Source organism: Gorilla gorilla, chromosome 15 (assembly GCF_029281585.2).
Source record: "Gorilla gorilla gorilla isolate KB3781 chromosome 15, NHGRI_mGorGor1-v2.1_pri, whole genome shotgun sequence".
NCBI lineage: Eukaryota > Metazoa > Chordata > Mammalia > Primates > Hominidae > Gorilla > Gorilla gorilla.
In genome coordinates, this window is record NC_073239.2 from 31,592,357 (window position 1) to 31,880,714 (window position 288,358).

Below are 288,358 nucleotides of genomic sequence, written 5' to 3' on the forward strand. Positions count from 1 at the left end.
AGAGGAAGAGAAATTTCTTTCTTTTTCTTGACCCTGTTGAACAGAATAGGCTCAGCTCCTAGGACCAGATGTGAATCTGGTATCATTACAAACCACAAACATTAAATAGGTTTTTTGGAACTAGCTTAGTGACACAGCTCTTGCAGGAAAATGTGATATTCTAAAAAACTTTAAGGAAGTCCTCTTACAGCTCTAGAACAAGGGCTAACTTTGAGGAATATAATGAAGATGGAACATTTGAAATTTCCAATATTTTAGAAACTATGACCAATAAAAATGGCAGTTTCATATGGTTCAACCCAAAAGTTAATAAGCTGATGACTTCCTAAATGTCTTATCTGAAATTACATCACCAGAATGAAGAATTTGAAAAGCTACTTGCTACACCATGTAGCAGAAAAAAAAAATTTTAAATATAGACTTTACTAGTCTTGAAGACATATTGTGATTGATGATGCATAAGAGATGCTGTTCAAAATAGTCACATTATAATACCCAATTCCAGATCAAGCCCTCTGTGTCCATGTCAATTTATTCCATTTGTTATTTAGACAGCACTTCCTTCAACAGCCGTAGGGAACCTAAGACATCTATATCCATGGGTGTTTTAGGTTGAGGTCGACAGTGGGCATTATGGGTTTCAGGGCAACTTTAGGTGAACTCAGTTTTCCCTTGTATCACTTAAAGTGATTAATGTTCACACGGAGGGTTTTGCCACGTGATCTGGCATCCTTACAACCATGAGTTTACTTATGACACAGGGAAGATCGCTTTTAGGTTTCCCTTTTCTTTCCCAGAATAGCAATTTAAAAGCCTCTAACTTAACATCTAGATGAACCATAAGGTCTTTTTCAGTTCTATCGTTTCATGGTTAGATTTTATGGAAAAGAAAATGACTATGCTTGCTCTCACATGCATAGGCTATTTCTATAACTATATGCAAGAAACAGGCAACATTAGTCTTTCTTGAGAAGGGAAACTTGCTTTTTCTTGTACTGAGCTTTTGTGCATTGAACTTTTTTTAAATACCATGTATTATTTGCTAACAAGAATTAAAAATACAATTTAAAATGTAAGCAAAGCATTTTACTTGTTAAAGCACAGAACCTCTCCCTGTATAAATGTTTAGTTCCTGTTCTTCTTGTTCTTCTTTATGACCTTACCATTATTGTGATTAAAAAAAAAAATTCCTAGGCACTGTGAGAGGTGAAACAGATGCAGAAGACTTTGACGATGGAAATTGCTATTTATTCTGCAAATATTTGTAACTACTTGTTATGTGACAGATCCTGGGCTAGGTACTTCCTCCTTTACATGACTTCTGGAAGGCTTCTTGTTTAAACATCCAAGGTTTTTTTGTTTTTTTGTTTTCTTTGAGAGGTCTGCATGCTTAAAATGCTTCCCATAGATAAGCAGTGGTTTGTTCTCCATGAATGCAGCAACAGATTAGGTTACCTACCTGCGGGGAGAATCGCCTCCCACACTAAGGTAGGTCCCTGGTGTTTGAGGCAGACACTACCGTGATGACGGGTACATGAGTTAGAGAACACTTTGTACAGAGGGAGAGAGTCCTCTCGATTAGATCTGCAATATTGAGAACAAAAACAGGCAAGTGAAGATAAAAAAGGAAGGTAGTAGAGGGAGATGACTGGCAATAGAAGCTAGTACAGTAGTATCTTACTTCACAAAATTATTGAGTTACCCAAAAGCTGATTCCAAAGTTTTGTAAATACCATCCCAACACATTAGAAAGGCTTGCCAAATTAAAGAAGCTTGCTACTTAGAACTTTTGTCAAGCAAAAAGGCCCTTATTTCAATTCAAATTTTACATAGATGACATGTAGGTAAGAACTCTCAACATTTTCAAAGCCTTTAGACATATATTTCTTTGGATTCTCACAAAAACGCCATGAGAATTGTTTTGCATTCCACACATGAGGAAAGTGAAGCTTAGAGGTTGAGCCACTTGCCCACGGAAGCCTGCTAGGGAAATGGCTGAGGTTTAGACCAGGAACCTGGCGTCCTACTCATTGGCACTAAGGTAGCCCCATGACGTGTCTCTACAGAGATAGGCAGAGCAAAAGAAACTCACTTTTTCAGGCAATTTTCTCTGATTTTCATAAAACTGTAGCTACCAAATGGGGATACCTAGGGTATCAGTTTTATGATATCCTAGGTATCCCCGTTTCTCCCATTCTTCCCCTCCAAACCATCTTCCTGGGTCTGCTACCCTGTCCATCTTCACAAAATTCAGTTTGGATTGTCTCCTCCCCCAGCATCTCTGCTGTCTCCACGTAGTCTACAAATAAAGTGCAGGAGCCACAGACTGGCAGTCAGGACTTCTGCCTGAGCCCCCATCCACAGCTCAAACCCTCTTTCCTATTTCACTATGCTAATGCTTACCCCTTGCACTCCAAACAAGCAGGTCTGTGTACCACCACCTAACGCCCCAACAGGGCCAGGCTAGGGTAAGGTGAGTCACAGCATTTAAAGGTTCACCAAAGAACTCAGTAATCAAGGTTAATATTTTAATGGAATATTTAAAAAAATCAAAATTAGTATCAAAAATGCATGATGAAAATATCAAAATTTTAAATAGACACAGGGTAAGTTTAGGGGTTTTTCCTATTGCTTCAGGCTCAAAAGTGCCTTCCGGGGCACTGTTATCGGCCCCGCAGTGACTCCCCACTCAGATACTTTTACTAATGATGTTGCCCAAAAGTTAGTTCTTAACAACCGCTTTCTACATTAGTAACGTCTTTCTTCTTGAACGCTCCAGCATTTAAGTGTAGCGCTGTACTGTCAGGAAAACCCATTTCCCCTAGTAACTAGTAGTACTTTGAAGATATTCTGAATCATCTTGGATCCTTTCCAGCACTTTCCCAAACCACAGTAAGCACTCAGCACCACTTCGCTAAAAGAGTGCAGAATCACAATGCTCAAATCACTGTCTGGGGGTTCAGCAGGGAGGGGACGCAGATATGTTTTGTTTAGTCCAGGGTGTTTTGAGAAAATTGAATTTGTTATCAAGATTTTACAAATCAGGATATTGTACATGAATATACTCCGTCATTTCTGGAAAAATCAGAAAATCTAGCAACACTAGGTCTAATTCTTGCCCGATAGCAAGGGACCCTGATAGCAGATAAGCGGCCCTGCCTTCGGAGCTCTCTCCAGTTCGCCTCCCCCCAGTTACAGTGCCTGTCAGGCCCCATTAGCTCTTTGAGTTTGCTATCGTAAGAATAAAGGAAGGAGCGCACAGGATAAAAACCCATCGGCTGGGTCTATTCGTTTTTTCCTAGAGAAAAAAAAAATGTTTCCTGGTTGTCCTTTCGAATATAGTCTCACAGAGAAGCTCACAGAAGCAGCCCACCTTTCTAGCCCACAAACTTCCCACAAGCCGTGAAAGTCGCACCGGCTCTTGCACCCAGATCGGTTTCTCCCGGGTCTTTGGCTCAGGGCCCCCGCCCCTACATTGGCTTTTCCCTTCCTCCGCCACCTCCGCGCTCCGAAGCCTAGGGCGGGTCGCGGGTCCCGGCCCCCAGCCCCCAGCCCCCAGCCCCCAGCCCCCAGCCGCTGCTCTTTGCCCCGGGCCAGGGCGCTCGGGCTCGCCCACGGCGGCACTGAGCATGCTCAGAGGCGGCCGCGGGGGCAGGTTTGCTTCGCAAGCGCTCGCACTCGGCGGCGGGCGGGCGCGCGGCTGCAGCTGGAGCTCCAGCGCCCGGAGTTGGAGTTGCCGGGAGTTTCCCCCCAACCCCTCCCTTTTCGCGCGCGGCAGCAGGAGCCGGCGCGGGAGCCGCGAGCGGCGGCGAGCCAGCACCCGGGCCGGCTAAGCCTTGTCCGGAGCCCGGAGCCCCGCGCGGGGCAGCCCCCCGGGGAGGAGCCTCGTGCGCTGGGACGCGTGCCGCGCACTGGCACGGCTGGGGCGCGAGCCAGGCTGCACGGTAGGACCGGGGCGAGGGGAGCCAGGCGGTCAGGGCGGAGGCCAAGCCCGGGAGATGCGGTTGCAGCCGCCACGGCTGTTGGGGCGCCTGGCGCTCCGTCCGAGGCGGGTGGCTGTGAGGCCAGGGGAGTAGGCAGGCGCCCAGAGAGATTCTTCCAAGTTGGCGGGTGGCGGGAGAGGGGGCCGCGCGCCCCGGCGCAGCTGCTTTGTGCGCGCAGAGAGGGACTCGTGTCCCTGGTTCTCTCCAACCCTGGGACCCGTTGTGCGGGCAGTATTGGGCAAGCCACGGAACGGAGCGATTTCCTCCGAGAAAGTTGAGGATGGAGCCTTTTTTTTCCGCACCGTCCCCGCGATGGGATGGGCACCGAGAATGCCGCCCCGAGGCTCCCAGTGTGGGGGAACTCGGGGTCGCTGCGCCTCTAGCTTGAGCGCAGAAATCCGCGAATCATTCCGATCTTCGCGAACTCTGGCATCTTCTAGGAAAATCATTATTGCCAAAACTGAGGCGAGCTTTTCTGGCGGGCACGGCACCCTGCCCCCAGGGCGCTGGCCCTGGGCGATGCCCCCTTTCCGATCTCAGTCTTGGTCAAGGGCGCCAGGTTCCGAATTCGCGCTTGCCGTGCACGCCAGCATCGAGCCTCACCAACACCGCCGGGCAACGTGGCTGGAGTAGGTGGGTGGCTGGATTTTCCCTCCAGCCTTTCCTCAGGTTTACAACACCCCGCCACCTCACCACCCCACCCTGTTCGTCTTCACAGAGGACAGGACCTGCAGGTGGAGAATTTGGAAAGACATCTTGTTCTTTAGGAGAAAGTCCCCGGGGTGTATCTGCCTTTGATTCTGGCCCCAGGATTTCATAACGAACCTTCTTCTCCCCTTCCTATTACGCTTCCCTAGGGCCTGGGTGGGAGAGAATAGGGTCGGTAGGTCCGCAGGAACTTCCACCTCATTCCACCCTCTCCTAAGATTGCCTTTCGGGCGACCCCAGGACCCTGGAACTGGCATTGTGCGGATTGTAAGGGTGTAGAGGATGCCGACGAATTTTTCCTGGCTCCACTTTTTTCACTTCTTGTTTTGAGTTTTGGGGTTTTGCCTGCACACTAGTCAGAGCTGCGCACTAGTCAGAGCCACCCTGGGGGTGGAGGAGCTTCAGCCGAGGCTGTGAGCCGCTGTTCGTCTCAGAGGCTGCTAGTGGGAATCGGTCCAGAAATGATTATGCAGGCTAGAAATATGCCTCTCTTTTTTTTCTTTTTTGGCTGAACACCTTGGCTGTTGGGTTTGTGTGTTACGTTCTTAAAGGGACACCCTCACACTGCTCAAGTGCCAGGATTTAGGGGCTCACCATTCTGCTGCCTGTTTTTCTCTTTGCTTTTTCCTTGAGGGTAGTCTGCTTTGGGGCAGATTTCTAGATGTGCGAATCACATAATGTGGATACACTACACAGTTCTGGAGTCAGACAGACTTGAGGTCAAGTTTCAGCTTTACAGCTGATGACAGTGCTGATGGACAAATGATTAGTCACTCCGAACTTCAGTTTTCTCTTCTGTCAAATGGAGATAATCGTGGACTTACCTCCCTCCATTGCAGGGTTGTTGTAAACTCAGACGAGATAATGAAAATGAAAAGTGCTAAGAAAACTTTAAAAGCACCATTCAGGTCCTAGATATTGTCTCTGTGCTCTTTACTCAGTTGTTTTGAATGAGCTAATTCTTAATTATAACAAGACATCTAGGTCTTCTCTCTGTCCACTCCTCACCAAGTGGTTTAGTTGCTTGGGCCTTTGGAAGCATCTGTTTACCCATTTTCTTTCTCTATCCTCAAATCCATCTCTTTTGATTTTAAGAATTGGGGCTCCAGTCCTCATATTTATCTGAGGAAGGCAGCATGATGTAGATTAGGAGATGACTGGGGTCATCAACAATTAGGGTCCTAGGCCCCAGAATTGGCACGGTCAGAAAGGCCTTAGTTTGAAACTCAAGGCTGATGAAGAAGTCAGCAGAGCCTGGAATGGAGCTCTGACTTGACCTCTAATAGTGACCTTGAACTAAGGACTCAACTCCTAATCTGTGAAATCAGTCTATGAAGATTAAAAGCCAATATCAATTGAAGGCAAGAACAGGTGAGATTATCACTCAGTTAAAAAGGGTTCACACAGGCTCCTGAGCCACCCCAGGTGCAGCATCTTCCCTAATCTTAGGGCAGTGGTTCTCAGATCAGAATCATCTGGAGGGCTTGTTAAATCACAAACCGTTGGGCTATACTGCCAGAGTCTCTGATTCTCCAGGTCTAGGGTGGAGGCCCAAGAATTTGCATTTCTGACTAGTTCCAGATGATGCTAATGCTGCTACAGACCATGCCTATAGAATCACCAACTTATGGGGTGGGAGATAGTAAGAGAGATGAAGTTTGTTGTGAAATGCCATTATTTTACTAGCTCATATACAGAGACAAGGTTTCTTTGGGGGTGTGTTGGGAAGTCTCCTTAGGCATTTTATGTTCCAATGCCTGTGCCACTTACCATTATCTAGGTTTAATAATTCTGATTGCTCTTCAAATGGATGAATTTTACAAAGAGGTAGGATTCCCCCTTCTTTTCATACTGTAAAATATGTAGTCTCAGGTTTTAGATCACCCTTGGGTAGTGCCGGATTGGTGACCTTTATAATTTATAAAAATCTAAAAACTACCCCATTTCCTTTTTTGGAGAAACCTCAGACATTTGTGGAAAGGAGGTTACATACAGTTCTGACAGCTTGAACCTTAAGGTTGGAGGACAGAATAGATCACCTAGGGAACAAGTTTAAGAAGAATTTGCAGTGGTGTCTTTTCCGAATGGACAGCTTACCCAGGCCCTGGAAGGAAGGAGCATGAAGTACACCCCACGACAAATGTCCCATGGTGGTTAGACCTGGCAAAGCCCTTTCATTCCTTCTGGAGAATGGTAGTGGCATTGGCAGTGGCTGAGACCCTCTCTTCGTCTCTAAGAGGGTAGAAGGCTGGCTTTCAGGGGCAGCTGATCAGTATTAGTGTGGTGTCCTGTGTAACCTAGCTTGTAATGAAGCACTATTGGGACCTAAACCAATCTTAAGCTCTTTTCCTTTTCCCCCACGCCATAGTCCTGTGCTGTGAGCTCACCATGACTTCCTATGACCTAGACTGTGGCCTTGAATTTTGACTGCTTTGCATAAGAGAGGCTGTGGGAGCCTGCTTGAGTCAGGAGGGTTCCTGCAATAACATCCTAAGGAAGAAATAAAGTTTACATAATGTAGCGCCCAAATCAATTAGGTATAAGAGGAGGTCAGTCAGTGCCTTAACTAGTTCTTGTGTTGCTAGGCCAAATGGGATCCCAGCTCACTGTCATGCTTTATCTCAGCTGTCCATTTGTGCTTTGTTTTAGTTTTAAAATGATTAGCACTAGAGAAACCTATCAGTAAATCAGAAACCTTTAAAAAACTCAAGTGTACACTTAGTGTTTTAGTAGATAAAACTTCCAGGCCCAAACCTGTCTTCCTGACAGCAATCAGCACTTGGTGAAGGAACAGCCTCTGGTTGTCACTCTTAAGATTCATTAGCTAATTTCAATGGTTTTTCCCACTTAGTATAAGTAGGGAACATTTCTATTTTAAAATTTCTTCCCATAACCTGATGTTTATATTTTGGGTATTACCCCTGCTTTGAGGGCAGCCTCTTATCACTGTTGTTCACTTTTCTCAGTACATGGTATCTTTGCTCCCTTTAATAAGTCTGTTGTGAGACGGTCATTATGACACTTTATTTCTTTTTGGTCTTTAGGACCGTTATTACTGAGTCACAGAGAGTCAGGGCCCATTCCTAGAGCATTATTCTGTATGTTCCTAGAGGGTGCTTTTAAACTAAAACACTAGTTATACTGCACTAGCTCATTTCTAAGATACATTCTTTTTCTGATTTCAGAAGCCCAGATGGATCTTAAAAATTATGAACACATTTAGGCCAGGCGCTGTGGCTCACACCTGTAATCCCAGCGCTTTGGGAGGCTGAGGCGGGTGGATCACCTGAGGTCAGGAGTTCAAGAGCAGCCTGACCAACATGGTGAAACCCTGTCTCTACTAAAAATACAAAAACAAAGTAGCTGGATGTGGTGGTGGGCACCTGTAATACCAGCTACTCGGGAGGCTGAGGCAAGAGAATTGCTTGAATCTGGGAGATGAAGGTTGCAGTGAGCCGAGATCGTGCCATTGCACTCCAGCCTGGGCAACAAGAGTGAATCTCCATCTCAAAATTAAAAAAAAAAAGTATGAACGCATTTAATGTGCAGTTTTTTTTTTCTTCTGTAACCTAGTATGTTAGTGTAGTGACTATCAATTGATGACATCCTCAAACAAAGCAAGGTTAGTTCCTTATTCTGGTAGAAAATATGGTTTCTACTCAATGCTGTCCAGCTGATAGAATTGCTGAGCAGTTAGCTCAGCAGTTCCGAGAATATGTTGGGTAAAATGTTGTTGGGGTGGGTATTAATCAGTGTGCTCTTATAAAGGGCAAATCCATTTGGGAAGCCCTGCCTATTATTTTTTTTCCTCTTGTAGAGATTCTCAACATGGGCATCATTATATCAAAGACTATGAGAAGTACTATAGTTAACTATATCAACAACAAAAACTTGGTTACATTTATTCAAGCCAGCGTTTCCCAGAATACAGAATTTTCTGAGGTTATATATGTATCTTTTAGGACTCCATTACTGAGTTAGCACAAACCACAATTTTAATATGTGATTTAATATTGTGGGTGGGATAGTTTCACCTAGTATATCCCGAAAATATAGGGACATTCATTAAGTATGGCTATTAATTAATTAACTCTATAAGTGGTTACTTATTTTTTATTTCAGAGTAGTGAAGAACATTTTAAGCTGTGGTGGCTAAGAAAGTCTCCACGAAGGAGCTGGACTGTGATAATATAAATGGTAGGTAGCACTCTTTGATAGATAAGGGACATTTTAGGTTGGAGGGATAATGAAGCAGGAGTAAAGACTTGCATTTGTGCCTGCATATAAATAATTTTCAGAGCATACAACAAAATGGATTGTGCCCAGCACAGTGTGAGATTTACTGAATCTGTGGTGGTGGTCAAAGAACCTATTAAGCCCAGGCTTGGTTGCTCATGCCTGTAATGCCGGCAGGTCAAGGCTGCAGTGAGCCCTGATCGTGCCACTGCACTCCAGCCTGGGCAACAGAGTAATATCCTGTCCCAAAAACAAAACAAAAAGTTTTTTGATTCTGTAAATTCGTCAAAGTAGCAGACGAGTTATAGAGAGGACTGGACAGCTGGTTGCAGGAGTGGAGGCGCAACACTCAGGATGGAAGCAGTCAGGGGTGCCTGGAACTGGACGGGGGCATGGAAGTGTTCCTGTGCCATTAGTCATTAGGGGGATGCAAATCAAAACCACAGTGAGATGCCACTTCACACCCACCAGGATGGCCAGGTGGAGAATGTGGAGAAATTGGAAGCTTCCTACATTAGATTGCTGGTGAATATGTAAAACCGAACAGCCACTTGGGAAAACAGTTTGGCAGTTCCTCAAAATGTTAAATATTGGCTTCCTAATGACCAATTCCCCTCCAAGATAGATACACAAGAGAACTGAAAACATGTTCATGAAAATATGAATATTCATAGCAGCCTTATTCCTTTTTTTTTTTTTTTTTTTTTTGAGGCAGAGTCTCATTCTGTCTCCCAGGCTGAAGTGCAGTGGCACAATTTCACCTCACTGCAGCCTCGACCTCCCAGGCTCAAGCAATCCTCCCATCTTGGGTTCCCAAGCAGCTGGGACTACAGGCACGTGCCACCACCTCCAGTTAATTTTTTTATTTTTTGTAGAGATAGAGTTTAATCATGTTGCCCAGGCTGATATCGAACTCCTGGGCTCAAGCAATCCATCTGCCTTGACCTCTGGGATTACAGGCATGAGCTACTGCGCCTGGCCAGCAGCCTTATTCTTAATAGCCCTAAAGTGGAAACAACCCAAATATCCATCGGCTGCTGAATGGATAAACAAAATGTGGTACATCCATGCAAGGAAAACTGTTCAAACATAGAAAGGAACAAAATGTTGATTCATGCTACAACACTGATGTACCTTGAAAACATGCTATGTGAAAGAAGCCAGATACAAATGACCACGTATTGCATGATTCCATTATGAAGTGTACGGAATAGGAAAATTCACAGTGACAGAAGTAGATTAGTGGTTGCCAGGGGTTGGAAGAGGGAGAAATGGGGAGAGACTGTTGATGGATCTGAGGTTTCTTTTTGGGGTGATGAAAATGTTCAGTAATTAGATAGGGTGATGATGGCACAATTTTTTGGATACACTGAAAACTACGGAGTTGCACACTTTAAAAGAGTGAATTTTATGGTGTATGGATTATTAAATTTTTTAAAATAGGAAGAAGGTAGTTGGATCCAAAGGAGAGTTTTTTGTTTTTTGTTTTTTTAAAAAAAATGATGAGACAACTCCAGAAATAGGGTTTCAGTTTCAGGTTAAATTTTCTGCTATTGGGAAAAAATATCTGGATTATTCATTTCTCCTTGTTTGTCTTTGGCTTTCTAGAATGCTCTTGTTACTCTCTCATTCGAAAGTTTACTACCTGAATTAAAAGGGTTTTGTTCCAAGTTGCTCCTGAGTCAGTGGGATCGTTTTCATGGCAAGTGCCTTGTCATCTTCATATCTGAGTGTGTTTCTGGATTTTCCTCCAGAGACAAATTCCCTGTTCAGGCTTCCTTGTGATCCACCAGAGGGCATGCTGACTCTGCAGTTTCAGTTTAGCTTCCCCCTTAAGATCTGACTGTGATAGACATTTTAGTGTCATCTTCTAATTTGTTTGTAGAGCTCTGTCAAGACTGCCTCCTCCCTCTTTTTAAAAAATCTCTATTTAAAGAGGGTTCATGTGGTGGTCAGCATTACGTGAACATCAACGTATTTGGGTCCAAGAGGCATGATACTAAATGAGGTTTAACACCGCTGTAGCTGACACAGTTGGCCCTTGGGTAGACATTCTTCTCTCTTTAACAGTGTGGTGCCACAGTGCCTCTTGAGATTTTGTTAGAATGCTGGTTCTGATTCAGTAGGTCTGGGATGGGGCCTGAGATTCTGCACTTCTAACAAGCTCTCCCTGATGCAGATGCTGCTGTCGAGTGAATCATACTTTGAGTAGAAGCTGATACAGTTTAGAGAAGATGGCTTCAGAATGGGACAGGGCCGAGTGTGAAACATAGCTCTACCATTACCGTGTGCGTGACCCTGCGCAAGTTAATTAACATCTGCGCCACAGTTTCTTATCTGTACGATCAGAGTAAGACTGAGCAGGTAGAAGTGTGCCTAGCATCATGTGCCTGAAATGCTAAATGTTATTGACCTTCTCCTGCCCACAAAGATCAATAATTCTATGGTAAGGAGTAAGGAACAAAATACATGACTGTGATTCTCCCACCTGGAGCCTGTGCCCCTTGCCCTCACCAGCCTCTGCGTCCTCTGTTGCTTTTGGGACTGGCACTAATCCCCACTGGCTTGCCTTCTTATGGGATTGGCATGAGGACGTTATGAGCTGTAAGATGAAGCACCTCTGTAAAGTATATGTTATTACTCTACAGTGCTGGCTTGGGGAATTACATCCTCATAGGTTACCCAAGGTGAGTTGGTGGCTTGTTAAATTTGTTCTGTTTCTGTTTCCTTTATCATCATTTGAAGTGGAAGGAAATAGGAGATTGTGTTTACATTTCAATTAAGTTGATGGATCCTCTTTCTTCTGGGAAACAATACGTACAAATAGTTTTTAAGAATTAAACTAACAAAGCCACAAGTGCAATAAATCAAACTAGTTTCCAGTCTTCACAGCCTGATGCTTATTGCTTTCCTAAGGGTAGTAATTGTACCCTTTGAGACCCTGTTCCACCTTCTTGTTTGACTCTTGCATGGATTGTCAGGTTGGGGTCTTTAACGCCTGATGACTTTGAAGAGTGAGATTGTTTACTTTGTTACAATGCCAGGGCAGAGCATTTGAACTGCTGTTGCATCGACATCAGGTAATCAAAGATAAGATATTTGGGTTGAAGCCTAATACACTAGGCTTCACTGGGACTCACTGCCCTTCTGGAAGGTAGAGGTGGCCGTGTCATTTGGAAGTGAGAATTATCTGATTCCTCTGGCAGGTGAATATGTGTGCTGCAGTCTAGTCACTTTCCATAACCGCTGTCTGGTGACTAAGCTTGGTCAGATAGGGCGTATATCAGTGAGCTGTTTTTTGTTTGTAGGCTGCCTAGAAATATGTTGACTTTGTACAGTCTAAGCTGAAAGCCAGCAGTAACTGGTGGTTAAGAAGTTAATATTATTCTTGAAAAATTTAATCTACCCTATCATTAAAGAGCAATAAGGAAGCAGTCCTGCTGCTGAGAAGGAGCTGGGAATATGAAGCTGGGTGTTCCTGAAGCAAGTTGTTTTAAGATTAAATCCTTATCCACTATAACAATATATATTTTTTATTTATTTTTATTTATTTATTTATTTATTTATTTATTTATTTATTTATTTGAGATGGAGTTTTGCTCTTGTTGCCCAGGCTGGAGTGGAATGGCACGATCACATGCTCACTCTGCCTCCCGGGGTCAAGAGATTCTCCTGCCTCAGCCTCCTGAGTAGCTGGGATTATAGGCGCCCACCACCACTGCCCAGCTAATTTTTTGTATTTTTAGTAGAGACTGGGTTTCACCATGTTGGCCAGGCTGGTCTCGAACTCCTGACCTAGGTGATCCACCCACCTCGGCCTCCCAAAGTGCTGGGATTACAGGCGTGAGCCACCGTGCCTGGCCCCGTTTTTTCTTTTTAAACTGTCTACCTTGAATATAGGAAGTTGGCACTTATATAAGGAGCTTAAAGCTAATAAAGTAGACATTTCTCCCAATTTCACTACTGAGAAATGAGACTTCAGATCCTTTTTTGTCATTGCCAACCACATACTTACTGGTCTATCTAATAGTTGATTTTAAAAGATGGAAGAGGAATCTTGAACGAAGACATTGACTTTAGGGACAGCCTTTGCTTTCAATCCCCACTGGATTGTGAACTCCTTCAAAGACAAGGATCTTCATTTTTGTATCCCAGAGGATACAAACTATGCGTGTCTGTCATACAGTAGAGAATCAATAAACATATGTTGAGCTGCTTTTCTTCTGTGATTCCCCTTCACTATCTAGTCTATTATTTTTTGTTTCTTTATCAGAGAGAAACCAACTCCATGACATAAAAATAATAAATTTTTATTTAACACTACCTATACATTATCATATGCTAACATAATACATGGTTCTAAGCACTTTACGAATGTTGATTCCTTTAATCCTACAACACACTCTCAGAGGTAGGTACTGTTACTTATCTCTATTTTACACTTGAAAAGACTGAGATAGAGAAAGGTGAAGTGACTTCTGTCTAAGGTCCTGCAGTACTATGTAGCAGCCTCAGTAGACTTTAGCTCTCAAATATTACCCTCTTTTCCTGAGTTGCAGAGAAATGAGAGCAGACGTGCCTTTCCACCTTCAATTCTAACCACCTCCCTTGTCCTCTGCCTCCTTTCTGACCACCCCCAAGTTCCAGAATAATGTGACTTGAGTTTGGAAAATAAAGTTACAGGTGTAAAACATGGCTCATTCATATGGCCCCAGGCTGGGAGTGAGGCCATTCACACAGGAGCCATTTAGGTTGAACTGTATGACCTTTGCAAGGCTGTGACCTCTAGCCCTAGGCCTCTGAGTTTGTCAGGTCACCATATGCCCCAGGTCGGTGCCTCTAAACCTTTATGTACATGTGGTCACCTGGGTATCCCGTTAAGATACAGATTCTGGCTAGGCGCAGTGGCTCACGCCTGTAATCCTAGCACTTTGGGAGGCCGAGGCGGGCAGATCACTTGAGGGCAAGAGTTCAAGACCAGCCTGGCCAACATGGTGAAATCCTGTCTCTACTAAAAAAAAAAAAAAACAATTAGCCGGGCATGGTGGCAGGCGCCTGTAATCCCAGCTACTCGGGAGGCTGAGGCATGAGAATTGCTCGAACCCAGGAGGCAGGGGTTGCAGTGAACTGAGATCGCGCCACTGCACTCCAGCCTGGGCAACAGAGCGAGACTCCGTCTCAAAAAAGAAAAAAAAAGATGCAGATTCTGATTCACTGGGTCTGGGGTGGGTCTTGGGATTCTGCGTTTCTGACAGCATTCCAGGAAATGAAGAGGGCTAATCCTTGGGCCAATGCTGTAGAGGAGCCGAGTCTGCATGGGTCCAGCCTTAGTATTTCAAGCACTTTCTTGCTTGAAGAAGGCCTAATTCCTAACCTGGGACCCAGAGACATAAGATATCCAGAGAGATAAGCGTCAAGAAACTGCAATTTATACAAAGACAGTCAGAAAGCAGCTGAAGACAGAATGAGAGAGAAACTAAGTAAAAGAAACTTGATGCCTCCAAAATGAAGAGTATGCCTCATTTCCATATGTGAACTGAAAAGCTCTCCACTTTTGAAATAAAGGCTTACTATAGAGCAGCCCTGGTAATAGAACTACAAGACTTATAACTTCCTGTTTGAGTTGAAATGAAAACTCATAAAGAATCTATGCTATTAACCCCCTAATTTATACTTTTGTATTCTTTTATGTTGTATTTTGTATTTTATGTTGGACTTCTTTTTTAAAATTTTGTATTTATTTTTAATTGAAAAATAATTGTGTATACTTATTGTTGTACAACATGATGTTTTGATATATGTATATGTTGTAGAATGACTAAATCAAGCTAGTTAACATATGCATTACCTCCTATACTTATCATTTATTTGTGGTGAGAACATTTAAAATCTACTCTGTTAGCAATTTTGAAGTATAGAATACACTATGTCAACTATAATCATGGTGTTGTACAGTAGCTCTAAATGTATTCATTTCTCCTATCTAACTGAAAATCTGTATCTTTTGACCAACATCTCCCTGGTCCCTCCATCTCCTCCCCTGGTAACTACCATTATTTTTTTTTCTTTTTTTTTAAAAAAAGCTTTTAGTTTCGAGGGTACACGTGTAGGTTTGTTATATAGATAAACACAAGTCATGGGACTGTGTTGTACAGATTATTTTGTCATCCACGTACTGAGCCTAGTGCCCAATAGTTATTTTTTCTGCTCTTCTCCCTCCTCCTACCCTCTGCCATCAAGTTGGACTAATGTCTGTTGTTCTCTTCTTTGTAACAACCACTCTAATCTCTGCTTCTAAGGGTTCCTATGTCTGACTTCTTTCCCTTGATTTTGTGAGATTCATCCACGTTGTGTATGCAGCAGTAGTTTATTTATTTTCATTATTGGATAGTATTCCTTTGTGTGAACATAAATTGCTGATGGCAGATGTTTGAATTGTTTCCAGTTTTTGAGTATTATGAATAATGCTGTTGTGAACATTTATGTGTATGTCTTTTGATGAACGTGGGTTTGCTTTTCTGATCGTGGGTGTGTGTCTACAACTGCTGATTTCTAAGATGTGAATATGTTCAGCTTTAGTGAGTACAGCCAGTTCTCCAGTGTGGCTCTTCACACTCCTATCAGGTATGAATAAGAGTTCCATTGTTCCACATTCTTGCCAACACTTAGTTTGATAAGTCATTTTCATTTTAGCCATTCTGATGTTTGTATGGGGGTCTGTCATTATGATTTTAGCTTATCTTTCACTTATCACCATTTGAAGTTTAGTATCTTTCCGTGCCTCTTGTTTATGTTTCAGTTGTGTGTGTGAGTGTGTGTGTGTGTGTGTGTTCGTATTTTTAAAAACACAATGAAAGTTCCACAGAACATTTGTCAAAAGTCTTGAAATCTGTAGTCATGGGGGTTACCTGTCACTGATATCTGATTTTATCCTCAGATGTTTCTGGGGAAGGAGGACATGAAGTGGTATATAGAGGTATAAAACCCTTTAGCAAGGAGACTTGCTGAAAAGTTGGAGCCAGCATAGATGGCCCAGGGCAATTGTAAAGTCAGAGACCACTTGAAAGCGTAAAACCATTTGATCTCCAGATGAGTTTGCCTTTTGTAGAAGTCCCTCTGGAAGATAGTAAACCACCTTAAAAAGTATTGCTGAAAACATTTTTTGGAATTGCTCTAAGCATACATACTTTTGGATACTTTAGGTCCTTTTAAAATGACCTTTGAGCATGTACAGTGATTTTGGGAAATAGCAAGACTTCTCAGAGCCCAGTCGCACTGGAAGGAAGGACTAATGCCATGGGTGACAGACAAACAAAAAACCCTAAGCATTATTTATAACACTTGCCTGTAAAGGAATGCAACTTCCTTTCTTGAGTGAAGACTGAAGACATTAGCAGGGAGGGAGAAGATGCCATTTGAATGATGTCTTTTAATCTGTTTTGAGTATTATCATTATACAGATGAAAAGTCAGGTTTAGAGAGCAAAAGAGAACATGATTTAAAAGTCAAACCTTACTGTCTTGCCTTTTCCTTTCCCTACCCTGCCTCTCCTCTGACAAGTGTTGGAGGAATTAACAAAACTCTGTTGCAGCCAGAAAAACAAGTGCTGATAGTGAAGTTCTGGTTTCCATTCCTGTCCTATATCAGAGTCCCAGGAGCTCTCCGGGCCTCTGTCAAATGGGGCTCTGTGGAGACAGGAGTCCTAGGTGGCCTGTGTCAGGCTTCAGGACACTCCTGTTTCCCAAACCTGGTTCCTGCGGTCCTGCTGATCTTTGGAGCTCTTCAGGGCCTTTCAGGGTCCTGCCACATTCTGCCAGGACTGTCTTACTGTAGGCTTTGCTGTGTCTGCTCCTTTTTCTTCCTGACTGGCAAATAGTTACCCAGAAAATACTTTAAAGACATGCTGATGAATAATGTCACTGTTGGAAATATATTCCATGTATATTCCGTGTAAAAAGCAGGTCTTTTTCAGGGTGGATACTTACATAAAATCTGACCAGTAGAGGAAGGGTATAGCTGATTTCTTTTTTTTTTTTTTTTAAGATGGAGTCTTGCTCTGTCACCCAGGCTGGAGTGCAGTGGCGCCATCTTGGCTCACTGCAAGCTCCACCTCCTGGGTTCACGCCATTCTCCTGCCTCAGCCTCCCGAGTAGCTGGGACTACAGGTGCCCGCCACCACGCCCGGCTAATTTTTTGTATATTTTTAGTAGAGACGGGGTTTCACCCTGTTAGCCAGGATGGTCTCGGTCTCCTGACTTCACGATCGGCCCGCCTCGGCCTCCCAGAGTGCTGGGATTACAGGCGTGAGCCACCGTGCCAGGCCAGCTGATTTCTTTAATGTTCATTTATTCCTGAACTTAAAATCTCCTATTAGTTTTCCCCAAGACCCAGTGGGTTAATGTTCTTTGGTGTACAGTAGAGACTTTCAGAAATTTTTCCTGAAAAGAATGCCCTGGGCAGGTAGCTTTCAGATAGACAATGGGGCATTTGGCTGCCCCAAGGGTCCAGAAGAAAGACATATGTGCTTGACCATCCCAGAGACCTGTTCTCACCCTTTTGGGATCACGGACCCCACCACACTAGCCCTCTTCCACTGACACTGGGAATGTTGTCTATAAGCTGAGGATGTAGAAAGCTGCAATCCACAACCTGTATTTTTTTTTTTTTTTTTTTTTTTAAGATAGAGTCTTGCTCTGTCGCCTAGGCTGGAGTGCAGTGGCACAATCTCGGCTCACTGTAACCTCCGCCTCCCGGGTTCAAGTGTTCTCCCGTCTCAGCCTCCTGAGTAGCTGGGATTATAGGCACACGCCACCATGTCCGGCTACTTTTTGTATTTTTTGTAGAGACGGGGTTTCACCATGTTGTCTGGGCTGGTCTCGAACTCCTGACCTCAGGTGATCCACCCACCTCAGCCTCCCAAAGTGCTGGGATTACAGGCGTGAGCCACCATGCCCAGCCCACAACCTGTTTTTCTGGCTCGAAGTAGTAGCAAAGAAACCTCTGTGTTTCTCCTGAGACTACATAGAAGAATGCTTTCTTCATTTGGTAGTTTCTTTATTTTTAACACCTATAATCCTGCACAGTCTTGGTTTTTACTGCAGAGTACTTGGCCGTGGGTAACCAGCTTGCTAAATTTCCTATACAGATTATAATTTTATTTTGTTCATTTTCACATAGTTTTCCCTGGATAAAATGAGGTAGCTGAGAAAAAAAAAATTCTGAGGACATTTTAATGAAAACTTTCTCTGGTAAGATATTCATTTTTATGCCACATTTAATTCCTGTAAAGAATTCCAGGTGTCACTAAGAAGCAGTTGAACCCAGTGGCTGTGAATATCTGGTGATCTAAACTCATTTTCTTATCAGATTATATTGTCCTATACACCTGTGTAGGTTGTACATGTCAGATCTGGGCTTGGCTGGTGGACGTTTGAACTTATTCACTTCCTGCCAAAAGAAAGAAACGTATAAATGGTGCTTTGTACTTTGAATTTCATGGTGTGCTGAGTAAACACAAAATATATATTGTGACAGGAGGAGTAAAGGACCGCCCACATCCTTATTTTTTGAGTGGGTGTAGCTAATGATTAGTTCCTGGATATGTAACCAGGATGTAGGTCAGGTCCCATTGTCATCTGCAGGAGAGGTACAGTAAGCACTGCCTCCCTATAGATGGCTGTGTTATCTCACAGGTACAACTGTCTAAAGTTCTTTTTATGAGAATTTTTTTTTTTTTTTTTTTGAGACAGAGTCTCACTCTTGTCACCCAAGCTGGAGTGCAATGGTGCGATCTTGGCTCACTGCAACATCCGCCTCCTGGGTTCAAGTGATTCTCCTGCCTCACCCTCCTGAGTAGCTGGGATTACAGGTGCACGCCCCCATGCCCAACTAATTTTTGTGTTTGTAGTAGAGATGGGGTTTTACTGTGTTGGCCAGGCAGGTCTCAAACTCCTGACTTCAGGTGATCTGCCCCCCTTGGCCTCCCAAAGTGCTGGGATTATAGGTGTGAGCCACCACACCCGGCCAAGAAGTTTTCTAAGAAGTTTTTAATAAGCTTCTTGGTTTAGGAATAAGGAGCTCACTTCAGTGAATATCTGAGGCTTCCTCTATGTGATATTGATTAAAATATTAATAGCTGTGCATATGTAGTGTGCTGGGCACTGTGCTAAGGACATTTTGTGGATTCTTTCAACTCTCTTAATTAGGTGCCGTTACTAGCCCTGTTTTACAGAGTCAGAAACCAAGGCTCAGAGGAGTTGTCCTTTGGTCCCAGGGTCACACATCCCATCCATGTGACTCCCAAGTTCAGGCTCTTGACCACTGCACTGTGCTGTACTGAGGCAGTGCGTGACTAGAGGGTATGGTCAGAACCTGGGGCCATTCTTGAGAAACTGGATTTCAAAGGAAAGAAGATCAGATGTTTATTAATAAGAAGTGCATCAGTATGAGCGACTCTGCATTTTAAATATGCTCAGCTTACGCGAGGGATGGGGAAATTGTAGCAGATTTTGAGAAGAAACAGGGTTTTGAAGGAGAGAAATGCCATTGACATTTAAAGGAGGGGAAAGATATTCAGCTTCATGTAAGGATGATGACCTACATCATGGAAAGGCCTCCACAGAGGGATATGGTTCTTGTGTGGGGGTGTTAGGGGGCAAGTTTACCTGGAACAACTCTTTCAGTAGGTTTAGTTGGTTTTTCTTTCAGTAAGTGTTTGGGTATTATTACCGGTACCTCCTTCCCCTGCCTTTATCAAAAGCAAACATACAGGGCCAAGCTTCTATGCAGCACCCTACTTCTTTCCTTGTCCGTTTCATGTCCGGGCTTGGAACAGGAGAAAGGACAGACAAAGATATTATAGTTTCTCTCCCCTTCCTCACATAGATGCTGTGTCATAGTGCTATTTTGGGGTGAAGGGACCCCAGGAAATTCCTGGTTTAAAATCCTGCAGGGCCATATACCTGCATTTTCTCAGGCACTTTTTTCATTTTGTTTTGTGTTAAACTTAGGTCTCTGTCTTTTCATTCATTCAGCAAAAGAGTCTACGTGTGTAACCGATTTTCATGGTGAGCAAAATCAGACAAGGTTTCTGCTTTTATAGAATGTTTTTAAAGGAGCTAAACTAATTGCATAAAATGTTACATGACAACTGTTGTAAGTGCTCCAGGCGGGTACATGTTTGAGGGAGTTTGGCCTAGTCAAATAAATTAGGGCAGTTTCCTAAGGAAGTCATGATGAGCTGAGATCTGAAGGATGGGTAGAGTTAAAGAGGGAGGGAGATGGCATTATGGAGGTGATGGAATGTGCAAAGGCCCTGAGGTAGGAAGGACCTTGGTATGAGCAAGGGGCAGAAGCCCTCTATGGCTGGAAGTGGAGGATAATGGGTATGAGAAAGTATTTTCTCAAGAGTCACCAGTGTTCCTAACATGGATTTGAAGTGATTAGATTGACAAGATTCATGTTTGTTGCAATAAAGGAAGTGGATGAAATGATTGTGGAAGTCCAAGAGAAGATACAGTGGACCAGTTTAGAAGTTTTTGCAGTAGTTTAGGAAGAAATGATGATAGTCTGACCAGGGTGGTAAAGATAGAGCGAACCGGGTGGAGGTATGGAGAAATAGAAAGAAGTGATATGACTGGATGTGGTAATGGGTTGAAAGTACAGGGTGAGAAACAGGGAGATGCCAGAGTTGGCTCTTCAGTCTCTAGCTTGCATGACTGTGTGATGGTGGTGTCATTGCATGGACCGTCATGCCTCCCCAGGTAGACTATAGTCAAGATCTTTTTCCGATTGAAGTTTGAATCCTCACAGTATTACTTATAATAGCCATTTAGGTACCTTTTGTTTGATGGATAGAGTAGGAGGAGTTTCTTTAGAAAAGTGGTGTGTGTGCTTGGTGGGAAACAGCAGTTAGTGTACTAATGAGTGTGGCTGGGGCAAGAGAAAAGATTCATAGTTGTAGTAGAACCCCCAATGCATTTCATCATATAGAGATGTGCCTGCAATTTTCAGGAAGCACTTACAAGTTATTTTGAACTTCTCAGCACTTAGAAATGTGTCTTTTTCCCTTTATGCTAGACTCAACCCTTCTGATCCTCTGTTTATCTATCTGTATGATGAGCCTAGTAACACTAACCTTCTGAGGTGTCTGTGAGGGTTATGTATTTAGTAACTTTGTGAAATGTGAAGGATTTTACATTGATCGAGGGACTCTGTGAATCTGTTCTTATGTTCTCCTGTTGTCCTCCCCACCACTAGTGGGAGCTGCTGCTCAGAGGGCATAGGCCCTGTGGTGACAGTTGGCTCTTGGTAGGTGAGGCTTCCCCGGACGGGTTGAGTGCGCCTGCTTAGGTAAATGCCTGTGTTTCTTTTTTCCACTCGAGCCTTCCATAAAGTGATTGAATCAGTGGATGAGTTTTTGGTTAATGTGACTGAGGACTGGGGGAGAGATGAGTTAAAGATAGGTTAGATCTAGTTTCTTTTTTATTTGAGATTGTTTTACATTTCAGGCCTTGGGGTGCTCAAGTCACAACCCCAGGGCTGAGTGTGGACTGAGGACAAATGATGTCTTGACCTTGATCCTCTGTGTCAAGCGATGTCGGATGATGGAACTCACCACCAACCTTAAAACCAGAGAGAGGCTAGTTCCAGTGTGGTGATTGTCCTGGGGATCAGTACTGCTGCAGTGCTTTCTCTCTGCAGAATAGAATGCCTTCGCGGTGTTGGAGACCATGCGCAAAGTGGCTGGTCAGTCTGTTTTCCTCCTGAGTGCCTCTGTTGTCTTTATTAAGGTTTTATATTTCAAGCCTCTTTATTTTTTTCCATCTCTGTCACTTCAGACTTTCTATCTTCCTGTCTGTATTTCTTTCTGTATTTACCACCATATTTCTTCTGTGTTTTCCACTCCCCACCTTCTCTTGGAATTCAGTGATACTATCGTCCATTTCTTCCTTTAGTTGGAAGCAGGGCATTTCTTAGGCTCTTCGTTGCGGTCCAAGAGTGACCTCGGGATATTTCTGCTCTGCTGTGCTGGTCTGTTGTCCTAAGCATGCTGTTGATAAACATGTTACTGTCTTAAAATAACTAGAGATGGTGGGCAATAATAGCATGTGCCAAATTATCTTCATTTGTCCTGTGCATTAGGATATATAGAACTGAGCAAAAAAAAAAAAAAAAAAAAAATTGCTTGGGAGATACATACAGCCATTCTTCAAAAATATTTCTTACCACTCATTTTTATTTTGTAAGTTTGCATTTGCGTAAGAATAAAAGTTTACTCTCATGCTAAGACAATTAAAGCCAATTTATTATCCTGTATCTTTATTTTCTTTGATGTTTTAAAAAGCTTTTATTTTTTCGTTGAAACAGAGGAGTAGTCTGTCTCTAGAAAGAATCTATTCTATGTATATTGCAATATCAATTGTTTTGGAGCAGGAAAAGGCTTTGGATATCTAACCCCTTTGTCATCTCTTCCTCCTGTACTCTCATCTTTCTGCCTGCCTCTGTTTTACAGGTGAGAAAACTGAGGCAGTACAATTCTACCATAAATGAGTAGTAAACTCAGAATTCTTAATTCCAGTCTCTTGATTCTTCAGCTCATTGTGATTTTCTAGAACTTAAAATATTTCTAAGACGTTTCATATTAAAGCCTATTTTTCAGTTTAAGGTCATTCTCTCTTAGAAGTTGTTTTCTTGCTTTTTCGTAACCAAAGCTTTAATTGGTTCAGTACAAGGGGAGAACCAAGTGATGGCTTTGTCTTGTTCTAAAATCAATGTAAAGATTTATAGGTCTATAAATATTTACAAAATTTGGCAATATTGTGTGTATGAAGAAATAATTTCGACGTGTACCAATATTTTATGTCTGGTCTGGACAAATTTCCACTAGCAAGAGATTGAATTTGTGTTGAAATATACTGTCCTTTCTTGGTTTTTATGAGAGGTGTATTCTGGAACTTGTGATTTTTTTTTTCTTTTCATTCTGAGTTTGTGAAGGAAATCAGGATGTGTCTAATTAGTTATTATATAGGGTGTTAGGCAATTTCCATAACAGTTAATTTAAATCTACCTTAATTAAAAATAACATGTTGTATAGCAATGGGTAGGAATTTATGACTCAAGATGAAGCCAGGCCGTAGCAATTTCAGAAAGCATGAGGATTACAGCTTTAAAGGCCGAGGAGGGACAGATAGGAACCCATCAATGCTGTCAGCCTTTATTGTTGCCTGGTGTTTCGGTGGATATTGAAGATATATGTAACTGGTGATCTGTGAGCTACCAATTTTCCTTTAAAATCTGTCTGTTTAAAATCAGTTCTCCTGTTCCCTTGCCCAACACAGTAAGCATTTTGTTTTCTGTATTGCCCCTCAAGATGAAGAACCCTTGAGGGAATAGTGTCTTGTCCTCCACTCAAGGTCTTAGAGTCATGATTAATTGGCAAATATTGGCCTCAAAAAAGGGCAAAAGAGAGTTATTAGAGTCCACAGGGCTTGTAGTAGAATAAAGGGTGCTGGGAAGGAAGTGGCCAGGCTCTTCTGGTGAGTTGATGAGCACCTTGACTTCCTTTTCCCATTCAGTGGCCCAGGCCCTGCCTTTTCCCCTCATATTGGGCAGGGGGTAGTGTCCTGGATGCTGTGAGCAGACAGGCATGGAAGACCAGACTTTGGGGGCTAGGCCTAGTCACCTTTGTTACTCCAGCCTGTTGAATTGCTCTATCCAATTGGTATCTAATTGCAATCCCAATGCTATCTAATTGGCAAGGGATGCCATTGTAGTCATTTGATTTTCCTTCTTAAAAGCTCTGGGATCTTTCCTGAAAGATCCAGCTTCTTATATGTAAAATGGGATGGTAACCTTATGAGATATGTTCTATTATTAATAGAGGGATTGAGACTTTCAAAGTGTTCAGCTCCCTGCCTTGCATACAGTGAGGACTCAGTAGGGTAAATGGTAGCTATTGCTATTATTATTGGCCTCTGGTGTGTGATAGAATCAAGTAGTGTCTGTTATAAAGGTTCTGAGGCAGAATTATCCAGCTCTTTGAATAAGAACTTTTAGCTTAACTACCAAGTGAGTGTCCAGGTGTTAGGATTCATTGCAAATGGGATTATACATTCTTTATCCTCTTCCTAATTATGTGGTAAGTCTTTTCAGAAGGGAAAGCACCTACCAGTTTCTCAGGGAGAGCTTTATACTCCTGCCAGCACTTGGTTCTAAAAGAAATTTTTCACATGAAGCATTATATAGGAGTCTTTGTGGTTGTTTAAAATAATATATTTATATGCAGGCATTCCTCAGAGATATTGCAGGTTCAGTTCCAGACAACAACAATAAAGGAAATATTGCAATAAAGTAAGTCACACAAATTTTTTGTTTCTTGGTGCTTATAAAAATTATGTTTATACTATACTGAAGTCTATTAAGTGTCCAGTAGCATTATGTCTGAAAAAATACATACCTGAATTAAAAATACTTTATTGCTAAAAAATGCCAATGATCATCCGAATCTTCAGCAAATAGTAATCCTTTTGCTGGTCGAGGGTCTTGCCTCAACGTGGATGACTGCTGCCTGGTCAGAATGGTGGTGCTGAAGGTTGGGGTAGCTGTGGCAATTTCTTAAAATAAGATAGCAGTGAAGTTTGCTGCATTGATTGACTCTTCCTTCCATGTAAGATTTCCCTGCAGCTTGTGATGCTGTTTGTTAGCATTTTATCCACTGTAGAACTTCTGTCAAAATTGGAATCGATCCTCTCAAACTCTGCTGCTGCTGCTTTATCACCTCAGTTTATGTAATATTCTAAGTCCTTTGTTGTCGTTTCAACAATGTTCACAGCATCTTCACCACCTCAAGAAACTACTTTCTCTGCTCATCCATAAGAAGCAACTCCTCATTCATTCAAGTTTTATCATAAGATTGCACAACGTAGTCACATCTTCAGGCTAAACTTCAGATTCTAGTTCTCTTGCCATTTCCACCACATCTGCAGTTACTTTCTCTACTGAAGTCTTGAACCCTTCAAAGTCATTTATGAGGTTTAGAATCAGCTTCTTCCAAGCTCATGTTAATGTTGATATTTTGACCTGCCCCCATGAATCACAAATATTTGTAATGGCATCTAGAATGGTGACTCCTTTTAGAAAATTTTGAAGTGACTTTGACCAGATACATCGGAGGAATCACTCTCTATGGCAGCTATAGCCTAATGAAAGGTATTTCTTAAATAATGGGACTTGAAAGTAGAAATTACCACTTGATCCATGGGCTGAAGAATGGATGATTAGGCATGAAAACAACAATAATCTTTTTGTACCTCTCCATTAGAGCTCTTGGATGATCAGGTACATTGTCAATGAGCAGTAATATTTTGAAAAGATTTTTTTTTTTCTGAGCAGTCAGTCTCAACAATGAGCTTAAAATATTCAGTAAGCCATGCTGTGAACAGATGTGCTGTCATCTAGGCTTTGTTGTTCCATTGATAGAGCACATGCAGAATAGATTTAGGATAATGCTTAAGGGCCCTAGGATTTTCAGAATGGTAAATAAGCATTGGATTCAACTTAAAGTCACCAGCAGCATTAGCCTTTAACAAGAAAGTCATCCTGACCTTTGAAGGTTTGAAGCAAGGCGTTGACTTCTCCTCTCTACCTATGGAAGTCCTAAATGGCATTTTCTTCCAATATAGGGCTGTTCATCTACATTGAAAATCTGTTGTTTGGTGTAGCTGATAACCTTAATGGTAACTGATAACCTTAATCAGTTATCTTAGCTAGATCATCTGCATAGCTTGCTGCAGCTTCTACATCAGCACTTGCTACTTCACCTTGCACTTTTATGTCATAGAGATGGCTTCTTAAACCTCATGAACCAACCTCTCCTAGCTTCCAGCTTTTTTTCTTCTGCAGCTTCATCACCTCTTTCAGCTTTCGTAGAATTGAAGAGAGTTAGAGCCTTTCTCTGGATTAGGCTTTGGCTTAAGGGAATGCTGTAGCTGGTTGGCTGGTTTGATCTTGCATCCAGACTGGTCACATTTTCTTCGTATCAGCAATAAGGAAGTTTTTCTTTCTTATTCATGCATTCACCAGAGCAGTATTTTTAATTTCCTTCAAGAAGTTTTTTGCATTCCCAACTTGGCTGTTTGGGGCAAGAGGCCTAGCTTTCAGCCTATCCTGGCTTTCGACATGCTTTCTTCACTAAGCGTAATCATTTCTAGCTTTTGATTGAAAGTGAGAGACATGAGAATCTTCCTTTATTTGAACACTTAGAGTCAATTGTAGGATTATTAATTGGCCTAATTTCAATATTGTTGTGTCTTAGGGAATAGAGAGGCCTGAGGCAGGGGCATGGCTGGTGGGAGGAGCAGCTAGAATACATGCATTTATTGATAGAGTTCAGATGACGGGATAGAGACCAGGACAGGGCTGGTGGGTGGAGCAGCCAGAATACATGCATTTATTGATTAAGTTCACTGTCATTTTTGGGCATGGTTTGTGGCACTCCAAAACAAGTGCAATAGAAACATATAAGAGCATTGATCACAGATTACTGTAGCATATAATAATGAAAGATTTTTAAATATTGCAAAATTATCAAAATATGACCCAGAGACATGGAGTGGGCACATGCTGTTGGAAAGATGCCGCTGATAGACTTGCTTCACACTGGGCTGCCACAAACCTTCAATTTGTAAAATATAAAATATCTGTGAAGTGCAATAAAGCACAATAAACAAACTATGCTTGTATCTATGCATTACGGGTTCTATTTTGATATGGAAGCAACTCAAATTGGTCTGCAACAGCTTGATTTTCGTGTCTGAATGCCATTGTTTATATGTGTACATTTCTGTCCCAGCAATTGGGAAGCCATTTAGAAATCTAATAGGAGTTAGCTCCTAACAATATGTATGTATGTATGCATGTATGCATGCTTGCAATCAGTCTTTCATTCATTTCCTGCTCTGTATATTCACTGCTTTTCTCACCTGGTGGTTCCATGCTAGATTCAGAAAGAACATTTTTTTTTGTTTTAATGGTGTAAGAGGCTGTAACAGTTGCTAGTGATGATGGCTATTTTTATGTGCCTCTGAATCTCTTTTTCTCAGAATAGTTTATTACCTGTCTGCTGCTGTTTGGGTGTGTGTCCACTTTTAATTTGCTGCCTAAATATGGGTCAGTACTGCCATACTGAATTTCTGAGCAAACAAGAAAAGGGATGTGAAAAAGTTATGTATGCAAATAAGGTGGTATGGAGCCAGCATCCTCTCTCTAATTCCAACATCTTAAAGGCCCTGAAAGCTTTTCTAACTCACTTGGTGGTAAGATCGGACTTGAACAAATGTGAGTCTATTTATGTTCTTCATGTATCTAATTTAGTGGGATCATTTGTAAGTTTTGCTGCAGCAGTATTACTGTGTTTGATTATGGGGTGCTGACCTAGATCCTACTTGGAGCATAAGGTGTACGTACCATATTACCTTTCTAAAAAGTCAAGAATGCTGAATTCCAAAGCACACCTGGCTTTAGGGGATTTGGATATGAGATGTGGGCCTGTAGTATTTTTATTTAGGTCTCTAAGCTTTTTTTTCAGTTGACAACCTTCCCTTGAGATTCTCTTTTTGGCACCGTCTTTTTGAGGTATGCAAGTAAGTATCTCCCTTGCCTGTCACTCAGGGAACATTTACTGACTGCTGTAGGTTGGGCTTTATACTAAGGATGGGGGCTACTGATAAGAATAAGACATTTATCCTCTTTCTCCTACAGAAGTTCAGTGCTCTATTATAATGTGCAAGGTGCTATAATAGCAGTTGGTGGAGTCCTAAGTTTGGCAGGATAATCATAGCCAGGAACTCCACCAACAATGTAAAGTCAATGTAAAGGCAAAGGTATATGGAAGACAATGTGATCAGGGAGCAGCTGTGTATTTGCTGTGGTCTTTGAAGAGCAAAGCTATGGAAAGGGCTGTTGGGGAGCCAATTTTTGCGGGACCTTATTTACCAAGCTAAACAGTTGAGTGTTTATCCTTTGGGAGTAAGGAATCTTGAAGCCTGGAAATGGAATGATTGAATTTAGAGTTTAGAAAGAATCCTCTGACTTCATTTTAAGGGACTCCAAAAGGAGGTCACTGCTGTATTCTGAGAAACAGGACATTTTTATGAGTGTCCCTCCTGATACTTAACAGTGTGTAGTGCTTTCAGATTTGCAAAAGATTTTCTTTTGCCTTTATTTCTTTTGCAGTAGCCCTGAGGGATGCGGTGGCAATGAGTAAGGAAACAGGCTCAGAAAATTGACTTGCCCAAAGTCATATCTAGCAACACTGGCTGCATCAGGTCTCTTAATTCTACATCTTACACTGTTTGGACATGATGTTAAAACATTTTAGTATGTTGCTCAGTTACAAGAACACTTAAAGATAATCTGCAACCTGCATATCTTCTGTGTTTGCTCATTGATTAGACTGTCAGCTCCCTGAGGACTTCCAGTATTCCATTTGATGTGCCTTTGACACAAAGGCAGCCTTAGGGCAGATACCACCAAGAATCTGCCAGACTTTCTCCTCCAGAACCAGCATAGGGATAGGAAGAAGGAACATTTAGCAAAATGTCATTTTCCCTAATATATATCTCATTATGTGCACTTATTATCCAGCTTCTTTGTTTAAAACTCTGCTCTAAGTGTTGTGGGGAATACAAAATGTAAAATAATTATATTTAAATTTTTAAAAAAGCCTTCTCGTGAGTTAAGCCTATCTGTCTTATTCAAATCCCACACACCAAAATTTCTTGGCTTTTTGCAACACATTTTCTTTTTAATGAATGTTGGATGTTGAAATCAAAAGGCCTTCTGCACAGGCTGATTAGAACTGTTAGGCTTACACATTTACTTTGCATTAGTTTGTGCAATAATTAGGTATAATATGGCACCTTTCCATGTGGGTATTTTTGAAACATAGAAACAACAACAAAAAAAATCATTAAATGGACATAATTTATTACAGAAGAAAGTTTTAGTTGGCCAAAGGCCTATAATAATGCTTCATAAGTGAAAGTCATCTTGTGAATCACACTTAAAATTAATAGTCAACTGTAAGTTTTTGTCCCAACCAGCCCTCTACTGAGTTAGCAGTGAAATTAAAGATGTAATCTTTTTTTTATTATTATTATTTTAACACACCTGGCATCTGTTGCTATTTATGCTAGCAGTATTGCTAGGCTGTCTAGGAGTTGGAGAAAAGTCAAGTTCTAAATTATTCTCAGTATTAGAATCCATGTCAATTTAAAAGCATTTATTGAAATGATTTGTTGTTGATTGTCCTTTACTAACTTTGTATCAGAAAAGCTTTTGGGGCCCCAGAAGGAACTCTAGAGATCATTCAGTCCCAGGAGCTGGACTGGTGGAAAAACAAATTAGGAAACTGATCCCACAGGATCAAGTTCATTCTTGAACTTACTACCTTTAACTTTGGATAACCTCTGAGCCTCTGGTTCCTTATCTGTGAAGTGAGGCTTCTGATAGTTTTTCACAGATTCTAAGACATTTTTGTTTATTTTACATTTTAACATAACTGAAAACAAATTTTTTTTTTTTTTTTTGAGTCAGAGTCTCACTCTGTCACCCAGGCTGGAGTGCAATCTCGGCTCACTGCAACCTCCGCCTCTCAGGTTCAAGCAATTCTTCTGCCTCAGCATCCTGAGTAGCTGGGACTACAGGCGCATGCCACCATGCCCGGCTAATTTTTTGCATTTTTAGTAGAGACAGGGTTTCACCATGTTAGCCAGGATGGTCTCGATCTCCTGACCTTGTGATCTGCCCGCCTCGGCCTCCCAAAGTGCTGGGATTACAGGCGTGAGCCACCACGCCCGGCCAAGATGTGGTTTATAGTACATTGTTTGTTATGGTTTTGTGGTGTTTTTTCCTCCTAGTATAGTGGTACATAAAATAATCATGCATCTTATAATCAGTGATTTCTTATATTGCCAAATATGTGCCCTATCAACTTCTCAGGTTGTCAGGATCAAATCAGATAATAAGTTTGCTAAAAGACTATGGCTGTACTAAGAAACAGAGAAGCAAAAGCACCTTTGTTTTTTGTTGCATTCCATTGCATTCCAGTCTTCTTCCATTGCCCAGGCTGGAATACAGTGGTGTGATCATAGGTTACCTCCATCTCCTTGGCTCAAGTGATTGTCCCACCTCAGCCTCCTGAGTAGCCACCATACCTGGCTTATTTATAATTTTTTTTTCTTTTAAGAAATGGGGTCTTGCTATGTTGCCCAGGCTAGTCTCAAACTCCTGGCCTCAAGTAATCCTCTCACCTCAGCCTCCCATACTGTTGGGATTGCAGGCATGAGCCACCGCCCAGCCACAAAAGCACCTTTGGATGTCCCTTGACAGCCTCTCCCCCTTTTGTTATTTGTTATGATGAAACTTTATTTATATGTGTCTTAAAAATAAATTGGGAAGAGATGGAAAATGGCAACTGCAAATTTAGATGAATCAAGATATCAAATTTGTAAAAAATATTTGAAAACAAAAAGAATTTCAGTAGTCATACAGTTGACTTTCTGACGGGCTTTTTTTTTATCAAACAATATCTCAGTCATGTGTGTCCTATTCCAAAACACTTTCTGTGGAATCGTGATACATTTATAGTAAAGTAGACTCCCATTTGACATTACACCTAATAGGATAAAATTCTACCAAGTTCAAACCATAGTTAATAATTAAAGACGTTAGAAGAGCATATCTTAATGATCCCCGCTTGTTTATAAGTGAAGTAGTCATTTGCATCCTTGGAATTCTGCTAAAAGTTTTCAGTGTCCTTGTTGAAGATTTTAAAATGCTTTTTGGAGACTTGTAGTACCAACATTCAGGTTAGGACCATGTTTTATGGCTGCTAATGCTAAAGTAACAAGTATCCCCTTACCCCATCTTCCCTTGCAATAAGAGCTCTGAGGAAGGCCAGCTTTGGATAGGAGAGGGGTGAGGTGTAGGAACATCATGAATTTCATTTTGGACAAATTGAATTGGAGATGAGTTTGAGGCATCCAAGTGGTGATGTTGAGTAGGCAGTTGAATTTGTGAGTCAGATAAAAATGTGGCATTTTCAGTATAGAGATGGTAGGTGAAGACTCAGTCTTGGATGAGATCACCTAGGAAACAAGTAGAGAAAGGAGGATTGGAACTGGAGATTGACAAGAAACCATCAGCCAGCAAACCTGTTTTATTTGGCCTGTGTAATGTTTTTAAAATATTTGAATGAGTTGCTGTAGCATATGTTTATGGTTTTTTGGCTGCCCAGTATCGATTTTCTTTTTTGGTAGCAGCACCTTAATTTCCTTTTGAGAAATTCTCTGTCCTCCAATCTCAGACTTTGTGTTATAGATCAAGTTCTACCTCTGACCCTAGATGAAGTGTGTGACCCAGGGCAAGCCAATCATTCCCCAACTTACCTGGCCGTAATGGTTGGTTCAAGAATGGACTTGTGATTCAAGTTGGCCCAATCACAGGGAATTCTGAGCCTATGGGGGATCTCTAGGAAGAGAGAGTTTCTTGTTTTCTGCTTAAACTTGGCAGGATTTGGCCTGTAGGTCTAGGAACTGCCTTGCTACCCTAGGGTAGAGCTTATCTGAGAGTGGAGACAACAAAGAAGTGGAATCCAGTTAGAGAAACTGGCCCTAATCATATCGATTAACCCTGGGCCACTATGTACTTCTAGGCTTTTAGTTAAATTAGCCAATACATTCTCCTTTTGGTGTAACTCATTTTGAACCAAGATTTCTTTTACTTGTACCAGAAAGAATTTTAATTGACACAGTTGCCAAGACTTTTAAAATTGTGAGTTTTCACATAGAAATCAGGATTTTTGTCTTGAGCTGAGTAACTTGTTCTAGTTGGAGCATGGGCTTTATTATAGCCTATACCACTCCCTATTGTCATCTTCCCTTGATGCCTAGGATCTGTTGCCAGTTATCTTGCTCATTCTACTGTGTTTTAAGTTGTATAATAGCATTGAGAGGGAAATAAAAGTTGATTTGCTTCACTTAATTGTATTAGTTGCTTTCCCCTATGGGTAGCAAGGCTTTTGACCACTTGTATAGAATGAAAAGAGAAAGGGGGCCTAGGTTCAAGCTTTGAGAAGCTTAAACCCTAAATAATAGGTAGAAGAGGACAAGTCTGTAAGGAGAAGGGAGCCATGGCAGTAGAAAGGAAAGCATCAGTCATGGAGGCCAAGGTAAGGAGTTTTCAGGGAGAAATTGGTCAACATTGCCAATACCATCAAGATGTCAACTGGTTTGAATTTGGCAACAAAGTGGTCGTTGACTTGAACTGGAGGTGTTATAGTGAGTGATGGGGCCAAGCCAGATTGCTGTGGGTTGAAAAATGAATAGGAGTTGAAAGAAAATGAAGACACCCTATTCTTCTATTTTTCCTGTAATGGGAAACTGATAAATAAGGCAGTAACTAGAGTCATGTGAGGCAGAGCTGGAGTGCTTTAAAGGCAGGACTTGAGTATGCTGAAGTGATGATGGGAAGAATCTAGTTGAAAGGGAGAAATTGATTGCATAAACAGGAGAGGAAAGGGAGAATTGGTCATGTGAGCCTGAAAAGGTAGGATGGAGTGGAATCTGAAGCCCAAATGGAGTGGTTGGCCTAAGATGAAAGGAGAGAACAAGATGCAACAGGAGGGAAGAAGCTGAAGGCTGCTACAATTGTAAATTAGTCTGATGGTGGGAAGTTGCTGGATGAGATGGCCTCCACCTGAGAATGACTATTTGGGAATGGGGGTGGTGGCGGTGTGGATGTCAGAAGGTGTTGGGTGGAGGTTTAAGAGTGAACTAGTCATTGAGGAGAGTGAGAGAATGGTGAGAATGATTTGGTAAGAGAAATGTGGTAGGGTTGCCCAGCCTGGCTGAGAATGCATTTGCAGTTGGTACTCACGAATCTGCCTGCGTATGGCTTTCTCCAGTGTCCAGGTGCACAGTTGTAGACACAGACAGAGATACAGTAGGCATCATCTAAGACTGGGGTTGGACGGAAGGGGGAAGACAAAGGGAGGGTGAGCAAGGCAAGTTAGGGCATTTTGCAACAGTGCTATGGAAAGCGTGTTATCAAAACCACGACCATTAGAAAGGAAGCTGAGTGAGAAGGGATGTGCAGTGACACTTCTGATGAGGCCCAAATGGTTGATCACAGTGAAGGATTTTAATAAGGAAGCTGAAGCTGAGGATATTGTAGTCAAAGGGTAGACCATTTGATGGGTGGTAGGTGTCTCAGGTGGAGTGGAAGAGAATGTCGTTGAATGTGAGGACATTCAGAGACATTTCAGAGAACAGAAACCAGAGTTTCGATAGGGTTGGGTATTGAGGTTGTCTATGTGATTGCAGGATTAGGGGAGGAGAGGCAGAATTTGGTCAGGGTTCGCATGATTTAATTGGATTGGTTATTTGTTAAGAACAGATTTTCTATTTCCTCTAAACCTCCTTACCTTTGATTTCATTGGAAATTCAGCTGGAGGAGTATATTTGGGTTCACCTCTTTGTTTTCAAAATATATACTAGGAGTGATATTTTATCAGAAAAAAATGTATCTTTAATCACTTTATGTTACTAGAGAAAATGTAAGTCATTTAAACATCTTGAGTTCCTAGAATTTTTAGTTGCTGGGATAATTTGGTTCTCCTTTTTGCCTCACATGGTCATATTGCCTCTGAAGGTGACTGGCAGTGCAATCAAAACCTTCAAGAACGGGCCAAGTTTAACTGAATCCCTTGTGGCTGTCACTGTGATGAGCTTTGGAGAGTAAGTAGGAAGCTATGTTAGAGACATATGTTGTCATGTGTAATGTATATCAGGCTTTGGCAGTAACTGAAACCAAGCAGGCCCATCAGTCTATAGTTTATATGCAGTAATCTTAGAGCTCAAAAATTACTTCTGTGAATGACAAATCATTGGACAGAACCGGCATTTTTTATACTTGAGAGGGAAAGGAGTTTGAAAGACTCACCAAAAAAAAAAAAAAAAAACCCACAAAACTTGTATTTTATAATAAGATGCTAAATTTGATCATCTCAAAACATCTGAAGGTTGTGATAAAAATCCTTACTGCCTAATCAATATGCAGAAATCTATAATCCAAAAAAGAATTTGGGCATGCAGTGTTCAGATACAGCTCTATTTGTTACTGATTCTGGAAAGATTAGGTAAATAAAGCATGGGGCAAGAGTGTCCAGGTTTCCGGCTGAGGATGATGAGCAAAGATGGCAGAAGTCCCTCAGCACTCAAGATATCTGCTATGGAATGAAATGTCTTATAGCTTACAGCAGTTTTGCTGCCAACCAGGCAATTCACTCTGTTTTCTTTAAATCTATTTCCTTATGTTAGAATAGGGAAAAGTAAAGGCAAAAGGAGGAATGAATAAGTCCAACATGATATAGATTGTCCTTTTCTTTGACTCTTTTGTGTTTATTGTTTGTCTATGTAATTTACTAAGTTAGCTCTTTGATAGATTCTTAAGGTTGTGAAAAATCTTGGATTTTTTTTTCTCACACTATTCCCAAGGAAAGAATCACTTCTCTGTGCAACTCAAGGCTTAACAATCCACAAGTTCCTTTAGACCCCCAGATGTTGGAGAGTCCTGAGACTTGAATTCTCCTACCTTGAGCTTCAGGCCTTTAAGGATTGCTTCAATTGTCTCTAGTAAGAACAGAAAGTTTCTGATAAGCATTATAACTGAATTACCTGCTTTGTTCTCAGCATGTTTCTATGGACAAATGATTAGTTCATTCTGGACATAAGCCTTCTGTGGCTTCTTATTCTCCCATACTTTTGTGTACATCTTCACTAGGCATAGTAAAAAATGTGGAAGATGAGGTAGAAGCCTACCTAGTATTGCTTCTTGGGCTCAGCAGAGCAGAAAGGAATTGAGTTAAATTGCAGCCAAGGAGCCCTAGCCTCCTTAAGATCCTCTAGTAATTGTCAGTTGAGATTGTAAACTGCCAAGAATAATGCCTGGCCCATGGTGTGTTCTTAGTTGGTGGTAGCTATTCTTATTGGGCCTGAGTGGTTGATCAGAAAGATCCTACGCTGAAGAATTTTATAAACTAAGAACTTATTGCATAGGCAGGTCAAGGCTAGAAACAGACTTCAGCATCTTCAGTGTGACATAGAAGGAAGCAATGGTCTAGAGAGGTTGGTGACTGTCCCTAGGCCATATTGTGTATATTGGCAGATTGAGACCAGGACACAGCTCTCTGGATTCCTGAACCAGGTTTTTCCTGCTATACCAACATTCATGACTCTGAAAATCACCCTTGAGGAAGGAGTGTGGAAAGATGGGGAGAAAAAGATAGAGTGTCAGGAGAGTGCCCTAACCCTGGGTGGTAATGCCAAAGAATGGCATAGAATATAGAGGTTTGGGCCCCCCTGATATTTTATTATATTACCCCTCTCAGATGGTTGGCTTCTACCTCTGGTATTTTTAGTAAATTCTGGGTTGGTACTTTGTAAAACTGGGAGGGTTTAGGGTCTTAGGGATAACTCTAGTTTACCATTATTAAAGACCACTGTGTGGGAACTAGAGGGGTCTAGTGCATTGCTGCCTAGGCCTGGGGTAGGCACCCACGCTAGTATTTAGCTGTGTTAGGAGTTAGTTGCAGGCAAGTCAGAAGCCACGGGCAATGGCTGGCATTGGAGATGTATTAAGAATCTCCGAAGTCCTATTTATGCACACTGGAGGAAGAATGGGAAGATAAAAAAGCAGTACAACACAATGGTGATAGAACAGAAAGGAAGACATACAAAGATCAGGTTAAGAATGTGTTTTCTGGATGTGCTGAGCAGGGGGGCAGTGTATGGTGTGTTATAGAGAAGTCTTGTGATTGCTTACTTGAGGAGAAGACCTATGGGTGATCCACGACCAAGAGCATTTGGAAAGAGAAAATTCAGGATAGAAGCCTGAGCAAACAGAACAACTACTGAATTTGAGCTACTACATAGCAAGCAGAGATTCACACTCAATGGTGAGGCAATTTAGCCTCACAGTTGGAGCTCGCAACCACTGTGCTACCTTGCCTACTGTGAACCAAGGCTTGGGGAAACCACCGGGTCCAGTAAGTCCTCAGGGCTCCAGATGCTATCTTCCTCCCATGTTCGTTCTGAGAGTTGGAAACAAACTCTCTTGAAAGCACTCCTGCTCTTTAATGTTCCCCAGGGATTACTTAGAGCCAAGTAAGTCATTGAGATGTACTGTGGCCCAAGGCCACCCTTAATCAAATGACCACAACTTGTAGGTTCCCCTGGAGTCTCTGATCTTTGAATACATTGCATCCTTACCTTATACTGTCAAGCTTTTATCTTGGTAACCAAGTATCAACTGGTATTCCCTGCCCTTTGGATCAACCCAAAACCCTCTAGTGACTTATACTTCCTCTGCCTCTGAGTTTCTGCTTCCTAAAAAGCTGTTTCTGCATCTCTCATGCAGATTCTGAATACAGCATTTCTCTCATACCAGTTTCCATAGGAAATCTAGTCCCATCAGATAGGCTTTAGTGAACACTTGAAGAGTCACAGTTTGACATGGGTGGTCTTTCACCAGCTCTGCCAATTCTATCCCTATTTCATATTCTTTCTCCCTTGAACATTAATCAAAGTTCTACCCACATAGGGGCGGCCGTAGAGGAGTGAGAAGTCCTTACTTTTATACCCTACCAACTAGCACAAATACATTCTGTTTATTTTCCAAGAATTCTGGTGAATAAAAAATTGTCTTATTGCATGCACTTGTGCTTAAGTGCAAATATGTAAAATTAGAGACACTACTTTATACCTGGCATCTAGTTGACTAGGCTACTGATTCTGCCATTACTGGACTATTTGTAGTAATTTCTAAGAAGCGTTTAACTGCATACTCCGCACTATGTACTATACAGCTGGATGGCACTTACCTCCAATTTCTCCTATTTCCTCTATCTGCCAACTTCTTTTCTTCAATGCAAGCCTTATAATTTTCCTTTTAGTTCTCATACCAAATACACACGTAATTAGAGCCCGAAGTATTGTGTGAAGCCATGCCATCTCCTTTTCTACATGCTTCCTTGTAGCCTGGAATATATTGTTTATTTTTTTAAAGTTTTATGCTTTCCTAGCTTAATTTTATGATTCCAGCAATCCTTTTCATGTCCTGTTTAGTAAGTTCACAAACCAGGAGTCTCCCTGATAGTAAAAACACATCAAGCATTTTCTTTTGCGTAAAAGTTGTATGTGACATGTAGTCATTTTAAGACTTGGATTTCTTTCTCTAGAATGTGAATTTCTTATGATCTTTTTGGCGTGGATTTTCAGAATTCCTTTACACTTGAAAAGAGCTATGAGGGATTTAGTAAAACTGGAAAATAGATCCCCACTACAAAGGATTTGGGTGGGGAAGGCCAGGAAATACTCACTCTCTGAGGATTGCCTAGGACCTCAGTAACTGTGATTCTTTCTAGGTTCAAGGAATTAGGGCTCTGGTACCATTTCTGATTAGCACAAAGTAAAGAGGAAGCTAACTCCATTTTAATTTTTTTTTAAAGAAAAAATTAATTTCTACCCTGGGGAAAATAGAGTCAATCTTTAAAATAGATAACAGTATATACTGATGAGGCTAAACAAATAGAAGTTTGTAAAAATCTTTTTTTTTTTGGGGTGAAAAAGAAGAATAAAAGGGGAAAGGAAAAAAGTATAATAGGTTATAATAAGAATAGTAGGTAGCATTTATTGAGCGTGCATGGTGTTAGGCACTCACCTAAGCATTTTTCATTTCTCATCTCAACTTTTACAACAGCCCTCTGACACTTCCACTCATAACTTTATTTTTTAGTTGAGGAACCCATAATGCAAGAGAAGCTGCACAGTGTCTCCAAGGTCACACAGCTAATCAATGGCAGATCAGCAATTTTAACCTTGGCAATTGGTTCAAAGTTCACACTCTTAGCTACAAGGTGACACTGCCATATATTGAGTTGTTTGACTTTTTTCCTCACTTTGAGTTCAGCCTCCCAGAATATGTGTAAAGCACAGGAGAAGTAGCAGTTTGAGCTTTTTTTTTTTCTTGTTGTTGTTTGTTAATTTAATAACAGGGTTACAAAAAAAGGCACTATGCAGTCTAAATCAACTTTAATTAGACCCGTGTGGAAAACATAACAATTATCCACACCAAATTTCTAACATTTTTCTTTTTTCATGTTCAATTATTAATAGTCATTTGTGCACATATTCTTTCAGTTATTTTCTAAGTGGAATAATTGAAACTTGCTCCGGGATTCTAACTGTTGCCTAGTTCTTTAAGAATCTTTATCGAAAGGATTTTTTTTTTCTAAAAAATAATAAATCCATTTCTTTTTGTGGGATGAACTTTCCCTTGGAGAATATTGTCTTGCCAGGTGTGGAATCTTGGCATTAAATTAAACTCCTTTATCTTCTGCCTCCCTGGGGCTGATGGAAGGGGTGGAGAGTGTGGGATAGCTGGGCAGGGTATGTGTCTGGAACAGGGGGTATAGAGGAGTGCACAAGAGGTGCCTTCATTAGGTCCCGGATATCTCTGTCTCTAGCTTCCTGCACTGAAACTGAGGTTTTAGAAGAACCAGAGAAATCCCCTTGATCCAGGTTGTTCAAATGTGATTTTTTTTTAAAGCAGTTCTCTTTTACTTTGTAGAGAAAAAGATAATGGTTATCTTTCCCTTCCCCAATGTAAATAAGGGTGTTCTCATACTGCTTTTATAATTCAATTTTAAAATCCCTCAATGATAGTTTTCAGTATTTTCTTCATTATAATATTCTTCGTTTATCTAAGTCATAAAAGGCTCATAGAAATATAACCAATGAAATATTATGTAAAAGAAGCCATCAATAGAGCTTCGATATAAGTGATTTAAAAGTAAAAAAGTTATGGTATTCTCCAACATTTAAAATAATATGGTAATTACAGAAAATTTGGGAGATTGAGAGAAATAGAAGCAAAGAAAATCAAATTCTCATATTCCCTATATCCAAGAGAAGAAAAAGTACTGTTTTCATGTATTTTCTTTTTATGTGAAAAGCTTTTTAAACAGTTTTCTGTGTAGAGTTTTTGTTTATCTTTCTTGGTTATCATACTATAAATACAGTTTTGTTCTCTGCTTTGTTGGAGAGATGTCTACGGTTCAGAGACAGCTGACTCAGAACTTCTTTGCAGGACATACCCTGTCACAGTTCAGCTTTGCAAATCTTTGGCTGATAGCCTAGTTTATCAAGTTTTCTGTGGACGTGGACTCTGTGGCTTGCATGGTAGCTGAGTGTGCAGGGCTTGCCTCTCAGCATCTCACAGTATAGCTGGAGAAGACAAGAGAAGACAAGTAGACATTTTCATGGCTGCTTTTAATTTTTATTTTATTTTATTTATTTATTTAGAGACAGGGTCTCCCTCTGTCGCCCAGGCTGGAATGCAGCAGTACGATCTTGGCTCACTGCAACCTGTGCCTCCCAGGTTCAAGCGACTCTCCTGCCTCAGTCTCCTGAGCCCAGCTGATTTTTGTATTTTTAGTAGAGAAGGGGTTTCACCATGTTGGCCAGGCTGGTTTTGAACTCCTGGCCTCAAGTGATCCACCTGCCTCGGCCTCTCAAAGTGCTGGGATTACAGGCGTGAGCCACCACGCCCAGCCATATTTTTAACTTTTTTGGTACAGAAAATTTCAAACATACACAGGGGTACAAGAGAATATAATAGCAGACCCTATGTGCCTCTCTCTCAGCTTCAACAATGGTTAATTTATGGCCAATCTTGTTTCATCTAGATCTCAGCCTCCTCTCTCTACCAGGGATTATGTTGAAACAAATCCGTGACATCCTATTATTTTATTAGTAAATATTTGGGTACACATCTCTAAAAGATAAGGACTCTTTTTTAATACTATTAATGCCATTATTACACTAAGAAAATTCTCTAACAATCAAATATGGGCTATTTAGTCAGTGTTCACATTTGTTTGTTTTTCTCATTATTTTTCTCTTTAGTTTGTAACAGTATCCACATAAGGTCTACACATTGCAGTTGATTGACATGCCTTTTCAGTCCCTTTTAATCTGTGGATTCACCCTTCACTATTTTTTCCATGTGATCTATTTTTTTTTTTTTTTTTTTTTGTCAAATGGGATCATTTATTCTGTAAATTTTCCCACTGGCTGGATTTTGCTGATTCTACCTCATGGAGTTAAATGTTAAATGTTCCTCTGTTTAACATATTCCTCTAGCCTCTGTATTTCTTGTGAACTGGTAGTTACATTTAGAGGCTAGATTGAATTCTGTTTCAATTTTTTGTCAAAAGTACTACATGAGCAGTGTTGTGTATTCCCATGAGAAGACACTTACCTTTAGGGGTGTGTGTGTGTGTGTGTGTGTGTGTGTGTGTGTGTGTGAAAGAGAGATGTTGATAGCCAATGGTGATTTTGCTGTCTAAATCCATCAATTCATTAGGAGTTTTAAAATGTTATTTCATGTCAATCATTTCTCCATTTATTAGCTAGACTACTTCTATGAAGAATAATCTAGCCAATCCAATCATCTGTTTGGCTATCCTGAGGTACAGTTGTATAGGAAAGGCAAGAAAAATGCTCGATTCTTTCCATTTATCTACCAGTTTTCAAAATATTTGGCTCCCTAGCATCCAGAGATAACCAGTTTGGGGAGCTGGAGAAAGAGAAAAAGAGAAATTGGTGGCTCATCAAGAATTCATTAATTTAAAATATTTGATGTTTCAAACCATTACATTGATTCTTTGTTGTTGTTGTTGTTAAGAGGTGGGGTCTTTCTCTGTCATGCAGGCTGGAGTGCCGTGCAACTATCGTAGCTCACTGCAGCCTCAGACTACTGGGTTCAAGCAGTCCTCCCACCTCAGCCTCCCAAAGTGCTGGGATTACAGGCATAAACCACTTACCAAGCCATTTCCTTTATTCTTATTGAAACTAAAATTGTCTCATCTTTGGCCGATGGGAATCCCTTTGTGTGGTCTCCTGAATCCTTTTGATATATAACCTTAATAGTCTTTGAGTTTCCCTGCTTTTTGTATGCTAGGCCAATGGTTCTCAAAGTGTAGTCTGAGGATGCCTAGGGGTTCCCAAGACCCTATTAGTGAGTCCATGAGGTCAAAACAATTTTCATAATAATAAGACATAATTAACCTGTTTTATTCTTATTCTCTTACCTGTATATAGTGAAGTTTTCTAGAAACCATATATTGACTATTGGAATGGATGGTTTTTTTTTTTTTTTTTTTTTTTGAGACAGAGCCTTGCTTTGTTGCCCAGGCTGCAGTGTAGTGGTGCAATCTCAGCTCACTGCAACCTCCACCTCCCGGGTTCAAGCGATTGTGATTCCTCTGCCTCAGACTCCCGAATAGCTGGGACTACTGGCACTAGCAGAGATGGGGCTTTGCCATATTGGCCAGGCTGGTCTCAAACTCCTGGCCTCAAGTACCCCCACCTCGGCCTCCCAAAGTGCTGGGATTACACATGTGAGCCAACATGCCTGACTGTGTGCATGCATGTTCTTATGTTTTCTAGAATTTTTTACGGTAAGCTCTTTGAAGTCTTGAATAATTTCTAAGAGTGTAAAGGCGTCCTAAGACCAACAAACTTGAGAACTACTATTCTGGGCTCATCTTTTATGTTTCATGCTACATACATATAATCACTTGTGGCCTTATAAATTAGCTCCATTTTTTTAACTCCTTTTTTGTGTATGCCTGAGTGATCTGCTTCAAGTCTCATAGCTAATAAGTGGCAAAACTAGAATTTGACTAGTCAAATCTGAGACTGCAGTGAGCTGTTTTTGTCCCATTGTACTGCACCTGGGTGACAGAACGAGATCCTGTCTCACAAACAAAAACAAAAAACAGCCAGTACTCTGAATATGTTGCTTTTCTGGTCACAGTAGGAAATTCAAAATGTAGTAATAGTTTTTTAGAGTATTGACTTTTGAAGATATCAGTCATCCAGAGAAGAGCCTGCCTGGCCTGTGGAATTCGTTCATGGCTCATATGTTTTCCACTAATTTGTGAACCCAGGGTCCAATCTGTTGCTCACCTGTGTAGCTTAGAAATACTGTTTTTTCATCCTGTAGTTGGCTGAACCAAATCCTGCAAGAAAACATGCTGCAATTTTAAAAGCTGAATAATGGTGCCTTAAGCCTGGGACTCTCATTTATTTTTATCACTGAACAGTATATAAATCTCTAAAAATGGCTACTTAAAATATAACTGGATTTTGTAGTCTCTGGGGCTCAGGGAAAACATTATTTTGTCTCATTCTCTTGGACTGAACCCAGTAACCCAAAATTGTGCCATTTTGTCGCAATTCCCAATAACCTTAGCTTCTCTTGGCTAATGAACAACATTAGCTCTTATTTCCCAGATGTGAAAGAGTTTCTATCATGAGAAAAGGAAGTGTGTTTCCAAAACAGTTAGCAGTGGCTTTCTGAAGTTAGTGCATATACAGGAGAGGAGCAGTCTTATGTAATATCCTTGAGTATTTTTCCAACATAGGAAATACCTGATGGTACCTGACAGCCTCAGGTGCCATCTGGAAAAGTGTCATCTTGTAGGAAGCTTGGATCAGAGCCTGTGTGTCATAATATGTCAGGTGTGTCATAATTACTTTGTGGTTCTGGTGGGGAGTGAAGCAAAAACTATGTCAAAGGTTGCAGGGTTCTTAATGGAATATAAATTTCTTTGTTGGAAAGTAGATCTTGAATACTAAACTAGTTTTTGTAGTTATAGACAAATTCATTTTGCACTGTAGTCTTGCTTGTTATTTTTCTCAACATTAAATCTGCCATTGTGAAACGGTCTCAATATCCGATTTAAGTAATTAGTTGCATTTAGATTTCTATATTTAGACTGTCATTCTCATGGGCTTTTCCAGCAAGTCATCTCATTGACTTTGTTGAAGGTAGTTTTAGAATACAGAAAGTCAGTATGTAAAGTAGAAAGGTGGTTCTTTCATAGGATGGGCTTTGAAACTCCACACCACCACCACTGGTCTTGTCAAAATTTTATTTTCTTTCATGTTTGTCACTTTGACCAAATCCTATCCCCCAAAGAAAAGAAAAAAAAAAAATCATCAAACAGACCCGTCTCCACATGCAAAGCATGTAGTATATGATGATGGGAGCCTGGAACTTGCAGCTGGGGAATGCCAGGAATTTGGGGTTCTAGTGTCATTAAGGCCCCGCCTTTCTGTGCTTTAGTTTCCTGTTTAGAAAGTTCTGCTCCTTCATAAGGACCTTGAAGTACTAGGAGGAAAGGTGCTTCGTGTGTGGAGTTTTCCATAAAGTGCAGTCCCAACTAAAAGGCTGTGTTAAAGGTAGGTAAATGCCTTATAAAAACATATTTTAAATACAAAACATTTGTTAATTTGTGCCACTTATTTATTTATTTAAGTATAAAATAGCCTCAGGCAATTGGAATTCATTTAAAATTCAGGTTTTGTTTATTGAATTCTCTTGCTAAGAGCAAAGAATGTAAAGGCTTGGGAAGTAGAAATTGGAACACATTTTAATTGCCTGAATAGGTTTACCGGAGAAGTTGTTTTATTAAAGTGGAAACATGTTCTTCCTCAGAGTCTGATTAGAGGCTACTTTGGGCTAGTCCATAAATCTCTTTTCAAATCTAAAGTGAGCATAACCATCATAAAGTGAGCCATAACTTAACAGCTCTTCCTGAGGACTGCCTTGGCTAGAGTTTCTATGGTGAGAACTCAGAATTCCAGGAATGCATGTTGAGCTGGAATCTCTCATATCAGTGATTCCCAAAGAGGAATGAGGGTGTGTCCGAATCTCCAAGTGTGCTTTTGAAGCTCTGAAGACCTCTTTTCCTTTGCCCAGGAGCTCAGTGAGCCACTGTTGTTAGCAGTTGTGTTTGGTATCTTTAGGTGTTTTAGTGAAAAAACAACTGAAGTTAGGCTGATGAGGAGAGTTAGGGGTAGCCTGTTAGCATTTCTCCCTGGAGAGTGCCACTCACTCTAGAAAAAGTAAATAATGGCTTTGAATGATTTGTAGTCCATACAGTGGCAGTTATATTGCTGAAAATTTGGTAACATATAATGTTTGTGGTATTTGGCTTGGTTCTAAATGCAGTTTGTGTGTGTGTGATGTTGTTTTGCATGAAGAGGCTACATGTGGGTGTTTTGATGCCCTGTAACAGAAACCAGTGGGACTAGAAAACCTGGATCTCTTAGTGCAGGGTCAGCACCAAGTCGGAGTAAGTTCTCAAAGAGCAGGTGACATTGTGGCGATGGCGTGCTCCTCACTTTGTCGGACTGGGCTTGTTGGGTTTCTGTTTCACTGAGGGAGGAGATTTTCTGTGCATTTGATTACACTACATGATACTGTGCAAGCTAACACTTTGGGCTTTGGGTCTGGGAAGGAAATGTATTTTGATTACTTATTGTATAGTTTTGTATAATTTGTATAATTTATGCCTCATTTTGAGATGCAAGTAGGAAAATGGAAAAACAGGGAACCCAAGTAATCAGCAAATGAGCTTAAGAGAAGAGTCCCTGGGAAATTAAATAATATTTGAAGCTTCGAAGCTGTATGTTTAGGTTTTAGAACATCAGATATTAGGACCCAGTGATAAGAATTCTCCACTTATTGAACTGTTTTGAAATTTCATTTTTTAATTGCTTTAAGACATCCTTAACTTGATGTCTTATAATACAGTTCAATAGTTGAATGAGACCATTCTGAAGTGAAAACAAATTAACTAGAAGTGATCTTAGCTATCATCCCATCCATCCTTTTTATTTTGCTGATGAATCCAGTAACTTGTGATAAAAGTCATATCTTGCTCTCAGAATTCTCCATGTCTCTCTGTGGAGTTAGCACATAATATATACTGGCTGGCTGGTGGGCTGGCTGAGATAGTATTTGCTAAAAAACTTAAACCTTTTGACCACAGTATTTGTGAAGAAACTCTTGGTGGAAGATGTTAGAGTGACTCTTCGTTTTGGGATTTAAAAGCTTAGCCATTCTTCTGTGAGTTGTTAGATGCTACTGCTTGCTATTCTAAAAGCTTCTGATGTGTAAAATATTCTATAGGTATAAAACCTTTTGATGTGTAAAATGTCTTTTTTGTTACACATTCTCAAGCTAGTAGTCTCTTTTACCATTACTTTGGGAGCATTATGTAATTGCTATTTGAGAGTCAACAGAAAAATGAATAAATAGGAATTATTGTTGCCAATAGACACTGTTCTCCATACACCAAAAGTTAAATAAAACATGAATTTTAAAGCTCTAACAAGCAACAGCTTGTCAAATTAATTATAACATTCAGTGAGTCTTTAACAACCTAAAGTAATTTATCTTATCAGGTACATTTGGAAAGACGAACTCTTTTTGTTTGAGACAAGGTCTCCCTCTATCTCCCAGGCTGGAGTGTAGTGGTGTGATCATGGCTCACTACAGCCTCGACCTCTTGGGCTCAAGCAATCCTCCCACTTCAGCTGGGACCACAGGCATATGCTACCATACCTGGCTAATTTTTTGTAGAGTTGGAGTCCCACTCTGATGCCCAGGCTGGTCTTGAACTCTTGGACTCAAGCGATCCTCCCACCTTCATCTCCCACAGTGCTGGGATTACAGGTATGAGCCACCATACCTGGCCAAAAAGATAAACTTTTAAAACTTAAAAAAAAATTTTTAAAATGAGTTGTGACTACTTCCCATGTGTAGAGCTGGGTCTGGCAGCTAACATTTTGTTCATGTGGGACTCAGGCAAATTTGTTTCTGAATTAAAGGAATTGCCTATCCTCATTTCTGGCTTCATGCCATGAGTGCCAGTGCCAGCTGACAGAGCCATCTGCAGGACTCTGTAGTAGAGTGGGAGCCAGGTGAAAGTGAGCCAGGCCTGCAGATGTAGTTCTTGTTAGGTGAAAACTTAGCAGAAGCGTGTCCAGTCCTGGAGATTGTCCATTCTCAGTTTATTTGGAGACTTTAAGATGGTAGAACAATGACAGGTTTCTAGAAACCTTGTGTTTAGTACAAAAAGTGGCTTGTCTGTGAGACCTCCTTTTGAGATGTTCAAAAGAATGTGAATATACTGGAACTTTGCAGGAATAATTTCTTCTGTGGTTCCAAAATCTTCAGATTTGGAGGAAATAATTCAAATAATCGTACTGATTTCATCCATTCCTTCCACTAATGTTTACTGAGCATTTCTAATGTGCCCTGCACTGATTTGGATACCAGACAACATGGACATAATTCCCTGACCTCACAGAGCTTCCGGTGGGGGAGACAGACACACACAGAAGTTAAATATGTCAGACAGTGATATGAGCTATGGGGAAAGCTAAAACAGGGAAGGGGATGGGAATTGTGCTGAGGGGTAAGGGAACCATGTCAGGACCTGGGGTCTTGTACTACTTGTGGTGACTGATTGTACCCACAGGCATGAAATAGAACAGTCATTTACATATTGTGGCTGATTGTGCTGTCATAGTTACTACTACCATTATCACAGTCACCGTTAGAAAGCATTTACCCCACGCCTCTTAGCAAGGTTTTATACAGAATGAGTCATACAGCTAAGTGTTTGTCCTCAAGACTGACAGCCCTTACGTGTACACATGCAGATAACTTACTAATGATGAATAGAAATTCCAACAATTGTATTCGTTCAACAAATGTTTATTGAATGATGGGGTATACAAGGCATTGTGGAGGACAGCAAGATAAATCACATATGTATCTTCCCAAAGGGGCATATAGTTCAGTATAGTCATAGAGCAGGTCATTTGCATGTCAGTGATTTAATTTGAGATAGACCATGAAAGTCTATGTCATATGCTGATTTCGCATTTTTGCCGAGGCATAATTTTGAGTCAGCTGCTTTGGGAGGCTGGTATGGGGTAACTAATGTAGGAGTGTGTGTTTAGCCATTTCCCTGTGTCCACATTTCAGTGAGGAATTGTTTCTACCTATTGCTGAATATGTTAAATGCCTTTGAAGTAAAATATGCCTTTTTTTTTTTTGGTGAAAAATTGCTCTGAGAAGAAAGCCAGCTTCTAGAGTTGGTGATGGAAGTGCTGAATCTAAGATGTGATTGATGTTCCTTGGTCAGTACATGGAATCATTGAGGGCCTCAAGGAAATACTTAGCATTTTACTGCCCTTATCAGGGAAATTTTATGCTGTACTAGTGTTTGCCAGCTTGGACGTGAACCCCTCGTGAATATATTTTTTGGATAGATCTTGATAAAGGCCCTAATGGGAATGTGGACACAGCAGAATTTATCTCCCTTGCTTGAAGCAGAGCTGCATCTTCTGGGCCCTAATATCAGATTCTTCCCTTTCCTTCACAAATAAAGCATCAACCATGTTTATGTGAGGGTTCCTCATGTTTTTCATCTATATGGGACCAAAAGTTTGCTACATAGAAACATAGTTTTTTTATATATGTATGTATACACACACATATACATATGCAGCCTTATAAACAGGGCAAGAGAAAGCTTGGAAGGGGGAGGAAGAGCTGTAAAATACCGTGGCAGAAGCTATTGGCTTCTCAGCATAGTCCATGTTTTCCTCTTCCTGAGCCCACAGCAAGAATGCATTTCCCAGCCTCCTTTGGAGTTAGGTACAGCCACGTGCCTGAATTCCAGCCAAGGGGTGACCACAGTGAAAACAGCTGAGCCCATCAGCTTGAATCCCTAGTTCAGTGTGAGGAAGAGGAACACCTCATTCACCAGTTCTCTGTCATGGGAGCAAGAACAAAGTTCGGAGGTGTTTGAGCCATTATAGAGAAGTCAGGGATATATTTTGACAGTGATGAGTTTGGATCATAATCCTGAGTGTCATAATCCTGAATGTTGAAGTTCTGAACATCAAAATCCCAAAAGATCAAAATCCCTAAAGTCCAAAGTCCCTCATGTCTAAAGTTCTGAAAATCACAATCACAGGATGTTAATGTTAGGCCAGCTCTTACGGGCTATCTCTGTGCGATTGTCCAAAATCTTTCCCTGTAATATACATTTTTACATGTTGAATTTTCTTTTCAGTTATTTAGCTTTTTTCTTTTTTTAGTTTTTTCCCTACTATTTTAAATTTGTAGAATTATTTTTTACAGTTCACTATGCTATGTATTTCATTTTTGCGTCACTTCCAATATTGGAGTTATAAATTGTATAGAGACTTTTAGAGAGTTCGAATCCCTTTTATGCAATTTTTGCAAATTTGACTCCACAAAAGTGTAGTATCACCATGTTGAGTTTGTGTGTAAGCATTCTGTGTGCACGTGAAAATGTTGCAACTTTCTCAGCAAATAAAGAGATGTTCTTTTTGTACATCGGCATTTGCGAAGGATACAATTTCTTGATCTCAGGGTCAGCTCTTTGGATGACTGCATAAGTGGTGGTGACCCATCATGGTTTTTGATCAATCTCATCAGAAGACTTAGGTTGTTCATCACAGTATTTCAGATGATTGCAGTCATAAAGCCAGGTGCAAACAATGACCAACCATAGTGATGTGCGTTTATATAGTTCCCCTTTTGAATTATTTCATTTTGAATATGGTTTGTCTGCTCATAATTGTTATACCCATGCAACTGTTGTTAGCATACTTGAGTGTTTTTGCTTTCAAAAGTATGTATCTTGTTATTGTCCATTTTATTGTGTTAAGTGACCTAGGAAGTGTTCTGTCATACCTTTGTTTCTCAAATAAATCCCCTTTTAAAAAGGTAAATAAATGTCTTTTAATGAGTCTTTAAATTTTTTTTTAAGAATTATAGTTGCAGGATTTTGAGATTTCACTGAGATTGTGTCTTTTGGGATTATGATCAGCTCCCGCAGTGACTAGTCTTTCCTGACTAATACTGTGACTGTGTGGTAAGTGAGAGCAGTAAAGACAACAGTTTCAGAGCTGGGATCTGTCTTCATCAGTTTACTGGACCTGGTTGTTTCCATCCGAATGGCAGAGTCAGTGCTCATGGATGAGGATATTTACGCTCCTAGGCCCAGGCTGTGTGTGTGCTCGTTACTGCCCTCACCTTAATTGCTTATAGAAAGCTATGCTTCTTGCTGCACACTCCCCAGTAGCTGAGTGTAGAATCTAGGGAATGTGAACTGACCCTTGATTTTTCTTCCTCTTTCCCTCTTTTCCTCAATTATTTTAGTCCCTATCTTGTGCTAGGTGGTATCGGGATACATAGAAATGAAAGAAACATGGACTCTGCCCTCAAAGAGCTAGCAACCCTAGTTGACCAGATTGCCCCAAGTGGGACTCCCACTGAAACCAAATTATTTAAACAATAAATGACTTTGTCAGGAGCTGAGAGGTATATTAGTTTCAGGTGCTGTTTCTTTGTTCATCCTAATCCAGTCAGTTTTGCCCTTGAAACGTATTTCAGGTGGTCAGCCACAAGGTCCAGGACACACCCATGCTTAGTATTGCCCTTCCCTCCCCCATGTCTATAATTCTCACATAGACCCTTGAGCAGTGCAGCAAGTTGTCTAGAGAAAGTTGATTGAGTGCTCTTTTCCCTTTGAGTTCCATCGAACTGGGCCCGCATGGAAGAAGCAAAATTGTTACTTTGCTAAATATTGGGAATGGTGGATAGTGAGGTGAGGGGATTGGCATGTGTAGCCTGAGAAAATCCTACCCAGCCGTTTTAGTTGTAGTTTCAGCAGATTCAGTGGCTCCCTTTGTTTGGCCTATCACTGTATTTCAAGTTAGAATTTGAGGATCAGCTGCCTTCTTCTTTTTTAGCAATCTCCCTCTTCAGTTTGCACGATCACTCACATTCGCTCTTGTTAATGTCAACTTGTCTGGTGTACTCCTTGGAGGTAGGCACCAGGCCTCAACTCTCTTTGTATTCTTTCTGCTAGTCCTTTACTCCAGAGCATAAACAGTGCTTTATATATTATGTATGGCACAATAAATGTTTAATGAATGAATGAGTTACTTAAATTTCTTAAACTGGGAGAGCTGCTTGAGCTGGTTTCATACTTGGTGAATAGGTCTTTCCCTGGGGAACATCATTTCCTGCTGCCATTGTGTTGCTGTCAATTCATGTGATGTTTTGTCTTGTTGTTGTGACACTGGCCTGGCCTTGGCCAGTAACAGGAGTCATCCAGCATGAGATTTAAGAAGGGAAAGTGACGACATGCTAAGTGGTTGCTGTATCAGTGTAGTAGGATGTGATCCAAAAGGTACTTATAGTGGGCATGTCCAGTGGATGGTACTGAACCACATTCTTATGCTTTTCTCAGCAAAAGAATTTTCTTATGTTACATGTACTATATGACTCAATCTAATAAAAGAACAACAGATTCATCTTTTCCTGCCCGGTAGCTAGGTTTGTACCTTAGGTCCTGCTTGACTCACTGAAGGTTCCAGAGAATTCTCTGAAAAGGGATGCATGCACACCCATAATTTGACTTGTTTCCCTAATAAAATTACAGCTGAAAACTTTCCCTGGAGGACTTGTTATGCTTCTTCCTAAAAGCACATTTCAATAATGATGACAAAAGAATGGTGATTTAGAATTATCCTAAAGGCTAGGAGAGAAGATATTTCACAGGAAGAGGCTCTGCTGTCCTTGGTATTAGAGGTTTCATCACTTGCTCCTTTGAGCACCTATGGGACTCCTGTCTACAGCTTCCTTTATTTTTAGGCTTAACAACTGGTCTCCTCCCCTCCAGCTCAGACGTCATTTAGAAAGAAACTGGCCAGAGCTTTTCTCTGATCTTACTGTTCTTGCTTCTTTTGTCAGTTTAAGATTCTTTTGCCGAAAGTCAGTGAAGCAGATCATCTTCACATCTTTGATTCCTTGACCTTTACATTTAAGAATCTGTACATTAGGCCGGCCGCGGTGGCTCACATCTGTAATCCCAGCACTTTGAGAGGCCGAGGCGGGTGGATCACCTGAGGGTCAGGAGTTTGAGACCAACCTGGCCAACATGGTGAAACCCCGTCTCCACTAAAAATACAAAAATTAGCTGGGCGTGGTGGCACACGCCTGTAATACCAGCTACTCGGAAGGCTGAGGCAGGAGAATCACTTGAACCTGTCCAGCCTGGGCAACAAGAGTGAAACTCCATCTTAGAAAAAAAAAAAAAGAATCTGTACATTTAAAAACATTTCAGTGCTGACTTGTTGCTTAACTTTGACCAAATTTGCAAAGATGGGGAAATTACTGTTTCTTTAACAGGACTTAGAAAGTCATAAGAATGGCCAGGCATGGTGGCTCACACCTGTAATCCCAGCACTTTGAGAGGCCGAGGCACATGGATCACGAGGTCAGGAGATCGAGACCATCCTGGCTAACCTGGTGAAAGCCGTCTCTGCTAAAAATACAAAAAATTAGCTAGCTGTGGTGGCACGTGCCTATAGTCCCAGCTACTTGGGAGGCTGAGGCAAGAGAATCGCTTGAACCCAGGAGGTGGAGGTTGCAGAGAGCCAAGATCACACCACTGCACTCCAGCCTGGGCGACAGAGCGAGACTGTGTCTCAAAAAAAAAAAAAGTCATAAGAATTTAACTGTATGGGATTCTATGTCATAAATTAACTTTAAAAAATTGTTAAAGTTGGAAGTAGGAAGTTTATTACCTTTTTGTGAAATAGTCTGTCATGATCAATAGTGAAGAATTTAATTTTTTCTGAATTTTAATTTACTTATAGTATCCTGAAAGTATTAATCTAGCCTCATCTACTTATGTGAAATAATTTTAGAGAATGTCCTCATGAAGTATCCATATGTTGGGTTACAAGAAAAGCACCTAGTTTATGATATACGTAAATTGATGCCCTTTCTAACCTTGACTGGTGTTGTGTGTCCATATTTCATAGTGGCTTAAGTGATGTTGCAAGTAATAGCCTGAGACTCTAGCCTAGTGACTCTACATATACATTTTAGATGAAAGACCTGAAGAAGGTACATGTTTGAATAGGAAATAATTATGGATAAGTTGAATAATATGCTTTATTGTAGAAGATAATGCTATCATCTGCCCTCATTATATTCACTGTGATGGAAAAATAAATTGCCACACCAAAGGCCTGCTTACTTCACTTCCTGTAAACATGTCCCATGTGCAAGAAAAATTACAAGGCATGCCAAAAGGCAAGAAAAACACAGTCTGAAGAGACAAAGTAATGATCGAGCCCAGATTTTGAAACAGATGTTGGAATTATCAGACAAGGAATTTAAAAGAACTCTGATACATTAAGGGTTCTAATGGAAAAAAATAGACAACATGCAAGAACAGATGGGTAATATAAGCAGAGAGATTGAAACTCTAAGAAAGAATCAAAAGAAGATGTTAGAAATAAAAACCACAGTTATCGAAATGAAGAATGGTGGAGCTGAAAGTTCCAACCCTCTAATCATGCCTTGGTCCTTCTGGCAACCAACCCCTATTCTGAAGCTATCTAGGGACCCAAAAGAGTCATCTTGTTATCATAAACTCTGGTATGGTTGAAAGTGATTTGTTATGAATTTTAAAAGCTACTCCTATCACTCAGGAAATGCCACAGGTTTTAGGAGATCTATGCCAGGGACTGTATAGTCAGAATGCCCTGTATGTATGAATTCTTGTGAGTCTTACACATTAGATGGTGAGCTATTTTAAGGCAAGGACCTTAAGTCTCCTTGCGTTCTACTCAGCACATTAATCACTCAGTAAGTCCTTGTTGAGAAGGATCTAATCATCAAAGGCAGAGGCAAAAAGACAGACATTCAAATATTTGTTGTTCCAAGAGAAAAAGCCTCCGTCTTCACATTCTTCCCATGGTTATGCAGAGGTAAAGGGGACATTTCCCCTTTTTCCTCTGAAGGTTCACTGAAAAATCAATTCACAAAAGCAGATAAATCGGAGAAAAATCATCCAAGTTTATTTATCGTGAACAAGCAGGAGCCTTCCAAATGAAGACCCAAAGATAGAGGGGAAATTGTCCATTTCTGTGCTTAGGTTCAACAAAGTATGGACAGCTGTAGTAAAATAAAACTGGACAAAAAGGGTAAGATCTAATGCTAACAGGTTGAGTAGGGAAACTCAGCAAGGCCTGGCTGTCTGGATTCTTCTTGGCCTCTCTGATCATGCATTCCTTCCTTCTGGGTGTGGGGCAGGGTTCTCTCTGGAATGGGGGTCTTGTGTCCTATGTTAAACTCTAACTTTCCCTCTGCATTTCTGTGTAAAACTGACTAAAGATAATTTCTTTATGGTCAGTTTTACACACAAATGCAGAGGGGAAGTTAGAGTTATAGGCTTTTTGGGTGGCTGTGGGGAAGAAGGTTCTGGTTTTAATGACTTCCCATTGGGAAGAGAAATTTCAGTTTCTATGGCTAGCCTAGGGGCAGAATGGGACCAGAAGACAGGAGGGCAGGAGGAGGTCACAGAAAAACTTTTGCTTCTGAGGCCTTCATTTTGGGGTATTGTTTTCCAAGTCCCAGCCATTAGCAAATCATAGACTATAAACTGCCAGAGCCTAACCCAGTCCTAACATTTCAAAAAAAAAAAAAAGGCCAGGCACGGTGGCTCATGCCTGTAATCCCAGCACTTTGGGAGGCCGAGGCGGGAGTATCACGAGGTCAGGAGATCGAGACCATCCTGGCTAACATGGTGAAACCCCGTCTCTACTAAAAATACAAAAAAATTAACCAGGCGTGGTGGCAGGCGCCTGTAGTCCCAGCTACTAGTGAGGCTGAGGCAGGAGAATGGCGTGAGCCCAGGAGGTGGAGCTTGCAGTTAGCCAAGATCCTGCCACTGCACTCCAGCCTAGGTGGTAGAGCAAGACTCCATCTCAAAAAAAAAAAAAAAAAAAAAAAAAATTATTTGAAGCGTGTCCTACAAAACTTTAAATAAATTATCTCAGGCCAATATGGTGATGTCCCCAGGGATTATAAGCAGAAAAACTCGTATAATTTGTAACCAAAACAAGCTAACATATTAGCATCTTTGTCCAAATAGCTAAATCAGTGTTGTCCTCACAGACACGGGCACATAACACTATTCTTCCTGCTAGGATCTGTGTTGTGTTTATGATTTGTTGTAGCTAGAGGTATTAGAGGCTTCAGTTTACTCCCGTGAACTTGTTTTTGTCTCCCCTCTGGGCTTTGGGCTTTTCTGATACTGCTCCAAGGAGACTGTCTATATATTGCAACTCTTTCAGCTATAATCCTCTGTTTTTAAACTGAAGTCTTTTGGGGGTAGTGGCACCCCCAAAAAGTGGTACCTTCTATAGTCTTCAGATGTCACCTCCTGTGACCATTCTACCCACACATCAGACCTAATCCCTTTGGATTCCCGTAACATTGTATTCATATCTGCTAATGTCACATAATACACCATCCCATTACAGTTTCTTTCATAGCCCATCTGTGAGCCTTTTTAGAGCAGCATTCATGTTTTAGTCTATCTTTTTTTATATCCTAGATAATAGCATGGACAGTCAATACATGTTGTTGGTTTGAATGAAAAAGTTCTTTTCTTTCAGCACTCTGAAGATCGCACTCCATGCTTCTCGTACTTGCATGGTTTCTGGTGAGCAATCTGCTGTCAATTGCTCTCGTGTTCCTCTGTAAGTAGGATATTCTTTTCCTTCTGGCTTCTTTATAGATTTTCACTTCCTTCTTGGTTTTCTGCAGTCTGAATAAGATACGCCTAAGGGTGGTTTTTTGGGGTATTGTGGTATAGTGGGGAATGTATACAGATAATCCCTGACTTATCATGGTTTGACTAACAGTTTTTCAGCTGTACAATGGGTTTATTGGGGTGTTAAATGCATGTTCAACTTACTGTATTTTTAACTTACAGTTGGTTTATTGGACCATAACTTTATTGTAAGTTCAGCATCTGTATATTAATTATAAAAATGTATGTATATATGTATATAATACGTAACTTGAAGGGATATGTGTTCACTGGTTTGAGAGCAAGGAATATACATAGTTAAGGTTGAAGGCATTATTTTCTCCCATAAGAATAGTATTTTTGTCAATTTCTTGGAAATGGCCAAGGTTTAGCTTTTTATCCCTTGAATATTGAAGACAGACTATTGATTTTTTAAGGAGAATTCATTGAAGTTTTTATGTATGGTAAAATAATATTACCCAAAGAGTTTCCTTTCAAAACAAACACAAAAAAGGTAACTTCCTCTAGGTTAGGGCCTGGATCGTAGTAACACTTACATCTTCAGTGTCTGCCAAGCCTGCGGTAGGTGTTCAGTAAATTCAGATTGATATGTACAAATTTATGAGTTCTAACAGTTGGGCCAAAGTAGCTGAGCTTTGTTTTTTTTACCTCCTGTAAAAGAGTCCTACACAAGAGGTCATGCTCTCTATTCAAGTAGTAGTCATTCTCTAGTAACATGTAATTTGATTGAAAGAGCTTTTGTTATTCCCTGAACTTGATCTGAGATTTCTCCAGCTATCAGTGGGCAGTTTTGCTTTTATTTCCAATATTTCTGTAATCTTTAGCTCAGCCAGTAAACAAAAACACCGAAGTTCAGACTTCTCATCTCTAATTCATGCATAAGAATATATGCGTAAGAATATATTATTTTGACTTTATTGAAAAAATTACTTTTTTGCTTAAAATAACCCCTTCCCACTTCCTAGACAACCATATACAAAGACAATCAACAGAATAACCCAAGAAATGCACATTTTAATAACATGCCATTTTTCATTTATCAGATTGGCAACAACTAGTACAACTGATAATACCTAGTGTTGGACAGAAAAAATGCAATCTTACACACTAGGGGTAGAGGGTTAATTAAAATTACTACATTTTGGAAGAATATTGGACATCTCTATCAACATTTTAAATATGTATCAATTTCTAACAACTTCTACAAGAATATTTGCACAGATGCACAATGGTGGTTATATTTTTTACCATTGAAAAATTGGAAAGAGTGTGAATATCCACTAATAGGAAAATGGTCAAGTAAAATATGACATATTTGTATAAAGAAATATAGTTTTTAAAAATAGGATATGTTCTCTCTTTTTATATACACACAAGCTATATAATATATATAATTTTTTCAGGTAAAAAGAAAAGTTGTACTTAATAATGTTCCATTGAATTTTCCATATGTGTGAATTATATATTCATAGGAACAAGTCTAGGAGATTGTACGGCATGCTGTTAACAATAGTTATCTCTGAAGGGTGGATTTACAGCAGCCTTTTATTTTCTACTTTGTGCATTTTTGTATTGCTTATATAACCAAAAGAATTATAAATATTTTAAAATACTTAGTGCACTTTAGGAGTAGGGCGCTTAGCTCTGGATTGGGGATACAAAGGTGCATAATAAGACTTGATACTGATCACTAGGACTTTATGGCTTAGTCAGTAAACACAGGGAAACAAATACATACAGTAGTATCCATGGGTACTGATAGAAGTTGCAGAATATTCAGTAGGAATAAGGATTTGTTTGATTGAGTAGGAATTGGGCATGAAAGAGAATAAGAAAGCTGCCATAGAAGAGGTTTGAACTGAACCTTGAAAAATGTGATGCTTGATTTGGTATTTGATGGATGAATAGATGGCAGAGGGAGCATGAGAGAGTAAAGGCCTGGATGATGGTGTCAGGTTTGAGTTTTGGAAGTACAAGAAGGTTGACTTGGCTTCAGTTCATGAGCACCTGTGTATGTGAGTGTTGTTGTTGGGGAAATGTTGAGGGCTACGCACATAGAAAAGAGAAGACAGGATTCTGGCCTGTGAGTCAGGAAATTGCCCCTTCCTGAGTCTGACATATGCATGCTGTGTGAATCTCCATAAAGTCACTTTCCCTCTGGACGTCAGTTACTTAATCTGTAAAATGAGAGGTTGAACTAGATTAGTGGCGTCATATGCTTTTACTTTTTTCCCTTTCTTTCTTTAGCTGTCATTTCCCAGGAAGGGTGTATTTCAATTCATCCCTGTGTCTTTGTATGCTCTGGAGCTAAGTCTTGGTACCAAAATTTCCCTCTCCCTTGCGTTCCCTTCTCTTTTTTTTTTTTTTTTTTTTTTTTTTTGAGACAGAGTTTCACTCATTTCTCTCTTGTTGCCCAGGCTGAAGTACAATGGCGCGATCTTGGCTCACCGCAGCCTCTGTCTCCCGGGTTCAAGCGATTCTCCTGCCTCAGCCTTCCAAGTAGCTGGGATTACAGGCACGTGCCACCATGCCTGGCTAATTTTATAATTTTTTTTAGTAGAGACGGGGTTTCTCCATGTTGGTCAGGCTGGTCTCGAACTGGCGACCTCAGTTGATCCACCTGCCTCAGCCTCCCAAAGTGCTGGGATTACAGGCTTGGGCCTTTTTTTTAATTTTTTTTTTTATTTTTTATTTTTTTTAAGGAGAGAAGCAAAGAGGCCCTGTGTGATGTCAAGAATAAGACAGTTGAAATTTAACTGAAACTTAGTGGAGAAGTGATTTTGGGAATTATTGTTTTGAATGAGCTTCTATGGCAGTAGCAGAGGAGAACAAAGCTGAGAGGTTCAGGTATAGGAAGCCCAGTTAGGTTGACAGTTGCAAATTTACCAAGGAATTTGGTGTGAGGAAGAAATTCCTAAGGACTAAAACCTTGAGCCACAAAGTGTTATGATCTACTCAGCACAAATAAGTCCAGTAAATAGCCAAGAAGCATTAAAAAATTAATCTAGGAGCTTTTGTCTAGAATTCAACTCGTAAGTACCTTTAATGTATGGAAGGTATACATTATATTTTGATCAACAAAATATATGTAGATTTATTACTTTTACCCATGAAGTTATAAAACTACAAGAAAATTCAGCCATTTCTTTTATTATTTCAACTACTTGGGGTGGGGAGGGGGAGAATGAGTTCCAAATATGGAATCCCCTCTACAATTTATATAGTAAATCTACATATATAGATCAACATAAAGATTTTTACCTAATTGATGCACTTTTCTTTCCATTTGAGTTCTGAAAGCAGTGTTCAGATTTGTAATATACAGTTTCTAAAATCTGGTGTGTAAGGTTTGTGAAAAGACAGTAATAAAGTAAGTTTACTGGGATCTCAGTACACAGCTTACTTTAGAACAGACATTGAATTAGACTAGTCCTCTAAAAGGGAAAGATAGGGGCTGGTAAACATTCAAGTGTATTTAGTTACTATATTTCTAAGGTAGTTTTTTTTGTTCATGTGCTTGGCCCATGAATGAATCCCAAAGATAGAAGTTTTATTTCCAAGAAGTTTATTTTCTAGGAGCTAGGATAATTTGGATACCCTTAAAAGAAAAATATTTTTACCAGTTTTGTTAGGAAGTCCATAGAAGGTAAGAATAATGCTATTTTCTTTAAAATTTCTGCTATGCTGGAGATTGGGCCTAGTGGCTCACTGCAAAAAATCCCACCTTCTTTAAGAAGTATTTCCAAATCTCCCTAGTAGGAATTAATCTATACATTCTCATTTATGGATTCATCCATTCATGCAAAAAAAGCTATTATTGAGCACTTGCTATGTGGAATTAAAACTGTGAGCAAGATAAACATAGTTCCTGCTGCTGTGGTCTGAATGTGCCCCCAAAATTCGTATGTTGAATCTAATCGCTAATATGATGGTTGCAGAAAGTGGGGCCTTTGGGAAGTGACTAGGTCACAAGGGCAGATTTCTTGTGAATGGGATTATTACCCTTATAAAAGAGGCCCCAGAGAACTGCCTTGTCCCTTCTACCATGTGAGTACACAGCTACAAGGCACCATCTATGAACTAGGAAATGGGTCTTTGTCAGACAGCAAATCTGCTGATGCCTTGATCTTGGACTTCTTAGCCTCCCGAAAAGTGAGAAATAAGTTTTTGTTGTTTATAAGCTACCTAGTCTATGGAATTTTTTGGGTTTTTTTTTTTTTTTTTTTTGACATGGAGTCTCACTCTTGTCACCTAGGCTAGAGTAGTGCAGTGGTGTGATCTCAGCTCACTCCAGCCTCTGCCTCCCGGGCTCAAGTGACCCACCTGCCTCAGCCTCCCAAGAAGCTGGGACAGCAGATGTGAGCCACCACACCCAGGTAATTTTCATGTTTTTGGTAGAGACAGGGTTTTACTGTGTTGCTCAGGATGGTCTCAAACTCCTGACCTCAGGTGATCTGCCCGCCTCAGCCTCCCAAAGTGCTGAGATTAAAGGCGTGAGCCACCACACTCGGCCATATAGAATTTTGTAATAGCAACCAGAATGGACTAAGCCACCTGCCTTTCTAGAATTCATGGATTCATGGGGGAGTATGGGGCAACTACACAGTGTTAACAGGTAGTATTATTACTGCTATAATGGAAGAAGTTCAGGCTGGATACACATCTGGAAAGACTTCTTGGAGAAAGTGCTATCTAAGCCAAGTAGTAGTTAATTGGATGAGCAGAGATGGTTAGGGGCAATATACAAGGCTGGGGAAATAGCTTTGTGAAGGGATTGAAAGAGTGGAAAGGAAATTTCAGAGTGGTTTGAGCTTGGTGCATGAGGGAGAAGGAAGTAGTGTCAAGAACAAAAGTTAGAGAAATAGTGGCTCTAGGACCCTGAGAGCCTTATCAAACCCACTCTCCTGATGGCATTAGTGAGCTATTAAGTTGATGACAGACATTCCAGAAAAATCACAGTAGATGCCATGTACAGAATGTATTAGATGGAGGCAAGAAGGTCATCACTGTTAAAGGTCGGAGGTAAGAAATCAATCCCACAATCCCATTTTTAAAGTCTCTTTCTTCAGAACTACTCCTGGTACCAAGTACTTCATGAGTCAGGGTCCAGTCAGAAGAGAGAAGCAAAGTATGTATTTCAGATACTACCTGAGGTGATTTAACATAGGGAACTGGGGACCTGGGATATTTGATGGCTGAAAATGTAAATAGTGGAAGCAGAGGCTATATAGAGAGAGAGACTGGTAACTCCAGGAAGCAGCTGCCATCCCTGCAGCTGGGAGGGACAAGAGGGAGTGGGTGATGTTAGCTAAACCAAGAAAACTCATAGGGGCTACCACAGAGCTGATGTGCTGATTGCTAAGGAGGTACTTGGATCTCTGGGGGAGGATTGCCTTCTTGCTGGTACTCAGACTATCAAGGGAGGGTCCAAGGCTGGTACACAGAGTGCTTAAAGCATGGGCAGCTGGAGCTGTCTGCTACTGTACAGGCTGACAGGAGCTGGAAAACAGGAAGAGAGTTTCTTCTCTCCACCTCTGCCTTCCAGTTGCAAAAGAGTCTGGGAAATGTGGTTTGAAGACTTCTAGTCCCAATGTCATAAAGCAGAATACAGAGGGTGGGCTTGGGCTGACAGACTGCTGGAAAATAATCTACCCCAGGCATTTCAGAAAAGTAACTCTACCTATGTACTGTGGGAAGTGGGTTGGAAGGAGGCAAAACTGGGCACTGGTTCATTGTACAGAGGATGTTGGTAGTAATCTAGGCAGAAGATGATGGCATCTTGATTTAGAGCAATGGCAAGAAAGAGAGAAGCGAGTAGATGTGGAGGGATTTAGAAAGTAGAGTTGAACAGAATTGGTAATTTCCTGTGAGGGATGGGGATCAGTGAGAATAAAGGAGGGAGAGGGATTGAGAAAGCTTGAGTTTTTATTTAGGTGCATAGTGGTGCTGTTTACTGAGATAGGAACATAGGACTGGAAACCGTTTCGAGGAAGATGATTCATTCAGTTTTGGACCTACTCAGTTTGATGTGCCTGTGGCTCATCTAGGTGGAAATTCATTCCGAACATGTGGGCTGAAGGTATAGATGTGATGTGTTTTCAGCCTGTAGGTGGTACTTGAAGTCTTAGAAATGACTGAGATCACCAAAGGAGACTACAGAGTGCAAAGAGAAGAGATCATAAGCTAGATCCAAGAGGCATAACAACATTTTAGGAAAGAATACAAGCAGTGGAGAAAAGTTCCAAGCAGCAACTGTGAAAGAGTGGTCAGAGATGTTGGAAGAAAACCAGTGTGTGTGGAGTCCCAGAACTAGGGAAGAATGTTAGAAGAAGAGGTCATGGTCAACAGTTCAGATGCTCTGAAGTTGACTGTTCAGTGTTGGTTGTGCTTCTGTTATCATACTCATCAAGTCTGCCTGTTTTTCAGAGTTACTTATGGTTGATTCTCCTCTAGTATCATGTAGGGCTGGGATGCTGTGCTGTATATGCCTCAGCAGCTAGCATTGATGTTTCGCGCATACATATATTCTTGATTGGTGCTTATTGCATTACATTAATCAGGGGTCAGCAAACTCCAGCTTGTGGGTCAGCCACTTGTTTTTATAAACAAAATTTTACTAGAACACAGTGACGTCCATTCATTTATGTCTTGTCTATGACAGCTTTCACACTGTCACAGCAGAGTTGAGTAGCTATACCAACTCTGGTCTGCAAAGCTTAAAATGTTTACTAAGTGGTCCTTTATATTTGCTGACCCCTGGATTATGGTCCTGCATTAGGTGTTTTATGTCAGCTGGTAAGATTGTGTCTTTGACCTTTTTTTTTCCTACTTATTTTTTCTTCAAATTTGTTTGAGATATTTAGAGACCATGTGGAGTGTAGACTGTGCCTTTGCAGCATTGGTCATGGTCTTGTTTGTGGTAAGGAGGCAGCAGAGCCAAGGGAAAGCAAAGCTCATGGGTAGTTAGAGCAGTCTCTTTCAGTGTGACTATGGGACTAAGTAGTACGTTTAAAAGGAAAGGCTAGGGCCAGGAAAGTGGAACAAGATGGGGAAGATGGATCTATGCATTGAAGACATGCTTTTTCAGCTCCATAATGTGGAGCTATTTCCTAGCTATTGTGCTAGGTGCTGGGATTTCTTCAGTAGCTCAGAATCTGGTTGGAAAAACAGACCGGTAAGAAGAATCTTGCAGTTCCCTACAATGTGCTTGGCACAGTGATAAAGCTGTTGGAATGTTGAGCAAAAGAGTGGCACCTAGCCCAGCCCAGGGAGAAGCAGCAGGAAGGAGAATGATCGTATTAGGAGGAGGGCCACCAGGTGTCTGGGTTCCATATTGCCACATGCAAGCTGGGAGTGGATGTAGGGGCTGTGAGGCTTGGTGGGCCGTCTACCGCTCTCTAGTCAGAATTCCTGTGTGAGAAGCAAGCCCTCCAGGCTGTGCAGTCATGGAGAAAAGGCAGTTCTGAGAGATGTACTTATCTGTCACCAAAGTTTGTCTTCTAGGCATTCTTTCCTTTTCTTTCTTTTGTTAGATAACATATTTAGTGTGGTTTGAATTTGTGGGAATCATAACCTTGAATTGGTTGATTTTCCCCTTATGTAAAAGACAAAAGTCATCTTGCATTAATATGTCTTTTGACTGGATTTATATTGCTCTTGGGGATGATAAAAGCTCAGTGAACTTAGCATCTAACAGGCAATGAAAGTTCTCTGTGTATTTAAGACTCTGAATTGGCTTTTTACTATCCACACCTCTTAACAACATCATATTACACATTCGCATTAATCTGCATTCTCTCAATGACCTGTATAAACTGATTGGGGCAGCTGTTAGGCCTACTGTATGAATAAAGAAAGTAAGACACATACTTGCAGATTTTAATTTTTTGACAATATTCATTGCTTTTGTTGGTTCTTTTGGTTACAAGTAATAGCAGGTCATTCCAATTACTTTAGGAAAAGAAGAGTTTTTCATAAGCCTGCATATGAACTGGAAGTGGGGATGACTAGATGAGCAGAAGCTCTGGATACTTCCTTTTCTCCTCTCTCCTCCTCCTCCTCTCTCTCTCTCTGCTCTTCTCCTCCTTCTCTCACTCATCTCCTTCTCCTCTCTCTTCCCCCTCTCTGCTTTCCTCTTCTCTCTCTCTGCTGCCTCTCCTCTGTCTTCTGTCTGCTCTCCTCTCTCTTCTGTCTCTCTTCTCTTTCCCTCTCCTCCTACTCTCCTTTTTCTCTTCTCCTCCTTTCTCATGCTCTCTCTCCTTTCTTCTCTCTCTGCTCTCTCCTCCTCTGCTCTCTCCTCCATCCTCTCCCCTCCCTTCCCTCTCCCTGTCCCCTCTCTGCCTCTTCCTCTCTCTCCCGCCTCTTCTCTCTGCATATCTGCATCACCCTTTCCTCAACCTACAGACCAGTTTTCTTTGTGGCATTTGCTTGTATGTGATCAGCCTTCTTCTCTCAGCCTCTTTCTGCATAACTGACCTTAAAGCTTCAGCTCCCACTACTAATTGCTCTGTTTTCTTTCAGGATCTAATTGGCCCAGCTTATTTTTTTTTTTTTTTTTTTTTTTTTTGAGATGGAGTTTCATTCACTCATGTCCAGACTGGAGTGCAATGGCATGATCTCAACTCACTGCAACCTCCGCCTCCCAGGTTCAAGCAATTCTCCTGCCTCAGCCTCCTGAGTAGCTGGGATTACAGGCCTGCACCATCACGCCCGGCTAATTTTGTATTTTTAGTAGAGATGGGTTTTGCCATGTTAGTCAGGTTGGTCTCACACTCCTGACCTCAGGTGATCTACCCACCTCGGCCTCCCAAAGTGCTGGGATTACAGGTGTGAGCCACTGCACGCGGCGCAGCTTATCTTTTCAAGCAAGGTCATATTGTAGCTGGATTGATTCTTCCTAAGTCGGGCCTTTCTCAACTCTCCCCATCCTACTCAGCTTGGAACAGGGAGGCATAACCATGTGGTGCATAAGATCAGGAAGTTGGAAGCTTCCTTCAGAAGCACAAAGTGATGAGAAGCAAGACATTCTGAGGCATGACCCTTCCCCGGCCTGGCTTGTAACTCATTTCCTACACACAGTTCTAAAGATCTCCTCTTCCAATGTAAGCCAATCCTTAATAGGTAAAACCACATATTCACTTAACCTTTCCCCAACAGGAAGTGTCCAAAGTCGTAGTCAGCTCTTGCTGACTGTGGGACCATTTCAAAACCATTGTCTCCATCTGAAGCCACAATTCTCAATGATCTCTGTCACAATTCTAGTTCTGTCACGATCCATTTGAACCATTCTGCAACCCATGGACTACATGGCACATGTAACCACAGTACATGCTTAACGTATAAAGGTGAGGCGTATCTTAATACTCATGTAAGAAAGGGGAGAAGGCTGCCCTCCCAGTCTGTCTGTGAGAAAGACACATCATACCTGGGTCACTGGCTCAACATATGCTCTGTCTAGTAGAACAGAGCCCACACTCGTGATGGGCAGCCTCCTTGCTTGCATTCTGAGGCCAGATGCTGGGAAATAGGTTCATTGGAGGATCTTAATTAAGCATGAAGACAGTCCTCACCTTCATACACTAGGCGTGCACCATACTGCCATCCCCCTCCCCACAAACACACATTTCACATTCTTGGTATTTGTTTCTTCAGAGCCTGCTTTGTGGCACTTTATCAGAGCAGCTGACATATTGGGAGAGGGATAGAATATAAAGTCTTTATAAAATTCTAAGATGACTATGTGATATGAATATTTGGCTTGTTTTTTGTTTATTTTGATGCCCTTAGTTCAGTTTCCCCAAATTGCTGTGACGATTTCTTGATCTCTGCTTTACTGCCCCATTGGGCAGTACTTTTTTATTTTTAAACTGTGCTTTACCTTTCTGAAAATATATTCTTACAACTTTCCCAATCATGCTAATTAATTTAGTATCTACACCAGCTTCTGTATCCTCAGTAACCAGACAGTAATGAATTAGTAAACAGGCCAGTTATTAGAAAAATAGAACAACCTGGATGATGGTCACCTGAGAGGCAGCCTCACTTTGGATGGTGGAATAGGGAGTAGTGGGGTCTGGTGATTTGGAGGTTGTAGAGATGGTGGGGGGTGCGAGCCTAATGTTGCCAGGTCTTCCCAGTTTTCAAGAGAAACTGGAAATATGTTTTACGTGAAGTATATATTTTTAGAAATACACATGAGCCAAGAAAACTTATTCTTGCAAAACTTTCCGTTTGTAACCTCAGGCCTGTTCCTTCCCACTTCGGTGAACTTCTCTACATAGGTGGGGATGAACATTTTTAAAGTAGTTTTCTGCCTACTTCTCCCACTTCAAGAACACTTAGTACCAAATGGACGTTTGAAGAGTACCTCTTTGCCTCAGACACCTCTTTCCTGTGGTGTCTCAATGACCGTTTATTTTTTCTTGCTCTTCTACAAGGGTTCAGGTTCTTTGCAGAAATGGTTCCCTGCAGAGTATTCTCTGCTTTCCACCTTGGATTGGGGGCTGTCTGTCTCCGTCGGCTGAAGCAATTCAGGGCACACCCACTGCAGAGAACCCAGGTGGAAGCAGAGGCTGCAGCAGGCATATGTTCTAGGTCACTCACACAGAGCTAACAGCTTATTGAAATGTTGCATGGCTTTTTCTTGAAGCGGATCTACCTGCATAATCCATGCAGGCAGACTTAATTAATTTTTTTAATTACATTTCAAGGGTAGGCTTCATAGAGTAAGTATCTCCTGATCACCAGCCTCTGAAAGATTAAACTGTACTTGCCCCTTCTGCTGCTGTGAAGCAGCAACTTCAGAGTCTTAATTTTGTGTAGTTGGTTGCCTGTTTTCCTTGTCTTTCTCCTCAACGAGACAATTTTTTCTTTGAATATATCTGAAATGCCTGTGATCTCCAAGCCTACACAGAGCCCAGGTTGTGGTAATTACTCACTAAATGTTTGTTGAATGAAGAAGGATAGGTCCTGCCCCTAGATGGATTTTCTTTGTTACCTCTGTTAATAAGGACCAGTATGCACTAGGGACAGAAATATTCATCAAAGCCAGATGAATGTCCTCTTAGAAGGCTAGGAGCTCTTTGGCCCCGCATTATGTGATTTCTCTATCTGGTGGTTGGTGCTGAATGACAGCGACTATTATTCTTTATTCCTTTGCCTAATTGCTGAACACACAAGACCTGTCTATATTGATTTCTTCTCAGCTGCTGCATTGATTGGCTAACTTGTTGATTGTTCTTCTTCCCCACTAGAATGTAAGCTCCATGAGGGAAAGTACTTTGTTGCTCTTCTTCTCCTCAGTATTCTCAGTATTAGGACAATGCAGTGATATTGAATGAGTAAGTGTGTATCTTATTCCAGCTTTGCTCTGCTCTTTGTCCATTTTCTGTTTGTTTTTCTCCTTTTTAAGAATATGTTCACACCACTCTGCATCTCCCTTGGGTAACAACACCTCACAGTGGGAAAGACTTCACTTGGCTCTTGCCATTATCTTCCTGCTTAGGCTGGCCATTCCCTATGGAGTGGCAGAGGGTAGCAATGGAAATGATATGGGATTGGAGGAGGAAGACCCATTCCTTCTCTTTATGTGTCAGTAGAGACAATCATACCTCCCTCACAAGTGTGGAAGATGAAATAGGATGGCACTTGAGGAAAGGCTTTGTAAAATACTCTGTGATGAACATGCTTTTGCAAATAAGAAGCTGACATGCTGATGTGCTTGCCTGCTTTTCAAGGATCAGGGCACCCCAGGTGGGAGCAGTTGGACCCAGGGAGCTGACTTCCATAACCTCCTTCTTCATCCTTCACAACCGTCCTAGGAAGTGGGTGGTACTATCCTACTTTAAAGGTGAAGATGCAGGTCTCAAAGATGTAGGATTTTGCCCAAATATTATTCATTGAGTAAAGGCAAAGACAGGCTCAGACCTAGGTCCTGTGATGACAAATGTAAACTTCTTGTCACCATCCAACATCTGTCAGGTCGAGTCAGGGGAGAAGTGACTCCTGTACCTTGGCCCCCAGCTTTTGGATGGTGATCCTGATCACATTTGTTTGAATGTCTTTGTAATGTGTTAGTGTGTGGTACCATTAAGCTTGTACTAGTGTTAATTGAGTTTATATTAGGGTAGTATTCAATTGATAGATTTTTTTTTTCCTTCCTATCAAACACTGCACAGCTAGTTAGGTCAGAAGTTAGTTATTTTCTGGAACATGCTGATTAAAAAGGGGTTGACATTGAATGACAGAGGAATTGATTGAATAGAGCAGAGCCTGAATTTGCATATGGACTTTGAGTCTGACCTGGATTTGTGGGTTATTCTGTTACATCTCAAGACATAGAATAGAGATGACCACCTATCCACCCATTCCACTCACATGGAGATTTCACCATTGAATGTGCTCAATCCTAACCAAGGCATTCTAGTTTGTAGCTTAAGTGAACCTGTAAAGACTCTCCAGTTACCCAACAGGACCTTGTGCAGCTGTGTGTGGAAATCAGGATAATTCCAGTGTTTCTGAGAGTGTTTTAATAGAGCACTGATTACAGATTGCAGGCACCTGGTGGTGTTTTTGTGCTGCGGCTGAAGGGTGCAGTTCCAAAGACAAGAACTGGGCTAGACGGATTCCTATTTTCCCACCCTGTTGTTTACCAGGGCCTGGAATAGGTACTGAGAAACCCTGTCAACAGCTGATCCAGGCTCCTGGTATGGTTAGTGTGTGCTTTCAGGAGACCACCAACACCAGCACATTAATTCCCAAACCGAGAATGGACATGTGACTTTTCCCAGGGTGTATTCTCCTGCCAGTGGCTCAGAGCCTGGAGACTGTAGGAGGGGCTCAGTTGGAGTCAACACAGAGGCCTGTGGGTTGGAGCTTGGCCAGAGTTAGTCTGTACTTCTTGGACTATCCTGGGCTGTTCCGCTTGGGCAGACCATCATTACTTTTGGCCTCAATAGCCAAATGAGAAAACAGACTGTGAAAATTCAAGGGGAAAAAGGTGATAGCCAAGAGTTAAGGTTTAGAACTCTATGGGCTAGAGCTTTTCTAGTTCAGCACTTAATTTCAAGCCAATTCCCAAGAAAAAAAATTTAATCTGAGAAGAGTCCCCACTGTGATTAATCATGTTTTCTCTTTCTCTGTTCTCATCGTTCCCTCAACACACCACCTGTTCTCACCTTCCACAAATTCGGCACTGCTCTACTATTTACATTATCATTTCATGTTTCTCTGTTTTTTACTTAAAAAAGTCGAGAGCAATATTTAGCCCTAATATTGGTTTTGCTACTCTTTTGTTGTGTGACTTTGGAATCACCCTCTGGACTTCAGTTTCCTTATGTGTTAAGTGAGGTAATTGGATGAGATAGACCATCACTAGGATCACTCCAGGCATTAAACTTTTAAGCTTAAGAATGCCACATTTCTGCTGTGCCCACACTTTTTAACTGAGGTGTAAGCTGCTGGTGTGTGAGGCCCAAAAGGGTGTCAAATAATGTGGTTGGTTAGCTTATTTGTGAACATCTTGCTGAGATCCTTCTCCGTAAAGTAAAATGATGAAATCCCCCTTGCAGAGCCTTTGAAATTGGTGAAACTCAAGGCATTGCTGCTGGAGAAGCTAAGGTTCCTTGAAGCACTGTCAGCAGAAGATAGAAGGCCCAGAAAAAGTGGGAGCAGGAAGGTAACAGGGAGGGTCCAAGTTGTGCTTTTGAAATGCCAGAGTGGGGGTAATACAGCAAAGGAAGTGGAAGAGGACTTCCCTTGAGAACCAGCAGAAACCTTTGAAAATGTGCCTTTCATATTTAAGCGTTTTCCGGTTTGGAAAGTAGCCTGCAAGGCTCATAAAACTGCCTTGTGGCAGCCATCCAAGATCTCAGGAGTTGACTCCTGTTGCAAACTGCAGGTCTCGAAATGATGGTGGTGAGCAGCTGTGATGAGGCTTTCATAGGCATTGTCCCCTTTACGGAGTTAGAGATCTGTTGCAGAATCTCTCTGCTAATGTATTGTCAACTCCCAGTTTTATTTGTAGAATCAAAACAAGCTCTATCCTAATAAGGCTGTGCAACTCCTTTGCCAACGAACCAGCATGATATGCACACACGAGATGAACAGATATCCAGAAAGAATGACTTCAAACTACAGCTCGATTTGTTATCTTTGTAGCTGCTGGGCTAGGGTGATAACAGTATCTTGTACACCAGAAAATGTGGCCAGAGGCAAAAGTGTAAAGCAGTTGAATTTGTCCTGTTTTACCTAGAATGCATTCCAGCCTCACCTTTCCGTACCTTTCTCATTTCTTCAATATGAGATAGTAAGAAAGAGCAAAGGCTTCTGGAGTCATGCATCTTAGGTTTAAGTCCCTGCTCTGCCCTTGAGCTGTGTGATGTAGGACAATTTACTTAACCACTTAGCTTTAGTTTCCTCATCTGTAAAAGTCTCTGTACCTGGAGTATAAGCATATTAATAAAGATTTTTTGAATACCAAAGTCACATATCTAAGTATATACATCTCTTGTGTCAGAATTTGAGGTAGCTGACAGATGGGGAAATTGCTTTTGGAGGCTGAGAAGGAAGCCTTTCGATCACCATTCAGATTGTACTACACTGGCATGAATTCATGAAGTTGACCCTTGGGGAGATCAGTTAAGTTGGAATTACAGTCCTTGGCCAGATCCTTAATGAGATCAGAAGTGTTCATAAACCTCATTGGAAATTTCATTTGGGAAATTGAGGCATTGAAGGGCACAGTGTCTTGCCTTTTAAACAGAGTAGGTATGTGTAAAATGGCTCCTCAGAGTGTCACATTGCTTCTGTGCCTCTCACTGCTGTGAAGACATCATGTTGGAGTACAACACTGATGATATATCAATTACAGAAAACTCACTCAAACTCTTCCAAGAAATTGTAAAGTGGTGATATTCTCCAAATCAGCGATTCAAATAAGGAAGGTTTCTTTTTTCTTTTTCTTTGGTTTCTTTGTTTTTGTTTTTGTTTTTTTAAGACAGAGTCTCACTCTGTTGCCAGGCTGGAGTGCAGTCGCACGATCTCGGCTCACTGCAACCTCCACCTCCCGGGTTCAAGCGATTCTCCTGCCTCAGCCTCCCAAGTATCTGGGACTACAGGTGCATGCCACCATGCCTGGCTAATTTTTGTATTTTTACTAGAGACAGGGTTTCATCATGTTGGCCAGGATGATCTTGATCTCTTGACCTCGTGATCCACCCACCTTGGCCTCCCAATGAATAAAGAATGTTTTAAAATTGATGTTTGATTTAGAGAATATTTTAAAGAAGTTTTGCTCTGATTTAAAAAATTTTAGAAAGCACATAAACTTGTTTCAACTGTATTTTAGGTTTTTATAGATTTCAAACTCTTAAAAAATGGAGGCTTTCTTTAAAGGCTCATTATTTTTTCACTGTTATATTTTAAGTCTTTTCCAAAATAGAATTAGCTTAAATCAAGAAAACTTAAAATTTACCTAAAGCTTGAGTCAACAAATATCTAATATAAAAAGCTCATGTTATGCTTGCTAGAGAGTTTATGTTTCTGTTTGTTTCTTTATTTTTAATGGTAGATACATCTTTTTGTTTTTTTTTTAAATCTGCAATTTCTGTTATCAATCATACCCTCCTCTAAGGGGAAAACAACTGACCTACTATGTAAACTTTTTACTTCCTTTCATATATGGGTTTAGTGCTTTTCCTTCTGTCTTTTCTTCAGTGTAAGCAAAAGAAACAAACTAATTCAGCAAGTAGTGCAGAACCTAGCAGATAATTAAAATGTTTATTTTCATGTTAAGTCAATCTTTATGTGGCTTTTGCCTGTATTTGAACATGGTTGGAATAGATTTGGCTATTTCCAATGCTGTCTGCTATAAGTGATGTTCTCAAGTCAACATATTGTTTTCTTAGTTTGCCGACTAGTTGTTGGATACCACAATGACATGATTGCTCAGTAAAAATAGGGGAATGTCAAAAAGTTGAGCTCTTTTTAATTTTTTTCTGTTACTACCTTCCTCTTTTGATGTGGTTCAATTCACTTTTCAAGGTTTGTTCTATGTTTTAGATTGATAATCTCGTCAATATCCATAATACACCAATGAGTGTATTCTAGCCTGGCCTTCACTATGATTCTTTATTTCTACCCATTACTGTAGAAAGGGTACATGGATACTGTAGAACTGGCTTAACTGGTCCTTGGAATTTAAACTTGTGAATGTGGAGATCCTATTAATAGAATCCCTTGGAATGAGTGATGCTTATGAAATCTTCATCTTACCTCAATAAATCCTCCAAATAACATATCCTATGTAGCTTTTGTTGGTGGTGTTATTTTTTGGCTTTGTCATATCATTTGTGAAAGTTAGGATGTAGTAATTGACAAGATTAAAAGGTACACCCGCAATGTAAATAAACTTGTGTAAACACAGATCTTGTGGTCAGGGTTTGTTCTTTGGATATCAAACTTACAAGAAGAATGTGTATACTGAACATATAAACAAGGAAAGAGGAGATGAAAATAATCTAGGTTTATAGTTGAAGCAGACATGAGTCATGGGCTCAGAGAATCCTGTGAACATAATGTCTTTTACACAGGGAGAGTTAGTATGTACAGGGAAAAGAAAGCCAATCGGGTCTCATAGTGTTTGGCAGTCTGATGGCAGAAAAGCAGTTCCTCGTTTCCTTCCTTAAAGAATTAAACAGTATGACCAGGGCTGTTGTGTACGGTTGTGTTGTTTTTACATTGTTCCAGAGTTATTCATCTAAGAGAGCAAGCTCAGGCTAACGCGTAGCTGGTGCTCTGTTTGCCAGGTTGAAGGCTCCAGCATTGAGCTGCAATTGGACAGAAGAAGGGTACCATTTTCTTCCTACAAAGTTATCTTCCAAGCCTTGTCATTATTCACAGCATTTGCTCTCCTTTCTCACAGCTTTTTGAGGGTGGGAGTTTGCTAATTTACTTTGGGGTTCTCAACACTATGCCTGGACTGGAGTTGAAAAAAGAATATGGTCAACTTATAATTGGGTCTCAATAAAATGTATTTTGATAGGTCTTCCAGGTTTGGTGGAAAGAATGTGCCGTAAAACCGCAATTTTCAAGGAGCACTCCACTGAGATTTTAGTGGAGTACGAAGGCTGTCCTGCAGAATCTCTGACCTGTTTCCTTGTTTCAAAATCCAGAGATAATCATATTAACGTTTTGGCAAACTATTTTCTAGACATCTCTTTATGCATGTAAATATACACATAAAATTGCAAATTCATGAGCTCATTTTCTGTTTTATAACCTCCTTGTTTTCACTCTATTATTTCTTGGCAATTTTTCCAAGTCAATATCTGTAGGTCTGTGCCACAATTTTAAAAGGATATGTAATATTCTGTTGGGTGGATGGGCTATACTGTATTTAACCAATGAAGATTGATGGGTATTTAGGTTGTTTATAATGATTTTTTCTTAAAAATGGATCTGAGGTAAACATGCATCTGTAACACACACATGGTGTGTGCATGCTCACACCATTTTTTCTAATGGTAGAGTTGCTGGCTCAAAAGGTTTCAACTCATATTAATCTCTGTTGGAGAGGAATTATAACACTTCCTCATAATCCTTGCACCAATTGGGTGTGTTAAAAATGACATAGTTTACCCTTCATAAAAACACATATCTGGGCTGGGCATGCAACTGTAATCCAGCACTTTGGGAGGCTGAGGCAGGTGGATCACTTGAGGTCAGGAGTTGGAAACCAGCCTGGCCAACATGGTGAAACCCCATCTCTACTAAAATACAAAAATTAGCCAGGCATGGTGACATACACTTGTAATTCCAGCTACTCAGGAGGCTGAGGCAGGAGAATTGCTTGAACCTGGGAGACAGAGGTTGCAGTGAGCCAAGATGGTGCCACTGCACCCCAGCCTGGGCAACAGTGAGACTCTGCCTCAAAAAAAAAAAATACTCACATACATATCTGAAGATTCTAATTTACAGTTTTGAAGCAAACTTTGGAAGATATATTCAGTGGCTCTCTTGATTACACATTTGGGATTAGATGTAGAAATACTTTGTAAATCATGAAGTGCTATGTAAACTTCAATGATTCATTACTAGGTCTTTACAAAATATTTTCCATGTATACTTGTTTCTGGGGTCTTTTTATTTATTTTATAAATAATTCATTAAATACAGGGGGAAAACCCAAAGATAGTGGCTCTGGACCTGGTTGTATAGCAGAATAAACTGAAGAAGTCATTCAGAAAACAAGTTGCAGGCCCTAGCCCCAGATCCTCTGAATCTCTGTGAGCGACCTGGGCACCCAGATGATGTTCATGTGCAGTCTTTGTTTGGAGTTTCTACTTCAAGATATTTTTTTTTTCCTATCTTCGACTATTTTTCTAGCAGAACAGATAATGTTTTTAGTTTTTATTCATATCCCCATTATTTTTCATGTTTAGAAGTTTCTGGCTCCTTTAAGTATGTTGTTAGAGGATTTGCTGAATGTCTATTGATTTTACCCTAATTTTGTAAAGCTTGTGAAGCCTTAAATATGGGTTCTTGGTCTGCTATTCCCATCTGGTTTCTCACCATGGCAAGCGCATCCAATAGCCCTTGTTTGTAGCAATAAAGAGTGATTGAACTTGAAGTGATTGTACTTTTAAGACTTCAAATGTTATCACCAGATTAAAGTTACCTGTCTATTCCAGTAGCATATCTGACTTCCTTTTTAGAATCTACTTATAAGAACTAGTAGTTAAGAGTAGTGGTTGAATTACATGGAAAAACTGGTTGGTGGACTAAAATTTTTGTCTAATTTATTGTTTATTCACATGCCTGCATACCATGGAAAGACTAAAGCTTTCAACTTGAGAACTGTCTTATCAAAGAGAAACATTATCTAAGTAAACATTTTGTTAAAAATCAGTAACTCTTTCTTAAACACTTTTAAAGGGGCTAAATTGGCCTCATATTATCTCCTTGATCTTAATATATGACATCAGAAAAAATAAAATTGATTTTCTTTGCACAAAAGCTTGTATATTTTCTGACTACCTGTTAAAGTTTTTGAACTTTGGAGCAAAATTAACATTTTTAGATTTCTAGGTTTAGTGATATATAATAACATCTGTTTTGTAGCATTTAGTATGTATATATTGTGGCTTTTAAGGGAAGTAATTTAACATTTCTCCATTTAGATTTTAACATTTACAAAATTGGCTTTTTCCTTGTTAAGGTTATTGTGTTTCTTTGTCAATAGCTGAGGCATGGAGAAGAAGCAGTTAAGTACAGTTAAGCTTGAATCATATTCATCCTTTGGAATATGACATTGGACAGTGTAGAGGGCTGATTGTGGTAAAGTAAGAGCAGTACTGGAGTCCTTTAGAGGAAGCATCAAAATTATTCAGGCCGGGGATGGTGAAGACCCAAACTAAGGCAGAGGAAGTGAGAATGAAGAAAAGCTAGTCTAGAAATATTAAATCAAATCCACAGGACTTGGCGATCGGTTCGTTATGGGGATTTGAAAGGGTTGAGGGAGAAGGAAGGGTCTAGGTTAGGTCTCAGTGGAAATGCTCAGTCTACAGCTAGGTATATGGGTTTAAAGCCAGAAAGGCACTCTGAGTTGGATGCATGATTAGTGTCATCACATTATAGGTGGGAGTTAAAATTGAATTTGTAGAATTCCAAAAACAAAGTGGTAATGCAAAGAAGTCTAATTTTAGAGAATCTTATTTCTCTTATTTCTAACTTATTTGGGTTCACCAAACTGAAGTTCCATTGAAGTAGGAAAGACTAGCTGATTTTCCCCCCAAAATCTTCCAGGGTGACATCATCTTGCTTCTTAACTTCAAAGACTCTGAAACTTGTTATCAGCATGCTGACTGCATCTGCCTTAGTGTTGAGACACATTAACTAGCTTATGAGACTGATGTCTAAAATTCTTGGTTACTCATTTATAATAGGATGTATAATTGTTACATAGTCTGGAATACTTGTGTGGCACAGCCACAAGGCCAAAACATGATCAGAGGATTGCATGTTAAACATGGGATCAGAACAGAGGAGTTAATGAAGTTAGATCAACTATCTAACAGTATTAAGCTAAATAGATGGCACTGTTGCCTTACCGGAGGAGATTCTTTCTTCTCACATGAAAAATATTTAAGAGCTGTAGACTATACTTCCCTAGAACTACCTGCATGATAATGAATGCCTTAACACTGGAGGTTTTTAATTTGCTGCAGTTCCTACTACTCCTCTTGGTCTCCTGACCAAAGATGATAAATACCAGTTCCACTACTGGAAACCAAAAATGTTGATACTGGAATACAAAAGCATCTTACACCTGTTCCCCTTTACTTATGCGCTTCATCTACCTGATCTCTGAGGTCATTTGAGTTTGCAACTCCTAACCTAAAGGATGGTCTTATTTCCTAGTTACTTGGGCAGTGGAAAGGCATCACAGTACAGTAGCCATGCATTAACAAGAGTGGTATGTATAGATGTGATAGCACAAAGTGAGAAGATCAGAACTAACTGTGATTAGTTTTTTGTAACTAACACTTATGGGAACTAGCTGCTTTGACTTGCAAATCATATTGTAGGTTGGTTTCTTGGATGGAAAAATTTTGTAATTACAACCTGTAGAAGCGGGAAAAGAAAAGGCTTCCATGGGGTGATATAGGTTGGAGTAACTAGTGGTCATTGGTGTACCATTGCTGTTATATTCATCTTAATTTCTTACAGTGGGTTCTCAGCCTTGGGATGGACAATGATTTACCAACACTAAGACGTAAGGCTTAATAAAGCTGCTTAGATGGAGAGAAAAAAAATCCTGTGCATTGTCTTCCTATATTCTCTCCTGAAATGATTCATCCTTTCCATTCCCATCACTACATTTCTGGTCTAGGTTTTAGCTCCTCTCTAGGCTCAGAGCATTTAAATTAGGTGGCAGAATGACTGCATGGCTGCATGAGAACCAGTTAGAGTTGTTTAAAATACAGATCCCAGGATTCTAATTTGGTGGGTATAAAGGAAGGACCCAGGGGTCTGCGTTTTTGAAAAGCTCTCCATGCTGAATTCAGACATACAATCAGATTTGGGATACTCATAAGTTATTGCTATGAAGTTATGACAGTACGCCTTTTACTTTCTGATTCTTTTCCATCTAATCTGCTGTGCATTACCATTCCCAGGGTGACATTAAAAACATGTATACATGTGTGCTCCACAGTGTCCTGTTAGTGTCATTGCCCTGAATAAAAACTTTTGATAATTTCACATAGAATGAATCTGATAATCTCCTAGTGAGTGTCCTAAAGAGTGACGCCTATAAATTCCTCATCCTTGTGATGCTTAGTACAAAACCATCCCTATAAGAGACTGTTTATCTGTAGGTGGAGGGTCTCACACTGATGGGTGAGAAAGGTGAGGATTTGTAAATAAAGTTGGGTTCCACTTTTACAAATACCTTTGGTATAGATTACTGCATTTACTCAATTTCTACAAGTTCAGAGGGATTTTTATCTTATCATAGTAGGAGAATTAATAAAAATGTTTCATTTTTAAGCATTTTTTAATTATTCAGGCAACAGAATAAGTGTTCTGCATGTATTGTTTCATTTAATTCTTTAGTTCCAGGAGGTAGGGGAAGACATCTCTATGTTGTAGTTAATAAACTAAGGGTCTGTAATTTTAAGAGATTTACCCAGAAATCACATAAGTCTTAGGTGTTGGAGTTAAAATTTGAACCTGAGTTTGTTTGATTCTAAAACTTGTGCTCCATGAAGAAGTTACTGGCTTTATCTATTCTCTCTCTCTCTGTTGTTCTTGGTCACTGACTATCAGTATAAAAAATAAAATAAAAGGTCATTTCTATTTCTCACCAGTTTTTAAAAAGAACAGGATTTCCTAAGCTTGGTAAAACCACATTATCTCTTTCTTTTCTTTTTCTGACAGATTTTATATGATGAAATGATAGCTTTCTTTTTCTTTTAACTACAGTTTTAAAAAACTGTGGACCTGAGATGAAAAAGCAAAAGCCATGACAGCTGGGAAGGCGCTGGTCCGAGAACACCTGGTGAGACCGGGCGCGGTGGCTCATGCCTGTAATCCCAGCACTTTGGGAGGCCAAGGCGGGTGCATCACTTGAGATCAGGAGCTCGAGACCAGCCTGGCCAACATAGTGAAATCCTATCTCTACTAAAAATACAAAAATTAGCTGGGTGTGGTGGTAGGCACCTGTAATCACAGCTACTGGGGAGGCTGAGGCAGTAGAATCAATTGAACCGGAGAAGTGGAGGTTGCAGTGAGTCAAGATTGTACCACTGCACTCCAGCCTTGGTGATAGAGCAAGACTCTGCCTCAAAACAAAACAAAACAAAACAAAACAAACAAACAAAAAAAAATGCCCAGTCAGCTCAGGACTTTGGCTTGCTTTCTACATTGCTTATCAAATGGTTTGAAGCCACTGTGCTACCACTGGCTTTCTTTTTCACCTGTACCCAAATAGTGAGAGGCAAGTGGCCTTGGAGCTAGAAAATAACCAGTATGTGTTTCTTTCTTTAAAAAAAATAAATAAAAGTCCCTGATAAATTGTAACACCTTGCCTAGGAAAGTCATGGGGTAAATTATGAAATTCTGTTACCAACTTGTAGGAAATCATAGCATATCAGTTAGTGATCAGCATTTGAAAAACAGGTCCCCCTCCACTGTTGTCATTTTGTTCTTGGCCAGCATGAAGAACCTGGTGGTGATGATAAAATGTTGGGATTAGAGCACAAGTAGATGTGGGTATTAGATCTATAATTTCTAGGATATCTAGATACATATTCTTTGTGTATGTATAGATAGGTATTCTTGTGTCACTAAGAAAACCTGCTCTATTACAGAATAAAAACTAGGAGAAATTTCTTTAACTAGAAAGATGTTCTTTTTTAATATATCACTTTCCTACCAGGAGGTTATAGATGTGAACAGGTTACAGGTAAACAGTTGTGTGGGTAGCATTTGTGAATCTTGCATTGGGAAGGATGATCCTATGATCTTTTACTATAAACTATCTGGATTTAAGTGAAACCTCTGATGTAGTTAGCAGTCAATTCCTGGAGAACTGGGACCATATCTTGATTATTTATTGTATCTCTAATACTTATAGAAGTGGCACATAGCAGGTGTTTTTGTAACCAGCTGGCTCAGTTTTACAGCAGTCTGATCAACTCTTTGAGCTGTGTTACTGTAGATAGCTATGCTGTTGATCCATATGCGGGATCTCTGATACTCTGCGTGTCCAACCCATGGGCCCTCTCTGTGCCTTTAATTTTGATTTGTTGAATTGCCTGAACAAATATCTATTCATTATTAGGGCACAGACTATTTATGACTAGGATGATGGAATGGAGAAAGTTTACTCAAGTTGCTGTAGAATCTTTTTGGATGACAGGCTTAATATTTCAATTTTGAACATAATAGATATAAATAAGCAGAGTTAAGACCATTGGGGAAGTAAAACTTTTAGAAAACTAAATATAACATGGGGGCTATGTATGTGTATGTTCTGGGGGGAACTCACTGTGAGTCAGCATCATACTGCTTTATTTTCTTAATTATTGGGCATCCACTGCCAGTTAACCAGAGGAGCATAACATGTGGGAGCTGCTGGGTAACATTTCCAAAATACTTAGCATTAGTCAGATATGTTTTTAAAATTATGTATCCATTTTGGCTGAAGGAAAATGTGGAGTGTTTGTCAAGGGTACAGAGCATGGTAACTAGATGCAGATGAGCACTGCAAACTAGAACCCATTGGAAGAAGCTCATAAATAAGAATTCATTACTTAGCGTGATTAAAGGCAGAAGAAGGGTATTAATTTAATGGTCTTCTGTTGCATGTATAGTTATTGTGTAGAAGATGATATAATTATTTCCATTATGAATGGAATTAGGGAAATGGATTTACATTAAAGGAGATTTTGAAGGGGCATAAAGAATTTCTTGACTCTAAGGACTGTTGGACAGTGGAAAGACTTGTCTTCTGGAAGTGTGAAATATGTTTCTTACAGAACAGGAATAGAGTGGGTACTGCTTGCCAGTTAGAGGGAGGTGCAGTTGGGGTAGTAATTAACAAACTTTCCAGATCCCAGTTTGTACTACTCATCTCATATTGTGTTTGACATTTTTGGGAAGTAAATAAGTACCCGCTTTTTGTTTGTATTTTTTCATAGTTATTACAAATATGAAGACCTTGCTTTTAATGTTTCTATAATACATTTCAAGCAATTATGAGATTAAACTGCAAATTGAAAATTACTTCACCTGCAAATTCACTTGCTGCTGATTATTGTATGAGCCCTTACAATGTTGTCAATTCCAACTTTCTTTTCCTTCTTTAAAAGATTCACTGCGTGCTGTCCTCACTTGTTCTACAATGAGTGCCAAATCTGCTATCAGCAAGGAAATTTTTGCACCTCTTGATGAAAGGATGCTGGGAGCTGTCCAAGTCAAGAGGAGGACAAAGAAAAAGATTCCTTTCTTGGCAACTGGAGGTCAAGGCGAATATTTAACTTATATCTGCCTGTCAGGTAATGAGAACCAGATATTAATATTATTAAAATAACTTCTATTTTAAAACAGTTCATTCTGAGGTATCCAGGAGGTTTACATTCACAGGTTTTGTAGGTGTCTGCACTGTCTTGCTCCTTTTCCCCGTTTCTCTGGTCTTCCTCTTTACTGGTGACACCTTTGTTTTTGAGGTTGCCGCGTATTGGAAAGGTAGTGAAGTTCAATTCGGGTGTATTTTCCAGTTCATTAAGAGCTTTCGTAAAATGTTTCGCAGACTTGTTTGTCCATACTTGCCCTCACGGGGACACTGACAGAGAATGGGCTATCCTCTGGAATTCTCGTTTTAGAACAGTTGCTGGTATCTGGATAATTGTCATTACTCACAGCCTGACTTTCATTGGCTTTGTTTTTCTAGACAGTTGCCAATAATCAGTAATCACTTGTCTTAAGATAAATATTGGCACCTTATGGAATGTGAGGAGGTTGATTCAGTTCACAAGTCGTTGCTTTGCCTGACAGCCATTGCCTTGTCAAGAAGAGGCATCTGTTTTATTAAGCTTTAAATCTTGTTTTTTTTTTTTCTTTCTCTTTCTGTTTGTGATTGTAGGAGATCTGTGGGATTTACGATGGATTCGTATTAAGATTTTTGAGATAAAATCTGGATAAATTTTTCATGGAGTTGCTGGTGATGCTAATCTAAACACCTGGAGCATTTGTGATATTTCTGATAATATTTCTTGTATGGAGTGATGGAAGATTTAAGCTTATTTTAGTTTATCTTTTTAAAAACTTTCCTTCAATTGTAGTTTTGGGAATAAAACTTTATGTTTTTGGACCCATTTCTAGCTTTTTAAAAAATTAAACCTTTGATCATTTATCAGAATTTATTTTAGGGTGAAAGTAACTTTTTACCAGAAAGAACATGTAAATTTCTAAGACTGTGTCTTAGATTAAAATGAAGTAAGAACATAGCACTTTGGTAAGAATTATTTTTCAAAGGGCCAGGCGCGGTGGCTCACGCCTGTAATGCTCAGCACTTTGGGAGGCCGAGGCAGGAGGATCATCTGAGGTCAAGAGTTCAAGACCAGCCTGGCCAACATAGTGAAACCCCGTCTCTATTAAAAATAAAAAAATTAGCCAGGCATGATGGCGCTCACCTGTACTCCCAGCTACTCAGGCGGCTGAGACAGGAGAATTGCTTGAACCCAGGAGGCAGAGGTTGCAGTGAGCCAAGATCACACCACTGCACTCCAGCCTGGGTGACAGAGTGAGACTCTGTCTCAAAAAAAAAAAAAAAAAAAAAAAAAGGAAGAAAGCTTTTATTTAAATGAGTGTGAGAGAATTGACCTTGAAACATTGGTTTCTGTTTATTCCAAATAAGGATTAGGTTAATAAAAAAATTTGGTTATTGTCAGAAGATATTTGTATTTCTTTAGTGCGCTAAGCAGTGCCGGGCATATTCTAGGGCCTCAATTAATATCTAGTGACTAAGTAGAAGAAAGAAGTAGCCTCACCTAATACTTTCCTAGAATTTTGTTAATGAAATTCAAGTGTGTTTTGTTTTGTTTTGAGACAGGGTCTCACTCTGTTGCCCAGGCTGGAGTGTAGTAGCACAACCATGGCTCACTGTAGCCTTGACCTCCTTGGGTTCAATCGATCCTCCTGCCTCAGCCTCCCGAGAGCTGGGACTGCAGGCACACAACACCGTGCCCAGCTGATTTTTGTATTTTTTTGTAAAGATGAGTTCTCACTCTGTTGCCTAGGCTGGTCTCGAACTCCTGGGCTCAAGCAATCCTCCTACTTAGGCCTCCCAAATTGCTGGGATTACAGGGACAAACCACCATTTTTGTAGTTTTTGTAGCAGTGGGGTCTTGTTATGTTGCCCAGGCTGGTCTTCAAACAGTCATTTCCCCTTGGCCTCCAAAAGTGCTGGGATTACAGGCATGAGCTACCACACCCAGCCCAGGTCTTAAAAATATTTTCATATTCTTAAATTTAGATTCCAGAGTTCTGCTTACGCAAACAATGAATAGAATACACTTAAATAAAGACTGATTTGCATTTGAGCTGAGCTGAACATCGGCCTAGTATAGATACCTAGTGATTCTAATTTTGTTAAGCTCTATTTTCTCAGTATTTCATTGAGATTTCTTATAGATGAGTAGTTGAAAGAAAGGTAGACGGTCTAGAAGCTACTTGAATTATGCCTAGTACCTATGTATAATTGAAGAAGTTGTTTGCATTTTAGGCATATACTGTTGTCTGCCTAATTTTGATCATGAAGCCTGCAAGAGTGATATAGGGACTCTAACAGCCTCATCTCAGTGAAATAGCATAACCATTTCATTTCCCCTGCCATAGAAGATAATGACCTGGGACTTACGGAATAACTGTATTTCCTTTACAAATTACCGAGACCTTCAGGTTTAAAGTCCAAAACTATGAGAATTGCTTTTTTGTTGCATTCTGATGGAGGAAAATGTTTTGTTCTTCAGTCTTTTCATGGTTTTGAATCTTGAGAGGATAGATTGATAAAGTAGATCTGACATTTAAGCAGACAGTGTAGTGGAAATGGGGGCAGGAGAAGGGCAGGCAACTTTGACACCCAAGATTTTTGCAGTTTGATTTTTCTTGTAAGCGACGAAGAAGCAGCCACCTTTATTTTTTAACTTGTGCGAAGCTTAGAGGCATATCAGTTACATCCCTGATAAGGTAATGTTTTAATTAGCAATTAATTAGTCAAATATTTATTAAGAACTTTTCTGTGCCAAGCATTCTATGTTCCGTGGGTACCGCTATGAGAAGAATTCATGCAGCTTACCTAATTTGGTGGGCAAGTAGCAATAGACATTAATCCATCACTAAAATAAACATAGTTATAAACTGTGAAAGATTAAAAAAAAAATACAATGATGTGAAAGCATGTATGCAGAGAATTTGGCCTGGTTTGGAGAACCAAGAGTTTTGAGAAAAGTAGGGCTTCACTGGTTTTGAAAAGAGGATTGTGTGGGTGAGAGGGCATTCCAGGCAGAGGGAATGGCAGGTTCATTAAAAAACTAAGCAGGATTTTGAATTTCTCCTATTCTCCTATTCAGTCTAGGGATGACCTCTTTGTAGCTCAGCTCTCATAGGAGTCTGTGAAGTGAAAGCTGAGCCCTGGAATGAAAATCTTCTTCCTGCTATTAGTGTGAACTGCCTACGCCTTCTGGGAGGCCAGGCCCTTCAACTATTGTGGTTTGGTTGATGAAAACCAGCTATTCATTTTGAACTGGCAAACTTTGTCCAAATTAGGACAATGTCTGCAAATAATTTTTAACCATTCTTGAAACGGCGTGAAGCATTAAATTTTAAAAAAGGGAGAAGTATCACTACTTTAAAAGCTTGCCAAAATATGCATCTAGACATGGGTGTTTCATATATATCCAATGTCTTTTACTAACTTTTCTTTGTGTGATTTTTTTCCCAATATCTAGTACAGTTTATGATCAGAGTTAGAGGTCTGTGATCATAAGACTTATTATTTTCAGAGCGGTTTAAATATCCTCTGGAGGTATCCGAAAAAGGTGCTGGAGTGGGATAAATAAGATGATCTTTCTTGGGTTATTTAGGTTTAATTCTATAAGGAGAAAAATAATCTCTCTGGTTCATTATGGTGTCTTGGGATAGGATTTGAGTGTTTCTCACTGGAATCACGGATTGATTGACTTCTTGAATGATATATACAAGTGCTTATGTACTGAGATGCCTCTGTGATTAACATTCTTAAAGCATTGGTTTCTGCTTTTTCTTTTCAGCAATGACTAAAATTAAAAATACTGACAATACCAAGTGTTAACATGCGAAGCAATTTGAGCTCTCATACTTTGCTGATGGGAATGTAAAAATGGTATGACTGCGTTAGTGAACAACTTGGCAGTTTTTTATAAAGTCAAACATGCACCCCATTCCTAGGCATATACTCAAGAGAAAAAATAAAAACATACATCCACCTAAAGACTTATACACAAGTATTCATAACAGTCTCATTCATAATAACCCAAACCCAGAAATAAATACCCATCTACATATTAAATGCATAAACAAATTATTTTACATTTTTGCAGTGGAATACTACCTTGCAGTAAAAAGAAATGAACTACCAATATATGTAGCAACATGGATGAATCTCAAAAGCATGTTGTGTGAAAAAAAAAACAGACAGAAGCATCAATATACTATGTGACTCTATTTATATGACATTCTAGAACAGACAAAAGTAAGATGTAGTGGCAGGATTGACTGAGAAGGGGCCTGAGGCAATTTTTTGCAGTGATATTAGGTGTTCTGTTTGTTGATTGTGGTGTTGATTACGTAGGTGTATACATTTTTGACAGCTCATCAGGCTGCACACTTAAAGTGGTTGTATTTTATTATATATAAATAAATTTCAATGAAATTGATTTTTTTTTTTTTTTTGAGACGGAGTCTCGTTCTGTTGCCCAGGCTGGAGTGCAGTGGCGCGATCTCAGCTCACTGCAACCTCCACCTCCCAGGTTCAAGCAGTTCTCCTGCCTCAGCCTCCTGAGTAACTGGGATTACAGGCGCACACCACTGCACCCAACTGATTTTGTATTTTTAGTAGAGATGGCGTTTCACCATGTTGGCCAAGCTGGTCTCGAGTTCCCGACCTCAGGCCATCCGTCCACCTCAGCCTCCCAAAGTGCTGGGATTACAGGCATGAGCCACCACACCCGGCTGAAATTGATTACTTTAGAAACACTTTTACAGAGTCGCTAGTGGGAAATATTAACCTCATTATCTCCATGCACCTCCTAAGGTGGGTGGAAACTAATCCTCTCCTTTATAGGCATGAGAGGTTATTCCAGTGGCCTTTTTGAACACTCTGATAGAAGCAGCTGTGTATCATCTAAACCTGTGCTTGCGTCTGGTCTGTCTACATACAAAATCTTTATTTTGTGCTGTCTTTTCATTCTTGCTCACTCATGTGGATTAGGTTGCTCAAAGACTGGAGCTAATATGATAAATTCCTTATAGCACCCAGCACATTGCTCAATAGGGACAATAGATGCTTAATGGAAAATGTGTTTGAGTTTTTTGTTTACTACGTACCTGATTATACTGTAGACTTTATTTCTAACTTAGAACTGTTAACACATTCAAAGTGTAAAGCAAGCCCTACCCACAACGATGTCTATAGTCAGTTGTCCATGGTAATATGGGTCTATAAAGCTAAACTAGAAACATGCTAAGTTAAAATCAGTTTGTTATTAGACATCAGTTACCTACCAAACATTCTGTAATTTCATGTTTAAAATCTATTTTCTGGATCCTGTTTTAATTATGTGTGTGTAATATATGATGCTACCCTTTATATCCATAAGTGGGTGAAAATCTTCCCTTGGCTGCTACTCATCCCCAGAGAAGGAGCATGTGGGAGCTTTAATTTTTGTGATTAGTACATTCTTTTACATGTTTTGTTGAAACAGAAAATCTTAATCTTTTCAAAATGGTTTTAGATTTGTAGGGAGAGCAAAATTTTCTTTAGGAAAAAGTTCTGAATGCTTTTTGATGAAATAATTTATGTAAATAGATACCCATGGAAGGTAATGACATGTATTAGGAGCGTAGAACCTGCCAATACTGCCCTTTATCTCAGTGATTGGCAGCCCTAGGTGTTCCTTATAATACCCTCTAGAATTTCTCAAAGTACAGATGGCCTGGTTCTAATGCAGCACGGGGGGCTGGTGGGGAAGCTAATCTGTATTTTGAAAGTGTTGTGCAAGAACTTCTGAAGCTAAGGTTGAGAAGTTTTACTGTTTTCCTGGGGTATGCTCTGGGTTGTCTTATTGGGATATCTGACATAATGATATATTTTTGATACTCAATTTTATTAAAAACTTCTTTAATTTCTTTCTTTTGTCTGGCCATGGTCAAACATCTGATTTTTCTGGGCTTTAGTTTATTCACTTGAAAAATTCAGAGTAGTTAGATTCAGGTTTATTTGGGTTCTGAGATTCTAGGGATCTGAACCCCCATGGAAGTTTTATACCAAATTTCACTCTTATTTCATGTATGTCATGTAGAGAAGAATCCAGGTAGTTAATATCACCACTTACACATTTATGAGGGTTTGAGAAAATTCTTTACAGGTTGTTACTGGAATTAGGGTAACCAAATTTAATTGTCAGTGATCTGGCATAGGAGAGAAACTCTGTTTATCTACTTTCTAATTCAGACCAGCTCTCATCTCAAAGTCTATAAATATTAGAAGAGAGGGAAGAGACAAGACAGATGAAATTTGACCTTGGTAGAAATGGTTTATTCAGCAGTGGTAGGTTGACTTTTCAAGAGTTTTTATCCAGGAAAAACGAAGAAATTCACACTGAAGTCAGAGGCACACAAAGGTATTAGCAGTGAAAGAGGAAGTGCAAACCAACTGCAATAATTTTATATATATATATGTATTCTTTATTATATAAATAGTGAACATTATGGAAATTAAGAAAATTTAAAAAATTATATAAAAGTTAAAAGTATTCATCTTATGCATATTATATTATTTAATTCCAGTTAATCCCTGCAGCATCCCTATTTATTGGGTGGTATGTTCCTCATTTCAGAGATCAAGGAACCAGTGTTCATCAGAGGTCATGATCTCCCGAGGTCACCATTTTGGAAGTGGCAGAGTCAGACATCCACCTGGTCCCTGACCCATGGCCGTGTGCAACTGCCACAGCACCTCATTTCTTCTAATTCACTTGGGAGGGGTGTGGTGGAGAGGACCGTGTTTTAAATGGTAGATTCCTTTCTGACTCTTCACAATTGATAGAGATGTAGAACGCTTTTGGCCTCCACGGTGTCATTCTATCTCATTTCTGAGGTTATTGATTAATAGACTTTCCTACATTGGAATATATATCAGGGTAAGCCTTTTGTCTCTTTATTATAGAGATTTGGTGCGTACATCCAGCTATAAAACTTTAACTCTAGAAGACAAGGCAATAAAAAAACAAAGTTATTCTCAGTGCCTTGATTGTGAGTTTTCTTACATCCTTTTTAATTTTATAAATATGCAATAGCCTTTGTTATACCATTTATTGAGCATTTGGCTCTTCTAGGATATGTGCACAGACACATTTGATTAAAGCATTTGTAAAACAATAGCCATTGGTTACATGAAGTGAAAAGGAGAGGGTTTTCCTCTGAAACATTTTCTAGTTCAGTAGGTTTGGCCACCAGGTATAATTTTAAATGACCTGCAGGGCAGCACCTGCCATGCACCCATCACATCCTTCAGTGCTCATACAGTCAGGGTGGCATCAGCCTGCTTTGGGATCAGTAATAGTAATAATAATAGTAGTTGTGGTATTTATTGAGTTCAGACATATTCTGTACCCTTTCCACATGTTAACTCCTTTAATCCTTACAGCAGTGCTATGAGGTAGATAATAGTTCTTATTTGTAGATGAGGAAACTGAGCATGTAGAGGCAAATTAGCCTGCCCAAGATCCTCAGCTAGTGAGTGACAAAACAAGGACTTGAACCCAGGTTTGATTCTAGAGCCTACTCCCTTATCCACTGTGCTGTGCTCTCCTTCTCTTGTAGGCGTAGGGATTGTGTGAGAAAAGACTTGCCAAACCAAACGCCTTTTCTTACCCTCTCATACGGCTTTAGTGAAATCATGTCTCGATATTACTCTGGTCTCCTACAGGTTTAGGCTTTGGTTGGTTTTGGCTGGGTGGTGACAGTCCTGTATACCAACAACTGGGGTGTTAAGAAATTCACATATTACAGTGACACTGTTAGTAGATATATTTGACTCTTAGAGAGCAAATGAACTCCCTGGGGAAATTTGGAGAGACTCCTGGCAGGGACACTGCCAAATATGAATTTGTTTTCTTCTGTTGTGTAGTAGAAAAAATAGATGCCTGAAATTTTTTTAGAGTTTCCTTGGTGGTTCTAGATATCTTCCTGTGAAAACCAGTGATAATAACATTTGTCTTTCCTAAAACCTTGTGATTAGGAAAGTTCGAAAATAGATAAGTAAGCATTGAATAGGTATCATCTCATTTAATCCTCACAACAGCCTTCTCTTGTTATTTCTACTTTACAGATGAAATAGCTGAGGCTTAATGCTGGTAGATGCACTGCCTAGGGTCAGGTGGCTAAGTAATGAGGGTGCTGACTCACGCCTGGGTCCATCTGACTCCAAAGTAGACACACTTGTCATTTTTTTTTTTTTTCCAAGACAGGGCTAGATCTGGAGAACAGAACTCTCCCCTCCCTTAAAAACAATGTGACAACATTCCTTGAGCAGAGTGTGCTAATCTCGGAGGATTTAGAGGATGTGCTGTCAGTGACTTCAGCTTTTCTAGTGGTTTAGCACGCCAACAGAGTTTTCTTTTTCCATTCTCTCATGTATGTGTTCCAATACTAAAACCAGATGGAAACAAGGGAAAACTCTTAACAGAGGCTGGTGCCAAATATTTCATTTAAAAAGGAAACTCCATCTGTGTGCTCTCCCACCACACAGCCCACTGTTAAGAACAGGAGTTTCACAGCTCACTCACTTATGTTCGTTTTGATTAGTTTTGACTAATTGCAAAGGTAGAGCAAGTGGTGGTTAGGGAGATTGCAAACTAAGGCAGCTGTCCTTCTGGCATGTGGCTGGCAAGGCACTGTGTACCTGGCAGACATCCTAAACAGCAGCCTACCAAGAAGGCACTGTTTTAAGCCACATAGATGCATTCTTTGGGTGATTTTCTAGGTTAACACTTTGAGAAATTAGTGCACCTTGCTGTGGTAGTGAGGCTTTTGTCAGTAAGCTATAGTCGGAGGCACCTGTTGCTCCCTGGGAGAATTCCCACCCCAGTTATAGAAGAACACAGGTTAGGCAGAAGACTGACTTATGGTAAAACGCTGACTGTACTAGCTCTTCATGTCTTTGAAATTCAGTTTTCTCATCTATAAAATGGCATTAATATCTATATCCCTGCATTAAATATATAGGGTATTTTGAAGAATAACTGAACTGTGTATATGTGTGTGTAATGCATGATATGTGGAAGGTATTCAGCTTTATGAGCAATACTATTATCTCATCATTAGTGGGATACTCACTATCCCACTAATGGTTCTTGCCACACAAAGATTGTTCATCTGTAGCTTTTTAAAAACATGTTAATGACAAACACCACCTTTACCCCCAAAAAACCCATTGAAATAATAATAAATAATCTAATCCTAAAGTCTGCCTCTCAGGAACAGACTCAAGACATTTATAAGACAACAGCAAAAAGAAAAAAAAAAAACATGTTAATATGTATGTATGACAGGCATCCGTGACCCATGTCATGTGAAGCAAAATCACACGATAACCCAGACCTGGCCTTGGGGGTTTTCTCCCTCTCCTTCCCTACATTTTTTCCCCATTCCCTCTCTGGTTTGCATCCTCTCCAGTCTGTGTCCCACTCCTGACAGGAATCTCAAGGTCATTCTGACCCGCCATTTTTAAACCAGTCTACTCTCGATTACCTAGATTCCAACATTGTTTTTCCCCAAAGTTAGAATACTAGGTGGCATCACACTGCTGTTCTATTTTAGAGTTTGAAAATTTCCACTCTAATGTCATGAATATTTGCACAGTACTGGGTATATTGGGTGCAGAAGCCCTTTGTGTTTAGGCGTCTTTATCCTGCTTCACAGGGAGTTAGAACTGGGTTAGTCAATCGAGGTCCTGTCCCTGAAATGGGAGATGTTATTTTCCTACACCTATCTTTACTGGATCAAAAGAAAAATTAAAACAAAACAAAACAAAACGTTCTCTGAGGTCAGTCAAGTTCACTGTTGAGCAAACATCAGAAGTGGGAGAGGCTGATACAAATGCCTGTGGACCCAGCTTCTCAGCCCAGATCAGGTTCTTGTTTCTCCGACTCTTTCCTGTTACCCTTCCTTTACACACACACACACACACACACACACACACACACACACACACACACACACACACACACAGAATGAGAACTGTACTAGTTCTGTCATGTCTTTGAAACTCAGTTTTCTCATCTATAAAATGGCAATAATTCACAGGGTATTTTGAGGAGTAACTGAACTATAGGTGCATATGTAATGCCTGATACATAGTAGGTACTCAGCTTCCATGAAGAAGAGACAGGGAGGGAGAGAGAATACGAATGACTGACATTTCCAGCTCAGTTCTAGTCATGCTAAACCATATGCAGAATTTTCCAGAAGAAACTATTAGCCACAAGCACAGTGAGGTTGCCAAGCTGTCCAATACCATAGAGAATAGACGACTAGGTAGTTACCGTGCTCTGAGCATGAGCATGTGCCCCCTCTGGCCTCCCATGTCATCTCTGTAATAGCACTTAGCATTGCTGGGCTTTGTCAGTTGGCTTTCTGTTTACTCCCATAGACTGTCAGCCTCTAGAGAGTAGAGACTGTTGTAGGTACCTCCTTTCTGTTCCCAGTGCTTTGATCACAGCATCCTCGTGGAACAAATGAAGTGTCTGGGTGGGGGGAATTGGGCATAATCCCACTCCTGCTGCGCCTCTGTAAGAGCTGAGACTGCCTGAACTCTGGGCTCGCTTTCTGGGTTTGAGCTCCAGGATGTGAGCTCACACATTCACTCTGGGTTATAGTGGCTGGTACTTGTTTTGCCTTTTTTTTTTAGAAACTTGCATGTTATTCACACACACTAAGATGCTACTGGGTGGTCTTTTAATTCCCTTGGAATCCATCAGGTTACTGAGCAGGAGATTTTATTCTACCTATTGGACCAATTACCAATAGGAAAATGCAGATTTCTCTAATGTATTCAGACTTTTAGAATCATTCAAAATGAGCAATTTATAAATGCTTCCATTGTGGCCTACAATGGAAAGCGGTTATCTTAAAATTGTGAAGTACCTGAGTGTTTCTCTTGAAGAAAGAGTTCATTGAATGGAGTAACAAGTGATCATTTAATAGGCCTTGAATATATCAAAACGTTCCCCAAGTGTTGTTTTCTCATTGTAACCGTTTTCAATTCTACATTTCCTTAAAGAGGGCTTTCCAGAGAAAAATGGAAACTGGATTCTTGTTTTTCAGTTTTAACCTCTCTGAGGATTTTCATACTGTCTCACCTCCACCCTTTTCACACGAATTATTCTTCATCCACTTTGTGTGGATCCCACGTGGCTGAGGTTGTAGACCTCATGCTACACTGCATTTTGATGTGTTTATCAGTTTAACAAGTATACTGCTCTGAGAAGCATATAGGGTCTCGGCAAATGGTTTCGAGATAGCAAGAATATACCTGGCCTTCATTCCTTGAGATTCAAGTTTTCATCTTCCTGAAAGGAAGCATTAGCCACCCTCATCTGTTTTCTAGCTAACGCACGCAAGCAGTAATTACATGGGTTATACCTCTGTTCAGAATCCTTTCTATCTTGTGGACAGGTCAGAGTCAACTGTGTTCTTGGATCCATGATTTTTGAGAATGTGCCTCCTCTAAATGTATACATATTATTTATAAAAAACATGAAACCAAGGGGAAAAAAATGGGAAAATCATGGCTTTGATTTTCAGGATTCATGTTTTTTAATACTTCTCCTGTTTTATAATATCTAGGTATAATTTTGTTCTCCTTTTTAATTTAACATGGTAACAAGAATTTTATTTCTTATATACTTATTATAAAGATAATTTTAATGTCACCTTGAGTACCATACAATATTTGATCATTCATCTATTGCTGGATTTTTTTTTTTTCAGTTTTCACCGGGAGAAATAATGATCTTGGTCTTGCTTTAAAAAAAGAATACCCATCTTACAATGAGAAAACTAAGGAACACATGGATAACTGTTAGAGGAAACATTCACACTGCTAGTGAGTGGTAGGATGGGACTGGAATCGTTCTTCTCTGTGCCCTGCTTAGTGCTCTGCCATGAGCCAAAAATTAACTTATTTTAAAACCCCAGTCCACCAGAACCTCTTAAAAATAAAATATCTTGTCAATTTTATTGTATTTGACAATATTATTATAATTGACACGTGTAATCCCAGCACTTTGGGAGGCTGAGGCGGGCGGATCACTTGAGGTCAGGAGTCCGAGACCAGCCTGGCCAACGTGGAGAAACCCCATCTCTATTAAAATAAAAAAAATTAGCCAGGTGTAGTGGCGTATGCCTGTAATCCCAGCTACTTGGGAGGCAGAGGCAGGAGAATTGCTTGAACCTGGGAGGCAGACGTTGCCGTGAGCACAGATTGTGCCACTGCACTCCAGGCTGGGTGACAGAGCGAGACTCTGTCTCGAAAATAATAAATAAATAAATAAATAAAATATCTTGTACTTTGTGCGCTTAACAACCAGTTAACAATCCCTATAATATTTAACATGGTCTACACCAGGTTCTCTTTGAGATGCTTATAATGCCTGCTCGCTTTAGGGTTATGCCATTATTTGATCTCTATATACATTTGCAGGTATATATAAGGGTACTGTGCATGTGTGATTCTGTCTGTGTTTGCAGAGAAAAAGAGGAGAAGAAGGTGTCTTACCTAGACTCAGTCCTATGTTCTGCAAAAGAGGTACCTCATGCATTTGGTCTGGTTCAGTTAGGAATCCATCAGACATCTGCATCTTCTACTATATTATTGTTAGATGAGGGATGGGAGAAGTGGTAAATGTCAACCAAACATATTTATGTTTTTTTCCTAGGTCAGTACATTTAATTAATGATTCACATTTCACATTATATCACAGCCAACATTTGAACATAGAGAGAAACCAGGGTGAGAAAAATTAACTTTTCAAAAAATTATTTTTTTTAGTTTAGATTTACAGGGTACACGTGCCAGTTTGTTACGTGGATATATTGCACACTGGTGGAGCTTGGGTTTCTAGTGAACCCATCATTCAAATAGTGAACATTGTATTGGATAGGTAATTTTTAAATCCTCATTCCTTTCCACCCTGCTGCCTTTTAGAGTCCCCAGTATCTGTCATTTCCATCTTTATGTCCATGTGTACCCATTGTTTAGCTCTCACTTATAAGTGAGAACATTCTGTATTTGATGTTCTGTTTCTGAGTTACTTCACTTAGAATAATGGCCTCCATCCATGTTCATTCTTTTCTATAGCTGCATAATATTCTTTTTATTTTTTTTTTGTTTTTAGTTCTGAAATCTGTTCCTATTAATTTTTTTAACTTTTATTTGGGGTTCATGCATGTTTGTTATATAGGTAAACTTGTGCCACAGGGGTTTGTTACACAGATTGTTTTATCACCTAGGTACTAAGCCTATTACCCAATAGTTATTTTTTCTGTTCCTCTCCCTTCTCCCACCTTCCAGCCTCAACTCGACCCCGGTGTCTGTTGTTCCCTTCTTTGTCTCCGTGATTCTCGTCATTTAGCTCCCACTTAAAAGTGACATGTGGTATTTTGTTTTCTGTTCCTGTGTTAGTTTTATAGCTGCATAATATTCCATAGTATATAAATGCCATATTAGGAAAACTGACTTAGGAATTTTTTTTAGAACTTTAGATTTTTATGTACACAAGAATCCTTAGTCATTCTCAAAGCTAATGCCAATGTTTACACGAAAAAATGGGGCCTGCAGAAACTGGATGCTTTGCCTGACATCACAGAATCACTACAGTCAGGCAAAAGAAGAAAAAAGAACATGTTCAGATCTTTCCAGTTTAATTTTTGACTTTGGTTGAAGTGGGGTTAGATGAGAAAGAGATGTGATTAGTGGCCAAGCTGAATTTGAAGATATATGTCTCTGTGACATTCCTTTTCATATCTGTATGCAAGAACAATTTGTACCACTCTTGGCAAGAGCCTATCTATTAATGATCAAAGAAGTGGCTCTCTTTCTTCTCAAGTTTGATTATTGTAAGAAACTGAATATGGGTTCAGCTGTAAAGGCCAAATGTGCAGACCTATTCCACTTCTGTCAGTTCTTCCTAGACTTGGGGACCCATGAAGCAGAACGTGCCCATCGGGAGTGTTTTGGAAGAGAAAGGCCAAAAAAGCTAGTCTCTAAATGTGATACACTGCCTGATCCATTGGGTTAGGAGAATAAAATATTAAAATTTCAATTTAAAATTTAAAATATAATTGTTCTCTAACTTACATGTTTCATATATGCTTTATAATTACCATAATATAGTAGAATAGTAGTTCATGTATATAATTTAAAATATGCATCCATTGGGGGTTAACGGTCATAAATTTTTTATTGAAGGGAGGCATAGTCATGGTTAGAGACCCCAGGCTAGAGTCCTAAGAGGTAGAAACCTTTGCTACAGTACATATAACTTCTGGCCAGTGACCTGTGATCAACTGTTGTCAAACGTTTGGCTTCAGAGGTAATTGCTCACAGTAGTGAGCATATAACTGCTCTTTGGACTCAGTCTCAGCCCCAAGTCCTTGCTCTCAATCTGCCCCCAGATTCCATGGCTTTCTTTGGGATACAGATTCAGCTGCTCTGTGGACTAAGTGTCCTAACATATGCAAGAAGCCTGTCACAGTGCTTAGCACTTAGCAGCTGCAAATGATGGTTCTCCTTTCAGGGGTTGTCTGCTCTCCTTTTGGAACCTGAAATCTGGCTGAGACAATTATTTGTTTCAGTTCTAATATTAGGCTTGATTTGGACTAGATGTAAACATCTGTGGCTTTGCTTTTAGTACACTGTTATGAGGTCAGGCCTGGTTTGTTTAGTTCTAAAGCTTCTTGGCCTTTTGTACTGTTTAAAAAAGGGAAACCTACATTTCCTTTCTGGACCTGACATTTATGGATTCATCCAAGGGAGTCTCATTCTTGGCTGATACAGCAAAGTTCTTGGTTCTCTTATGAGCAATTCCGTTTGGGCTAGTGCCTTCACCTTTTTGCACATAATTATTGCCCTTTGTCAGTTGTTATACTTTATATGTAAGGACTGTATAGATCCTTGTAGCACTGCTATGCCAACCCTTTTTGGGAAGGAATTTTTTTGAACTAGAATTCAAATATTGTGTCTCCAAAAACATTTACATGTGCCACGTCTTACCTGAAGATAAACGTTAAGTCACAATACTCCTTTTCCATGAAATTGGGAACTGTTAAAAATATCACTTTTGTTTTTTTAAAATAACATAGCTCTGAGATTGGACCTGATTTTCTGACAGGTTTCTGAAATGGTCTGAAGGAGAGATTGCTCTGTGTTCTCCCCATCGCTGTTGCTCCTCACTCAGGTGACCTGTCCAACTACCATTCTCCTCTTGTGCCCTTTGCTTCCCAGGGCTTGTCTTTGCAAACCACCATGCTTGGCCACTGTTCCTTCACTCTAAGATGGCCCTTTCTCTTCCCTTACCAAGACTATTAAAAACACAGTTCCTCAGAGTGACTGATCTGATATGTTAGTAAAGAAATAATACAGTTTACAAAAACCTTTGAAGACTGATGTGTTGCTTAAACCCCTTCCCTTGAAGAGATTTGTTTTTGCAGAAAGTGGCAACTCTGCTAGAACTAGTGGTAGTGGTGGTGGTAATAGTAACACTGAGAAGATTTATTGATCAACGACTATCACCCATTTTACACCTTCCTGGATAATTGTAACTGGGGTTGATAGACGCATTATGACAAACACTGGGACCTCCTGTTTAGATCATTGTTCTAGAGCACTTATTTCCTTATGTGTCTGTTGGAAGCATTCATTTGTTCTTTGTTGATACGTAAGGACTCTTCTTTGTTAATATTTAAGGACTCTTGCTTGGAACCTTTCAGATAGTAATGGTCTTTACCTTGAATTTAGAGGACACTCTGTTAAATGGACTTTGATTTCATTTAATTTGGCTTCTGTTGGTTTTTGCATTCTAATGGAGAGTATTACAGAAAAAAATGCAACTTGATACTAAAGAGCCTTGCATTACTCATTTTCCTAAATTGACTTACTAACCGAGGTCACTTAGGATTATAAATGTCTTCTTCAGTTACAAAAAGTGTGTTTATGGTGTTTTTTTAAAATTACTGTGTAGCCAGCCTTCCAGATAAAATTCTCTAGCTTTAAGGCTGTGATATGCCAGGAATCTTGTTGCCAATATTTTTCTACATAATATTTCAAACCCTTTTCCTTCCAAAATCTAATTTTATTTTGAGCTACAATACAGGTCTGTAAAGTTGAGGTCAGTGGAAGAAAGGAATCTTCTTCCCCATAAAATGAGCTCTTTGAGTCTGGGCTGGAAATACCTTATAGGTCACAAGCAGGGGGAGAGTTTTGCAGAAATGAGTTTAAATTTTCCTGTGACCAGTTTAATTTTTGCCTCGAGGTAGGAATTGGATGATGGTACATAAAGTCTTTTGAGGATACAGTGCTTGGTGTTATACAATGTAGTGAGCATTATAAGTACTTTTGTATGTGCAATATTAAAAAGAGCTTTGTATTGAAATATTTAGATTTATAAGTTGGATTATTCTATTTTTAGCCTAACCGCATTGAATCCAATTAGAACTTTGTTTTGTTTTTATGAGAGGTACTTTGTAGAGCATCATTTTTCCATATTTCTAATGAGTTTTAAAAAGATAGAGTTCTTTGTGTATGCTTGGAAGTCAGATATACCATATCAGTAAGAAGTTGCATCACTCTTTTCTGATATGAGGCTTTATTTTGTCATACATAGGTACCAAGTGGGGAAAATCTATGGCCTAGTAATGGTTCTGTGTGCATACTCTGCATTTCTTTTATTTCCAGAATCAAAGTAACTCCTCAGAAGTAACTATGTAAGAGCAAAAGCTTTGGCAATAGTAAAAACATGGACTTGAATCCTGTTTCTACTTCTGACTAGCTGTATAATCTGTGTAACCTAGAGGGCCAGTAGGCCTTTCTAAGGCATAGTTTCCATTTATGTAAAATGCTGATTAAAAGTACCTATCTTAGAGGGCTAGTGTGAGGACTTAAAAAAATTGTGGGAGAAAAATGTATATTAAACTGACTGGCTTAGCCCCAGAATATAGTAAATGCTCAATAAATGGTAGTTCCGTCATCATTCACATCTAGCATTTGAAAGCATTCTTCTACTGGCATGAGGAATAAAAGTTGTCAGTTATCTGCCAGAGATGGAACTAGAAAAGGCGAGAAGGCAGCTGGTGACTTTGCACATTCCTCAAACAGGAAATCAAAGTTCTATCAGAGGGCAGAAGAGAGTTTCTAGTCCCAGGAGCTTGACACACATTAGGATCGTGATCACAGGTTTTGCCACTAGCTTGATTGAAGTGTTGTATTCTGAAGATGGAAATTTTCCGATTTTTTCTAAAGGGCAAACCAATAGAGTTTCAATTTAAAACAAGGCTAGATGCTTACAAATGTTCTTCAATATGCCAGGTTTTGGAGTGGTGTAAGAGCATGACTAGGGTTAGACACAAGTCTTTTCAAATCTCAGCCATCTCCTTTCCTGGCCAGGGCCACAGAACATACCTAACCTCTGTGATTGCTTTCCTAGACAATGGGGACAACTCATACCTTATGGACTTGGTGTGTAAATTAAGTAAGACCACTAGCAAAGAGCCTGGCACAGTGCCTGGCACATCAGAGACCTCAGTAATTGCTGGTTGGTAGTGTGCTGAGCCTAGTATGTATGTGTAGAGGGGTGCAGAATTATGCAAAATGTGACTCCGTCTTCAGGGAGCTTAGGAGCCTCAAGAATACACCGAATGCTTGAAAAGCAGTATGTTCAAGTGAAGAACACAGAGGGATACACAACCTGACTGCTTTGTGTCTGCATTACCTGTTGACACCCGAAGTGCCATTGTCCTGAAATAGCAGGAGTGCTAGAACTTGTTAAGAGTGAAGTTTGGGTTTTTGGTGTTGAAGGCGTGGCCAGTGTATTACAAAAATAAAAACAGCACTGAAACCCCTGTCTCATTATTTAGTGTGAGTTATTTTGTTTGTTTTTTGTTCTTTAAGCTGACGTGCTGTCAGTTCTTATTTTCTTCTTAGAATGTCTTTGTTGGGTGGAGAGTCTTAAACCCCAGCAGGCAGCAGGCAGCTTTCACAAGTTCGTACATGGGGATGGCTTAAGCTGAGTGCCCAGTCCCAGAAAAGCTAGAATTCCCTGCAGTTTGATAACACACTTTAAGGATATAAAAGAAACTTCTGAAAACCAATTACTGGTTTATCATTTTATTTTCTTCATATTCATTTTTATGCAAACAAATGACATTCATTTGGATTTTATTCTACCATTAAAAGCTTTACAAGCAAAACCTTCATCTGAGAACTTAGTAGTGTTTCAGCCATGTCCCTGACCACCTATCCCTGTGTCCCCATAGGCAGCCGCAAAGCCCTCTGCTGTCGGTGTGGCCAGTCTCTGTAACTTGGTGTTGAATTCCTTACTGAGGTCCTCTTCTTTTCAGTGTAACTCCAGTCTATTCAAAGATGCAGTGATTTTTTTTTCTACCTTAATTCCATTGACCCATGTGACCAGATACCTAGTAGCCACTGTTTTCTTCGTGTTCAATTACCCAACTGTCTACCATTTGAAAATTTGACCCTCTTGTGCTTTTGGGTATGTATGGAAATAAGTAGCCAATAGCTGCAAAATGCAGTGGAGAAAAGGGTGTGGATTTCAAAATCAAACAGACTTCAGTTTGAGTCTTACACCGACACCAGCTGTGTGATCTTGAGCAAGTTACTCCCCCTCTCTGTGCCTTGGTTTCCTCAGCTCGAAAGCTGAATATTTGGAGTGGTTGTAAACATGTGAAGTAATGCTGCATATATGAAGCACGTGGCTTACTTATTTCCTGGCACGCAGTAGGTGCTATTGCAGGGAAGCTGCTCTTACTGTGGTTGTTGTCTCCTGTTGCCCACCCAGTTGGTTCAGTGCCCTTGTGCTGGTCTCCATAGAGAACTTGGTGGGGGAAGCAGGGCCAGATTCCCTAGCCAACTGAGATACTCTGTGCCCTGAGGAGCACCCTCACTTCCTTACCACGGTACCCACTCATCTCATCATGGGCCGTATGTTCAGGTTGCTTCCACTGAGGGCTATGACTTCAGCCTTGCTATGACTTCACCCTGCAGTCACGCCTAGAGCCCTCGTGTTGGCTAGGGCATTTATATTCCAAGCTGTCTGTTGTTATCAAAAGGAAGGCAGGCAGGACCATAGTAGCCAGATCAAAAAAAACAGTGATACACTTTAATCCTCGCCCTTCCACCAGTGTAGGAAAGATGAAGGCACTGCAGCAGGTTAGTTGGCTGTTACAGCAGGTGGAGCAGAAGAATGTGGATGAGTGGCCTGTGGATACTTGGGCATCAGATGTGGGACTCCTGGTGAAGCACGGTAGCCATCCCCAGGAGGTTGATCACTCTAACATCAGTCTACCAGGCATCCCACTTGCCCTTTGACCATTTAGAACGGGATGACCCAGTTAAGCATCCTCCATAAGGATGTTACTCTCTCCTCCTGCCATGTTCAACATAATTTCTATAGACCAATACCTGAGCAACAAAGAACTTTTGGATTGGAACAACAATAAAGATAGTTATCAATAACTGAACACTTATTATATGCCAGTTACTAGACTAAGCAGCTTACATGTGTGAGCTTACTTAATCCTTCTACAACCCTCTCAGAGAGGCATGGATGCATGTTACCTCCTTTCTTGAGATGAGAAGACAGAGGAGTAGGTATGACCAGTAACTTGCCCAGTGTCACAGAGCCAGTAAATATGGGAGTAGGGATTCAAACCAGATCCTCCTGTCTGCAGAGCCTGAGCTCTTTATCTCTGCGCTGTGGACAGAGGTGTTTCCTAAAGCCACTTCTATGTCAGGCTGTGGCCCAGCCCTCAGAATTTTTCTGTCAGTGAAAGCCAAGGGGGGACTGTTGCTAATTTTGGTTGACTATTTTACTGCCTTATGTCAGCCTCACTTTATAGGAAAGATGACCCATGTCCTGCCCAGTCCTAAATCACAGTGGGATCCGGATGCCACTTGGCCTCTCATCCCCTAGCTCCTCCTGCACATGCTTGTTCCGCATCTGTGGTCATACTAAAGGCAGCTCTCACGCAGATCTTAGTGCTGCTTCCCCCTCCATTAAGGGTGACTCTCTTAGCAAAAAGGCACTAGTGAGCCCGTAGACATAGTAAAGATTCCATTGTATAGGTGGAAGAGTGTTTACACCACATATAAAAGCAAATACCACAGCACTCTCTGTTCCCCTAAGCTCTGGCTGGACTGCCTCAAGGGACTTTTCTCTCAGAGCCCTCTTAGTATTAACAATATCTGGCTCTGCTTTCCAGAGTCTTCTCTTCCCCTTCAGTCTGCTCCCCTCCCACCTTAGGCAAAGCAATTCAGACTTCTTCAGCTGCTACCCAACCTTGCTACCCAAACCAGTTTTAACACTAGGTACAATAGAAACAAACCACCCCTAGTCAAGAGGACTCAACCCCCTTAGAAGCCAGTGAGGGTGTGAAAGGTGTGAAATAGCTTTGTTTCCCCTGTTACCTTCATTAAGGAGCTGTGACCCCCTATACACAGGCCAGAGATGATTGATGGGCCTGTGGTCTCTGGAAAAATGCTGGTCACTTTCATCTCTAAGAGCCAGTGACCAAATCCCTGTCCTCTTCTTATGAATTGGCAGCCTTTGCAAGGATCCTCAGCCCATCCTGGGAGTTCTCCCTCTTCTTCCAACCCCCTCTATTGTCACCTTTACCCCACCCAAGAACAGCAAGTAATGTTTCTTATGCACTCTGTGGCTTCATGCTCTTGGTCTCTTCTATGCCCATTTTGAAGAAGATGCTGGCCTCTGCTATTAGTATCAGTAATTCTCAACTGGCCACCAGCTTAGAATTCTAATTATGTCCACCATTTAGCCGGAGATAGTTTTTTGTTCATTTATAAAAATCTTTGTTGAGATCTTACTGTGGACAAAAATTAAGAGAATCAACTGTTTTCATGGGATTTAGAGAGAGAGAAATTAATCAGCTATGAAATACTGAGTTGATTTCTATGAAAGAAAACATAGAACAAAAGAACTTGATGTTTTCAGTAGAAAGCGAGTGACAAACTGGGATATGAGGGTTGAAAAAGAGTTTCCTGGGGACATTCGGAAAGCGTGGGAGCAGCAGGAAAGGGTAGCCACAGTCAGAGGAAGCACTGCTCCCTGTGGCAGAAGGAAGCGTGACAACTTGGAGGAACACAAAGAAGGCCAGTGTGACTGCAGCTCAGCAAACAGAGAGTGATGTTGAGAGAGGCTGATAATGGCTCTCAAAGATAGGTTTACATCCTCATCCTGGCAACCTGTGAAGTTCACCATATTTGGAAAAAGGGTTTTTGTGGATGTAACTAAGGATTTTCAGCTGAGGTTACCCTGGATCGTCATCCTGCTGCGCCTTCATGCCATCACATGTGTCTTTATACAAGTGACGCAAAGGGAGATGAGACACACAGGGAAGAAAGCGATGTGAAGATGGAGGCAGAGATTGGGGTGATGTCGCCATGAGTCAAGGAGTGTTGGCAGCTATCAGAAGTGGGAAGGGGCAAGGAACTGATTCTCTCCTAGTGCCTCCGGATAGAGTGTGACCTTCTGGCCTCCTTTAGACAAAAAGGAGTGCTGTAGAAAGTATAGAAGACATCATTCTCACCCTCATGCTCCCCATCAGAAACGCAATAGAAATGTGAGCAGGAACATGTCTTTGTATTGAGCATTTGCATATGCTCATGAATATATGAAGAAATAAAGTATGGTTGGGGATATCTTACTCTCAAAAGCTTCCTGGTAGGGTTTCCTCCTCTGAGTTGGAATGCCCTCTGGTCACATCTTTTGTTTTTACTTATTTCATGAAATTTATGGACAGCATTAAATAAATCAAGAGGGAAAACAACGTACCTTTTTTCCCTAATGCTTAGTGAGATAAGGTGTTTTTCTGATTCCTACTGTGCTACCTACTGTGCTATTTTTTCCTTGTATAACAATACTTTAAATTCTTTCAATACGGAATTTTGTTGTAATGATAAAGAGAGTTTTAACTGTGGGGTTGGGGTCAAATTTGTGTGATTAAGAGTATTAAATGCTGCTTGCAGAGAATGAATGGCTATAATTCTGCCCCTTCAAAAATTTAGTTTTATCTAGAAAAACTCAGGAAGGTACAAAATGACATTTTAGATTAATACTCCTCAGGTTTACATTTGGGCAAAATATTAGCAATGACCTTTGTGGAGGTTTAGAACAAAATCTATGCTATTGATAGGTGAATATTTGATAACTGTATTCATGCTGACAGATTAACTACGTGCATTTAAGAAAGTTTGAAATAAGCTTGTCTTTTTTTTTTTTAAGGGATAAAGAATGGCTACCCCCTAAGCAGAGCAGCCTGAAATAAGCTTATTTGTCTTAATGGAATTTTCTAAGTAATTATTATTTTTAAATATTTTTATTAAAAATTACAAATATGTAACAGTAAAGAGAATAATATCATGAATCCCCATGTAACTAGCTCTATTGGACAGTCATATTGTATTTATTTCCCATCCATTGCCTCTCACTGGATTATTTTTATGTAAATTATATCATTTCATTCTTTAATATTTTTATATGTGTATATTGTATATATAAGTATTTTAAATATGTGTTAAAAACACAATCAAAATACCAGTATCACAACAATAAATCCCTTAGTATCAAATATTACTTGGGTTTTAGCTTTCCCAATTGCCTGATGTGTATTTATATTTCATAGATGTAAATTCAAAGAAAGTATAAAAATTGTTTTTCAAATATATTTTATTTAAAAGGATGAAACACGTTTTATACACCAGAAGGATTAAAATAGTGAAAATACAGCAAAGAACTTACTGTCTGTCTGAACAGTTTGGCTATTGTACTAAAAGAAATATAAATATATAATTATGTAACTTGACATTTTTCCATCACATGAGAAATTTTTAAAATGAAGAATGACCAAAAATTATACAGTAAAGCCATGTAATATAATAGAGTTGCTTGGCATTCAGGGCTGTGTAAGCGAATATATTTTTCAAGTAAACATCCACTTTAGAAGTTGTGTGTCAACCCCATCAAAAAGTGGGCAAAGGACATGAACAGACATTTCTCAAAAGAAGACATTTATGCTGCCAACAAACATGAAAAAAAGCTCATCATCACTGGTCATTAGAGGAATGCAAATCAAAACCACAATGAGATGCCATCTCATGCCAGTTAGAATGACACTCATTAAAAAGTCCGGAAACAACATGTGCTGGAGAGGATGTGGAGAAATAGGAATGCTTTTACACTGTTGGTGGGAGTGTTAATTAGTCCAACCATTGTGGAAGACAGTGTGGCAATTTCTTAAGGATCTAGAACTAGAAATACCATTTGACCCAGCAATCCCATTACTGGGTATATACCCAAATGGTTATAAATAATTCTACTATAAAGACACATGCACACGTATGTTTATTGCAGCACTATTCACAATAGCAAAGACTTGGAACCAACCCAAATGTCCATCCATGATAGACTGGATAAAGAAAATGTGGCACATATACACCATGGAATACTATGCAGCCATAAAAAAGGATGAGTTCATATCCTTTGCAGGGACGTGGATGAAGCTGGAAACCATCATTGTTAGCAAGCTAACACAAGAACAGAAAACCAACACCGCATGCTCTCACTCATAAATGGGAGTTGAACAGTGAGAACACATGGACACAGGGAGGGGAACATTATACACGGGGGGCCTGTCGGGAAGGGGACTGGGGGAGGGATAGCATTAGGAGAAATACCTAATGTAGGCGACGGGTTGATGGGTGCAGCACACCACCATGGCATGCGTATACCTACATAACAAAACTGCACATTCTGCACATGTACCCCAGAACTTAAAATACAACTTTAAAAAAATTTTTTAAATAGTTTTGTGTCTAGAGAAGCTCAATGTGTACTAGAAGATAAAGATAACATGGTAAATATTGACAGAGGATAACCGTTATCTTGATCTTTAGCACCACAGTTTAGATTTGCCTATTTAATAACTTTATATAAATAGAATCCTAGAATATGTACTATTAGTGCTTGATTTTTTCCCTCTCGATATTGTTTGTGAGATTTATTTATCCATATTGTTGCATGTAGCTATAGTTTGTCATTCTCATTGCTGAATAGGATTCTATCATAAAAACATACCGCTATATTTTATTCTATTGTTGATTGACATTTAAACTTTTTGAGGGTTTGGTTATTACAAATAGTGTTGCTGTGAACATTTTGGTACATGTCTTTTGGTAAATATAATTACATATTTCTGTTAGGTATATACCAGGAATATGATTGCTAAGTTGAAGAGTATGTACCTCTTCAGCTTCTGTGTATAATACCAAACAGATTTCCAAAAGGTGGTACCAATTTACACTCTCACCAGCAATGTATAGAGTGCCTATTGCTCCACATGTGTGATCATTTTTAATTTTAAATTATTTATTGAGCAGGGAGGGCTATTGAATGAATATTTGTAGTTGAAATTTGACAGGTATAAGAAAGCCAGTTACAATTGTTAAAAGAAAGATTTTAGATAGACTAAATTTAGTAGAGTTTAATTGAGCAAAGATCAGTTGGCAAATCAGGAAGCCTCCAGAACCAGAATGGGTTCAGAGTGACTCCAGGGCTGCCACATGGTCAGATAACATTTATGGAAAGAAAAAGGGAAAGTGATGTACAGAAAACAGAAGTGAGGTGCAGAACAGCCAGATTGGTTACAGTGAGGCATTTGCCTTATTTGAACACGGTTTGAATAGCTGGCTGCCTGTGATTGGCTGAAACTCAGCCACTGTGATTGGCTGAGGCTCAGTTACACTACAGGAGTAATTTACAGCCTGTTTACATATCCAGTTAGGTTACAGTTCATTATTTGAAGAGAAACTTTTAGGGTAAACTTAAAATATGTAAGGAGGCAGCTTTAGGCTAAATTTAATTTAACACTATTTTTATTAATCTGAAATTTTAAAGAAATAGATTTTGGCCAGATTAAAGGCAATTTTCTCACTCATTCTACATTCGAGAAATATTTCCATTTATAAATTATCTGTTTATAACTATCTTCCGTGCGTCTCTCTCTCACTGTGAGGAAAATGGAGCATGGTTTGCCATGATTCCTTTGGGAAGAGCTCTAAGCAATCTAGAACACAGTTGTTGAGGTGCCTCTCAGGCTTGTCTTTTCAAGGCCACTTAGTGCTTAACTCAAGTACCCACTTTCCATCTCTTTAGTTGTCTGTTACCCTTCTACAGAGTCCTCTTTAGTTTCTGCATTTCTCTGAAATTATGAAGATTTAAAAACTTTAAACTTGGGAAGAGATAATCATTACTCAATTTAGAGAAAGGGCTCCCCTTCTGGCTCAGGCATTTTACACATCTATTAATATTTTTAAATAAAAGATATTAGATGTTAAAATACTGGCATTGCGTAATGAAGTATCCAACTATAAACAGCATTTGTCTGTAAAATAAAATGTTTGCTCTAATGGTGCTTACTCTCTACTTTTTCCTGTTGAATTTAGTACCAATTCAGTTGGATTTCATGCCTTTTTCCTTTTAGTTCTTTCCTTATCTTTCCAGCTACTCTGTGTGCCCTCCTCTCCCCCATTGATATCACTATGACACTGGGTATCAAGATGTGCACCAACGTATTAGAAAGAAATTGGGATCGATTTTAGGATGCCCCCTAGATCTTATTCTCTATTTTATGCTGTGTAATAGGTTTCTGTAACATGGAAAAAATTCATCTCCTTCAGTACTTAGAGAAAATTAATAATCAGTCACACTAATTGTGTCTTTATTGTTATGTGTGACAGACTCAACATTTAAAAAATTATACTGAGACAAAATATTCTATTTTCCTCTATTACCTGCTATTAATTTTTAAAAGTGTTGTTAAGGATAAACTCTACAACTTAGCGGTCTCTGGTTAATCCAGGAGAACCCCTGCCGAGATAGCAACAAAAGAAGAGAAACTTTGTTAAGAATCATTAAACATGGTGCTCCATGTGCTCATGGTCAGAGGACAGTTCTCACAGTCAGAGGACAGTTGTCACCTAGTTTTCCCATTTCAAGAGAGTTCTCTGAACTCAGAAAATCAACTATGTGAGCATAGTGTCAGGTGGTCCGTATTTGGGCCAGTAACAGTCTATTACTGAGTGTGAGGAAACTTCATGCCACAGAGTGCTGCCCTACAGCCTGAGCTCCTGGCACTTCCCAGAGATTCTCTGTGCAAAACATCAGATCTCTGCACTTAGAGAGGCAGGTGAAAAGTGTCCATAAAGAGCATAAAGTCAAGGTTTTTCATAACCATTATAGTTTTCCTTGGAGATTCTTTGGGTCCAGGTACCAGGTAATGCCACCACCTAGAAGCCTCAGTGAAGCCTTGCCTTTTTAAACTTTTCCCCTGTGAGTTTGAAAATGGATCTTCACGAATTGTAGAGCTATTTCAAAGTGCAAGTCCCTTTGAAACATTTTTGCTTTCTCCAGAGAGAAGTGGGATTGGCGCCTTTTCTCACTCCCATCTTCATGGATGTAGCACTCTGTGCCCTCTGTGTAATACTAAGGCAAAGGATACTGCATATGGAGACTGCCGTTTTGTTTTAAATTAATGTTTGTTTTCAGATTGGAAATGGATCTGACTTGAGAAACTGTCAGTCATTAGTGAAAATCTGAGCAATCTTTGTGAAGGCAGAAATCAATCTGTGTAGAAATATGAGTTTATATAACAAGATGATACTTTAGAGTGTGGATCCTTACAAATAAAAGGTACATCTTGAGAAGTGGCATGTAGAGTGAAGGCATTCCCTTTCAAGAAGACTGTTTGGACGTGATAATGTCATTCTGCAATTGGGAAATGTGTGGATTTGGGCTTTTTTTGTCATTAAACTTTAGCTATAATATTACACATTCTTATCCAATCACTGCCAGTTTACTATTAAGTTGAACAGCCCATTCCCCAGCCATTATTTTTAGTCAGTTTTCCCCATGTGTGAAGAACGCTTAGTGTCTAAGCATAGAAGTTGTGTTTGTGGAAACACCTCTGATTTGTGTAACTGATGTGTGAATGATACTCTTCCTCTCATTCCTGACTTCTTACCGATGTAGTTGGCAGTGACTCTTCTTATCAATAATTGGTCTTTGCGCATCATTCTTAAGAATGTGTATGCTCTGCCTCCTGGCATTCTGTTGAAATTGTTCCGAGTTTTCTGATTTACTTCTCCATCGCTGTCTCTTTCACCACGTTGTGCTCTCAGTCCCTGTTTTCTTCAAAGTGCCATCTGTGTTCCCTTCTGTGGGCTGTTCCCATCATGGCTGTCATTCCTGCCTGAGCACAAGCCACAGCTTCTTATTCAAACCCATTTGGTCCCAGAGAATCAGAAAACTGTGAATTATTTTGCTTTCCCTTCACATATGGAGCTCTCTATTAATATTCCTTTTCTCCTTTGCTTTCTATTTCAAAAGACCCTTTTCACCTTTTTAAGCAAGATTAGATTATTTGGGGAGACTTTTACCGATATACGGGCCACTTTCAATTTTCTACATAATAAGCACTTGACTCGGCCATGACTCTGCCTTTACTTTCTCAGATTGTTTCTTCAGAGCAATTTTTTAGTAACTCATGCTATGTAGCTTTTCATTTTGAGTTACAAAAGCTCCAGTCTTGTCATCCAACTGCTAAAAATCCTGGGCCCAGTCATCTCGGTCTTCTCCCTCTTTACAAAGGCTAGCCCCTTCCTGAATACTCTGTATCCCATACCCCCTTAATTTCTCAAGGATTGCTCTTCCATTTTTCTTCTCTCCAATCTGCCCTATGAAACTGTTCCCATTATGTACCAACAATGCTTTTGTGTCGCCCATTAAAAAATAATCTATTCAGGACTCCAGGCCCTCTGCCAACCTCTCTTCTTCTCCCCTTCTTGGAGAGACATTTGCACTTGCCTTGGGCACTTGTAATTTCTTCTTCACCCTTTAACCCACTTTGGTCTGACTGAGACCCTCCGTACTTGATTCCTGCTCCTGATGAGGTTATGGGGTGCCCCTGTGTTCCCTAAGCCAACGGCTACTTTTCCAGTCCTCTTTCACCAATCTCTCAGTAGCATTCATCATAGTCAATCCTTCTCTGCCTTCAATTTTTTCCCTTTTGGCATCAAACATACCATATTTTATCTTGGTTACCTTTCTACCCCACCACTTGCTTTTGGCTTTATCTCCATTGCAGATCTTCTGTACCTTAATTCTTAAATTTGGACACTCTTAGGACTCTCGCCTGGGCCCTCTTTCACATTTATCTTTTTCTACATTCTCAGTGCTATGATCAGTAAGTGTTAGGGGCTATTTCTAGTACTGTTATATTTACTTTGTAGGGTAGTTCTGACAGGAAAATAAAATTTTACAGAAACTTCCCAGAATATAGAAAATATCCCATAAACAGTGCTACTGTTACACATTTTTTCATATTTGTTTCTCTCATACATTTGTATAAAGAGTAGACTCAAAGACTTGTTGAAATAAAGAATAGTTGAGTTTATGTTCCTTTGGTTTCAGATATTCAACATCTTGGCTTTCTGTTAGGTATTAATTGCCACATACTTCCTCTAACAAGGTGTATGTCTCAATCCACCAGATATTAGCATAAACGTTTTCAGATCTTTTTCTTTAATCGATCCACATCATTGTTCTACTCTCTTGAGTTCAACCGTTTTGACTATTCTCAAATCCAGCGTGTCTCCCTGGAAGTCACTTTCCCTTTTCTAGAGAAAGTTTATTAGCTTATAGTTCTTATTACACTGCTTTTGTAGAGGATTCAATGAGTTAGTATATGTTTTTACTATATATAAAGCCCTTAGAACAATGCCTAGCACATAGTTGATGCTTGGTAAAGGTCAGCTGCTATTGCTATATTTTAAAAATTATTATTATTTTGCAACACAGGAAATTCCTTCAAGGAAGGGCTCATCTATCTGTTTATGAGCATATTGGCAGTGGTTATCTAATTTGCCTTGTTTGTAGGGGTAGTGTTTTGTTTGTTTTGTTTTGTTTTGTTTTGTTTTTGAGACAGGGTCTCCCTCTGTCACCCAGGCTAGAGTACAGTGGCGTGATCATAGCTTACTCCAGCCTCAAACTCCTGGGCTCAAACCATCTGCCCATCTCAGCCTCCTGAGTAGCTGGGACTACAGGTGTGTGCTACCACACCTGGATAATTTTATTTATTTATTTTTTTATAAAGACATGTCTTGCTATGTTGCCCAGGCTAGTCTTGAACTCTTGGCCTCAAGCAATCCTCCCAAAGTGCTGGGATTACAGGTGTGAGCCACCGTGTGTAGTGTTTTTTGGTGTGGTCCAAAGGCTGACTGGTTCAGAACAATGTGAATGCTCAGAAAATAGCAGATTTCTGGGGTCCACTACAACACACTTGCCAAACCATGATCTGTGAAAGTGGGAGTCAGGAATCTGCTTAAAAAAAAAAAAATTCCTAGTTAGTTCATACACATGCCAAAGTTTGAGGATTGTTTTTATAGCCAATAAATTGTGAGCCCTTGGAGACACAAAAGCTTTCAAGACATCATGCTTGGATTAGTTACTTAATAAGCAGTTTGTTGAATTAAAAGCCTTGGAGAGCACTAAGTCTGTTGCTCTCATGTTGCCAACAGGAAGTACAAGCCTAGCAAGTAGAATCTCCGAGATCTTATTGTTTGCTAGTGGCAGAGTCAGGGCTAAGATTCAGGCCCTGAATCTTTTCACACTCTTTTCACACTCCAAACAAACTCCCCATGCTCATGTAATGACCTAGAAGCCCTTCTAGTATGCCTTCCATAAAGCAATGGAGAGTACTGTCCTACAAAACAGATGAAGAAGATGGTCCAAAACCTAGGACAGCAGTGCAGTGGGTATGTGTTAAGTTTCATGCTATAAGTCTTCATGGTCTAGTGTAGTGATGAGAGCCCTGGATTGAAGACCTTGGTTTAAAACTCATTAACAACTTAGGTAGGCAAACCCAGAGTACTGGACAAAAAGATCCCAAATCCCCTTCTAATTCCAGCATCTCCAGTTTTGATCTGAACATGACAAAATGCCATGTCTGTTTGAGGCAGTCGCATTTTCACTGGCGAACACTATGAACTACCAAGGAAACTCTCTCCCATATCCCCTATGTGCTCCCAGCAGAGCCCTGGCTCTGTGTGTCTGATGGGGTAAGGGCTTTTTCCACCATGATGTGTTTAAAAATAACTTTAGTTAGAATTTTTTCCTTGGATGTTTTAAAGCAAGAAGAAAAATGGCTGTATTTGTTTACCTCTGCCTGAAGTTGGAGTCTGCCCAGCTTGCTGCTTTCCTAGGTGGTCAGCGTGCCCAAGCTTGAGGATGGGATGATACCTTCCGTGCGGTGGCAGAACTCAATAGGTTCCTCCGAGCTTTACTGTTTCTTCGTCTTTGAATGTGATAAAATGAATTGTCAACCTGTTTTCACTCGTTGGTTCCTTGAAGTGATAGCTTTTTGTTGCATAGCCTGAGCCTCTTCTTGTGGAGGATGCTACATTTTGACTGGCTAAAGAAATATGGAGAAAGGTGAGGACAAAAACAAATTAGCAATAAAAACCAACACTAATTTCTGTTTAAAATTTTTTGGGGAGGGAAAACAAAGCATTTAAGAAAATCATGTTGCTTAATACAAAAAAGCAACAATGAATTTCAATGATATGTAAATAAGTAACTATTTCAAATCACCAAATTACCCTTTTTAAATAAGGAAATATGTTTTTATTTCAGTTCTTTGGTACTTCAGAGAGTCAAAGCTAGAGCTCCTACTGTTCAAAATTTTTAGTGATTTATTTAAAGGTCAAGATATAGACATTATTCTAACCACTGAAACAAATTTTTATTCCTTTCTGAATGTTGTAATCCAATTACATAGCAGTACATTTTATTAAATATATTCATTTCAGTTCTGAAGAAAAACTGGTTTTATTATTTATAGCAATTATGTTTTCAAATGTCCTCCTTCAGAAATAAACCTGGCAGTTTCCATTGAGTTTACCTTTTTAACAAATAATTCAGAATTTAATTACTAAATTTCATAAGGAACATAAAACTGAAAAATGTGAAAATTTAAGGTTTTGCTTCTGATGAAACATTTAGAATGAATCATCAGTTAGGTTTCCATTCAGCTGTACCCAGTGAAAAGCCCAAAGAAGCAGTGGCTTCAGTAAGTCAGTTAATTTTTTTCTCACAGGAGTCCAGGTGGGTACCTCTGTTCTTCTGCCTTACCTGCCTTCAGTTGCCTGTAGTTGCAAGAAGTATGGGCCACCTGCAGGGCCACACTTGCCTTTCAGAAAGGAAGAAGGGGCAGGGGAAAAGACAAAAGGATCAGACCAGCTTTCAGTGAGTCCTTCCAGAAACCCAAGTGACTTCCAAGTGCGTTTCATTGGCCACTGCAGTTGTGAGTAAGGTGAGATTGAAAACACATTGCCCAGCCTTCTTGCATCACACCCCACCCCCAATGCCAGAATCAGCGTTAAGGGGAAAGAAAGAATATTGGGCAAGATGCTAACCCTGTCAGCCAACTTCTGAAGAGTGAGCATACACCTTTTCTGGAAGGGATTTCACCTTTCTGAAACTGATTTCAGATTTGAAAGGTGAAACTGAATTTTCACTTTTCTTAACTGATTCTAATTAAGATTTTTCTGTGACCCCTTTTGTTTGTTTTCTCCTCTGGGCCAAGAATCTAATCTTCCTGCTAGTAGGTATACCTGTCTTGATTTTTCTGCTACATAGCTATCAGTTTGAGAGCAATTAAATATGCACATAGATATTGGTCTGTTGGATTGGGACTAGGCCACAAGGGCATGAACCACCCCCATTATCTTTTGTGAAGACACCTGCCATTTGTGTGTAATTGATTTGCTCTTTTCATGGCCTTAACAGCACTACCTGACCTCAGATCAAAGGCAGTTGTGTTCAATAAATGCTGAATAAAAGATCAGACCGTCAGTGGGCAAAGCGTGGAGACAAGATAACCAGCTGTTTGATTATCTTGGAAGCAGGGTGAGAGAACACGATTCATGCATCGTGATGAGTTTTCTGAACAGCACACTGACTTCCACTCAGTGTGGACCCTGAAGTTCCATAAGGTGCTGAGAACTGAATGTGGTGATTTCAACAACCTCCTCCTTCCCACCTTCACCCACAGTGTGTGAACTCTTTCCAGGTAGTCTGCTGGGCTCAGTGTTTTCCATCTCTGGATGAAGTTGTTGACAATGTATGTTTGGTTATCCAGTCTGCTTTCAAATATGGTTCTAGTTTTCCCTGGTAAAAATGAGGCTCAGACAGCACCATTTGTATTCTCTTGATATCATTTTTATTCTTCATGTCAAGACCTCCACTGGTGGCCAAAAATGACCCTGTTAGAAAAGTTGATTTCTGGTTTTCTTCTGTTTACTTTTCTTTCCCTTCACTTTCTTTCAGGAATTTTGTCAAATTCCATCCTACAATTTCATTGAATCATTGTTTTTTACAAGTTGACGTGTCCCCAACAGCAGATTTGCATTCTCTTTTCTCGGCAGTTCACCTATTTGCAATCTTGTTTCTCAGACACAGAAAGAATTGAAGTAAACACATCACCTAGAGAGACTTGCTGAGGGGGAACTGGTGCAGATGCACATCCTGGCAGCCTGTTGGCATTCAGCCAGCAGCTCCTGTGAGGCCCTGTAACTGCTACTCACAGGCTCTCAGAAACTAAAGGAAGCATTCACTTGTATTAGTCTCTGGGATTTTCTCACAGGTGGTCCCTGAGTTAAGAACATACAATGGCACTCTCTCAAGGAGAGGAAGGAGCCAAATAAGAAAGAGGACCAAAGCAGAAAAGAGCAGACAGCTAAGAGTAGGTTCTGCTGCAGATGCTGGGCTGTTGGGCTAGATACCCATGGGCTAGTGGGTACAGGGTCTGCTCCCCTTGGCCCCAGGACAGAAGTCAAAACTCTAGTTAGGTTTGTAAGCCTTTAGTGATCTGGTTTCTGCTTACTTGTTTACTATTCAACCTCCTGCTCCCTCCTCCCCCTGCTCATTTCTAGCCACCCTTTTCCCTACCCCTACATAGAACCTTCATGCCAGTGTCAGCCATATTGATTAATCTGAAGAACCTTCATATTCTTCCATCATCCTTCAATCACATTGCCTATTTCCTCACCCAGCTGAATGTAATGAATCCTTCCATCCTTAGCTCTCATGTTCTTTCTCACAGAGGCCTGCATGAGGCCTCCTCTGCACTCCCATTGTGTCCTCATGCATCCCTATCATGGCCCTTGCCACATTGTCCTGCATTTATCTTTGTCTACTCTCCCACTAGATGGTAGGACTTTGAGGTTAGTGACCATCTATTATTCAGCTTTGTGAATATGGTATCTAGCATGGTGTCTGGCATATGCTCAGTACTAGTAAGTAAATTTGTGGATAGAACCAAAAGAAACTGGCTATGTTGTCAAATTTTATAGCTGAATTTTTCATCTCTTGGGTTGAGATATATCTCCTGCTTGTCAAGCCTCTCCCTGCATGATTGCTTGTTTTTGTTTGTTTGTTTTGTTTTGTTTTAGAGTCTTGCTCTGTTGCCCAGGCTGGAGTGCGGTGGCGCAATCTCGGCTCACTGCAAGCTCTGCCTCCTGGGTTCAAGCAGTTCTCAGCCTCTGCCTCCCAAGTAGCTAGGATTGCATGTGCCTGCCACCACACCTGGCTACTTTTTTTGTATTTTTAGTAGAGATGGGGTTTCACCATCTTGGCCAGGCTGGTTTTGAACTCCTGACCTTGTGATCCACCTGCCTCGGGCTCCCAAAGTGCTGGGATTATAGGCGTGAGCCACCTCGGCCAGGCCAGTTACTTGGTTTTAATGTCTATTTAGGGTTGGGCTGAGGTAGAGTAGAGTGGGGGAAGTTGCCATGGAGTCAGGGAGGAAGATGATTGATTTTGGAAAAGGTTTGCATCCAGGTCAACAGGTCTCTGACACATACCAGCATAAAAATAGACCCATAGTTCTTATCAGTCTGCAGTCAGCCTATTTACTGAAAGGTCAAGAGGCTTCCAGCATCAAGCCAGCTGAGCAATAATAAAAAGGTACAGATGACAGATTGAGGATAAAGGGAAAATGAACACATCTTAATCACACATCACATACTTCATGGGTTTCTCCCCCATGGAACCACTGTTTGGCAGAATGCTTTCAATATGAATGTTGAATTTGTATAGTCACAATTCTTATATTTTGCCCTCTCTCATATAGCAATCATACTTCTACTGAGGTTACCTGTTCCCACAGAAGGGTAAGAGTTTTAGAACTGAAACCATACTTCTCCTTTGCTTCTAAACACCAGATTCTGCCACGATACCTTATACTGGGAATCATTCCAGTAAAATCACCCTGTTTACATCAGCTGGGTGTTCTGCTATAGGTACCAACTGGATGGACAGGCAAGTTCCTCTCCAAAGTTAATCTGTAGGGCTTACATTGCTCTCTCAGCTTTATGAAAGTATGAATATATCAGATTTCTCAAAAAGAGTGACATTTGGGGATTATAGCACAGGAGGTCAGTGATGACACACCTCTTCAAGATACTGTGCAGGCAGGCACCAGGACTCTTCTTTTTGAGGATATGGACTGGGACTCAGTTTGTTATGCTCTGTAAAGTGCTGTCCAGTACAGCAGCCACTAGCTCTATGTGGCTATCAAGCACTTGTAATTAAAACCAATCCCAATTAAATTATGCCATTAAGTCTACAAAACACACAAGATTTTTAAAACTCAGTATGAAAAAAATGTAAAATAACTCAATAATCTTAAATTTATTACATGTTGGGTTAAATGAAATACATGATTAATGTCACCTGTTTCTTTGTAGTTTTCCATGTGGCTATTAGAAAATGAATGTTACCCACATTTTGTTTCTATTGGATAGTGATGGTCTAGAATCACAGAGTTTCAACATCATGATACAGTACATGTGAAGTATACATACGAATTCAACAAACATATCTTGATAGCTTTCATTTAGAGGTAATTGCCATCGCCATAGGCAGAATAGCAGAAAGTTCTCAGTTTTCACCTCTCAGGTTAGCCCAACAGAGCTGTAACTGAGAAAAAAAAAAAAAGTAATGTAGATTTACTTGAAAAAATGTTATGTAACCACATCTAATTGAACCTTTTGCTAAAATCTTTCATTTACTTCTGTTGTTTCAGAGGAACCCATTACCCTTTAGCTTGCCTAACAGATATAGGGTTGGAGTCAAGACTTCCCAAACTAGAATAGAAGTCAGGAAGGTATTCAAACACCAAGATCTGCAATTACGTATTCCATATATCCCTATGGTCTGTTGATGCAGTATCTCTGTTGCCTTGGCCACAGTCACCGGAGCACTAGGAGGGGATTTAAATGTTAGTTGGTAACTGTAGCAAAACATCTTGGTATTTGGCTTGATCTAAATCAGTGATACTTTATCAGACAAAAGCAAATAAATGCAATATGATTAATTTCTTTTCATTGAATTCTGAGATGTAATTAGACTTCATTTTCTGCTTTTCAATCTCTTGTACTTATGTAATTATTATTATTATTATTTTCAGTTTTAGGTTTATGGCATTTTCTGGCTGCCTGGAGTTGGCTGCTTAAATGATCTTCCTTCCCCCTGGACATCAACCCTCTGCCTTTGTTGTACTGCCACAATGGTTTAATAGAGCAAGTTGAATACATGTTAAGTGCCTTAAACCAGCAAAGTGAGTTTTCTGTTAGGAATGTCTAGCCAGTGGGCAGGGACTCATGTTTAAGATCCTCTTGAAAGCTTAGGGGAGCAGATCGTTATGGAGGACCCCTGGCCTGCTTCCAGGAGGGTGAGGGCCAACTTGCCTCCATTAAAAACAAATAAATAATATTTAAAAATGTAAATGTCATTCTTTATAACGCAGTCTAGTACTGGTATAATGGACTAACTTTGTTTTGTGGGCCTTTTTTTTTTTTTCCTGGTTTTTCTTTTCTTACTAAAATGTGAAAGAATGGCTTCCTCTGGGCCTTAGAATCTGGAAAGGTATTTGGTGTAGATTTTGATTTTATAAGCCTTAGAAATTATTATAGGGGCAGTGTCTACCATACAGCAAACAAGGGCCTTGGAGTGGAGTATTACTTTTTTTAGGCAGGGATAAAGTATGAAGCATGGTTAAGTATTATAATGATAAAATTGTCAGAGATGGGAGAAATGGAATCTCATGAAAAACAAAATCTTTGCCTGACTGAATTAGCTATTACAGAGATATTAGAAGATAAACCATCCTAAGCCTAGGTGGGCAGGGGACAGCATCTGATGAAGCAGCTCTTCTGAAGCTTATCTGCTCACACATTTTGGTTCATACTGCTCTTGCATGAGAAAAAAAGTGGTGGGACTGCCAGGGCCCAGCATATTCTGTATTTTTCAGTTCAGACAGCCAAATACTAGGATCTGATTTTCCCCTGCCTAAAGTTTTATGTGATTTCTGTTGTCTTGTACAATATGTGCATCAAGATAGACAAGGTGAATGGTTTTCTTCCCCATATAAAACCAGGCAGATTGCTCGTATATGATTTTGCACCTAATCAACACGTTGCTGCATTTGCAAAGTGGCAAAGGCTAAGTGATTTTTGATTGGCAGTTTTGAAACACCTTCCACCCATAAAACCCAGAATACTGGGAGCAAAATAATTAACAAAATATCTGAAAACCTGAATGTACACAGGTAATTTTTTTTTTTTTAAATCTCAGCCAAATGGCTGCATCCCTGCATGCACATGGACAGTTAAGCTTAATGTCAGAAACAATACTATTTAAAGATAACACAACCAAGAAAATATTCGCTTACATTTCTTTATTCATGTTGCTGTATATGCATGTTTAAAACATATATCAGCTATGGTCAGAAGTGATAATATAAATTACAGTATTTTATGTTTCTAAGATATATATATATATGTATGTATGTATTTTACATTTTAATGAAATTGGGATGCATCTTAGAATCTGTGACATCTATAAATGGCTAGCCAGGTGGCAGTCATCACATAATTGTGATTGCCTGTGCAGGTTGGGCATAACTGCTCATATTGTCATCACTTCAGTTAAGACAGGTTGAGTGTAATTGCCCTGTAAACTGCCTTCAAAAAGATTATGCTCTTCAGTATATATAAAGGCATAGTAACAGAGCAACATCATATATAAGTCTAATTCTAAAAGAACTCTTAGTAAATGTAAAAGTATGTGTTTAAAAAGTGTGTCATGGTTTAATTGGTAGTCTCTTTACTTTTTTTAAAATTATATTTTAAATTCTGGGGTACGTGTGCAGAACGTGCAGGTTTGTTACATAGGTATACATGTGCCATGGTGGTTTGCTGCACGCATCAACTTGTCACCTACATTAGGTATTTCTCCTAATGCTATGCCTCCCTCCACCCTCACCCGCCGACAGGCCCTGGTGTGTGATGTTCCCCTCCCTGTGTCCATGTGTTCTCATTGTTCAACTCCCACTTATGAGTGAGAACATGTGGTGTTTGATTGTCTGTTCTTGTGTTAGTTTGCTGAGAATGAAGGTTTCCAGCTTCATCCATGTCCCTGTAAAGGACATGAACTCATTCTTTTTTATGGCTGCATAGTATTCCATGGTGCATATGTGCCACATTTTCTTTTTCCAGTCTATCATTGATGGATATTTGGGTTGGTTCCAAGTCTTTGCTATTGTGAATAGTGCTGAAATAAACGTATGTGTGCATGTGTCTTTATCATAGAATGATTTCTAATCCTTTGGGTATATACTCAGTAATGGGATTGCTCTCACGCCAGTTAGAATGGTAATCATTAAAAAGTCAGGAAACAACAGATGTTGGAGAGGATGTGGAGAAATAGGAACACTTTTACACTGTTGGTGGGAGTGTAAATTAGTTCAACCATTGTGGAAGATGGTGTGGCAATTCCTCATGGTCTCTTTACTTATTTAGTGTTACACAAATAATAGTGCCTGTTACATAAATAATAGTACCTTTTGACAATCAGTGATGACTTGGATATGATTAAATCTAATCTATAAGATTCTTTACAAATCTAATCTGTAAGAATAGATTTATTTGCAAAGTGAAGAGATTTCTTTCTTCACATTCTTCCTATGTGTATATTTTCCATTTCTCCTCCTTTCTTCAAACTAGTGACCTCTTCTATCTGAAGGTGGCATTACTCAGCATCCAAAGAGCAGGCCAACCTGGTTTTGGTGCATCCAATGACAGTAGGGTTTTTTGTTTTGTTTTGTTTTGTTTCTGGCCTGTGATCCATATGTGAGGAGGAGGGGGAGAAGGAAACAACAGTGTTGAAAAGCAAACAGCAAGTGTTCAAGTAGAGTCTGGGACTAATGGAGCAAAGCAAGCCAGTAGACTCTCAAATGGCTGTAAAGTTTAACTCTGATCTAACACAGGGCTCTAGTCAGTGGAACCACAGACACAAAAACCTGCTACAGACACAAAAAATAAGCCAAGTTCAAAGACATCTGGTTCTAGCCAACCTAAAGTTATACTGTTAAGTCAAGGAAGAGTCACATGTGCTTTGTGATTCTACACACATTCTCATATTTCTCTCGTTTGTTTTGGATTCTTGGGCTAGATCTCTCCTGTGAAAGGAGATATGAAAGAGAGTTGCCAAATTGTCTCTGTCTGGTCTGTGCATGGATGTTAAGTTGTTAGTATGTGTTCATCAGGAAAAGATTATTTCCAAGAGCAATGCTACATCTGAGAAGACTTTCTAGGTGGAGTCATGTTGGCTTATCTTGGATTTCAATAAAAGAAGTCAAAGAAAAAGCAATCTAGTATAATTGTATTTTAGTGTCATATAATCTGAAATAACAAGTGTGTTCGAAAGTAGACATTTTATACTCTTTGCAGACACATTTCCTCTTAGATGTTTTTAGAAAATACTGTTTTATTGTATGCAAAGCCCATATAATCCCATCTTGTTAATATCAATCATCCTTTTGAAACTTCACCACACATATCTCCGCAACATGGAGATGTTTTTCTTCCTTTTGAAATTTAGATTATTCTTACTTGTTTTGACTTAGTTTGGCTCTTACTTCTTGCTGAGCCTTTTCACATGAATCATATATATGGATTTATTTGGTCAGGGGACGGATGTTGCTTTTTATCTCTTTTTCTTTTGTTTGTTTTGACACTTCTCTTAACTTCACTCTCAACTTTATTTTCTAGCTTTTCCTTCATTGCCTCAAATTTGTTTCTTTCTATAATTTGGAGATTCCTATATTATAAATGTTGTCTAGCAAAACCTATTTGCACATGAGAGGCCCTGCAGGATTAACTGTGGCTTATTGTTATGAGAAGCTGAGTGTATCTAATGATCCCACATTTGCCCTTGCTGCTTTTTCATATTTACTAAAGGATTTTAATTCAGTGCTATAGTGCAATACCAATTTTTATAAAATACAGTTCTAGATGGTGCACATTTCTCTGTGGGAAGATCAGTCTCTTTGAGAGGTTTTCTGTACCTTCTTTTCGTATTCCCCTCTTCCACCATCCCATTGCTCCAGGAGACCTAAGGAACTCTGTGAGATGCATTAATGTTATAAATGTAAAGTAAATCAAGTATTTTTTGAGATTTTTTTAAAAAAGAGTATTAATATTACTTAAGGTTCTTAATACGTGTCTTTTGGTGTTCTCTATCAGAGGTCAGTTTGCCTCTGACCTCCTAACAACAAAATTCTTAGGAATTTTGTTTTAGAGAGTGACTTTATTGATTTTATAAACAAATTGTTATACTTCTTATTTTTCCTCCTATGCCCCTTGGCTTTTATTAGTTGTATTATTTTTACTTTGTCAGGGACTCTAATATTTACATTCTATTCTGCAAACATGCTTCCTTCCTACAATTGTTTAGTCTTAGTTCTGTATGTTAATGGATTTGATGCTTATCCCAGATCCTTTAACCGTGGCTTCTCCATGTTTAGCGTTTATTTTTATTCAGCTCTTGATAGGCTGGATGTCATCATGGAATGTCTGTTATCCTTTTCAAGAGGTGATGAGAGTGCTACATTTTGTCCTTACGTTCTTTCATGTTTGAGAATGTCTGTTGTGTTTATACGTTGAACAAGAATGTTGTGTGCAATATTCTTAGATTGTACTTTCTTTCTCCCATAACTTTCTAGTTGTTTTACTGACTTCTGTCACTGAATGTTGCCAGGAAGAAGCTTTGAGCCAGTCTGATTTATTTTCCCCTTCTGTAAATGACTCACTTTTATTCAGTCTTAATGTTAGAAAATTATTTCTTGATATTTTAGGTTCAAAAACTTAACAAGGTGATGTCTTTATATTAACCTGTATACTCTATAAAATCTACAAGTTCAATTTGTTTTTATTTCAGGAAGTTTTCTTCTATCATGTGTCTTAATATTTTATGCTCCACTCATTGGATTCTTTTCTTTAGGTAACAGTTATCTTTTTTGGGATCATCTTTGAATTCCATTGCTATCTTCTTCTCTTTCATTGCTTCAATTTTGGTCTTTTCTGCCCCTACATTCACTATTATTTTTGTCTTTTTCTCATTGCTTTGTCTAGGAATTGGATAGTTACTAATTCTCGGGTCCCTAACTTGCTCTGTAAGCTTGGAAAATCACTTGATCTCCCCAAGAATACAAGAGTTTTTACATAGAAGTAAGTTTTCTTTTAACTGGACTTTGTATATTTTAGGTTTTTTTTTAATAATTACATTAAAAAATCATGCCCAATTTTGATAAAATGTAGGATGCAATTGAAAACTGCTAAATCTATAAAGCATTTTTATAGGAGCGTGTGTTCTATAATATTCAACAGAATTTGGTATTCAAGTAGAGACAACACAATGTGATGAAGCTTGATGATCTTTGTTCTTAAATTCACAAGATAATCTCAGTTCCCAAGGGTGAAAGTGTGTCGACTGCAAAAAAAAGATAAATAAAAATACATTTTTAAAAATAACAATAACAACAATAATAGTAATAAAAAATACTAAAGCTTTTTGGTGGATTAGCCCCTCAGTACATGCAGAAACTGTGTCTGTACTGACCATTTCTTCTGTCTCCTACCCCTTTCGACCTCTGGATACTGTTTCAGTTCCTAAATCTTCTACTCCTTTCTATGTATATGTGCTCTTTAGGAAGTTTCCAGCTATGTGACTTTATTTTATTTTACTTTTTTGAGACAGAATCTCACTCTGTCACTCAGGCTGGAGTGCAGTGGCATAATCTTGGCTCACTGCAATGTCCACCTCCCTTGCTCAGGGGATCCTCCCACCTCAGCCTCCCAAGTAGTTGGGACTATAGGCAGGCACCACCGCACCCAGCTAGTTTTTTGTATTTTTTATAGGGACAGGGTGTCACCATATTGGCTAGGCTGGTCTCAAACTCCTGAGATCAAGCAATCCATCCGCCTTGGCCTCCACAGTGCTGGGATTACAGGCATGAGCCTCCATGCCCAGCCCAGTGATGTGACTTCAAATATTATCTGTATGCCCAAGATTTCCAAATTGAGATCTTATATTTAGCCTGGACCCCTTTCTACTGCTTTAAATCTTTACATTCAGCTGCCCAGTCACCATTTCCATTCATATGTCTACTAGGCTTCCCAAACTTAACATGGTCAAAACAGAGAGCCTATTGATTTCCTCTTTGTTCACCAAGTCCCTTTTTCCCCTAGTTATTTTACCTCAAATGGCAATAGTTGAGTTGCATAGCCAGGAATCTTGGAGTCTTTCTTGATTTGTTCATTTCTTTTATCCTCCCACATCTAATCAGCCAGCAAGAGTTGTTGGTTCTACCTTCAAAATGCATTTCTGATTCACCCCTTTCTATCCATTTAACTGCTACTACATGATTCCAAGCCACCATCTTCTCTCTCCTGAACCACCTAGAATAGCCACCTAGCTGATTTTCCCATGCCTATTCTCATCTCTCACTCACTGTAATTCATTATATAGACAGCAAGCCAAAGAATATCTTTATTTTATTTATTTATTTTTTTTAGAGACAGGATCTCACTCTATCATCCAGGCTGCAGTGCAATGGCGCAATCATACCTCACTGCGCCTTAAACTGCTGGGCTCAAGCCATCTTTTCATTTCAGCTCCCTGAATGGCCCAACATAGGCATGTACCACCATGTCCGGCTAAGCCAAAGAAACTTTAAAGACAGATTTAAAAACTTTAAATCCCAGGTTCAAACGATTCTCCTGCCTCAGCCTCCTGAGTAGCTGGGACTACAGGCACCCGCTACCACGCCCAGCTAATTTTTGTATTTTTAGTAGCGATGGAGTTTCACCATGTTAGCCAGGTTGGTCTCAAATTCCTGACCTCGTGGTCTGCCCGCCTTGGCCTCCCAAAGTGCTGGGATTACAGGCATGAGCCACCGTGCCCAGCCCAAATCTAAATCTTATTAATCGAAATCTTGAATAAATCCAAATATGGGTGCTGTGGCTTCCAAGATCCTAAATGATCTAGTACTGCTTTTTTTCTGAAGGCCTCTTCTATCTTCTCTCTTACCCTTTATCGCCTTATGGGCTGCTCCAGCCACATTGGACCTCTACGTATCCTCAGAAATACCAAGCTTTCCTTTTAGGACTTTTGCATTTGTTTGTCCTTGTTTATTTTCTGTTAGCCTCCTGCCTGCCCCCTTCCTGATTCTTTGTATAGCTGACCACTAACTGGCAGGCCTCTACCCAGTACCACCTCCTGGATCACACTTGCCTAGACCACTGAATCTAAGTAGCCGCTCCTTGCCCACAGTCACATTATCCAGCCTTGGGTAATGTGCGTTGGATCTTGGATTTCATTGCCCTTATCACCATTTGGACTTACCCTTCTCATTTTTACCCTCTCCTCACTATAATATAAACTCCAGAAGAGAGTACACTTCACTTGTTCAACACTGCTCCACTACCTGAAACGTAGCAGGTGCTCCATAAATATGAGGGAATTAGTTGAATGAATGAATGAGTCTTTAAAACATGTTTTTGCTTCCCCAAAAAGAAATAAACCTAACTCTACCAAGGAAAGTTGTGTGGAAGCTCAGAGAAATGAGGAAGAAAATGAGTAACAACTCTCAACATTTAGCTTTTTTTTACACATCCAGATATTGCTTTTAATTACTTTTTTTTTTCTTATTATGCTTTAAGTTCTAGGGTACATGTGCACAATCTGCAGGTTTGTTACATATGTATACATGTGCCATGTAGGTTTGCTGCACCCATTAACTCGTCATTGACATTAGGTATATCTCCTAATGCTATCCCTCCCCCCTCCCCCCACCTCAGGACAGGCCCCCGTGTGTGATGTTCCCCTTCCTGTGTCCAAGTGTTCTCATTGTTCAATTCCCACCTATGAGTGAGAACATGTGGTGTTTGGTTTTTTGTCCTTGCAATAGTTTGCTTAGAATGATGGTTACCATCATTCTCAGCAAACTAATTACTTTTATTAAAATAGCAGTGTAATAACCATTTTAAGATTTTCTTATAAAAGAACCAAAGTCTCTCCTATTACCCAGACACAGACTTTTTAGCCCTTGTTCACATTCTTTGATAGAGTTGTAATTTTAGTAAACCTGCCCCTCTTTAGGTCCCAGTAGAACACCTCCATAGGCCTTTGCTTCAGTGTTATCTGTTCATTGTGATGGCAGCAACCCTGGGTGTCATCACCGGAACAATAAAGTGATTTATTTAGTTCACAGAGAATCAAGTACAGAGCATTTCTTCCCCTAACAGGTCGCCATGAAAGAATTTCTTTTCAAGGACATCATATACAGGTAAAAATGTTGTTCATAAAATCTGTTATAATTAGCACAGTGCCACAATCACAAAAATGTGTGGTGAAGACTTTATCATGAAAGATTTATTTCTCCAAGGAAATGTGGCTTTTCTTCAAAAACTAAAAGTTCAATGGACAAATAAAAAACATATGAAAATACTCTCCCCATTTCTAAGAAAGTGCAGACATGGAAAGTGCAGGCTATTATCCCCACGTGATTGTCCTGGGTCTGCTCTGCAGAATGGTGGGCTGAGCCATCTGAGCAATATGTTACCACTTAAAGTAGATTTCACCTCCAAAAGTGGATTCGTTGCAAGCTAACAGAAGCATAGCAAGTCTTGACAAAATTTAATGAAATAAAATATTTCTGTAGCTATGGCCTGGGGAATATTTGTCAGTTAAAGTGCCCGTAAATGTTTCAGCCTTCTATCTAGAGGACACAGTCATATTCTTTTTTGCGTATAACAAAGTGGTGCTTTGTGATGGGGAGGCTACATATTTTCTAGATTCTTTAGAAGCCAGTTTGGTGTGGTACTGCTACCCCTTCTGCCAGGATACACTTTCCTAAGAACTGGGATCAGAGGGGAAGAAGGGAAAAGAAGTTAGTGGAACACGTTCTCTTGACAGCAGTGATTCCAGTTCATTGAACGATGCCCAGGGCGAAGTAGAGGTCACTTGACCATCTTTCGTAGAACATTATTTCCCTACTTAGGCCGTTTAAAGCTGGTGCAGCCTATAAAATTTTGTTACTGATATAAAAATATCTAATTTGAAGAAATTCCACTTGTGCTATGTATTCGTTTAGTGCTGAAAGTCTAAATAGGAAACCAGACAAATGTTTATTAGCTTCCTTGGAAGTTCAACAATAAAACTTCCTGAAACTGCCGACGTGGGCATGAATGCCCTTTAGGACTGCAAACTATTACTTTAAATGTCTGCAGTCTCCAGTAAAAGACAAAATAATTTGCTGTATCAGAAAGGGAATGGTTTGGACTATATATTGCCATAAGTATATGGAGACATTTAGAAATGTGGCCTTTTGCTTAGGTGTTTCATATCTTAAAGCACATTATGGGGGAAACGGCTTCACCTCTCTGTAGGCATGTGGAAAGTTGTAATGGAAAATGCAAGGGTAAGTGTCCAGAGAATTGGAAGACTGAAAGCCTTCTGAGAACTCCTTGATTTTAGAACAGGTTTATCTGAAATGCCTATGACTTTTCAAAGAGAATAATTTTCCAGAAAGCTACAGATTTTATTCAGATATCCACTTTGTGCTTGGGATTGGTTGAAGAATAAATTTGTGAAAAGTAGATTTTTTTTGGAGGCCTTTTTTCACTTTCTATTTCTGAGCGTAGCTATGAGGCTTGAAAACCTGAAAGGTGTGTTACCCTTAGTTCTTCTGCTGAACTTTCTACCTGATATCTTCTGTCATTTGTTGGCCTTGTGGAATGTCACACTATTTTTTTTTAATCTAGTGCCTGTGTTGGGTTTTAATGGAAATTTCCAACACAAGGAAACTACTTGGATTGATTATCCAAAGGGCTTTTATTTTTTGGTCAATTTAAAGAACTCTAAAAACTATTTTCTTTTTAATATTCATGCTCTAGAACACTAGCAATATTTATATTCTGAGGGTGCATGGTCTCGAGCACCTTTGGAATGAATAAATCAAAATAAACAATGATCAGATAGAACAGCTGCAAGCCTGACTTGGAGGCTTTGAGCTGGTGATTGCATGTTTTTGCTTTAATCACTAAGATACTAAATGATTTCGGCTCTGTGTTTCTTGCTTCTATATTTAGGTTTATCAGTATCTGAAGCAGTTGCTAAAGAGCTGGAAAGTGGTGTCAAAAGCTGGGTAGGTTATCCAATTCTAATTTGTTTTCACAGTATGAGGTTGTTAATAGACTAATAAGCTAGTAGGAAAAGAAATAATGGATTTATGAACTAGAGACACTATTAAAATTCTAAATGAGCAGCTTAGCATATGGCTGTGATCAGAATAAAAAGAAAACTTGGAGAAAAAAAAAAAAAAAGCAAAACAAACCAAGGATGCTTGGTTTGTTTAGAAACATTGACAGGGGGTAAGGTTAATAAGAGGTGAACTGGAATCTTTCTATATCCCAGTATATTCTCTCCCACTTTTCAGTTTTTTCCGTGGTAGTGCTGGGGGAGCCAAACTCCCTTCCTCAGTATAAGTGTACACAGTTTTCAATTTTCAGTTGTTAATGATGTGCATTTGTATAGATTAGGCCTGGTTTCCTAAGGAAAGTGAGAAGAGGAAGTTCGTAGGGTGCTGACAGATCAATCTAACGAGGGATTTATTATTCTAAATTCTGAAGGACCGTTTTGCAGTAGGTAGGGCTTTCAGAGCACCTCTGTGTTTCAACTTTCTATTTTCTCCTCATCCCTTCCTCCACTCAGTTGTCTCTGTGTGCAGAGGTATAACAACATTGGGTAGTAATTCAAAGGCTGTCTGTGTGGTAAACTAAGATTAATGAGAATTAAATCCCTGACTGATTATATGCTCTCCAGAACTAGAGAAAAAAAAAAAGACTTTTTATTAAAGTTGCAAGTATAAAGGTTTGAGAAATTTTCACTTTAAAGGTTAACATAACCCACTGAAGGGAGGGGGAAAACTGTCCTAAAGAAAAATAAGCCCTGAACATCTGAACATATATCGTTGACATTTCTGCTAATGTCACTTGAAGGAAGGCTACTGTAATCCATCCCTTGGACAAAGGACATAGAGAGACTATGTGTCTGTTGCAGCACAAAAGCAGGGAAAAAGACAACGTCAGAAGTGATTTAGAAAATAAATAAACTGTTCTTTGAAGATGTCTTTAGAGGAAAGGTTATTGCAAAATATGATAGTTACAAACACTTTCTCAGCAAATCTAGATTTGAGTGATATTACTCCTAGGGTTTTTGAAGGATTTTGAGCATAAATATGTTCTGCCTTTGGCAATTATAGATAACATGCAAAAATATTGTTGCTTGTTCCACTTCACTCTATTTTAGAAAGGCGTCAACACAGCTCAGAGGCCAAGGAGGAAACAAAGTCGGCCACTGAGAACCAAAGATTAACATTTCAGGGAATGTGGATTGCTCACCCAGGAGGGTGGGTGCAGAAGGCCCCTCTGGAGAGTGAGCCAGGGAACAAGGCCAGTATAGAAGTGTGGAATACCACGGAGAAGCTCCCATCTCTCACAACGCATCAGTCCTGCATTCATAAACAGTCTTCTTTAATAATGAGTAACAGTGCCTAATTCTCCATGCAATACCTGAATATTATCCTCTGCACGAGAACACTAGAAATTCATCCATTATGATTCCTTTATACCTCTATTTCTCTGCCATAGTATTCTACTTACAAAGTTTTACTTGTTTGTGTCCACTAAAATGTTTTAATTTCGCCCCATTGTTTTAAATTAGGGGACCAGCTTCGGCTAGACGTAATTATTAACTTTATTTTTTTTTTTAAATAGCAGCAGGAGCTGACACTTAGCATTCACCTACTCTTCTCGAGGTATAATTCTAAGTATTGCATTATATTAACTCATTTGATCCCCCAATACCTCTATGCCACAGTATTATTGCTTTCTTTTTACAGATGGGCAACCAGGCCCAGTAAGGTTAGGTAATGTGCCCATGTTCACACGCGTAGTTAGGTGTAGAGCTGGGATATGAACTGCACAGCCTGATTCAGAGGCTGCTCTTAACCATAATGCTATACTCGCCAATCTACAAATGACTAGCCTCTGCGTTGGAAATATTTTTTAAAATTGTAATTCATGATTTATTTATTTACAAATTTACTCTCCAGCTATGGATACAAATCTTAGCAAGCACAAAACAATGATACTAGTGTACTAATGGAGTTCCTCAGCCTATATATTTTTTTCTCAGTCATCACAGGGCATAAAATATGTGAAATTTTGACTCTTTAACTTGTTTAACATAAATTGTTCGTCCAAAATAGAAGACTCTAAGACCAATCCCATAACATTTCTACATGGTAGAGAGAGATCCACAGGACTAGTCCAAGCAACATGGCGAGCCCAAAGACATCAGGAAAAGCGGTTTTAGAAAGTGTTTTTACTCTCCGCTATTAGTCCCAAACTTCTTATCCCAATTTTTACCGCCTACTTGCAATTCCCCTAGCGTTCTGCTCCCTTTAGCAAGGCTTTTTTTTCCCCTTTTCTTCACCAGGGCTTTGCTAGTCTGTTTGGAAGTCAAATCATGCTTGTTTGTTTATACAGGAAAGAAAGGTAGTAAGAAAGAAACAAGTTTAAAGTCCCCTTGCCAAAAATTAAATAAAACTAGGCAGCCAGCAGAGCTGAGTTATTTGGAAACATGTCAGAATCCTCACTGCATAAATATTTCCATATTAACAGTACTGTCCTATCTTTGTTTTACATCCAATGCACTCAGGAACACCTTCCCTTCCCAGTTTTCTAGGAAAGGGAATGTATTTTCTATAATACATTCTCGGGACTTCTGGCAGGGGCAAGCTGAAATACTTTTTTGTGTTGTAACTTCCAAGCACATCAGAAAGCTGGTCTTTAGTCAAATTCTTCTCCCTTTCCCATTTTTATGTAGGGGGGAGTTAGAAATTATAAAATTTATTTTGGGGAGATATTTGCAGATTATAAAATACTTTAAAAAACTCATTATATAAGCTTATTCCAAAGTCAACTAGTTAAGCAAGTACTGTTTTGATTGGCCTTTATAGGACCTTGTTAATCCTTAAAAGTGGCATTGATGATTTCTGAGAAGCTACTCAAAAATCCTGTGGAGTTGAGAAGTTTCAGAGTGGAGAAATGCTGAGGCCACTCTTCTTGGTACCTCCTTGGGGACAGGACAGCTGTTGGACTGAACAGGACAGAGGCTTCCCTCCCTCCCCGCGCTGCAATTGCAGTGCCACATTTTTTGAACCAACTACCTGAGTATCTGTAACATTATCTCACAGGGTATTTTCTGGCATTGTTATTTTAGTTGTTTTGCCTCTGTAATTACTTGTGCCTTAAATGAAATTGATCCCGCTTACCTTCACTTGTAATGATAGGAAATGTTCTGATCCTAGCAACTTTGTGTTCATCTGTTTGCAACATGCTTCATGTGAAGTTAAAACTTGGGCGAGGGCTATCTTCATCTATGTGCATCTTGTAATGAGCAGTAGAAGGACTGTCAAGAGCTGGATGTCTAAACTACATTTTGTGAATAAGTAAATGAAAATGCATTGAGGTAATTTACCATTTGATGAAGTTCTATTGTAAATACACCTGTAAGGTGAAGTCTCACCCATATATCTTTACATGTCACAGATTTTGAAAGTGAGATACATTTGTGACTGAGTAGTTTATCAAATTGAATACAACACCATGAACATGGAACTAAACTGAAACCTGATAACCACGTGGGTAGAAGAGTATCTTGATACAACGGTGTCTTATTTTTCTTCTTATAGTAGCTGATTTTCAGCTATGACATTTCTAGAGAAATTTGAAGACAAAGGAGTTCCGCAGGTATTGCTTCCTTTGGATAATTTCCTGAACTTATCTTTGCAGAATAATTGTCCTTTCCTGGAAGTGAGTACCTCTACCTTGTCACTTGTCGTAATCTGACATGTGAGACTCAGCCATGACCCTGTGTGGGTCCCCCACTGATTGCGAGTTCCCCCAGGAACTGTGGCTTAGTCACCTGGGCATCCCCTAGCACCAGCACAATGGTGAATGTAACAGGAGGTACATACATGCTTGCCTTATTGAATTCTTAGACAGGAAAGAGATGGCTAGTAAGAATGGAGAAACACCAAATGGGCACCAAACGATTCTTATTCTTAATGAATAAGAACTAAAGCTGGATCATGACCCTTGCTATGCTTCTTTTATTTTCCTTACTACTGCCTTTGCATTTGAGATTTTATCTATTTATAAGTGAACTCAAAGGTCTGTATAATGATTTGCAATTTCTGTGAAGAAAATTGCATTACTGGGTTAGAAGTGAGTCTTTTAGGTAATGGAGAGTGTGACCATCAACCTCTCATTATCTTCATCTTCAGTTCAGTTTTGGTCTTTTTTTATCCTAGAATAAGAACTTTTCTGGGCCATTTTCACAAAAATACAAACTGGTAATGCAGCAAAGTGAAAAGACAAAATGTGTTAGTGTCCCACCCTTATATGGAAATGTAATATTTGACAGGTGGCATTACAGGGCAGTGGGGCATAGATGCCCCGCACAGATGACATCCAGGATGATGTTCAGTAACTGGAATCATGATATTCAATTACTCTTAATGAGAAGAAAGTGGACCTCTAGCTCACACCATGTACAAAAATAAATTTTATGGGCTAAAGAGCTAAATGTAAAAAAGAAAAACTTTAAAGCTTTTTGCAAAAAAAAAAAAATATGTGGGAATTGGTTCTTATTTTTATCAGGGAAAGAAGGATTTCTTGAACAACTACAAAAGGGACAAATCATAAAGGAAAAGGTTGTTAATTTGCATTAAAAGGAAAATCTTCTTGACACTAAAACACCATAAGCAAAGTGAAAAGACTGCCATGTGCAAGGAGAAGATATTTGCAACCCTGTGTAACTGAAAAGGGAATAGAATATAAAACTTACTACAGAATAATAAAGACAACCCTGAAGAAAATAGGCAAAAGCTAGGGGCAGGTAGCTGAAAGAAGAGGAAATGCAAATGACCAGTAAACATGAAAGACACTTGGCCTCACTAGTAATCAGGAAAATGTCAGTTAAAATGAGATGCCATTTCACTCTCATCAGAGTGGAAAAAGTTTCTGAAGTTTTGTAGTGTAAGCAATGGTGAAGATGTTAGAGCAATGGGAGCTCTAATACATTGTAAATTGATATAACCACTTTGGAGAACCATTTGTCAAAACCTTCCAAAATGTAAGGTGTGCTTATAGGGCTTGGCTAGTACTTATACCATAAAGAAACTGACATGTTCATAAGGAAACCTGAAAAAGAATGTTGTTTGTAATATTGAAAACTTGAATGTAACTGTGAATAGGAAAATGAATAAAAACATTGTGGCATTTTAAATAAAATGGAATACCATACAGCAGTAAAAATAACTAAAGCTACATTGATCAACGTGAATAAACCCCACAAACTTAATGAACAAAACAGCTAGTTGCAGGAGGATATATTTCCTATGCTGCCATTTATATAAAGTTTACAACAAAAATTGTTATGTTGTGTAGGATTGGTTTTATATATATCTAAATATGAATAATGACATGGGCATGGTTAACATCAAATTTAAATTTTTGATCATCTTTTATGGAGGCAGGGGTAATGTCACAAATAGATGCATGGAGACATCAGTAGTACTTGCTGTGGGTTATTTCTTATATTGGGTCATGGATACTTGAGTATTTATTATTCTCTATATCTTTTTCAATGTTGGAAATATTTCATATTATACATTAAAATGTAAGCAAAAGGAAGGAATCCTTCTTAACTGAGAGAGAAAAATTATATTAAAGATTAGAATAGTGAATCCAAAATGGCTCAAATCTGAAGCATAAATAAGTTCATCACTGAACTGGACATGCTGTTCTTTCATTTAAGTTAATTAATGACTAGAACCTATTTTGTTGCTATAATATCTAAAGTACATATTGGGGATGATGATGGCATGGAATTGTTATAAGGTTTCCCTCATCTATGTCTGCATAAGGTGGAATGAGCAGGCAGGCAAATGAAAATAATATCAAGGTCAAGGTCACCAAGTAGAAGGATGCATTTACCTGGTGTCAAGGCTGCTGTTGGAAAGGACAGCATCCCTGTGTACTTGTAGGACCTGGGAGGTTGTACAGGTGTCTTCTTAGAAGAATTTTGAAAGCAAGCAGAATTTCAGCCACTAAGATTTAGTAAGGGGAAAAGAGGTTATCTTTACAGAGATGATAGCCTGGCTGTGGCAAGAGGAAGATATACCCTTGGCTCTGCATTTTTAAAAAAGGAAAAATAACGGTATTGATAATTCCGCTAGGTGAGAGCAGCTACAGTGTTAAAAACACATTTGATCAGGAATTAAAACGTGGTATGATATCTCTACCTGGTTCCCCCACTCACTCTGTGGCCTTGGAGAAGTCACCTAATCCCTCCAAACATCAGTTTTCTCATCTATAGAGTTAGGGAGTTGGTTTTGATATCTATAAGCCCCCCTTTAAGCCTGAAATTCTTTGCTAATTTTTCATCAGTGGCTTACTGGAATGAGGGAGAAGGCAGAAAGAGATAAATAAGGGTCAGAAGACTTAATAGAAGAGTTGGAGGGTGACTCATTCTAGGGAAGTGGCTGCTGACAGACTAAGTCAGAATGTACAAAGACTTTGGTAAATGACTGGAAGATGACAGGAGTCTCAGCAAGGCCTGGAATATGATGCATGGTATCCTGAAAAAAAGGGGAGGGGGATGAAGATTGAGGAATATGGGAGTCCGCTGGGTGTATTACCAAGGGCAGTGGTGAAAGGGGCAGCAGTAAGGAGCACAGGGACCCAACAATAGAAAGGTGGGATGTACAGGCCAACTTTGAGACAAAAAAATAGCTGAAATGTGAAAGTAAGGGTTGTGGCTTTTGAGCCATGTTCTTATTTAAAAACATAGTAGTAGTCAATAACATAGGTTAAAATAGGCAGAGGGGGACAATTTCCTTTTTATGAGAAATGACTGTAATTTGCCGCCTGACTTTCCCAATACTGGGACTCTGTGCTTGTCCCTCTGTGGTGTGGATATTTGTTCTGGAATAACAGCAACAAGCCTTTTAGCTGGCATTAGAAGGAATAACTGAGCTCCTGTTATCTTAATGCCAGTTGATTCTAAGCCTTGAATTGGATGAGCCTTCTACCCTCTTATAGTAAAGTTGTATTTAAACAAAAGGAATGCTAAACGAGACATCTCTTGATATCCAGAAAAAAGATATTATATAGGTTGAATTAAGCCAATGCTTTTTGGTATGTGTGTTTGCAGATATTGGAAAGTTTTAGTAAAATTGCACTTCTTAAAAGGTAAATATAGTTTCTTCATGGAGATCACACTGTGCTCTAAGCACCTTATTAAAGTGTTATAGTCATCAAATAGATGCCTGGTTGAAGCTGGGATTATATAGCTTATACCAGGTTTGTGTTCATTAATGGAATGATAACAGCAGTAATTATTAGCTTTCATTGAAATTTGTATGTACTACATTGTATGAATTACTTTACAAATACTTCCTTGAATCCTGACACATCCCTGTGAGGTAAGTGATACTATTCCCATTTTACAGAGAAGAGAATTGAGACTTTAACAGATTATACAACTTGCCTACTAAGTGGCAGTTAGTAAAAGGCCAAGCCTGTTTGAAACTAGGTCTCTGATCCCAAAGCTAGATTTATTAAGTATTAAACCCTTGTCTCTGGTGCCTTGTGTCTGCTGTGCAGTCAGCAGTACATCCAACACACCAGATTTCTAGATCTTGGGTTGCATTATCTCAGTGGTCATAGCATGTGCTACTATCCTGATAACTGAGCTGGTTTTCCTGTTTCCCAGAAACAAGTGAAACAGAACACAGTTTGTGGGTAAAGACGGTCTCCAGTTGTGCACAGGAGTTGCTTGGCAAACCTTTCATACTATTCTTAGAACAGTTGACATGGAAGATAAGAGACTGTGAGGTGGTTTGGGGGCTTGAAGGATGTAACATTGAGGAGATGTTGGAAATGGGGGCAGCTGAGGGAGACAGGATCCTTCTTAGGGTCCTCTGGGAGCAGTATGGCTCTACTGGGGTGGAGGCCTTGCTGGCTAACAGAAATTTTCCAATTCAATAAAGTATGCTGGGTTTTATTCAAAAACAAATAAAAGGGGAATCTCTAGAAATGTGCGCTTACTCAGACTTGAGTTTCCTTCTCTTCAAACTAAAGGAAGGCTAAACTATCGCCAGCAAGGAAGTATAACACACTGCCTGAGGAATCACCTCAGCTCTCTGAAAATGAGAAAGAGAAATATTCTGTTGACCAAACGTTAAAAATAGTTGAGTAAATATTTTATGAGTAAATATTTTAAACTGTCAGAAAAGAACCATTAAAACATGAAGCGTAAATGGCAGTCTTGTTATTTTAGAAAATGGCCACATCTAACACATCTTTATTTTTAAAATCTAGTATACAAACACAATAACATTTATACATCTTCCTCCACATGTGTTTTGAGTATTGAGTTCCTGATTCTTGCTTTGCTTTGTTTGATTTCTGAGTACCAGGAGCAAGTACACTGGTGAGTTTCAAGATGTTTGTAGTGCTTTTTGATACGTAGATGCTGTTGATATTCTGGTCTCTTAAGTTGAGAACATGGAAAGCTAAACGTAAGAATCACAATGACATTGGAAATTTTTGGATATCAAAACCTCTGGAAAGCTAAATTTTTCCCAAGTTTTCTATCCTCTTACTTTACATTCTTCGCAAGGGCACAAATGAAGCTCCTGTCATTTTCAGTTTGACCTAACTTGTCTCTGTGTAGCTGTTTCTGTCTTTATTACAAGCATTCTTTCAAAGTGTAGGCACTTTGGTATTGTAAGCAAGTGAAGATTTATAAGAAATTAGCCTCCCTGTCATGCACCCACACCATCCTTAAGTACATACACACAACTCACCTTCTCCCACTACTGTTTTCGTTAACAAATACTCATTTATTTAATTAACCAAGTCACTGTATTGCACAAAGAAATTAAGGGTATGAGGCAGAGTCACACATGTGAGGTGCATTCACAGATTTATTAAAATTGTTGTAGCTAGGGCAAAATAACTCTTCTTAGATGCCAAGTAGGAGCAGAATTTAATCTGACGTACTAAGTGACTTGAGGGCAATTCGATTTAAAAAAATAAAAAAAAAGAAAGTGCTTATTGAATCTTTTGAAGAGAAGTAGTTCTTCTCTAAAGGGATGTAATGAACCCTAAAGGTAACTTAAAATTTGTTTTTTTTTTAATTTTTTGCATTTATTTATCAGTTATTAAAACATCCAAAGATGTTTTTCTGAAGAATTAGGAAATAAAATGGTATACACATTTTTGTCAGTGTGTTTGTTACAGGATAATTTTCCCTTTGTTAGAAACCTTTCTTCCATCTCTTTAGTCTGGAAGACTAAAGTACCATATTACCCATGCCAGAATGAGACTTGGTAATAAGATTATTTTAAGCATCTTAGGCAGAAATTGCCCCGAAAGTACTTGATTTCTGAGTGTGCTAAACTCGACATAGTACCTGTTGCATAAGTGTAAAAAAACAAAGGCAGACAACTTAGGCAGCTCCGACACATCTCACCTTGAGGGCTGTGTTCCTGGGGAAGGAGGAAGTTAGGCAAGGATGTGTGACTGCACTATTTTTCCAGAGTCTCCATTATGATAACAGTAGAATTTCCATCTTGAGCACACTCTTTAGATTCAAAGCACCTGCTTTCGTTTCTTCTGCCTTCCCAGTATGGGAACTTGAGCCAACAGCCTTGAAGTTGTGAAGCATTCATTATTTCACAGTACAGTAAGTAGGGAGAAGTTTTTCTCTTTTGCACTCTTGGTTTAGAACAAAATTGAAACCTTATATTTAGATCAAATATTTGACAGTTAATATTCAAACATAAGATGCTGTAATTCTGCTTTTCTCACACTTCATGTCAACAATCGGTTGTGTTCTAGGGTGAGAATGTACCAGCCACTGGTTAAACTGCTGTAATAAGGGAGAAGAGAGTACCAGAAATATGTTAATTAAGTCTCTATGTTTAATAAAGCATTTGTATTGAGTCGATAAATCTTCACTTCTAACTCATTTGTCAGACTGCCAATTCTACAGTATTTTATTAATTGAAACTTTTTCCCTTTCTTTCATTTCACCAACTAAACAAGATTTGGTTGTTTAGACATCCATGCCTGCTGTTTGTCTGTGTGTGTGTGTGTGTGTGTGTGTGTGTGTGTGTGTGTGTGTGTGGTGGGGATGTGGTTTTTAAGAAATAATCACCTCTTTTTAAAGTTAAACGTTTTTATGAGCTCCTTTAACAATGATTTTAGGTTTGTATTGACAAAATTTAAATAAAACCATCACAGGTCATTCCTGTGTCCCCTTACCCTCATCTACTTGTTTCTTTTAAGACTAGTTTTATTGAAATATAATTCATAACCCTGAAGTTTACCCATTTAGATGTACAATTGGTTTTTAGTTTATTCACACATCTGTGCAGTACATCACTACTATCCTATTTACCACTAACTTTTTTCATCACGACCCCTCACCACATACACAAAAATCCATACCTATTATTAGATACAACCTCCCCCAGCCCCTGGCAACCATTAATCTACTTTCTATCTCTATGGATTTACCTATCCTGGACATCTTACATCACTGGAACCATACAGCCTTTTGTGATTGGCTTCTTTCAACGTTGTACCTGTTGCATAAGTATAAAAAAACAAAGACAGACAACTTAGGCAGCTTGGACACATCTCACCTTGAGGACTGTGTTCCTGGGGAAGGAGGAAGTCCGGCAAGGATATGTGACTGACATAATGTCTTAAAAAGTCATCCATGTTGTAATATGGTTAGCAAATATTTTCTCCCATTGTGTACATTGTCTTCTCACTTTATTAATGGTGTCCTTTTCAGCACAAAGTTTTAAATTTTGATGAATTTTAATTTATCTTTTTTTTGTCTTTTGTGTTTTTAGTGTCATGTCTAGAAACTGTTGTCTAATGCAAGGTAATAAAGATTGTTATCTGTGTCTTTTTCTAAGATTTTTGAAGTTTTAGCCCTTACATTTATGTCTATAATTTATTCAGGTTAATTTTTGTATATAGTATGAGGCAGGTGTCCAACTTCTTTCTTTTTGCATATGGTTATTCAGTTTTCCCAGCACTGAAATGCAATTAATTTCTAATTGAAAATGTTAACCTCCTCAGAGATTGTCTTGAGTGCTTATGGTGCGATTGGTGTTTGAGGAAGGTTGTTGCTAAAGCTGTGCTCCATGTTTGTAGCTTCCAGTGCTGGTGACAGCCTTTTCTCACCGTCTCTTCAGTGAGTTACAGTGATCCTTCTGTCCCCACATGCGTTGCCAATACTTTGCCAAAAAGTGTGAAAATGTAGTAAAACAATCACACATTTGCCTACTCCATTTTGTCATCTTTTCTTCTAGTTTTTGTGTCATTCCTTAATAATATGGGATTTTTCTACAAAATTGTGCCGAGTTGTTAACATTAGGTATAATGTTAAACATGGATGTTAGTATTATCTTTGCCTCAACTCCTTAGTCCCCTAGAAATGTGTACCAGGGACACAATTGCATTTTCTTCCTCCTACTCTGGCTTCCTTATGCTATGCTTCCTTAGGAGAGACAGACTTTTCTCAGCTGTTTCTAAATCTTGGGGCTGATCTGTGCCAATCCTATTTTGTCCATGGCAGGCTGACCCTGGAAAGTAAGTATAGTCTAGGAATGGTCATGTTTGTGTCCAAGAGTTAACTACCTCTAATTCCTGAGCTGAATATACTCTGAAAAGGACTGGCTTTCTAAATCAGTTCTTCTCAAACTTGAATGTGCATGTAGATCACCTGAGGATTTTATTGAAATGCTGATTTTGATTCATTATATCTGGGTGAAGCCTGAGATTCCACATTTCTAACAAGCACCCACGGTTACAGATGCTGTTGATCCATGGACCACACGTTAAGACCTAAGGTCCCCAGGTGTCCTAGATCCTAGGAGGATGTCAGGAGTTGGAAACATTCTAATCCAGACCTTGAGTTCTCCCTAGTATTTTCTGGAAACCAAAAAAGATTCTTTAAATAAAACAAAACACTCCCCACACACCCTGCAAAGCAAACAAACCAAGTCCAGATACCATCCAGTAGCTGCAATCAGATAGAGATTAAACTTCTTAAAGAAATAAAATCTCCCCTTAGGATAACCTGCAGAAATTTTGCTATGGCTAATTACTCAGTTGCAAAGACCAAATTTATGTGTGTCTGATGATGTCACAGTGATGTCTCTGGTCTTTTGGTTATTCTCAACATCATGACTCAGAAAGGTGTTATGTGATTATGCTTTGATGAGCACAGCGTCCAACTGGCTGATTTATAGATTTCCCCAGCTGATTTAAGAATAAAATAGGATGAGTTGAGCCTTCTCTACCTGGTGAATCTTAGTTTTCTTTAGGCCCAGTTACATTCTCATAGCAATTTAGGCAAATACCACCAGATGCCCTTATCACAAAACTCATATTTACCCTAAACCCAGGGGGTGAAGACTTTGTGTGTCATATTTGTTTGGAATGATTTTACCTTAAGCTGTACAGGAAAAGGCTGTTGATTTTCTAACCAAGACATATATTTATTTGAGTCTTTTTGGTTTTTCTGGTAGTTACTTCAGAATCGGAGTTATAACTGCATTAACTATCATAGTTAAAATACCATGATTTTTACAAAAGATAGGCATCTATCTGTCTGTTGAACCCTGTTAAAAAAGCCAGTTCAGAAATGTTAGTGACATCTGAAAGAACAAAGTGAATTGTCTTGTTTTTTAAATAATCATTGCAATTTTCTTTTAGGTTCACATTTTATCTATTTTTGTTCTGCAAACCTTAGCTCAGGATAGTAAAGGTTGAGAGAGGGAGTGATGGATTGATTCATTCATTCATTCATTCATTTGTTTCACCTTCACCTGATAAAGATTATTTATTTTGCAGCTGGATTAGAACTAGCTGAACAGGGTTGTGGGTATGCATATTGATTAAAAAGGGATAGAAAAAGGAGACGAAGACTATTGCTATACACATGCTATGACCTCATAGTTTATGCTAATTTCTATGACTTTAAAAAAATGTCTTCAGAGCTTAGCTTCTTCACCAGAACAGGACTATATTTAAAAATCCAAATGATTTACCTAATGTGTTATTTTTGCTAAGTAAGAACCAGTCAGTATCTTATGGTGGTTGGTTTAGGGTGAAATACAACTACAGTAGTAATCATAATAGTAATAGTAATGCCAATGGTAATAGTAATAGTTACTCCATTGTTTCAGTAGTGAAACAATCCATGCCCCACAGCTTGTGTGTAATGTCTGGGTAACTCAGCAGACCATCTGTTTGACTATGGCTCTTGAAAAACCTCACTTTTACCACTGTCTGAAGGAATTATATCAGCGTATAATCCTGAACCATAGTTGAAATGAAAGAATTTACAAAGCCATCTCATTTGTGCTCTTAGTCATTTTTATTCTATCTCTACACTGATTGAGGTTGTTACATGAATACTGAGAGCACAAAGTCTGACCTGTGTAGACAGTAATGACATGAAATGCAATTGTGTACTTTTGTTAGCTCTGAGAAACATGACAAATTGTCCTCATCTGTGATTCCTCTCTCTTCTCCTTAAAAAAAGACAATGTTGAACCAAACTTTTTGATAAATAACTTCTGATAATAATGGTGAAAGCTGAGGGAGACTAATGTTTTGCTTCTCAGCAATCCTGCTGCCTGGCACTGCACGTTTGAAACAGTCAAGAAGATGATTTTCTGAAAATGAGCAAAATCTGTAAAGCTAAGAGCTACATCCTTTGGAAATGTATGAGTGAAATACTCAAATGCTATCAAGCAAGCTCATAAATCTTGATTCATCGTTTGATCAAGATCATAAATCTCCATCAAAGAATTATGCACAAGCCATTTTTCTGATGTGCATCTTAAATGCAAAAGTTAAAAAAAAGGAAGTCTTCATGACAACGGATAGCTTAGGGAAGAAATAGACAGCTGTAACAGGGAGCCAGCAGAGTTGTGTCAGGCCTGTGAGGGGCTGCGGTCCTGGCATTCAGGATAGTTGCATATGTTCTTTTAAATGAGGAAAAAGGGGAAATGGATATTTTATTTAGGAAGGGGGAGGATAATGCAACCAGCCTGTCTTTGAAAATTTGTTATTGTCACAAGTTTATAGATTTTTCGTCCTTTGACTAATTAAGGGCAGTATAATAAATTATTACAGTAGCCAGTATTTTGAAATTCAGTTTTAAAAAAAGTAAAATAAAAAGCCAAGCATTTGACTATCCTGTTAAGATGCAAATATCACATCTCAATCTTGTGATTGAGGGTATATAAAATGGTGTCAGGCATATTAATAAGAAAGTAGTACTAATCTGTCATACTGAAAAATAAGGGAAGAGCCAAGGACAGTTTTACAATATATCTTGTGACCAAAACTTGGAAGATAGTCTCGGGATGACAAATGATTAATTAGAAATATGTCAACCTCAGCTGCTAGGAATTAAGGTACCTGTAAGATAAAATCCATGAGAAATTAATTTTAAAAAGCTTTATTTCTTGCATCACAGTGGCATACTTTCTGATACCAGCTTTAGTATCTGTTACCAAATGACAGTGAAAGATGATGCATAATTTAAGGCTCAGTAAATCCCGCTAAGCCTGAGTTGCTGGAGAATGACACATTGACATCTAAAACAAGGCTCAGGAGACAAAAGGGAAAGGCCAAACTGCCTATCAGCTGTAATGTTTCTTGAATCCTTCCCCACATCCACAATGCTTCCTTGAGAAGAGACAATATTTCCCCCTATTCTGGGGACCACTTTACTCCATTTCCACTTCCTTGGTGGTAAAATGTGAACCAAGATAGTAGCAGGGTTTTTCCAAAGACTATAAAGATTTTATCTCTCATTGTTTTTAATTAGTGTCTTTAAGACACAAGGTTAAACATGGAAATTATATACTATAGCAAAGCAAATTCACTTTTCAAATTGACTGTTTAAAAACTTTTAGTGATGTCTAATTGTCTTATAGATTTTCCTCTTCTCAGCATACATCTGAGCTGGGGTTCTAAAAGAGATTACAGATGTTTTCTTCTCAAAGTAGCCTCGGACACATACAATGTGACCCATTCTTTGTTGTTTTGTTGTTGTTGTTGTTGTATTTTTAATTTAATTTTTGTGGTTGACAAATAATGTACATATTCAAGGGATGCATGGTGATATTTTGATACATATTATATATAGTGATCAGATCAGAACAATTAGCATACCCATCATATCAAACATGTATCATTTCTCTGTGTTAGGAACATTCAGTATCCTCCTTCTAGCTATTTAAAACTATATAATACATTCCTGTTAACTATAGCAGATGACCCATTCCTTATTAACTGGTCCTCATCTCCAGGACTGTGGTTTCTCAGCAAAGAAGGAATCATTCCTGTTTGGCCAGTGAAGGAATGTGTGACCATAACTATTGAGTTGCTACTTTTTGTTGGAATCCCCTCAGTGAGGTTTCCTTTTCAGCATCCTTTAACATAATTTGAGTTTCATATCATTTGATGAGTCTGTGAATTACCCTGTAATTATACCCGTCTTCTGGCAGGGTAGGTGTTTGCAGTATTAAGATTGGGCTCATAACTCAGGATTGCAAAGAATAATTATGTAAGTAAGAAAAATAGGTTAAATCCCAGTTAACCTAGTGCTGGCTTCTGAAAATACCTGTGGTGGAGTTCCTGTTTTTAAATTTTCAATCTATTTAGACCAGTGTTTTAGTAAAATAGGATAAAAATAAATTGCTAGAAAAATGAAAAAAAGGCAAGTCCACATTTTTTAAAAAAGTAGTGTTATATTCAACTGACATGAAATTACTCTGTCCATGTTCTATAAAGCTTCTAAGTACCTTATAACAATTTTTGTTCTTATTGCAGAACAGCACCAGATAGCATGGTCTGCGGGCCACACTTTGAGCAGCATTAATCAAGTGTACTCACATTTACTCACTTGTACCTCTTGCCACTCCTGGTCACCTTATTCTTTTAATAAATTGTTATTTAAGCCTTAGATTAAGTATGCACTTAAAGTAAGGCTGTATGATTTTTAAATGGATAGATCTAATTGCAAATTCCTATACGTTGTTAAATTGTTATAGAAGATTTTAACAATTATTTGGCAAACACTGGTTGCTGCATTTCACTTTTTTTTTTTTTTTTTTTGACATTCACTTTCTGTAAACCTTACCCAGCCACCTTTCCCTGTCACAATACCAAACATTATTATCAGGTGATTTTCAATAACATCCATTCAAGATACCTTTTATATTTTAACTTAGTTCTTAAAATCTTGAATTATTTGATTGAAAAGCTAGTCTAGGACCTTGGTTTTGCTTAAAATTGAAAGGAAGAGGCTGCTTTAAAGGCTATAAGAAAATAATCACACTAAATTCTAACTCAGACCTCAAGTAGTTAAAAAATTATTTACTTCTATGAATTCCTTGTTCAGATTGGGTACATAGAAAAATAGAGTTACTTATGTACAATACTAGCTTGATGGGACTCTCATGCCAAACAGATACTGCCCACCCTTGGTGGTTATGTTAGTTTCTCTCTTTCCATTGCACAAGTTGAATACAGTGGTAATATTTAAATGGAAAAGACTCAAAATACCACACTTGCTGTCTTACAATATTTGGAGTGCTGCCATGTGGACAAGAAAGTTGAGTAACTCTCCGTGACTGGAGAACACACAGACTCATGGGTAGAAGTCAACAGAGAGGCTGATTTCAATTTAAAAAAGGGTTTGTAAACATGTACACAAATGTGCATGTGCATATTTGAAGGAAGACAAGGAGGAACCGAAGAACTCTTCTGGTTTTTCTAAGCTATGTGCTCTGCTGCAGATGTGGCTGCTGGGAAAAGGGTGATAATAGAATAAAGGTTTGGAACACTCTGAGAAATGGAATGAGGCATTCACTATCGCTGTGTAAAGGAATTGCCAAGCAGCACTGCCAGGCAAATGACTGACTGTTGGGCTGTTAGAGAGGACACTCAGGCGTTCGATATAAATTGGTCTGGATGACTGCCAAGGTGCTTTCCAATTCTGAGAAGTTGGTATCTACAGTGGAGACATCCTCCTGCTTGGTTTCTTTCTTTCTTTCTTTCTTTCTTTCTTTCTTTCTTTCTTTCTTTCTTTCCTTCTTTCTTTCGACATCCTCCTGCTTGATTTCTTTCTTTCTTTGGACATCCTCCTGCTTGGTTTCTTTCTTTCCTTCCTTTCCTTCTTCTTCCTTTCCTTTCTTTCCTTTCTCTCTCTTTCTCTCTCTCTCTTCTTTCTTTCCCTTCTTTCCCTTCCTTCCTTCCTTCTTTGAGGCAGGGTCTTGTTCTGTTGTCCAGGCTGGAGTGCAGTAGCACAAACGTGGCTTGCTGCAGCCTTGACCTCCCGGGCTCAAATGATCCTCCTGCCTCAGTCTCCTGAGTAGCTGGGACCATGGGTATGTGCCAGTATGCCTGGATAATTTTTTTTTGTTTTTTGTTTGTTTTTGTAGAGACAAAGTCTCACTATGTTGCCCAGGTTGGTCTCAAAGTCCTGGGCTCAAGTGATCCTCTCACCTTGGCATCCCAAAGTGCTGGGGTTACAGGTGTGAGCCAATGCACCTAGCCTGTTTTCTTAATTATGAAATAGTTCAAACCTGTAGAAAAGCATATCGAGTTTTAATGTTTTGCTAGATTTCTTCCTTCTCTCTCTTTTAATGTTACAGATAACAGCTAAAACCATACCACCACCATTCCATTCTTTTCCCTGCTTTTCTTCTCACAAGTGGCCACTGGGTTGTTTAGGAACACTTTGTCTGTTAGAGGCTCCTCTGTTGTGAGGAGTTTTGTTTTTACTCTCTGACATTTTCACAGCCATAGCAATTCTGCATGGTAGTGGTTGTTTTAACATCTCTGATATTAGCAGTAGAGTTAGAAGTAGAAGATTTGAGGGCTTTGCTAGGATTTATCTTGTTAAACTTAGGTCCTAGTAGCTAATTATCATATACATACATGTGTTTTCTAGTCCTTTGACCTGCTAGGCTATGTAACATTGTGAGTTGCAAAGTTTATCCTGCTCAAAGATATGGATTTTAAGACCAAGCATACCATACCTAACCTCTCTTATGGTAGACAGTCCCAGAAGGGACTAGAAGATGATAATCACAATACATTTATTCATGTAAGTGGTGTGTTCCATTTTTCATCCATTTATTAGATGATTGTTTAAAGGGTATGCTCTGTGTCAGTCACTGCAGCAGGCTGCAGGGATACCAGGCAATGAACAACAAAGGCAAAAACTCTGGCTTTAATGAAATTTGTAATCCAATTGTGAGGAGACAAATACATCAAATGGAGAAGAAATATGTTAACTAACTATACAACAACATAGATGAAAAAGGAGTGTAGATTGGGGGCAGGGTTGCTGTTTTACTGAGGGTAGTCAGTGAAGGCCTCTCTAACATGGGGCCATGTGAGCAGTGGCATGAAGCAAGTGAGAGGCAAGCTGTGGATATCAAGAGAAGAGCAAGCACAGGTCCTGAAGCGGGCGTGTGCTTCACCTGAGGAGAGCTGTGAGGCCAGTGTGGATGGGTGCGGTGACCTGGGACAAGTGGTAGGAGATGTGATCAGAGGTCTCAACTGCTCCTTAAAGCAATCCTGTGGTAGAGCTAAGCAGATGTGATTATACCTATTTTTACACATGAGGAAACTAAGGCCCAAATTAAGGTGACTCACTCAAGGTCATACTTGCTAGTTGGTGGCAGGGCCAGGTCTAGCATATCTCCTAGATTCCGGAGCATTGTACTTACCATGTATGATAAATTTTATTTTAGTTTTTGACAGAGTCTTTCTCTGTTACCCAGGCTAGAGTTCAGTGGTGTCATCAGCTACTGCACCACTGAACTCTAGCCTGGGTAGCAGAGCAAGACTGTCAAAAAAAAAAAAAATTCTCATATCTGGTAAGTACAATGCTCTGGAATCCAGGATACATGCTAGATCTGGCCTTGCCACCAACTAGCCGCCACACCTAGCTGATTTTTTTCTTCTATTTTTTTGTACAGTTGGGGTTTCACCATGTTGCCCAGGCTGGACTTGAACTCTTGGGCTCGAGCAATCCACCTGCCTTGCCCTCCTACAGTGCTGGGATTACAGGCACGAACCACCATGCCCCACCTTAACAGTTTTATTTTCTAAAGTGCTAGGACTGAGAAGAACAGACTTTAGTCTTACTTTATAATTGAGTCTTTGACCAAGTTGCAGTTAATCCCTGGACATTAGTTCCCACATCTGTAAAATAAGGGGAAAATATCTAGGTTGTTGTGAGAACCACAGAGGCTCATGTGGATTGGCTGGTGTGAACTGGAAAGCGCTCCACGCATGATGTGCTGCTGGGGCTGGAGTGCCCCTGTGAAAGGGGTTCTGACTCGCAAACCTGAGGTTTGTAAGTTGACCTTATTCAAGGCCAGGCTTATGTGCCAATGTGTAGCACCTTTGATTCTACAGATGTTCATATTCTGATCTTTCAAGAATGCTGAAGGTAAAGTCAAATGCAGATTCGAACAAATTTAGAAATACATCAGTGACTCTGTGTCTTCTTTCCTGCTTGTCCCTAAAGATAACACAGAAATGTAAATATGGTTTGATGTATTTAGCTGGCACAAATTTTACTACTGTGTATTTTACCTATTTCTATTTTCAGTGCATTTTTCTTCTGTAGTTTCTTCTCTTCTTTAATGTTCTGCCAAATCCCATTAACTTGTCCTTGAGCTGTGTAATCTAGAGTTTAGCTGCTGGTGGGTGATGGGGTTTGCCTGTTGTGGAACCTGACCACAAGGAATAACCAGCCTTTTTTGTGAATGCTGCAGCTCAGCCGAGCCTCTGACTGCTTGAGGGCTGTTGGAGCTCCTGAAAGCTGCTGCTAGTCTGGTGTTCCTGGAGCAACACAAGCCTTATGAGGAAATTGGGACAAGTTTCAGTTTTGTTTTGGTCTCAGTTGTAGGGGAAGGACCATTTGTGGAGGAAGACCTGAGAAAGAGCTTTCCAGGCAGATGGGACAAAAAGCACAAAATGTTTGATGCAATTGAGGAACCAAAGAAAGGTCAGCATGTCTAGAGCACAGTGGACGTGGAGAAGAAACAAGATTGAAGGGGTGGTGGGCCCAGATCCTATAAGGCCTTGTCAACAGCCATGATCTGGAGCTTCTATACACATAGTAGTACAAGGGAGGCAGTTTTTAAGCAAAGACATGGCATGGTATGTTTTACGTTCTGGCTCTTATGAAAGCAAATGGGATCAGCGTGTATACCACTTAGGAGGCTTGTGCAGAGGTCCAGTGGCAATGTGATGGTGTCTTGGGCCAAGTGAAAGCACAGAAGTGGGGACCAGTGTGGTATTCAGGATATATGTAGAGCACTAAGTAGTGCTAAAAGATTGAGTTGGGTAAGATGGTAAGGAAAATAATGGAATCAAGGATAATTTCTAGGTCTTCAGTGTACCCAGCTGAGTGGTGATACTATTTATCGTAAAGACGAAAGACTTGAGGAGGTGTGGATTAGCAAAGACTAGGAGACAGAGGAGGTAGCAAATCATTGATGCTGTTAGGCCGTGTTATCTTGTGAGGCCTGTTACAAACACCCAAATGGGGTCGTTGCTTAGGGGTTGCAACCTGGAACTCAGGGAGTTGCTGTGGGCGTGAGATACAGATTTGGGGTTCCTTAGCTTTGAAGTGGTGTTTGAAGCGATGCTCTGGATGGTTAAGATGACCCAGGAAGAAAGTGTAGCCAAGACAGAGACCTGGGATGCTCAACATTTAGCAATCTAAGAGAGGAGGAGGAGCACATTGCAGAGGAAATGAAAAACAAGGGTTTGGTTAAAAAAAAAAAAAAAAACTTTTAAAAAGAGGAACTAATATCAGTGTCTCTTTCATGGACAGAATGTTATCAACATTGTCCCTTCAAATACAAGTAGAATTCAGTGTAACTACTTGTTATAAGATTTTTTTAAATGCTTATTAAAAGGCTATATATTTTTATTCTTAAGAAATTAAATCTGTGAGTAATTAGCCACAAAAGAAGAAAATAAATTTAGAAGTATGGAAAAGAAGAGAAGCCACATAAAATTCAAAGACTCTCTCATGGCAATTCTGATTTCAAAATGCTAACATGTTGGTGTGTTTTTCCAATCTTTTCTAATACCCTTAAGACATTTTTATATAATTGCGGTGATATATAGACAACTGTGTACTTTAATAATGCTCTTTGCACTGTACATTATAATGGAAGCAATTTCCCCTTTTATAAATTTCTAAATAAAAATTTCATACCTGCATGTATATCCTTTCACTTGTTTATTTTTTATTGACACATAATGACTATATAGATTTCTGGGGTATGTGTTATATTGATGCCTGTGTACAACATGTAATGATTAAACCCGAGTAATTAGGATATCCATCACCTCCAGCATTTATTATTCATGTTGAGAACATCGCAAATTTTTTCTTCTAGCTATTTTGAAATATACATAAATTATTGACATCTATAGTCACCCTATTGTTTATAAAACACTAGAACATATTCCTTCCAACTGTATTTTTGTACTCATAACCAACTCTTATTCTTCTTTATTCCCCTTTTCCTCCTACACTTCCCAGCTTTTGTTAACCCCAATTTTACTTTCTACCTCCATGAGATCCACTTTTTTTTAGTTCCCACATATGAATGATAGCACTGCTTGTATATTTCTAAACTTGTTTTTTAAATGCTTCCAAATCTGTATCTTTATTGTTCATTGAGTAGTTTCTGCTTTCTTTGTTTTTCCTCTTAGAGGGCATAGTGAAGTAGACAACTCATCTCCTTGACCTGATATTTTCCTACTACATCAATTTACTATACAGAAAAAGTAAAAAGTCAACTGCCAGCTTAGAAATTTGACTTAGCAATATTGCCGGTAGTGAGGGAACCACTTGATATGGACAACTTGCAATTCAGCACTATCCTTCATTTTCCTTCAGCTTTAAATGAAAATTTGTTATGCATGTCCCATTCTCAGGTTAGATTTCATAACAAAACAATCCTTTAAAATATCTCAGTCAAATGAGTTTAAAAATAACAGTTTTTTTAAAGGAACATTGCTAAAATATACGGTACTCTGCATTTGAAATTCCCCAAACATAGGAAGCTAAATATATTTTCTGCACACAGATGATCATCATCAATGTCAGTTGAGACAGTGACTATTTTTGGCCTATTGATTGGATTACACTATATAAAAAATTATTAATATGGCCTCGTATAAAAGACTAAGTAAAATGCATGCCATACACCTACCTGAGTTTTAAATTTTTTTGCATTGTAGAATATCATTAATATGTCTTTAACCCTGCATATTTTTAGCCTATAGGGTAAATTTATATGTAAATTGAAAAGTAACACATAATATCATTCATTTTGTAGTAGTAAGGCTTGGATTGAGAAAAAATAGCATTCTAAGACCCTTTTAAAAAATTAAGGGATGAAAATGATTTTTAAAAAACCTAATTATTTGGATGGGAAACAAATATTTAATCAAGATGCATTGACCTTCTAGGGAAATTAAATCATTAACAAATGATAACAATTAGAGATGTTTGATTGAGTATTCTATGTGTATTCCTGCATGTCTTTTTTTCTACTCAAAGTTTGTACCCTCAGGTTTCTATAACTACTACTTATTACAATGGATAAGATGATTTCTGTGGCCCACAATTTATCTCCCATTATATCTTGACACCATATTCTGTAAAAGATGTTCATGCAGGTGCACAGGTGTGGAAGGGAAAAGTTCTGTGAGCTTCAACTACAAGTACATCCTATCTTGGTCTTACATTGTGTATCCCTTGAAGGTTTTGTTTAGGTAGGAACTGACACATAAAATGTCTTATGTATTCATTTGTTGAAGTAAATGAAAGACAGCATTTTAGAAATGAAGGTGAGTCCAGCTTAGAGAGGATTGTACAATATGCAGAACTGGATCGAGACAACTAACCTCATGGTCCTCTTCCTCCTTTGGCAGTTTTTGCTACATAGGTCACAGAGCCACAGATTGCATGTTATTTTTAGGTCTGAATAGCAGGCTTCCTATAGATTCCCAAGGTTTTCTTTGTTAGACAGGCAGGAATAGGAGAGCAAAGGACCAGAATCTGAGGGTGAAGAGTGTGCAGAAAGACCCAAATTCAACAAACATATTAAACATCTGCTGCATTCTAGGCACTTTGGAACAACTTTCTCATGTTCCTCCTAAATAACAATATAACACTCCTGTAAGTAGGTATTACAAGCCTATTTTACTGATGAGAAAACTGAAGTTTTGATGATGTACATAACCTGACCTGAGGGTATCTTGTGTAAAGGCCATCCTGAGATTTGAACTGAAGTCTCTTGACATTTAAGACATAATAGGGACTTTGGAATAAACAGCCCAAAAGAATGGATAAGTCTGAATTAATCCTATTTGAGATGGTTCTATCCTGTCTCTCTTCTGGTCTCCAATGAAAAACTTATACAAACCATGGAAGATTCAAATAAAACACAGAATTTTCTATTTGGAAAGGATACCTATATATATGAGAAACTTAGATACAAAGAAATTAAATTATTTACCCAAGGCCACATTGTCACTAGTAGCAAACCCAAGTCCTGAACTCTCAGCCTGGGGTCTTTCAACATCCTTTCTAATAACCAATATTTGAATGAGATGGTAATTTTCTAATCAAATCTAATTTTCTCTAATCAAATAGAACTGCTTTGGATGCTGTATTCATCTGCTAGGGCTGCCATATCCAGAATACCACAGATTGGATGGCTTAAACAACAGAAATTTATTTTCTTCCAGTTCTGGAGGCTGGAAGTCCAAGGTCAGGGTGCTGGTGGGGATGATTTCTAGAGGACTTTCTTCCTGGCTTGTAGACTGCTGCCTTTGTGCTGTGTCCTCACATGCCCTTTCCTCTGTGGTCATGCACTCCTGGTATCTTTCCCTCCTCTTACAAGGATATCATTCCTATTGGATTAGGACCCCATCCTTATGGACCTCAATTAATATTACCTTTTTAAAGGCCCTATCTCCAAATACGGTCACATTGGATGCTAAAGCTTCAAAGTCTGAATTTTTGGCGGGACACACTTTAGTCCAGAACAGATATATAACAGGTATTAGGTTGGCACAAAAGTAATTGCGGGTTCTGCCATTAAAAGTAATATTCTACAAAAAAATAATTTCCTAGAACTATACCCATTACTTTTAATGGCAGAACCCATAGTTACTTTTGCACCAACCTAATATATTAGAACAGTGGTTCCCTGTCAACGTAGATGGGGTAATTGACTTAACCGCTTAGATATGAAGTTGTGGCTGGATGTATTCACCTATATTATTCACATAAAATCTATAAAATGACTTTGGGACTGTGTTTGAATTGGAGATGTGGGATTCGGGGAAGATAGTTTACTTCAGTTTCTTACTTGTTTTGGTTCTCATATGAGCGAGTGACAAGGCCACTCACAAGAGCGATGTTCCTGATGCCAAACCTCTGACATCTTTGCCTATACCCTGAAGCCAGCCCTTGAGTTGTGTGACTGAATGTCATCATTCTTGCTCCAAAGGGACTATACCAAAACCTGTCCAGGTTTGGTCAGCCAAACTCTTAAAATGTAGCAAAGAAAATGAAGATTTGGTCAGGATGGGAAGGAGAAGCAGAATCAGAAAGATAAAACTAGTGTATACATGTAGATGCCCTTTCACAAGAATGCTCACTTAATCCCAGCAAATATTCTGTGACGTAAGTAATATCCCTATTTTTATGGATGAGAAAATTGAAACTCAGTACTGTTATGTAATTTGTACAGGTTTTTAACTGGAGTGAATGGTGAAGTTTTGCTTTAAACTGGGTTTTTAAGTTCATATTCTTTTTTATCCATCTGTGTTAGATCCCTAAGTTATAAATAACAAAATATAGCATTATTTTGTAGATTATTTTTTGACAATGGCAAAATGTCACTTGGATATTCTGGTTGTCTCTATGTGAACTGTTAGGCATTTTAAAATGTGGAGTTTCAGTTATGTACCAGTTGTGACTCATCCCACAAATATTTATTAAGAACTTTGTTTAAGGGATTGTTAGGCAGTACTAAAAAAATCAAGATGAACACTGTTCTTAAGTGGCTTACAGTATAGAAGAGAGAAAATATAAAGTTAAATACATGTAATGTAAAGCAGTAAGTGACAAGGGCCATCAGAGAGACAATGACCAGGTACTTGGGCAGTTAAAGAAGAGAAGGCTTTTAGACAGGAGCTCAAACACCTAGCCATGCCTGTGTGATCTTGATTCTCAGAGTACATCATCCAGCCTATGTTCACCACTGTCTCAATGAAACAAACAAACAAACAAACAAAACAGAGAATAATCAAATCAAAGGCAAACACCAAAAATGAGAGCTCTAACAAATCCAGAAATTTCACTGCAAAGCCTCAAGCACATGTGGTAATTCAGAGGAATTCAATAAAGAAATCTTGGTTAGTAAAAGATTTTTTAATCCTCTGCTAAATGATCACAAGTTGCTTGTTGTGAGCTACTTCTCTGTGTGATTAGTAGTTATCTTTCATAGATCCACCAGTCTTCAAATGAAGTGTGAAATCTTATTCAAAGATAAATATTGCAAAATATTTTAAATAACTCATTATAGTCCTTGGTAAAATTCTATGGATCACCTGTTGTATATAGAGATTTAACCCAAGACCTGCCACTACTCTGGTATTTATACAAAGAGCCATTGGAATGACCTTTGAACAGAAAAGTTTTAAATGAAGCAGTATCCCTAGAAACTCTGCTATACCCATCTCATCAACCCCCTTCACTTTAGGAGATATTATGGGGTTTTATTTCTTGATTAACTTTCTTACACTTTTCTGTTCTGTTAGGAAATAGGCCTAATTGACTACAACCAAGGCTGCTACAAAACTAATGGAAAGAAAGAGACAAATAGTTTACGTAACTCAGTACATCATCAAGCTCTAATATGTTAGTGAATGTTTGATAATTAGTCATCAGCTGTCTGTCTGTAGAGCTGTGATGTTACCCAAAAGGTAATGAGGTGGTCCTCATTCTTAGGTTACTTAACGAAGCATTTATGGTAGGCAAAATAATAAGTCTCAAGTCTCAAATATAGCCTTACTAGGGATTACCGCTTCAACATATGACTTGGAGAGCGAGGTGGGGGACAAATATTCAGTCCATAGCAACCATATACACTCTATATCCAGCTTTTTCTTTTGCTGTATCTTATCATTCCATGTCTATGGCAAATATTACTACAGCATTTTAATTTAGTTCAGGCATGGAGTTCTAACATAAATATACCCACAACTAGTCCCCAATCATTGGATATTTAAATCTGTTTTTCTAATTTTTGCCTGGAAGAGACCATTTTATGATGACTATTCTTGTAGCTAAATCATTGCACTCATCCTTTCATTAGCAAAAAGTAGGTATTTCTTAAATTTCTTACATTTCTTAAAATGTTTTAATTGTCTTTCAGATATACAAATATCAAATTAATGGAAAACATTTATTGTAATAAGAAAAGTAAATGCTTTTGATTCATTCATTTCATTGAGGCATGATGTACATGCAGTAAAATGCACACATCTTAAGGGTACAGCTTGATATTTTACATATGTGAACACCTATTTGAACACCACCCAGATCAAAACACAGAACATTTGCATCATCCCAGGAACCTCTTTTATTCCCCTTTCCAGTCAGTAGCCCCTATCATCAGAAATAAACATTATTCTGATTCTTATCACCATAGTTATGCCTGTTCTTGAAGTTCAAATAAGTGGAATCACAGAGTGTATATTAACTCTTTTAGGTTTTGATTTCTTTCATTCAGTACGTTTTTGAGACTCATCCATATTGTTTCATGTGTTAGTATAGCTTCTTTTTAATTGCTGACAGTATTCTGTTGTATGGGTATGTCATAATTTATCCTCTTGTTGATGTACATTTGGGTTGTTTCCAGTTTTGGGTTATTATGAATAAAGTTGTTTTGTACATTCTAGTATTATTCTTTGTGAACATATGTGCTCATTTCTCCCAGGTACACAGATCAGAGTAGAACTGCTGCATCATGGGAATGTTATGCCTAATTTTTTCAGAAACTGCCAATAGTTTTCCCAGTTGTTGTAATATTTTACACTCTGCTTGAAATGTGTAAGTGTTAGGGTTGCCCCAAATCCTAGCTTTCACTTAATATAGCCAGTCTTTTTTTGGGGGGGAGCCATGCTAGTGGGTATGTTGTAGAAATCCACTCATTTATTTTTTTCAATCTCAAAAAACAGTGTTTGTCTAAAATGATTGTAAATCACTAGATTTGAGGACATTTCAATTTTATAGAATGAAAGAAAATGTTAATAATATAACTTCTACTAGTCCTGCGTTTTAGTAGGTAAAAAAGCCAAAAACAGAGAAAAAAAAAATCCTGTCTATACGGTTCAAATAAAAGTTATTTTTCCTCCTTTTATTTTAAATGAGACTAGAAATTCCCTTTTCCATTTTGAGGTTTGGCTTTTTAATATGAGATTCTTGCTTTAAGTTGTAAATTTCATGACTTAGTCTGTCCAGCGGTAACAGTTTGTGCTGCTACAAGCAGAATTGCTCCTCCTTCCAATTATGCATGCATCCCAGTTTTTACTGTCTTCATCTCTGCTTTAGACTTTGTTGGTTATCATTTATTTCTGATGTTTAGTCACAACTGGGCCACTGGGAGTCCTGGTTCCTTTAGAAAAGACAGACACTGTATTTGCCTTATAGGACAGGCTGATGCTTCTGTCCTGGATGGGGAGGTCGTTTATTTCCATGATTTTAATCGCAACATCCTGTCATTTTCACAGTCTGATATGGACCTCATTTCCTTCTTTTTTGATCCCATGAGATGGGTCCAGAAACCTCTAAGTAGCACACTGAAAAACTGGGCATGACTAAGCCACAGTAGCTCGGGGGAATAATTTTGTAGAACTTTCTCTTGTCATTTAGCCCAGTTATTTGGTGTAGAGCTTTCCCAACATTTCTCTCCCAACAGAGATCTGACTCCCTTAATCTATATCAGATGTGATGAGGAAGCCTGGAGTTTATTTTGGACTTCATGATAGATTAGAAAATAAGCATACGCAGAGCTTCTTTCTTGCTGTTGGCAAGTGGTTTTATTTTGTTTTGACTCTTATACTGCTTTCCTGTAGTTCAGAGAGTTCTGTTGGAGTCCGATGTTTTACAAAGCCTGGGATAGTGCCACACCCAGTAGGTGCTTTGATGAGGACATTTCCCTGATGATGTTTCCCCACCTGGGTTGAAACGTGGTTCTGATAGAACTGAGAGGAAAGAGCTTACATCTGCTAGCCCTAGGATTTCAGGGATGTAAGTGCTCTCTGTAGACCACAGAAATATGCCTTTCTCTTAGTATAGGTTCTAAGAAAATGAAAAAAGAAAAATCTAATTATAGGAACAAAATTAAGCAGATAAACTAAGATTGTTTGCAATCATTTTAATCTTTCTTAGTGTTTGTAAATTACAGCCTGTTAAAGCATATCGCTTTGTTCACCTATTAGATAATTTGCTGTGTGGTGTTTAGCAAGTTGCATAACTTCTCTGTATTTCTCTTTATGGGAGTTGGTACTAATGATATCCAAGGACCTTCTCACTTCAGAGGTAAGATACTGCATGGCATAGTGTCTAAGAGCACCATTCAAGAGCTGAACAGCCAGGGTTCAAATTCTTTTTTTTTTTTTTTTTTGAGACGGAGTCTCGCTCTGTCGCCCAGGCTGGAGTGCAGTGGCACGATCTCGGCTCACTGCAACCTCTGCCTCCCAGGTTCAAGCAATTCTCCTGCCTCAGCCCCCTGAGTAGCTGGGATTAGAGGCATGTGCCACCACACCCAGCTAATTTTTGTATTTTTAGTACAGATGGGGTTTCATCATGTTGGCCAGGCTGGTCTTGAACTCCTGACCTCAGGTGATCCACCCACCTCAGCCTCCCAAAGTGCCGGGATTACAGGCGTGAGCCACCACACCCGGCCATAAGTTACTCACTTTCTTGGTGCCCTATGTAAAATGGTGATTATGATAGTGGCCACCTCACAAGATTCTAATTGTTACTTGGTGAAGGAAAAAAGCACTCCTAATTTCTCCTGGCATGGAATAATTTCTCTGAAAAGTTTGTTAACATGTCTCTGTAATGTCTGTGGTAATTTGAATTTTCTTATTTCCTAGGAACTATATTCCAAACATTCTTACTGGAATAAAGGGGAAGACAAGTTACTATTGACTTTTTCTTTAATATAGTGCTTTAATTTTATTGAAATGAATTTAGAAATCAAATTTATGTACAGTTGTGGTGGTATTATATATACTGGTTTCATCCACCGTTCCTAGCTCATAATGCCTAAAATCCTTGAGATCTTCAAAGTGCTGTCTATTGTGTGTTTTTTCATCTGATAGGTTCAGAGTCACTGGAAAGACCAAGGCAGCATTAGAGGGTTGGGACTTTTATCTCCACCCCCAACCTCTGGGGAAGGGAGAAGGGCTGAAGGCCAAGCTGATCAGCAATGGCCAGTGGTATAATCAATCATGCCTATGTAATGAAGCCTCTGAGCATAGAAATTCTTCCTTCTATAGAGGTTTGGTAAGAGTCAATTTTGTTTTCCTCTGGTTTTTCTAGGAGTCTGCATATGCATATACACATACTTGTGTATAATTTAATGCCTTTATATAAACATAAATGCCTTTAAAGAAAAAAGAATGCTTTTGGTATTCTCTTTATTTTCCTTCATGTGAGTGGCTGACAGCACTCAAACCTAAATCCCTTACCATTTCTTTTTTTGTTTTGTTTTTTTATTTTTTGAGACGGAGTATCCCTCTATTGCCCAGTCTGGAGTGCAGTGGTGCAATCTCAGCTCACTGCAACCTCTGCTTCCTGTATTCAAGCGATTCTCCTGCCTCAGCCTCTCGAGTAGCTGGGACTATAGGCGCATGCCACCACGCCCAGCTAGTTTTTGTATTTTTAGTAGAGATGGGGTTCCACCATATTGGCCAGGCTGGTCTCGAACTGCTGACCTCGTGATCCGCCCGCCTTGGCCTCCCAAAGTGCTGGGATTACAGGCATGACCCACCGCACCCAGCCATCCCTTACCGTTTCAATACTCTGTTAAAAAAGCATGTGGTTCAGTGAGGTTCAGTAAGGTTCAGTAATATTATTACCCAGTGGTGAGATTATGAGAATCACAGTTGAAGAGTATTTATTAAATGCTTCCTGTATGTGTCAATTTCTAGTCATAATGGACCCCTTGTCCTGTAAGAACTTGTACTCAGAATGCAAACCTGGGATGCTCGGTCAATGTTACTTGTGAAAGCTTCCGAGTTGAGGTCTCTAGCAAAGAACATTTTTCCTCCACCCTCAGTTTCCTCATCTGTGGTCTGAACAAGTTGAACTAAATGATTTCTAAGGAGCTCAGCAGCTCTGATTGCTAAACCTCGTGTACAGAAACACACGCATACACAGATGGCTATGCAAAGATGAAACAACCATTGTCTACATGACTTCACCACCGATTTTCCAATCTGCAGCATTATAGCCTTTGTTTATTTACACTCAGGGGACCAGGAGGCAACAACTGATAATAATTAAGAATTATTATAAGAGCCAAGCCACTTAGTCTGTAGGCAACTTCCCTTGGCCAAACCACCACAGCAATTAAGTGGTCATAGAAAATAGAACAGAAGGAGCCGTGGTCTGATTACCCACACTTATATGTCACCTCTTAAAAGACTCCCTTGGACTTTTAAAACATCAAGAGCCTACTAAACCTCTCCTGTTGTTTGTGAAGATCCATAATCCCTCATCGAAACTTTAATCCCAGGTGTATTGTGGAATTCAAAATTTTTTCTGAGTTCAGAAATTTTGTGTAGTACTTGAACTAAATTTTATGTAACATCTCCAGGTGGGGTTCAATGCAGCACCCCTACTCAAACACATTAATATTTTTCACAAGTTGGATAGATAATGACTATAAGTAACCTGACTTCATTTCATGATAGATTTTGCCAACAAAGGAGATATATAAAAAAAACTTTTTCTTTTTTTTTTTTTTTCTTTTTCTTTTTTTTTTTTTTTTTTTGAGACGGAGTCTCGCTCTGTCGCCCAGGCTGGAGTGCAGTGGCGTGATCTCGGCTCACTGCAAACTCCCCCTCCCGGGTTCATGCCATTCTCCTGCCTCAGCCTCCGGAGTAGCTGGGACTAAAGGCGCCCACCACCACGCCTGGCTAATTTTATGTATTTTTAGTAGAGACAGGGTTTCACCGTGCTAGCCAGGATGGTCTGAATCTCCTGACCTCGTGATCTGCCCGCCTCAGCCTCCCAAAGTGCTGGGATTACAGGCGTGAGCCACCGCACCCAGCCTAAAAAAATCTTTTGGTTTCCATCGCTTTTTGGATTTTGGAAATCCAAAGTTTCTAAAATGTGGGCCTAAGATCTGATATTACTTTTCTGCAGAAACCTCCCAGTGATTTAGTACCAAGAGACACTAGAACTCGGACCCCAGCTGGTGTGTAAGGCCTTTAGTCTTATGTCTCACAGCCTTCCTCTCTCTACCTGAAATAGTAACCCCCTCCCCAAATGCCCACTCACTTGGGCCCCACTAACACTTACCAGCTCAGACATACCCCAGACATGCTTACTCCGGATGCTTTTGTTCACCTGGTTTCCTCTACCTATGACAACTCTTGTGTTCCTTTTCTCCTCATTCCTAGCCCAGCTTTTTTTCTGCTGTTAATCCTAACCACCTTCCAAGTTCCCAGTCTGAGAGGTTCTCCTAGATCTACCAGTTTGGAATGACTTTATCTCCTCTGTTCTGCCTCTGTACTCCATATCTTTATTATGGTACCTGTCAGAGACTGCCAGATATTTTAGAAAGCTTGTATGTGTGTATCCTCTACTAAATTATGAGCCCTTAAAGTAAGTGGTTCTCAAATCTTAATATGCATGCAATGCTGCTTGTTATAATGCAGATTCCTGGGTTCCTCTCTCTTTCTCAAGAGATTCATTTTCAGTAGGTTTGAGTGGGACCCAGGTAACTGCATATTAGCAAATCTCTGATTGTTTAAACCCTCCTTGAATAGGAGGAAGCTGACAGCGGGTTATGTTCTTGAAATAAGGAGCTACACCCCAGGACTCCGGAATCAGAGCCTAAAATTGAATTGTGGCATATATATATGTTTCTTGGTAGAGCAAAACTTGAGTCTGTCATGTCATTAGTAATATCAGTGTGGGAAAGAGCCACAGCCAGTGCAAAAATGGCTAAGTGCCAACAGGCTGGCAGGTGAACACACATCCTGGGACCACACTAGATCGTGGACTTTTGAAGGCTGAAGAATTCATCTGGAAGGCTGAAGAAATCATCCTCTTTCCAGGACATTCATGTCAGAAATGCTGCTGCCTATGCTGTATTTAGGTTTCTGAGCTTGGAGAGATCCTTCTTGTAGCCCATACTCTAGCCCCTCCAAAGACACCCCACACTCTTCTTTTTGGTGTCTAATAATGATTTTGACAAACACAGTAATTAATGTAACTACTGTTCAGTGAGTTCTGTGTGCTGGCACTGTGTTAATCACTTTACATAAATTATCTCGTTTACTCCTCAAGACAACCCAAAGAGGAAGTATAATTTTTGCCTGTTACTGGTGAGGACCTCATGCTCAGAGAGGTTAGGCAGCGTGTTTGTGATAACACAACTAATGAAGGAAGGGAGGGATGTCAGCCCAGGTGAGCTGCCTGCAGAGCCTGTGTTCTGATATTGCTCCAGCTACCACTTTTAACATTTAGTGTTCTGACTTACTATTATAATGGAAGCCCTACCCTATCTTCTGTGTATTTGAGAGGATTTGTTTTTTTATTCATATCTTCAAATGTCTGTGAATGACTCTGACCTCAATCCTGTGTGTGTCTGGACCTCTACTAGAAAGCATTTGGCATATGGGTAGCTTACCCAACACAAGGGTACACCACCAGGAGTGGCTGAGTGCTACGGGAGCTCTTAACAGAAGAGAAAGTTAGTGCGACTCCTCCTAACCGCCTTCCTTTCACTGGACATGAATGCCAGTAAACCTAGTCCTGTTGTTGAAGTCAGAACTGAAGAATGGGCCCTCTAGATAGAATGTAAGCACATTGCATTTAAATCTCTTTTCCTTAATGGTACAATTAGGCAGGGATAAACAGTGTTAACATGTTGGAATTCCTTGTGGTTTTTATTTCCTGGCTACAGTCAATCAAATGGTCATTTCACAATGAAAAAAATCTGGACACTTTTGTGTTCTGTGCCTTGCTCCTTTGCTGCTGATATTGGAAAATACCACTATTTTGGCCAACTATAAATTAGACTGATTTCTGTGAGAAAAACAGTTCTTTGGAACATTTAGTAGCTTAACACGTGGACCGTGGTTAGTGTTTGAGATAAAAATAGAGATATTGACTTGGGCTTATTCGCTTAGAAAAAAATCTCATTTTAGAGGTTAGTACTAACACACGAGAAAGAAAAATAGCCAGACAAGCTCAAGGCAAATATCATAAAACCAGTGGGATATGATATGGAAGGAGCTAGAGAAATTTTCCTGAGTATTAAAAAAAAAAACAGAGAGAAATAAAGAGAAGAGTTAGAATGGAAAACTTTTAAAATAAAGATTCAGGGAAGTTGTGCAATTGGGAAGCCACAGTCTCCATGAGCCTTTCGTCTGCTAGCTACCACTTTGTACACAGTGCAAGAGTTCCTTAGGCTGGTAGAGAGGGGTATTCTGTCCCTGCCCCATTGTCTATAGGGAAAAGTTAATGCAGATGTGGGCAGAGTTGTGAGATGTGGTAAGTACCCCATAAAGCAAACACACGTGAGCAAAGCAAACTCTCAGGTGATGAATATAGCCAAAAGAAAATGCTGTGTTCTATGGATTGGGGGATATGGAATCTGCTTAGGGCTCTTCTCATCAGCATTAAGTTTCCTGTCTGGGGGACACGGACCTTTCCTGGTTCTCCCGCAGTTAACTACACTATCTCTAGTCCACGCTGCCCTGGTTATCTAGTAAATATTTCCACCTGACCTAAATCCAGGCCAATACAGCACCTCCTGGCATCCCCTTGTATATTCCTACATGGTTTACTACATCACCCTCTAATCACTTTCCCCAACCTAGATATCTTAGCATTAGACTTGGTCTTCCAATTCTTTCACCTTTTACATTCAAGAGAGTTCCTAAGTCCTCATCATTTTACACTGGTTTATTTCAGACCTACGTCTTCTCTCTTATGAGACCCTGAGATACTTTCCAAATTGGTCTTTGTCTTTTTGTCCATTTCCATTCAGGCAATCCTCAACTCTGCAAAAACTTTTTTATTTCTAAAATGCAAGCTGAATTTTAATAGTCTTGCTTAATTTTCTAAAACCATGTTCAAATTCCCTAACATGACTTAATCTATTTCCATTCTACTTTTACCATAGAACCTGTATAACACATGTTTTTTTCTTTTCCCTGATTTGATGCTATAACCCTATTTCTATGATCCTTGGTCCTGATTTTTATTCTTATTCATATTTAATTATCATTTTGTGTTATATGGTCTTTTTATAAAATGCCACTAACCCAAAAGAGAAATGACTAGACTGAAGTTCAGACTTAGAATTATTTTACTGTAAAGCTAGCTGTTCCTTAAATGCATCGATATTGGTGATCTTACAGTTACTAAGGAAGTCTGTTTTCTAATTTGGGAATTTCTGGAAAATGTTAATAGGAGGTACATATATTTTATTGCCATTTGAAGACAACAAAATGAAGTAACTGACCATTGAGTATCCCTGTAGCCCTAATTTTTATTTGTTAGGCATTTGTGTTAGGGATTATTCACAAAATTTTAGTCGTAATTGGAAGTCACAGGTCCCACATTAGTACCCCATATTTTGCACAGGTGGAGGCTTTTTTGTTTTTATATATATTGCCTGTTACCTAACACTCTTAAGTGCTTTGGAATTTCCCAACTGAGCAAGACAGCACTGCTTGGCGAATAAGAACACAGACCCTGAAGCCAGATAGCCAAAGCTCTGATCTCTGTTCTGCAACTTAGCTGTGTGGTCTAGAGCAAATTCCTTAATTTTTGTGTACCTTGGTTTCTCCATGTGTAAAATGGATTTAAGTGGTAAGTTCTTTAGGTTTGTGGCCAAGATTAAATAAGTTAATATATGCAGAATACTTTGAATAGGTCCTGGCACATAATAAGCACTCACATCCTAAGTGTTAGCTATTGTTGTTTTTGTCATTAGAGCTGTATTGTTCATATGAAAGGCTAGTTTCTCTGTAAATATTACTATCATTAGATCAAAATCAATAATTTTTAGACAGTCACTATCTCTGGGCATTTGAGTCTCTGGGATCTACTACCACAGCTCACCTAGAAAACAGTGGTCAGGTTGTGTGCACCATACCTGCAGGAGAGACAGCCCAAGCCCCCCTGCAGCCTGGCTGTTGAGAGTGCCATTCCTGGGCTCTCCTGCTGAATGTCTCTCAGCAGAGCACTTCAAAGCAGCAGAATGTGGAAAATGAGGCTCATTCTGCTCCCTCTTCAGGGCTGTGGGAGTTCTAGTTACAGTAATTGATACTTGAGAACGTGCAGGGTCCACTCGGCTCTCTCCCATTTCTGCCCAAGCCCCTGCTCCTGCTTGATAACATCTTAGTAATGTGCCTCATATTTGATGTTCTCCCACGTGGCCCATTGCAGCTCTCATGGTCTGCAGGCCAGATGGAGCCAGTGTGGGAACAGCGTGGCCCAGAGGATTACAACTCAGTGCTGTCAATGGGATGCCAGAGCACAAGGACCAGAGTTCAGAAACCTGCTCTGGCAGTCTGCTCCGAATGCTCATGGAAGACAACATGGAGAGGGGGCGGGGGGCCCTGCCCTCTGCATGACTTTTCTGGGAAGAAAAAGACTCAAACCAAGGGGTGTGGTTGGCCCAGAATCAGAATTGCTTTCTAAGGATGCAACTCCATGATTTCTTCCTCCTCAGAATTATTTCCCCCCTTGAAGAATATAGAAACATCTGGCTCATTTACCAAGTCCTCTGGCAACCTCTGAAATTTCTAAAGCAGAATAGCTCGCTAGATACATCAATTTAAAAAATTCTAAAAATAAATACTTCCACCTAAAATCAGAATTTGCACCTAGAATTTTTTTCTTTCTCTCCCCTTTCTTCTACCCTCTTTTCCCCCCACTTTCCTCCTTGTTTTCCTTCCACTTTTTTTCTCTCTACTGACCTCTTTCCTTTTTTAAAAAAAAACTAATGTATACATTACCTTTGTATTGACTGTCTGCATTGCATAAGATGCTCTGAATACATGGGGGAGCAAGACAGACACTACCCCATAGAACCTAATGTGTTCATGTGTTGGGGGTAATCTAATAATTTCAAACATATATAGTTATATACTGAGATACGTACCAGGAAAGAAAAGTACTAAAAGCCAGGAACATTTATAAAGGGAACCTGATCTGGTCCAGGAGTCGTAGGAAGGCTTTCCAGGGTATGTGGCTCTTGAGCTTTCCTCTGAAAGATTAATGGGGGTTAACAAAAAGTGAAAGAGCAGGAAAGTCATTCCAGGAAGAGGAAATGTTCTGCACCAGGATAATCAGATGGAAGAAGCCTTACATGTTCAAGACATTAGAAGTTTTATTATAGAAATGTCAGAAGAGAAGGAACACAGTATTCCATTAGAGTCATCTTTTAGTTTGGTGTGGGAGATTTTATGTATGTATTGAACAAATCAAAGCTTTACCTAAATAGTTTTTCTAGATAAGCTTTTCTAAGATATAAAGGAAATATGGGTACCCTCAAGGCTAATATTAGTGGGGTAAAATGAATATTGGTTTTCCTCTATTTAGTGAAATGAGATAGATTATAGTATTCATAAGGAATTCTAAGTAAATTTCTTTAGAGAGGGTCGGGCAGGTCTCCTGACAGTTTTCTTTCTTTACAGGATGGGGAACAGGGAATGAATTAATGGTGAGGTTTTAGTGTGAAATGAAATTGTGGTATTTACTAATGTCTTAATAATATTTTCTTAGCCTTTTGACATTCAGGCTAACCATATACAGGATATGAACAGAGTATTCAAGGTGTAGGTAACCCCTATTTATCCTTCAGAGGGAGCAGCACTGTGGAGAGATGGACTCAAGCCCCCAATATACTGCCCTATTCTTTATTTAAATAGGCACTTTTTGTCTAAAAAGGAAATGTTAATAAGTCTGTTAGGAGGACTCCACAATTTGTGGAAGCAGTTTCTTCTCCTAATTTGTTTTCAGGCCTTGTTTGCATCCGTAATTAACACACTGTCCAAAGTTATCTGTGCACAGAAGACATTACGAGCCCTTTCTTAGGAAACTCCTGGAGAATAAGGACATAACTGAGCAAGAGGAAGACAGATACAAGAAAAAGGGATTCAACACAGGAAAAAAGTAAAGACAAGTTTCAGGATAAAGGTCAAAATAGAGCCCAGATGGCAGCAGTGCACTGGCACAAACAACTTGCCTGTTGAAAATGTAATTCTACCCTGATACTTGATTGTTAGCTTGGCTGGGTATAGAATTCTAAGTTGAAATAAGTGTACCAAATTAAATAAAGGATAGGGCAATCAGCTGGGAGTTTGTGCCTGTCTCTCTATAGCACTGCTCCCTCTGAAGAATAAATAGGGGCTAACTCTGCCTTGAATCTCCTGTTTAATACTGTTTCAATTTATTTCAAAGGAATACATTTTTTGAAGATGTTGTGGCTTTGTATTCTAGATTCCAGTATCCTCTAGAAGTCCAAAAGGACGCTAATTTCCTTATCTTTTCTATAGGACATTTTTCCCTTCCTCTCTGAAAGCTGGTAAGATCTTCTTTTAATCCCTAGTGTTCAGCAATTTCACAGTAATATATCTAGGAGTGGTTTCTTTTCATCTATTGTACTAGTAGTTAGTGGGTCCCTTCAGTGTTGGAATTAATTTTTTTTTAATTTTCTTGAATTAATTTCATGCATGATCCTCCTCCACCTGACCCTCGTGTTTTCTATGTGCATCTTTTTGTTGTTGTTGTTCAGTACTTTGTTATTCAGATGTTGAGGATCTTGTGATGAATATTGTGAATTATCCCACATCCATGCCAACCTCCTTCCAGTTTACCTTTGTGTACTGCAGGGGCTAGAAGGATAGACACTGTTTCTAAGATCTTTTGCAGCTAGTGTTCTGAATGTGATTTAGATTTGACTGTACTTCTTTCTGTTTTGTTGGCAGGTATGGCCATGGAAGCTTTTTACTCCGTGACAGCATTAGCAGGCATCCCAGTGTTTGGGCACTAGCTTTGTGAGGTCAAGAAGCAGACTGCTGGTCATCCATTTTGCTTGTATGGATTGTGGCAGGCACAGCCTGGCTTTGCAGTCCATAGCAATACCTATGACTCCCTGATCTTGGCAGTAATAACATGCTTCTGGAATTAGTGGCTCTAGTGGCAGTCTGCCACTTCAGGAGGCAGTCTCTGGATGTTAGAAGAGGTGAAGCTCCCTTTGTGGCTTAGTTCTCTGGTACAGCTGGGGAGTTGTACTGAAAGCTCAACTTCAAGTGTGCTTCTTTAGCTGTCTTAGAGATTATGTTATTTAATGTATGGTAAGAAATAATTTCTGCTAAAACTAAATAACATGAATTATTTTCTCTGCAAAGGATCCTGATTAGTATGACTCTCCTGGATTGATTCTTCTAATTTCTTTTTACTTTTTTCCCGTCTTCCAACCCTATTTTTGGGAGGAGATTTTCTTAACTTTAGTTTCTAACTTTACAATTGAGTAATTGAGCTTTACAAATTCATACACACACATACATATAATATGTAAGTACACTTTTTTCTTTTCTGGGTATTCTTTTTTTTTCTTTTTTTTATTTTATTATTATTATACTTTAAGTTTAGGGTACATGTGCACAATGTGCAGGTTTGTTACATATGTATACATGTGCCATGTTGGTGTGCTGCATCCATTAACTCGTCATTTACCATTAGGTATATCTCCTAATGCTATCCCTCCCCCCTCCCCCCACCCCACAACAGTCCCCAGAGTGTGATGTTCTTTTCTGGGTATTCTTATAGCATCCTGTTCTAGTTTTATGAATAGACCATCTTCTGTTATTTTCCTGAGGGAATTAATGATAGGCGTTGTTATTGTTGTTGTTTTTAAGTTTTCTTCCCCCTGCCTAGTCCCTGTATATTCCTGGTTGCTTTTGACGGTCAGTTTAGGACTCTAACTTTCATGCTAGAGACTTGGCTCAGTGATTCTTGGTGGTTGGCTCATATTTAAGAAGAGGACCTTAAAAGTCAATTAGAAACCCTGAGCATGTCATTGGGTGTTGTTACCTGGGACTTCATGATAAGGTGGCCTGGCTGTGCTGTTTAATGGGGAAGCCCCTGATGTCACCATCTTCATGGTTTTTTTCTTGTCTAGGTGAGATTCCCCAGGGAAGGGTTTTCTAATCTGCCTGTAAAAAGTATGGTCTGGCTGCCAGGGTCCTGGGAGCTAAGTACAAAAAGAGGAAAAGGGGCAGGGTACTCTAAACAAGTATGCAAATGTTCTCTTTGAAGAAAACAACAACAGTAATTATTTTTAATACATTGCCACTACCCTAAACTGTGTCTGGTACATAGAGGGTTAGAAAAGTCAGGAACCTACCCATAAAAGCAGAGAAAGGGATTGGGGCATCTAAATATTTTCTGGAACAGACTTTGAACCATTCTTTTTTTTTTTTTTTTGAGACGGAGTCTAGCTCTGTCGCCAGGCTGGAGTGCAGTGACGCAATCTCAGCTCACTGCAACCTCCACCTCCCGGATTCAAGCGATTCTCTTGCCTCAGCCTCCTGAGTAGCAGGGATTACACGCACATGCTGCCACACCCAGCTAATTTTTGTATTTTTTAGTAGAGATGGGGTTTCACCATATTAGCCAGGCTGGGCTCGATCCTCTGACCTCATGATCTGCCCACCTCGGCCTCCCAAAATGGTGGGATTACAGAGGTGAGCCACTGCACCCGGCCCATTTTTTCTATCTTAGCTCTATCTCACCCCTACTTCCAAAGGTAGTGATGATGCCTTAAAATCCTTAGATTTGGGGAGATTCTCTGATGTATATTGGGTGGGTTGCTTTGTGGCTTTTCCCTACTGCCGGCTTAGGTTTTAGCTTTCTTTTGCCTGTTTGGGTCATTAACCACCTATCCATTTGCGATATAGCTTGCAAAGTTTTGTTGATGTTGTGTTCTCTTCCATTTCATTTGTCTTTGGGTTTGTGCCTTTAAAAGATAATCTCCTTAGTCACTTTAATGAGGTTTAAGAGAAACCACAAGTAAAGGCATGTGTTCAGACCATGGTCTTGACCTGGAATTTGGTTACCTTTTCTATGAATCATGAAGAACAGACGTATATTGGCTTTGCTTTCCTTATCATCACGTGATTAATTATTAAAATTGTGTACTATATGTCTTTAAACTGTGTATTAAACTTAATTTTGTATGAGTGTGTCTAAGCTTAAAATAGAGTGGAGAATAGCAAAAATAAAGAAATGCAGTGTGTCCTAAAATATGCAGCAATTTCCTTCCCTCACTGCTAGTAGGACTTGCATCAAGCTGCATTAGCACCAAAAATGTATTCTTTACGCTGACTTGACGATACTTAGTGGGAAGCATCTGCAGTCAACATCTCTGCCTTAAACCCCTGGCACAGGGAGAGGGGTGGGTTTTGGTTTTCCTTTAGTGTGTTTTATGTGATGGTAATTTATATTTGCCACCCAAATAGTATACTTTTGGGGCATTTACTATTAGGGAGTTGTGGCAAATCAGAAATGATTTGCCTGAGTTCAGTGAAACCTTTCACATCAGCACATTCTCACTGTTCTTCATCCCTGGTGCCTACAGCAAAGATTTAATAAGCCCTGTTTGCAAAACAAAAAGAGAAAAAGAGTAATGGCTCAATGGAAGCCTCCATTAATGTTTCATACCACTGACTGTTGAATCCAAATATAGATTTTAGGAAGAAGGGCTGAGGAGAGTGAATTTCCTCTAAAACATAAACCTTTTCATCTTTGCTATGAGATTAAAATTGAATCATGAAAGTGGAAAAATTAATAGTTGGGAATGTGTTCTAAGTATGATGCTTACTTTTTGTTGAGAATTCCTTAGTTGCTAGTGATGATAAATTAACAGGTTCAGAATTTTGCTGATTTTCAGGAAAAAAAAAGGATGAATACATGATTTACCTTTACCGCTTTTTATAAAAGTCATAATGAAATAAAGCACCAAAGTGTAGAGAAATGTTATATGTATTATAATAGTTTAGGAGGCTTTTTGTTAAGGCCTTAACTATCAAGAGCTTATACATTTCTGGAAGTAAAATAATACCTTTCCTGCCAAAATACCTTCTCATTCATGCTTTGAGCCCTGATGTCACTTTGGGTAGGACAGAAGCTAGATGAAATTCTGTAGTTCCATGTTTATTGTTTGGAAACTCAATGCAAGGGACTTCATGACTCTTTTGGGAGGGTTCAGAAAGTAGAAGGCATAGCTCAATACCTGTGGATTGGATTCAAGAAAGAAACAGCAAGATATTCTACAATGCTTGACTAGGAGTTGAGAAACTTGGATTTTAATCTGGATTTATCTACTTATTAGTTACAAGTCCTTCTCAATTGCTTTATTGGTGTTTTTTAAAATTCGAAGGTAGCTAAAATGCATGTGGCACAAGAATAATGTGATACAGTGTGAGAGTGTTACTTTGAATACCAGGTATAAGTTCAGACTGCACAAAGTGTTGGCAAATGTGTAAATAGTTAAAGTTAATGTGAAATGACAAGTCATAAAGGGTGAACAGAATTGTTGGCAATCCACAGAGTAATTAATACCACCAAATTCCAGAATAAAATAACAAGAACATGTCATCTGAATTGTAGATGAGTTCTAGATAGCAAAGATTTCTCAGAGATGGTTATTATGATAACCAGCATTTATTGAATACTTAATATGTCAGGTCCTGTATTAAGGTCATTAGATGCATTATCATTTATAATCTTTATAATAACTTGGATTTACAGTTACTGTTATTGTTCCTATTTTATAGATAAGAACATGGCGGTATACAGTATCCCAACCAAAATCGTACAGATAAGAAATGGCAGCTCAGGCACTTGTAGCTGGGTCTTTTTGACTCCAAAGCAAGGTGTTTTTTACCACTATGTAATATTTCAAAAATTGGCACCAATTGAGAATTATATCAGAATAAAATATCAGAAATAGCTAATGTTTCCCTCCTTTTTTGCGAACTCAAAGCGACTGGGGCAAGTAGAAGTTTCTTAGGTCATATACAGAAAGTGTTGTCGGAGTGTCCTGCCCTGAAGAAGATACTAACCTAGCTGAAGAAGAGGGGGATTAACCAACTGTGTAAGGAGACCAGGCAATGTGTTAACATAGAGAAAGAAGCTAGGCATGTTTACCCTGGATAAGTGCAAATTCATGAACACTAAGTTCAGATATCTGAGAATTGTAAATGAAAGGCAAACCAGATTTATTTTCTGGGACTCAAAAACCATATTCATATATTCCTGTACATGGAGTAAAAGGGCATCCATCCACAAGCAGTAGTAAATTTTCTGTTACTAGGTAGTATCACGTCACGTGGATGTCATAGAGGATGGCAACAAGCACATGGCCAATGTTCTTTAGGGTTCTTTTAACCTAAAAATATAGATCAAAGATATTTAGATCAGTTTGGACTAAATACTGAATGCATGAGGAGGATTTCAGGGAGAAGGCAAACCTTGAGCTGATAACTGAGAGAATGGATGTCATTCATCTGTGGATTGTTAACAAGTGCAATTGCTGTGACTAGCAGAGAAACTAGAAGAACCAGAGCTGTGCCTGAGTTAATGATTTGGGTCACGTTTGCTCTTCTCTGGCCCTCGGTGGCCTCCCTTGTGAAGGTAGGAGATTGAGTGTGATGGGCTTTAAGGCCTGTCTATCCTAGGTACTCTCAGAGTCCTGAGGTGGCTCTCCTGTAGCAAGCCTGCCTGGCCTTAGCAGTTTACCCTGTGGCCTTTGGATATGCCAAATCTTGAGTACAGGAAAATAGACCTTCTTCTTAGAACACTTATTTTGGAGATGGAGGGGCTCATCGCAGCATGAAGACTGGCTTTTTTGGCAACACCTGGGAGAGGTGGCAGACACCTCAGAGAACCTCTCAATTCCACCGTATCAGATGTGGTTTTTCTTTTTTTAAAGCAACGTTTTTGAATTTAAGTAAAGAATAGAAATATCACAGAAACTTCATGGTCCTCTTAGATTTTCAGATATACCCCACTAAGTTTTATTTTACCCAGAGCAGGCAGGTGGAAACCTTGAGACATTTTCCTTCTAAATAGGTGTATCATCCTTGCTTCTTGATTTTTCATGGCTAGGCCAGAACAGAGCACTGATGGGGAAGCAGTGAAGTCTCGGAAAAGCTAGAAAAGCAGTCTCTTGTGTTTCCTGACAAAACTGTGGAATGTATGCTTCCTTATGTCTTTCATCTTCAGAACTTTAAAAATATTTATTTCTCATGTGACTTTACACATAAAGGCAAAAACCATGTCAACACATAGTGAGGAGCTTTATAATTCAGCATTTCATACTGAGTGTACCTGTCATGGGGCAAAGTATATAAAAACAGGATTCATAAATAATTAATAAATTATTAATAGGGTATTCATAAACATTGTAGATCCATATGCTTTACTGAATATGTGCATATTTTTGGAAAGTTAGCATTGAAGATCGATTTGCCAGGAGAACTACTTTGGTGCAAAGTCATTCTATGTGTATGCTTTGGGAGAAGACACAGAGGCACAGTCTCTGAAGCACCATGTCAGCGAGTGCCGCCCATCTTGCACTGACTGTTGGTTCAGGTAGGCAGTGCTTTGGGTTTTTTGTTTGTTTGTTTGTTTATTTGTTTGTTTATTGCTTTTGGAAAGTGAGCTATATTAGAATTACTGTCCCCTGGAAAATGAGTCAAAATAGGATTCCTTTATTGTGTCATTGTAATTTAAAATGAAAATTTGTTGATTCAGAAATGGAGATGTTGGTACCTTCTGTTTCTGAATTTCCATTAGGAATGGAAGATGGAAATCAGGAGCTGTTTGCAGCTGTTCTTCAGGTCATTTTAACCAAAATTCTTTAAAACTATATTTGAAGATATGAATGTGTTTTGACAAGAGGAAATTGTTCTAGTTTTTTTCTAGTATACCTTTTAAGGATTAGATTAGTCTGCAGCCAGTCCCACTCCACAGAATGTAGGTGGCTGATGGATCCTTTGAATCTTAATGATTTGTGGAAGCCTTCTTTTTCTTTGTCTTCTGAATAAGATGTGCCCCCCACCTTTTTTTTTGGCAGAGATAGCTATACAGTTACATGCTAAAAATTGATTATGAAATTTCTTAAAGACAGCCTTTAATAAAAGAGGGGTTTTAATATTAAAGAGGAGAGTTAATGTTTTTAGTTGTCCCCTATGTTTGAACCTTGTTTTAAGCATAGCTTTTTCTTTTGTTTGCCAATTACTTAAGAGCTTGTGTTGTAGGAAACTTCCAATTCAAAACGTGTTTTAAAAAACATTCTTTTTGGGGGAGGATAGTCTGACATTTCCATTTGCTTTTGCAGAAGAATCCCAGGGGGATTAAACACTATAGAAGAACAAAAACTGGTGAGTAAGCCAGATCTCAGAACCAAAACTTCACAGTGGAAACTCTACTGACTAATTCCAGCCCAGTGATTCCAGTGGGTCATTTTTTTTGTAATAAATAGAATATCTGGGGAGTTTTTCACATCTAATAGCCGCCTTTGAAAGTATTCAACATGGGTGCTTTAGGGAATAAGGGGTTTCCATATCTAGATAGTTGGAGATTTAATATTTGAGGCTTCTACCATTCATGAGCACTGTCTCCATGGTTTATGTCATAAATTTTTGTGGTTTCCTTGATACAATTTTTTACCAATACAAATTTTAATTACCAAAGTAATAGTGGTATACTTGTTGGGATCCCAGAATAGATAGAGAACATTATGTAGAGACTAAGGAAATCTGAATGAAGTATGAACTTGATTTAATAGTAATGTATCAGTATGGATTCATTAATTGTTACAAATGTTCCTTTACCACTTTTTTGTAAATCTAAACCTATTCTAAAATAAAGAGTGTATTTTTTTAAAAAACATGCTTTTAGCAGTATTTCTCTACTTGAGAAGTACTCTGTTTACAGAGAAGTAAACACTCAGAGGAACACCATATCTATGTGTGTGTTTGTAGTTATAAGTATGAGACATATTCACATATTGTTTCATAATTTCCTTTTCTAAATGAACATCTTTCCATGTCACTAAATATTTTATAGCATTATAGTTGTTGCATATTTAATTATGTGAAAATACAACAGAATGCATGTAACTAATCCCTTTTATTGGAAATTGAAGTCATTATCCATATTTCATTATTATAAACAATGTCATGACCTAACCATGTAATTAAAGCTTTATTCACATTCACTATTATTTTCTCAGGAGCAGTTCCTAGAAATATTACTGACTGAAAGAATATACAAAGTTTCAAAAGTGTTGCCAGCTTTTAGATACGTAAATTTGAATTACATATCAAGTGGAGCTGATTATGTATGAAGGATTATATGAACAAATAAACTTATAGTGGAGAGGTGGTAGGCTAGAGCTAGGCTGATTTAAGGGTTCTATCTATCAATGAATTTAGTAATTTATTTATGAATGTATTCCCTTGCTGAGAATGACTAGGGGTGGGGTCGTGAACTAGAAGAGAATGATCAAATAAATAAAGCCCCAGGGAGGCATGTGAAAGAGAACTGAGTGAATACAGGTCAGTTCAGGCTTGGCAAGAAGCAGAGTGCTAGAAACAGGTAAGGCAGCTCTGTGATTGGGTGTATTCATCTCCTGTTGGGTCCAGTGAGGAGACACACAGTTCTGCTTGAGCTTCAAGCATCTCAAGGTTAAGGAAGTTGGGACCAAGTCCCTTAGGTATGGGAGAGCCCCTCTTATGCTCAGTCACCCAGAAGAAGGGTAGGCATTGATGGGCAGTTCAGGTAGGAACTGGTCTTGAGATAGGTTAAGATGTGATAGTGAGAGGAGGGCCCTGCCAATGTATAGGAAGGAGAAAACTAACATCCTGATTTGCACCTCCCAGTCTGTAGGCCGCTGGCCTCCAATTTTTGGCAAATTGGAGATCTTCCCCATTCATATAGATATTCGTAAATCCGTCCTGCACATCTTCGCTCCAGCCAACCACTAGCCCCTGTACACACAGTTGCTCTGTATTCTCCACCCTTTTGGCAGCTACATTTCAGAGTGATGACTGGAGCTAGGCCTACTCCTAACATTGTCATTATTTTTCACAAGCAAGTCAGCCCAGGTCACCAGCTTCTTAAAAATGTATGCTTGTCATTGCTAGGAACAGTCCTTATGTGCATTTTTCAGTCTGTCCCTCTGCCTTCAGGGAGGTTATGTAAACTGCAGTCTAGCACAGCTGCCTTCATATCATGACTGGCTATAAATGGACTTCCATAGTAAGTTGTGTTTTTATATTCAGATACACTAAATTTATGAATGTCATCTCTGCTGTTTTACTTCAGCTTGTCATTCTTAACATTTTCTTGATTCAGGTGTTTTCCCACTATACAGTTTAAATGCCTTTTTCGTGGTATTTTGAATGGAGTCTCAAATACTTGAGTTATTTTCTCAAGTCTATTCCCTAGACAGGGATTTGCTTTTCTGCCATTATTTAAAGAGTATTCCAATGTAAACTACATCTGCTGGCTGGAGCCCTGGCCACCCACCATGGCCTTTAGAAAGAGAAGATTCAGGAAGTAGTGGAGTTCCAAGAAAGTATAGAGAAAGCTGCCTCTGAGTTTTACCCTTCAATTAGTGGCCCACAGACACTGAACACAGCCTGAGCCTTTCCCAGAGTTCCCACTGTTCTGTTCAGATTTGTAGAAAAAAAAAAAAAAACCAGAAGGAGATCAAACCTGGACAGCTCACTGGAGGTAACATTACCTGCAAAGTAAGGTGTATGGGGAAGTAAGTAGATAGTAGAGGAATGAAAAGTGTGTGAGAATAATGCTTTCAAAACAGTAGGATGGTATCTGAAAAGTATCCTTGGTTTTTGGATTTTCAAAACAATGAGAAAACACAGTTGCAGTGGATGAATGTCGGAACCTTATGAAATGTGACTCATCTGACCTTTCAGAGATTGGAACTGCCCCACAGTGCTGTTCTGCTAACTCTTCTTCTCCGCCCTCTAAAGTCCCTGCTTCCCTTTCTTTCCTTTTTAGTACCGGGGTGTACATAATCGATCCATCATAATCATCAGTTCATGACATGTTCTCATCATTGATCCATAGCATGGCCTTGTTTTTGTGTTTGGTCATTTAAAATAAATGTCTGTTTTATTGTATTAATGGGAACTGGGATGTTTCCAGATTTTTGCTCTCATGGCTCCCTTTACCTTTCATTTTCAATACAGAGCCCAAATACTCAGCACCAGATGGTAGGGAGCAATGCATCATGTACCTGGCCTACAGTTTCTGCACTAGAGATGTGGTCCTTTTACTGACTTCCTGTACGTTTCCTGGTTATGACCCTCCCCATCCTTCAGAGGATCTTCCTCTCTATGCATGTTGAGGCTGATGAGACAAGCCTCTGTTGTACCTGTGGCACAGTAAACATGTGGACATGAACTAAGCATTAATGTACCCCCAAGAGGTTGGGAATAGATTTTTCATTCTCTGGAAAATTTTCACAATCTTTGCTCCTGTGCCTAGTTGCTATGTTTTGTTTTGTTTTGTTTTGTTTTTTTCAACACCAGAAGCAAATTCCTAGTGGTGCCTAACTAAGGAAACTTTCCGCTGGTTTCCCTGGGGAATATTGTGAACAATATAGTCAATTAGTAAGTACTTTTTAAAATGTTTTCCCAGCACCGTTTAGCACAGGACAACTCGGGACATGACAAGGAGAGAAGACAAATGCCAGTTCAGTAACTAATGTCATATCTTAGACTTTTACTCACAGAGGCAGCCAGTCCCTTCTCAGACTACATGACTGTCGAACATAGTGGTAGAAACAGATTCATGACTTAATAGATGACGAAAGGGAGTATACACCAAGAGGATAGAAAGGAGCAAGAAAAAAATCATCTCCAGGTTGCCCCCGTGTTGGTGGTGGGTTCGGAGCAGGCAGCCAGACACCCTCAGCGGGCATTTGCTGCCCTCTGGTGCCCCTCAGGAGCTGCCCTACCACTGTGTGGGAATTGTGATCTCTGCTTGGCTTTTTGTTGTTCACAGGGGGCAACTCCTGCCAACCAAGATCCTGTTTCTCTATTGTAAAAAGAGTGCCTGGAGCTTAGAGAAAGAAAGGCGACGTGGAAAGGCAAGAAACATTAAAAGGAGAGGAATAAAATGGATTCTGTCAACTTGTTTGTCTCCTTTTTTCCTCATCTCTTCTTAAAATAATTGGTTTAGGACCATAATAGAATCTCATCAAACAAACCCTGAGAGTCAGTTATCTTGGATGCAAGCAAGAAAATAAAAGTGTACCAAATGAGATCATGGAGTCCGAATGAAAAGAAATATTGATCCACACTGAGAGTCAGCCTGGAGCAGGGAGGAGGGCAAGAAACTTTTTTATCCTTTCGATCAATAATATCTTGATACTAAGTGTTTATTCCAGTATCAAAATGGATTACCGGAAAAGCTTTGGGGTACAAAACTCTTTACATGTAACTTTGTCCTTTTCCTTTTGTTTAAAGAAGGAAAACTTCTATTATGCTTTCATTCTCTATGTAATAAACACATTTAAATGTTGGGCTGTAGAGGAGATACAAATGGCCATAGCAAAACCAATCTTACATATTATTTTCTATGTAATATTTGATTATTCATTGTTTTGATAGGAATGATAAATTCTGTAGATGGAAAGTTCCTTCTTTTTCTTTAAAAGGAAGCTATTTTTTTTCTCTACTTTGTTGACATGGCTCGTAGTTTAAATTCATTTTGTTTTTTGTTGTTTATTTTCTTAGAGTTCATGTATTTTTATCATTTTATAGGCTGTCAGTAGGCTTTCTAGCATTCACTGATTTAAACATTAGTTTAAGGCATGTGGTCATTCAGGTCAAACACTATAATGAGAACTTTAGGTACAGTGTTCTTTTATAGTAATTCTTTATAGTTCACAGTTCTGTTTCAGTAAGAATAGGGAAAGGCATAATAGCTCCCTATTAATTTGCATTGTTGACATAAATCTGTTTACACAGATATCAAGTCAGCTTCAAAGGAGAAAACATTTAGTGAATTTTAGACAGAAGACCAGCTAATGAGGATGAAACGTGTGTTATGGTTGAACATCCCAGCGTGTCTGCTAAGAAATTCAGTTTAAGAAAAGGCCATTATCACATTGTAGTGGTGGACTGAAAAAGGTAAATAAAAATAAATTTAAAAATAAATAAATAAATAAGAAAAGGTTATTAGATATTTTAATTGAGGTCTTCTCCCAGTACTGGATCAGCTCTCTGAAAGGACTGAAGGTCACGTGTGGAATTTGTGGTCAACAAAAATGTATGGAGAATTTGGTATAGGATAAAATTAGTATCTCAAATCAGTGAGGAAAAGATAAAGTGTTAAGAAATGGTGTTAGAATAACTAAATCACAATATGGAAAAAATAAAGTTGAATGCATACGTGACCCTACTTCATAAATTTCAAACAGATGAAATATTTAAATATTAAAAAGTAAAACCAGAAAATTTTTTAAGGCAGATTCTTTGGTGTAGGGAAGGATTTCCTGACCACGACTGAAAATCGTGACACCATAGAAGAAAACATTGATGAATGACTATTTTTTAAAAAAAAGCATAACAAAACAAAACTGCCAAAATGTCATGGTGCAAATCCCCATAAGTCAAAATACAAATGACATACTGGGAGAATACTCAAATCACAAAGGGCTAATCTCCTTAGAATAGAAAAAAACACTAGAAACCATTAAGAAAAAGGTGGTCAACACAATAGAAAAATGGGCAAAAAGAAAGAATGAACAGATGATTCACAAGAAAATAAATACAAATGGACCTCAGCAATAATAAGACAAATGCAAATTAAAACTACACTGAGATATAATTTCTCATCTCTCAAATTGGCAAAAGCATAGCTTGACTACACACTGTCTTGGCATGTATATGAGGAAATAGATATAGATTTCTGGTGGGAGTGCAAGATGTTACATTGCTTATAGAAGGCCAGTGGTAATATTTATTAAAATTACAAGTACATTTGCTGTTTGAGTGTGTAATCCAATCCACTTCTGGAACTTTATTCTCAAAACATACTTGCAAAATTATTTATGCAGCATTGTTTGCAATAGTAAAAGATTAGAAACAACTCACTATCCATCAGTGGGGGACTGGTTAAGTAGTTCATGTTTCATCCTTAGAATGGAGTTAATGTTATGCAGCTATACAAAGTAGGAAGAAGTTTGCTGTGAATTTAGATTTTTTCCATGAATCTTGAGGAGTTCCGAGATAAAATAATAAGGAAAAGAGGGAAGGAGGGAGGAAGGAAGGAAAGAATATGTATATAATATGCTACCTTTTGTGTAAGAAAGGGAGGAAATGAGACTGTCTGTTTATTGTTATTTCCATGTAAAGAAATTCTCTAAAGGTATACAGGAAGGCAGGGGAAGAGGAATGGAAAGGAGTAGATGGACACAGAGATGGGAGTAAGATGTCTCAATATGTTATTTTTTGATTGTGTGAAAATGTATTGCATGTTTAAAATAAAATTTTAAAAAGAACAAGTAGTCAGCAGGCACTGGCAGCATTTATAAAATGGTTTTGAGGTCTTTGAGTGCAGACCATCATAAAAGAGCCATTGTATTCAATTAGCAGATTTCCAGCCAATGTCTTCTGGATGCCCCAGTGAGTGACCAGATTTCTAATATGTTCACAGATGTTCTTTGTTTTGTTTAACTATGCTATATTAATAAAGCTCATACTTCTTAGCATTCCCTATAAGCTTAAGCAATACTGATTGCAATTAGGCCAAATATATACCTGCTGAATTGAACTCTTCAAAGTAGAGTTTTATGAGAAGGGAAGCCAAGCTTAAAGAGTGAAATATTTTGATAATCCCTGGCATATAAGAAAATTTAAGGAAACCAACCAGGCTTAACATCTTCAGCTCAAAACACTACTTAACTCTGTGTTAAATTATAGTGCCAAAATTCATTCACTTTCCATTTGCATCTGATTCATCATTGCTCTAATTTTTAATGTTCTTAAACATTACCTGTTGAAGCTGTTAAAATCCAGTAAGTGCCTTCGCAGACCCAATTAAATGCCCAATTACCAATTTTGGGCTCTTGACTTACATTTAAAATTAAGTGAACCTCGCCCTGCAGCTGAATTGCTAATGGATAGCATATCTCAAGGGAAGTAAGATTCTCAATGTTCTCTCTCAAGAACATCGTTTCCACAGTTCAAGCAGAAACACAAGTACATCATTGCTGCTTCTATGTCAAACCCCTTGTGCTGCCCCATACTAATGTGAGTTATAACTATGGGTGTCCTTGCAAGAAGAGGAAGGAGATTGAGGACAAACACGTGTTGTCAGAGCCTGGGCAGGGGCACTGGAATAATTTCCTTTTCAAGAAAATAATAGTGCCTTTGTGTTGAGGCCAGGAAACAAGATGAGGAAGTTTGGAGTTCTGCTTTTCAATATAAATATGTATTTAACAAGATTACTTCCTAAACATTAAGTTTGAGCATAGAGTATCCAGAATTCTTGGCCAGGATATGAGTTGTCTTAAGATTCATCCCAGGTCAAGGCAATCTAAAAGAAATCAGCTGCTCTCTGGCTGGCTTTATTTCTGTACCTGTAAGGCAGGCCTTCCCGGTTAGTAGGGTTCCTCTTTTTAGTTATGGAAGCACAAGGGTAGTTTCAGAGTTAAATGAGATCTGCCTTGCTTCTCCTTTCCTTGATCCTTATCAGCCTTCCACCCACAGCACGAATGACACTGCTTTCATAAAGAAGCTGTCCTGCATCCACCAAAAACCCACCTCTCACCTCACCCCTCCACTCTGTTTGGTGTTATACACTTGTGGTGATAATAAATACACAGTGCTGTATTTATCATATCCTGCCGCTATTTCAACGCTTAGGAACTTGTCATTTCTCTTCTGAAATGTGAACCCCCTGATGAATATGACTGCACTTCAATCACCTTGTACCTATTTCCACCCCTCAACTCATTTCCCCTCCCGCCACCTTACCCCTTTGTGTCACTTTTCCTTCAGTATGCACACAGTAAATATTTTTTGATGAATGTTATTTGTGCCTTCAGATTTTTCCAGAAGAACAGTCGCACTGCTTTATGATTCAAGTGTTGGCAGTTTAAATTCCTCTTAAGTGAAATAGAAAATTTACATAAATGTCTCATATTCGGCTATGATTCCCTCCAGGGGAATTTAGGAAAGTTATGAGCATAACATCTTTCCACTTTCAACAGAATAGATTTCTCATAGCATGAAGCTCCTTCCTGCCAAGAGTCCTCCCCTTGCTACCCCACCCCAACAGTTAATCCAACAATCTCTTTAAGAATCTCAAATGAGTCCTAAAACAATGCCTGGACATAAAGAGTTGAAGATTCTTTGTGTGTTGGACGTTTAAAATGAATAGACATTATACATTCTCAGCTTTTATGTAAAGATCAATCATACTATTTTTATCTATAAAGTGGTATTCTGTTTCTCATTTTATCAGTGAGATCTCCAGGCTTGAGAGAAGGGGCATCACAGTGGGCAGCATGCACTTCTGTGACTCATAGAATTGTGAGGGCGCTCTTAGGGTCTTTCTCATCTGGTGTTTTTGAGACCCAGACAGGAAAAGACACATGTAATGTCCATGGACAGGTAGGCAGAATGGGCACAGGACCCCCAGCCTCCTGACTCCCGGTCCAGGGCTTTCTCTCCGATGCTTCCTCCCTGTTAGAGCTGTTGCTGTTATTCAGTTAGCTGCAGTCAGTGCTAATGGGTACAAGGTTCATTCTCCATGTAGAGCAGCTTCCTTTGCAGAAGGGATTGCTTAGTTTCTAGGCCAAATCCTGTGCTGTTTTGGCCCATGATGGAGCAGGCGAGGAATGATAGGGTGATTTGATAGCAGAAACACTGGCTTCCACTGGAGAGCCATTTTAATGAGTGTGTTCCCACTCACAGGGAGTCAGGAAGGAGCATCCCCATCCTCTCAGGAGACAGCCGGTCGACGTGTAATTCTTTGAAAGAGCCACTGTATAGTGCTGGGACCCCTGCAAAGGGACCTTGTCTAAGACCCCCAGCAGGAAACATTTTATGGATTCTCACATAAATTTCCTTTTACTTTGTTGTCTCAGCAAACAACTTTTTTCTCATATCTGAAAAATAGTCACTTAATTAGCTTTACTCTTTGAATTAAAATGACCTTCTACCTGTGACAATACATGGACCATCCTAGCTTTCTGCTTGGCTTTATGCTTTGGTGAACAAAGCTTGTTTACATTTGGGAGCGATTTGGATTCTGGCTGTTTCTCCAGAGCCTTTCAAGGATAGTGGCTGAGACGGCATGGGTGGGATGGAGCCTATAGCATAATGAAGTCTGTACCCGTCAGTGGAACTAGGGCAAGGGGCTTTCCACACTCTTCTGAACATACCTGAGCAACACTCTATGGAAATGTTGGCTAGAAATGGAGGCTAGTAGTATAATGAGTCCCATAATACAAATCTGAAATTAGGGCATAAGCACTGGAAATCAGAATCTGAGTGACTATCCCTCTCATCTCCCTTGTCCCTAGCTTTAATAGGGATGCCCTCCCCACAACACCCTGCCCTCAATTCAGACGACTGGCCAGAAAATATTCCTTGTACCCTCAAAAGGAAGAGAGAGGGAGTGAGCAATTTTCCAAGGAAAAAGCAAGTGGTTTTTTCTTCCTCCATCTCTTAAAAATTGCCGTTACTTAAAATTTGGAAGTTCCCGTTTGGAGTGCTCAGTGAATACTAACTTTAGTTTGTGATCCTACAGATGCTTCCCTTATCTCATTTGTAGGGCAGCAGAATTGACAACGAAGGGCTTTTGCATCTGCACATCAGCAAAAGAAGGCATCTGTCTATCCAAGGTGGGCACGGTGGTCTATGCATTGTTATACATATTGTCTTAGGAAAAGAGTATGCACAGGAGTTCAGGCAGACACAGCCAGCATCAGTTATGCTTGGACACTGTTCCTGCATTCTTGTCCTACACCCTCATTGTTCCCGTCATTCAGAGAAGAGTGAACCAGGGTGTGGATTTTCATCTGCAAAATGAATCTCCTTACAAAAGAGTCCTCAGGAAAAGGGAGAAAGTTAGTGGTTGTTGTCCAACACTAAGGAGGAAAAACAAATGTCGCACGCAGAAGGCACTGACCTTTCCCGTACTTCCTTCTATGGGGACGCCACAGTGGCTTGAGTCCAGAGATGGAAGTCATTGTTTTCATTGTTCATTTCATTAGAATCCCAAACCAATCACATCATAGCCATTTCCACTCCACCTTTTACTCTGTTACCTCTGGAAATGTGGCTTTTTTACCATTCATTGGGACACATGAGAGAGTGACTATGCTGTGTGTTCATTCTTCCTCCCCTGAGGGATTCAGTTTCTTCCTTTCTTTGAGTCTTTCTTCAGAACTTGCGTTCCTCTGAAAACTGTCCTGGCTCTTCTGGCTTGTTGAACCCTCTGTTGGCCCTGAACTACCATTTCTTGCTTGGATTTTTTTTTCATCTAAATGTAACCTGAAAACCGTTGAGAAGAAGGGGCTATATTCTATTTTGCCTAGAATAGCAAACTACTAATAAACAAGATCCTACGGCAAGCTTATCAGGGGATACATTTTTATTTGAGGGAGGCTTATGCGTTCTGAATTTAGAATTTTTTATAAATTCATGATGAATTTGGCTGAAGCTTCCCTTTGCATTACCTGTAGGGTGAAAATACTTCCCAAGCAAATGAATAGAATGAATAAGATGTACAAAAACAGCTTAACCTATTAAATTACAAATAAAAAACAACCTGGCAGTTTAGGACCAACCATTTGCTTGCAAATAGCATGTTTCCTTTATGTTTCTGAATTAGATTCGGCACAACAAAGTCCCAAAATGAATGTTACAGAGAAAAATAAAAAACATTTTGGGAAAGGCAAGAAGTGTGAGCTGGATTTCTGAGGAAAGCCATGTGGCAGAGGGAAGATGTAGACTTGGCCTGTGAAGGATGGACACATGTTAGATTTGGAGGAGGTGGCTGTGAAGGCATCCCAGGCATGCACAGAGTTCTAACTATAAGGACCTAAGGATGATGGCCTGTGGTCAAGAGGGTAGCCATTGCACTACCACTGGGTGGACCCTGGCATCTCCCTACTCTCGTTGACATCCTTGACCTCTTTAGCAGAGACATATAGGAGAGAGGCATTCACTCTGTCCTTCTAACATCAAATCCTAAAGTGGCCTTTGTTAGTCACTGTGTCAGTCACTTCCTCTAAGGCTGCTTAGAATTGTCATGATTTTGTCAACTCTTAGGGTTTTGTGATGGCCTATGTGTCTCTGCTATACAGGGTTTCAAGTGCCTTAGAACTCCAAAATGTGCATGCCTAGCATTGTATGTTATCACTGACTTCAGGTATGAAGTTACAGCAGCTGAGAAAAGATTCAATAAAAAGACACTTGGAGAACTGTGGCCGGTTATCTTATTTGTAATTCCTGATTTGCCAATGTAGGTTTGCATTGCCAGGCACAAATACATTTGTCTTTCATCCTTTTTTTATATTTTATTTTGCATTTTACTCCTCAATGCTTATCTTCTGAGACCCATTTGGATTTCTTATTCATACTAGAGAGTGTCTAGGAATCTGCTGATTTGCTAATAGACTAAAATTTCTGTTTGAAAAAGTAAGTCTTCGTGGGAATTTTGGCATAGTTTAGTTTCTCTGTTCATTTGTTTGATATTGTTAGTTCCTGGAAAATTTTCCTTCTTTATAGAAGTGCTGGTACTGCTTAGTGCTAAGGTATGCGGGAGGCCCAGCAAAGGCTAATTAAGAAATTACTCTGTTGGCCATGGAGGTCTGGGCCCATGGAGTCAGATGGAGGCACCAGATTGTTAGTAAAGACTCTCAAGCAGATGCATTGCCTTTGTGTCCTCACACATCCCAGAGAGGCAGGTTCTTTTAAAGTTACTAGCTCTGATGAGTCAGGTGAATGTTTTGATCCATGGTCCCAGGCAATGATATTTGAGTTTAGGTTATGGAAAGACATCAGAGTTCCTGAGTTAGTGATATTCACATTTGGAAAATGTGCTCCATTCTTATCACAAGCTCTCCAGGCACCATCCAGTAGTGGGCCATGGCTTGAAAGCAGCAACGCCATGCAGACAGTCCTTGCTCTGGAGAGGAGATATTTTATCATTTGCTTCTGCAGGTAGTAAATATTCAGCTGGTTGCTGCATTGTGAGTGTTCTTGTAACCTTTGGCCCCTGACAGCATCATCTGGCACATTCCTAATGTACAGCTTGATGAAGCAAGACCTACAGCACATATTCATGGAAGTTATTCTTTCTCCGTGGGAGTTATTCAAGCCATGACAACTACTAGTTACACCTACCAACAGACTTCACGCAACACCTTTCATTTTTTAATCTTTTCTTCCTCAGTGCCATCTTCCTACTTCCAACAACCTATCACCCAATGTTAATAGTGTTCATTCAGTGGATACGCACTATTGATGTTTACTTTGCGTAAGGAACTCTGCTAAACACCTCGCTCTACTTTGATTGGGAATGGGAGCTGGAGAAGGGATAGAAGTAGAAGCCATGCCTCTCCAGTGTGAAGTTCTTTAGTGAGGAAAGGAAATAGCTTTTTCTCTCTTAAGGAGTTTAAAATGGGCTTCCTGCCATATGAAAATAGTGAAAAAAGAACATAATGGGATGCAAAATATTGGCATGGTTTCTAGAGAAAAAAAAACATGTTTCAAATGTCAATTACATTTTTCTCTGATCTCTTTAAGAATATGGCCAAAGAATGAGCCTATAAAGCACCGTGGCAGATAATAAGATGGCCATGTGCATGTAGCATCTTAGTTTTGTAAAATGCTGGCATACTCAAATAGCAGTACTGACCAGTCCAACTCTGAATGTGAACTTGTTGTGTTTCGCATTTTTGTGATGCATTTTTAAACCATTCTACTTAGATCTGAAGGGGGACATGGAGAGCTCAGCTAGGGTCAATGGAGGACCACACAGGTGGTGGTGATGGGGTAGGGAGTCTATTTAGGAAGACTAAGTGAACCAGGACAATTTGAACATGAAGAAAACTGGAGACCATTTAAATGACAAATTTCAAGAATAGAAAATATAAGCAAATGCAAATGGCTGTAGTCATAATCTGAAAGAAGAGTTTCTTGTCACGCTTTTTAAGTATTAGGATGGGTTGTAAGTTATTTTTATGAGAGTAAAAAAAGTTAGAAAAAAACACTGAAATAATGTATCTTAGAAGGTAACATGCCCAAAGGTAACATGTGGAGTGGTGAATAAACGTCTTGAGATATCTTCCCACTCTATAACTCTGTATTACCTTGATTACATAGGCAGAAGTACAAACTGTACATGTAAAATCGGTTAAGTGAACTTTAATTATGTCAAATTGGTGTAATAGGCTGAACAGAACTTTGTACATTAAAAGAATGCAAAACATTGCTTTTGAAGGGGCCAATAGAAGTTATAATTTGCAGTGTTTTGTTGATCTAAGGACTTCACATATTTGGCCCCTCGTTAAGTACAGCTTTAAACCTAATATAGGTTACCTTCCAATGCAGAGTTGATGATTTCTGCCTCAAATTTCAGTCAAAGTAAACTGAGGTTTTAGTACCAAAATAATTTTATGCAAAGGGTTTGAAAATTCAAAATTCAATTTTCAAAATTGAAAATTGAAAATTACTGGTATGCATGAACCTTCAATAAATTTATTATCTGCCTGACACAAACCATACTATACATAATGGTTGTTCCTGTTACTCAATTTTAATATAATGCCCTTACTTACCTTCACAGTGGAAAACAGTGACATCCAGTAAAACTAGGGAACCATACTTCATAGTGTAGACACCAAAAAGCTGGATAAGCACTGCGCTATATCCCTGAACCCCATGGAACAAAGTTTAGGGACCACTTTTAGTGTTTACTGAGAGCAACAGCTTCTCTCTGTCATAGAGTAATGGCTCAATCTGGTGACTGTTCTCTGATTCGGATTGGCTTTATCAGAATAATCTCTACTTTAGGCTGTAAGTCTGAGGGAGGGGAAGATACCATGGGACAGGTGGATGGAAGTGTGCGGACATTATGACCAGCCGAGTTTTGAGAAGAGCGTTTTGACAGTTGTGGCTCATCTCCTTAAAACGGTTTATCCCCCAATTATGTTGCGATTTAGGCACAAATTATCAGTGGGGAATTGAATAGAGAAAGCTGAGCATATCACCACTTATCCAGCACCAGAGAGTCGGGTGTTTTATTTCTTTTGTTCTGAATCTTCATCAAGGCCATGCTCTGGAAAGACCCCCCAGGGATTTTTCTTAGGAAGAAATCATTTAACACAAGTGGCATCATTTATTTCGGGAATGATTCATAGGCTGCTACATAAATACTAATGATGTGTATAACAATGTGTTTCACCTTGGAATCTGCACAGAAGTCACAGAGATGCTGGCTTTCTTTATGAGAGAAGCTGCTCTTTACCACATAGCAGGATTTGGTAGTCAGGTGTGCCTGCTTATTCTTTTTTTATTTCCCCATATTGCCTTAAATGACCCTGGATTTAAAAAAAGAGAGATAGCCAATAAAGAGAGTAGGGTGGGTGAAATATTGCTAATCACAGTCACCAGTACATACAGCAAATAGGTAGTTATTTGTGATCGGAATGGAGATATGTCATGTGATGCATATTTGAGTTAAAACTCTCAGTAGGGCACCCTACCAGGTACCTGAAGAATGCAAAGACGTAGTCTTACATTTTCAGGTTATTTGCAGTCTGATAGATGAGATAGCACATGCAGGTAAATAAAAATACAAAGAATTATCTTTATTTTCCTGACATGTGCAAAATGTGATGTTCAATAAGCAGTGGCCTCCAATTCATTAGGCATTGCAGTACGAACGTGCCTGTGACTTTGTGACTGACCTTGAAGATTTTGGTCTGGAGAGTCAACTGCAATGAAGAGTGGGTTAGACTATCCCTTTTCTCTCTGTTTTTACTACTACCCTCTGGTCTAAGCTACTGGCAGCGCCTCTCTCCTGGGCTATTGCGGTAGAAGTTCCAAAAGGGTTTCCCTGCTTTCATGCCCACTCCTGCCATGACCTCTTTGACCTGCAGCAGTTGGAGAACATTTTTTAAAATGCAAGTCAGATCCTTTGACACTCCTGCTTCATGTTTACAACATGGAGCCTTGTTCACCAGGGTCTCCATAATCTGCACTTGCTTTCGTCTCTGACTCCATGTATAGATATACCACAGTTTATCCGTTTTCCTGCTGAGGGACATTTGGGTTGTTTCCAGTGTTTGGCTATTACAAATAAATCTGTTCTGAACATTTGTATACAAGCCAACACTTGGTATCCTTAGTATTTTTAATTTAATTTTTAATAATAGGTGTATAATATCTTATTGTGGTTTTAATTTGCATCTCCCTAATGACTAGTAATGTTGAACATCCTTTTATGTGCTTATTTTCCATCCACATCTTCTTTAGTGAAGTGTTAAATCTTTTGCTTATTAATTTAGCTTTCTTTTGTTGAGTTTTGAGAGTTTCTAAATGTATATTCTTGATACAAGATTTTTGTTGTTGTTTGTGTGTGTTCAAACAGAGTCTCACTCTGTCTCCCAAGCTGGAGTGCAGTGGCATGATCTCAGCTCACTGCAGCTTCTGCCTCCCCGGCTCAAGCAATCCTCCCACCTCAGCCTCCTGAGTAGCTGGAACTTTATAAGCATGTGCCACCACACTCAGCTGGTTCCTGTATTTTTTGTAGAGACGGGGTTTCACCATGTTGCCCAGGCTGGTCTCAAGCTCCTGAGCTCAATCAATCTGCCCACCTCAGCCTCCCAAAGTACTGGGATTATAGACGTGAACAACTATGCCCGGCAGATACAAGTTTATCAGATATGATTTGCAAATATGTTCTCACAGTTTGTGGCTTGTCTTTTCATTATCTTAAAGAGCACAAGTTTTCCATGAAGTCCTACTTATTAACTTTATATTTCACAAATTGTGCTTTTAGTGCTATATATAGGAAATCTTTGCTGTAACCCAAGGTCATAATGATTTTCTTCGTTTTCTTCTCAAAGTGTTGTAATTTTAGGCCTTTACATTTAGATATATCACCCATTTCGATTTTTTTTGTGTGTGTATACTTTGTATATACAAACTGAAGTTTCTCTTTGTACATGTGGATATCCAGTTGTTCCAGTACCATTTGTTGAAAAGACTGTCCTTTCTCCATAGCATTGCCTTTTCACTTTTATTGAAAACAAGTTTTCCACATATGTACAGGCCTTTCCAGCCTCTCTATTCTGTTGCATTGATCTATGTGTCTGTCTTGATGCCAGTATTACATTGTCCTGATTAGTTTATTGTCTTGATCCATTTGTGCTTCTTGTGACAAAATACCTGAGACTAGGCAATTATCAACCACAGACTTTTTTTCTCACAGTCCTGGAGGTGCTGATCAAGATCAAGATCAAGATCAAGACACTGGCAGTTTCAGTATCTGCTCAGAGCCCAGTCTGTGCTTCCAAGATAGTGCCTTGATGCTGCATCCTCCAGAGAGATGAATGCTGTGTCCTCATATGGCAAAAGGGCAAAAGAGCCAAGCTAGTTCCCAGGTCCCTTTTAGAAGGCACTAAATTCATTCGTGAGGTTGGAGCTCTCATGGCCTGATCTCTTTCTCAAGGGGCCACCTCTTAATACTGTTGCAATGGGGATTAAGTTTTAACATGAATTTTGCAGAGTAACCATCAACCAACCATATTACACTTAGTTTTACAACAAGTCTTATATAATCAGATAGTGTAAGTCTTCGAACTTTTTTCCCACAGTTGTTTTCGCTCTTCTAGCCTTTTGAACTTCCATATGAGTTTTTAAATTAATGTGTCGTATTCTGCAAAAAAAAAAAAAAAAAACCCTGGAATTTTGATTGAGATAGCATTAAATCTTTAGATCAAATTGGGGAGAACTGACATCTTAATAATATTGAGTCTTCTGACCCATTACCATGGTATGTCTGTCCACTGGAATCTGTAGAGTATTCCTGTGGACAGACATACCATGGTTTGTTTGAGGATTATTGCCAGCTTAACAACATTAAGTCCTCCAATCCTTGAATATGAGGTATTTTTACATTTCTATAAGTCTTCAATTTCTTTCAGCAATGTTGTGTAGTTTTCAGTGTACAAGTCTTACACTTCTTGGTTAAATATATGCCTAAGCATTTTATTCTTTTCAATACTCTTGTAAATGGAATTGTCTTTGTTGCCTTATTCACTATTAGTCATGGTTCTCCAGAAACAGAACCAATAGAATGTGTGTATATACATACACACATGCATATACACATATACATGCATGCACATATATATACACACATATGTACATATATACACACATGCACATATATATACACCCACGCACATATATATAAAAGAGATTTATTTTAAGGAATTGGCTCACATGATCGTGGAGACTGGGAAGTCCAAAATCTTCAAGGCAGGCTGGCAGGTTGGAGGCCCAGGAAAGAGCCAGTATTGCAGTACAAGTCCAAAGGCCTTCTACCAGCAGGATTCCTTCTTGCTTGGGGAGGTCAGTCTGTTGTTGTATTCAGATCTTCTACTGACTGGATGAGACCCACTCACATCAAGGAGGGCCATGTGCTTTACTCAAAGTCCACAGATTTAAATGTTAATCTCATCCAAAGTCACTTTCATCAAACCACCCAGAATAATGTTCGACTACATACCTGGGCACTGCAGGCCGGTCAAGTTGATATATCCATTACAACTGTGACTCTTGTTATTTTAGTGGTTTCGTTTAGTTATTTTAGAGTTTACAGCATATATCTTTAGCATACTCTACCTTCAAGTAACACACTACTTCATGTATAGTATGAGAACTGTCCAATAGTTCACTTTCATTTCTCCCATCCCAAATTTTGCTACTGTTGCTATATATTTTACTTTTTCATATTTTATAAACTCAATACTATATAATCTTCATACCACATTTGTTGTACAGGACTAGAGCATTGCTTGTCTAGGGCTAATTATTCCTCACTAATGAAGCAGGACTTTTCTCTGTATTCTACTCAGTGCCCCAGGAAATCTTGAGGTTTTTCCAGTCTGGATGATGGAAACAGGCACTATTCCCAGCCCTGTGTGAGCATGGAGTACTGTATCCTCTATTCATTTTGAGTGATTATTTTTTAAACCTCAGATAGTTTCCTCACAAACATATGATGGGAATCACTCAGCTGAATTGTCATAGGCAAATCTCTGCAGATCTCTAGAGTTTTCTCTGTGTCTCTCTTCTCTAGTACTCTGTCGTAAGAATTTTAGCCACCTTGGTATCCCTGGGTTCTCAGCACTCACTTCAACTCAGGGAATCTGCCAGTCTCTTCCTGGGTTATTCCTCCCTTCACCACAGCCTAGAAACTCTCTCAAAGCAGTAAACTAGTACAATTGTAGGGCTCACCTTATTCATTTCCCATCTCTCAGGGGTCACTATGCTTCATTGCTTGATATACAATGCCTTAAAAACCATTGCTTCATATATTTTGTCCATTTTCGGTTACTTCAGGCAGGAGGGTAGACATAGCACTTATCTGGATTGGATGTAGCCACAGGATTAGAATTGTTGGGTCATAAAATATGTACATGTTCAGCTTTAGTAGATCTTGCCTAGAGTTTAAAAAATTAAAAATTAAAATATTTTTTAAATTACAATAAATTCAGCTAATTTTAATTTTAGATAATTTTTATAATGTAGTTGATCTTGGTTTTAACCAGAGCGTGTTGCTGGATTTTACTCCCCAATCGAACACAGCAGAGAGAGAAGGTGGCGGGTTCCTAGTGATACCATGCACTTTTTTTTAGAACTTCAGTGCTGTATCCCTTCATTTACAATGTATGATGAAAAATACTGAAGAAGGGATGGTGGTGGTGGTGAGGAGGCAGGAGAGCCAACAGAGCAGATAATTCTGCCTTTGCTTGACTGATAGCGGTAATTATATTTGACAGCTTATGCTTGCCAAGTAATAACAGCTTTGATTTTTCCAAAAACCTAGTGATATATGTTTAGTATCTAGTCCATTTAAAAATTCTCTCTCTGTTACTCTTTCTCCTTCAAATTTGAGTCCCTTTTTTTCCCCTTTGGAATGGCCTTCTCACATTAAAGGAGATCCATGTGCACATGACATCCTTCCATGGTTCTTTTAGACCTAATCTATGTTTTGAAAGAGGAAGCTCAGCAGCAGGTGCATGGTATCCAGGAGCATAGTCACAGGCCCTTCCCTCACCTGCTTCCTTAGCTGCGGAAACGCTTCCATCTCTTCTCATTGTAAAGGGTTTTTTAGTTCTAAGAATGCTTTTTAGCCGCTCTTCTAGGTAAAATATGCATTGAATTTCTACCATGTATGACATTTTCCTGAAGAGAATTGCTGTTTGCCCTACACTTTTCAGTATATAATGGATAATGTTAAAGGAAAGCATAACATTAAAGAAATCTCTTTTTCAAGTTTTTATTTTCAGCCTTTGAGCTTCTTGTGGAGAAACTTAATACATTCTTGAGTCAGGTGGCCGTGACTTTGAAGCCTTTGTTTTTTGATACTCTGTAAATCTCGCCTAAGAATAGATCAAAAATGATGTTTACATCTGTTTCTAGAATTGAGGAAGTAAGAACAGAATAAGACTTTGTGACTGTAGTTAACCCCTTCCATTATCTTCCTTGTCTAATACCATAGGTGGAATTGGATTTAATCCCTTTCAGAAACCATCCGTTGTCACAACTCTGGGCATTTATTGTCTTGCTCAGACCTGTTTGTTTGTTTGTTTCACAGTTATATTACATGAAACAGACATGTTATATAAACTTTCCATATAAAATATAACTATTAGTTTGCAATAACTAATATTAACTAGGTTTTATAATTCATCGTATGTGTTCCCTTTATCCAAAATTCATGCAAATTTATTTTCTCTGCAGGTCTATGGAGAAATGTCTAAGGAAGTTAAAAAATCAAACATATTGGGAAACCTTTTGGGTTGTTGAATCTCCCTGAAATCATATTTTCAGGAAGGCTGAAACAAACAGAATTACTTAAGAGAAATGCTGCTAGAATAAGGATTGCAGGAAAAGAGATTGTTGTAAGAGGTTTTCACCCCTAAATTCGTTTCCTTCTAGTCTCTTGATATTTCTGTAACTTCTTGGTTATTACCATTTTCTTTACTCTTACTTGTAGTTCTGGGGATACTCCTCTTTTCTAGTAAGAAAATGTTCAAATACCTTAAAACTGTGGCTGAATTTTGAAACTAAACAATTGAACCTGAAGTAAGTTCATGGTTTCTTGTGAGCACAGGAACTCTTCTTCCTTTTGTTGAGGAGCCATCAAAGGCATCAAAGAAGCAGCCACCTGACTCAAGAATGTATCAAATTATCCACAAGAAGCTCAAAGGCCAAAAATAAAAACTTAAAAAAAACATTCATTCCCTCATGGATTTATACATGCCTACCTCAGTTAGCACTCTGTATCCATTATAATAAAACCATATCGTGGTCCTAGTCTGGGGAGGTCAGTGGGGAACTCAAGCCTTCCAGGGGTTAAGGTTCCTGATTTTAAGGTTAAAATGTAATAGTCCAGGACTACCTGTCATTTACTTGAAAAAGAGAGTATCCTTTCAAAATAAAAATCTACATATTTTTACATTTAATAAAATTATCAACAGAATAAAGAATGTTTGAAATTAAAAGGGACTAGATTTTAAAAGTACTAACTAGATCGATCTCATGTGGGCCTGTGGCATTAAAATTGCACATCCCAAAAGTAATGCCGCTTCCTCACTGGCATATGGAAGCATTAAAACCAGCTAGTACCGCCTGCAAAGTTGGTGTAGGGCAGGCACTTGCTCTATTATTTGCATAGTTGCTAACTACTCTGGATGTAGTGCTGTGCCTTCATATTAAAGAAGGCTTCCTATAGAATTTTTTAGCAAGATGTTTTTTATTTTTCTCCTTCTACTGAAAGACTTACCCAAACTGCTTTGCAAAGCAAGACATTTCATAAAGTGGTTCCTTTTTGGCATCCCTTTTGGAGAAATTTCCTAGACTTTCCATTATCTCTTCTTCTTCCACTTTTGGAGATGAGAATGTGGTATATAGTTGGATACCTAGGAACTAGTGATACTAAGGAACTAGTGATTCAAAATCAGGAAACTTTTGTCTGGAAAACTTTTTCCTTTGTGATTATCTTTTCAGTAGACTGAGGAAATCTGCTTCCCAAAGCCCTATGCACTGATTTTATTGTTTCCTTCCACCTTTGAGGTTAATGGAGCAGGGACTGTTTAAGGGCATCCTACATTTTTCCCCAGTGGCTTGGTGCACATGACTGAAGTACCACCGTTTTTGTTGTTGCTGTTCTTTTGAGAAAAAGAAAAGGAAAGAAACAGACCTTCCTTAAAACATACAGGTTTAGGTCGGGCATGGTGGCTCACACCTGTAGTCCTAACACTCTGGGAGGACAAGGTGGGAGGATCACTGGAGCCCAGGAGTTTGAGACCAGCCTGGATAACATAGACCCCCATCTCTACAAAAAATTTAAAACTTAGCTGGGTGTAGTGGCACACATGTGTTGTAGTCCCAGCTAGTTGGGAGGCTGATGAGGGAGGATCGCTTGAGCCCAGGAGATTGAGGCTGCACTGAGTCATGATTGCAACTGCTGCGCTCCAGCAGAGGCAACAGACTGAGACCTGTCTTGAAAGCAAAACAGAACAAAAAACGCGCAGATTTAAGTATCCCATGTCAGACCCCTTTGGGTCCTATTGGGAATCTGGCCAGAGAGCCAGATTCTAAGATGGGAAGGAAGAAACAGAAGGAGGAGAAGGGGAGGGCCCCAGAGACAAACTTGACCATTTCATAAGTTGGTCTGGTTTGCCACTCTGGGTTACATAGCCTGCCGGGTCTAAACATTTACTATGTCCCCAAATTATAACACACTAAGAAATAGTGTGAGAAGCAAAAGATCAATCCTGTGTGGAGAGCACCATGCTCCATTTCCCACTAACTATAGCAGAGAGGATGTTTCCCTGTTCTGAAAGCATTTAAGGTAACAACCTAGATATTTTTGCTTTTATGCTTTATAAACATTCAGCCATCTTGGCTGATAGAATTGCTGGCACAGCAGCCTCAGACCTGATATTTGTTTCTCATGGATATTGCGAAATCCACCCAGAATTCTCATACATTAGAGCTTTGGAAGAACAGTAAGGAAACTAGCTCCAAATAATTATTTCTCACCTTGGCCACATAGCCTGTTCTGTCACCACAGCAGCACCAAGAAGCCACACTCAGTTACTTCCTGAACCCTCATTTCAGAAGCTTGCTTTTTTCTTTTCCCTTAGTCACCTCTGGCACAGTCACACAGCAGCCCTGATAATATTCTATGTGAATACTGCCTCTTTTTTTGCCTCCAGATTATTTATTTTTCATCAGCACTCTTGTTGAAATCAAAATGTCTGGTGGTTATACGCCAGCAGAGCAGAGAGCTGAGGCATACCACAAAACACGGACCTTCACTTAACTGTAAGGTCAAAATAGGGCTGCACATGATGAAAGTGTAAGGCATGTTAGGTATGTAGGTGTGGTAAATTCTGCTTTTTAGCCACCCTGAACATCAAACTATAGCTATTTAGTGCAGTTTGTTTTCCTTTTGCCCTCTTTCTTTCTTTCTTTTTTTGAGAAATGGCCACATAAAGTTATAAAGTAATTCAAGTTCAATGTGTGTAGTAAATGTAGAAAAATGTGTAAAAAGATGTTATTCAGCTATCTCAAATATGAGATAGTTGAGGATGTACAGGTGGTATATACTGATTGTCTCCTTTAAAATAATATTTTAAGGCTATTTATTTTAAATAGATAATTTGTCTCCTAGGCCAAACTGGTTTTCCTTTTTGGGATAGTTGAGGGATTATGCTGTGAATAATGAGAGTGTAGGTGTAACAGTGTGGCTTTTTGGAAAAAGTGGTCTTTCAGCCACTGGACCTTGAAACAGAGGATCTGCCTCTGAATCTTGGCGGTATATGAGCTCTTCTCCCATTTCACATAACATGCAAGTGACTTGTCTTTCTGTCTTTCTTCATTGGTCTTTGTTCCCTCTTCTACCAGTTCTACTTTTCTGACTTGTTGCAAGACCAATTTGTTATGACATGGTCTTTGTTATTGGCTGGCTTATTGGTTTTTAATTAAATAGAATTCTCTGATTGGGCACAGGCAAGGTCAGTGGTCTCCACCCTTTGAGTATAGCAAGTTTTCGAATTTTGTTTGTATAAAATGTCTCACGGAGGGGCCATTTTTAAAAAGAGCTCTTTAGACCATTAGTTCATGAGACAGAGATGTTACTCCACTGGAGTAGTGATGGCAGTGATATTTTGGATATTCTGGACATAATAGTTTGTGTCACTGCTTCTTAACCAAAGCTGAAAGGTAGTAGCAAGTCTACATGAAAGCCAAAGAAGAAGCATGAAGCCATGAAAACCATGTTGTTTTTTCAGAGCTAATAGCAAAGCAGCCTGAATTGGGTTGTCCCCATGCTTCTGCCTGCCTCTGATACCAGTGCAGGAAGCCGGAGAATCGGCTGCTTCGGAGTGGTCTGCAGTATTACCTGGGAGTCATACCCACCCTATTCCTTTAAATGCCTCTGTGTTGGTCTCTTTCTTGTGAATGTTGAAGGCATAACGGAAATCCCCTGACCTTTAAAGTTATTCAGAATAATGACTTTGGGAGTCTCTAGCATGCAGCTCTATGATATTACTGATCCAGATAATTTGGTTGCATTTTCCAGGGTGTGCTGTCAATTAGCTTTCCTTTGGAAAGAGAAGGTAAATCACTGTTTTTCACTAGGCATCTGGATTTTGTGTGACTGGCATATTTTTTATCAGCTACTGACTCCCAAAACAACAAAACAATGAAATAGTTAAAACATGCTTTCCTCAAGTATGTACTCAAAAAGTCTGGCAATGGTGTGTGTGTGTGCAAGTGTTTTGATTTCAGAAGGGGAAAGTCTTAATTTAACTCTGTACGATGTGTATATAATAATATAATTTTAAGACACCTGCTTCAAAATAGAAACTAGGATGCTGGAGATAATAACAATAAACAAAAATTAAACCAACTGGGCTCAGTGCCCAGGAAAACTAGCCAGACTCCAAGAACTGGGCAAGGAATAAACTAATAGGGGAGAAAAGGCAGGAATGGATAGAGTTGCAACTGCCTCCATTAAAAATGACTGCTCTGCAGTGTGATCACTGTGGAGGAATTCCATGGGGTCATTTGTCATAATAGTTGGGGTTCCTGCATGCCTCATTTCAATGACAAACTTTCAATGGAACTTACCTTCCTCAGATGTGAATCTTAAAACATGCCCGCAATATACAGTGATCTCGAGTTGTGTTTAAGCTTTTAAAATGTTGTAAATTACTTGGAAGCAAATGGACCAGAAGTAAAAATAGGAGCTCATAACAACTTTAAAGTTAGAAAGCCTTCATGTTTCCCAGGCTTAAATGTTGTGTGATTTACATAAACACAGGAGGAAATTCTCTTTGTGCATTTAGGGGTGTGTGTCTAATACAGGAACCCATGTTTTCCTGTTATTGAAAAGCCTTTTTTAATCTTTTAAGCACATTTTAAGACCTGCCTGTATTCCAGGTGTATTGTTTTCTTTAACATTAAAACGTAAGAGCAGGTCACAGCCATCAGAGAAACCTATTAGGTCTCCCATTTGTGTCATAGGAGACACAGAAAATAAATGAATCGAATTAAATGGATAGACAGAGTCCTGGGCAGACTGGTCATACTGCCTAAATTCAATTAGAGGGAATGGTTGTTCCTATTTGTGAATAGAAGACTATAAAATTTCATCTGATTGTGGGTGTTAAGGGGATGATGATTTCTTAATCATAAAAGTAAATGTAATTGGTATGAAATATTCAGAAGTTTTTAGCAAATATAACTGAAATAATGGGTGATAAACCAAAACATTATTTGAACTTAAAAACAAATCTTCACTAAATTCTGGTTGGAAGCAGAGAGAGTAGATAGTACTCAGGCCATAAAGGTGGTTTTCAGTGCTGGGAAAGTAGGGTTCTCACTAGATCTAAGGGCAGTGGCCACCTTTCCTTTACTCTCCTGCTTTAATGACCCCCGACAATGAAACTGCAATAAGCTATGGAATGCGTGAACTGTAGAGTCTCCCTGCTCACCAACTGTGATTGGAGTAGGTGCTTTCTGTACTTCATCCCTTCAGAATTCTTTTTGCCATCTGTTGAGCATCTGCATAGTTATTCGGAAGTGTGGAATCTGTGGGGTGATTTGAAACAGAGTATGCCACAGATGCATAGTCTTCAGCAAGTCAGTAATTAGGATCATCTTCAATATAGCCAATAATGATTTCTACTTTCTGTAGTTCCTTTCTATTTAATTTGCTAATTCCTATAGCCAGGGTCCAGGAGAAGCTTTTAGGAAATCCCTTTAAAGGCAATTAATTACTTCCTACCCTTGAGTCTCCATGTCACAAAGTAGGCAGATGTAGAAATATTCAGAGTGCCTCTCCTGGTGCCTGATGCTTGACTTCAGTCTGAGAGGTGATGCTGTCCATCTTTAGCACAGAAAGGCTTAGGGGAAGAACTCACTGAGGCTGAGAGAAGAAATTGTCCTTTTCCTACAGGTGTGGAGGTGTGCCCAGAACACCAGATTCAATCATAATTAGATGCAAACTAGATACAAACTGAACAATATTAGAGAGCCAAATAGTTTGGGGATTTTTTGAGTTAGGTATTACTCCTCATCACTGAAGCCTAAGATGTTTACACTGGACTATAAAACTAGAAATATACCTTGCAGTTCTCTAGGGGAGCCAGTTACCTTCATTTCCTTTAAAATTCAGCCTTTCCCAGTGAACCTTACCTGATGCCTGTCAGTACTATATGCTTCTTTTCCTGCAAGCTGTAATTGTGCACTTATAGCCTCCATTGAAGGTGCTTGGTGTTATTCACTTAAGTCATTTTCAGTTTGAATGGGTAAACACATAAATGAAGCAGCCCTTACAATTATATTGTAAACTGCTTCAGAGTGGAGATTATAACATCTATTTCCTTTACGTTCACCCCTGACCAAAGGCACACATATTTATTCATATTCCCTCCTTTCCCCCTCTGCCTTCTCTCTGTTATTGTGCATATACACAGTAGGTGTCCTGTAGAAACAGCACTGAATGTGGAAACAAACCACCAACTTGCAGGTGCACTAATCTGAGTGATCTTTTCTTGGCAGTGACAAACAAGAAACCCACACAGGCGTCCATCACAAAGGTCAAACAGTTTGAAGGCTCCACATCATTTGTTCGGAGATCACAGTGGATGCTCGAGCAGCTTCGCCAGGTTAATGGTATCGATCCTAATGGGGTGAGTGAATTGTCCAATGCTGAGCAAAGGCATTCTTTTCACAAGATGACTCTCTGATTGACCTTGGTAGTGGTAGTGGTGGTTTGAATCATTCTTAAGAAGGCTATTTCTCTATTTCAATTATGTGATTAAAACTTTCGGATACAGAGTCCTTTCTTATGGGAAATTATAAATCTTTTCATCATGTTTAATAGAGGAATCTAACAGAATGCATATTGAAAAAATGTGACCTCCGGTAACATTGATCAGCAAAGTACGAAGTTCAGAGTGCAGATAATCATATCAATGGTTATCAATATGGAAAAAAACATGTTTACCAAAACCTCATTTATCTCCTACTGGCACTAATGACAAGGTGTATTTACCAAAAATCAAGTAAATGAATGGTATCTTTCAGTATGCATTGTGATTCGCTTGCTTTTAATAGGAGAAACATTTTATGGCATAGTTATCTATTCAAAGTACATTCCCGTTGCTCACATGCACACCTCACAAAATGCTAATAAGAATAATAAAATATAAATTGTTACTATAGACTAAAATAGCAAGAGGGAATCTTCCTACCAAAGTTTAGGGGCCAGATTAATGTAGGTCATTGCTGAGAACCTAAAGGAATCCCTTTTCCAGGAAATTGGGAAGATAATACATGGTCTGAATTCTGACATTTGTCAGTGTTTAGTTAGGCTATCTCAATTTGTGTGATACTAGTTTCCTAGGAACATGTATCAATACTGTAAGATTTGGGGTTTGCTTCATAAACAGAGAAATGTAGACTCTCCATACACTTGGATAAAGATGAGCTTTATGATTGTGATCAAAGTCTTTGTTTTAGCCCTTATAAATCTTTTGACAGGAGTAATCTAGAAACAGCAGTTTTTATAGATTGAGATTAGTAGTTATTTCATTGTCTTTTCCAGGATTCGGCAGAGTTTGATTTGTTGTTTGAAAATGCTTTTGACCAGTGGGTAGCCAGCACAGCGTCAGAAAAATGCACCTTCTTCCAGATCCTCCACCATACCTGCCAGAGGTACCTCACAGACAGGAAGCCAGAGTTTATTAACTGCCAATCCAAAATTATGGGAGGTGAGTGGACATTTGTGTGACTTTAGTCATCCTGTTTCTTTAGACTCACTTTTACTTAAGAAGTTAGGAGTTCAGCAGCATAATTAAAGACAAAAACAGGAGAAGAATCAATATGCTCAGAGCTAGACAACATAAGAACCATTCCAGGGAGTTTATTGTATGGTAAATTTAGACACAAAGGTATGTTTTCACTCTTGTCCAAAAGCTGGTCTTTTTTAGAATTAGCCTTCTAGTTCTTATCTGCACTTAGCTAAGATTATTTGAATGATGAGAACAAAACTGATCCCTTATTAGAAAAACCTTTTATTTTGGTTTCTTTACTACCTTTTCTATAATTTCATTGCAGAACACTATTTTCTGGGTTGCCTTTTTCTATTTTTTCTCAAGATGTTTTACAAATATTAATATAAAAATTCCAACAGATGCATCCCCTTTCTTTCAAAAGCGACTCGTGTTTATTCCTTGAATGGCATACAGAGCTGAGTTAGGATGAGTACAGTAAGCCACTGTAAAGGGGTGAGTACCAGCGTTGGCAACATAATGAGAAATGTTTAGAGGGTGCTTAGCACATTTCTTAGGTGGCATTTCTTTTTAGAGAATTGAAACTGTGCTAAAAATGTAAAAGCCTTGACAACTCTGTGAGTTGGGGAAGAGTGTTTATATCATTGGTCTTTTCACTGACCTGTCTCTTGGTTTTGAAAGACTGTTTTTAAAAATGCACCAGCTTTGCCTTAATCAGATGTTAAATGAAGATCACATTAGATACATCACATCTTCTCCTTGGGCTGTATATATGTTTCATATGAACATACAGCAGAATCCATTACTCTGTCCGTAGCAACTGACACACATACTGTCATTTTGCCATTAGTTACTAGAAGTTGTATAGAGAAGTTATTATCCAATTCTTTGGTATTATCCACTGAGGTGTTGGCATTCCTTTTAAGTAGGAAGTTGCTTACATCATAAGAACCTTGAAAGGTCTTTCTTAGGTATTTATGCAGCTTATTTTATTATAGTTTCTCTGTTTAATCCCAGGAAAATACAAGAGGTGATGAATGGTGTATATTTTTTCAAGGGGTCACATCCTATGGTACAAAAGTGAAAAATATTAGACATAGATGTTTAAAGGAAAGAGAATTTCAAACACTGACCTATTTGGAAAATATAATGAGATATAGCTCTGTATCATGTCTGCGCCACCAGTGCTCTTAAAATGACTCCTGCTTTGAAAGTCCAGCCTTAGCGGACTTGGCAGAAGGTTGAAGCATACCAGGCTTAGGACCACAGATGGCCACATTTTCAGTGAATGGAAAGTTGGCCAGGAAATCCCAGGTTTCCCTCATTCTTCATAAGGTGGAGTTTGCTCTGATAGCCTAGAATCACATTTGTTTCTTAATCTTCAATTCCTGCTGTGAAGTATTTTTCTCTTCTGTGTCCATATGGTCAGTAGCTTGCATGGCTAGCATGTAAGCACAGAGTCTCTTCTCAAAATAATGTGACATTATGGATTTGAAATTTCTGTTGCTCTTGGAGAAAGACTCCCCTCAAGCATTGCACTTCATGTTCCGTCCTGGGCAGTGTGGCCAGAAACAGCAAGTGCCATAGAAACTACTGCACTTCCTCAGAATGGAAATGTGGATGGAAGCAAAAAGGCCACACACTCACTGTCCTTCCAAGGGAAACGAGCTACCTCCTTCATTCTAAGGTTAGGGATAGCTTTGCTGACTCTTCCTCTTCCTCCCTTAACAGACTGCACTAGGCAGTCCCCCTGCTCTGTTTCCCCTAAAGGTCTCATTTCTTCTCTAGGAACAGGCTTTTTCTTTCCTTCATTCAATTACAGTTCATTATCCAATCATACAATAAATGAGAACTAAGAACGTACTACATGCTAGTCACTGTGCTACGTACTGGATATAGAGAATAATTCTATATTTGGTTCCTTAATAGACCCTAATTGCCACTACTCAAATCCCAGACTGATAGATCTCTAATTTGTTCTTCCTTTGCCTTCCTGAATATCCTCAGACCTTCCCACACAGCCCCACCACACTGCTTCTGTCCTTCATTGAGCCAGCCCTTCAGCTTTCTTTCATTGCCTTGTGAACCCCAAATTATGCAGAGCTGAGATGGGAACACATATGTCCAATGTTAAATTGTTGGTATGTGTATTTAGGCAAGCTGAATATTGGTTTCCTGTAGTAAGAAAAAATTAGAATAAGTTAATAAAACCAAATGCCAGAATTGCCTTTGCCCTGTGTGACTGTAGGTGTGTCTCTCAGCTGCTCTAGACTTCAGTTTTCCCAGGTGTCACATGTAGAGGTTAGACTAGATGCTATATAAAATCTCTTTCAGTTCCATCACTTTGAAAGTCTGTAATTCCTAAATTATAGTTTTATTGTGTAGGTTAATTGCTTCTTATCTAAAGAATCAAAGATTTAGTGCAATTAAATATTGACAAGTCCTGGATTACTAAGGAAGGCACAAAAAGGTTTAGATTAAGCATGTAGTAATTTGTTGGCAGCACATATAACCTTAATGAATGCAGCATGTCTTAAACAGTTGCTTATGCTTAATAATAGTTGTGCCAACACACCCTGATAAATTAGTATGCCGATTAGTCTTCTTTTCTGCCAGCTGTCACACTTCTGAGACTTCAAAATTAGGTGCTTCTGGGGCCACTACATTCTAACCTCTTTAACTTTTGGGTATCTTCCACATCTTTAGGATATGAAATCTGTTGCCAGTTTCACAGTATCTTTTGGTCTCTTCCTATAGTATGGGCCACAAGTCCTAGATACCATTGTTTCTTATACCATGCAATAGGATAGTTTTATTATTTTAAAGAACTAATACTGGTGTTAGTATTCTGCCCAACACCAGATTCTGTACATATGTTATCTAATTTAATTTTTATAGCAGACTTTGGAAATATACTTAATCAACTCCATTTTATAGAGAAGGAAGCAGAATCAGAGAGATCAAATAGCTTGCCAAGGGTCATATAACTAGTAAGTAGTAAAGATAAGATGCCAGGGCAGGCCCACTCATTGGTTCCTTAAAGCCACTGAGTGGCATGCTCCAGGAAACACCATTGACATTGTCTTTGTTATGAATGGTGCCCCCTAGAGTTGTACATGAATTGCTGGGAATATTTTAGCCACTACATTCCTGGGTATTAAAAAGGGAGGTGGGAGAAAACCCGCCTTTATGGATAGTTTTAACTTTTTTCCTAATTTTGTCCCAGGAAAATATTTAAGATAATTCTTAAGCTATTTTTTTCATCCTAAGAACAATCGAGTCATCAAGCACCTTTAAAATCATCTTGCTTTTTGTTTTTTGTGTTTGTCCACCAGAACTTCAATAGAGGAAATAGATGAAAGCACTGGGAAGACAGTGCAGCCCTAGCCACCTACAGGGCCTCTCAGGTACTCTATGCCAACCTAAAATAATGAAAAGGGTCAGAATCTAGATTAAAGAGACTTTAAGTGCAAAGGTTGAGGACAAGCCCACCCAAGAAGCACAGATTCCTAACAATGGAAGTCAGTGTTACAAAGCGTAGACGTGTGAGATTGCTTATGTAGACAAAGCCTGGGGAATTTTAGCAGAATTTCAGCATCTTTCTATGTAAGGCTTAATACATAATCACAATGACCTGATTAGTTCAGATGGTCCTCCTCTTTTGAGAAAAGTACATTTAACATTCCATTGCAGTTACTGCAGATGTAACTGTCATGGGGTCCCTGTTCAGAGCACCATCTAGTCTGAGTTAGGTCAGGAGATAGGTCAGGACAATAAAGAAGGCAGTTAATCTCTAACAAAGATTTGTGACTGGAAGGTAGAGGTCTGGTCTCTGGTCTCCTAGTCACTTACAGAACAAAAACAATGAGGAAGAGAGTTAAGCTGTAATCTAAGAAGTAGAATTGCAAAACATGCTACATGACTCAGATCACAGCCACATCTCTCTCAAAGCTTAAAGTGTTTTTGGGGGTTCCAACAGCTTTTAAATTGTATTTATTTTCACAGCTGTATCTGGACCAACCCTGTCATTGGGAAAACTGAGGCCCAGCAATTTTGAATGACTTTGTCAAGGCCAGGGACTATGCAACAACCTACAGGATTGAAGGCAGAGGTGGGCAGCCAGGTCTGGCTGCTGAGATGTGACATGACCACATGAGTGACAGGGGTCCCTGAAAGTACAGTCTTTAGTTCATCTGGTTTGGATTTACTTCTTCTGAAATGGTAGCTTTTATTTTCTCTATGTTTATTGTAAACAGAAATGATGTTATACTGTTATACGTGTGATGACACATTTGTACTTCAAAGGTGCCTCAAAGGAGTTAATAACATGTTATTAGACTCCACAGGAGGGACTTGCTTTCAGCTAATTCATTTCAAACAGATGTTGAGAATGATGGTTCTATCGCAAGGACAAAAAACCAAACACCGCATGTTCTCACTCATAGGTGGGAATTGAACAGTGAGAACACATGGACATAGGAAGGGGAACATCATACACCGGGGCCTGTTGTGGGGTGGGGGGAGGGGGGAGGGATAGCATTAGGAGATATACCTAATGCTAAATGACGAGTTACTGGGTACAGCACACCAACATGGCACATGTATACATGTGTAACTAACCTGCATGTTGTGCACATGTACCCTAGAACTTAAAGTATAATAAAAAAAAAAAGAGACGTGGTCTGCCCCAAATAGATTGTCAGTATAGATAACGGGTATGCCGTATTAGGTCAAGGTCCCAAGGAAGACTTTGTTACTTTACTTACATCAGTATTCTTTAAATGTGAGCAAATCCCACATGGCTCCCACATTGCTATTTCATTTGTGTTGACCAGTTTATAATGATTACTGTTGGCCTAGTATTCATATGCCTAATACTGTGAACTGTAGAACTCTTTGGTGATACTGGCAATTTCTATATTAGAACCACAAAGTAGGTTCTTTGCAAACCCATTTTCTTTTTCATTAAGAGGTATAAATTATTTGCAAGAAAAAATAATTTATTCTTCAAGATAAGCATAAACTGAAGCATATCTAAGCCTTTTTCTTGAACTCTGAGCCCGAATACCCTAGCTAACTCATTCAGTTCCCTCTTAACTATTTCACCTGTTGTATGTCATCCTTCAGTGATTCCACAATCATTTACTCAGCGCTATGTAAATGTGCTAAACTAGCTGTGGAGATCCAACCACACAGTAGGCACCTTCACCAGCTTGACTTACTTTCTGGACATATCAGATGTAAATAGACGTGAAACATTGCCATGACAGTAAGGGGATGGCTGAGCTGGAGGTTAAAGGATGGTTAGCAGTTGCCAGACAGAAAAGGGCAAGATGAAATTAGCTCTCTCTTATTGCAACAGTTAATCCAGACAATTTTATTTCAATGTTAGCTGTATTCAGAATTTGAATGTGGCAGATTGTTTTTTCACAAAGCAGGCTATTTTGAAGTGCCATATATTTTCATCATCATCAAAGGGTATTTCTTAAGCATTACGTTTCTATGCACAGCCCTTCAGATGATAGTATAAAGCCCAGACTTCAGAGCTCTATTAGAATTCTAGGGACACAGATGTCTCTGATGTCACCTTCACACCAGGCTGGCCCTCACTTGCCCCTGCTGATTGGTATGCTAAAGGAAACCCAATGGCTTTACTCTGGATTCCCCCAGGATAGGATAGAATCTCAGGATTCAATCAAACTGTGACTTTGTTTGTTCTTTTCTTCCAAACAATACAAAGTCATCCCTAGGTGAGGTGTACAACTATTTCACCTTGTGCGTGTCCCAGGCATGGAAAAAAAAAGTGATTGGTGTGGTCATTCTTAATCCCAATATATTAATATAGTACTTTAAAGGAATCTATAACATTTGCCATGATTTTTATGTTATTTTTCCTTCCGTTTTAACTCTGTCAATGAATAAAGACTTTGGAGTGTGAACCTCACACTCCTACGCGTGCTGCAACCAGGGGTGCATTAGAATGAATTGTTTATTTCTCAAGAATAAAGTCGTGTATAATTTTTCCCCTAGGGGTCAAACTTTAATATCCTTGGGAGATGCACACACACATATTAGAGATTATAATTCACAGAGACAAGTTGTATTAAAACCACCATATGGTTGCTTCTTGATGCCTGAATGTAGACACAGAACATCAGAGGAGGCCAGGCTTCTTAGCTGATTCACTGTTGTGACAGTGCAGTGAAATGTTTCTTATAGTTCTTTAAATCAACAGGAATCCATGGCATAGTTCCTCCAGTGACTATTTTTGTTGCCCTCGGGAAAATAATAAACTTCAGTTTCCTCCACCAAGTACAGATGAGGAAAATGATTCATGAGGAACTAGCCCAAGATCCCACAGCCATTAAGAGATACAGCTGATGTTTCAGTCAAGACCTGCTACTTAGTCCTCATCTATTAAATGGAGACCGTTTGACTTCCACGTTCCCTTAATAAGCACAAGTCTTCTTTTCCTTATATCAATTCAGCTAAGCAAAAGGGGGGATGACACCAATTTAACAAGATCTTTGTGTGAATTCAGTTGAAAATTATGTTTGAAAGTTCTCCGTAAATTATGTTACATAATTGTATTAATCATGTACACACACAGACTTAGCCACTCTTCCATCACTCCATCCTCCTCATTGCAGCCAATATATCTTTTCCTAGACAGCATGATATTTCATTTAAGACTTGTCTTAAATGAAAGTTCTTTCAGAGAGAGAAAGAAGCTAAGACTAAAAGCAAAATAAAAGCATCAATACAAACAACAGTACAAATATTTAAAGCATAGAATCAGAAAAGCCCAGTTTGGAAGTTTTGTGTTTTTGTTATTGGGATCCCAGCAGTGTACCCACTGCATCAAACACAAATGTTTTTATAGTCCTATGTGACCCATCAAAGTAACCATCTGATATTGGCTGAGCACTATTAGGGACATGACATTCAGCAGAAACTGTGAGATGTTTTTGGATAGGAATCTTTCATGTATTTTTTTAAGTTGAGGATGACATTACTAGTCATTATGTTTTGTATGTGTGTGTTTTCTCATATTTCCTCATTCAGCCATTCAACATCATCTTGTTCCCAGAGAGGTAGATACTTGTATTTTAAGTGAAAAAATTGGAAGTAACTAAGGACTACTTCCTTAGGTTCCATCCAATTCTGTGTGTGATATAAATGACTAGAAACTAAGGAAAAATGGGTCACAGATGCAATTTTTTTTTCACTGCTCATTGGCTGTAAACTACGCTGAAATGCATGCTGTGAAACAGCTGGTGGGTTATAGTTAGTCATCCTGAGCTAGGAGTGGCTTTGTGCATTAAAATGCTTTTGAGTCATATCTCTTCATCAAAATTTTGTACCAAACCAAGACTTACGTAAAGGTACTTCCAAAATACCATTTTTGTCTGGACAAGGATTGTAAACATGTTTTGTCTATGCCATCGTTAAATAACCTGCAGTAGATAAGAGCCGTTCCTATTTTCAGAATCAACCAGAAGACATAAATATACAACTTGATCTAGAAGAAAAGAGCACAGACTGGATTCACTTACCCTTCTCTTTGACAGCATCACTCATTAGCTGTGTAACTTCGTCTGAGCTGCTTAAGTTATACTCAGCATCTCTATGCTTTTCTGTGTCATGGATACAACATATGCCTTGAAGGGATGATATGAGGATTAAAGTAAATTATAAAGGGTTAAATCAAATGGGATTTTTGAAAAATGCCAGTACATGCCTAAATATTCTATGTTTTTAAACACTACAAATATGCATATTCATAATATTTCATAATTTCTCCCAGCATATTTATCAAAAGCCTTTTCTGAAAGAAGCAAGGGAATATTCTTGAGCTTTCCTAATCTGTGTTAGCCATAAGAATTGGGGGGAAAAGAATTTCTTTGTTCCAAGTGAGAAAGAGCTGAGCTATACTATAGATATTTCAAATGTCTGGGATGCTGAGTTGTTTGCTATGCTTTATAGAATGCTGATTGTGTTGCATTTTATGTTTGACATTTATAGAGTGCACATGTTACTGCTGACTTAACCAAAACAACAATGTTTAAAATATATCAAGTAACACTGTGCCAGAGATCAGGGCACATAATTCAGATCTTCCAGTGGGAAAGAAAAAAACCTAAAACATGTTTTCTGAACTTTACAAGAGAATGGAAATATTCCTTTTCCACCAGCATGTCCTCAGCCTAGAATAATTCCTTGAGTCCACCTCTTTCTACTTCCAAAACTAGAGATACATGAGTCAGAGGTAAAATTACTTAACATTGTTAGACATGAAGTGGTAGTTCTGAAACAGACATAAAAGGCATTCTGCATTATGCTCATACATTTAAATTTACAGACATATGAAAGTTTTTTAAAATTTTGGGAGACATAAATTTGCCAACCATTTTCGAAGGAAGGATGTTTTCTAAAATCTTTACATCTACTATCATCGTAATTTCAGAAAAGAAAGTTTAACATTAACAATAAAAGATAAAAGGATATAATCTCTGAGACTAAAGGGGCTGTTCTTAAGTTAGAAACATTTACCTTTATGAAAAGCTTACTTCATTGTGCTTATTTCACGTAGGCAGTAAAAACTCTACCATCCACTGGCATTTAAAAGCTGTTGTTCTGCTGTAACATAGAAGCATCAAGAACTAAAAAGTACATGGAATTTTAGTGAAGAGAAGCTGTAAATTCTCAAGAACAATAACACAGCTAATGAGTGATGCCATCAAAGAGAAGGATAAGTAAATCCAGTCTGTGCTCTTTTCTTTGTCATTTAGTAATTTGTCAAATTCACCCCCACTTCTGGGGAAGCCATTCAGAATACACACTCTTTGGAGAGCAGATGAGAATATAATCTTCAAGGTTGAAGGCTATAGTCCTATTCCATACCTGGAATAGAGGTTAGAAATTTGAGCATAGTATATGAGAAACTGTACAGGAATATGAGATTTCTAAAACCTTTAGTGAAGGGGTAAATAAAATGGTCTTTTTTGTTCACATTATGTGATAAACTTCTAAAAATTTTAACCATGTTTCTGATCATTAAAGTAAGGTTGAATAATAAGATTTAGCATAGGTAGTTCTTTGAAAATTGGACATTGATTTAAAAATCTAAAGTTGAAAACTTCAAATTTGTAGGAGCAAACATTCCTTACTTATCCTTCTACCTGCAGTATACCTACCCAGGACTAGGTTCATTTCAAGAAGTTAGAGCATTAGAGTTGCCAGATTTCACCAATAAAAATGCAGGACATGTTACTTGCAACATATTTATACTAAAAAATGATCCATTATTCAGCTGGAATTCAAATTTTGCTGGATGTCATTTTTATCTGGCAACCTTTATGGACATCCACTCTCCCAGTTTGTAGCCAGCCAAAACAAATATGGAAAACAAAGAACGTTTATGGTATGTAGACAAATAAACCTTATGGTGGCCAAACGATTATAAGGGCTTTGGGAGAATTTGAGATGGAGATCTCAAAGGCGTAATGTGTTAGTCATTCAAAGATACAAACAGAAAGAAAAATATGAGACAGGCTGCTAAAGGGATATTCAGAGAACTTAGAAAATTAGTGTTATATTGTGGCTACTCTACATAGAATAATGCTGTAAAATGCAAATTATAGGTAGTAGGAAATATTAGAATTTCACTAAAGAACTTTTATAACTGAACATCAAATTCCTGGTTAATTTTGCGGGAAAGATAGTTCAGTTTTGAGTCAGAATGTCTTTGGCTTGGTTTTCAGGAGTTAGTTTATTGTTAATAATAAAAGGAGCCTGCCGTAGACTCTTGGGGGCACCCAGCAAAACAAAGGCTCTCATTCACGGAGGAAGAGAGAAAAGCTTACATTCCAAAGAACTCTAAGATACATTGTCTTTCAGTTCTGGACTCTAGAAACCTAAAATCAGTGAGTAGGGCTGTGTCCTTCTGGAGGCCCCAGGGAAGAATTTGTTTCCTTGCCTTTTCCACCTTCTAGAAGCTGATTATGTTCCTTGGTTCATGGTCCCCTCCTAAATGTTCAAAGCCCCCAGCATCCTCAAATCTCTTTCTCTGTCTCTGACACCCCTGCCTTCCTTTGTGTTTATATTGGGTCCACCCAGGTAACTCAGCATAATCTTCCCCTCTGGAGATACTTATCATATCTGCAAAGTCCCTCTTACCATGCACAGCTTCTGGGGACTAGAGTGTGGACAAGTTTGGGAAGCCATTATTCTTCCTACCACACCATTTTCTTAAACAATTCTGAAAGCTGTAATATACTCTATTGTGTAATATTGTCCTACATTTAATTTTTTATAAGATATACTTTTATATATGTCCTATAGACTATATTACTTCTGCTAATCTGTTCTAATTTCAGACATTTAAATTTAGAAGCACCTAAACTTTTTATGAAGACCCAGTACTTAGGTGACTAAAAGGGCTTGCCATGTTCTGTAATATCAAAAAGTTCCTTACTTTAGCAGCTGCTATACTTCTACCTTGGCTCTTTCTCTTTACTTAAGGGATTTGTTTTCCTTAATAATTACATGGGTTTTTTACACATTTCTTAGGGTACTTGATAGTTAAAGCTTTTGATGGCCAGGCGCGGTGGCTCATGCCTGTAATCCCAGCACTTTGGGAGGCCAAGGTGGGCGGATCACGAGGTCAGGAGATTGAGACCATCCTGGCTAACACGGTGAAACCCCACCTCTGTTAAAAGTACAAAAAAATTAGCCAGGCCTGGTGGCACATGCCTGTAGTCGCAGCTACTCGGGAGGCTGAGGCAGGAGAATCGCTTGAACCTGAGAGGCGGAGGTTGCAGTGAGCTGAGATCACGCCACTGCATTCCAGCCTGGGCGACAGAGTGAGACTCCACCTCAAAAAAAAAAAAAAAAAAAAAAAGCTTTTGATGATGGAGATATTGAAAATCAGTTGATTTTGTTAAAAAATCATTCTTTTCCTTGATATGTCTCTTCCCTGTCTCCTCCTAAAATCATCATAATGCCCCACTTGTAAATAACTTGGTGGTGTTCCTCTTGAGAGACTAACAATTCCCTTTTCAGCTTTGATAAAAGATGTCAAGGTCAAGTTTATTTAATATATAATCATTACAGACAAATTCACATTCACTGGCTGGATTTACCTCTTTAATTCAATATACATTTAAAAGTGATTCAACATGAGCACCTGAAATGCAGTTTTCATGTTAATTTAACAATTTTCTGTATCACTCAGGGTATGTAATCCCTTCACTATACCGTTGAATTATTATTTTTAGGATCTGTTTCTACTCACAGAACACTTCTGACACCAGCTATGTGGGTTTTCCACACCAAGTAGCTCTCCAATTCTTGGGAGCATCAATTGGGTACCCTACAATTTAATCCAGTTCTGACACTAACTACCCAGAATTAGTGCAGACCCTGCTGGTTAAGGGCTCAGTCCCACCCCACTTCAGATGCCAGTCACAAGTAGTTGGGTCCTCAGGTTACCCGTACGTCTGTCCGACTTGGCTACAAATTGGAGGTTCCCATGATCTCTTCCTCAGGTTTGATAATGTGCTATACCAGCTCACAGAACTCAGGGAAATCCTTTACTTACATGTACAGGTGTATTATAAAGGATATTATAAAGAATGTAAATGAACAGCCAGATGAAGAGATACATAGGGCAAGGTCCAGAAGAGTCCGGAGCATAGCGGCTTCTGTCCCCATGGAGTTGAGGTGCGCTACCCTCCCTGCCCATGGGTGTGTTCACCAGCCTGAAAGCTCTCTAGATCCCATCATTTAGGGGCTTCTACTGGGGTTTCATTACCTAATTATGATTGATTAAGTCATTAAGCCATTGGTGATTGACTGTATCTCCAGCCTCTCTCCCCTCCCTGGAGGTCAGGATGAGGGGGTGGGGCCGAAAGTTAAAACCCTCTAATCTCATGACTGGTTTAGCAGCCAGCCCCTAACCTCCAAAAGTCACCTCATAAACTCAGGTATTGTTGAAGGGGGCTTATTACAAATAACAAAAGATACTCCTCTCATTCCTGTCATGCAGGGAATTCCAAGGGTTTTAGGAGCTCTGTGCCAGGAACTGAGGGCAGAGACCAAATATATATTCTTACTGTGTCACATGTTGTTTATAAATCTTGTCTTCCTGGTAGGATGTGGTATGATGTCATTAAAAAGATAAAGGCTTTCAATACACAGATCTGGGTTTGAATTTCTGGTCTGTCACTTACTGGACAGAGCAGGTCTGTTATGGGTCTGTGGATGAATTACTTAAACTGTAAGCTTGACTTCCTCTTTTTAAACAGAATACTAATGCTTGCCCTGTAGTAAGTTGTAAGGATTTAACAAGATCATGTATAAAACATATAGCATGGTGCATAGGGAGTACCACGGAACATCGTGAGCACTCAGTGGGAGCTTATAATTAATGTCTTCTTTTAATCCTGTCTTCCTGTTGTCCTGCCTTCCCTCCTGTTAAGGGAAATTTGTATAGGACCTGATTTCTCCCTGGACACAGGAGATAATGGAAGTAGAGAAACATGGCTTTGAGTGTCCCTTAGGTCAGATACAGTAGAAGTACAGTTGTCTGTATTTATATGTATTTGTATTTATATGTATTTGTATTTACATTTTTCTTGCCTTCCAGGAAAAAAGCCTGTGAATGCTAATAACACTGATAGTCACCATACTAAATCCCTACTATATACCAGGCAATTTTTTAGTTTACATTTAACTACAAAAAGTAGTTATCGTTATTCCTGCTTTACAGGTGAAGAAACAGCCTCAGAGAGGTTATTTATCTACCCTGAAATCATATCCATAATAAAGGGCAGTGAAGATTTGAACCCAAGTCTATCTCCAGAATCTGTTCTTTCCCCCTGCCCCATTAGAGAGAGAAAATAGAAAAATTCTTCAAAGCAACTATCTTTTTTTTTTTTTTCCTTATACTTTAAGTTCTGGGATACATGTGCAGAACGTGCAGGTTTGTGACAAAAGTATACATGTGCCATGGTGGTTTGCTACACCCATCAACCAATCATCTACATTAGGCATTTCTGCTAATGCTATCCCTCCCCTTGCCCCCAACCCCCTGACAGGCCCCAGTGTGTGATGTTCCCCTCCCTCTGTCAATGTGTTTTCATTGTTCAACTCCCATTTATGAGTGAGAACATGCAGTGTTTGGTTTTGTGTTCCTGTGTTAGTTTGCTTAGAATAATGGTTTCCAGCTTCATCCATGTCCCTGAGAATGAGAATGACATGAAGTCATTCTTTTTTTATGGCTGTATAGTATTCCATGGTATATGTGTGCCACATTTTCTTTATCCAGTCTATCATTTATGGGCATTTGGGTTGGTTCCATGTCTTTGTTATTGTAAATAGTGCCACAATAAACATACTTGTGCATGTATCTTTATAGTAGAATGATTTATAATCCTTTGGGTATATACCCAGTAATGGGATTGCTGGGTCAAATGGTATTTTCTAGATCCTTGAAGAATCACCACACTGTCTTCCACAATGGTTGAATTAATTAACACTCCCACCAACCGTGTAAAAGCATTCCTATTTCTCCACATCCTCTCCAGCACCTGTTGTTTCCTGACTTTTAAATGATCGCCATTCTAACTGGCATGAGATGGTATGTCATTGTGGTTTTGATTTGCATTTCTCTAATGACCAGTGATGATGAGCTTTTTTTCATATGTTTGTTGGCTGCCTAAATGTCTTCTCTTGAGAAGTGTCTGTTCATATCTTTTGCCCACTTTTTGATGAGGTTGTTTGGTTTTTTCTTGTAAATTTGTTTAAGTTCCTTGTAGATTCTGGATATTAGCCCTTTGTCAGATGGATAGATTGCAAAAATGTTCTCCCATTCTGTAGGTTGCCAGTTCACTCTGGTGATAGTTTCTTTTGCCAAAGCAGCTATCATTAGTGCATGTTTTTGTCTAAAAGTTCCAAGTGTTCCTCCAACAAAATTAGAATATATTCTCATTTCAATAGCAATTAGTATTGTTATTGACATTGGGTGATATATTTCAGTATAAGATTTAAATTAAGGAATACACTTCCTTATCATTATTAAGTTATTTTCCAGTTAAGCACTTGACTGTTAAGTTCACTTTCCTAGTTCTGCCCTGTCTTACGATGTTTCAATCTATTTTCTTTTCCTCTAGAAATAAATTTAAAAGTATATTACAATTCAAAAGTAAAATGCAATTTGATTTGTTGAAATTCAACATATACATAAATATTCAGTAATACACAGTTATGTGAAGTGTGGTACGTTTATATTCCTCAACGCTTGTGCATAATAACACTTACAGGCCAGCAATATGAGTGGGTAAATAAAATGGAGACCTAGGTAAGGCAGCCTTCAGAAATAGAATATGTATAAGTCTCTCTTTGGAAATAAAAGTCCTGGATAAATGTGACAAAGCTTTCTTCAGTGGTCATCAACAAAATAATTCCAAAATTGTGACTCCCCTCTTTTGGGCCTATTATACTTCCCAGCTTTATCCATTAAAAGCTGAATAAATGCATGCACAAATAGCTGGATTTCTCTCTGATTAAGATTAAGTAAAACTGCAGAAGTTTTAAGCTGTAATGCAGATAACAGATACAGCCACTAAATTGTTACTTCTTCTCAACCCTTTTTTTTCCTGTTAAAAAAAGTAAATTAAAATTTATCATTTGGGGCTATCTACTTTCAGGTAGTGAGTAAATAAGAAAGTCTGTCAGTAAGGCATAATCATCTTTTCCTTTGTTTGCTGGTTAAAAAAAAAAAAAGAGAAAAGTAAGTATTACCTTTGCTGGGCAATGTAGAATTTTTGGATTGTTGTGTTGATAAAAATGAATGTTTGGGAAATTGAATATTGGAGCAGTTTGGCATTGTAAATTTGTATTTTGAGGCTCCTTCAGCTCTATCACATGGTATCACAGTACCATGAATAGAGGAAATTAAAAAGAAATAGCCATTTTCAGAAAAAGAAAACATAAGTATATCCATAAACCAGAAACATAACAGAATCACAAAGCAATTAGTAGGATTACAGCTGTTGTCTGCTGGATTCCAGGTCTGGAAGGAAGAAGTTTGAATTCCATGCTACTATAGGGACTACAAGTGCACCCATGCAAAGCATGGATATAGGAGCTAGATTTGCTGCTTGGTACCAAGTCTTCTTAGCCCAAGAAAGGAGTTTGCAAATATGCTGTGACCAACTGCTCCTTAGGGCAGTGGCTTATAAGAACCTGTGTTCCAGAGAGGCAAGAGAAAACAAACATAGTCTCCCACCCAAGACCTGGATCCAACTGGCCACTAGCCTGGGACTGACTCTGCCATATCCCACATGTTACCCAGAACAAGAGCCTCAGACCATTACTTTAAATCCTGTTGTACCAGGGACCAGCACAGGAAATAATAAAACTGTTACATAGAAAGAAAAGGTCAAGGCAATGAGGAGAAGCAGGAAGAAATTAAAATCTCCCACTGAAGAATATTGTGCACACCAAAATTCTACATGAGAAGGCCAACAAAAATAACAAATGAGAATTGAATTCACCCCAAATGAAATGAAAGTAACAATGAACTCCAATAATGACTTTAAGTATATTGATGATACTCAAAAGATAAAGGAAGAAATTAGAAAAAACGTTAAGATGTTATAACACAGGAACTAAAATGAAAAGACAAAGTGATAGAAAAAAATAATTCTGGAAATGAAAAATGTAGTCTCTGAAATAGACTCATTTGATAGAATAAACTCTAGACTGGGCAGGGTCAAAGACAGAATTAATGAACTATAAGATAATCATGAGAAATTCACCCATAATACAGTACACAGCAATGAAGAATATAAAGGATGAGTTGTACATGGAAGATAGAACAAGATGCTCTACCATTCATCTCATAGGAATTTTTAAAGAAGGTTTAAGAATGGCAGAAAACCAGTATTTGAAAAGATGATGGCTAAAACTTGCTGAATGGAAGACTCAGATTGAGAATATCACCAAGTGCCACACTTGAAAATAAAGCTTTACCTAGAGAAAAACATAATGAAATAGAACACTTGGGACAAAGGGAAAATATTAAAAGCTATTAAAAATACAGTTTTCCTACTGTGGAAGGATAAACTGATGGCTTGTTCCCAGCAACAAGAGATGCCAAAAGTCAATACATTAATATCTTCAAAGTTCCAGAAATAACTGTCAGTCTAGAATTCTGTATCCAGCTAGACTGTAATATAGATGTAAGAGAAATACAAAGATATATTCAGAAAAGCAAAGACTGATTATTCACCACCTCTAGACCCTTGCTGATAGAAGTATTAAATGATGTGCTTCAACATGAAGCACACTGAACCCAAAGGGTAGGAGTGGAGTGTTAAGAAACTGTAACGATTGCAAACATGGTAAAAATACACTGCCAAACTTAATTGTCTAATGATTATTTTAAAATTACTTGGAATGTTTTCTTGAAATAACTGGAGATAAAATTCTAAACAAAAGTAATAAGGAATACATGCTGTATGTTCAATGGATAGTTAATCCATGCTAAAGTTCATTCCAAGAAGGATAGCTACTGAATTAATTTGACAGGAAAAAAAAAAAGCAGTTACATTTGTTAGACTTCTAGTTTTAAAATGATAGAATATAAAGGATATTCCCCTCTTTTCTTGAAAATTATCCAAAATCAGCTCAGAGAATTTATGAGGGCAAACTCTATCTCTGATGAAATGAGTATCTGTCTCGAATTACAAACTCCTGTATGTGGGGAAGAGTTGACAAATGCAGTAAAGGTGAAGGTAGATTCCCAAGAGAGAACTCTCATACCTGCAGTCTCAGATAAAGCCTAAAGCCCTCAGAATGAAATGATACAAAGTGTGTGTCAGTAATCCCTTCTTTAGAACAATGGAGCAGAAGCCAGGAAAGCTCTGGGAGTAATGGGCCCAAATTGGCACAGTGCTGGGACAAGCAAGGAAAGAAGGCTAAACAAAGAATCACACTGTCAAAGCCATATTGTCAGGAATCAATCTGTTGATGGGCTAAAGTGGAGGAAAGAATCTGAATTCCAAGCAATCCTGTGGTCGCATCTTGTTGAGGAAAAGTAAAGGCTCAAGAGGCCTCTGTCACATACACAGCCCTGCATCATAAGGAGAATGCCAGCTAGCCTGGAAAGTAGTCCTCTTCCCTCCTCAGTACCATGAATCTCCTGCCAATAGCTGTTCACCTTATTTTCAAATCAATGATAATCCCAAAGGAACCAGCAGAGGTGGTTCCATCACTTACCATAAGTATATCCTTGGGCAATTTATAACCTGTCTAAGCCATGGTTTTTGTTTTTGAAAAATAGAGTAGTAGTTCTCCCATACAGTACTGTGGGGAGGATTAAATAACATAATATACCTAAAACACTAGGCATGCCTAAAACACTAGCTGTAATATACCTAAAACATATCACATGGTAAGGAGTCAGTAAATATTTACTGATGACAAAGATCAGCCAGGTGGAATTCTCGGGGCTGAGAACTGACTCGCCTTCTTTGTCCTCTTTCTCTCTAGAAAGCGGTGGTTAAGAACACAGATTCAGTAGCAAGAATTCTAATTCAAATCCTACATCTTTTATTGCCTACCATTATGATTTCAGCCAAATTATTTAGCTGACCCTCAGTTTTCTCATTTGTAAAGAAGGGATAATAATAGTACCTATCTCCCAAAGTTGTTTTGAGGATTAAATGAGTTGTCACAGAGCACTTTGAACTTTGAACAGTGCCTGGCGCTGAGGAAATACAGTACATATTAATATTAGCTATTAGTACTTTTATTTTTCAAGAATGACAAGTCACACAATATACAAGATTACCATACTTTTTGGGTTTTTAGGGACAGTCACCTCAGAGATGTGATTATTCAAACACAGAATCAAATTTGACTAAATTTTTTTTCAAGACATAGGGTATAATATCCTGTTGCTCAATTGTATATTCTAAATTTTGATTAGGAGACTATGGGATAATGTATCTGTAGATCATGAACCAAATTCTCTTTTGCTTATGGTTAGTCCTTTTTTAAGGTAAATGAACAGCATGTGTTGTATAAATTGGTGATGTGCTGGTACCAACCAGTTGTGATAACTTATTAGTTACAACCCCAGAGCAAAGATCCACAAAAGAGAAAGGAATTCCATTCCTTTCTCTCCATGTGGGAAGTGTCAGATTAGGACTTGAACAGCTTGCTGCTGATCTTTTTGTTAAGGGATGCTGTCAACACAGATAGGTCTAAAATTAGAGATCAGAACAGAAGGAGGGCAGGCGGGGACAGACAATGCAACTTTCACTCACAATCACAGAACTCAACTCCCGTGTAGTTGCTTGGCCAGGCTCCCAGTTGAGAAGGGAGATTTTGTAATGTTTCCAGCCTTCATTTTTATGGCCTGTTGGACTTTTTATGATCTGGGCTCTCTTTTACCTTTCTTTTTTAATGGTTTAGGTTTTTTTTATTATTGTTTCATTTTCTTTAGCCTGGTTGACTTTTTAATCTCAGCCTATAGAAAGCATCACAATTTGAATCTCTTAGAAATTTTCAAATGGATAAGAAGTAGCAGGAATTAAATAAGGAAGGGCAGTTGAGTTTTCTATGAATATAGCTGTTTATGCTCAATCTTGCTCACTCTCCCTCAGAACATTTCTAAAAGGAATTATTAGCCTCTAGGTGCTTAATAAGACATGAAAGGGCCCTTAAGTTACTGGCCATTTTTTTTTCTCTTTTTTTTGAGACGGGATCTCGATCTGTCACCCAGGCTGGAGTGCAGTGGTGCGATCTCGGCTCACTGCAACCTCCATCTCCCGAGTTCAAGCGATCCTTCTGCCTCAGCCTCCCGAATAGCTGGGACTACAGGTGCGAGCCACCACACCTGGCTGATTTTTGTATTTTTAGTAGAGATGGCGTTTCACCGTATTGGCCAGGCTGGTCTCGAACTCCTGACCTCATGATCCACTGGCCTTGGCCTCCCAAAGTGCTCGGATTACAGGCATGAGCCACCAGGCCCAGCCTGGCCATTTTTTTTGAATGTCCACATTTCCTCGAATTCCACAGTTACAGACCACAGCAGATATGTTGATGCTTATTTAAAAACCAGTGAAGCTTGCTGGGCATAGTGACACACACCAATAATCCCAGCATTTTGGGGGGCTGAGTTGGGTAGATTGCTTGAGCCCAGGAATTCCAGACCAACCTGGGCAATGTGGCAAAACCTCATCTCTACAAAAAGTACAAAAATTAGCCAGGAGTAGTGGCATGCACCTATAATCCCAGCTACTTGGGAGGCTGAGGTGGGAGGATCATTGCTATGCACTGAGATCGTGCTACTGCACTCCAGCCTAAGCAACTGAGTGAAACTCTTTCTCAAAAAATAAAAATTAAAATTAGAAAAAACAGTGAAGCTCTCAGTTGGGAAACTGAATCTAGATCTTTGATCAGAATTTAATAAGAAGGAAAGATTCTTTTTGGCAGCCAAACTCCAGGAGATTGTTAGCTGTTGTTCTTCCTTTCCAGTTGTTATTTCCAGCCATCCACAGCTCACCAGGGCATCTCTGACACTTACCCTCCCTGGAGATGACTCAGTCTGGCAGACATCTCTTAGGATGGGAAAGTCTGAGAGATGTTCATACAGCTTGTCGTGTTAGAACTGTATCCTAGACCCTTTTAATTAATAGTAGTAGTATATGCCCTATTTATTGATTGACTCTTAATTTTTAATTTTGCAGAGATTAATTCAGTCCTAGCCTTTGCCGAAATGAGCACAAGTTCCTGTAGCAGAGCTCTAACTTGACTGGGATGTTAGGTGTTCTATGTGTACTCAGCCCCAAAGTCGTGGGACCTGAGAGTTCCAACCTGCTAACACAGTTCCTCCTGCCCATCACTCCCAAAACCACAGAGCAACATTTTGCTGGCTTTTGTTTTTTTCCTGCTTTTGACTAAAGCATATACACAAATGTGTCCACAGAAAGAGCTTAACTTGTGATTATGCAATTTGAGAATATAGTTAGGTAGCAATTTCAGATTTCAAATAATGGATATGATTCTACCCCCGAACTTAAGTAAAGAAAGATAGATGCTACTAGCTTCTTAACAAGAGTAATAATTTAAATACTTTGATGAAAATAGTTGTCTTGTTGGCCTTTAAGTTTGCATAGTTCTTACACCACTTTTCATCTTTAAAAATACAAATTTTCCTATGTTCCACAGAACTTAGGAATTTGTCCTATTTTCTTTCATCCTCCCTGCTGTTTCTACCCCGTTTTAGATCATTTGTGTCAAGTTACATTTATTCAAACTAAGCAAAGCATTCAATTACTTAAAAAAGGAATAGAAAAAATTGCAATGCCATGTATACTCTGTAACCTCTAATAATTATGTCTGTATCACCTAACATATGAATTAAAATATTCATGTTCTTGATGTCTTTTAGTCCACAAAAGGAAATGATTACTACATTTTGTCGAACTAATGCCAATTTGATGATATGTTAAAACATTTAGCTTGCAGCTGCAAGTTAGTAAGCCATATAAGGTAAGGCTTTAATTATAGATCTATCCTGCCGTAAAAGTGCTTAATTAGAGTCATGTAAAATTTTACTTGAAGCAGGATTTTTACTGAAGATTTAAAGAATTAAGAAAAATCTCTTTTTCCATTCATTTTTCTTTTTCTTTTGTTGATTTTTATCCACCCTGCTACCCTACTTTCTTCCTATTACAAGGACTAACATAAGGAAAATTTAGTCTGTCAATAGCTACCCTTTTGACTGGTTATTGATTTTCACTTCTTTTTTTTTTTTTTTTTTGAGAGGGAGTCTTGCTCTGTCACCCAAGCTGGCAAGCTAGAGTGCAGTGGTGTGATCTCAGCTCACTGAAACCTCTGCCCCCTGGGTTCAAGCAATTCTCCCTGGCTCAGCCTCCCAAGTAGCTGGGATTACAGGCGCCCGCCACCACACCTGGCTAATTTTTGTATTTTTAGTAGAGATGGGGTTTTCACCGTGTTGGCCAGACTGGTCTCGAGCTGCTAACCTCAGGTGGTCCGCTCGCCTCGACCTCCCAAAGTGCTGGGATTACAGGCGTGAGCCATCACGCGCAGTCTGATTTTCACTTCTGAGTTGTAAATTTTCAAACGCTATTTATCTTTAGTAGTTTGACTAGGTCTTGAGTCCAAAATAAAATATTTTACACTTACAAAGTCTCTTTCTGTACTGAATCAAGTATTACCAGTATTAAAGGCATGTTGCCAATCATCTTATTAAAAAATCAGTAAAGTACCAAAGTGTGAGTATGATTTCATACACACCCTGAAGGCTATTGCTCATTAACACTAGTTGCCACTGGCTGTCTTGAGCAGCAGTGAAAAGAGTGAAGTGAGAGCTACTGCCCTGCTTCTCCCTGCAGCTATTTCTGGTCCCCCTAATAGTCATGGTGACTACAGTGTGCAGTCATGCTTGTTTCCTACAACATTTACCTTAATGCCTTCTTGTTCTTTTGGTTTACCCATAGATACATTTTTAATATGAAGGGAAGTAGAAAATGGGTGTCTCCATCCACAAAGATGGACACCTCTTTTAGGTAAGAGAGAAGGAAAATGGCACTATGGATATCCTTATTAAGTGTAGCTATGGTTACAAGTCCAAAGCAGAAAATAGGATATTTATATTAATATTTTAATCTGTACAGTCTACTTTTTTTATTCCAAACCACAAAATTAGACTTCATACTACCTATTTTTTAATAGCACCTACTTTTTTGTTCTTACAGAGGTGAGGAAGAAAGAACTTCTTAAAAAATAATATTCCATTTTTAAAAATTAGATGATCTATGTTTATTTTTGCTTTTTAAACAATATCCTAAAAATCTTTAAGTGGCTAATTTTATTTATTACATACTTCTAGGATACATGTATGAAATTCCACCCCTCTCACCCTCATATACAAAAACAATGTCATTGACTTGATTTGTTTTTGTTAAATAAAACATTTTCAAAAGTGTCTTCTAAATCTGGATACTCTCCTCAGAATGTGTTGAAATTAAGAATATCGCCTCTTTTACTGGTCAAAAAAACACTCAGTTATGGTGCAATAACAAACACGGCTCCAGGTCTCAGTGGCTTAACAAATAAGACATTACTTCTCACTTGAAGTTCTGTGAGTTTAGTGCCGCTCTAGAGCAGCTTCTAAGTGGTGATTCAGGGATCCAGTTTGCTTGCATCTTTGTCATTTCACCATCTTGACACATGCCGTCCAGATTCAAAGTAAACAGGGAAGAAGAAAGTTGGAAGGCTGCCCAGGGTCTTCTATTACCTCAGCCCAGAAGTAGCACTCATTGCCTCTGCTTAGAGCCCACTGGCCATATGACCAATCTAACTGTAAGGAGGTCTTAAATATATATACCTTCTATGTATTCAGGAGGAAAAACAAGACACAACTTTGTGAACACCTAGCACTAGTTCTGCCAAACCCTTCATGTGTATCATGGAAGAAAACTCTTGAGAAGCACTTTTTGAAATTCCCAATCTCAAATCAGATAACTTGAATCTGATCTTATCATCAGACTCTGCCTTTCCCCCTTTAGAAATCCATAATACATAGTCTGCAAACAAGTCATCTCTACCAAGCCCTTCTCCCCCACAGGTCTCCCTCAGTGTCTCTTAAAACTCTTCTTTTCCATTCCCATCTTGACTCTCATAGTTCGGGCCATCCTCATCTTTTCAAGAATATTTACAATGGTCTAATCACTAGTACCTTAATTCCTCTCATTATTCCCACCCCAACCAGATCATCATTGTTTCTTCAGCACTGTGTGGCCTCTCCACTTTGTAAGTTCCCAGGAGCATTAGCTTCTGAATTGTATGGTGTCTAAGAGTCACATACCTTAAAAGTGTGAGGATGATTTATTCCTCAATATCTAAGGATCATTCCCACAACAAGGATTTCATTCCTCAATATCTAAGGATCTTTCCTACAAATAATGCCGTTTATAATTGAAAACCCAATGAGTGGAACACTAAATATTTTTAAATTGGCAGAAATATTTATCTTTTAGGTGTGATTTTGTTAAAATTTGAACCTGTAAGTTGGCTAGAGACAGAATATACTAAAAGTTTATTCTCTTAGGCTGGGTGCAATGGCTTACACCTATAATCCAGCACTTTGGGAGTGTGAGATGGCAGGATTGCTTGAGCCTAGGAGTTTAAGACTAGCCTGGGCAACATAGCAAGACCTCATCTCTACAAAAAATTTAAAAATTAGCCGGTTATGGTGCTGCGCATCTGCAATCCCAGCTACTCAGAGGCTGAGATGGAAGGATCACTTGAGCCCAGTAGGGCAAGGCTGCAGTGAGCCATGATCGTGCCACTGCACTCCAGCCTGGGCAACGAGCAAGATCCTGTCTCAAAAAGAAAAAAAAAAATGAGTTTTCAATTATGGATCATTTTTCAAAGTGGTATTTAAACAGAGGAGGTGTGAAAAACGTGCCTTCCTCTATATTCTAAATGGAATAAACACAGGAAGAACCAAAATCTGTTTTGGTTTTTTTACTCATTTTGTATGTCATCTTTTTCACACTAGACCATAATAACAATTTTGGAAATAGTGGTGTTTTTATTGAAAACAATTTTTTCCATATTAATCAAATATCTGCAACTTGATATATTTTGTACATAATTATATCTTTGATAGAATTTGTTTTAAATCCCCCCAAATTAAAAAAAATGCTGCATAACTGCAATTTTATTCGCCATGTCCAGAAGTTGATCCTTTCTGTATGCTGATTACAATAGCACAACCCAAGATGAATGCCAATGAAAATAAGGATTTAGGTATAAATAGTAACCTCATCACGTCCGTATAAAACCAAATATATCTTCCATTGTTTATCAGTTCACTAGCCATTTAACATACCACTATTGTACACTTACTAATTTGTACACGTTTTGCCTGGAGATAACAAAAAATGAAGGGATTATTCTTGTAATCAAGAAGCTCCTAGTTTAATGAGCTGTACAAATAAGTCAACCAACAATTTTGATGCATTATAATAAATGCTCCATTAGAGAAATGCAAAGGGTGCTAGGGGAACATAGGTAGAATACCTCTCTTCCACCTCAGGGAAACAGAACCAGATTCCTACAAGAGGAATTGTGGCTTAGGTAACCAAGCTCATGAAAGGGGAGGAGACATCAGGCAGAGGAAAGGAGTGTGCAGGTGCCATGCTCATATCCTCGGTATAACTGCAACGTCATGAGGCTGGGGTGAATGCAGATCCACTCCCTGTGCTTTCACATTTCACCTCACAGGGTGAACCTCTAAGAAACCATGGAAACTCTCATGATATGAAAGAGAAGACTGATGTTTGGAGTCAACCAGACTGGAATTCAAATCAAGATTTCTATCACACAGTGTAATTTTAAGTGAGTTTCTGAGTTTCATCATTTTAAGAGAGAAGTAACAGTATCTATCTTAAAGAGTAGCCATTAGGACTAATAGGGTAATGAATGAAAAGTATTTGGCATCATTTCTGGCACATGGTAGTCACTTAGCAAATCATAGTTTCTAATAATAGTACAAATGGAAATGGGTTGCATTTGGAACCTTGATAATAGACACCAGATATACAGTTGGTTGGTCATTCTTTCCTTTGGTTTGTATCTTGTTAATATGAATTGAAAATGTTTTTGTTTAAAATTATTCAGTGTGGATTAACTCCTCTATGTAATTGATAGTAATTTGATTCCATTGATGATAATTGTAGTGGATTTTAATGACCAGTTGGCAGGAATTTTTAGAGCATCCTTCTTGGGAAGTAAAATATGTCACAGGAATTCATTAGTAACCAAACAAGATACATTAAGACCATAGAATGACTAATGAATAGTCATGATACCAATTGGGATTTTGTATCAATTTCAAAATTGACACCAGAGAGATGGTAAAAATTCCCCTACAACTCTCAGCTTGGACAGAAATTGGACTTGTGTTAGCATATCCGCTCATTCACACCAAATACCCAATCTGTCTATGAGGTGAGGTTCTCAATTTCACATTCACCAAATTAAAACAATAAGTGATGCTCAAGCTCATCTGGATGCCAGCACAAGACAGTCAGAAAGAGAAGCTGTAGTTCAGCTGTCTGCTGAATTCTGTTGCCCTTGATGACAATGTCTAAAGCAATAATGACCCAAACTTGAAATTTATAGATTTCATGATAATGAAACAAAAGCTAGGTAGTGTTGTATATTGAAATCATAAACTGGTACATGTGTACATGCTCAATGGGGTGAAGTTCTCCAAAAGATAAGGGTAGTGCTTTCAAAGGGAAAATGAGCACAGATGGTTTTAAGGAAATTAAAACCCTCAGCTTCCATATATTTTTTTTAATTTTAGAGAATATTCAAGTAAAAGGCTTGAAGACCTAGAGTAAGTTGAAAACCTCACTGAGCTCTAATTTAGCAAACGAGGCTTCTAGGCCAGCTCTGTTACCTCGGGTGTGACCTTGAGCAAATCCTTCATTCGCCCCTTTGACCACAGTTTTCTGTCGAGGAACTTGACCCCTAAGTTGCTTTCCAATCTAAAACAATGGGGGTGTGAGTTTATTTTACATGAGCAAATCATGCTACACTCCCAGAGAACCTCATGACTTCAGGACAATAGGTTTGAGATAGAATTTGAATTTGAGGTAAAACTTCTCTAAGAACCAATTTGGGCTGGACACATCCTAAATGTTGCATACATATTTTTTTAAATCAAAGAGTACAATAAATTCACTTTTTCTTGCTGTAAAGGATAGTAAGCCTCATACCTCATTCCTTACTCCTGTCTGTTTAAACAGACAAGACATATGCAAAAATAATAATTACAATACTTAAAGGAATATTATATTTAAACCTGTAATGAACAAGCAACACCATAGGTTTAATTTCTCTCTTCATTATTTATTTTCTTCTTCATAGATCTTTCAACTTTAATCAAAGTGTTTATTTTCATATTTCCTGAGTCTAGAGGATTGAGTTGGCAATCAGTTGATTTTTAGTGGGGGCACAGGGCCTGGTTTATTCTCCCAAGGTGATTCAAACTTGAGTCCCTGAGTATCTCACTGGGTCTTCATGGGAACCTCATGTTTCACCTCAGTAGCACCGTTTAAGCCTATATTCTTCACATACGCCCAGTGATTTCAACTTGATGGGTTTTCTCCCAGAATGGTGCATCCTTTACATTGCTTGGCCAGCGTTACATAATTCTCTATGCCATTCTTGTGCATCGCTCTTGTATATTAGCATTATTGTGAACATACAGGCACCTTATTAATATCTAATTATAATTTGTCACGTTGTCTAGAAGTTTCTTCCCCTGGGAGATGCAATCTGATCTGAATAGATAGCCAAATTTCTAAAGAGGAGAACACATTCACTACTTTGGAATGCATCATCATTCTTTCTACCTAGTGGATATGTTTGACCATTAATGCTCATTAGTCCTTTCTGTAACTTTCTACTCTTTCTGAAATTCTTTGGCTTACTCGTAGTTTTCTGTATTTGCCCATTGCTACTCACACAGATAGAGACAAATACATACATTTGTATGTAGATAAATACTTAAACAAAATACCCAGATATTTTAATACTTTTTACTAATTAAAATCAATAAAGCATCCAATTATAATCAATTTTGTTTTGTACTTCAACTTCATTTTTGTACATTTTATGTTAACTCTCTTGTTTATCATTAAGAAATTATGGCTTCCACGAAGTCATATACAATTACTGTAATTATCTTTATTGTGATAACTTTTATTACTATTGATGTTCTAAATATCACATCAGTGATCTTGCCCAGTGATCTCCTTTAAACTGCTTTCTTTTTCATTTTAGCACTGTCCCTATCATCTTTAGAGGTATCCTTGCTATCTGGCAATAATAAGGTATTTTAGGCCTATTTGAGTTTTCCTTGCCCAAAGGCTTGGAATCTGCTGCTTCCCAAAGAACTTTGCTTTCTTCTAGCAGAAAATATTGCTAGACACCTAAATCTGAGTGCGAGGCTTGCATTTCAATACTGATGCTGGAAAAAAAAAAAAAGTGCCACTGCTGATGTCGGAACACCCTTAGGGACAGAGCTGGATGCAATGTTCTTTGTTAAGCTTTTTATTCACGTGGATTTTTTTTCAAATTCATTTGTTGTATGTTCTACATAGTAAGAAACTGATAAAACTTTAAGGATTTTCTATAATCTGTCAAGAAACAGTGAAGCAGTAGATAAAGGTTGGGGGTCCTGCAGAGGTGGCAAGCGAATAGCCTGGAACTAGATTAAGAAAGGCCTTCTTGGTTGTGTTGTATTATGGGTGAGCAGCAAAGCATGGAAATGAGAAAGTGGCATGATCAGGTTACCAGTATAGAAGGAGGATCAGGTACTAGAGGACTTAGAGACTAGTGGCAGGAACAACATCCAGGCTACTATCTTTGTCCAGTAAGTCTGAAATAGAACCTAAAGTACCATAGGGGCTAGAAATAATGTGGAGGGCTAAGTAAAGAAACCTTGCTGAGAGAGAGTGTCCTGGATTCGATGAGCATTTTGGTGTGGGATATGATGGAGAGGTTAAGAGTCAGGTCAATTGAGAGTAGAAGAGTAGGTGAACAGAAGAGCCATTAATTGACACAATGAATGTAGGAGGAGCATATCAGAAGAAGGGCAGGAAGGAAAAGATTGGGTTAATATGAAGGTTTTTAATTTGTGAAGCAGACAAATATAGACAGTGTCTGGCACATGTTCTGTAATAAGTGAGCCGAATGAATCAGTTATTACTAATGATACAGAGTACATTGAGCTCATACTGCATTATTAGCCCTATGCTAAATATGTATTTCATTTAGTTCTCACACTAGTTCATATGAAAAATAAGTACTTTTGTTTGTTTGTTTGTTTGTTTGTTTGTTTATGACAAGGTCTGGCTCTATTGTCCAGGCTGGAGTGCAGTGGCTCCATCTCAGCTCACAGAAACCTCAGTGTCCCAGGCTCAAGCCATCTTCCCACCTCAGCCTCCACAGTAACTGGGACTATAGGCATGCACTGCCAAGCCCAGCTAGTGTTTGTATTTCTTATAGAGATGGGGTTTCTCCATGCTGCCCAGGCCGATCTCAAAACTCCTGAGCTAAAGTGATCCACCCACCTTGGCCTCCCAAAGTGCTGAGATTACAGGCATGAGCCACCACACCTGGCCAAAAATAGGTACTGTTTTTTATTGACATTAAACCAATGAAAAAGCATAGGTTCATAGAGATTAAGTAACTTATCTGAGGCCACATAGTTGATATTTGGCAAAGTCAGTCTCAAGCCTAGATCTTTCTGACCTTGTATCTCTAATCAGGAAGGGAATGAAGGAAGAATCAAAGTGATAGGGGTCGGGGGGTGGATCAAGAAATAGTGCGTTTTAGAAGCCAACAGGAAGAGCAGCCTTCAGAAGTAGTCAGTCAATTTGTGGTCCCATGGCCAACTGGAGGAAACATAAAATAGGCAATGGACTCGATGGGTCATTGGTGAGTTTGAGAGAACAGTGTTGTTAGCATGGGGTGAGGTGGTCCCCTGGAAGTTCAAAACAATTGTGGCATATGAAAGTAACAGTAGGGGCACACTCCTCCTTCACGAATGTTCATGGTGATGAGAGTAGGGAAAGAAAGATGAGCTAAGTAGAGAGCTTAACAGAAAGACTCTCCAGTGCCAGATAACAATCTCATTAGTAATGGCTAAGGTTCAGTGTCTATGGGCCAAACACTGTTGTAAATGCCCCACTTGCACATCACCTCATTTATTCCTCACAGCAACCTCATGAGACAGATACTAGACCAATCTCTAGGACAGGTGAGGAAACCAAAGCACAACAGGGTAAGTAATTTGTTCAGGTCACACAGCTGGTAAGTAGCAAGTATGTTGAAGAAAATTTGCTTTTTAACCAGTAGCATTGTGTAAAGAGTTTTCAATTTGTATATATAAGGACTTGAAATTAACAGTTATTAGAGTGTTAGAGTAAAAGTCCCTAGCTGCCAACTGTAATAAAAGTAGAGACCTGTAGATCATAGCTGGTTTGTCAGCAAACATACCCAAGACAGAACAAAATCCATTTTACCAAATTTAGAGCCACATTAGGTTTTTAACCTCAAAACAAGTGTTCCTTGTATTCTGAGAACCTGATAATCTCTGAACAAAACAGACCCAAAGGAAGTATTATTGAATTCATTCTCCTGATACCCTGTAACTATTCATAAGAACCAAGGTTAAGTAAATCCTAAAGATATCCATGAGTGTTTATGCATATCCTGAATTTAAGTGTTTAAAGAGACCTGAATAAAATCCTAAATGTTTGATCCTTGTCAATGAGAAGATTGAAACAGTGAATTGAGAGGAGAGTATGAACTCATAGTTGTCTATACGACAGGGAGGGAGCATTGGGCTTTTTCCTGAGACTTTAGTTAGCCTCTGGGGCAGACATGCTTGTGACTTGGGAGTAGGCTGGTGTTCCACTGCATTACTTCACAATGCCAAAAGAAGACCTAATAGAATGGTCCATTCTTCGCTTGGTAACAACAGCAATCGATAATTCCAAGGTGTCCTTCAAGTAGGCTTTTGCATTTATGGACTTACAAAGTATTCCTGAGCATTAAGTCCATTTTTCTTTGTCATCCAGCTCCAGGCAACAAACAAGTAAGTTTCTTGGTCCTTGAAATTAGCCACCAACTTGAGACAAAAGATAATTCTGAAACCACCATTGAGCACGCTATCTGTTCCATAGCCTCTATAAAGCAAGCCTTTTGAATGTAATTACATGACCTGTCTATTACTAAATTGATGAGGACAGCCTGAATTTATTTTTCCTCCTTTAACTTAGGAGTCAGTGTAGTCTACTGTAGCATTTCTGAGCACAAATTCTGCGGAATTTCACCCTACTAAGATACTCGGCAAAAAAGCCCCATGAGTAAATATGTTTGGGAAGCTCTGCATACCATACCTGTCCTGCTCTCACCCCTACCTCCTTTTCATTCAGTTTACATTAACACATTAAAGATTTTCCAAAGTTCTGCAATAAAGGAGCATGGCTAGATCTCATTTCACGAAGTCATTTTGCCATAGAATTGAGCTTTCCTTGGAGCACTGTAACTCACAGAACCACTTTGGCAAATGCTGACATAGATGTTAAGAGCTTTGGAGTCAATTCGCGGCTAATCCTGCGTAAGCCACTTCCCCTCCCTGTGCATGTGTTTCCTTAACTGTAACATAAGGGTAAGAATATCTCCCTTTGAGGAATGTAATATCTTACCATAGTACCTGCCACCTAGTATGGTAGCTGTTCTGTGATTGTGATTGACTGATGTTCACACTGCATCCTGCCCAGCTTGGGTTAACAACTCTTCCGTTTGGAAAGGCTTGATGTAACCAGAATTTTTAAAAGAATTTTTCTGGTTAGTCATTACCACAAAAGTATGGATGAAATTTAACTTTTTGGAAGAATCTCCATCTTAAAAGAGGATATTAGAGGTTATCCAACATTGAAATGCAGTGATGTGATTTAGTATTGATTAATCAATGTAACATAGAAAGAGCTTGGTATTGCCTAAATTCACAGATAATTAATGGACTTTGTGGATTAAGAACCAACTTCTATCACCGGGTAGGCTTTGCATTTAATCACTCTGTTCATAGAAGTAAAAGCTAATATCATCATTAATACTTAAATTATTATTCATCTATAAAATATTTAGTGACAGTCACAGTACTAAACAGAGCCTCCTTTGAAGCATCATGATTATCATGCAACTGAATGACCATGGATGGGGGCAGAAGTAGAGCCACTCATCACAGGAAGCAGAACAGTGTCTAAGTGACACTGAGTAGCTTTGGGACTGAAAGGAGACCAGGCTGTCAGGGAACCAGATCTCTATGTGACTTTTCTTTTGCTAATATATGTTCTAGTGGTAGAAACACTGAGCAATGAAATTGTCACAGAGCGAAAGTAGAAAAAAGAAAAAAACATGTCTTAGGTGAATCCTACCTTTTTGTATCCAGTGAAATTAATTTGTGTGTCACTTATACTTAATAAGACTTAATTGTACCTTAGGTACTAACCATGAAAATAGCTTTGCTAAGAAAAATAACTCAGTAGATGAGAATAGAATATAGCCTACTTCATCTACGCAGAGAATAAATTATTATTGGATACTTTTGGCATATTATGTGAGAGTCACTAATGTTCCTGGCCTATAAACAGATTAAATATAATAGGTCTCCCTACCAATTTTTGTGTTTGTTAGAACCCATATCTATTTTACACATTTATATTTTCCCAAAATTCAAATTGGTTTTCCTCTAAGTTAGTTTAGATAAGTGGGGTTTATTGGGTAGTTATTCTTAAGTGGTTAAATTGATTATGGAATAGAAGTAGTCCAAGCAAAGCTGTTAAGAAATCTCTGTTCTAAAAGAGTGTTCTTAGATAAGCACATTGACTCAGCACTGAGTATAGATGGGCATATATTTATTATTTATGTTTTAGATTCTTTTCTTGCTGCCTTATTTTCCAAACAGGATGAATATTTTATATTTCAAATATCTCTGTATGTATTTTATAGAAGTAGCTGCTGAAAATTCTGTTGAAATTGCCTTTTACTAGCAATAGAATTAAGGATTTTAATTACCAAGATACACCCTGATGTGTAGGGTAATCAAATGAAATTATGTTGATAATTGAACTATTGGTGTATTGCATGTGCTTCTTAAAAAGTTTCCTCCTTTCTCTTTGTTTATCACTTCTCAATATACTTTACTCTTTTTTCTCATTTTTCTATACATTTAAATTTCTTTTCATTGTGTTCTCAGTGACTGAACACAATGCTGTAGCTTTATCTCCAGTTGCTCTCTCAATGAAGTCTTCTAAATCACTTAACATAAAAGATGTCAGCAGATATATTTTTTTAAAAGCACACATTAAGTGGAACTGATATGAAGGCAAGATCAGTGGAGCAAGATTGGTCTCTGCTCTATCTCCAGAGACTAATTCCAAAAGTAGTCGACTTTATTTGCCATGGTTGACAGCTTCTCAGACTGCTTGAATAAATTTGGGTATTAATATGCTTCCTATCTACTTAGAAAGAATTACTATGCTGTTGGCCTCAGGAGGCTGCTTTATTTCCAGATTTAACTCAGCACAATGTGATGAGTCCCAACTTTTGAGTTAGGCATCCTATTTACAAAACATGCCGTGATTTAATAAATATGTGTGAAACTCCCTGTCTGGGCAACATGCTGTGCTACATATAGCAGGATATACAAAGGTATGTAAGGAGTATCTTCTGCAAGCTTCAAAACACTTAGCCCCAAGATAGGAGAGAAGAGAGAGTGACATGCAATGGAACTGGGTGAGATGTGCCATTTTTTTCAAAATTACATAGAAAGAAGATGTAGTCTTAAGGGGGGTGGAGGGACAAACTTCCATTGAGTACGTGGAGACACTGCGTGTACATCTTCATCTCCACAGTAGGCACATGAGGCAAATGGCACAACCCACATTTTACAGATCAGACAAATTAAATCACTCCCTTAAAGTCATTCTGCCAGTTGTGTCAACATAATAGTGCCTGGCACATAGTATGTACTTCATGAATAGTTTTGAATGTTGAATAAATCTTTCAGGGAAGCAATTTTCAACATACACCAAGAGCCTAAAAATGTTTGTATGCTTTGAACCAGCAATTTTATTTCTAGTAATTATCATAGATGTGGTAAAGATTGTGTGTATATGTGAGGCAAGAGGATGGTAAAAAGGCAAGAGTGTAGAGAACTGTATAGGAGGTGACCTTTAGTTGTATGGGATAAAAGTGAGGAAGGTGTCTAGACTAGACTCCCAGATTTCCGGCTGGATTCAGGACCTGGGCAGATATTGGGGTTGTTTGCTAAGTAGGGGACCCAAAGGAAAAACAGGTGTGGAGGGAAAAGATAATGAGTTGAGGTTTTGACTTACTGAACTTAAGATGACTTTGGGTCATTCTGTTGGACTTTTTCCATAAGGAAACCTATGGGCCTGGAGCTCAGCAGCATGACCTAGTGAAAGATAAGGATTTGGTTATGGAAGTCAAGAGCTGGATGAGATTGCTCCAGAGAGAGTCTGTAGAGTGCAAAGGAGAAGAGAGTGAGGGAAAGAACCCTGGGATTACAGTTTGAGCAAGAGGATCCCAGATAGAAGAAAATAAGTCAGCAGAGGATCTAAGTCAATAGAGGAAAAATATTAAAGATTTAGGGAATGGTCAACAGAGCAAAATGATGCACTCTGAGAATTTGTAATCCAGCTGGGAAGTCATTGCATCTACAGGTGAAAAAGTCAAGTAGGAGAAGAGTTGCCCGTGATTGTACTTAATTAAGTACCCAAGAATGATATAGATATTACTTAGGGAGTTGAGTGGAGGGAGAGATTGGAATTGACCTGAAGCTTAATAAAGGTGATGGGACTTCACTGGGCCTAAAATGTGGGTAGAATTGAAACTGGAAGAGGTTATTTCAACCAAGGAAATGAAATTTGTTCGAATTCATCCTGATGCCTGAAAATAACTGAAGGTGGATTTCCTATTGGCAGTAGTCAGCAATGTCATCTTTCAACAGCAAAGACAGCATCTGGTTCTCTATGAGTTATAATGTCTCCTGTTAAACAGTATCATATAAAACTGAGTGTGATGTTACCTGACATCACGTGCAAGATTAATTTCAAGCAACAAAGCAGCAAGGCTTATGTGTAGTGGGTTCATTCCAGAAACACGAGTGAAGATCATGCAGGTTAATTCCAGTGGGAAAAGGCAAGTCTTGGTTATACACCCTCTTAATTTTATAGCAGCTAATTCTAAAATCCTTTTGATTTTAGGAAGCTATTCCTAGTGGTGAAGTTGCAGCTTCCCTGCCCTATCTTTTCCCAGTCCTCTGGTGGCTAAGCTGTGAATATATGGAAGGAGGCAGGAAAAGGAGATTTTTCTTGTGCCCTCTCCCAACTCCTCTGCGCCCTTCCCCATCTTCCTGTTCCACCCCATTGGCCTCTTCCTTTTTTGAGAAAACTTGGCTTTCCATGTGGCATGGGTAATAACTCTTAATTTACCAAGAGGAGTACCTTGAGGACAGAAACAGTCAGGCGTTACCTTGGGAAATAACCTGTCAAAACCTATCTGTATGCTAGTCTGCCCACAATTCTGTCTTAGTGATTGCTTCTCTGAACCAACACCGTATCTGCAAAGAACAAGGTAGAGAATAAGGAAAAGTCACTGGAAAACCAGGCTCAGGTGCTATCCATGTCACTTCCCTAGTGATACGGTATTGTGCAAGCCTCTTAACCTCTGCTAGTCTCAATCCTATCAGTAGAATTGTGACAATCAAGTGAGATAATATTCGTGAAGGTGCTTTATGATTGCAAAGTGCTATTCAAGTGTTGAGCAGCATGGATAGGTTATTATCATAGTTATGAGTATGATATGAAAGCAAAGGGGACCAAGATTTCTCCTCCTAAATCTGTTCTGAAGACCCAGACCTTTCATTCCAACCTTGCATTCAACCAGATTTGCCTAGAACTGCATTTCCTCTGCTGCCTATTTATCTGTGCTGATTTATCTTGGTTCATGTAGTGCTTGATGCAACTGAGTAACACTGAGTTAACCCCATTCTCCTCCCCTTAGTGCACAATTGAATCCCTTGAAATCCACCATTAAAGAAGAAAAATGGAAAAACATTTACTAAGTGCTTCCTCCAGTCCAGGCACTTTCTTTGCCTGAGATCCTTTTCCACAAACCACAGACTGTGCCCACAGAGGAGAAATTAAGAACCCTTTGCAGCTGAGACCAGTGGAAATTGCATTTCTATTAAAAGCTGTCTGTGGCTAGATGTATCCATCCCAGGTACAAAGTTAAATGATGTAATAAACTTATTCAAAGACATAAAGTCATTATATAAAATGCCATTAAATATCTCACACTCAATGTTAACAAAATACAGCTATAAATTTCCTTTGGTTGTCATTTTGCAAGTTGCTATTTCTCAGTGATTTATGCATCGGCAAGTTCTTCACTATTGAATTTTGCTGCCCAGTCCCGGCAAATGGGATGTCAGGAATGCATGACCCTCTGAGATGCAATGGCTTTCAACTTTCTTGGTATCACCACTCCTGAGTTTGGGAATACCAAGTTTCTTCTAGGGCTGGTTTCTATCACTGTTTTGTACCTGCTGGTTGAGTATGGTCCTGAGGCTCCGTATTTCACATACTAGAGATCAGAGGTAAGGAGTCCCAACCATCCGAGCCATGGTACAATATCCAAGGTTGGGAGCAGACACATCTACTCTGAGCTTTGAGACTGGATCATAACTCTTACATGAAGCTGTACATTTTGGGGTGTTCTTTACTTGCTGGATGAAGGGGTAAAATGAAGAAGAGGCGTTGGAAGGAATATAGAGCATTCTATCTAGAAAAGTTCTGTGGTCCCAGTTTTCCTATGGTTATTCACCGAAACCACAGGTCAAAAGGAAATAACATAAGATCCAGATATGTCTCATTGACCTTGCCTAATTCTGTGAACTTGTCAATGTTTTCATTTATCTTTGCAAGCCAAGTTGTAAATCCAGACAGGCCCCATCCTTTTGAGCCTCATCAGATAGAATACTGGCAGAATGGAAATGACTGGCATGTCAGTGATGAGTTTATAGAGAAGCATTTAGGATTTTCCTAGGTCCTGCAGTCAGTGGGTGTTCTTGCTGCAAGTGCGTCAGTCAAACCCAATCAAAAGAAATGTCGGCTTGTTTCCTAGACACTAGACAAGGGGCCTTTCTGCAGTGTGACCTGCCTTCCTCTTACAGGGTATTCACCCTGCCGGAGTCTGGTCACTGTGAGTCAGCTGAGCCAGTTTCTGATGCTCCTGCTCTCCTCCTTTCAGGAAACAGCATCCTCCATTCAGCTGCTGACAGCGTGACCAGCGCAGTGCAGAAGGCAAGCCAGGCCTTGAATGAGCGTGGAGAGCGATTAGGCCGAGCAGAGGAGAAGACAGAAGACCTGAAGAACAGCGCCCAGCAGTTTGCAGAAACTGCGCACAAGGTGGGCCAAGAGAGGGGCAGGCTTCTCAGCTCTGGGGTGTTGGGGAGCTACAGTGCCAAGAAACTTTATTTCAGTATTTTCCTGTGATGAGAGATACAAAATTAAGCTTTCTATTTCCCCTTTATGTAATTCCCATCTGCTACTTAACTAAACACCTGAGTCGTGGAAAATTTCTTCTTCTACCTGGTTTCTTTCGCTCTTTTCTGATGTCCTCATCCATATCTCTGACCTTCTGACCTTGGATCTTTAGGAACTATGGACCATCTTTAGTTCCTGCTCAGAAGTTTAGGGCTCAAGTATCGAGGCACAAAACGGGGTGGGGGAGAAGACATCAGGTCTTCGAATATCCCTGCCCCACTTAGCCAACACATGGAGGACGTGAGGCTGCTCGTGCTTGCTTTTCCATGCTGTCCCTTTCTCATCCTGAGTCTAGCAGTGTGTCCTTATCTCTTCACCAGACACAAAGCAAGCCCCAGTCCCAGGGAACTACGCACCTCGGGGCTAGTTTTCCCTTGGAGAGGGGTCGATTGTTATTTCAGGGCCTCAATTCTGGGGCTCTGAGCTTGACCGGACCAGCGCTGAGCTGTCAGCAATACTCCCTGCTGCCCCTGAATCCAGAGAAGGGCATTTCCTGCGTGACTGAGTGCGCACTCTGCACATTCTCATACTCACTGAGAACTGTGCCTTTTAGAAGGGAAAGGGGCAGTTTTTATTGGCAGCCAGCTATCTAAGGCAGTCACAAACCAGAGGAAAGAGAGGCCCTGTTGGTCAGGTGATAAAGAGGATTTATTACTGTTGTTGTGCTTCAGATCAAAGGGCAGTTTTTTTTGTGGTTAGTGGTTTGAATTTAGCCTTCCAGAAACAACATCTGCTGATGACTTGTGTTGGCATGTCAGGCTTATGATCTGGCCCTTCAAATACACTTTTCAGGTGACCTTTCGGGGAAGAAAATAACTGACTTTAACAGAAACACCACTTCTGCTGAGGAAACAAGGATGGATAACCTAAAAAGCAATGAGAAAAATATTCCCAGCTGAGTTGCGGTGACCTCTTCTGGAGGCTCATGCTCAGGTCCAGCTGGGGATCCAGCTCTGAGTGGATGACCCCTGCCTTCTCTTCCTGCATCCCCTTTGCACAGCGCTGTCTTGTCGTCTCATTCATTCTCTGTCGTGACAGGGTCTTACTGCACTGTTGCCCATGGGGCCCATTTGGAGTTCCTTCAAGGAGAATTGGCCAGATCTATCTGAAAATGCAGACAGCCCTGCTGGAGGCCAGAGCCTCAGATTGCTGCTGTTGGTGCAGAGGCAGAGAGAGTGAACTTGGATTGAAGGTCTCCCTAGTTCCTTCCTCCTTTCTCCAGCCTCTGTGACACAGAGATAATGATGACATGGAAATGCTGGCGTTACAGCCTCAGCTTCTTTAACAACAACAGCAGCTTCCGTGATTTCAGTGGGAGACGGATAGTGGAAATCTGGGGAAACATCTAAGTTGTTGAGTTGGGTAGAGGAGGCTAAAGGGAATAACTTTATAACAGTCTTCAGTTCTGGGAAGGGTGATAGTACAGGCATTTTTCTTTCATGTCTTCCCACACAGAATAGAGCAATCAATAGTGCGCTGATAAAATTCTGCTAAAACAAGAGTTTAGGTTAATGATTAAACCATGAACCAGGTTACCAAGGAAGATTGTGAAATTGCTCTTCCTAAGGTGGCGTAGACAATACCTGGATGTCGTCCACGTAGGCGTCCCTCCCAGAGGGGGCTGTACAAACACTGGATTGGATAACCTAACCAGATGGCCTGAATTCTTGGCCCTGGTAGCCCTGTTTCCCTGATACTGTGGCCAAGTTTGCGAGGCAATTGGGAAAGCAATATGGAATAGTAGTTAACATCTTGTGTTTGAATATAGCTCTGTCATTTACCATCTTGGTGACCTTGGGCAAATGCTTAATTTCTCTAAGCCTCAGTTTTCTCATCAGTAGAATAGAGCACTATTCTTTATGAGAATAGTACCTACCTACTAGAGTGTTCAGAGAATTGAATGAGTTCAAAGCTATTAGCACAGTATGTAGCACATATAAATCTGAATTACTATTATTTGTAATCATTTTCATAAATTTTTTTTCTACTGACCCTGCCCTATTCAGTCACATAATGAGCACTGTAGAGGGATTGGAGAATTGATACTGGTGATTGAGGATCCTCAACACAGGGACAGGGAAGGAATGGAGGAGAAGATTTTGTGCCTCCCAAACCCAAAGGGAAAGGGTGGGAGGGCCCTCATGCTAAATGTTGATACTATCTAAACACAGGTCAGCCCTTGAAACAGGACCCATCAGGATAGAAACTAATGCGGCCACCAAAGGCAAAGGGGTCTCTGGCTTGACCAGTGGGAAAATTTATGCCTAGCAGTTACCTGCTTTCACTCGGGAGGGGTGAGGCATGGACAGCTTGTGTTTATTTTGGTTTCCCCTCCCTTAGGTCATCTCGGGGGGAAGAGGAGGGGTTACTAGTGTCTGTTAATGTGTATGAGAATGTGAGAGTGTCATGGCCAGACTTGCAGTTGTGTGAAACTGGGATGTGTGCCTATGAATCACTGGTGCTGGCAGTATTCCTAACGAGCAGATTGACCTCTCTAGATAAGGTGTGGCTATTCTCCCAGGGACCAGGACTCTTGATTTGGACCTGCTAGCATAGGCTGACCATGAAGCTGTCATTTTACTGGACAAGCCACAGCCAGGCCTGCTGGTGAGGGGAGAGTTCAGAGATGGAACCCAAGCATTCTACCCCCTAGACAAGCATGGCTCTGTTGACTCAGAAGGAGTAAGCTGTGCTTACAAGTGGGGGCCAGAACACATGGCAGCGTCCTGAGCAGAAAATGGCAATGCCGGGTGGCAGCTCCTAGAGCTCCCAGTTGAATAAGAGCACCGAACCCCAGCTGGAGAGTTGGCACACCTTTGTAGAGTCCAGTAGAAAATAACTTGGCCTTCTAACTTGTTCCAGGACTCCTGCAGTGACCCAGGTGCAAGAGTCAATGGGTCACTTTTGCACAACCCTGACTTCAAAATACGCAGGTGCTTGTTGTCTACAGTGCAGATAGAAAATGATCCTTCCGCCCTGCCTTCCTAGACTGACTCCCCCACCTCCACTCTGGTGAGCCTGGTTTGAGGAAATGTGGTCCTTTCTTGAGCTCCGGGCTTCATGCAAAGTTAACCTCAGGAAAGTGCACCACAATCGCAGAAACAGATCTGCTCACTTTCCCTTGCCAAAAAGCACAACGTTGCAGCAGATGCAATGCTTTGACGGCCCCGCCATAGGCAGTGAGTCAGTAGACAAGAGCATTACCCACACTCAGACATCCTCAGATGACATTTCTTGCAGAAAAAAACATTGACTTGCCCTGTTTTGCACTAGCCTACGTGTGTGGGGGAAGAAAGGGCGTGTGGCCTTTCTCTCGCTGTGAGGGAATGGCTGCCTCTATCCTTACTACCTAAGGAGCTCAGGTCTGGGTCTTAGGAGCACAGGTCTTATAATATATAATATTATATTATTATAAAATAATACTATTATTTCATGATAGTATTATAAAAAATAAAATACATGATTTTATTATTTATCAACAGTAATATATTGATACGATATCTCCCTGGTATCAGTCATGATTTTATTATTATCATTTTTTAGGTTGAGTAGGTTACATGCATAGCATTGAAAGAGAACTCTTTCCATGAGATATTAAGAACGCAAAATATATCAAAAGGAAATTTTAAATTTTAACAACTCTGACACCTAAATTTATCCATTGGCATTTAGCGTTGGAGACTTTTTTATAGACATAAGAGGAGGCTGAGGTGTGGAGCAGCTGTGACTTTAGAGCTCAAGGTCATACAGCAGATTTGCAGCAGCAGGTATCCTGACCTCATTTCATGCAGTGCTCTTTCTGCTCTACCTCCCTGCGTTCCATATTCTAACGCTCCTAATTCCTAGGGAATTTTTAAACAAAAACTAAAATGATACTACTTTCTTAGTCCATTCAAGCTGCTGTAACAAAATACCATAAACTGGGTGACTTATATACAACAGAAATTTATTTCTCACAATTCTGGAGGCTGAGAAGTCAAAGATCAAGGTACTGGCAAATCCTGTGTCTGGTGAGGGCCAATTGTTTGATTCATAGATGGCACCTCCTCATCATGTCCTCACATGGTGGAAGCGGTGAGGGGTCTCGCTTCAGCCACTTTATAAGGACACTAATCTCATTCATGAGTGCTCTGCCCTCATGACCTAAGTACCTCTCAAAGATTCCACCTTCTAATAGTATCACCTTGGGGGTTAGGTTTCAACATAAGAATTCTGGGGAAACACAAACATTTGGACCATGCCAATACTCAAATAGCAAAATGTCCAGTCTTAACTGTATTTGTGCAAATCTTAGCTGGTCGTGGCCCGGGGGCTCCCCTTAGCTCCATTCCAGATGCACTGTCCTGGTTACCAGGGTCTGGTTTGAACAGCAGCACAATCACTGCTGAAGATTAATAGCTGTGGGTAAATTGGCACAAGCCCATTGGTTGAAAGTTAACAGCTCATTGAATACCAGGACAGCAGCACTGATCAAATATTTATGGTCAGTATTTATTATGCACAACACTTAACCACTCTGTGTTGACGTGGTGGTCCATGTTGCTGAATAATGTATAAAAACTAGAAGCAGAGCAAGAAGTAGAGGCCGTAGAATGATGAGGTTCAGAGTGTGGCCAGGAAGTGGGACAGACCTGAGCTAGAGCCCTGGCTCTGCCATTTGCACCAACCTGGACTATATATTTCCTGGACTATAAACTCCTTGAGGTCAGGAGTCCTTAGCCACCTCTACCCTTCTTGGCAAGAACCCACATCACTCAGCAGGACAGCCTGGGCACATTCGGAACTTCCCAAACCCTGTGTCTGACAGTTGACTGACTATTGGCGTTAGCATTGCAGAAGATCTGTGGAGGTCTTCACTGGCATCACCAGACAGAGGGACCAGGAGCTCTTTCAGCTGAGGTTTCCCAAGCAGAGATTAACTTATCAACATGAGGACTGGTCCAAAGGTCCCTCTATCACATGCAAACCTGGCTGGGGACACTTCTTGTGAGTGTCGACCCTGTCTTTGCTGGTGGCTTAGCTGAGATGGCAGCCCCAGGGTTATAATTTATTTGTTGAAGATGTCAAGAAGAGAAAGAGAAGACTCAGGTTGCCCTGGGTTTTGCAGAAGAAATGGATTAGTGACATATTCCAAAATGATGCAGAGCACCGCTGGGTGAAATCAGTAGGATCGGCCTTACTAATTCTTAAAAGGCAGAGAGCCTGGTCAGGATGCAGATGACAGGGCTTTCTGCAAAGTTATTGCCTGCAGAGAATCACCTGTTCTTTGCTCAAAGGATTTCTGAGCCACAGAACCCTAACCCCAGTTGTTCCCAGCCCCAACCACAGGAATTAGTCCCTGATATCAGACTCTGGATACATGGGGAGTTACAGTTCAGCCTCTGTTCTGCCTTCTGGTTCACATCATTGTATAAACTCCTTGGAAAAGATCTGGCTAAGAAAAGTGAGGACAAATTTAATTTTATATTCTGTACCTGCACACCATTTCCTTAAATACATTATCATGGGCTGGCTGGGCTTGGGAAAATATTGACTGATATTGTGGTATTTGATGTTCCCGTTTAAAAGACCTAATATTTCAATAGACTGTGTTTTACAAACACCAATGGGAAAGGCATAAATCAAAGTCGGGATTTGGTGTGTTTTGGCGCTCGTCAGTAACACAATTAAATTGTGAAGGGCTGTGGACTTGGTTGAACGTCCAGGCTGCATATTAAATAGATGGTTGTAGATTGTCTCACTAAAAGCTGTTGATTTTTAATACTTCATGAGATGCCAGTAAATACAATTCAGGGGTGTTGCTTCTCCTGAATAGCTGGGAACCCCAGCTATTCCTAGGGTAATTCATTCATTCTGCCTATCCATTGGTTTTTTCATTTGTTCCTTCAGTGTGATGCAGGAACACCACACAGCACTCCCTCCCGCCTGGATGCATACACCAGCAGAGCTATCATAAGGAAAAGTAACAAATGAAATGTCCCATGAGCTATTTGAGAAAATGTTGCACATTTAAAGGTGCTACTGTAATTAGTAATGGTGATCTGCCACAGAGAGTAGAATCTTGGTGCTGCTTCTCATTGTGGAGGTGGAGAGGGAGCAGCACAGTGAAATCTCTCTGCTAATACCTGCTAATAAAGTCTTACTTTTCTCATTCCTCTCTCTCCTTAGCTTGCCATGAAGCACAAATGTTGAGAAACTACCTATCCTGGTGACCCTTCTTAAGAGAAACTGAAGAGTTTGTTCAGCAGTTTTTACAAGAATTCGGGACCTCCGCTTGCTTCTTTTTTTCCAATATTTGGACACTTAGAGTGGTTTTTGTTTTTTCTTTTCAGATGTTAATGTGAAAGAAAGGGTGTTGCATTTTTACATTTCCCTAATGATCTTGCTAATAAATGCTACAATAGCATCAGCTTCATTTTGGGTTTTTGCCTCCTCCCACTGTGTGTATGTGTGTATATGTATGTTTTGAATATGTTTTCTTTATTAAAAAATATTTTTTGTAGTTTGAATATGAAATTTGGACCAAATGATAAACTGCGCTGAGTCTAAACTGGCAACATGTATTTTTTTCTCTGATATTAAGCAGGAAGGCATTTTAATGTGGTGACATCAGATGTTATTTTTCCTAGATGAAAATAAAAGTCAAGCAGTGATTAGTTTCACTCACTGTCCTAGCTACACTTAATTTGAAGATTAAAATTCTACATTGTGGAAAACAATTGAATTTATTGGGGAAAACAGCAGTCTTAGATTTTGCTCCTTGCATAGTAATCTTTTGCATGAACCATCACCAGCGTTCAAAAAAAAAAAAAAAATCAGAATCGCAGATAGAAATCTCTTTCCTGAGTTACAGTTTAAATACTCTTGCTACTTGTATCCAGGGTGTTTACTTGGAATTATCATATGAAGGGTAAAAATTTGAGAGTAAAAGCCTACCTAAAACCCTCTGTGTACTCACAGATGTTTCTCTTGTCACTGTCATAGTGATGGTCGCTGGTATGGAAAAGTGCTTATATTTTTATCAAAAAATTGATTTGTCCAGATAAAGGTCTGTGTCAATGATAATGTGAACAAGTAGTGCATTTAAAATGTTTGTCTTGTCTTTTTACAGTCATGCCTATTTTAGAGAGACCTTCATAATGTCCTTGGGAGAGGGCCTTTAGTTTCTTGGTATCTGGATTTTGGAGGTTTTGATGTTGTTTTTGCTATCTGTTTATTTAATGTAATTTAATATGTGAGTTTCTTGACAAATTGCGTTTCGTGGCAATTGCACCTTGCCTGGTCTGATATAAAACACCACAATCACAAACCTTTACACTGCGGTCAGTTTCAATACAGTTGGTCACACACCTCGTGATTTTCTATTACTCAAGATAATAAGGGGCTTAGGGTCTAGAAGTTTTGTTTCCTAGAGGGTTAAAATGCTAAACATAAAAAAAGCTGTGCTTTTTTTGTGAAACTAGGAGACAAGCTGCACATCTCAGACACATTGTAAGCCTACCACTGCAGCGCATTGATTTTTAAGCTGCCTGAATCTTCAGGACCCCTATCTATTCCATCCTATCCATTTTGCCAATTGAGTCGATGTGTATTGCAGCCTCTTACATAGGAGCATAAGATGACTTTTGGATTGTTAATACTGATTTAAATAGCTGAAGTTCTCCTAATAAAGCATTCCCAGGGAGAGAGAAAGTTTGTCTATTGGGGGGAAAAAATATTAGATGGTGCACATTAAAAGGGAGATGAGATTTGTCGGAGACAAATTTCAGAATCCTTTTAGATGATCCAATTCAAGAAAACCCTCTATAAAATTTAATAAACTGTATAAGTTAACTATAATATTTTATACTTTCTTTTTGGTGTCTTAAAAATTTAAAGAAGCGAGGAACATGCCATTTGGTGAGTACCGTTGGAAGCTATTTTAATTTCTAGGAAAAGCCCCAAATATCACTCCAAATAGATTTTGTTTGCAGATCTCAGTTCAGAATACACACACACACACACACACACACACACACACAGAGATGTATTTATCTTTCCAAATTGGATTCTGGTTTCAGAGATAGAGAGTTGGTATAAATAATTGAAAGGATAAATCTAAAACCCCCTGACAGTCCGCCAAATTCAAGAACAGAATTGGTTGCCAACTCTCTAACAACAATGTTTGGGAAGCTGATTCCAAAGTAGCTGAGGATGAGGTCATAAGCATACTGTGAAACCCAAGATTCTTCTTCCCTGGTAGAATTATAATAGTTACTCTTGATAAATATAAGTATTCCATGTCTTGCCCTCTTTCCTCACTCTTTGCTTATCCTTTTAGACCTAAGTTTCATTGGAAATAGCCTGAATTAGAAGAAAGCCCATCCAAATCTTTATTAGCCACCTCTAATGATTAGTTTCCAGGCTGCGTTCATACCATTGACCTCTCAGTGTCAAAGTCCTACCTAGGCCTCCCCACAACAGAGAGGGCTGTAACAGCAATCCCTGCCCCTCCTTTACCTCCCAGCCTCTTGCAGAGCAGCCCAGTGATAACACATGTGAGGTTCTTTGCTGTCCTCTTGTAGAAGGTGCTGCAGTGCAAAGTATTAATACAGTCTTAGACAAAATAACTCTCATCATTTGGGACCAGTTTGTTTGGTTGAGCTTGTCAGAAGACACTTCATTTGTTTGTTTCATTTCTGCACTTCTCTATGAATTTTGGGATACTATATTTCTGTGAAGGACTTATTGTATAGACAACTCAAAAAGGAAAGAAACTTTCCAGTATTACCACTTCTTCCTGGAATATAGCTGTAGTATTTCTCACTAGTATTATTAGATACCTGTGTACAGAAAGTATGCAGTTATTCAGGTTAATGTTTCATATTAAAGAATGTATTTGTAAAATGTAACATGATCAGTAGTTACCTTTTTTCAAGCTCTGAAGAAGTTCAGATTACGTGTTAGACTTAAGTTACAGTGAAATCTGTTTTAATACTACTTTTGTGGCTAGCAAAGGTTGTGCATCTATTTAAAATTATTTACAGGATGCTCTAAATAAGGGGCATTAAAGATAGGTTTAGCTCTTAATTTTAGAAATTGTGACACTACTGATGTCTGTCATACAGTTATTCTTCAGAAGTTCTCTGAGATGTCAAATATAATTTTTGTTTAATTCAGAGATAAGTAACACCTGCTCTATTGATTCACTATTACAACAAACCCTAATTTTGTCATTAAATATTTTAACTCTGTGATGAAATTTGTTTCTTGCAGTTATTTATGAAATCTATAAAACACTACCAAATAAGTACATCACCACATTTTTTATGCTAATAGGAAAATCTTATGTGCCTAAGGGGAAACTTCAGAACTAGTATTAGCATGATGATAAAATGTCATTACATGATGTTCTAATGAAACAGCTTGGAATGTAATAAAGACTAAAGAGCTAACCTTAATTTAGACAATGGGCATCTATTCAGCAAGTTTTTTGTTTCCTTCTCCTGGGTGAAGCAATTAAGCTGATTAATAATTACCTTTCTGCTGATATCAGTGATGTACTCCATTTGAGTTCATTTTATCTCATGTGCCCTCATTCAGCAGACTAGTTTCATGCCCTGTTAAATGGGAAAGAAGACCCACTTGTATTGTGTCAATTTATTTTTATGGAAAAGCAAATGCAACATATTGCACCGCCCCATTTGTTTTCAAGGGAAGTGATTTGGGTGACTACTGCAGCAAAACAGCTGTCTCTGGGTTGGCATGGATGCTCGGTAAAGCAAGGGGGACTTGGAGATATTTCCTGGGAGGAGGGCAGGTGGAAAGGAAAGACCTGCAGTCTTCACTTTTCAGAGAAGAACGAGTAGAGATATGGTTTGGGTAGATGAGGACCCAGCCTTAAGTGAATTATGCATTTAAAGGCACTTGCTCTTGTGAACTAAATTATAAGCTGATTGCCCTGCAAAGATTATCCTTTTTTAATGTAATTTTTATTAGCGATTATACCACAACCAACTCTCAAATTTTATGGGAGGATTAACATAAAAAATCAGTGGTGCCTTTCTCCTGCATCAATGAGAACATGCTTAGGAAAAACGATTGACTTATAATCATCTGCCTAAACAAGCAGATTGGGGCAGATGTGGGGGAACAGAAGGGGAGGCATGGTGGAAAACACCAGAAATAAATTTCAAGGTGCAAATGTCTGAGTATCGTTTTCTGTTGCCACCCATTCTGTGTGCCTTTCATAGGCTAACTTGTGTGGTAGCCGGATGTACGTATGCATGTTCACATAAGCACGCTCGGCAGGCATGGAGAAGAGAGCTGTGCGCTGCTCCTGCATAGCCCCCTGAGTCACTACACTCCAGCCTGGGTGACGGAGTAAGATATTGTCTCAAAAAAAAAGCTGTCAAGAAAATTAAATATAATGTGCATTTAAGCTCTATTACTACTATAGTGTAACCTGCCTTAACCCCCATTTTATTTTCTCCCTTGAGCCTCATCTGGAATTCTCCCTTGAGCCTCATCTGGAATCCTCATCAGGATTTCCAGAGTTGTACTTTCACTTCCCATCTCTCTCCCTCCCCTAAAGTTTTCTGCCACATTTTCTTCTTTCTGCTCATAAGTCATGACCCTGGGCATAACAGTGTCTGCTCCCGTGGTCCATCTCACGGGCCACTGATGGACATAGTTCGATGAGGCAAAGCTGCCTTGCCTCCTTCAGCACACAGGGACTAATGGACAGACCTACGTGATGCTGAGTTGTTTGCCGATGTGTATTATTATTGCTCTCACATTTTGTCTGTTAGACGTTTTAAATGCTACTGATTTTCTCAGAAAAAGTGAAGATATTTTTGTACATTATTTTCCTGTCTTTTGCATACTCAGCCAACCCAAGGTTGCCTGTTTCTATGGCTCCCGGCCTCATCACACATCCAGACTTATATGTGTCAAGAGCTGGACAGGAATTTCTAGCCCTGCAAGTCCCAGGTGTCACTTGTCAACATCAGATATGGAGACTTTGTCCCACAACATTGTGTCACAATTGCTTTGCCACTTTGTCAGATGACATGGAAAGAAGAAAAATGAGCCCCTGAGTTCTCTGAGCTTAACCCTGCGATTTAAAACATGGCTTGGATGATCCATAGTATCTGAAGAAAATCCCTTAATTGTAACACTGCATCCTTAGTGATTGAAGCCTCAAGCGTTCTGTTAGCTTTCCTTAAAACAATTCCTTTGTTTTACTGCCCCAGGAAGGTAAATCCGATTTCTACTATTAAACATGTCATTTTATTCATAGTACAGTGGCTTCTTTCAGGGGATGTTTTGTGTTTTTAGACCTGGAGATACAGTGACTAATACTGGCAAACACATTTACATTGGTCCGAAACTTTCCAATACTGAAGGAGCCTTGGCATTTGAACAGAAGGAAAATAAGAATGTATGAATTGTGCCCTACCTGGCACCTCCTGGAGTGGAAAAATAAAACACATCTCCTTTTAACAGGCATGGACGAGGACAGGGAGCCCCCTTGCGGTGATTTCCTGGAGGCAGCATTGCATTGTATTTAGGATGAAGACCTAGGTTCACCTGCCCTGCTGTGAAATCCAGCTCCAATTTTACCACGTGTGAGGCCTTGAGAACGTTACTGACTCTCTCTGTGCCTGTTTTCTTTCAAATGGGGGTGATCATTATAAGGATTGATGAAATAATGAATGTAAAACCTTTAGCCCCGTGCCTGCCACATAAGGGCTCCATGTATGTCAGCTTGGCAGTGGGCTACTTCCCTGTAACGGACCCAGAACAAAGAAGTAAACTTTACAGGCCTGGATGCCTGCCACACTGTGCTGCTGGCTGGTAGAACAGACAAACCCTCCTTAAATTCATGTAAGCACAGGGCACACGGGGCAGACATTATTGTACCGAGGTGCACTCATTTTGATGGCCCAGGGATGAAGACCCCTTGACATTCCATAGATACCAGCTCTGGGATAAAGGAGAGATTCCTGGACCACAGGCGCCCAGTGTTGGGCACTTTCTGGAAAAAATTCCAAAAAGGCTAAATTCGCAAAAGAGAGAAGTGAGACAAATTGGCCTCCATGCCTGTCATCAACTATGGGGATGGAAATGAATGGTTTTATGATCTGGGAGATGATGTGACATGTCCTTTGGACAGTAATTCATACTCCCCTTGAAAAACAATGTTTAAGGTTGTTCTACAGATATATTGGTGTGATTCCAAAGATGCTGGGAAGGCCTTTCTCAAAAATAAGCCACTCCCAAATGACTTAAGTTGACAGTAATTTAAAGAGAACCATTTACTCCACAAACTGAACCTGGGTCTAGAGTGAAAATAGCTCTAAGAGAAAAAAGGAAGTAACTAACATCTCACTAATGTGTAAATTTGTAATAACATACCTTTTCTGGAAGCATCTTGAGGCATTCAGCTAAAAGGAAGGTCTCAGAAATACTATGTTGTCAGCATACCATGTTCTCCCATATTTGCCATGACACTATTAATGACCAACATTATTATTAGGTCATTTGTAAAGGACAGTCCAAGCATGGGGGATCATGCTACTTATAACAGTGGAGCTGCCCCAACCAAAATCTCAAACTCTACTCCTCTAAATATTGCACTGTGCATTACGCTCCTGCCTGGCCTCAAGTGATCCTCCTGCTTCCCATCCCAAAGTGCTGGGATTATAGGCATGAGCCATCGCAGCCAGTTTGCAAATTTGTTTTTGTAAAAGTAAATTAGCTAGGATCCTTTCTAGCAGAGAGCCTCCTGGCTTTGTCACTAGCTTTGTGTTCTTAAGCAAATGATACAGTTTAATCTGTATTTGGATCTTTGTGTTGCACAGGAAAATCGTCCCCACCCTGCCTGCCTCAGAGGCCTGGTGAGTGAAGTGGGTTGTGGAATGTGAAAGAGCTCTGGGAAGTCCAAAGTGCTGAGGAGGTGTGTATTACTCACTAAAACCTGCATCTTGCACTGGCCCCACTCAACATTTAGAGGATTCCCTTATCTACCACCACCCCTTCCCCTACAAGCTCATCCCTGAAGTACTAGATGGCATCATAACTTCCTTCTCCCCCTCAAAGGAAAAAAACCTCGTGACACTTGGACTCTATTTGCCATCATGGGAAGTAGAACAAAGGCAATAGTAGAAGACAGTTCCAACCTGCTCGGGGAAAGAGACAGCTGGACTGGAGACCACCCCGGGGAGGGGGAGATTCAGAGCATTCCAGGGGTTGAGGGAGAGTGTGGTGCCAGACTGTCAGCCTGTACACAGTCCACCCCAGGGCCACTGACAACTCTTCAGAGTCTGACATACTGTTGGAGAAACTGATCTCTACCCACTTGGCAACAGTTATCAAAAACAACAAAATTTTAGAAAGCAGCCAGGGAGAGTGGACATCCTCTCCCCCAGCATGGGGACTGAACTGAGGCACACTCAGGTCCTTACATCTGGTCACCTAAGTGAGAGTCACATAGAGGGGCCGCAGCAATGGCCAAAGTTTTGGGAATTCACTGGGTAAAAGTGGAAGTAATGGTGACTCTGTTATCCCAGGGAGACAGGATATGCATGGAAAGATGCGATCCAAGGCCATCCTTTCAGGTAAAACTCAGCTCACCTCAACACCACTCCCTGAGAGCAGCACTGTCATCCTGACTAGGGAAGACCCAGCTGCCAGCTCTCTGCTGCCCTGTGGGGGTGCCCAGCCTGGCCTCACTTTCCCTGTGGAAACAGCAGAAGGAAGGACGGGAAGAAGGCGTAACTGTCTCCCCTCAGTCTAATGCTGAGCCGGTCTAAGCCGTCTACTTCATGCTTCTGCTCCTCTGGTTCCCCCATGACCCTCCACCGTGGCTGAGCCACCCTCCCTACGGAAGGTTGCCCTTGTGCACCTACCACCCACCCGATCTGCTGGATGCGGACACCACAGGTGGAAGGAGTGCGAACCAGTAGCCCCCCGCCCCAACCAGGCTTCGTGCAGGTCCCTGTCCTGCTTCTCTCTTTGTTCAATTCCTCTCTGCTGAGGTGGGATGAGGAGAAGGAAGGCAGAAAGAGGCCGAGCTTTCCACATGAGGGGTAGAGGGGAGCTCTAACGAACATTATCCTTACAAAGCATGAGCGGCAGGAAAGGGGAAGGAGGAGAAAGTGCTGAATCTACTTTGGAAGCCATTCAAACCCGTCCAACAGTCTGTCAACAGATGACGGCTTCTAGCGCTTCCCACAGACCTTAATTCCATAAGCAACCCCACAAGAGACGATGGCCTAAATTTTCATTTATTTATTTATTTATTTGAGACAGAGTCTTACTCTTTTACCCAGGCTGCAGTGCAATGGCGCAATCTCAGCTCACTGCAACCTCTGCTTCCCGGGTTCAAGCGATTATCCTGCCTCAGTCTCCCTAGTAGCTGGGATTACAGGCACCCACCACCACGCCCAGCTTATTTTTGTATTTTTAGTAGAGACGGGGTTTCATCATGATGGCCAGGCTGGTCTCAAACTCCTGGCCTCAAGTGATCCGCCCTCCTTGGCCTCCTAAAGTGCTGGGATTACAGGCATGATCCACAGCACCCAGCTCGCCTAATTTTTTATCGTGGGGTTTTCTTTAGAAAAAAAAAAGCCTTAAATTATAGTTCCCAGGTTTGCTTAGGCCTAGAGAGAGATATCCATGCCCCTCACACGCCCCTGAGTTCAATCAGGACCGTAAACAAACACCATCCCATTACTCACTAGGCCTTACCTGGCCTGGCCATCTTTCAGTTCTCCAAACATGCGAGACTTTCACATCTGAAAACCTTCACATGGCTGTGACTGTGTGAGGAAGACTTCTTTCCTTGACTCTTCACACGGCTGATCATTTCTGGACTATCACGTCTCCACTTAAATGTCTCCTCAGAAAGGCTTCCCCTGACCACCACATCTAAAGTAGACCTCATGGCTTTCCCTTCTCATGACCTGCCCTTCTTTCTTTCCACAGAACCTAAGGAAATGTGTGTTTGTACATTTGTCTACTTCTTTACTGTCTTCCCCATGATACATTCAGCTCTGAGAGGCCAGGAACCATGTCCATTTTGTTCACCAGGCTGCTAAGGTTTATCAGGCACTTAATAGATTCTTTTTAAGTGAACAAACCTGCCCTATGCTAAAGCCCCCACGCAGAAGGGGCATAAATGGGAGTTACAGGAAAAAAAAAAAAACCCCAAGTAACTAAACATATGAAACGATATTCAGCCTCACTCATAGAGAAATGCAAATTTTGTAAAAGGTAGCTTTCAAAAGCTTGATTACACTTGACAATCAAATGCTATTGAATGGGAGGATAAATTGAGACCACATTTTAGAAGGCAAAACATTTGAAGCCATCACATTTTTCAGGCTTCGAATTGCCTGTGCCTGCCCTCCTGACTCAGCCCTTTTCCAGGTCTGCACTCTGCGGGTCTCCAGCCGCCAGCCTCTCCCGCCGCTCTGCACTGCCTGCCACTCAGCACGCTGCTACCGAGCTCATCCTCATTAGGGCGGCTCCATGACAGCAAGTTTCCCCAGCCTCTGGAAGGCAGAAAGCAGCCATCAGAGGGCACTTAATTCACCAAGACAAATAAATAAATAAACAAACCTGCTTCCTGTTGTCCGGTTTCTTATTTGTTATCGGCAGGTTCTTCGGCTGCTCCCATTCAACTTCTGCAGCCATACATCTTCCCTGACTTTTCAGGACCTTCCTTTTCTCTGGGATTCTAAATCTGGGGAAAAAAGAAGAAATAATGGATTTCTAAGCTGCAAAGTTACTTCCTGTATTGGGTGACCTTTTTATTCATTTATGCCAGTTCTCAGTTTACCGTTCCCAGTTTCAGATCTGCCCTTCTTTGCCCTGCTGTGTTATGCTGGAGCTGGACTCTGTGAACATGGCGCCTGCTGCTTCTGGGCTCCTTAAAGGTTAACTACTTTTTACTAATTTACAATTCCTTATATTAAAATCTTCCTGTTTACACAGCTGGCATGGTTTCCTTGTCCTGCCTGGGCCCCACCTGATATACCATCTCAATAGATGCTCAGTCAACTTGGCGTAGCCCCTGTGCCAGACCTTTACCATTCTCCCGAGCATCTTTTGGCAAATCCCTTACTTTTGGCAAATGATCTAATTTTCTACTTTGCTAAGATCAGGACTATGCCACTCAAAATAATTTCACTTTCCCCTCCTTCCTTGTCTAAGTTATTTTGGATCTCTACATGCCCGACTGTAATAGCCGTCCACAGTGAGGAGGACTCCTCTTCCAGAGCCTTTCATCCCCTTCTCCTCCTGCTGCTTCCAGTACCTTGGTCCGTGAACAAGAGCCCCCCTTTCCTTGTGTCTTTGGTCTATGCTTGTCTCCTCCATTGTGAAATCTTCTCACCAACTCTACACAAAAAAACACCATGATAGAATGGTCCTGACTCCCGAGCCCTTACAAGTTGGTGTCCTTCCCAATTACACTGCTGTGACTGTTCTCGTGGGATGTCCCAGTCAAACATCCAGTGGCCAGTTCCCTGCAGTAGCACCAGAAGCTTCTAAACTCTAGCTCTGTGTCTTGCCTTCTTCCCAATCCCTAAGAGCACATTTTCCCAATAATTCCATCCTGCCCCCTCTTCTGTTTTTATATACTTTTTTCAAGTCAATGAATTTATTCCACAAACTGATTTTTTAACTTTTATACAACACTGCTCTGGCCTTGACCTCCTGAACTCCAGAACTGAATTTCTGACTTTCCTGCTGGAAATTTCCATATAGCTCAATATGTTCAAATCTGAATTCATTTTCTCTTGTCACAGGACTATTTCCCGTCTCTTAACATACTGCATCAGCTTAAACCTAAACTCTCTCCCTTGCCTCAACTATAAAGTGGGAATAGTAGCACATATCTCATGAGATTGTGTAGGGCTAAAATTTTGTTATAAAGTCATTAAGAGAGTTATTTTTTTCATTAATATCAACCACTCGAGTAGTTGCAAGCCTGTCAATTCTATTTCTTAGCTACAGCCTATTCTACGTGTGTCTTTTCATCATGGTGACCGATTTAACTCTAATCTCACCAATGTTTAGCTAAACTACTCAAGTTGCTCAACTTTTGTCAATAATCTACTGTAAGCAATGTGTTTTGCATGTATTCTTGTGAGAATATTCCCAGGATAGAGGGATACTAAAGTCATTCATCCCAGTCTGAATATTGCTATTTTCTACTGTGGTGGGAATACAATGTAACTAAAATGAGAACTGCACCAGAGATTAGAGATTTCAATAGCATTCTCCCGCCTCCCCTATGCAAACCTGCCTGCAAGTATATCAGGTCCAACTTCGGAAAAACAGTCTGATCATTTATGTCAGAGCTCACAAATTTTATCCCAACGGAGCCCAAACGGGTAGAAAACGAAATAAAATAGGTTTGTAGAAGGCAATTAGGAATGGCATAGACTGTGGCAAACTGAAATTGCATGTGTGTGTCCTAAAAGGACATGCTGCTACTCCATTTCAGACATTGTAGGTGGCAATAGGGAAGCAGGCCAGTGCCACCAGATCCTCCAACTTTTTAATAGAGAATCCAAGATAGACATTTTTTATGTGAAACATACCATCTTAACTAAACAAAACACATCAGTAGTTAACATCTGGTCCTTTGGCTGCCTTTTTGGAAGCCCTCATTTATGTCACTTTCTTGCTCAAAAACCTTCAGGGCATTCTCATTATCTACAAAATAAAATGTGAATTCCACAGTCTAACATGCAAATTCCTACATGATCTAACCCCAGCCACCTTCCCAACTCACTCCTCACTTTCACACCTGATAGCTCAGTCATAAATCTACTCTGAGAAGCCAGGTGCAGGGGCCCGAACATGTAATCCCAGCACTTTGGGAAGCAGAGGTGGGAGGATCACTTGAGCCCAGGAATTTCAGACTAGCCTGAGTAGTCTCATCTCTACAAAAGCGAGACCTCATCTCTACAAAAAAACAAAATTAGCCAGGTGTGGTGGCATGCGTCTGTGGTCGCAGCTACTTGAGAGGCTGAGGTAGGAAGATCACTTGAACCCAGGAGGTGGAGGTTGCAGTGAGCTGAGATGGCACCACTGCACTCCAGCCTGGGTGACAGAATGAGACCGTGTCTCGATAAATAAATAAATAAAAACAAATCTGAGAGGCCACCACTTTTCCTACCTCGGTGTCTTGACTCACACTAGCTGCTGGGCCTAGGGCGCTTTCCCCCACAGACTCATTCAAATTCTACCTATCTTGCAGGGTTCCACTCAGTATGTCTTCTTCCCACAAAATTCTCCCTGATTTTCTGCCAGGCTGAAGTAATCACTTACTTCTTCCTGTTCATGCTCATTGCCTTTCTTGGCACTCTAGAACATTCTGCTGTGTATCACAGATGAGATCTGTCTTCTTACTAAACAGGTGGCTCGTAGAGAACTAAGACTAAATCTCAATTATGTCTGCGTATCTAAGGTCTACATTAGTACACCGATAAATAGGTGTTCATTGATTCAATGAATGCATGGATGGCAACCCGCTACCATCATGGTTTATCAGTTCTTCCGTCCTGCTTTGTTGGTTTGGATGCAGCTTGTTCCTACCAAAACTTATGTTGAAATTTGATCCCCAACGTGGTGGTGTTGGGAGATGCGGCCTAGAGGGAGGTGCTTGGATCATGGGGGTGGATTCCTTATGAATAGATCAACGTCCTCCTGCAGGGGTGAGTGAGCTTTTTGCTCTCAAGTGAATTAGTTCCCATGAGAGTGGCTTGTTAAAAAGTCTGGCTTCCTCTGTTTTTCTCTCTCGCTTCCTCTGTCACCATGCAATCATTTTGCACATGCCCACTCCCCTTTCACTTTCCACCACTAGCAGAAAGAGCCTGAGGCCCTCACCACATGCAGCTGCCCAATCTCGAACCTTCCAGCCTGCACAATCATACACCAAATAAAACTCTTTTCTTTATAAATTACCCAGCCTCAAGTGTTCTGTTACAACAATACTAAGTGAACTAAGATACCCCCTAACCCAAGAAAAGATCAACTTTAAATATTTTTCTCTTTAACATAATTTTACTGCTTCTATTTATATATTAATTTTGATGTTTTTTCTCTTGAGCCTGAACTCTACTGAGAAGTGTGTGTGTGTGTGTGTGTGTGCATGCGCATGTTAGACAAGACATTTCTCCAAACATTAGTTTCCTCATTCATAACATTAGAAATTAATACTTATTCCATAGGGCTGTTGTAAGGATTCAATGGGACAGTACATATAAAGCATTAACATGGTGGTTTGCATACTGCAGGCATTCAATGCATGATAACTTGATCATGGTGGTTATATGTATGTTTGGCTATGAGAAAGCTGAAGTCTTCATTTTCAGAATAAAATAAATTTAAAAGACGATTGAAAATATAGGCGTCTATGACTTATGCCAATGCATGTCTTGCAAAGAATACTATAAACCCTTAACTGGTCATGAAGAAGAAAGAAGGTGAAAGCGTAACCTCCCTGGAACAGAAGGCCATTACATGGTGTGAGTGAGAGCCTAAGACAGAAATGACACCAACAGTTTCGACCAATGAAACTTTGTGTGGTAGTGGCTGATAGAAGTATGGCAGATTTTTTTCTTTCTTCTTTTTTTTTTTTTTGCAGATGCCAGCAGCACAGCTAGTGCTTCCTTACTGTCAGGTGGGGTGCAGCTGGGGAGAACCCGGGGCAGAGAATGGGAGGAGCACACCTGGTCCTTTAGAAGAAGACTTGGACCTGAGAAAGGGTACCAGCAATGAACTCTTACATTCCAGATATCTCAATTGTATGCTGAAGGTTTCCTCCTAGACTCTTCTCAGGAGAAGTATGTATGTAGATCATGCATGTAGTTGCCCCAAGGTGTGCAAACCAAGAGCCAGAAGAGACCTTGAGAGGAAGAATGCAGCCCCAGCAGGTGAAGGTCTAAGTCACTTGGGAATAATTTATGTTTTCTTCTTTTGACTTGATGGTACTTTTGGTAACCTATTCATGCACCAGAGACCTTCACTCCCCTGGCTTCCTTAGAAAGACACTAAGACCACTTTCAGTTTAGTACAAGCAATTTTTTTTGTTCACCTGGACTGGAAACAGAACCATGAGAAACACTGTCAATGGCTGTGACCTTCAGATAATGGAGTACTAAGATAAACTAAAAGTCTGGTTTGAGAGGGTCCTTGTGGTAAGCTGATTAATGTGCCCCCAAAAGTGTCCACATCCTAATCCCTGGAACCTGTGAATATGTTACCTTACATGGCAAAAGAGACTTTGCAGATGTCTTCAAGGTAACGGACCTTAAGAAGAAGATTATCTAGGTGGATCCAATGTAATCACAAAGACCTGGATTATCTAGGTGGGCCCAATCTAATCACAAAGATCCTTATACGAGGGAAATAGGAGGGTTAGAGTCAGAAAAAGTTGATGTGATGTTGAAAGCAGGGAAAGATTGAAAGATGCTAAAGATTCAAGATGCCTTGAAGATGAGAGGAAGGGGCCACAAGCCAAGGAATGTAAATGCCCTCTTGGAGGTAGAAAAGGCAAGAAAATAGATTCTTCCCTAGAGCTTCCCGAGGAACAGGGCCTTACTGACACCTTAGTTTTAGTACTTCTGATGTCCAGAACTATCAGATAATAAATTGTTGGTTTAATCCACTAAGTTTGTACTAAGCTGTTACAAAAGCAATAGGAAAGCAATACATTCCTTTACCCTCAAGGCAAAGTGTGTAAGCGTTCAGGAGAACTCGCTCATAATCTGTGGGGTAGTGGTATCCCCTCAAAACCAGGGAGAACCAATAGTTCCTCTTAGGGCAACCTTGGTCATGATCAACAAACATGTATTGAGGATTTATGGATCTGTCCTGGAAATGGAAATGTGAATTCAGACCTCAATCTCAAGGATAGATTCATATAAAGAAAAATAAAATTTTAAGGCAAACTATGCTAAATTCCAAATGAGTGACAACTTCAGCTAGGACTTTAGGCATTCAGAGAATGGAGCCATGCTTGACTGCAATAAAATGCTGCTCCTCATATTTAGCCTTTCCACAATAGGCATGGGACTGTGCATCACGTTTGTACAGCACAGTTCAGGTTTATATCAATTGTCTTGGTGCAATCATGAATAGTGATTCCTTTCATTCTCAGAAGTGCCTGGCTTCATGGTAAACAACATGGTCACTCTGATAGGGTGTTAGACAGGAAGCCACTAGATTTACCACGCACTGTTAGGAAGAGCTTTGAGTCTGAATTTCAATCCAGTATCAAAAATGATCCCCAAGTTTTTGTGCCACTGAAATCGCAGTACAAAACACTTTCAGTAGATTGTAAGTAAAACAGACATTTCAATAATACTTGACTGTCTTAGTCTGTTTTTTGTTGCCATAAGAGAATAGCTGAGACTGAGTAATTTACAATGAACAGAAATTAATTTGGCTCATGTCTCTGGAGGCTGGGAAGTCTAAGACTGAGGTGCCACATCTGGTTGCATCTTTCTATTGCAGAAGAGTGGAAAGCCAAGAAAACACGAGGCGGGGAGGAGGTGGTGAGGGGAGGTGAGGAGAGGAGAAGAGAAGGGACGAGAAGGGAGGACAAGTGAAGGGAGGAGAGAAAAAGGAAGAGAAGGGGAGAAAGAGAGCAAGAGGGAGCCAAATTCACTTTATTACAAAATCACTCCCACTGTAAAATATCCACTCCCCAGCTAACGGCATTAATCCATTCATGAGGGCTCTGCCATTAGGCCCCATCTCCCAACACTGCTGCATTTGGAGTTGTTTTCAACACATGAATTTTGGGGAACACATTTAAACCATAGCATTGGCATACAGTATTTAGATTCTCTTACTGGCAAGTTGACATGAGGAAACTTAAATTACATTATCTAATGAGATACAGCGGTTTTAATACACGACACCTCCTACAACTAAAGCAGCTGGGGAGAAGGCCTTTGGTTTGCTTCAGATTGGTTTTGTTTGGTTTGGTTTCTAAGCCATTCTTATGAGCAGGATGGTGGTAGTGGGTAGAGGACTGGAGAAGAAAAGAACAGGAAGAGTTTAAGAGAAAGAATATAAGAATATGAGCAGGCTTGAAGAGAAAAGAAAAGACAGTGCTAGATATCTTGTCATATTTACCAGGCTTGAAGAGCAATCGTTGATTCTACCCCTGAACTTGATTCTCAAAGTGCTGTCCTTTCAAAGACATGTCATGCCCTGGGTGGAAGGTTAAAGAGTGGAGCACAACTCACTCAACTCTGAATCTGTTCTAGTAAGTTTCTTAGCAGTGTAAAGGTGAGAACATCGTGTGGTGCTTCGAATCTATCTGTCACGTCAAACCAGGTGTGGGCTGAGTTATGTCACTCAAATTGGTCCATAAAGGGATGAGAATTAAAATGCTGACAAAATGAGCACATCGAATTATTGAAAGCTATTTAATATGCTCAAGTTCACACCTACCTTTGGGAGATTTAAACGAGACTCCCTCTTCCAGCTGTTTTTTCTTATCTTCTGACCAACTTATTAACCAGTATTAATACAACATTTAATGCTGGGTGTCTTTTTTGGGCATCTCTTCTTTTTCCTTTTTTAATTCCTCCTTATATCTCTCCTTCCCTGGGATAATACCACTGGTGACTCCCAGGCCGCCCTCTGGTTGAGCCTGCAGGTGATTTTAGTCTAGTTTCCCTTTGCTTTGCACACCCTACCTCAACACTCCCTTTCCTTTCCCTTCCTCCTCACTTTTCTCATAAGGTATTTGTGTAGTTTTGTGAGAGGAAGAAGAAAAAAGAGAAAAGAGGAACAACTGATGAGGAGGGAAGCCTGAGGTGAGGGTCACGAGGAGGAATGAGAAAGGGTACGGCGTGAAGGAGAGGGGTGGGGGGTGAGAGGGAGGAGGGAAGTGTGGGAAGAAGCATAGAGTGGCATACATGAGGGGAAAAGACCACTAAGGAATCCTGGTCAGTCACAGACCCTGTGCCGCCTCCATGTTTTAATGTCTCAGACAAGCCGAAAACGGGTCTGTGGGAAGTTGTAACACTCACTAAACCCTTGACAACAGCTATTCTTCACAGGGCCTGTGAACGATTGCCCACCTGCCAGTGTCTGACTGAAATAATAGCTGTACCTACAGGATCATTTGGAAGACAGATGGCAGAGGCAACCCCATTCATCTGCTGGCAGCCGTTTCATAACTCTCACTGTCCTGTCAGGCCAGGATGGGAAGGCAGAATGCAGCCTTGCTAATTATTGAAGCTCATTAGATTGTTGTTTTTTGAGAGACCATTCCCCTATCCCACCCCTGTCCTGCGCTTCCCCCGCAAACCCCAATGTGCCCACCTCCTCCCACAAAGTGCTTTCAGGAATACCATTGGCACCCTTAGAAAAAGCAGATCTCCAAAGTCTAAAAGCCTTAATGTTTGCTAGGTGGAGGGTTTGTTTTTGTTTTTGTCTAATATTTTCACTCTGTCCTCTTTCCTTCTTGCACATCCAAAAAGGGGTCCCTCATCTTCCCTAGTATTCACTACTTCCATGATTCTGGCCCATTGGTATTTATTTCAAAGACTGGATGACCCTTCCAATATTCCACTGTCGTTTGCTACTTAAAGTGCCATATACTTCTGTTATCATTTTTATAATGTGCATTAATCCAAAGGCTTTCTCTTAAAGCAATGTGTATGGATTTAGAGAGCATTTAAGAGCTCCGTATCATTTCAGTATATCTTATATCCTTGGTTGTCATTCAAAATCAATTTTTGAGAATTCACTATGTGGATGTGAAAAGGAGTGAGAATGGGGAGAAATGGAGAGATCTTACAAAGGAGGGCTGGCTTTATGAGCATTAACCTGTGCAGTGACCCAGAACCCCATGTTCCCTTTCATACTCTGCGGTCACCATCTTGAAATAATTAAACGTGTTTAAACAAGAGCCCGTCGTTTTGCACTGAATTCCACAAATTATATAGCTGGTTCTGCTTCAACTATTGGAAAAGTATAGAACTGCTGAGGGCTCAGGAAGGAGTACTTTCTGAGCCAAAGTTAAGAGGCTGGAAAGCCCACAGTAAACAGAGATCAGCAAGTGGAGAAGACAAAGATCAGACCATTCAGCAAAGAAAACACAGACAGCAAATATTAGCATCCATTAGAGCACTACCCCAGGAAGGGGCCTGCTTTTGACCTGCTGACAAAATCAAGTTTCCGAGCCTGAAGACTGCAGACAGACCCCAGATCACTGAACACTCACCAAGGTGACAGCACCATCCCTGACACCTCTTGGGAAACAATTGGCTGGCGTCAATCTTTTCACTATAGTACCGATTTCACTAAATACCAGTTCTACTAAAACTTTAGCAGAAGATGCATCAGAAGGATTTGTAAAATAATAATAATAATAATAAGCCTGGAATGTAAGTGTGAGTCTGTAAAAGTAAGGCTTTAAATGCCAGACTGAAGCGAAAGGGGAAGCTCCTGAGTATTTGGGGTGGGAAAGTGACTGGGCGCTCTGGCTGCTCCAAGAAAGGAAATATTCTTTCTAGACACATCTGGCCCTTTGTTCCTAAGGCTGCTACAGTAACAAACCACTCACCACCACCTTCCCATGTGGCATGGTCCCCACTCACTACTCTCCTTTCTCACACTGCTTTTCCCACCCCATAAACATACACAGCAGAAGTCTCCTTGTTGTCTTCAGCTTTGGCCCTGCTGCTGCCTTGAACTCAAGTCACAAACCGTGCATGAGTCCATCACACTACACATGCCTGAATTTGTACCTCTGATCTCTTCCGCGTTGCTTAGGTGAGTAATCCCGTACATAGGCCTGCTTGTGGCACGCAGAATTCTAAAGACAGTTTCGCACTTAGGCAGGGCATAATCAAGGCAAGCTTTAGGATTAGATTTGAAGGGATAATGGATGAAAAATGAGAGACGAGAGTCAAGCCAACCAATTGGGAGATTATTGCAAATGACCAACACGAAGAAATAAGGTCCAAAATTTAATGGCATTAGATATGGATAAGAATGATAGATTTGAGAGTCTCTATGAAAGAAAACTGTCCTGACTTAGCAACTGATTGGATGGGAGAGAAGAACGGCTTCTCAAAGAGTTGAAAAGAATATGATAGAGCATCCATTAAAGTAAGTGGAAATAAATGTGTTCAAGTCCTGAAGATGACTCTTCTAAGATAAGAAGGAACAATGTTAGTTAAAATTGTTAGTTTCATGTAACAGCAACAATTCAATTCAAACTAGCTTAAGGGGCTGGAGAGTAGGAGGGTGCTACATATTAACATGCAGGTGTGTCATAGACTCTAGAGATGGAAGGTAGCAGAGCCAAGATGGTGGGAGCTGTCCTGCCCAGTGGGTCAGGCCCAGAACTGGGCATGACAGCTGGACTGGCCTAGGTTATGGAAAGTCCCTGAAGCCACAGAGTGCTCCCTTTCCATCTCCCATCCCTTATTCTCCTGAACACCATCCTTCTGGGTCAGTTAGCCCACACAGCTGATGGAAGATAGCCCTAGCATAGCTGTAGGGTTAGAGAGAAGCCCCGGCTAAGCTGGAATTACTTAGTCCTGATTCCCAATCCCCAGGGGAGATCATCATCAGGTTGGCTAAGACGGTTGTCCCACCTCTCAGCACAGTGCCATACTGCAACTCTGTGGGAAAAGGGGAGAAGAATTAATTCGTGAGCAAGGCAGATACTCCCAAAGTTGTTTACCCTAAAAGCAGAAGCGGTTTTTCAAATTTCAGTTTTCACAGACCCAAGAATGTACTCCTCTTTCTACACAGAAGAGTTTAGAATCCTGCAAAAAAGCAGCTGGATTCTAAACCCTATGCTCCCTCTAACTAGTGGTGTGAGTGACCCTTAGTACTTCTGACTATAAACTATGAAACTTGGCCCAGGTGACGCTGAGGGCTCCCATATTTAATGACCAATGATTCTAAGTCCTTTTGAGAAGAAACAATGCTGTATTGATCTAGTTCTCCTGTTTAGCTTTCCCTTGTCCTCCAAAGATCAGAAATAAAGCCTTTTACCATTAATCCTCTCATTGACTTACAAGAGGTAAAGAGCAGCCAAAGAAAATAGTTTGTAGTTTGTATTCCAAGAGAGCTAGACCGCCTAAAAATCTCCTTAGTATTCGAAAAAATTTTAAAAGGAGCTTAGTTTTAATTGGCTTAAAGTCTCTTGGCATAAGTAGTGGTTCTGTTTCCCACCACCACCATCAAAAATGTGTCTCTGAGACCCACTGGGAAGGACAGCTCCCACCATCCTGGCTCTCTCCTGCAGTTTTTCTTAGAACTATAGAAGGTTAGACCTTCTGGTGCTTTAGTGCAATCCCTTCCATTTTTTTTTTCATTTTTTAAATTTATGATTGATACAAAATCATCGCACATACTAATGGGGTACAACATGATGTTTCAATACATGTATAAATTGTGTAATTATCAAATCAGGGTAATAAGTATATCCATCACTTTAAACATTTATCGTTTCCTTGTGAAGAGGACATTCAAAAACCTCTCTTCTAGCAATTTTGAAATATACAATGTATTATTATTAACTCTAATCATCCTACTATACAATAGACCACCCAAACGTATTCTTCTTATCTAACTGTAGCTTTGTACCCATTGACCAATCTGAAACAATCCCCTTTTTCCCCCTACCCTCCCCATCCTCTGGTAACCATGATTCTGCTCTCTACTTCTATGAGAACAACTTTGTAGCCTCCATATATGAGTGAGATCATGTGGTATTTGTCTTTCTGCGCTGGGCTTATTTCACTTAACATAATATTCACCAGGTTTATCCATGTTGCCACAAATAACAGGATTTTATCTATGACTGAATAATATTTCATTTTGTATATATACTACATTTTCTTTATCCATTAATCCACTGATGGACATTTAGGTTGATTCCATATCTTGGCTATTGTGAATAAAGCTAGAATAAACATAAAAGTGCAAATATCTGTTTGACATACTAATTTAATTTCCTTTGAATATATACCCAGTAGTGGAATTGCTGGATCATATGGTAGCTCTAGTTTTAACTTTTTGAGGAACCGCCACACTGTTTTCCATAGTGGCTACACTAATTCATATTCCCAGCAGCAGTGTGTAAGTGTTCTTTTTTTCTCCACTTCCTTGCCAACACTTCTTATCTTTTAATTTTTTGATATTAGTTGTATTAGTTCATTTACACGTTGCTGATAAAGACATACCTGAGACTGGGAAGAAAAAGGGGTTTAATGGACTTACAGTTCCACATGGCTAGGGAGGCTTCACAATCATGGCGGAAGGTGAAAGGCACTTCTTACATGGCAGTGGCAAGAGAGAGAATGAGAACCAAGCAAAACAGGTTTTCCCTTCTCAAACTATCAGATCTTATGAGACATATTCACTGCCACGAGAATAGTATAGGAGAAACCACCCCCGTGATTCAATTATTCCCCACCAGGTCCCTCCTACAAAAGTGGGAATTATGGGAGTACAATTCAAGATGAGATTTGGGTGGGAATACAGAGCCAAACCGTATTATTCTGCCCCTGACTCTTCCCAAATCTCATGCGCTCACACTTCAAAACCAATCAAGCCTTGCCAACAGTCCCCCAAAGTCTTAACTCATTTCAGCATTAACTCAAAAGTCCGAAGTCCAAAGTATCATCTGAGATAGGGCAAGTCTTTTCTGCCTATGAGCCTGTAAAATCAAAAGCATGTTATTTACTTTCTAGATAAAACAGGAGTACAGGCATTGGGTAAATACAGCCATTCCATATAGGCTTCATAGATATTATCTCTGTCCCCAAAGGATTAACAATTAAAAACCAAAAATGAAACAAATATAGAAAGAAAAGGACTATAAAATATGTGCAAAATGAATATGCAAGGCTATTAAATATTGCCTGAGGATTGATAATATCATCATAGCCAGTGGGGAGTCCAGGGTCATTAAAAACTAAATTATTTGTTAAAGGCCATTTTCTCAATGTCTGACTCTAGTCCATGCCAGATTTTAGTAGGGCACTTGGCCCATTCTGCTGTTATTTTCCTTGAAGTTCATTTCTCGTCTTACTCTTGTCTTGGAAATGTAATGCATCACTGAGGTTGTCCTGAGTTTATGTTGTATTCACTTTTAATGCGTGCTAACTGATTGGAAATGAGAAGCAGATGGACACTTGGCCCAGAGATTTATTCCATCTCCTGTAATTAGATGGTGTCAATTAAGGCTTCCATGGGGTCCTTCTCCTCACTGCCAAGTAAAAGAGCTCTCCAGTGGGGCTCCTGAAAGCATTTGGGAACTAATGGTTTATTCAGTTCCTCCTTTGCATTTATTCACGGATACTGAACAAACAGAAGCCAAGTTGTCTTTGTCTTTTTTTGGTTTTTCTCTAACAGCTTCATCTTTTGACTTTTCTTTTGGCAAGAGTTGAAACTGAATAAAGGGGATGGCCCTTGGCTGAACTTTGCTTCCTATTTTGAGTTAGCAGAATTTAGTTGGGGAAGGTGGGGCAGGGAGTGGGGACTCTGGGCAGAGAGCTGCAGAGTCTTACGAAAGTACTGGGCTCTGAAACTCAGCCTCTAGCTTCTTCAAACACAGGAGGACAGGCAAGAATTTGGAGACTGACAGACCTTTGTTTGAATCTTGGCCTGGTTATTAGCTGTAAGCTGTGTTATTCTGGTAAATGGCTAAACACAAAGATCCCAAAATATATAAACAAAGCCCTCATTTGTAACATGTGCCAATTTCTGTGATGCAAATACTCCCACCATAGCTGATTTCAAGCTACCAATGTGATGTCACAGAATGCAAAGTTGGGAAGAGACTGGTACTATTGGCTCTCATAACCCATATAAGCAGGCTGTAGCACATCCCTGGCTGTGATCCCCAGCTTCTTCATCTGTACAAAAGGAACAAGGTACCCTGTAGGGTCATTTTTAAGATTAAAGCAATAACTGCAAAGTGGCCAGAACAAAGCCTACCCATCCTAGGAGCTCGATAAATTGTCCCTACATATTATTATTTTAAGCTGGGCCTTAGGAAGTGGCTTTACACTGCTGAGCACTCCAAGAAGTCAGAGCCTCAGCTTTCAAATTTTGGCAACTAAATTTCATTTCATAGGTATGACCAGGAATCTGGGGAATCGATTCAGCTAAGCAAACTCATAAGAGGCATTTATATAAATCACAATGCCAATTTACTACTTTGATTTAGAATTTATATAGAATAATGATTTCCCAAACCTGAACTGGGTCACACGCCCTAATAAAGGATTTCTTTTCATGGCTTAGGAAGTTGCTCATATGCAAAGTGCTATAAATGCATAAATGTTAATTATATTTAAATATGGTTAAATAATTATCTTGATTAAAAAATTAAATTGAGGCTGCCCCAGAAATTCCTGGGGCTATGTTCACATTAGTATATTCCCGGCCTGAGAACAAAAACTCCTATTCTGCACTGGTCTCCTTGCAGGCAGCTAGCTCTTATGTTGACCCTGTGGAAGACTGAATAGGTGGACATGGTTAAGTGGAGAGTATATTTAAGCATCTCTGAGGGAGTACTGCCTGGGGTTTCCCAAACCACAGCTATAATGATAGATTTTAAACTCATTGAGTAAAGAAAAAAAGATGGAGATTACCATTTCCATTTTACTGTTATGCAAATTGACACACGAAGAGGCAAGGACATATAGAAAACTACTAGAAGAGCTCAGACCAAAATTCAGATTTCTGAAGCACACTTTGGTGCTCTTTCTTCTGTCCCTGGGATGATCAGTTGGGCAACACAAAAAGCATACAGTTCAGTGCAGGAGAAAGCCACATATGTAGATGACTATTAAAAGAGAGTGAGAATTGCTATGACAGAGGTGATGGAAGCATATACATGGTGTTATGGAAACACCATCAAAGGAAAACTAACGAGAATGGAAGAGGAGATTGGGAATGGGACATGGCTGGGGGAGGTTCCAGAGGTGGGGACCTCTGAGCTGAGTTCTTAAAGGATGAGTAAGAATTATCTCGGGAGAGAAGGACATTGCGGGTTGGCTTCATTAAGAAACAGATTCTAAAAAGGGTATTAGCACATAGAGATTTATTAAGAAATGCTTTTGGGAGGGAAAGGACACAGGATTGGAGTGAAGGAAGAATTGAGCTGTAATACAGTCCAAAGTCCTCAACCAATCCCAAGAGAGGTTAGAGCTGAGGTGGCCCATTCAGAGTTTTTCCAAGCAGGAGTGAGGGAGCCTGGCCATTATACCACCTTGTTGGTCAGTCACTAAATGAGGGCTGCCCCTGAAAAGAGGTGTGACTTAGGGTTTGCCATTTCCTTCCAAAGAAGGCTGACAGCTAAGGGCTATTTTCCAGCACCACGTGCTGGAGAAATCAGTCCTTCATTCCTGAGGGGAATCTGGGCAATAAATCAGCTTCTGATTATAATAAACCAGCTCTTATCACAAGTGGTAGCTCTATCTGTTTTCTATACAGAGGAAAGCACTGAAGAAATAAACAGTGATGCATGTGGGTGTCATGCGAATGGTTCAGTGTTTCTCACGGATGGGATTTCATGGGAAACAGATTCTGAGACAGAGACAGAGATTTGCTTACATGTGGTTTATTGAGAGTTGGGGGAATGAATATGTCAGTATAAATGTGTACTGTTGTCCATCCCATGTGAATGTGAAGTTTCTGGCTCTCCTTCCTGACTGGGATGGAAAAAGAGCACAATGCCAGATCAATGGCCACAAAACCTGTGCTAAAGCTGTGTTAATACACTGTTTAGATAGTAAAGGTACCACATCTCACTCAGCATGGTAGCAGTAATAGGGTACCACTTCACTGAATTTGCAGTACTCATGCATCTAATAACTGTCTTTTTTTATGTGTGTGTCAGAGCCGCACTGGTGAATTAAATGGGGTCCATTAACCCTGCATCCTGCAGTTCTTCAAGAGTGATACTAACCTCTCCCGTGAAAAAGAATATTTTTTATTTTCTACGTGGTCTGGAGGGGGAATTAGTTTCAAGGAGCCAATGTTGGGGTTCTACCAAGTACCATGTATGTACTGATTAGATACTTGGAAAGCGGGGAAATGACCACTAGATGGACAGTGAGAGGGAAGAACCAAAGTTGCCTACCACAATTCTAGTTTGGCTGGCTGGCTGGCTGGCTGGATGGATGGATGGATGGATGGATGGATGGATGGATGGATGGAGGTTAAAAAAAATGAGAGCAAATAATGGAAGGAGAACCAGCTTAGGAAAGAATATGATGGTATATTTTTTAATATATCTTGAGTTTGAGCTTAAAATAACAATACAACAATTGGGTTTATGATGCTGAATTTGTGAGAACACCTAATATGGAGATGGTGACTGAGTAAATGAGAGTGGATGAGACCACCTGAAGACAGTGAATAGCATGAGAAAAAAAGAGGCCAAGTGTGGCACCCGGGAAGAGCAATATTTAAGGGCCAGCAAAGGAAGACCCTCTGAAAGGAGTCATACAAAATTATCTGAGGTAGCAAAAGAAGTGATTTGATAGAGCCAAGAGAGGAGGAATTTAAATGAGAAATGTCAAATTCTGCAGAGAGCTTCAAAATAACGTGTTGTGGTTTTTTGTATTTGGTAAGTGTTAGGGTCATAATGATCTTAAAAACAATTTAATATATCTTAAAATGGTTTCATGAGGTAACTGGGCAAGGCAAGTCAGATTGTAGTAAAGTGAGGAATTTATGGAAGTGAGAGTTTATGGGACGTCAGCACAAAGGCTACCTCAGCCTTGAAGTGGGTAGGTGGATAGAGGTGAATGGGCTTCTCTTTAACTTTTAACATTAACGTTTAACCTTCCACTTTAACATTAAATAACATCATAGAGGGAAAAAATATTGAAGTCCTGTAGATTCTCTCCTAGGGGAATCAGTAAGAAATAGCTCATTATTGCTTCTGAATGAGAAAGTATCACTTTTCATAATGAAGGCATTTAGATGTTCTGCTAGTCAACTGCTTAGACTGGCTGAACATCTGTAGGCTCTTTATCTTTGTTAATGGGGATATTTCAAAGAGCCCAGTGTTACGGAATTTTATAAGTGGGCAAATTTTATTCAGTTCTGGGTTTCCTAACTCCTACTGTACTAGAGACTCTTCTTCCTTTCCATCTCCCCATCCCCAAACCACTCCTCCCTCCCACCTCTGCAGCTGGAAAATACTTGTTTGTCTCGATATAAAACTATATAGATTTGGTTCTCCATATCCCCAGATTCTGTAACGCAGATTCAGCCAAATGTGGATCAAAGATATTCTGGAAAAAATGGTAAAAAATAACAATACAACAATAAAAATATATATAAATTTTAAAAATATATAGCATGACAACTATTTACACAGCATTTACATTGTATGAGATATTGTAAGTAATCTAGAAATGATCTAAAGCATAAAGGGGGATGTGTGTAGGTTATATGCAAATACCATGCCATTTTATATCGGGAACTTGATCTGCAGAATTTTGTATCCACGGGGGCCCTGGAACAAATCCGCCTCCATATGGAGGGATGACTTATATGTTTGTCTCTTTATGTTTTGTATACTTATATTGTTTTTATATATGTAAATTATATTTATTTACCTGTTATAAATTTCAGCCAGATCTAACTTACATTTAATTGAGATCTGGGAAGGGGAGAGGCCTGGCAATACCTCTTAAAGGGATTGGCAAGTGCAAACACAGCTGTTGATGATGAGTTTGTAGTCCATATCAAGTGGAATGACAAATGCACTCTCCCAGCTTCCAGAAGGAGAGGCTGGTGGTGCCAGTCACTTTTCTTTTCTGCAATATTCAGCACAATAGTGCAATACATAAACTTTTCACACATTTTGCCCTGTGGTACTGCTGTTGCTAAGACCACTGATGATGCTGATGACATTGCAGGAAAATGCATTGATAGCCATTCACTGTTTTTAACTTCTTGCCAGCTTTAATTCCTTTTCTTCTTTAATGTTCATAGTTTTTAGGGCCTGAGATTATGTCCGGCTATTCTCAGGTGTCAGGGACTTGGAAAAGCTTCATTGTTCTTCAGCAAGCAGCAGATCCATACCCTTTTAAAGGTCCTAAGTAAGGTATCTACCCCTTAAAAACCTACTTGGGGGAGAAATTTCTCTTGGCTGGGACTCCCACAGATTTCTCTGCAAAAGGCCTTTTTTGAACTCTCCTCCTTTCCTCACTCATGCACTCATTTATTTATTTACATAGCAACAGGTATTATTGAACAGCTATTACCTTCAGGCACTAGAATACAGTCCTGGAAATACAGCATGAACAAAATAATATGTTTCTGCCCTCTTGAAGATCATACCCTAACTATTTTGCTTAATCTGATGTTATCTGTACTCAAAAGTACTCCTTTCTTAGGGAGAAAAAAACATAGTGTTCTAGAAAGCTTCAATATGAAAGGGCTGTACTCCCAAGAATTTTGTGAAAATACCTACCATTTCTTGAGCATATATGGAAGCCAAGATGATGGAGTTAAAAAGAGAGTGGATGGTGACGTTGGGACAGTAGGAGACAGGAGCTAGTGTCACAGCATGGAAGAACTGAGAAGTCTATACTAATCCACCAATCAAACATCTAGGGAAGTAAAATGGTAAGAAAAAAATGAGTCATAACTTAAAAGAACAAGATTCCTCTTTCTTTGTATTTGTTTTCTATCTGCTTTGTATTTATGTCATTTGTATCCATTTTCTATCCTTATGAAAACTTGATTTCCTTATGCTGTCATAGAATGAATAGAATTATGACTTTTATTTCACACATTACCTGAGTGCATGTGCTTTTGGCTGTGACCTGAGGTTTCCAGCCAAACAGTCTTTTGATTGCCTTGGGAGAGCCCATCAGTCTTGCCTCCCCATCTCTGCATACCTGTCCCAACTCTCTGATGCTGCACATATGCAAGAGTGCACTCAGTAGGGGCACTCGTCCTATCTGTGAGCCACATCTACCCCAATTAGCAAATATAGGTCCAGAGCAGCCCATTATCTGCCATTATCTTTCCTTTAATAAAAGATGCCTGGTTGTCTGGTTTCCGCTGAGGTGACTTGTGGGTCTCAGCAGCCCACAATATGGGCCTGATCTTCTCACTGTTTTGGGAGGCCTTCCCTTTCCATATCTAATACCAACATAGAAGCTGCACAATAAATATATATTGAATGAACAAATTTTATCTACACTCTCATACTTTCTCTCAGGTAAGAAATACTTATAACTTTCATTGAAGAAGCTTCCAAATAATTGAGAAAGAAGAACAAATCAAAATCTCTCTTTTCACGTTTCCAGCTAGAAGTTAAAAAAACATTTATTTTCTACTTCTCTTTTTATTCCAGGTACCGACTGGTTCTTAAGCTGAAAAAGGCACACTGACTGGTGAGTTCGAATTATCTTCAGTGCACCAGAGGGAAGAGCAGATGGTTTGCTGGATCTAGGAATTCCCGGGAGTTTATCTCCATTATTCAACAGATCATTAATTTGGAGCTTCAAAATCACAACTGAGCACTAAGACACCTTTGCCTTTAAAGAGATTGGTAATGATTAGGGTTTCTCGCCATCCATGAACATAAAGAACATAAATGCCAGAGAAGAAAAGACTTCTTTCACTATTTCAAAGAACTCCAACAATATAATGAGTGTAGGATAATGGGATGGGCATACTCTCCCACCCCTAGACTCCTAGAAGACAACATGAGGAAACCTTTCTTGGCCAAGGCTGTTTTTCTTGGATTCTGGGTAATACTGAGAATTCTAGTCTGACAGTGCTACATTGTGTAGCACATTGTTGACCAGAAGGAATTTTAGTGATCATCTTGGCGACTTCCTTTTCCATAAATCTGGAATTCTAAAACCACTGAACAACTCTGATACAAAATACAAGAAATCTAGCATAAAATATAACAAGTAGTTTCAAATGCATGGTTGGATTCAGAAGAAAGTAAGGGAATTTCAAGGAACCGGAGAACAGGAGATGAACAGGCTGCTACCAGTGGAGCTATAAGCCAAAACAGGGACCCATTTTGGGAACCAAGAGGTTTGGGTGTGAATGAATGGCAGTGCTGAAGGATGGAGACAAGGCCTTGAGCCCTGCAAATTAAGCAATGGGAAGCCACACAGAAATTCAGATCCCTCAAAGGCCTATGCCTAGAAAAAGGCACAATAGAACAAAAAAAAATCACCTCACCAGCAAAGGGAAATAAGGAAGCTGGCCTATCTTGACATGAATTCTGGTTGGAAATTTTGTAAAACGTTTCCTGTAAGAAATTGTAACCTTGAGCCTACCTTCCTGTGGGTTTGGCATTCTTTTTTTTTTTAAGCTTTTATTATTATTTTTTTTTATTTTATTTTATTATTATTATACTTTAAGTTTTAGGGTACATGTGCACAATGTGCAGGTTAGTTGCATATGTATACATGTGCCATGCTGGTGTGCTGCACCCATTAACTCGTCATTTAGCATTAGGAACATTCTTATTCACTACCTGCAAGATCTAGGAAACCCCTATAGAGATATTTCTTTATCCATTCCTGGGCAAGTATATATCCATACTGAAGTTACTATCATAACCTGAGTTAGTAATTAATACCTGATTTAGGAAAAAGTAGTTGTTGATAAACATATTGTAGTTTTATTTGTAGAGTGCTTATTTTATGTACCTGTAAGTCTTTATATCTACCTACCTATCTCGGTAGGCCTGTATAAAATTCATCTAGAATGTAACCTGAGTTACTAATTAACACCTGATTTAGGAAAAATTGATCGTTGATGAGCACATTGTAGTTTTATTTGTAGACCACTTATTTTATCTGTAAGTCTTTATAGCTACCTACCTATCTCGGTAGGCCTGTACAAAATTCATCTAGAAAGTAACTGAGTCCTTCTAAGCAGCTTCTTTCACTGTCATCCTAAAACTTGAGGTAGATAACATTTCTGTTATGGAGAAATACTTGAATTTGGGTGGCTCCAGCCAACTCTGTTTGTGGGTTCCTGTCCTGGTGCTTTGAACAAGAGTAGTCTTGATTATGCAGACCAGATTAAGGAATGTTCTAATAAATGACAGCCCTTTTAACATTCAGGAGCCTCATGCCCACCTTCAAGTCAAGTCCATTGAGTGCTTAAAACGAGCATGGCTTCAGCACCCAGGGTGAAATAAAGCCAGTTTTATTTTCCCTGAAATGTATTTGTTCAGACCACACAACTTTCCCACGCCTTGCCTCTCCAGTTCTTGAGTTGGTTCTGGGTTCTCACCTCCTTCTCTCTTCTTCCTGTACCTTGCATGTTAACCTGAAATCTCAGCTTCAACCCAGATCATTCCAGTCATCACTACTCACCCTAGGGGGTAGTTTGTCCTGTGCCAACTCTGTTAAGTCACCTCCTAAGATCCCCATCCTTGTATGTTTCTGGTTGAGAGTTGGCCAAAAGGGTACTTGAATGGGATATAGAAGGCAAAAGTGAGGCAGCAATGGTTTCTGGCTGAAGGTCATCAAGGTTAGATGCAGTGACCAAAAAATGCCAAGGTACCAGCGAGCTCCAGCTTGTCCTCACTCTCCTCCTCACTGCTTCCAGTTCTTCCCGACCGTTCATCTGGTTGACCAAGGAGAGCCCCGGGTCCTACCTCAGATGCTTGCCAGCAGACCTGCAGAGGCACAGTCACCCACAGAGGCATCCTGTGACCCTCTTGTCTGCAAAGTCCCATGGAGGCTGGACATACTTGGCTTCTCAGTCACACTGGATGTTGACTACTCCGATCCTCCCACTTCCCTCCTGCACCATCACCTCCCCAGCTCCTCTCATAATTGAGCTAGGTCTAACTCCTATAAGAAACTCCTTATCTCATGACAAATAGTGATTCTGTTTCCCCGATTGACCATGATTGTGATTCACCCTGTTATCTGGTGCCCGAGAGGCCTGTAATATAAGACTGGATGATAAATATTTGTTATATCAGGATTCAACCCTGGCATCTTTTTTCCTGGACCATGGAGTGGCATGAAATCAGACAGAAAAGATGGGGTGACCATTATCCCAAAAGGAGCATATTGGCTGCTATGGTCTATACAGTTCATTAGCTCATCTTACTGGCTCAGAACATCATTGTCATGTTCAGCCTCTTCTGTGCTGCCCCTCATTATCACGGAATGCTCAGATTCACAGGCTCCAGGCCATGGCAGAACTGCCAAGCAGTGTCACTCTCCCTGTTTCCCTCTATCTCCTGTCCACCCTCATTTGTGTGCTTTGCATTCCTTTTTCTCCCATGCATGGAACCAGCAGAAATTTCACCATTCTCATATGCTGAAGTGGAACTCCTAAAAGAACTGTTTCTGAATTATCACTTTTAACGATGTCTTGCTGGCATTGCAGAGCAGCACATCAGCTAAAAAGTGGGTAACCTTCATCTTGGCACACATTTCTCACTCAGCAAGTACACCCCAGCAGTTCCCACTTGGAGTTTTTTACGGAACAATTTTGTAGAATTTCCATTTATTACGCATTTAATTGCATTTTAATTGGTGCAGATGTCTTCAGCATGCTTGAGGCATATCGGAACTATCTTCCTTAGAACCCATTTCAGGCTTGCTTCCTGCCCTGGATTACATTATTGTCAATCAAAACTTTGTGCTTGGGCCTCCCAAGTTTAATCAAAGACTTACTGTCTGGTGTAAAAGCTTCTGATATTCATAATTTCTATAGGCAGTGGGGAAAGAACAGTACTAAAAACGGGAGGTAATCTCTAGAACTAAAACTAACATTGTAATGTACCAAGTCCACGTCAACATGAAAATAACCACCAGTGGGTCTTGGAGTTCATCAACATAAACTCCCATTCTAAATCCATTATTATCAAGTCATATGTCTCAGGTAAGTGTTTTAGCCTTCTGGACAAAGGAGACTAGGCTGTAAAGGTCCTGTCTGAATTTAATATCCTGTTGGTCTAATTATGACTTGTCAAAAGACCCTTATGATTTGTATTATATAGTTGAAACATTTTTAACATCAATAACATAGCTTTTAAATTTTGTGTTTGGATTATTTTTACTTTTGGCATGGACATGCTCTCCAGATACTTGCTTATTGATATATTTACTTCTATGTTTATTACACTAAGGAAGACGATGGTAGGGCTAGCTTAGGAGGTCTACATTTAGGCTGGGAGAGTCTTGGAGCCTTGGTTTTCACACTTGTGACCCTAGAGTAATATATACCTCATAGAGCTGTGTGAGAATAAAAATGAAGATAATGATCATAGAAATTCTTTACAAACTGAAAGATGTTATATAAATTCATGCAGTTGTTATTTTAATAAGAAATATACCCTGGGGGGATAGGAAGAGTTTTTTATATACCTAATGCTAGATGACGAGTTAGTGGGTGCAGTGCACCAGCATGGCACATGTATACATATGTAACTAACCTGCACAATGTGCACATGTACCCTAAAACTTCAAGTATACTAAAAAAAAAATACAGATTACAGAACAACCTCAGTTACTCCAGGATTACTCACTCAATTACCCAGGTTGGTTTTTGACTCTGAACTCTTCCCCTACTCTTTAGCTTCTGCATCCAGAGTAAAAATAGATGAGGAAATCGAACCAGTTCAGTTTGCTCCATAAGAGAAATACTGGTTAATGCTTTGGTATGAGAAGGAGATGCAAACAAGGAGCTGGGAACTATATAATCCCCCGCTACCCCCACACCCCGCACCACCGTATGGTTCCTGATTGGAGTCTACCACTGAGGGGCACCCATTTGAGACATGCAAGCAGGATAGAAGTTGAGGCCTTACTCGGGATGGAGAGGTGGGGAATGACAGTGGCAACCAGAGGCAGACAAACTGACAGTTATAGCCTCTCTCAGCGAGCTTTGGATGTGTTGCACTCTCATCATCACTCAGACTGAGATTGTTGGTGGAGGTACCCCAGAAATTGCTAGAAATTTTAGTGATTTCTGGTGAGCTCATGAGAAGCACCCAATCCAGAGCTTCAGGCTGAGATTTGAGGAATGGTTTCTCTGATGCTTGGCTCCCCCAGCTTCTCCAGTAGTTGTGTAAGCCCCTAGTTCTCTATATTAAAACATAAATCCTGGGATGAATAGCATGGCTTCTATTTTGCAGATTGGATCCTATTTGATATAAACCTCTCTCTTGTCACCAATGCCATGTATAGCAAAAATGTGTTAAGCACTTACTATAAGCTATTATGACCCAGTCACTTTACTAAGTGCTTTACATGTATTATCTCACTTACTCCTCATCATAACCTTGCAGGATCAATCCTATTACTTCCTCCACTTAACAGATAAAGAGACTGAGTCTTAGAGAGGTTAAGTAACTTGCCCAAGGCCATGCAATAAGATATGTCACGTCATAGACCCTAAGAAACACGATATCTTTATGAAATTAGCCAGCAGGGTAATGTTCTTCCATGATAATATATTTGAGAGCCCAGTGGAAGATTAGAGTGAATCAGCATCTCCCCAAAACTATGGCCATTCTATCCTAGTGAGGGTCCAAAACACCACCGTGACAGTCAGAGTGTTCAGAGATCTAAAGTCACTAGTGAAATTAGGAACACCAGAGGGAAGTGTTCGGTACCAATGGGCAATGTCAATATATCAGAACTGGTTCTGAGTCACAGATAGGGCCAGAGGAATGATGGTGATGGTAGTTATTGTCACCTCTTCGAGAAGCTATGAAAGATGGTCTGGAATTCTGATGGCAGTTACCTTTCCTACTGAGCTAAGACCTAGAAACTTTCTCTTATCTGACCACAAAGTTATGATTCAGAAAGAGCTTTTCACTCCAAAGAGATACTGTCTTGAGCCTCATGATGTTAACTGAGCAGAGCCCCATGTGGACATTGCTGTGATTAAAAGGCTCAGCTGTAGTTACAGGGGCTCTAGTAATTGACACCATTTCCCCAATTTCATCAAAAGAATATGCATTCCTTCCCAAAGGAACTTCAAATATGACTATCATAAGGCTGGGTTGAAGGAAGAGGAAGGAATGTAGAAGAAACAAGTAAGCCAAAGAACCGCTTTTATAGTAAGCACGTGAATCTTACTGCACAAACTGGAATTTACAAGAAATGTCACATGTTCTTTAATGAAGCTGACTTTGAGATCCCCATCCCTCTAAATTGATGGGAAATTCAATTTTAGTCATTGTTAGAGTTTTCTCTCCTCTCTACTGTCTCCCCAGGATATGCAAAAGTCCTGAAATTCCTCTGCAGAACAGCCAATTTAGGAAGGCCCCTGGTCATATTTCAAGCTCCCATAGCTCCATGAAAATGGGAGACTCACTGCAACGTCATATGTGCTTTCAGGAACTTTTGCATCTGCAAGCCCTGCATCTGGGGGGTGCCTCCTGGAAAGCACAAGCCATTCCTCACTGAGGACCTGCTCACTCCCTGGAATGGTTTAAGGGAGTGGGGCTCCGTCTTTGGTAATTTTCATCATGATCCTCTTATTATTCCAGTTGCAGCTGAAAAGTCACTTCTGCAGGGAGGCCTTTCCTGACCAGCTAATACACCTTCTCCATTCCTAGCATATTCATTATTATCTTTAAATTGTTTATTTATATCTAAATTAATGTGGTTCAGTGATTTTGATTATTTCCCACCTTCCTTTAGCTCCTCCCCATATTAATAATAACATCAAACATTTATTGAAAGCTTACTGTAAGCCAGTTATGAATCCAAGGGATTTACAACTGGACTCCTTTAATGCTCAGAATAAGCCTGTGATATGGGTTCCGTTTCATCAAGCCCATTTTAAGCAAATGAGACACTGAGGCTCAGAGAGGTTAAATAACTTATTGAAGGCAATCCAGCCAGAATGACTGAGGCAAGATGTAGACCCAAAGTATTCGTCTCTAGAGTCCTACTGCTTACCTACAATGTCATTTAGCATTTTCCCAATTATTATCACTCAGGATTTTCTCTCTGATTACTAAGAATATACCCAAAATTCCCTTTCTTCCCTCCACTCTTTCTTCCTTTTTTCAATACTTATTTAGATATAACTTGAATTTGCCAACTTATTTTCTAATTTTATATCCCCAGCCCTTGGTTTTAATTTTTCTTCTTGCTGGAATAATTATTTTAATAAATATTCAAGCAGTGTTTCATATGTTAAAACTTTCGGGGCCTGGTATGCCTGAGAATATCTTTATTTCACCATCTTATTTAAATGATTGGTTCCAACCAATCTAGACTTTTATATCTAACCAAACGTCTGGATTTGTTTGAACCAATAGCCATTAACCAAAAAAGAAAAAAAATCCTGGTTTTGAAGTTCCTTTTCTTTTTAATGCTTGAAAAATATCATGAGTTGTGCTATGTCCAGGGTTACTGAGACTTCTGATGTCAATCTGATTATTTTTCCTTTGAAGATGATCTGCTTTTTTCTTTTACCCAAAAGAATTTAGAATTTTTTCTTTGTCTTTTGTGTTCTTCTTCTAAATGTGTATGTATTTTTAAAATCCATCTTGTTTAGCACTCTACAAGCCCTTTCAGCCTGAGATATTAACATATTGTATATCAGCTTTCCGTTGCTGTATAATAAACATGCCAGAACTTGGTGGCTTAACAAGCAACCTTTTCGTTTTCTGTGATTCTATGGATTAGCAATTTGGGCTGGGTTCTGCTCGTGGTTCTTCACAGTCAGCTACTTGTCAGCTAAATGGCTCTGCTTCTAGTGTCAATTGGCAGTCAGCGAATAATAAAAGAATGAGGGCCACTGGGCCATGTGTTTCTCATCATCCATCTGGCTAGCTTGGGCTCACTCACAGAGTGGCTCAGCTTCAGAAAGCAACAAAAGATGGTAAGTCCCAGTGTGCTGCCCTTTTCAAATCTCTGCTTGCGTCAATTTTGCTCTTTTCTCATTGGCTAAAACAAGTCACCTGACTATGCCTAGAATGTGGTCTGGGAGAGGACTACCAATGCGCATGGCTGTAGGGAGGTGAAACAACGTGGGGGCCATTTTTGCAAAATCTACCACATCATCCTTTAATTCTGAAAAAATCTTGATGACTTTTCAAAGTATTTTCTCACCGATACTTACTTTTGCTCTCTCCCTCTGAGATCCCTAACATACAAATATTAACTTCTATTTTTCTCCTTCATGTCTCTTAACTTTTACTTGGATACTTTAACTGTTTTAATCTCTGTGGGAGGGTTCTTGACCTGATTTTTTACTTTATGTGTTCATTTCATGACTACGTGCATTCTGTTTTGTTCTCAAGTGATCTGTTGAGTTCCTTATGTTAACAATTATATTTTTCATTCCTAGCATCTTCAGTCAGTTTTTCTTTGACTGTTTTTGCTTCCTGTCTCCAGAATCCTCCTTTACCCTAGTATAGGATATCATCTTATACAATATTATCCTAGTATAGAGTACTTCCTATACTTATTTTAAATTTGGTTCTGTCTGGTTTATGAAGTCTGAGTCTTTGCTTTCTGGTTTCCTTTTGTTGCTTTATTTGAGGGTACAGATATATTGTCACCTTTTCTCTAAGACTCATATTACCCTGAGAATATCAACTGCCTTGGCTGATGGTGGGCATATGAAAGAAAGGGTCGTTGCTCAGGGCCGAAGGCTGAGGTCCTTGCTTATGCCTCCCCTGGTGAGTTTGGGAGCTGGCACGGTGCAAGAAAACAAAATTTCTGGGCACCATTTCCTAGATACTCCCCAACTTCCAAATAAGTTACTTCGCCCCTCAAACTACATCCCCCAGTTTTCAGAATAGTAGCTAAGACTGCTTGAGCACTTAGTATGTATCAGTTTCAGTTTTAAGTACTTTTACATGTATTGCATCTTTTAAACCACCTAAAAGGTGGGTAATATTATGGCCACTTTAGAGATGAGAAACAGAGAAAAAAATGAAGTTTCCTGAAGTCACAGAGAAGTAAATGATGGGGACAGCATTAAAATCTAGGCAGTTTAGCTTCAGAGCCCATGTTCTTAATCTTTATACTACAGAGTGGGGAGGGCTGGAGAAGAGGGACCTGAGAATATCAACTGCCTTGGCTGATAGTGAGTATATGAGAGAGGGTCCCTCTGTCTCCAGCCCTTCCCATTCCATAGTATAAAGATTAAGAGCATGGGTGCTGAAGGCATCAGGACTTCTGCCTGATCCAGTTTTATCTGCTCTCCACCCAGGTGGGCTCCAACACTGCTCTGACATTACCCCGATGCTTCTAGCTGCTGCTAAGCCAGCAGGGCTGTTTTTCTGCCTGGCAAGAAATTTTCTGCTTGTAGCAATGTGAGAGAATGATCAAGATATAACCAGAAAACTCTTTTCTGTAGTCTGTTCCCAATCTTGGCACCAGATCTTCTACCCTTCTCCACACTCACTGCCCCCACCCCTGCCCCATCATTACATACCCTGAGACCCAATCACCGTCTGCCTCACCAGTATCTTTTTACCTTTTGTGGGGGTTTTATGCTGTGTTATTAGATGCATCCAACTTGTTTATATGACAACTTTGGGGTTGGTTCAGAGGAAGGAGCCAGCATCACATATTAGGTCACCATTTAGGCAGGAAACATCTGTGTATGTAATTTCCGAAGTAACTTATTCACTAATCCTAGCCCCAGCAAACATCTAGCTCCGTGAGTGCTGACCTCTCCTCTTCACCAGATATTTCCTTCTGGCTCATATTCAATCCCCAAAATCAACACAGGATTTTTTTTGTTATCTTATCAGTCTTTAAAGTTTATTGGCCTTCTGCAAAAATGGATCTCTATACACACTCACATACATGTAAACATCCAGATTCAGGGCTAAAATTGACCTTATAACAGGCAACGTTTTTGAGTCCTTCCTTTTCTCCTTCTTAACAGTGATATTTAATCCCTGATTGTTTGAGCATTTTTAACAGTTTTCCTAAATAATACAGGCATATAGCTCTCTCTCTAACCACACAGCACTTTTTTTTTATTTTATTACTATTATACTTTAAGTTCTGGGATACATGTGCAGAATATGCAGGTTTGTTACATAGGTATACACGTGACATGGTGGTTTGCTGCACCCATCAACCTGTCATCTACATTAAGTATTTCTCCTAATGCTATTCCTCCCCTAGCCCTCCATCCCCCAGCAGGTCCTGATGTGTGATGTTCCCCTCCATGTGTCCATGTGTTCTCATGGTTCAACTCCCAATTATGAGTGAGAACATGTGGTGTTTGGCTTTCTGTTCCTGTGTTAGTTTGCTGAGAATGATGGTTTCCAGCTTCATCCATGTCACTGCAGAGGACATGAACTCATCCTTTTGTAAGGCTGCATAGTGTTCCATGGTATATATTTGCCACATTTTCTTTATCCAGTCTATCATTGATGGGCATTTGGGTTAGTTGCAAGTCTTTGCTATTGTGAACAGTGCTGCAGTAAACATACGTGTGCATGTGTTTTAATAGCAGAATGATTCATAATCCTTGGGTATTTACCGAGTAATGGGATTGCTAGGTCAAATGGTATTTCTGGTTCTACATCCTTGAGGAATCGCCACACTGGCTTCCACGATGATTTAACTAATTTACACTCCCATCAACAGTGTAAACATGCTCTTCTTTCTCCACATCTTCTCCAGCATCTGTTGTTTCCTGACTTTTTAATGATCACCATTCTAACTGGCATGAGATGATATCTCATTGTGGTTTTGATTTGCATTTCTCTAATGACCAGTGATGGTAAGCTTTTTTCATATGATTGTTGGCGAAGTAAAGGTCTTCTTTTGAGAAGTGTCTGTTCATATCCTTTGCCCACTTTTTGATGGGATTGTTTATTTCTTGTAAATTTGTTTAAGTTCCGTGTAGATTCTGGATATTAGCCCTTTGTCAGATGGATAGATTATGAAGATTTTCTCCCATTCTGTAGGTTGCCTGTTCACTCTGATGATAATTTCTTTTTCTGTGCAGAAGTTCTTTAGTTTAATTAGATCCCATTTCTCAATTTTGGCTTTTGTTGCCATTGCTTTTGATGTTTTAGTCATGCAGTCTTTGCCCATGCCTACGTTCTGAATGGTATTGCCTAGGTTTTCTTCTAGGGTTTTTGTGGTTTTAGATCTTACATTTAAATCTTTAATCCATCTTGAGTTAATTTTTGTATAAGGTGTGAAGAAGGGGTCCAGTTTCAGTTTTCTGCATATGGCTAGCCAGTTTTCCCAACACCATTTATTAAATAGGAAATCCTTTCCCCATTGCTTGTTTTTAGGTTTTTCAGAGATCAGATGGTTGTAGATATGTGGTGTTATTTCTGAGGCCTCTGTTCTGTTCTATTGTTCTATGTCTGTTTTGGTATGAGAAGTATGCTCTTTTGGTTACTGTAGCCTTGTAGTATAGTTTGAGGTCAGGTAGTGTGATGCCTCCAGCTTTGTTCTTTTTGCTTAGGATTGTCTTGGCTATACAGGATCTTTTTTGGTTCCATATGAAATTTAAAGTAGTTTTTTCTAATTCTGTGAAGAAAGTCAGTGGTAGCTTGATGGGGATAGCATTGAATCTATAAATTACTTTGGGCAGTATGGCCATTTTCACGATATTGATTCTTCCTATCCATGAGCACGGAATGTTTTTCCATTTGTTTGTGTCCTTTCTTATTTCCTTGAACAGTGGTTTGTAGTTCTCCTTGAAGAGGTCCTTCACATCCCTTGTAAGTTGTATTCATAGGTATTTTATTCTCTTTGTAACAATTGTGAATGGGAATTCACTCATGATTTGGCTTTCTGTTTGTCTATTATTGGTGTATAGGAATGCTTGTGATTTTTGCACATTGATTTTGTATCCTGAGATTTTGCTGAAGTTGCTTATCAGCTTAAGGAGATTTTGGGCTGAGATGATGGGGTTTTCTAAATATACAATCATGTCATCTGCAAACAGACAATTTGACTTCCTCTCTTCCTCTTTAAACATACTTTATTTCTTCCTCTTGCCTGATTGTCCTGGCCAGAACTTCCAGTACTATGTTGAATAGGAGTGGTGAGAGAGAACATTTTTGTCTTGTGCTAGTTTTCAAAGGGAATACTTTCAGTTTTTGCCCAATCAATATGATATTGGCTATGGGTTTGTCCTAAATAGCTCTTATTATTTTGAGATATGTTCCATCAATACCTAGTTTATTGAGAGTTTTTAGCATGATGGGCAGTTGAATTTTAATGAAGACCTTTTCTCCATCTGTCGAGATAATCATGTGGTTTTTGTAATTGGTTCTACTTATATGATGGATTACATTTTCCGATTTGCATATGTTGAACCAGCCTTGCATCCCAGGGATGAACCCAACTTGATCATGGTACATAAGCTTTTTGATGTGCTGCTGGATTCAGTTTGCCAGTATTTTATTGAGTATTTTTGCATCGATGTTCATCAGGGATGTTGGCCTGAAATTTTCATTTTTTGTTGTGTCTCTGCCAGGTTTTGATATCAGGATGATGCTGGTCTCATAACATGAGTTAAGGAGGAGTCTCTCTCTCTTTCTAGTGTTTGGAATAGTTTCAGAAGGAATAGTACCAGCTCCTCTTTGGACCTCTGGTAGAATTCAACTGGTACATTGTGTCTTTGTTCTCATTGGTTTCAAAGAACTATTTATTTCTCCCTTAATTTGGTTATTTACCCAGTAGTCATTCAGGAGCAGGTTGTTTAGTTTCCGTGTAGTTGTGTGGTTTTGAGTGAGTTTCTTAATCCTGAGTTCTAATTTGATTGCACTGTGGTCTGAGAGACTATTTGTTATGATATCCGTTCTTTTGCAATTGCTGAGGAGTGTTTTACTTCCAATTATGAGGTCAATTTTAGAATAAGTGTGACGTGGTGCTGAGAAGAATGTATACCTGTTGATTTGGGGTGGACAGTTCTTTAGATGTCTATTAGGTCTGCTTGGTCCAGAGCTGAGTTCAAGTCCGAATATCCTTGTTAATTTTCTGTCTCATTGATCTGTCTAATATTGACAGTGGGGTGTTAAAGTCTCCCACTATTATTGTGTGGGAGTCTAAGTCTCTTCGTGGGTCTCTAAGAACTTGCTTTAGGAATCTGAGGCTCTTGTATTGTTGCATATATATTTAGGATAGTTAGCTGTTCTTGTTACATTCATCCCTTTACCATTATGTAATGCCCTTCTTTGTCTTTTTTGATCTTTGTTGGTTTAAAATCTGTTTTATCAGAGACTAGGATTGCAACCCCTGCTTTTTTTTGCTTCCCATTTGCTTGGTAAATTTTCCTCCATCCCTTTATTTTGAGCCTATGTGTGTCTTTGCACATGAGATGGGTCTTCTGAATACAGCACACCAATGGGTCTTGACTCTTTATCCAATTTGCCAGTCCGTGTCTTTTAATTGGGGTATTTAGCCCATTTACACTTAAGGTTAACATTGTTATGTGTGAATTTGATCCTGTGATTATGATGCTAGCTGATTATTTTGCCCATTAGTTGATGCAGTTTCTTCATAGTGTCAATGGTCTTTTCAATTTGGTATGTTTTTGCAGTGCCTGGTACCGGTTTTTCCTTTCCATATTTACTGCTTCCTTCAGGAGCCCTGGTGGTGACAAAATCTCTCAGCGTTTGCTTGTCTGTAAAGTATTTTATTTCTCCTTCACTTATGAAGCTTAGTTTGGCTGAATATGAAATTCTGGGTTGAAAATTCTTTTCTTTAAGAATGTTGAATATTGGCCCCCAGTCTCTTCTGGCTGGTAGGGTTTCTGCAGAGAGATCCACTGTTTGTCTGATGGGCTTCCCTTTGTGGGTAACCCGACCTTTCTCTCCAGCTGCCCTTAACATTTTTTCCTTCATTTCAACCTTGGAGAATCTGAGGATTTTGTGTCTTGGGTTTGCTCATTTCAAGGAGTATCTTTGTGGTGTTCTCCGTATTTCCTGAATTTGAATGTTGGCCTGTCTTGCTAGGTCAGGGAAGTTCTCCTGGATAATATCCTGAAGAGTGTTTCCTAACTTGGTTCCATTCTCCCCGTCACTTTCAGGTACACTAATCAAACATAGGTTTGGTCTTTTAACATAGTCCCTTATTTCTTGGAGGATTTGTTCTTTCCTTTTCATTATCTTTTCTCAAATCTTGTCTTCACGCTTATTTCATTAAGTTGATCTTCAATCTCTGATATCCTTTCTTTCACTTGATCACTTCAGCTACTGATACTTGTGTATACTTCCCAAAGTCTCATGCTGTGTTTTTCAGCCCCATCAGGTCATTTATGTTCTTCTCTAAACTGGTTATTCTAGTTAGCAATTCCTCTAACCTGTTTTCAAGGTTCTTAGCTTCCTTGCATTGGTTTAGAATATGCTCCTTTAGCTCGGGGGAGTTTGTTATTGCCCACCTTCTGAAGCCTACTTCTGTCAATTTGTCAAACTCATGCTCCATTTAGTTTTGTTCCCTTGCTGGCGAGGAGTTGTGATCCTTTAGAAGAGAAGAGGTGTTCTGGTTTTTGGAATTTTTCAGCATTTTTGTGCTGGTTTTTCCTCATCTTCATGGATTTGCCTACCTTTTGTCTTTGATGCTGGTGACCTTCAGATGGGGTTTCTGTGTAGACATCCTTTTTGTTGACGTTGATGCTATTCCTTTCTGTTTGTTAGTTTTTCTTCTAACAGTCAGGTCCTTCTGCTGCAGGTCTGCTGGAGTTTCCTGCAGGTCCACTTCAGACCCTCTTTGCCTGGGTATCACCAGAAGAGGCTGCAGAACAGCAAAGATTGCTGCCTGTTCCTTCCACTGGAAGCTTTGTCCCAGAGGGCACCCGCTGGATGCCAGCCAGAGCTCTCCTGTATGAGGTGCCTGTCAACCCCTGCTGGGAGGTGTCTCCCAGTCAGGAGGCACGGGGGTCAGGTACCCACTTGAGGAGGAAGTCTGTCCCTTAGCAGAGCTTGAGCACTGTGCTGGGAGATCTGCTGCTCTCTTCAGAGCCAGCAGGCAGGAATATTTAAGTCTGCTGAAGCTGTGCCCACAGCTGCCCCTTCCCCAAGGTGCTCTGTCCCAGGGAGATGGGAGTTTTATCTATAAGCCCCTGACTGGGGCTGCTGCCTTTCTTTCAGAGATGCCTTGCCCAGAGAGGAGGATTCTGAAGAGGCAGTCTGGCTACAGTGGCTTTGCCAAGCTGCAGTGTTCCCTGTTCGAACTTTCAGGTGTCTTTGTTTACACTGTGAGGGGAAAACCACCTACTCAAGCCTCAGTAATGGTGGACACCCCTCCCCCAACCAAGCTGCAGCATCCCAGGTCAACTTCAGACTGCTGTGCTGGCAGCAAGAATTTCAAGCCAATGGGTCTTAGTTTTCTGGGCTCCATGGAGATGGGATCCACTGAGAAAAACTGCTTGGCTCCCTGGCTTCAGCCCCCTTCCCAGGGGAGTGAATGGTTCTGCCTCACTGGCATTCCAGGCGCCACTGGGGTATGAAAAAAAACTCCTGCAGCTAGCTCGGTGTGTGCCCAAATGGCACCCAGTTTTGTGCTTGAAACCAAGGGCCCTGGTGGTATAAGCACCTGAGGGAATTTCCTGGTCTGCAGGTTGCAAAGACCATGGGAAACGTGTAGTATCTGGGCCAGAGTGCACCATTCCTCACAGTACAGTCCCTCATGGCTTCCCTTGGCTAGGGGAGGGAGTTCCCTGACCTCTCATGCTTCCTGAGTGAGGCGACACCCTACCCTGCTTCAGCTCACCTTCCATGGGCTGCACCCACTGTCTAACAAGTCTCAGTGAGATGAGCCGGGTACCTCAGTTAGAAATGCAGAAATCATCTGCCTTCTGCATACATCTCTCTGGTAGCTGCACACCAGAGCTGTTCGTATTTGGCCATCTTATGCCCACTATTATTCCCACACAGCTCTTCTACATTTGTCTAGGATTGCACTTTTTGGGCCTGGGTAGCCTGGGGTCTTCTTCTTGCTCCTCTCCTGAATTGTAGCCATCCTTTAAAGTTTAATTCATATGTCCCTACCTCCAGGAGGCCCTTCCCTTGTTGCTCAGCCCAAGGCAACCTCTCTCAACCTACATAGCACAGAGACTGTAAAAGCCTCACACATGCAGTATTTGCTCCTTTTTATGTGAGTGTCTGCATTCAGGTTCTGCAAACTGCCTACCTGGCTATCTATAGTCCTTCACAGGACTAACCCCAAAGCCAGAGGTCAAGACATTTAAGTTCTGACCTTCTCCCTACTTTTCCCCCTTTCCTTTTCCAATTTATTTCAACTTACACAATAGTTTAGATATAAAAATAAACTTTTCTGCTTTGGCAATAGGATTATGGATGTGCGTTGTATGTGGCATGCCAATCCTGGCTCTTTTATCGTTTCATTTCATGACTTTAAACCAGTCACTTTGCTCTTCTGATCCCAGTCTTCCTCATCTACCAAAAAAATAAATAAATAGAGACTGGGCTAGGTGATTTCTGAGGCTCAGTCTACGATTCATTGATTCATGTTGTAAATACCTTTAGGTCTGGGGCCCCATATCCTGATTGATTGATTGATTGATTTGTGGCTCCTATAGCACTGTGAGCAAATACTGGGGCTTGGTATTGTTGGATTAATCAAGGAATCAGTGATTATCTCAGGTGCTTTGTAGTCCTGATTCCTTAGTAAATGGACTCTAATCTAGTGGATTGCCAGATCATGGCCATATTTTCAGAAATTACCTCTGAAAACAGAAGTTATATTAGTCAGCTGACCCTGTTTTTTCAGGGGAGTCCAAGTTTCTGATGACTTATTTGTGATGAGTAGCTTCCCTGAGAAAATGTCCTCTAGGTAACTACAGATAAATTGAGATGTGCTGTAGGTTGTTTTTCCCATACCTAAATTATATCATTTCCATTTTCCGGAAGTTAGAATCAAGACCCTGTGGACAAATCCATTTTATCCAAAGTATTTTATGTTTTATGGCAAACGCCTTCCTGGAAGTCACTACTTGGATGTGGTCCGAAGGTCAGAAATAAAGAAATTGCCTCCTCCCTGGGGTGGAAGCTCTAGTTCCAGAAGGCTAGCTCCCACTGAAGATGGCAGACAAGGGAGTAGAGCTGCCTTCAAACGCAGAAGCCCAAACTCCTTTGGGGATTTCTGAAAATGCAGTGACAAAGAGCAGACAAGGAGTCTAGCATTTTCTAGACTCCATGCAGAGGGAGAAAGCTGAAGCCCCCAGGGCCACCCCAGCCAGTAACTGTATAACTCCTCCCTAACCCTGTGTTTCTATGAGATCCAAACTGCCCAGAATCTTCACAGCTCAATCCCCGCTTGAGCACTCAGCAGAGGGGCTGACTCTCAGCTATCATGTCAGTTAAAACCCAGCCAAGCAGTAGGAATTCTCTGTATTTTGTTCTATGATTAGAATCCAATTACCATCTGGTGGTAGGCTATAGGGAAGTGCTGTTCTTCTGCATCAGCAAACACACAAGGCAGCAAGCAGTTTGGTGTGCAAGCTGGAAGTGTTTAGAGCTTAGAGCAAAAAGTAGAGAAATAATTTTATTTCTACCCAAAGAACCTCATGCCCATTGGGATTCCCCTGGCTTCAGGATACACTTATTGAGCTTGACCTTATAAAGGAAGGACCTTATTTTGATGTCATGCTGACCTTTAAATCCTGAAACCCCTTGCCCAGGCCTAAGTCCATGCATTCGGGACGTCCTTCACTGTGCCTACCTGTTTCCTTCCCTCCTGAAGGTAGCCCAACAACAACTGGACATCAGGCTTTCCTCATGAGGTATGAAGCTGCTGCTTCAAGAACTGCCATCTGAGGCAAGACTGAACAGCCCCTGGCCTTGATATCCATCCCTCTCCCCTTTTTTTGACTCAGGTCCCCGTGGTGAGGGAAGCCAGAGGCTGCTTCATGGTCAATGGTCTGATGGATGTGGAAATATTTCGATGCATGTTTGATGGATATAAATAGTTTGACAGATGTTCAGCCCAAAGTTTCTCTTGGCCACCCCCTGAGGTGATTTGTCCTACCAAGGTTGGAAAAGAAGTTATGCCTAGAATTTCTCCTATGCCATCTGAAACATCTTTGGATGTTTAATGGAATTAGAATAAGGGAAAGTATTGCTACAGGGATGAGAAAAGAGGATAGGGGTGAAAGTAGGGTCAACATGTCTTCAACTAAGGGACAGAACATATTTATCTCACATGTTCTAGATGCCTTGGAGTAAAAGATTTTTTTTCTGTCCCTTTTTGCTACTGAAGTTCCTAATTTCACTATTTTTTATTCCTCCCCACTCCTCCTTTCCCTCCTTCCACGCAGGTAGGTACACGAGTTGTTGCAAATGGAAAGGCATTGAACAAGGTCAAGAAGCAGACTCCTGAATCCTTAAATCCTATACTCAGTGAACTGCCTCCAAGCCCATGCTGTCTCTTTGTGGCCAGGGAATTTCTCTGTCCAGATTAGAGACAGATCTAGGGCCTTTCCCTTAGGAAGAACTGAGTCCCTTTCCCTTAGGCCCACCCCCAAGTCTCAGCTCTTCACATACCGCACCCCCAACCAACTTCTGTTTATAAGCAAGAAGCAGTACATACAGTGGGGAGAGAGCACAGAGCTTTGGTCCAAAATAAGGCGCAGAGCTGGTAAACAGCCACCCACACAGGCATCCCAGGCCAGGGCAGCAGCTCCAGACCATCTGATTTCACCTTGAATTTTGTGAATTATGCTTGAAAGCTCTTTTTTTCCTTTCACTGGCAGTCAGAATAGTCTTATCAAATATAGCCAGAAATCACAAGTAGCCAAAACGTGGTCCAGAAGAATTATAAATGTTTTTCATTATATGCCAGGTGTTTTTTTTTAATTTTATTATTATTATACTTTAAGTTTTAGGGTACATGTGCACAACGTGCAGGTTTGATACATATGTATACACATGCCATGTTGGTGTGCTGCACCCATTAACTCATCATTTAGCATTAGGTATATCTCCTAATGCTATCCCTCCCCCATCCCCCCACCCCACAAGAGTCCCCAGTGTGTGATGCTCCCCTTCCTGTGTCCACGTGTTCTCATTGTTCAATTCCCACCTGTGAGGGAGAACATACAGTGTTTGGTTTTTTGTCCTTGCAATAGTTTGCTGAGAATGATGGTTTCCAGTTTCATCCATGTCCCTACAAAGGACATGAACTCATCATTTTTTATGGCTGCATAGTATTCCATGGTGTATATATGCCACGTTTTCTTAATCCAGTCTATCATTGTTGGACATTTAGGTTGGTTCCAAGTCTTTGCTATTGTGAATAGTGACACTATAAACATACGTGTGCATGTGTCTTTATAGCAGCATGATTTATAGTCCTTTGGGTATATACCCAGTAATGGGATGGCTGGGTCAAATGGTATTTCTAGTTCTAGATCCCTGAGGAATCGCCACACTGACTTCCACAATGGTTGAACTAGTTTACAGTCCCACCAAGAGTGTAAAAGTGTATCCAGGAGCTGGTTTTTTGAAAAGACCAACAAAATTCATAGACCGCTAGCAAGACTAATAAAGAAGAAAAGAGAGAAGAACCAAATAGATGCAATAAAAAATGATAAAGTGGATATCACCACAAATCCCACAGAAATACAAACTACCATCAGAGAATACTATAAACACCTCTACCAAATAAACCAGAAAATTTAGAAGAAATGGACAAATTTCTTGACACATACATCCTCCCAAGACTACACCAGGAAGAAGTTGAATCCCTGAATAGACCAATCACAGGCTCTGATATTGAGGCAATAATCAATAGCTTACCAACCAAAAAAAGTCCAGGACCAGATGGATTCACAGCCGAATTCTACCAGAGGTACAAAGAGGAGCTGCTACCATTCCTTCTGAAACTATTCCAATCAATAAAAAAAGAGGGAACCTTCCCTAACTCATTTAATGAGGCTAGCATCATCCTGATACCAAAGCCTGGCAGAGACACAACAAAAAAAGAGAATTTTAGACCAATATCCTTGATGAACATCAATGCAAAAATCCTCAAAATACTGGCAAACCAAATCCAGCAGCACATCAAAAAGCGTATCCACCATGATCAAGTGGGCTTCATCCCTGGGATGCAAGGCTGATTCAATATACGGAAATCAATAAATGTAATCCAGCATATAAACAGAGCCAAAGACAAAAACCACATGATTATCTCAACAGATGCAGAAAAGGCCTTTGACAAAATTCAACAACGCTTCGTGCTAAAAACTCTCAATAAATTAGGTATTGATGGGATGTATCTCAAAATAATAAGAGCTATCTATGACAAACCCACAGCCAATATCATACTGAATGGGCAAAAACTGGAAGCATTCCCTTTGAAAACTGGCACGAGACAGGGATGCCCTCTCTCACCACTCCTATTCAACATAGTGTTGGAAGTTCTGGCCAGGGCAATCAGGCAGGAGAAGGAAATAAACGGTATTCAATTAGGAAAAGAGGAAGTCAAATTGTCCCTGTTGGCAGATGACATGATTGTATATTTAGAAAACCCCATCGTCTCAGCCCAAAATGTCCTCAAGCTGATAAGCAACTTCAACAAAGTCTCAGGATACAAAATCAATGTACAAAAATCACAAGCATTCTTATACACCAATAACAGACAAACTGAGAGCCAAATCATGAGTGAACTCCCATTCACAATTGCTTCAAAGAGAATAAAATAACTAGAAATCCAATTTACAAGGGAAGTGAAGGACCTCTTCAAGGAGAACTACAAACCACTGCTCAAGGAAATAAAAGAGGATATAAACAAATGGAAGAACATTCCATGCTCATGGGTAGGAAGAATCAATATCATGAAAATGGCCATACTGCCCAAGGTAATTTATAGATTCAATGCCATCCCCATCAAGCTACCAAAGGCTTTCTTCACAGAATTGGAAAAAACTACTTTAAAGTTCATATGGAACCAAAAAAGAGCCCGCATCGCCAAGTCAATCCTAAGCCAAAAGAACAAAGCTGGAGGCATCATGCTACCTGACTTCAAACTATACTACAAGGCTACAGTAACCAAAACAGCATGGTACTGGTACCAAAACAGAGATATAGACCAATGGAACAGAACAGAGCCCTCAGAAATAATGCTGCATATCTACAACTATCCGATCTTTGACAAACCTGACAAAAGCAAGCAATGGGGAAAGGATTCCCTATTTAATAAATGGTCTGGGAAAACTGGATAGCCATATGTAGAAAGCTGAAACTGGATCCCTTCCTTACACCTTATACAAAAATTAATTCAAGATGGATT

The 288,358-nt window shown here is 39.6% G+C and overlaps 1 protein-coding gene across 7 annotated transcripts; it reads left to right on the forward strand.

Moving 5' to 3' along the window:
- Positions 1–3,664: 3,664 nt before the first annotated feature.
- Positions 3,665–242,370, forward strand: STXBP6 (syntaxin binding protein 6). Of its 7 annotated transcripts, none has more exons than XM_019010233.3 (6): positions 3,665–3,944; positions 78,963–79,148; positions 195,629–195,759; positions 196,677–196,842; positions 232,834–232,991; positions 239,298–242,370. In XM_019010233.3, exons 2-6 carry the CDS (start codon positions 78,995–78,997, stop codon positions 239,319–239,321), a joined length of 633 nt encoding a protein of 210 aa, XP_018865778.1. In that variant the 5' UTR covers positions 3,665–3,944; positions 78,963–78,994; the 3' UTR covers positions 239,322–242,370. The 7 variants fall into 7 exon arrangements, with proteins under 7 accessions (XP_018865778.1, XP_055217121.1, XP_055217119.1 ...); XM_055361144.2 differs by lacking the exon at positions 3,665–3,944 and adding an exon at positions 8,813–8,888; XM_063697724.1 differs by lacking the exon at positions 3,665–3,944 and adding an exon at positions 43,204–43,297.
- Positions 242,371–288,358: the final 45,988 nt, after the last annotated feature.

Excerpts from the sequence above, each read along its gene's own strand:
- STXBP6 (XM_019010233.3), top strand. The coding sequence starts at position 78,995 with ATGAGTGCCAAATCTGCTATCAGCAAGGAAATTTTTGCACCTCTTGAT. Across the intron at positions 195,760-196,676 it reads ATGGTATCGATCCTAATGGG|GATTCGGCAGAGTTTGATTT; the intron begins GTGAGTGAATTG and ends TGTCTTTTCCAG. Across the intron at positions 196,843-232,833 it reads CCAATCCAAAATTATGGGAG|GAAACAGCATCCTCCATTCA; the intron begins GTGAGTGGACAT and ends TCCTCCTTTCAG.